The following is a 288,358-nucleotide window of genomic DNA, read 5'->3' as shown; positions in this document are numbered from 1 at the left end:
ATCGCAGGCATTTAATTTATCTCATTCAACATGGTCCTGCCGAAACCATCTCTCTCCAGGCTGTTGACATTGAACTTTAACCTTTTCCCACAGCTCACTTCCCCTTACAATTGGAAATTCGAAATTTAAAAAGAAAATATTATTTCAGGAAATCGAGTAGTTCCTCCTGCTGTGTTGAGTAACAGAAGTTTACGTGTGCAAACAGTGTTTCTGCCGAACTTGTGCTAAAGTTACTGTGGTGCAGCGAGAGATGCCCCCTCGTTGTGCACCACTTTTAGGGCACTAGGCCGGCTGAGCAACTGAAAATCCCGAGCTAAAGAGCCAGACCTAAGAGAGGCCTCGGGGGGGGGGGGGGAAAAAGCACCAAAAACATTTCCAATAAATAACTCGCGCCACCACAACATAAATCGCAAAAAAAAAACAATCACGCTTACCTCAGGTCGCTGTTACTTACCTCACTGCGGCCATTACAGCTCGGAACGCCAGCTTCCACAGGCGTTCCCACTAGGTGGCGCTGCAGGTCGGGCGCGATCGGAATATCGAGCCGGTGTCGCAACCAGGGGCTCTGCACACCGACTCGCCACTTGCGGGCGATAATGCTCCGCGCTTCCTCGAAACCGGCACCGAATGTCCCAGCGGGTCGCCGGAAGCTGGCCGCCCACCCGGAAGTGCTTACCGCCGCCACTGCCGTCCCTCCGGGGCGCTAACAGGGGCGGCAGAAGACCGGAAATCCAACCCAAGACTGTCTTTCTACAATTTCCGTACATTAACACAGGGCTAACAATTTCATTTATTTTTTTTAAAGAGAGCATTTTTTGAAAACTGCAGGGACTCCAATCTGACAGCGAATCAGTTTTTGTGACCTGCATTGTTTCACCGAATGTCATGTTGGTAGACAGCAGCCAATGAATAAACATGCATTTGTATTGAAGTGCTGAGGAAATTTATTCCTTGAAAGGTTAATACATTAGCGGGCATCCCATAAATCAATTACACGAGTTCAGTAATGTTACATCCCTTACAAAGCATGTCCTGACCATCATCGCTGCTCAGGTCTGAGGCTGCGGCCCTGCTGAAGATTAATTATAGTGCAGCCTTCCTGTTGCCAAGCAACCCTATAGGATGCCCAATACATTCCATATAATCCTATTAGTTTCAGCGATCCCATAAGATTTTGCACGATATTGTTCAGTGAACCAATTAACATCCAAAGTGCACGTTAAAGAAAATACGGTGTACTGTAAATTGAAAGGAAATACGTGTGTGTGTGTGTGTGTGTGTGTGTGAATAGAAAATTAACAATGCTTCTTTTTAGACCTAATTGAAAAGAACAAATGGGAATAGGGATCATTATGTAAAGGCAGGAATGGTGAATCTATTTTTAGATCAATATTTAAGGAGCCAAATATTTTGTGTCTATGGGATTTTTATTGCGGGGAATTGCTAGTTAGACCTAATTAAAGTAACTTCACATTGACAATAACATTGTTTCAATTAAATCATGTTAATACCTGCCTTGTTTCTGTTTTGTCTGTTCTTGCAATAATCAGAATAATCCACCCAGGCTTCAGTTCATTATTTTGCGAGATGAGGATATAATTTTTGTGTGAAGATCCCTAGAAATCCTTGGGGAGGAAGCAGGACAGATTCCTGGGAGTGGCGGTGCATGGCTCACGAGCCATACTTCCCCACACAGTATGTCTCTGACCATGGCCAGGTGCCAGTGTTATTGAAGAATGGTTCGACTGTATTTTTCACCCACCGCACCCCACCCCCCACCCCTTCCCACTTTGTTCGAGAAAACAAAAGCAGTAATCCGAACCCTGAAGGTGGTGCTTTTGTAAGATAACTCCGTATTCAGCCGAGGAAAATGAACAGCAGACAGCTTTTCCATGCCAGCGCATTCCCATCGGCTTTTACCATAACTAGAATAAAAGAGCCATTCCAAGCCAGGACAGTTTGGGATTCCCGAATGATGTGCTGCTGCTCGTACTGATTCCGAACGCTAAAACCTCTCGCGCTCAATCAGAACACTCAGGCCGGTGAAATTGCACAGCGCCCGGTTTGGAGGCGGTCACGTCCGCGAGGCGCGAGTTCCTGTGCCAGGTGTGAAAGTCCCACCCTGCTGGCGAAATTGGGGTCACCCCCCGCCAGAGAGGAAGTGAAGTGCAAAGAAAAAAATGGGGGCGGAAGCAGAGGCGCAGCTCTACGCGCTGGGCCGCGTGGCCCTACCGTGTAGAAGGGGCCCTCCCCTTCAGACTCTGCGGGGGCCCTACCTGGACCACCTGGGAGTGGGGTGCCGTGTCATTGGCCCGGCACTCAAGCGGAACGCCGGGCTGTGAGATCACGGCCCGGATCCCGCGTTCAAGGAGGCAACGGGCCGTGGCACGCAAGTCGGACGATTTTTTATTTACATGTACGTCACCTCCCTTTAACTCGCGCCCTGCTAGTGGCCGGCCGCCACATATGCGCCCCCTGATGCTGGCATCACCCCGCACAGCTTCAGGGGACGATACCTGAGCCACTTATACTGAATCCTAACACTGAACCTCTCGTACTGAATCCTAACACTGAACCTCTCGTACTGAATCCTAACACTGAACCTCTCGTTGTGAATCCTAACACTGAACCTCTCGTACTGAATCCTAACACTGAACCTCTCGTACTGACCTCTCGTACTGAATCCTAACACTGAACCTCTCGTACTGAATCCTAACACTGAACTTCTCGTACCGAATCCTAACACTGAACCTTTCATTGTGAATCCTAACACTGAACCTCTCGTACTGAATCCTAACACTGAACCTCTCGTTGTGAATCCTAACACTGAACCTCTCGTACTGAATCCTAACATTGAACCTCTCGTACCGAAACCTAACACTGAACCTCTTGTACTGAATCCTAACACTGAACCTCTCGTACTGAATCCTAACACTGAACCTCTCGTTGTGAATCCTAACACTGAACCTCCTTGTGAATCCTAACACTGAACCTCTCGTACTGAACCCTAACATTGAACCTCTCATACTGAATCCTAACACTGAACCTCTCGTTGTGAATCCTAACACTGAACCTCTCGTACTGAATCCTAACACTGAACCTCTCGTACTGAATCCTAACACTGAACCTCTCGTTGTGAATCCTAACATTGAACCTCTCGTACTGAATCCTAACACTGAACCTCTCGTACTGAATCCTAACACTGAACCTCTCATACTGAATCCTAACACTGAACCTCTCGTACTGAATCCTAACACTGAACCTCTCGTTGTGAATCCTAACACTGAACCTCTCGTACTGAATCCTAACATTGAACCTCTCATACTGAATCCAAAACTGAACCTCTCGTACTGAATCCTAACATTGAACCTCTCATACTGAATCCTAACACTGAACCTCTCGTTGTGAATCCTAACACTGAACCTCTCGTACTGAATCCTAACACTGAACCTCTCGTTGTGAATCCTAACATTGAACCTCTCGTACTGAATCCTAACACTGAACCTCTCGTACTGAATCCTAACACTGAACCTCTCATACTGAATCCTAACACTGAACCTCTCGTACTGAATCCTAACACTGAACCTCTCGTACTGAATCCTAACACTGAACCTCTCGTACTGAATCCTAACACTGAACCTCTCGTACTGAATCCTAACACTGAACCTCTCATACTGAATCCTAACACTTGACATCTCGCAATGATTTCAGTTACATCTTGGTGCACTTATCAACTTTATAACAAAACTCAAGTCATCAACTCAAAACATCCCTCACAGCAGTAATTCCTGAGATACTCAACAGTTACAACTGGATCAGATCACTGGTTTATCATACAGCCATCCTCTGTACTCAGCAACAAGTCATTGCTGATGGCAATGAAAGTCTTTGTAATGTATGCACCTACGAGTATGGTCACAGGTTTGTGGAGCTGTTGAGTTGGGAGTGACTTAGCCAGTCACGTGATGTTCACAAGACTCAATAAAACCCCAGCCAGTTGGGTTCGGGGGATCCACGATGAGGCAGGTGGTTGTGAGCCTTGTGAATGAACTGGTAATGTGTAGTGTGATTGTTAAACCTTTGCTAATAAACCAACTAGTTCTTAATAACAAGGCGTTGCTATGAATTCTTAAGCAAAGAACCCAAGAAGCAGATATATTATAGTCCCCATTCCTGGGGAGCCAGAGGCCTGGATCAGGCCAGAGAAGCAGGTTAATATTTGTACTGCTCCACCTATAGGAAACAAACAGACCATTCAGTAATGGAATTCGATCCCAGCAAGCATGGTTAAGGCTCGAGTTGTAGGATAATGGGGAGATACAAGAAGGTAGGAAGGTCCACAACTTTTAAGTTCCAGGAAAGAATGACTTGCAGTGTGAAGTGGTACACTGCTAATCCTCAACTAATAACGAAAAGCATTGCATGAATAGGGTGCTGATGCTCTAACGTGGGTGGGAGTGAATCTCCTCCGATCTTCTCCCACTCTGCCGCCATAACATAGGAATAGGAGGAGACCATTGAGCCCCTCGAGCCTGTTCTGCCATTCAGTGAGATCATGGCTGATCTGTGACTTAACTCCACATACCTGCCTTTGGCCCATGTCCCAGAATACCTTTGATTAACAAAAAGCTATTAATCACAGATTTAAAATTAATAATTGATCTTGCATCAATTGGCATTTGTGGAAGAGAGTTCCAAACCGCTATCACATTTTGTGTGTAGAAGTGTTTCCTAATTTCACTCCTGAAAGGTCTGTCTCTAATTTTAAACTATACCCCCTTGTCCTAGAATCCCCATCCAACGGAAATAGTTTCTGTCTCTCTATCTACCCTATCTGTCCCCTTAATATTTTGCAAACATCGATCAGATCACCCCATAACCTTCTAAAGTCTAGGGAACACAGCCCTAATTTGTATAATCTCTCCTCGTAACTTAACCTCTGGAGCCCGGATATCACAGTCTGGTTCGTGGAAGTTCGGCATCAACACGGTTTCTACAGAAGTTACAATGCTGGAGCAGGTAATGCCCCAAGGAAATTCATCCCCAGGATCTCTCTTCACCAAGTGTTTTTGCTGGCCTCCTAAAACAGGTGTGCTTTATTTCTCTCAATGGACCGAACTGCAGAAAACAGCTGCGATCTTGCAGATGGAACTTTTACAATCTCAACTTACATTTCATCAATGGCAGCCTACAAGATATCCACGGTGAGACACAGGAAGCTTTGGTCTGTGTAATGTATGCACCTGTGGGTGTGCTGACATGTTTGTAGAGCTGTTGGTCCATCGGTACACTCATGGCTTTCCGCAAGAGGTGGGCACCGGAGGGACTGGAGTGCATCATCACCCCCGGCAACCAAATTTTAATTTGATTCAAGTTTACTGTCTAAAGTTTAATTTGGTTAGGTTTGTCGGTTTTAGTGCCCCCCCCCCCCCTTTAATCAGGGGGCACTTGTATTAATGTTTCAACTTAAAATAGTTGTAGAGCTGTTGCTTAGCCAGTCACATGATGTTCACAAGACTCAATAAAACCCCAGCCAGTTGGGTCAAGGTCATCCACGATGAGGTATGCAGTTGTGAGCCTAGTGGATGAACTAGCAATGTGTAGCGTGATTGTTAAACCTTTGTCAATAAACCAACTAGTTCTTAATAGCGATGTCTTGCAATGAAATCGAAAGCAAAGAACCCGTGAAGCAAATAAATTACAGCCTGGCTATCTGACTTAGATATTGACATTTGATTTGCTTTGTTATTACCATACAAAAGAAGACCAATGGCTAATCTGTGACATTGTATTCTTATAAGACAGTTGTTCAAATAAGTTGCCGCTAAGGCAGATTGGGAATAATAAAACAGTGACTTAATTCAGAAGAGTTATGGTTCACATTCCAGATAGGGCGCACCCACCATCAAGAGTTAAATTAAGGGTTAATTTGTCTTTGGAGATTTATTCTCCCTATTCAAATCGCAGGAGTCTTTTTTGTGGATAAACCTTTCAGTGTGTTTTCATTTGCTGTGCCCAAGGTATGTGGTTCCTCAGAGGGCTTTGGAGTTTCTTCAGGCGTAGTACAGACATTGCATGCCATGTTAAACACGACATTACACACTTAACTCAGAGCTCCACATTGTTCATTCGTATATAATCCTTGAAGATTAATTACATTTTAACAAATACTATAATGCTTCTAAGTTCTCCAGAGGCGAGCAATAATCTTTAGTAAGGTTAGAGTAGATTAACTTCTTCAGTGTGAGTCTAGAGTGTTTTCACAGCAGGAAGTTGTAAAGAGTGTGCTGAGCGAAACACACAGACGGGACAATATCCACAACAGATCAGCACCAAACCAAATCTATCAGGCAAAATATGAGAGCAGGTTATACATGTGTGTGTGAGATTTATAATCTGCATTTCATGTCATCATTATTACACAGGATATACGGCACAGAAACAGGACATTTGGCCCAACCAGTGCATGCCGGCGTTTATGCTCCACTCGAGCCTCCTCCTGTCTTTCCTCATCTAAATCTATCAGCATAACTCTCTATTCCCTTCTCCCTCATATGCTTGTCTAGCCTCCCCTTAACTGCATCGATACTATTCGCTTCAACTGCTCCCTATGCTAGTGAGTTCCACATTCTCACCATTCTCTGGTAAAGAAGTTTCTTCTGAATTCCCTATTGGATTTCCTAGTGGCTATCTTATATTGATGGCCTACAATTATGCACTTCCCCACAAGTGGAACCATTCTCTCTGTATCCACTCTATCAAATCCTTTCATAATTTTAAAGACCTCTATTAGGTCACCTCTCAGCCTTATTTTTTCAAGAGAACAGAGACCCAGCCTGTTCTTTCTTTCCTGATATATATACATTCGCATTTCTGGTATCATTCTTGTAAATCTTCTCTGCACCCTCTCCAGTGCCTCTGTATCCTTTTTATAATATGGCAGCCAGAACTGTACGCAGCACTCCAAGGGGCCAAAATTGGTGAAAACTGATGGTCTGCCCATTTCTCGGCGGTATGCCGGTGGTATGTCGTTTCATACCGCCGGGTACCGCTGGGGCGGAGTGTGCGCGATTTTCGTCGCTTTTTTCTCGGCGGTATGCCAGGCGGAGTGCAGCCGGCGGTGTGCGAGCGGTGAGTCCTTTCCACTTGGGAATCTTCGGCTCCCGAGTTGTGCGCGCGCGTATGCTGCTCCAAAGCTCCGCCCCCCGAGAGAGATCGACCAGAATCCACAGAGACTGCCGGCCTGAGAGCGCTTGCAGGTATGTGAGAGTGGGGGGGGGGGTGGAAATCGCTGCTGGGGGCGGGGGGGGGGGGGGAGGAGGGAGATCGCTGTGGGGGGGGGAGGGAGAAAGAGACTGGGAGGTGGGAGAGACTGGGGGTACCGGGGGGGGGGGGGGGGGTGAGAAATAAAAAAATGTGTACAGGTAAAGATGCATACCGCTGATTGAAGATTGACTTCAAACCACCTTTTCCAGGGGGTCTGCAGGGTCGGCGGTGTGCATAGGCGGATGGTAGGCATACCACCTGGCGGTATGTCGTTGATGAATTTTCCGCCGGCAGGTATGTAGGTATTTTTCGCTGAATTTCGCAATTTTGGGCGGTATGTTGGCAGTCCGCGGGCGGGATATGTCCACCAATTTCGGGCCCCAAGTGTATTATCCTCTTAAGTGTAGTAGATAATCCAGCGAGAAGTACAAGGTTATGCAGTCATTTAAAGTACAAATCACTTCCGAGGGAATTCAATATTTAGCTTTTACATTGGGCTACTGTGGTTTCTACAAAACGCTCCTTTTTTCAAATGCCCTCTTCACTGGGGAATGAGCACAAATCCAGGCCTGATTTTCAGGATTATCCGGACTCAGACAGTCAAGCACTATTGAACTGAAACGGTGTTCCACCAGCTTGAGGATCTCCTGTTTGTATTCAGCGAGAACACAGAAACCTGACCTTGAACCAAGGACTTGGATTTGAGGGGAGGCTCTTCATAGCTCTCTACTTTACCTCAATCAAATTCTGCATCTTTTATTACAAAATTAGTTTTTTTAAAATCCTTACGCTGGATGGGCACAAGTCGTGGGTGGACCAGTAGGATATACCAAGGCGAAGGGCAGAATGGATAAAGGGCATCTCCCCACGTTGGTGAAGAAGCTGGCAGCCCCTCGAGTCCTCCCTAGTGACTCACGTAATTGCTCAAAAGTGTCATCAACAGTGGCCAAACAGCTAGTTGATGGGTTCCCTCCCAACTAGGGAATAGTGCTGGATAGGGAAAAAAATCCAAACAAGTTGATTTTTAGCAATGGAAAACCAAGGTAATTTTCTCCTCATTTTCAATCCTTTCTGGTCTGAGGCCCAACATTCAATGGCCAAGAGCCTTCTACTCACGTTGTTCTTTGCCAGGTCAGCTGCTGGTAGACACAAGTGTGTAGATTGGGATCGGGGATATTAGGTCCTTCATGTGAATTCATACCTTTTTGGCATGGAAGCAAGTCATCCTCGTTTTGAGGGACTGCCTTTGATGATGACGATGAGACTCCGGAGAAAGATTTAAGTTCCCACTACACATAAGAACATAAGAACATAAGAATTAGGAACAGGAGTAGGCCATCTAGCCCCTCGAGCCTGTTCCACCATTCAATAAGATCATGGCTGATCTGGCCGTGAACTCAGCTCCACTTACCTGCCCGCTCCCCATAACCCTTAATTCCCTTATTGGTTAAAAATCTATCTATCTGTGACTTGAATACATTCAATGAGCTAGCCTCAACTGCTTCCTTGGGCAGAGAATTCCACAGATTCACAACCCTCTGGGAGAAGAAATTCCTTCTCAACTCGGTTTTAAATTGGCTCCCCCGTATTTTGAGGCTGTGCCCCCTAGTTCTAGTCGCCCCGACCAGTGGAAACAACCTCTCTGCCTCTATCTTGTCTCTCCCTTTCATTATTTTAAATGTTTCTATAAGATTACCCCTCATCCTTCTGAACTCCAACGAGTAAAGACCCAGTCTACTCAATCTATCATCATAAGGTAACCCTCTCATTTCCGGAATCAGCCTAGTGAATCGTCTCTGTACCCCCTCCAAAGCTAGTATATCCTTCCTTAAGTAAGGTGACCAAAACTGCATGCAGTACTCCAGGTGCAGCCTCACCAATATCCTGTACAGTTGCAGCAGGACCTCCCTGCTTTGGACTCCATCCCTCTCGCAATGAAGGCCAACATTCCATTCGCCTTCCTGATTACCTGCTGCACCTGCAAACTAACTTTTTGGGATTCATGCACAAGGACCCCCAGGTCCCTCTGCACCGCAGCATGTTGTAATTTCTCCCCATTCAAATAATATTCCCTTTTACTGTTTTTTTTTCCCCAAGGTGGATGACCTCACACTTTCCGACATTGTATTCCATCTGCCAAACCTTAGCCCATTCGCTTAACCTATCTAAATCTCTTTGCAGCCTCTCAACAGCTCTACAAACCTGTGAGCATACTCACGGGTACATACATTACAGGATGTATACAATACTCACTCTCTGCCACCAGAGTGAACACAATTTTGAAAGCATCCATCATGACCAGGCCCCCAGTGGTTCAAAATAAGACCACCACCATCTTGTGCAACTTGGGATTGGTATTAAATATGGCTGTACAAGCATCTCCCACATAGATTTTTACACCACAGAAAAAGCCCATTCAATCCTCCGGGACTGTGCCGGGTCTCTGAAAGAGCTACGTATGTAGTTTCAATCCCCTAGCTCATACCCTTTAAAATGTTTGTTTTTTTCCAAGTATTTGTCCACTTTCCTTTTAAGTGCTGTTATGGATTCTGCTTCCACCACTTTCTGGCAGAGCCTTCCACGTCTAAACCATCACTTCTTTTGATGACTGTTAAATTTACTCCCTCCTCAAAACTAAAGCCTCTTATCCCTGGTATCATCTAGAAACATAGAAAATAGGTGCAGGAGTAGGCCTTTTGAGCCTTCAGCACCATTAAGATCATGGCTGATCATTCCCTCAGCACCCCTTTCCCGCCCTCTCTCCATACCCCCCGATCCCCCCAGCCACAAGGACCATATCCAACTCCCTCCTGAATACATCCAATGACCTGGCATCAACAACTCTCTGCGGCAGGGAATTCCACAGGTCAACAACTCCAAGTGAATCTCTTCTGCACTCTGCACTCTCCCCATTGCCGTGACAACTATTCTAAAGTAAGGCATCCAAAACCGGACACAATGGAGTCTGAATTCAATATTGTGCCCATTTTAAAGGCCTAAAAAGAGCACACTGATAATCAATTTAGCAGGGCAGGGGACTTGCGCCCAATTTGCACGGGAGTTCGGGTCCCTGCTAAATTGGTAGCAGCCTTTTTTTGGTGGCCGTGATAGCCACCTGAAATGAGTACAGAGGACGCATAAGCTCTGACTGGTATTTCTGGATTTTGAGCAGTCTAAACAGGCCTGCTGGTCGCTGCTCATAAAAAGCCCCCATAACTTCAAATGTGGCAGTTCTGGAGTCAGAAGGAGCCAGAGTACTACTCCTGTTGCCACAAAACAATTGCAGATCACTGGCCAGATCGCCCTCTCCTCCCACCCGCCCCAAACTCACCTGTGGGTCTTGGTTCATGTATTGTGACTTCTAGAAGCTTACTCACTCACTACTGATACAAGGCTTACCCTCTATAGTTACTTTATCCCTTTATGAACAGAAGCGTTGCACTGGCAATTCTCCAATCCTTTGTCACCACATCCAAATCTAAGAATGCGCTCTCTCATCCGCTCAATGGCTAACCACCTCAGTTCTGGCCAGTGACTCCCCACAACTGAGATCAGGAGCTCAGAAGAATGGGGTCCCATCATTCCATTTCTTTATTGAATTGAAGCTTCATTGGGTCAAGAGTAAACAGCTGCAAATTCCCATTCTCGAAAAGAAAGGCAGAACCACTGAAGATAATGATGATAATTGAACAGGGGTCAAAGCTATTTAACAGGTGTAATTGTGGAGCCAATGGTATATGAAGAGAGAAATTCTCCAAATCCCCGAGGCTTCCAAAGCACATCCAGCCGTCAAACACACTCCAAAAAAGTGGTATTTATTTGACACTGAAATGACACTGCCTACATGAAGAATGAGTCCATTTATTCGAGATTAGTGCACCTCACTGTGTTCGAAGACTGAGAGGTTCGGGCCTGAACGCAGCAAAGCCCTTCAGGGATCTGCCTGGAGTCCCCAAACACTTTGCAGTGCATTAATAGGGACATGTTTCACCCTGTATTTAATTGATGTACTTTGTGTAAAACAACACAAACTCTTCTTTGTGTGAGATGATTTGACACGAGACTGGTAGCTGGTTGCACAGCTTGCCTCTAGCAAAACGTTGGGACGGTGGGTCTGTTGGGAAAACTCATTATGGCGAGGGTCAAAATGGATTTTGATCGCCCTCTCATGTTCCCATTTTTTGTTGATGCAATCTAATGACATGGTTGGCATGCTAACAGAATTAATTTTCTTTTTAATCTTGAACTCATTTTAATGGTGAGTATCGGAGGAATTTGTGAAGGAAAAGCAACAAAGGTTGTCAAAGGCGGGCTTATGACTTTGCACAACTATCCTTTGAGATCCTGGAGGCTGTTCAGAGAAGGTTCACTAGGTTGATTCCGGAGATGAGGGGGTTGACTTATGAGGAAAGGTTGAGTAGGTTGGGCCTATACACATTGGAGTTCAGAAGAATGAGAGGTGATCTTATAGAAACGTATAAGATAATGAGGGGACTCGACAAGGTGGATGCAGAGAGGATATTTCCACTCCCAGGGGAAACTAAAACTCGGGGACATAGTCTCAGAATAAGGGGCCGCCCATTTAAAACTGAGCTGAGGAGGAATTTTTTCTCTCGGTTGTAAATCTGTGGAATTCTCTAACCCAGAGAGCAATGGAGGCTGGGTCATTGAATATATTTAAGGTGTAGATAGACAGATTTTTGAGCGGTAAGGGAATAAAGGGTTATGGGGAGTGGGCGGGGAAGTGGTGCTGAGTCCATGATCAGATCAGCCATGATCTTATTGAATGGCGGAGCAGGCTCGAGGGGCTGTATGGCCTACTCCTGTTCCTATATCTTATGTTCTTCTTATGTTCTTATTTCACAAGAAGGATGCGCCAATGAGGCAGGACGTTGAAAGTCCTCTCTCTCCCTTATTCTAGTTACTAGCTCTCCCATAATTAGAACATAAGAACATAAGAAATAAGAGCAGGAGTAGGCCATATGGCCCCTAGAGCCTGCTCTGCCATTTAATACGATCATGGCTGATCCGATCATGGACTCGGGTCCACTTACCTGCCCACTCCCCATAACCCCTTAATCCCTTATTGGTTAAGAATTAGTGTTGACCCTGCAATGCATTTGCTTAATGGTTCTTTGCTTAAGAATTCATAGCAACACAATGATATTAAGAACTAGTTGGTTGATTAACAAAGGTTTAACAATCACACTACACGAGGCTCACAACTGCATACCTCATCGTGGATGACCTAGACGCAACTGGCTGGGGTTTTATTGAGTCTTGTGAACACCACGTGACTGGCTAAGCCACTCACAGTGCAACAGCTCTAAAGACCTGTGAGCATGCTCACAGGTGCATACATTCCAGAACCGTACATAAATTCCCCACTGGCAGGGCAGGCCAGCCCATGACACGTGCTCAGGCATTCTGTAGCCAACCACAAGGGGATTCAGGCAAACAGCGAGAGTTGGCTCTCGGCCAACAACTAACACCCTGCCTCAGTTCGTCACCCATAGGGCACTTGAGTCACCTCAAGGATTCCTTGTACGTCATCTGGCAACTTGCTCAATAGCAACTTGCTCATCCCTCTCAGTCAGGCATAAAGTGCCTCCAAAATATAGAAAGAAAATTAAAGCACAGTTTTTAAAAAAAAAACAAAACAGGGTTTATAAAAAAAAACTTACAAATTGGTTAAAGACCCATTCAAGATTTCTTCATTAGGTGCCCTCGAGCATCCCCGATTTCTATCATCGGTGGCCAGGCCGTCAGCTGCTTAGGCTCTAAGCTCTGGAATTCCCTTCCTAAAACTCTCCGCCTCTCTCACCCCCTTTAAGAAGCTCCTTAAAACCTATTTCTCTGATCAAGCTTTTAGTCACCCGCCCGAATATCTCCTTATGTGGCTCGGTGTGAAATTTTGTTCGATAGTGTCTCCTGTGAAACGCCTCGGCATATTTTACTACGTTAAAGGTGCTATATAAATACACGTTGCTGTTGTTGTAAAGTGATATGGGCCATTATAAAAATGAACGAGAACCACAATCCAACCCAATCTGCAAACCCGAGCCCTTGCCAAGCAATGGGAAAGCAGCAGCTGGAGGGAGACCAAAGTGAAGATTGTTCAGAAGGGGCAAACAAAGTAAAAGTTGGTCGATCGGTTATAGAGACCTCTTTCGAGTTTCAAGGATATCCACTCTGCCAAAAAAAAAACTCAGAGGAAAGCAGTATTCACACGTGTAAAGTCTGCATAGTACCAAGTGTGGCTCAGTGGGCAGCACACTTGCCTCTGAGTCAGAAGGTTGTGGGTTCATGTCCCACTCCAGGGACTTGAGCACATAAATCTAGGCCAACACTCCCAGTGCTGAGGGAGTGCTGGGCTGTCGGAGGTGCCGTCTGCTCTCTCGGGTTGGCATAAGCGATCCCGTGGCACTATTTCAAAGAAGAGCAGGGGAGTTATCCCCGGTGACCTGGCCAATATTTATCCCCCAATCAACATAACAAAAAGAGATTATCTGGTCATTATCACATTGTTGTTTCGGGAGCTTGCTGTGCGCAAATTGGCTGCCGCGTTTCCCACATTACAACAGTGACTACACTCCACAAAGTACTTCATTGGCTGTAAAGCGTATCGGGTCGTCCGGTGGTCGTGAAAAGCGCTGTAGAAATTTCAAGTCTTTCTGTGAGTAATACAAAATAGAAAAAAAACCTCACTGCCTGAAACAAGTTCAACAGGAGCTGAATGTGTTCCTCATTCTATACAATGGCATGACAACTCAACTCCTGGCATTTGCAAGTCTCTGAAGCTTTGCGAGTTGCGGCAGAGATCCTTCTGCCACTGTCTCTCAGGTGGAAAATATTGATTTTGCAGCTGTCTTTGCTGCAGTGAGTTCCCACTCACAGGCCCTCCGAGACCCTCTGTCACAGGCTTCCCAATCTTTTGAAACGCATTGATCCTGACAGGGGACATTAAAGCTCTCCACGCACTTCGGCTAATTTCTGCCCCCACGTGAACCGCGGTCAATACAGGTGCATTTCATTTTCCTCAGCGCTGAAGGGATCGGCTGTTTAATGATTACACGACATACGTTAATGATTCCTTCTGTGCAGTGCATGTTCAAGTCAGTTATTTGGATGCAATATTCCACAGATCCTTGTCTCTGTTCCAATTTGACTTTCAATATATAATATTGGATTTGAAGGAGGCAGGTGTGAATTTTTCTGCTCAAATTGCTGGGGGTGGTGGGTGGGACACTTTTCCAAATTTGGGGGTCCAGTGTCAGCATCAGTCACTCCTGTGTCAGGTTCAGCAAAAGGCAGGTGCAGATTAAAGCACCTTTCACTCTCCAAGAATGTACCTTAACCCCAAACACAGGAGCATCAGAGTGATTTATTTTCCCTTTAATATCCCAAACCAGCTGTGCTTTTATCCCCCGCTGTACAAAATGACACATTTGATGGCAATTAATTCCAAATTATAGGCAGGTTTTTTTTGTGCTCTGGCCCCGTGCCCACTATGAACTGGGTTGGCGATGCCCATATTCATTTCACTTACGTCTCTCACAATGCGCAGGGAGAGGAGGCTTTGGGGGAGAAATTCGGTTGGATAGCGCCCCTCATGAGCGCCGGCGTTAGAGCAGCTTGGCAAATTCAGTGTGCCGGTACCGGCGGTGCTGAGGAGTATCGGCCGGGAGCGTTTGCCGGTGTGCAACGCCCGCGGTATCGACACAGATACATTTGGTTTGCGCTGCACCCATAGCGCCCCCTAGTGACCGGTGCAGAGCTGTACTGGGGCTCTAAGGGAAGGAATGACTGCGTGAGGTAAGTGTGAGTGATATTTCTTTATTTTTTGCGATTTAACTTTATTTGGGGTGAGTAATGTCTAGGGAATGTTTTTTGTCCTGATTGTTTTTTTTGCAGGGAGGCCTCTCTTAGGGCTCTACGAAGCCGGCTCTTTAGCTCGGGATATTCAGTTGCTCACAAGGCCTAGCGCCCAAAGAGAAGTGTGGAACGCCTCCCTTAGCGCTCCGCTCCGGTGTCAGGGCGTAACAAATTACCTTTGTGCTTGCCGTCGCTAACCAGTTTCCGACGCTAAATTTAGCGACTGCCCGACATTAGCTCCTTAAAAACCCTCCAACCGAATTTCCAGCCCTTTCAGTCCAGCAGCCTGGGCTGAATTAAACACACTCGACAGAAGTAAAAAGGGTGATGCGCTAAATCCACAGCTTCACCCATCTGACCCAAATGAATGTTTTCATAGTTGGCCACCTAACCAGATTACTGGATAGCTTTGATCTGCCTTGGTGGCCAACTGTAAAATGAAGTCATTTTTTTGGCCATTATTCACCTTGCTGGTCATCATAAATGATCCTACTTCACCAAACCCACATTGTCTTTTCAGTCCACTGCCCCCATCAATGCTTTTCCTCCCTTGCTTTTGTACTCTATGCCCCTATCTCATAAAGCTAACGCTAGGGAAGAGAAAACTCAGCTCGGTTTCCTGCTCCCGATCCACATCCAGGGGAAAGTACCCGCGTGTGGATGTTGGTTGAGGGCAGGGTTGGTTTAGCCTCAATCTCACCTCGGTTGTATTGCCAAATCTGGTTTTCTAGGTTCACACATGAAGATTGGCAACTTGGAAAGAAAGCGAAGATTCACCTTTCAGGACCTCAGAACATCAAAGCGCGTTACAGCCAATGAAGTACTTTTGGAGTGTAGTCACTGTTGTAATGTAGGAAATGCCAATTTGCGCATAGCAAGCTCCCACAAACAGCAATGCGATAATGACCAGATAATCTGTTTTTTATTGTGTTGATTGAGGGATAAATATTGGCCAGGACACCGGGGATAACTCCCCTGCTCTTCTTCGAAATAGTGCCACGGGATCTTTTACGTCCACCTGAGAGGGCAGACAGGGCCTCGGTTTAACATCTCATCCGAAAGAAGGCACCTCCGACAGTGCAGCACTCCCTCACTGCCAACCTAGATTTATGTGCTCAACTCCCTGGAGTGGGACTCGAACCCACAACCTTCTGACTCAGAGGCGAGAGTGCGACCCACTGAGCCACAGCTGACACTTGGTCGAGATACCTGAAGCGTGCCAGGGCCCATGAGACAAATGCCGGTGTGAGCCATTGGCTTTAGGGGGGCAGCAAACTAGAGAAGGGAAATAAAGAGACCGACAGTCACAAGGGGAGCCAGGCTGAGTTGCAATAATGGGATGCGTGACTGATCTGGGCTTGTCAGGTCTATACACTCAGTGACAAGCCTCTTTATTGAGATTCTTTGTATATCGAAGAAAGCGTCAAACCCACACATGTTAACGGCTGCTAAACGCTGTTGTGGGCACTAATGATAGCAGATGTCACCTGCCATCTCCCGTGTTGGAGTCAACAGGAACAAGATGTAAACCTTTGGGACTTACGGAGTTGTTTGGGAAGGGAAGGAGAACGATGAGAAAAATGGCCATTTCGGGCTTCATCGAGATAAAAATGTAAAATAAATGGTCGCAAAAGGAAAATGTTTATTTTCCACATGGGTCCTGCAGGTCTCGAGAGGCATTCACTGGCCCAGCTAGGAATGGATGAAAGGCACAGAATGCCTCCACGGTGGAAGGGGGAGTGGGATGAAATGGAAAACAGAAATCTGAAACAAAAGAAAGCGTTCGGAAGAGACCCTAAAGTAGAAATAAAGATTGTCTAAGAGCTGTGTGGCCCTATTGTGTGTTAAGCAGGTGTTGTGAAACCCGAGAACACCCACAGTCACATTCCAATCAAACTGTTCAGAAACCGCATTGAATTACCTCACCTGTGCAGTCCTAGAGTCACAGAATGGGACATGAATTAGCCCATTAAGTCTGCGCCAGTGTTTCACTCCACACAAGCCACATACAACAACAACAACTTGTATTTATATAGCGCCTTTAACGTAGTGAAACGTCCCAAGGCGATTCACAAGAGTATTAGGAGACAAAATATTTGACACCGAGCCGCATAAGGAGAAATTAGGGCAGGTGACCAAAGGTCGGCTTTAAGGAGCTTGGTGTCAAATTTTTTATCTTATAATACTCCTGTGAAGCGCCTTGGAATGTTTCACTAAGTTAAAAACGCTATATAATTACAAATTGTTGTTATATATCCTGTTATTTTCACAACAGCGGTGGGGTGGGGGGGGGGGGGGGGGAAAGGGATTTCTCTGGATCCCTGATGTCCAGTATTGTTGCAGAGGGCCTCCGATGCCCATCTCCAGCCACTCCCCAGCCCCGAGCGCCCGCCCAGCAACATCCTTTAAGTGAGCATGGTTAACGGCACCCCCTTGCAGCTGGGAGATCCACCCCGCCCCACCACACGTCCTCCGGGACTATGGCCAAGTGGAATAGCCAAGTCGCGAGTTGTATGCAAAGAAATATTCATTTTGCTCTCGGGTTTCAAGGATTTCTCCAGCAAGGTCAAATTGTGGCTTTGTATGATAGATTAAAGCAAAATAAATAAATGAGCATTTCACTCCCCCCACCCCCCTTCTTCCTCCACATAAGTATTCCTAATGATCTGCGAGACAGCCAGCCAGATGTCTTCTTACAGATATTGAATTTTTTAATACCCAGAGCAACACAAAACGATTTTTAATGACTGCCGTGAATGAGACCTATTTACACAGAAACCACACTAATCCAATACAGAATCAGGGCTTCAGTACAACACAGAGGCAAAGCATCTACAATAAACGTCTATGCATTTATATTAGGCTTTCAAATAAACAGATTTATTCATCGGTATTGGTCTCAGCATTTATTGTCAGTTGAGCCTCCAGCTCTACATACTTTTAGCATAGACATAGAAACATAGAAAATAGGTGCAGGAGTAGGCCATTCGGTCCTTCGAGCCTGCACCGCCATTCAATGAGTTCATGGCTGAACATGCAACTTCAGTACCCCATTCCTGCTTTCTCGCCATACCCCTTGATCCCCCTAGTAGTAAGGACTACATCTAACTCCTTTTTGAATATATTTAGTGAATTGGCCTCAACAACTTTCTGTGGTAGAGAATTCCACAGGTTCACCACTCTCTGGGTGAATCGGAACCAATGTCCTCGGGGGAGTGTTTGCTAGTGCTGTTGGGGAGGAGTTAAACTAATATGGCAGGGGGATGGGAACCAATGCAGGGAGATAGAGGGAAACAAAAATGAGGCAAAAGCAAAAGACAGAAAGGAGATGAGGAAAAGTGGAGGGCAGAGAAACCCAAGGCAAAGAACAAAAAGGGCCATTGTACAGCAAAATTCTAAAAGGACAGAGGGTGTTAAAAAAACAAGCCTAAAGGCTTTGTGTCTTAATGCAAGGAGTATCCGCAATAAGGTGGATGAATTAGCTGTGCAAATAGATGTTAACAAATATGATGTGATTGGGATTACGGAGACGTGGCTCCAGGATGATCAGGGCTGGGAACTCAACATCCAGGGGTATTCAACATTCAGGAAGGATAGAATAAAAGGAAAAGGAAGTGGGGTAGCATTGCTGGTTAAGGAGGAGATTAAGGCAATAGTTAGGATGGACATTAGCTTGGATGATGTGGAATCTATATGGGTAGAGCTGCAGAACACCAAAGGGCAAAAAATGTTAGTGGGAGTTGTGTACAGACCTCCAAACAGTAGTAGTGATGTTGGGGAGGGCATCAAACATGAAATTAGGGGTGCGTGCAATAAAGGTGCAGCAGTTATAATGGGTGACTTTAATATGCACATAGATTGGGCTAACCAAACTGGAAGCAATACGGTGGAGGAGGATTTCCTGGAGTGCATAAGGGATGGTTTTTTAGACCAATATGTCGAGGAACCAACTAGGGGGAGGCCATCTTAGACTGGGTGTTATGTAATGAGAGAGGATTAATTAGCAATCTCGTTGTGCGAGGCCCCTTGGGGAAGAGTGACCATAATATGGTGGAATTCTGCATTGGGATGGAGAATGAAACAGTTAATTCAGAGACCATGGTCCAGAACTTAAAGAAGGCTAACCTTGAATGTATGAGGTGTGAATTGGCTGGGATGGATTGGCGAATGATACTTAAGGGGTTGACTGTGGATGGGCAATGGCAGACATTTAGAGACCGCATGGATGAACGACAACAATTGTACATTCCTGTCTGGCATAAAAATAAAAAAGGGAAGGTGGCTCAACCATGGCTATCAAGGGAAATCAGGGATAGTATTAAAGCCAAGGAAGTGGCATACAAATTGGCCAGAAATAGCAGCGAACCTGGGGACTGGGAGAAATTTAGAATTCAGCAGAGGAGGACAAAGGGTTTGATTAGGGCAGGGAAAATGGAGTATGAGAAGAAGCTTGCAGGGAACATTAAGACAGATTGCAAAAGTTTCTATAGATATGTAAAGAGAAAAAGGTTAGTAAAGACAAACGTAGGTCCCCTGCAGTCAGAATCAGGGGAAGTCATAACGGGGAACAAAGAAATGGCGGACCAATTGAACAAGTACTTTGGTTCGGTATTCACGAAGGAGGACACAAACAACCTTCTGGTTATAAAAGGGGTCGGGGGGTCTAGCAAGGAGGAGGAACTGAAGGAAATCCTTATTAGCCGGGAAATTGTGTTGGGGAAATTGATGGGATTGAAGGCCGATAAATCCCCAGGGCCTGATGGACTGCATCCCAGAGTACTTAAGGAGGTGGCCTTGGAAATAGTGGATGCGTTGACAGTCATTTTCCAACATTCCATTGACTCTGGATCAGTTCCTATAGAGTGGAGGGTAGCCAATGTAACCCCACTTTTTAAAAAAGGAGGGAGAGAGAAAACAGGGAATTATAGACCGGTCAGCCTGACATCGGTAGTAGGTAAAATGATGGAATCAATTATTAAGGATGTCATAGCAGTGCATTTGGAAAGAGGTGACATGATAGGTCCAAGTCAGCATGGATTTGTGAAAGGGAAATCATGCTTGACAAATCTTCTGGAATTTTTTGAGGATGTTTCCAGTAAAGTGGATAAGGGAGAACCAGTGATGTGGTATATTTGGACTTTCAGAAGGCGTTCGACAAGGTCCCACACAAGAGATTGATGTGCAAAGTTAGAGCACATGGGATTGGGGGTAGTGTACTGACATGGATTGAGAACTGGTTGTCAGACAGGAAGCAAAGAGTAGGAGTAAATGGGTACTTTTCAGAATGGCAGGCAGTGACTAGTGGGGTGCCGCAAGGTTCTGTGCTGGGGCCCCAGCTGTTTACACTGTACATTAATGATTTAGATGAGGGGATTAAATGTAGTATCTCCAAATTTGTGGATGACACTAAGTTGGGTGGCAGTGTGAGCTGCAAGGAGGATGCTGTGAGGCTGCAGAGCGACTTGGATAGGTTAGGTGAGTGGGCAAATGCATGGCAGATGAAGTATAATGTGGATAAATGTGAGGTTATCCACTTTGGTGGTAAAAACAGAGAGACAGACTATTATCTGAATGGTGACAGATTAGGAAAAGGGGAGGTGCAAAGAGACCTGGGTGTCATGGTACATCAGTCATTGAAGGTTGGCATGCAGGTGCAGCAGGCGGTTAAGAAAGCAAATGGCATGTTGGCCTTCATAGCAAGGGGATTTGAGTACAGGGGCAGGGAGGTGTTGCTACAGTTGTACAGGGCATTGGTGAGGCCACACCTGGAGTATTGTGTACAGTTTTGGTCTCCTAACCTGAGGAAGGACATTCTTGCTATTGAGGGAGTGCAGCGAAGGTTCACCAGACTGATTCCCGGGATGGCGGGACTGACCTATCAAGAAAGACTGGATCAACTGGGCTTGTATTCACTGGAGTTCAGAAGAATGAGAGGGGACCTCATAGAAACATTTAAAATTCTGACGGGGTTAGACAGGTTAGATGCAGGAAGAATGTTCCCAATGTTGGGGAAGTCCAGAACCAGAGGTCACAGTCTAAGGATAAGGGGTAAGCCATTTAGGACCGAGATGCGGAGGAACTTCTTCACCCAGAGAGTGGTGAACCTGTGGAATTCTCTACCACAGAAAGTTGTTGAGGCCAATTCACTAAATATATTCAAAAAGGAGTTAGATGAGGTCCTTACTACTAGGGGGATCAAGGGGTATGGCGAGAAAGCAGGAATGGGGTACTGAAGTTGAATGTTCAGCCATGAACTCATTGAATGGCGGTGCAGGCTAGAAGGGCCGAATGGCCAACTCCTGCACCTATTTTCTATGTTTCTATGTTTCTATGTTTCTAAGAAGTTTCTCCTCATCTCGGTCCTAAATGGCTGACCCCTTATCCTTAGACTGTGACCCCTGGTTCTGGACTTCCCCAACATTGGGAACATTCTTCCTGCATCTAACCTGTCTAAACCCGTCAGAATTTTAAACGTTTCTATGAGATCCCCTCTCATTCTTCTGAACTCCAGTGAATACAAGCCCCGTTGATCCAGTTTTTCTTGATATGTCAGTCCCGCCATGCTGGGAATCAGTCTGGTGAACCTTCGCTGCACTCCCTCAATAGCAAGAATGTCCTTCCTCAAGTTAGGAGACCAAAACTGTACACAATACTCCAGGTGTGGCCTCACCAAGGCCCTGTACAACTGTAGCAACACCTCCCTGCCCCTGTACTCAAATCCCCTCGCTATGAAGGCCAACATGCCATTTGCTTTCTTAACCGCCTGCTGTACCTGCATGCCAACCTTCAATGACTGACGTACCATGACACCCAGGTCTCATTGCACCTTTCCTAATCTATTTTAACACTACATTATTAAAGGAGACTTTTTTTCAGATGAGATTTACACCCAGGCCCTGTCTGCCTGCTCAGGTGGATGCAAACAATCCTGCAACACTATTCAGAGAGTCCCCCCAATGTCCTGGCCAACATTCCCCCCTCAACCAAGCATCACCAAAAACAGATGGCAGCGGCCCAACCACTGGGCATCTCCAATCCGGCGACATCGGGCGTCGAGAAAACCGGTAAAAACCGCGACACCAGGGGGTGAGGCGAGAATCGGCAGGCGGCAAGAATACAAAACCGCCATCCTTCAGGCCTGTGTTTGGAGGAGGTGGAGGAGCAGCAATACAATTTATAAAAAAAAAAAAATACAATCGCTTCTCGGCCTTTTGGCTAAGATCTGCATAACTAACCTGACCAGCCACCATGACTTCCGGGTGGTTTCTCCCTGGTCAGGAAGGTATATGCTTGCTTTTTTGGAAACAGGAGGTGGGTGGGGTGGCTTGACCCATCCACCTCCACGGAGGTGTGTGGGGTGGCTTGACCCATCCACCTCCATGGCACGAACCTGGTATTGCAGTACTTCCAGGAACGGTGCAGTGGCTCTAGGCCTTTTGGCTAAGAGCATTGGCGCAGAGTGATCCTTGGCATGTGCAAGGTGACCTCTGGCGTTTGTGATTTGACAAAGAATTGGAACGATTGGCTACGAATTAAAAAAAAAAATAAAATAAAAATACAACAGCCCTCTCGGCCTTTTGGCTAAGATCATGCGTAACTGACCTGACAGGGGAGTAGCCACCATGACCTCCGGGTGGTTCTCCCTGGATCAGGAAGGTATATGCTTGCTTTTTTGGAAACAGGAGGTGGGTGGGGTGGCTTGACCCATCCACCTCCACGGAGGTGTGTGGGGGACCTGACCCATCCACCTCCATGGCACGAACCTGGTATTGCAGTACTTCCAGGAACGGTGCAGTGGCTCTAGGCCTTTTGGCTAAGAGCATTGGCGCAGAGTGATCCTTGGCGTGTGCAAGGTGACCTCTGGCGTTTGTGATTTGACAAAGAATTGGAACGATTGGCTACGAATTTCAAAAAAAAAAAAAACAACAGCCCTCATCACATGTAGTGGGGATCAAGGGGAGGCAACAGCAGTAGAAGAGATACCTCAACACCTTGCAGGTCGTGCGTCAACATCGAGGTTGAGACACGAGGCCAGCAGCAAGGTCGGGACACGGGGCCAGAATACACGCGGCCGTTAGCAAGGACCCAGCGGCCAAAGCGAGAGCAGCTGGAGAGAGAAGGGAAAAGGTGCAGCAGAGCCTGTGCCTGAAAACCAGGGAGAGAGGACTTGAGGGAGGGGGTCAGTAGGGGTGTGTGTGTGGTGTGTGTGTTAGACCCTTGCAGCAGAGCCTAGTCTCCAATCATCTTGGCTCCCCTTGCCATGGGACCGAGACCTTGCTCTTGTCAAGTCCGTGTGGTTGCTGGTGTGCAACGGCCACCCCACGTTAAAAGAATTCATGCACTGGCATCTTCCACCCACTAAAAAAAAAAGTCATCCTTGACTCCGAGGGACTGCCTAAGAAGAAGAAGAAGAAGAAAACAGATCAACTGAGCACTTATCTCAGTTGCCTTGGTGCCACTTTGGGAGGGTCGAACAACATGGGCCAGGGATCTTCATCATGTGCCTGGACTCAACTATTGAGCCACTGGAGGAGCTACACAAAGTCTTAAGTCTTCCCACCCTCCTCTTCTTAAAGAGTGGGTCTTACAGTCAGGATTCCTTCTTTGTCAAGAGTCTGTTCCAAAAAATCTGAAACAGTTCAGGAGTTTCATTATACCTCCCATTCAAGCTGTGCTTCCTAATTCAGCTCTGCCATTCCCCAAAACTGTTGGGCACAATATCTCTCTCACAATTGTTCCTCGGTTGGTGTCGAGGGACCATAAATATGAGATAGTCACCAGTCAACCCAGCAGGGAATTCAGGAGAAACCTCTTTACCCAGACAGTGCTGCAAATGTGGAACTCGCTGCCACAGGGAGTGGTTGAGGCAAATAGCAGAGATGCATTTAGGGGAAAGCAGGATAAATACATGAGGGAGAAAGGAATAGAAGGATAGGCTGATAGGGTTCGAGGAAGAAGGGTGGGAGGAGGCTCGTGTGGAGCATAAACACAGACATGGACCAGATGGGCTGAATGGCCTGTTTCTGTATTTCTGTGATGTAAATCCTATGTAACTCTGTGTAATCAACACTCGTCGTTTAAAAAAAGAAATTGACTGAAAAAATTCAATCAAGAGAAGTGTAGTCCGAATTCTAAACACAGATCCTAAACCCTTCTCCCTTGAAGCTCCACTTATTGCAAACGCATTATTATAGAGCATTGGAATACATCTATAAAGCACTTCCCTCAGAAGAAAAATATGCCTTCAGAGTTCCTGAGGTGACTGCCTTAGCCATACGATGACTAACAGCTTGTTTCATTTGCTGATCTCTGTCTTTGATTGCAGTGATTACCTGGCCCAGACGGCATTATACCCATCAATCCCCGGCCTCAGCCACTGTGACCCCAACCCACAATGCACTCATAGCAGTTCGATCACACTGATCTCTGGTCTTGCCCATTAACAACCCGCCCCCACCCCCCCCCCCAAGACGATGTCATTGACAAATTATTCATTCATCCGACCCGTCTCCAGAGACTGGATACACTGTCCTTTCAATCTTCTCGGGTTCACCAAGGTTACCGACTTCCATTTTCATTTGGGGAGTTCAATTGATCAGTAGTTTATGAGAAACACAAATATAAGTTACTCAATTAGCCTTGAGAAAAAGAGGTCCATAATCATGCATAATGTTCCCAGACTGAGATTAAATGGACAGTCACATTTAATCCACGAATAGTTGAATGCTTGCGTGGAGCTGATTAATTCTGTTACCAATGGCTTTTCCGGGAGTCTTTCCCACTAGCGATGTCTACTGGTGTGTTTATTTATTCTCTGATAACCATTCGGATTATCTTTCGCCTCTGCCCTCTTACAGAAGGGAGGTACTGCAGGGAATTCAAGGCCAAAGTGATCTCCTGGACTAGTTTCGATCGCCTAGATGGGTCGGAGTGGAATTTCCCAGATTTTATTTTTCTCCAAAATTGGCCTAGGTTTTTTTTTAAATCTGTTTTTTTCACATTGCTGTTTGTGGGAGCTTGCTGTGCTCAATTTGGCTAGCGTGTTTCCTACATTTCAACAGTGAATACACTCCAAAAGTACTTCATTGGTTGTAAAGCGCTTTGGGACGTCCGGTGGCCGTGAAGGGCGCTATATAAATGCAAGTCTTTTTTCTTTTCGCTGAGTGAGATTGTTGTATCAGTACCGATTTAGGGGCAGTTTTGTGTTATGAACATAGCCACTGGGAACTGGACTGAGACCGTGTAAGCTCATTTCACATGGGATTCTTACAACCGATAGGCAGAAATGACACCCACCCCATCAGATTTAAAGTCACTGCGGTGAAAGGTCACCATGCCAACCCCAACACCATCCAATCCTCTGTCCCAACTTCAGTTCCTCTTGTGCCACTTATGAATCTCCAGCCATGAGGTTCTGTCGGTACTTTTTAGCAGAAGGGGTGAGGAAGAAAGAGAAGTGTAAAGTGATTCTATCTACTTTGCCTTCTTCTGTGAGGCACCACTTCACAGGCATGAATCTCTCACCTACCACACAGTAGTTTTTTTAAAAATTCAGTTCATGGGATGTGGGCGTCGCTGGCAAAGCCAGCATTTATTACCCATCCCTAAATGCCCTCGAGAAATTGGTGGTGAGCCACCTTCTTGAACCGCTGCAGTCCGTGTGGTGAAGGTGCTCCCATAGTGCTGTTAGGGAGGGAGTTCGAGAATACTAGGTTATCATACAGATAATCCTCAAGCTTACTCCTGATAACCAATGTCATTATTTTACACTGGACTGATGCAAGACTAAATGGCTGTGTAGTTGTTTGTGTCCCAGCTTTGAAACTGGGCACCATGTTCGCCCACTTCCAATATTTAGGTACCTCCCCAGCAATGTTCTCTCTCGATTTTTTTTTGGGTGTGCAGCCCATTCAAATTTCCGCGCACGCGGCGTTTTTCCATTTGCAAGTCGACGACCAGCCTGGGTGGGACCTCCAAACCATGCAGCTTAACGGGAACATTGCTCCCCAGTGTTCCATAATCACCTCAACGACTCCCTCATAATGACTGGCAATGTCTCACCAATCTCCTGCCTTGTATGTCTTGGTACTCAACAACAACTTGCATTTATATAGCGCCTTTAACATAGAGAAACGTCCCAAGGTGCTTCACAGGAGTATTAGGAGATAAAAAAATTTATACCAAGCCGCATAAGTAGAAATTAGCGCACAAGTAGAAATTAGCGCAGGTGAGGTCAGAGAGTTAGGTTTTAAGGAGCGTCTTGAAGGAAGAAACAGAGCTAGAGAGGCGGAGAGCTTTAGACAGGGAGTTCCAGAGCTTAGGGCCGAGGCAACAGAAGGCACGGCCACCAATGGTTGAGCGATTATAATCAGGGATCCTCAAGAGGGCAGAATTAGAGGAGCGGAGGCATCTCGGGGTGGGGGGTTGTGGGGCTGGAGGAGATTACAGAGATAGGGAGGGGCGAGGCCATAGAGGGATTTGAAAACGAGGATAAAAATTTTCAAATCGAGGCATTGCTTAACCGGGAGCCAATGTAGGTCAGCAAGCACAGGGGTTATGGATGGGTGAGCGGGGCTTGGTGCAAGTTAGGACATGGGCTGCCGAGTTTTGGATCACCTCTAGTTTACATAGAGTAGAATGTGGGAGGCCAGCCAGGAGTGCATTGGAATAGTCAAATCTAGATCCTTGAATACTCAAGGGATAAATACCATTCATCCCTGGGGATTTATTTGTTTTAGCATGCCCAGAACTTCCATTTTGCTTATATTTAAGCCACGGCTTCTACTTGAGTTATTCCCACTTCAGGAGGGCATGTTGCTCATATATTCCCCAGTAAATACTTGGAGGGAAGAGTAATCAGTCAACATATTAATTACCTTGCACTCACTCACAGTTTAAACCCTGGTTGCATCTTCAGTTCTCAAAATCCTATCTCTTCCAGCATGCTTAGGCTCTCCACACCCTTCCCACCTTGTTCTTTTCTAATATGTTCGGACATTGTGTTCTGTCTGCAAGTTGCTTTCACAGCGGACACAGGCACGATGGTCTCCTTCTACAACTGTGCAGGGTATTGGTGAGACCACACCTGGAGTACTGTGTACAGTTTTGGTCTCCTTATTTAAGGAGGGATATACTTGCATTGGAGGCAGTTCAGAGAAGGTTGATTCCTAAGATGAAGGGGTTGTCTTATGAAGAAAGGTTGAGCAGGTTGGACCTATACTCATTGGCGTTTAGAAGACAGAGAGGTGATCTTATTGAAACATAGAAGATTCTGAGGGGGCCTTGACAGGATAAATGCAGAGAGGATGTTTCCCCTCGTGGCGGAATCTAGAACGAGGGGGCATAGTTTCAGAATAAGGGATCGTCCATTTAAAACGGAGATGAGGAGGAATTTCTTAACTCAGAGGGTGGTGAATCTTTGGAATTCTCTGCCTCAGAGAGCTGTGGAGGCTGGGTCATTGAATATATTTAAGATGGAGATAGACAGATTTTTGAACGATAAGAGAGTCCAGGGGAATGGGCAGGGAAGTGGAATTGAGGCCAAGACCAGATCAGCCATGATCTTATTGACGGAGCAGGCTTGAAGGGCCAAATGGCCTACTACTGCTTCTATTTTTTATGTTCTTCTGTGCTGTCTGGTTCTATGGCAACACTGCATTTGTTTTTTTTTGCTGGTAGCCTGACTAGAGTAGGCCTTTTGTCCCTTTAACTAAGATCACAGTCACATGTACTTCACAGGCCTTGCTGGTTCTATATTGCTGAAGTAACTGCACACATCATCATCAAAGGCAGTCCCTCGGAATCGAGGAAGACTTGCTTCCACTCCTGTACTGAGTTCTTTGGTGGCTGAACAGTCCAATACGAGAGCTACAGACTCTGTCACAGGTGGGACAGATAGACATTGAGGGAAGGGGTGGGTGGGACTGGTTTGCCACACGCTCTTTCCGCTGTCTGCGCTTGATTTTTGCAATCATCTCGGCATTGGGACTCAAGGTGCTCAGCACCCTCCCGGATGCACTTCCTCCACTTAGGGCGGTCTTGGGCCAGGGACTCCCAGATGTCAGTGGGGATGTTGCACTTTATCAGGGAGGCTTTGAGGGTGTCCTTGTAGCATTTTCGCTGCCCACCTTTGGCTCGTTTGCCATGAAGGAGTTCCGAGTAGAGCACTTGCTTTGGGAATCTTGTGTCTGGCATGCCGACTATGTGGCCTGCCCAGCGGAACTGATCGAGTGTGGTCAGTGCTTCAATATTGGGGATGTTAGCCTAAGGACGCTGATGTTGGTGCGCCTGTCCTCCCAGGGGATTTGTAGGATCTTGCGGAGACATCGGTGGTGATATTTCTCCAGCAACTTGAGGTGTCTACTGTACATGGTCCATGTCTCTGAGCCATACAGGAGGGCGGGTATTACTACAGCCCTGTAGACCATGAGCTTGGTGGCAGTTTTGAGGGCCTGGTCTTCAAACACTCTTTTCCTCAGGCGACCGAAGGCTGCTCTGGCACACTGGAGGCGGTGTTGGATCTCGTCGTCATTGCCTGCTCTTGTTGATAGGAGGCTCCCGAGATATGTGAAGTGGTCCACGTTGTCCAGGGCCGCGCCGTGGCTCTTGATGACTGGGGGCAGTGCTGTGTGGTGAGGACAGGCTGGTGGAGGACCTTTGTCTTACGGATGTTTGGCGTTAGGCCCATGCTTTCATACGCCTCAGTAAATACCTCGACTATGTCCTGTGTCCTGGAGTGCAGCCTCTGTATGTGCACAGATGCAGGCATCGTCCACGTACTGTAGCTTGACGACAGAGGTTGGGGTGGTCTTGGATCTGGCCTGGAGACAGCGCAGGTTGAACAGGTTCCCACTGGTTCTGTAGTTTAGTTCAGAACATACTGTAATTCACATCATAATCAGAGCAGCAGGTCCTGGAAACCCTGCGTGAAGCTTCTGGCTGAGTAAAGCAATTCATTTCACAAAGTTATTTTAAAAAGTGCCACCCCTGAACATTTTTACCGATATTGCTACTTTAAAAAAGGAACAAAAGAATTGCTGCAAACCCATCATTACAATCACACTGAGTAGTGCACTGCATTACAAAAGCACTTTGCCTGGGAACATTTGATGCAAAGGCCTTATTACAGGTCTCTTTATCATTCACTGTGCTTTTCGATGCTGACTCCAGGATAAAGGCTTTGAATCAGTAAAACACTGTTGGCGGTTCCCTGAAAATCACAGCCCCATTTTACACAGATTTTGGTCCATAATCAAGCTCTGACTAAGCCTGTAAATTGCTCTGTAATTGACAAGCCAGAGAGGATTCGAAGTAAATTCAATTAAAATAACGGCACCATCATCGTGGGCCTCACTTTGAATCCTGGGTTTGTTTTTGGAGTCGCTGGGTTTTAAAGGGACAGCATCATGCTCTCGTACGTACTCAGGCTCAGAAGTAGCCTGCTATGAAAATTGAGTTTCCGCAAGTGCAGTATTGAGCTGTCAGGAAATTCTGTGGCAGTCAATGTGACATGTGTCACACCTCGAGCTATTAGAGTATTATTGCTTTTTGGCAGCACTGCCTTTTCCAACTTTCACCGGTTTTGCTCGTCAAGGTGAGGCATGTTACATCGGATATACGGCCCAGAAACAGGCCATTCGGCCCAACCAGTCCATGCCGGCGTTTATGCTCCACTCGAGCCTCCTCCTGTCTTTCCTCATCTAACTCTATCAGCATAACCCTCTATTCCCTTCTCCCTCATATGCTTGTCTAGTCTCCCCTTAAATGCATCTATACTATTTGCCTCAACCATTCCCTGTGGTAGTGAGTTCCACATTCTCACCACTCTCTGGGTAAAGAATTTTCTTCTGAATTCCCTGGTGACTATCTTATATTGATGGCCTCTGGTTTTGCTCCTCCACAAGTGGAAACATTCTCTCTGTGCCCACTCTATCAAAGCCTTACATAATTTTAAAGACCTCTAGTAGGTCACCCCTCGGCCTTCTTTTTTCAAGAGTAAAGAGACTCAGCTTGTTCATCCTTTCCTGATAGGTATATCCTCGTATTTCTGGTATCATCCTTGTAAATCTTCTCTGCACCCTCTCCAGTGCTTCCACATCCATTCTACAATATGGCGACCAGAATGGTACACAGTAATCCAAGTGTGGTCTAACCAAGGTTCGATATAGGTTTAGCATAACATGGTAGTGTTGGAAATGAGGACCATTCCATCCTGGGGCACTCATTGTCGGCATCAGAACACATCAGTCTACTTTGCTTCAACAGTGTGCCTCAACAAGACCTGGGTAACATTTTATCCAATTCTCACACCAGTTATCTTTTTGACCTTCCTCTGCGAGATCCCCAATTCCATGCTAAATCAGGGAGAGTTCTGTGCGGTAGCCCGGAGCAAGCCATTCAGCCCCTCAAACCTGTTCCGCCATTCAGTCAGATCACGGCTGATCTGCGTCATACCCACTAGGAATTGGACCGAGACCAAAGTTCCTCTTTGGCTGCGTGGCTGTCTGAAGCTCACACGCAGGTCGCTTGCCGGTTTCTCAATGGAAAAACCACACATGGGCGCAAGTTTGAATGGGACACGCAGCCCCTTAAAGGGGCCACATACCCTCCCCCCCCCCCAAAGTTTAAGGGAACATTGACTGAGACGACCCAAACTCATTTCATGTAGGACTGTTACAGCCCACAGTCAGAGGATGATAAGCATTTGTTTTACAAACACACAGCAGTGACATCCCAATCCCTTCACTAAGGCAACATGGACGTTTTAGAAGGATTTTGAAACAAATAAACCGATCTGTCGGCCTCTTTAAAAAGGCTACCGATTTCACCACTTCCTACTTAAATCAGATGTTGCAAAGAATGCCTTGCATTCAGGTGCAACCTGCATTTATCGTTCATCTAATGATATGATTTCAGGATATACAGACTCGGTGCGGTAATGGTAGAGTTGTGACTGAATGGGGGAGGGAAGAAAAAGAGAGAAATATTACACACAGACTGCTGCACCTCGCAGCAAGGATGCATCCAGTTAGAAATTCTGATGTCTAAATCATTAAGGAGCCTCGCATCCAGCCATCCGAAAGAGGCCAGGAGGAGCAGGGAAAATAAATGGAGCAATGGCAGATAAAAGACATACATTCCTGGATCACCTCTCTCATTAATTAACAACGCATGGACTGTGTTAGTAAGATGCATACTGATTCATTCTTTAATGAAAGATTACACTGCAGCAGAAACGTGCTGATCCGCACAGATCAGTAACACATGCAGCCATCGAATCTATCAGAAAAACAGAGATTAAGCTCAATGGTTAATATCCAACCCCAGCACTGTTGTGGAAAATTTTATCGCCTTCGAACAATTTACAATTCCATACAGTAAGTACAGACTGAGTAGAGGAAAAGATAGTGTTGGTATTGATTAGGACAAGATGCAATGCTCACAAACCCTCGTTATTATGGTAAATACTTGAGGCTTCAATTGAACAGCCCGTTCAACCAAGAGAAAGAAAAAAGAAATACCTGCATTTATATAGCACCTTTCATGACCATCAGACATCCCAAAGTGCTTTATAGCCAAGGAAGTACTTTTGACATGTAACGTAGGAAACATGGCAACCAATTTGTGCACAGCCAGCTCCTGCAAACAGCAATGTGATAATGACCAGATAACCTTTTTTTCATGTCTTTTGAGGGATAAATATTGGCCAGGACACCGGGGATGACTCTAAATAGTGCCCTGGGATCTTTTACGTTCACCTGAGAGGGCAGATGGAGCCTAGGTTTAATGTCTCATCCAAAAGACAGCACCTCCGACAGTGCAGCACTCTCTCAGCACTGCACTGGAGTGTCAGCCTAGATTTATGTGCTCAAGTCTCTGGAGTGGGACTTGAACCCACAACCTTCTGACTCAGAGGCGAGTGTGCTACCCACTGAGCCACAGCTGACACAAGAATAAAGCCTTTTCTTAAAACACGAGTCAGTTGCTTGAGGCATTGCCCATAGTCCACTGATGTATGAAAGTTTTTCTTTTATCTACAAGATGGCAACAGAGTTAGGAGAGAAACGCACTCCATGGTGCCACCTTGCAGTTACAGCCTGCAACTACATCCAAACAGTTGGCACAGCGAAATTGAATAGGAAATGTTAACGCAGCAATTTAGTGTGGTTGTAAAACAATGCTGAAAGGCCAAATATTGTGACAACCGGAAGTAAGCTGTGTGAGCGGGAATGATTTCCCTACGCAACAACATACCAGTCAATCTCCCGCGGCGTTGCACGTAGATGGTCAAAGCCAAATCTAGTCTTCAGGTGAAGTGGCATTAGAGGGTGAAGAATGAATGGACCATGGGCACACAATCATCATTTAGTCCCCACTTAAAAGTCATAGCGGGAGAAATTCAACTCATTTGCGCCTCCCGTTAGCGGCGCTGTGCTCCACCAGGGGGTGCTAACGACACCTGCTAAATTTGCCGGGGGATTAGCGATGGCGCTACAGTGTTGCGCCCCAATCTCCTGCACCCGGAGATAATTACATCATCGCCATGCGCAACGCCCCGGACCCTAGATTGGGTATGGCCCCCCTGCAGCTGCGCCAGGCGATGACAGCGACAGATTCAGGGGATGCGTACCCAGCAGCCGGCCGCGAGCGGGGCGAAAGTTAAAGGAGAGCTGGCCACCGTTCATTAAAAAAAAATGGCCGCTTTTCTTGTGTCGTTTTGGATGCGGGGCCTGTGCCACAATTGGACACCCCGGTGCTCTGCTCGAGAGCCAGGCTGATCGCGCAGCAGCCCCCTGCTTCCTGATGGTCCCGTTCATTAACGCAGAGTATGCAAGTTGGGCCTGTGCATCAAACTTGCCGTCATTTTCCCAGCAAATTCTGGGTCAACATTTTACAGTGATGTTGCTCATAAATTCATTGAAAGCAAGTAATCCCCTTTGCAAACGGATCAATTCCATCCACCCTCTCTGATTCTCCACAAGTTGACTTGTCAAACACAATCCGCGTTCCGAGTCGAATTTTTTCTCAGGCATTTTCGAAGTGCCAACAGAGCGGAGAATACTGCAAACAGTGTCACTATCTCAGTCAAATAGGATATATGGAGGTGGGGAGCCGTAATCTGGAGGTGCATATTAATCTTTTTGGGGGAAATCAAGGGATATGGAGATCGGGCGGGAAAGTGGAGTTGAGGTACAAGATCAGCCATGAACTCATTGAACGGAGGAGCAGACTCGAGGGACCATATGGCCTTCTCCAATTCTTATGTATAAAAACAGCAGGAACAGCATACGCAAGTTTTTTTTTAAAGCCGATTAAAAACAGCAATTGAACTCCTGAAGTGAAACAGTGAAGTCAACTTCAGGAAGACAGTCAGTACAAAATATTTTTTTTGCACGTTATCTCTGTGCCGCTGTTTTTTTTATTCCTTCCCCTAACTTGACCCGGTGGAGAAGGTTTGAGGGCTTCACGGCGCTGCAACGTACGAAGCCTGAAAGAGGCTGTTGCTCGTGGTGCGGGGGGCTGACAGGAAGGTAAACGGCCCTCGCTGAAATGTCTGTGGGCTCCCGCGACGAAAGGCATGGCGGCATTTTCCCACAGGCTCCTCAGCTGCCGTCTGCAGCCTTGCAGGAAGTCCGTGTCAAGGTCCCGACAGTGCCTGTGTCACTCGCTGCTTCTGCTCAATCCTCTCTGACGTTCCCGTGCGATTAGCGACCTCCTCTCTTGCATACCAATGGCGTGGTTACGGGTGGCCACTCTCCAGGATTGTTCCCGGAGTATCCAGCAATTAAAGAGTAATTTCGAGGACAGTGCTTTCAGCAACCCTGAAGACAAATTATTGGGGTAATTGAAAAAAAAACTCATTTATTAGCTATAAAAATTTGGGGGAAAATAGGGGGTTTCGATTAATTCTTGACTATAAATCGCTCAACCATCGGTGGCCGTGCCTTCTGCTGCCTAGGCCCCAAGCTCTGGAATTCCCTCCCTGAACCTCTCTGCCTCTCTTTCCTTCTTCAAGCTTTTGGTCACCTGCCCTTAGTTCTCTTTTTGCGGCTCGGTGTCAATTTTTAAATCTCACAATACTCCTGTGCAGCACCTTGGGATGAGTTGTTGCTGCCAGACAGTGGGTTCATGAACAGTCTGTTCACTTGCCAGTTGGTGTGAGAAGGCGATGTGCCGTGAGGGTGGTTGGCAGTGGGGGGATCATGTGTCGATAGCTCCTGAGTTAGAAACCCTTTTAGATGGGCGTTTATCAAAGTCAGCAATTTGGCTGCACACCAGAAGTTACTGCCGCTGCGTACTGCCTCTGCGCTGTGGCCAATCACATTCCATTAGCTGTTTTATAAAACAACACACATTTAAAAAGATTTCACGGTCTCAAGCTGGGAACACCCCTACATGAAGAGCCGTTGCCCATGAGGTGTCACCGTGAGCGGGGCGGATCGTGAATACAATCTCACAATCCCCCCACTAGGCCAAGTACCAGGTCTCCGTGGTGTTGCTACAGGGAGCCTCGCACGTCCCAGAACATGGAACTCGCTGCCACTTGGAGTGGTTGAGGCGAATTGGCATCGATGCCTTTAAGGGAAAGCTCGATAAGTACACGAGGAGGAAAGCAACAGAGGTGAAGTAAGGTGGGAGGAGGCTCGTGTGGAGCATAGACCTGTAGGAGCGAACTGTGCTGTTGAGTTCTGTGTAATTCCTGGTGGAAAGGAGGGGGGCAATCCAAGGGAGATTTGTCCCACTGTTACACACCTCCCAGCAGCTGGCTTCTCAGAGTGGGATTGGCAGAGGCCTGGGACCACTTGCCCTGTTCCCCACTCATCATGTAGGGCACAGGTAGCCCAGGGGAAAGGGGAGTCGATAATTGAAACAAGTGCATGTAACCATTCCCACCCCACCCCCGCCAACTAAAGATTTCCCTGGCCACTGCGGAGGCAGCTGCTCTTGCACCTCACTTATCTCCTATTCTCATTTATTTTTAATTTGTTTCCTGTTTGTTTCCCCCACCCCCTGCCATTTCTGAAACGATCACTGATAAAGATACATCCCATAGTCTCTCTCCTCTAAATATCTATTAGAGATAGATACCGCATATTGAGTTACCTTCCCTTTTCTATAAATTGTCATCAATATTTGAGTTCATGTCTGTGACGTAGGCGTCTGTGAGTGCGTTCACAGGTTGTGTAGAGCTGTGGCATGTCGGAAGGCTTTCTCGTAGGACTGCTCCTGGGCCTGGCCAAGGGGGCCATTAACCGGTCTCAGCAGCGGGCGGTCGAGGGGGTCGTTCAGCCCGACTGCCTGCCTTTCTTCCGTGGCTACGTTTGAGCCAGGGTGTCCCTGGAGATGGAGCACGCGGTGTCCACCGGTACGCTCGCGGCCTTCCGCAAGAGGTGGGCGCCGGAGGGACTGGAGTGCATCATCACCCCCGGCAACCAAATTTGAATTTGACCGTTCAAGGGTCGCAAAGTTTTATTTGTTAATTTGTCGGTTCTGGTGCCCCTTTAATAAGGGGGCACTCGGCTTTATAGTTTTATTTAAAAAATAGAGCTGTTGCATTGCGAGTGGCTTAGCCAGTCACGTGATGTTCACAAGACCCAATAAAACCCCAGCCAGTTGGGTCTAGGTCATCCACAATGAGGTATGCAGTTGTGAGCCTAGTGGCTAAATCGGTAATGTTTAATGTGATTGTTAAACCTTTGTAAATAAACCAAATAGTTCTTAATAGCAATATGTTGCCATGAATTCGTAAGCAAGAATCCATGAAGCAAATACATTGCAATGTCCACCGTCCAATTTCTGGCAACATTACCTTTCTGTGCAAAGTGTAATGACTGTAGTGCAAATAAAACGGATACAATTAAATAGGAACTGCAACCAAATTATAAGGCCATGATAATTATAAAGTGATTAGCAGTAATGGAAAAGATGAAGGTTACATTTAAATTGAAACAACAGTCAGAACTTAAGTGCGGATTCTCAATTATCTGCCATAATGGACGTTAGTGAATAATGAGGACTCCAAGCTCGACTTGATCCAACAGCGGTGGGTTTTAAAGCTTCTGACCAGATTTCAATCAAATTATCAGGTACAAATAAGGCCAGGCTTTTCCAATTTTTGGAAAAAAATAAACCGTTCCAATCTCGACTGGTCTCCTGACTCAAGCTGAATATCAGCGTTTGTACAGGTAGTGTAATGTATGCACCTGTGAGTACACTCACAGTTTGTAGAGCTGTTGGTACCAAAATAGTTGTAGAGCTGTTGAGTTGTGAGTGGCTTAGCCAGTCACGTGTTGTTCACAAGACTCAATAAAACCCCAGCCAGTTGGGTTCAGGGAATCCACGATGAGACAGGTGGTTGTGAGCCTGGTGGATGAACTGGTAACGCATATTGTGATTGTTAAACCTATGCTAATCAACCAACTAGTTCTTAATAGCAATGTGTTGCTATGAATTCTTAAGCAAAGAACTCATAAAGCAAATATATTACAGGCAGCAAAATCTACCTGGACATCCAGGGAACTTGTTACTTGTCTGGTTGACCCAGAACCCAGAGCCTGACACTCATTTGCACATTAACTGTCCGATGCAACAGCAACTCCCGGTACCCATGACAATTCTTGGGGAGAGTTGAGCACTATACTGCCACAGCTACAGCTTTTCTCGAAAGAGAAACCGGATAGAAAGGAGGTTAATTATTGCATCTACTACTGAATTAAGCCAATTAACCCGGGGTGGTTGTGAACTTTCCAGCAAATTTTTGTAAGCAAAAAACTAAATGGGGATAGTGGCAGCAGCAAAGTATCACAGAGAGCTGGAGCAGGGAGACTGTAAATTCTCCACGCGGCAAGTGCCTGATCTCGGCCTAGTGAGGAAGTATGGCGTGCAGGTCAAGCGCAGTCCAGGGGAGCGTGAGGAATTCAATTGGCATTGGCTAAGATTTGAGAAAGAGGTCACCTGATTATCCCCCCACAGTCGGGGGTTGGTGTGCAGTGTAGAGCCACCCAACAAGTGTCAGCTGTGGCTCAGTGGGTAGCACCCTTGCCTGAGTCCGAAGGTTGTGGGTTCGAGTCCCACTCCCGGAGACTTGAGCACATAAATCTAGGCTGACACTCCCTGCTGAGGGAGTGCTGCACTGTCAGAGGCACCGTCTTTCAGATGGGACGTTAAGCCGAGGCCCCGTCTGCTCTCTCAGATGGACGTAAAAGAACCCATGGCACTATTTCGAAGAGGAGCAGGGGGAGTTATCCCCAGTGTCCTGGGCCAATATTTATCCCTCAATCAAAACAAAAAGCAGATTATCTGGTCATTATCACATTGCTGTTTGTTGGAGCTTGCTGTGCGCAAATTGGCTGCTGCGTTTCCCACATTACAACAGTGACTACACTCCAAAACAACTTCATTAGCTGTAAAGTGCTTTGAGATGTCCTGTGGCCATGGAAGGCGCTATATAAATGCAAGTTATTGTGTTCCTAACACAGATGAGACTGCACACCGGGAGGTTAAAGTAACAGTGACCTCAGTCTTTATTAAGACACTCCAGAGTGAGGAACAGGCCTTAGGGGCCGGCTTATATACAGTGCTCCCAAGGGATGCTGGGATCCCTTGGGACTTCAGGGGATGCGCTCCCTGGTGGCGAAACATGGGAGTGCATGCTTTACAGATACACAACACAAGTCTTTCTTTTTTTTCCAGCTGAAGGCACACACTTCCCCACCGCTGTCAGTGCAATGTGATATAAAGGCTGCACACTCCGCATCTCTCAGGTTGTAGGTGGTCTGTGCTTCCTCGGGACTCAAGCACCGGTATATAAAAACACACGAGAGGCGGAGGGAAGAACAACCGACTTTTTACAAAAAATCCATTCAGAAAGGTGCAATCAGATTAATGTTGTTTGGTTAGTTTGCACACACCCCATTTTGCAAAACTATTCAAATGTTACCTGATTGGCAGTTGTAAGCGATTCTATCTGTTCCTGTTGAACAAAGGCCCAACAGGTCAAATTGACTGAAGCGATATCTGGATAAGATGCAGTGCAAGTGATGTATTTAAACAGTGATTTGTCCAAGCTATTTAAATAGTGATCCCTGCATTAAATAGTGTGAGGAATTTAAACAATGATCCTGTATTAAATACAGTGTGAGGAATTTCTACAGTGATCCTGCATTAACTGCGAGTAAGATATTTTAACAATAACCTCAGTATTGTATCGCAAGTTAGGTACTTATACTTATCGAGCTGGACTTTCCATTGACACCTATTGGGCGATATTTCCGGCATTAGTGGTTTTATTATTTTTCGGGATCGCCGGAATAGCACCCATTTTAAAAACCGCTAGTTTGGCTTTTTTAATTCGGGCCTCAGCCGTAGCGATGTGAAATGGGCGATAGTGATTTATTCTGTCACGCAAGCACGATGTTCATAGCAACGACCGTTCTGCGCATGCATGTTTTTTTTTTAGGTGATTAACTTTTCCCGCGATTCCTGAGGTCAGGGGTCATCTGCACAACAATTGAAAGAGTGAGAGAAAGAGAGAGAGAGAGAGAGAGAGAGTTGCAAGAGAAAAGCTAGTGAAAGAAGTATTGTTTTTTGAAAGCAGAATTATAAAAATAGTAATGGAGTACGTGGAGTCAGGATTAAGTGATGTTGGTGAGGTGGCGGGGGTGGGTGAAAGGAGTGATATGGCAGAGATGGATGGGAGAAGGCGTGCTAAAAAATTTTCTGAAGAGGCAAATGCTGCCTTAGTCCACGAGGTGGAAACTCGTTGGGTCCAATTAACCCAGGGTGGTCGTGGGAAACCCCCACCATGAGTATATCAGAGGATATGGGCGGAGATCACGGAAATAGTGTCATTGGCGGCCCACAATGTCTGTGAGCCAAACCCGTGCCACAAGCGCTGGAATGACCTTGTTGGTTCCGGAAGAGTTAAGTATTAAATTTATAATTATAATTGTAATGATGCAATGACTCATTAATTAAAATGTAGATCTGCTGGATTGTAATTAAGCTGGTAATCTTGGTGTCATGCTTTATTTCCTAATCACGATCTTATTAAATTTATTCTCAGACCGTAGATATAACCATCCATTCAATTGCATATAACGTTAACGATGAATAGCAAGGTCTCACTGAGTAAGGTAAATCAAGAAATATTTCCCTAATTTCACCCCTCCTATGCAGGAGGTTCAGACTGAGACTGAGCTACAAATAGATGGCTCCAACAGCACGCTGGGACCTCACCAAGTGGCCATTCTGACTGTTAACCCAGCCAGACTCCAAGGGCGCCATTTCCCCTACCTCGGCGTGTCCATGGCTGATGACATCGGTGGCGTTTCCCAGTGTCGCTGTTGGCTCCAGCCTGCTGTGCAAAATGATTTCCCCCTGATTGGGCTTGTTAAGCCCGCCCAATGCGTTTGTTGGCCAATTGAAGGAAGTGGGTCCGATGACGTAATTTGAAGGTTCTGTTCCCTTCCAATGGATGGAGGAGACCTCCCCAGGAGACCACACAGTTCACAAGAGGACACAAGTGGGATGTCGTCAGCCTGCAATGATGCAAACCTTTCAATGATCTCAGTGGATCACGAAACATTATTGCAAAGCCACATTCAACCTCATCCAGCTGTGCCAATCATCACATCCCCAGCACTCTGTTTTCCCCACCCTACTCCTGTACATCCTTACTCACACCAACTTACCTTGCACCTGGACTAACAATCTGGAGACATGAATTCCAATCCCATCCTACCGCTTAATGTATATACCCTTTCCTTATTAGCCCTCCCAAAGTGCATCACCTCGCACTTCTTTGAATTATATTCCATTTGCAAATGCTCTCCCACCTGACCAGTAGATTGATATCCTCCTGCAGCCCATGACTTTTCTCTTTATTATCAACCATAGACATGCTGACTTACCTCGCACCGAGTCTGAAAGTGTCCAATGTCCTATTATACCATTCACACCCCGATCCTGCTGAAATGACAAGTGAACTCATCCATGTCCAGTGGCCTTGAAGCCCATTCCTGCTGAATGTCGCAGCATTACCTGAAGAGCCTGATGATTGTAGCCCAAATGCCTGGAGGAGAAAGTGTCCCAAGACCAACATCTCTCGTTCAGATGCTGAGACAAAGGAGAACTGTGGAAACATTACTGGCCGAGTGATAGACATCAAGGACGCTCAACTGGAGACATATCTTCATCAGTTGGGCCTTCTGGATGACTATCTCTCACTCTCAGTGCGGATGGTGACCAGTATGCCCACTGCTTGATAGTTCCGCTGATGGTCAAACATTGAATTCCAATCCCACCACGGCAGCTGGGGCAATTTAATTTCAGCTAATTGCATAAAACTGGAACTAAAAAGCGAGCATCAGTAATGATGATTGTTGGAAAAACCCAACTGGTTCACTAGTGTCCTTTTGGGAAGGAAATCTTCCATCCTAACCTGGTCTGGCCTATATGTGACTCCAGACCCACAGCAACTTAACCACCCTCTGAAATGGACCAGCGAGCCACTCAGTTATAGCAAAGCTCGACAACAAAGTCAGCAACCTTCACCACACGGACTGCAGCGGTTCAAGGCGGCGGCTCACCCACCACCTTCTCGGGGGGCAATTAGGGATGGGCAATCGATGCTGGCCTTGCCGGTGAAGCCTACATCCTGTGAACGAATTTTTAAAAAGCCCCTCTAATGTAGTAAAACATCCCAAGAGAGCAGCACCAGAAAAGGATTGACTGAATCGTGAGCACTTTACTGAATTATTCCTGTGTGATCGGACTAAGACTGACAAACGCTCCCCCCTCGCTAAAGGGAAAGCCAAACGAGAGTCGGGTCTGAACGGCTGTGTGAGGGAATTTGCTAACTGCCTTTCACTGATGTCTTGTTATAGCAATCCCATTAAAAAAAAAACTTCCATTTCATTTTTATTGTGGAAACCATTTATCTTCCTCACAAATGGGACTACAAATTTATCTTCCTCGCAAAAGCACTGTGAAAAATTAATGACGAAAGGATGAATGTATTTGAATTAACTTCCTTTGTCTGCTATTTTAACAAAGACTTTTAACCCTTTCATTTTAGCGCCTTCATTAAAGCAACTCTGCAGTAAAAGCATTAATATCACATGGTGCGATTTAAACTCAGAAGCCCTCTTCCCACCAACACATGAGTGGAAACAGCAGCAGGCTTTACTGGGTTAAACTTTAAAGACTTTTCTTTGTGCACTTGTCTTTCTAAAGTCATGGGGGGTGGGGGAGAAATTCGGTTTGCAACAGGGGCGCTAAAGGGTTTGCAGCCGCAAGCATCGACATTCGCGCCGCTTGGCAAATTCAGTGTGCCGGTACTGGCGGCACTGAGGAGTATCGGCCAGTAACATCGCGCCGGTGTGCAATGCCCCCGGTATCGACACGGCTGCACCCGTAGCGCCCCCTAGTGACCCCGCCAGAGAAAGCTGGCGTGCAGAGCTGGCAGGGCGGTAAGGGAAGGAATGACTGCATGAGGTAAGTGTGAGTAAGATATATTTTTTTGCGATTTAGCTTTATTTGGGGTGAGTAATGTCGAGGGAAAGTTTTTTGTTCCGATTTGTTTTTGCAAGGAGGCCTCTCTTAGGGCGCTACGAAGCCGGCTCTTTAGCTCGGGATATTCAGTTGCTCACAAGGCCTAGCGCCCGAAGAGAAGTGTGGAACACCTCCCTTTGCGCTCCGCTCCACTCTCAGGGCGCAACAACTGAATTTTGCTGTTCCTTTCGCTAAAAATATTTTGCCGCTAAATTTAGCGACCGCCCAACATTAATCCCTTAGGAACTCTCTAACCGAATTTCCAGCCCATGAAGTTGGGGATTAACGACAACAATAGAAAGACATTGTCAGACATACGACAGATATGCTGGGGTATCGCCTCGGAGTTGCAGCGCGTCGCTTTTGCAAACATGGGTGATTAACCGAGGCACCTTCAATCCTGCATTTGGATCCTTCAAAAAAAGGAAAGAGAAATCTCCACAAGCCAATGCTACTGGGACTGAGAGAGCCTGCAACCCATCAGTTAATATAAAAATGATGGCAAAAGAGTGTTCAACAGGATGAATCTTATCACAAATCCAATTAACTGTCATCTTCCCGGCCTATTGGAGGAATGAACAGAATTGCATTTCGAATTCATTTGCATGATTTATACAAGTACGACTGTCCATGTGTGGCAGCCACTATGTTTTATTTATGAAGACACTGGCAGAGACAAGGGCCTCAGAAGTAGAAGCTCGCGGAGATATTAAGCTGCTACGTTGGCCTTCAAGTGATTTTTGAAGAATGAATAGATCACGTCGCACAAGTCTGAGCTTTTAAAGGAATTAAGCAGCACGATAAGATCAAGGTAGTCTTGATGTGTTGAGTTTCATGCAAATGTCTTATTTCTACCACTTATGTCGCTGGCTATCTCCTGTTAGTTAATCTTTCCTTCCTTTTGCTGTCGAGCTTCTGTCAGCCGGGAGGAAGAGATCTGTAGCTCAAGTACCACTGGAACCGTCAGCATTGCTGTTACACCACAGGCTAACGTGAGGTGCATTGTGCGGGAAAAGGTGTAGTCTTCCTTCTTTCCTCCCATTCTTTGTTCCTTCGACCCTTCTTTCCTTTCCCCCCTCCTCCCCCTGCCCTAGGAGCGAGTGTTTAATGGAACAGAACACTTCTCAACAGTCATCATCGCCACCATCAAACGGGTCAGAGATGCTAAACTACCTCGTTAGCCCTCTCTCCAAGCCCCCACAACAGTCTGCCTGCCTGTTGTCAGTCTTCCAATTAAATCCCCTACATCCCGGCTTTGGGCCTTCAATCAGCCTGGACCTGTGCCATCACCTGCCAGGAAAGAAAGAACTTGCATTTATATAGCACCTTTCATGACCTTAGGATGTCCAAAAATCATTTTGCAGCCAATGAAGTACGTTTTAACTCTTGTAGACAATGTTCCCTGTCAGCTGTGTGGACACGCAGCGCTCTGGACCTTCCGTGCAGCCAGGTCACCGGATTTTCAGCGGTATCTAGAATGGGCCATGCAGCACCTTACAGGGGCCGCGCACCCAAAAAAAATTAACGGGAACATTGGTAGTCAGCTGTGGCTCAGTGGGCAGCACTCTGGTCTGTGAGTCAGAAGGTTGTGGGTTTCAAGTCCCGCTCCAGGGACTGGAGTACAAAAATATCTAGGCTGACACTCCAGTGCAGTGCTGAGGGGGTGCTGCACTGTCGGAGGTGCTGTCTTTCGAGCGAGACGTTAAACAGTGGCCCCTCTGCTCTCTCAGGTGGGCGTAAAAGATCCCATGGCACTATTTCGAAGAAGAGCAGGGGAGTTATCCCCAATGTCCTGGCCAATATTTATCCCTCAATCAACATAACAAAAAACAGATTATCTGGTCATTAACACATTGCTGTTTGTGGGAGCTTGCTTGTGTGCAAATTGGCGTTTCCCACATTACAACAGTGACTACACTCCAAAAGTACTTCATTGGCTGTAAAGCGCTTTGAGACATCTGGTGGTCATGAAATGCAAGTCTTTCTTTTTAATGTAGAGAAACACAGCAGCCAATTTGCACACAGCAAACTTCCATAAGCAGCAATGAGGTAAATGACCAGATTGTCTCCATTCGTGGTGTCGGTTGATAAATAATTGTTGGCCAGAGCACTGGGAGAACTCCCCTGCTCTTTTCAGATAGCGCGATGGGATCTTTTGCATCCACCCGAGAAGGCAGACATGAATTGGGTTTAACGTCTCACCCGACAAATGCATTGCTCTCTCAGAACTGCACTGGGATGTCAGCCTGGATTATGTCTCTCTGGAGTGGGTCTTGAACCTATGACCTTGTGACTCAGAGACGAGTGTGCTACCCACTGAACCAAGGCCGACACCAATCTTCAATCATATGGACATCGGCCCTGCCCTTTTTAATCATCTTGCTGCAGCATGTGCTACATCAGCATAGATTACGTATTCACATTGAAAACAGTGCTTACCGTATAAAAATGTATGGAACAAAACTACCTTGAGGCAGCGTATGTCGAATCATGATTGATTTAGGTTTCGTTGCTTGGTATATTTTAAGAGCCCTCTGTCGTAATTGTTTCCCCAACTTTTATCCTCCGCACCACCCTGCTTCAGCTGGGAGGTCTGAGCGGGGATCTACCCTATACCGTCTATCGACATCAACCCACTACTCCCATCGACCAGGTACCACACGGTCAAGTCGGGTTAACTCACCCCAATTTAAAATAATTTCCCTGCTTCTCCCCAAGTGTATTCTCTCCACCTCTCCTAAAGTTGCCAATTCTTCCTGGGTTACAGTCCCACTGCCAAGGGTCGGTTCTCCACGTGCGATCTCCGATGGGGAGCGTCAGTAGGTTATTTAACCACGGAGAGGCATTGCAGGTGGGGCTGGAGGAGATTACAGAGACGGGGAGCGGGGGGGGGGTGGGGGGGAGGCGAGGTCATGGAAGGATGTAAAAACAAGAAAAACAACGATGATTTGATTCTAGGCTGAGTTGGAGTACTAATGTCCCACGCACAACGGGACAAATATCCGTATCTCCCCATCTACGCTTAATTAAGTCTACCAAGGGCTCAATTTCTTCCGCAAGAAATCTCTTCGCCTTTACGGTTTCCTCTTCTCCGTCCCTGGCCTTTTCGCCTTCTCTGCGCCCTTCCATTTCTTCCATCTTGCGATCGAAGCTGTATTTCCTACCTGAGAATCCACCATGCCGCCAGTGGATTCTCAACGGTGATCCACACAGTTCCCACACGTGCTGTTTTTTTCTTAATACTTTCTACTGCGCATGCGCAAATGGGTATTGTTTTTTTTTTCTCTTGTGCGCATGCTCAGTGGGCTTAAAAAAAGAATGTTTTTTTGAGCGCGATGCGCATGCGCAATTTGGTGCCCGTTTTCTTTTTTCAGCGCACGTGCTGTGCGGTTTCAGCACACATTGGAGGCTCCGCCCTGCAGATTCGGATCGGGTAGCACCCGGCTACATGTGGTGAGAAAGCTCTGCATTTTTGTTTTCAGCGCCGAGGGTGCCGAAAAAAAACGGCCGTCCAGGTAAGTGAACGCGTTTTTTTTTTTCCTGTAGGCAAACTTGGTCTCCTCGTCTTTTGCTTTATCCTATCTCCTGGACACCGACTCCATCCCTCCCCCCAACTCCTGTCTGAGGCTGAACCAGCTTTCGACCACACATCCATCCGCAGCATAACTAAGACTGCCTATTTCCTTGTCTTTGCCTCATATCCACGCCCATTTTTGAGCGGGGGAGGTCACTGCCTGGTAATCAGGAGCAGTACGCCCCCAGACTCTTGCCCCCTTCATAACCCAGCGACAGTGAAGCCACCTCAGTTGTAAAAAGCCTGCTGACGTCCGCAAGGCTCACCTGTTGGCCATTTGGGTGAGAGACTGGAAGGTGACTGCCATTTACGCACCCCCACCCCGGCAACAGTCAGAGAGAGGGGGGAAAAAATTAGTCAGCAAGGAAAAAAAAGCACGGAAAACAGCAACAAAACAGACTCCTATTGTAAAGAGGATGAGCTATGAGCACAGGTTACAGAAACTTCATCTTTACAGCCTAAAAAAAAGCATTTGAGGGACCCTCATTGACGGATGCAAAAAATGTCACCGAACGATAAATGCAGATTATTACTTTAATGTACACCAAGTGTGTGGGTACGGCAATGGGTTATATTACAGCACTAGTAATCCAGAGAATGCAAGTCCAAACCCCATTGAGAATTTGAATTCAGTTTCAAAAATCTGGAACCAAAGATTTGACCTTGTCGGAAAAACCCAACTGGTTCACAAACGTCCTGCGATGCTTACCTGGTCTGCCTTATTGGGTGGTTGATTCTAAGCCCCCCTGTGAAGTGGCCTAGCAAGCCCCTCTGCTGTATCAGGGCCACTGGTAGTGGGCAATAAATTCCGGCCCCACCAGCGACGCTTGCATCCCGAGAATGTTTTTTTTTTAAGTACATAGGACCAGGGGAATTTAAAAAGTCAGTTTCAGGAAAAGTCTGTGTGCTCAATGAATAATAGACGTTTGGAATAATCCAAGTAATACAGAGGCAAACACACTGAGGCTGTTCAAATGACAATTCGATGCCATGATGGGAGAGTTAAGATATTGGAGTGGTGAGTCTCAGTAGGATGAATGGCCTTTTTTCCTCATGTTAATTGTAGTGCCTCGGGCTGCTGCTTTGGCTGCGGTCAGCTGGCTCAGCAGAAATCAGAAATCTCTGGTGCAGACCGAGGATGGCGAGAAGCTTAAAGGGTGGGAGGAAGACCCCCGCGAATGTACAAGGTATTATGTGGCGTTGATAAGATGATCCCACAATTTCCACTTAAAAAGGCAAGTCAGGCCAGTCGGACGGAAGGACATGAATTAAATTCTCAACAGATCAGCTCAAAAGTTGAATAACCCAACAGGGAAACTGATGGATTCAAATAGATGAGGGAGACCAAACTGTACAACAACAACAACAACAACTTGTATTTATATAGCGCCTTCAATGTAGTAAAACGAGACAGGAGCGGTTATAAAACAAAATTTGACACCGAGCCATGCAAGAAGAAATTAGGCCAGAAGCTTGGTCAAAGAGGTAGGTTTTAAGGAGCGCCTTGAAGGAGGAAAGAGAGGTAGAGAGGTGGTGAGGTTTAGGGAGGGAGTTCCAGAGCTTGGGGCCCAGGCAACAGAAGGCACGGCCACCAATGGTTGAGCGATTATAATCCGGGTTGCTCAAGAGGGCAGAATTAGAGGAGCGCAGACATCTCGGGGGGGGTTGTGGGGCTGGAGGAGATTACAGAGATAGGGAGGGGTGAGGCCCTGGAAGGATTTGAAAACCAGGAAGACAACCATAGTTTGATTCTAGGCTGGGTGAAATGGAGTACTAGTACCACAGGCATGACGGGACAAATAGCCTCATCTCATTTTTTGCTTTATCTTATCTCCTAGACACTTACACCATCCCTCTCCAGATTGTTCGCAACCTTGGTATAATATTTCTCCCTGAAATGAGCTTTTGACCACATATCCGCAGCATAACTAAGACCGCCTATTTCCACCTCCGTAACATCGCCCGTCTCTGCCCTTGCCTCTGCTCATCCGCTGCTGAAGCCCTCAGCCATTCCTTTGTTACCTCTTGACTTGACAATTCCAACGCACTCCTGGCTGGCCTCCCACATTCTACCCTACGTAAACTAGAGGTGATGCAAAACTCAGCAGCCCGTGTCCTAACTCGTACAAGTCTCGCTCACTCCTGTGCTCATTGACCTACATTGGCTTCCAGTTAAGCAATGCCTCAATTTCAAAATTCTCATCCTTATTTTCAGATCCCTCCATGGCCTCACACCTCCCTATCTCTGTAATCTCCTCCAGCCCCCCCACCCCCCCGAGATGTCTGCGCTCCTCTAATTCTGCCCTCTTGAGCATCCCTGATTATAATCACTCCACCATTGGTGGCCGTGCCTTCTGTTGCCTCGGCCCAAAGCTCTGGAATTCCCTGCCTAAACCTCTCCGCCTCTCTTTCCTCCTTCAAGGTGCTCCTTAAAACCTACCTCTTTTGGTCACCTGCCAAATTTCTACGTGTGCGGCTCGGTATCAAATTTTTAGCGCATAATACTCCTGTGAAGCACCTTGGGACGTTTCACTACGTTAAAGGCGCTATATAAATACAAGTTGTTGTTGTTGTTTATGAGCCATCAAGGGGGAGATGAGCAGGATTCCCCCATCCTTCCCAAGAGTGGCGGTTTCCATACAGTGTGCCACCTAGTGAAACAGAAGAAGAACTGCATGCAAACTCCCCCACATAAAAGCCAACCGAGAGCAGCCAGAATTCAACTGTAATTGTTCTAACTCCAAGCCAGTCTTCCAAGCATTCATCACTGAAGTTACAAGGGCATCCCAAATGGATTCTGGATTTCAATTCATAACTGATTTATAACAGAAGATCTTTTGAACTTAACAACATCAAATGCAAGTTCCACTGCCCAACAGCTTCAATCCATATATTTCCCCGAGGTGAGGGTGAGGCACACGGAATGAAGAATTACATGCACTGCACAACTGGAAATTGAAGTCCCACCAATGTACAATGATGTGTGGCTAGAAACGTTTTCCTGATTACAGTGTGGAGACTGTAATGCACAAAATGCCAGACGTAGCATAAAAAAAATTGATCAAACTGTAAGCAGGGGCAGAAAGGCCATTATCCATACCCTGCTCTATGTAAAAAGGGCGTGGCCCAGTGATGCCGCAAAGAGGCTGCCAAATGTTTCCTGTTCAAGAGCCACAAAAAAACCCATTTCTTTACAAATGTTTCCTCTGGCTGGGGAGTCTAGAACCAGGGGTCACAGTCGCAGAATAAGGGATCGGCCATTTAGGACTGAGGTGAGGAGAAATTTCTTCACTCAGAGGGTGGTGAATCTATGGATTTCAAAATTCTCATCCTTGTTTACAAACCCCTCCATGGCCTCGCTCCTCCTTATCTCTGATCTCTTTCAGCCTCACAACCCACGAGATGTCCGCCCTCCTCAAATTCTGCCCTCTTGAGCATCCCTGATTATAATCGCTCAACCATCGGTGGCCGTGCCTTCTGTTGCCTAGGCCCCAAGCTCTGGAACTCCCTCCCTAAACCTCTCCGCCTCTCTACCTCTCTCTCCTCCTTCAAGACGCTCCATAAAGCCTACCTTTTTGACCAAGTTTTTGGTCATCTGCCATAATTTCTTATGTGGCTCGGTGTCAAATTTATTTGTTTTGTCTTATAACACTGCTGTGAAGCACCTTGGGAAGTTTTACAATGGTAAAGGCACTATATAAATACCAGTTGTTGTTGCTGATGGGGAGGCTCAGTCGTCGAGTATATTCAAGACAGAGATCGATAGATTTTTGAATATTAAGGGAATCAAGGGGTATGGAGATAGAGCAGGAAAGTGGAGTTAAGGTAGAAGATCAGCCATGATCTTATTGAATGGCGGAGCAGGCTCGAGGGGCCGAATGGTCCACTCCTGCTCCTATTTCTTATGTTCTTATGTTCTAAATCCGCCAGTGGATGAAGAACAAAAGGGGTTTGAAATGCAAAGCGTTTCTCTAATCGGAGAATAACAGACTGGGATTAAAAGAGAGCTTCACAGAGCGATGGAATGGAGGAGGTGACGAGGCCAAAGGCTGTGGCCAGTGATGGATTCTTACGCTGCCATTTGGTCTGTCTTTGTGATGATTGAAAGTTCTTTTCTCCCTCTACCCGCCCAACCGACCCGGTTAAACGCTCCGATGAAGGGGTCGCGCAAATCAAACACACCAGCCTGACATAGGTGAATGTTGCAATCTTTTCTTTGGATGGGATTGCGAGTTGTGCAACAGCTGATCATGGATCAGCATTTCAGAACCATTCAGGGAGCAAAGTCCCCCTTCACCCAGATGTTTTCTCATCTTTTGATAATGAATAAATTAATTGCCAGCAAACGCCTTTTAAAAATAGTCTGGAGACGGGAAAATTTGAAGTCATTGCCTGGGCACCAGCTTCAAACGCACACTTGTGATACCTTTGAACGTTTGCTTGGTAAATACTTCCACATTCCTACTCCACCTCCCCAGCTTTCTCTGACAAAGACACTCATTCATGCTGGAGTCTTTTTAGGCAGTCCCTCCGAGTCGAGGATGGCTTGCTTCCACATTAATATGAGTTCTCTGGTGTCTGATGAGTCCAATTCGGGACCGACTGTCTTTGTCACAGGTGGGGATCAGGGTGGTTGGAGGGACGGGTGGGAGGATGGGGTGCTTGTGATGTCCTGTGTTCCTTTCGCTGTTTGCGCTGGGCTTCCACATGCTCCCGGCGAAAAGACTCAAGGTGTTCGGCACCTTCCCAACATATACAGTATTTTTGTGCGATAAGGGAGCAAAGGGTTATGGGGAGCGGGCAGGGAAGTGGAGCTGAGTCCATGATCAGAGCAGCCATGATCTTATTAAATGGCGGAGCGGACTCGAGGGGCCAACTGGCCGACTCCTGCTCCTATTTCTTATGTTCTCCTCCACTTTGAGCGGTCTTGAGCCAGGGACTCCCAGGTGGCGGTGGGGATGTTGCACTTTTTCCAAGGAGGCTTTGAGGGTGTCCTTGAAGCGTTTCCTCGCCTCACCTGGGACTCGCTTGCCGTGTCGGAGCTGTGGAGTACAGATCCGTGGACACCAGTGGCCTTTCCTCACAAACGATCAGTCAGTGAATCTGAGCCATCTGTCCAAGCCTGATCCTACCCTCACCGGATGGCTACTCATGGGCACTTTCCAGCAAAGCAATCGCGAGAGGCTGATTTCCCCCCCCTTCCCCAGACCAGGAGTGCTGAGTCATCCGACAACTGTCCCAGCTCAGCACAGACTACGCATCAGACCTGGAACCATTTTTGGTCGCGATGGATCAATTCCAAACTGGGCAGTGTATTTGCCCCGTGGCGTGAGGGGAACTAGATGGCTTGGGGAGTTTTGACGTTCGGGCTCCAATCTTCTGTACTGGAGTCAACGTAACAAAGAGATGGTTTTAGATTCTTCTACCCCTTTTTAAGAGCAATATAATTTGTGTGTATCTTGTAACAATGAAAAGACATGTATCCTGTACTTAACATGATTATAGTTTGGAGATACAGGTATCTCTACAATTACTAATTGCTATGGCCCAAGAGGAAAAGTGAGATTGCCTTTCTGTGAGGTGCTTTTCCTGCCCCCCCCCAGAGGGATTTGATTCATGGAGAGTACCCTGTGACTGATAGCATGTGGTTATCATCCATCCATTTGCTAGTCTCCACGAGCACTTAAAGACCACTTATTTGAACCCACTCATTAATATCTAGGGCTCTCAGGAAAAACAGAGCTTGGTTTGAGCAATGTTACTGTTACCTTCTTCAGTAATGTTTAAACTCTGAGGTAAATAGCCACTTTATTTGGCTGTTATAACTGCTGATGTCAATGGTTACAGCAAAAGTCGCTGCGTTTATTGTCCTGATCTCGGGGTTTATTCAGCAGGAGAAGGGTTAATTCCAGCCTCTCTGTGGTTGGGACTCAATCCTGTGAATTGCACATAATAAGAACATTAATCTTAACTTCATCCTGTGGTAACACTGATGCACACAGAGTCTACTTTGCATCAAACCACTAAACAATCATTAGGAGCAAATAAGTTCTGACCTATCAGAGTCCGTCACGCTCAGAGGCAAATTGATCATGGTCAAAGCTGGACCACATAATGTGAAAAATCTGGAGTCTGATTGTGCCTGTAACACAAGGCGAAAACTGAAGAATCAACACCTTTGACACAGGAAGGTCAGAATGATTGACACTTTGAGCCCCTCTTTAAGATTCCCTCCATGTATCTCGCACACTATAAGTGTCGAGCACATTGCTTCTTTGTTTACTCATTCTCACACAAACCCTCCTCGGCCCAACATGCCAGAGAGATTTGGAAATCCTGTTGTCTGGGTCTCAGGCCCACCATAAATGCGATTAGTTACACAGTGCTCACGTCGCTAGGGGCATTACGGCAGGAGGCAGGAAGAGCGAATTCAGCCTCACACAATATGCCTATGTTCGCAGTTTTTAAAGCAATTCAATTAGTATTTTTTCCCATTTGAGTCTTTTGAATTTGTCTATTCAAACCCAATTAAAATCATTCATCACCTTTCCCCCTCTGTCAAATGTCACTGCTGGCCATTCATACTCCTGGCTTCTATCGGTGCTGAGGTTAGGAGGTTGGGGGTTGTGGGGTGGGGGGGAGGGTTTGTTGAATGCATCGTTTCAGGAGTAAAGTGAGTGGCAATGCTCATTATTAAATCTCCATAGGGCGTCGTCTCCCACACAGGAACAATGCAGCCGGTTTCCATAGTAGCAACAGACAAGTGGATGTCAAGGCTTATTTTTTTTTATCACTATTTAAAATCCTAAGCTTTGCAAGCAGGGATCTAATGCATTTGTTTGCATTGAACTTGATATTAAATGACAGCTCTGTCTTCTCTGTTCCCTTCCCCCAATCCAGGCCACTCACAGTTTGAATAATTCTATGTGCTTTTATACTTGCCCGTAGCGCATCATCAAGGCTCGGGAGAGTGATGACTTCCTGCTGCTCTCTGACCGGGGAGCCAGACTCCATTGCTGCATAGGGCACTGGCTCCCTGCTGGGACATTACTGAAACCAGTTCTCTTATCCTGATGGCCTTTTCACGGGTCTTGGATGTTGCTGGGATAAGCGGCCTGGATCTCTTTAACAAGGGAGAATATCCCTTCATCACTCCATTGATATCGTATAAAAGCACCCAACACTAAGCATTCGCCCCACATCTGTTAACAAAGCAAGTGCTAGAAATTGCGTGGTGCGAGTCTGGGGTGATAACTTTTCAGGGAACGCAAAAGTATCGCCGGGCGAAAAGGATTTGTGGCTCCCGGGAACTTCCGCTTTAGCGCTCCAAGAGAGAAGTGGAGCGTTAAGTCAACACTCACTTCCCTTAGAGCGCTACAGGGAGCAAGGGGGCGGCAGCGGCAGAGCACTGAACAATGTTCCGTGCAGCGCTGGTGTCTTTGGAGCTCCGTCCCTCGCTTAAAGGGAAGGGCCAATGTTGGTTTGATTCAATCTCCATCCTGTCTCTGTGGGGCCACTGGACCTTCGCTAGCTGCATAACAGCCCCAAGCGGTTTGAGACAGTGCAGGGCTGAAAATAATCACAGGGTGTAAAAAAAATCAAAAGACTCCAGACTGGGGAGATAAATAAATGTTGCCCTACCTGACCACCACTGCCTTTAAATATTGCTCCCCAAGCGGACAGCCGAGGTGACAACACCTCCTGCAGCTGCCGTCGTTGATGCCCGGTGGTGCTGCAGGGGGCAGGAACGAATATCACATCCGGGGCGGTAACGGGATGCTGCGCAGCGGATGACCTCACCATCTACGGGGTGCAAGAGAGCGAGGCGGTAAGTGTTAGCGCCAGCGCAAAACTGCTGGGGAAGTTCGCAGGCATCAATGATTTTGCCGCGCCCGGTAACCCCTTAGAGCCCTGTTACCGCCCCCCGCAGGAGCTAACCGGAGGCGCATAGCAGGCCAATTTCTCCCCCCAAAGCTTTTACATATAAAAATAATCTGGAAATAGACTTCAGCCCAATCACGTGTCCCTACAGTTGACGATTTGACTAGCGAGCTTTGTACCAGGTTCCTTCCTGAGCCCGGTGAAGCTGTTGTATTTAGACTGTGGTCTTTGATCAATCATTATTTCTGTGTGAACCGTATCTTGCTCAAGATCAATTTTTGCCACATACAAAGCCACTTCTGTTCGTTATAGCACTGTTTATCTTTTATAAAATCGATTGTCAAATCAAATCATGACTTTTCTCAATCAGGGTTTCATTCCGCAATTATTAAAGATCCATTTTGTTTCCCTCTATTCCGTTCCAGCCCAACTTTGTTTTATTACCCTGCCTTCCTGCCCCTTCCAACCCAATTCACTGATAACACGGATGGAGATTTTCGGATCAAACTAAACACTGGAACACCAATCTGGAAAATTAATTCACAATTCACAGGCTGATTGGACAACGTGACATTTTATTATTGCTCACCTTTCTATTTTTTTTTCATTTCTAACACCACCCACCCACTTAAACAGTAGCAAAGCGAGTTAAATAAAAACTGTGCTTTTGCTAAAGTTTATGTGACAGGAAATATCTAAATCCTTATTGCAAGTGGCACAGCATATTGGTGTGTTAATGTTGTACACCAAGAGCCAGATGGATGTAGCAGATCCCATGGCACTATTTTGAAGAAGAGCAGGGCAGTTATCCCCGATGTCCTGGCCAATATTTATCCCTCAATCAACATAACAAAAATGGTTTCTGGTCATTATCACATTGCTGTTTGTGGGAGCTTGCTGTGCGCAAATGGGCGACTGCATTTCCCACATTACAGCAGTACACTATACTCCAAAAGTACTTCATTGGCTGTAAAACGCTTTGAGACATCTGGTGGTGCTATATAAATTTAAGTCTTTCTTTCTTTTTTATATCTATGATATACTTCCAATGTGTGTTGATGTTTAAGAGACAGACACATTCACAAACAGGTAAAGGAGCATAAAATCATTAAATCATGGCGCACACATGCCAATTAAGGAAGTGACTCATCCTGTTGCACTTTCAAACGGAAAATAGCCAGGGGTAGTGCAGAGCATGGCAATTAACAACTTGTATTTATATAGCGCCTTTAACATAGTGAAACGTCCTAAGGCGCTTCACAGGAGTATTACGAGATAAAAAAATGACATTGATCCGCACAAGTGGAAATTAGTGCAGGGTTGGTCAAAGAGATAGGTTCTAAGGAGCGTCTTGAAGGAAGAAAGAGAGGTCGAGAAGCAGAGAGGTTTAAGCAGGGAGTTCCAGAGCTTGGGGCCTAGGTAACAGAAGGCCAATGGTTGAGCGATTACAATCAGCGAGAGAGAGGGAGCCCAATGATGACTACTTTATAGATGGCTTATATATTTTTTTATTCTCATTTCTTCTCCCGCCTCTTAAAAGTTCCCTGCACAGTTTTCTCACTGGGACCTTTGTTAGAAGGATGAGTGATGGTGGTTATGGAGGTCAACAATGTTATTCCAGGATCAGTAGGCAGCTGCTGTCGCTGAGATTAGGCACAACTTGTACTTTTTCCTCCATGAGGATGGAACGGTTTTATGCCAATCACTTCTTGACTGTGGAGCATGACTTTGAAATTGCCAAAGCCACCCAGTGACAGTAGGCGAGTTAGAATGTTAAATCGAGGACGAGATTGAAACTCTGACCCTCTGGATTAAGAGTTTGTATTCCATTGTTTGAGCTCCAGGACCTGTACCGGTTTCTGTCAGAGCATAGCGTAATGCGAGCATAGCTCTGATTCTCCAGCTAGCTTCAACACTACACCAAGAAATATGGCCAAAGGTCAGAGCTTCAGAATCCAAATCCTTTAATAATGTAGTGTGAAAACTGTTATAAAGAATAAAAGACAGATCTAACATTCTTGTAACTTAACATTATCAAATACAAGCAGTAATCAAGAGAAGTTACTGATCTCTTTCTGTACATCACATACAAATACAACAATTCCAGAACAATTGGATGAGAAGAAGTTCCTTACATCACTGTACTTCTGGGAAGGTATAATATAGCAGGAGGTCCGTTTTTAATCACTAAAACTACAGACAGTGTAAACTAAAATGGATGCCTGTGGTTTCTCTGCTGCAACTGGTTTTCTCTTTGGTTTTGCTTTCTCTTTGTTCTTTTCCACCCAATCGTAAAATCGCCACCCTGTGGCTGGAGTACTTCATGACAGCTACTGTGTCCAGAATTAAACTGGCTCCAACCAATACAGGACTAGTGTTTTCTGTTCGATCTGTGGTGTATAGAAAGCACCCATTATTTGGATGGTGCTTCTATCAGGACAGTTAGAATGCAGTTTAAAAAAAAAATAGTTCTGTATATTGTTTAAAAATAGCGAAAGAACAGTGCAGGGAAGATTCAGAGGAGTTGAAACGTCTGACATTTAGAGAATAAAGTAACAGTGTCACATGGTGCTTTGTAGGTTCAGGTGGTTATGCCTTTACACTTGTGAAATATTAATCAGCTGTCTGGTTCACAAGTGACAAGGATTGGGGAATATTGCAGATCAGCAGAAGGCTAAAACAGCACGTTGGTTACAGCGAGTGTACCCCGAACATCTCACGTTATCAAGCCTGAACAAAGAGCTGGAAGTAACACAACGCGTCATTAAATAGGCACAGGTGAAGAGGAGAAAGCAACACTAAACTTTAACATTAACCAGAGGGAGAGAGAGAGAGAGAGAGAGAGAGTGAAGTAGCAGGATCGCACTCACTCAAATGCAGTACTTCCTGTGATATATTCCCAACCACATCACGAAAGCACAGACTTACAAGATGGCGCTACGTGAACTTGTCAGGTGACCTAATCACATGATGCTTTTATTGTATTTATGTGAGTAGCTGCATTACCGCAGTAGTCCACTAGGTGGAGCTATATTACACTTGCTGCTCCTTTTCTGTTGAAAGCCACGTTGCTTTGACATTGGATGCAATTATACTGCCATTTTCACATCCAGGCAATTTGAGTGTACTCTAGTGTAATAGTGCCAGTGCAAGTCAGGAGACTACTGATTTACTAAAGCTGTTGAGTGCAAGGCCCTCCCCCTCCCCTTCCGCCCCACCTCGAGGGATAAACTTGGAGGTCTTTCTGGTTCCACAGAGCCAATGCAAAAATTACAGTCCTAACAATCACTCAAAAAAACTGCTTTATAAATCAAAAACGCCCCCTCTTAAAACACACAGCATTCAGTTTAAATATCCAGCAAATACACAGGCTGTCAGGTACTCATTCAGCAGGACAGACAATGGCCCGAACTGATCCATTGTTACATTAGCTGCTGTATCATTTCAGTGAAGTAGTCTATAAAATAAATGTCCTAAATGGCAGAGACTTGTCGCTAGAGGGTATACAATCAAGGAGGAAGAAAGCCCAGACAATAGAACAAATACAGTGACAGTTACTTCATTGACCTTTCGAGCAAGGAGATTTCACAGTGATAATCTCATTACATGTAATATATTCAGTGAGCAGCCATGGTTCAGAGACAAAACGCATCAACTTACCGTTCAGATACTGACCATGGGCCGTTATTGTACCAAGCAGAATAACAGTATACATATGAAGCACTTTAGAACAAGGCAAAACGACACAAACAGATCTTGCTACTTTCTTTTCCTTAAACTAAAGCTTGCTATTGATGTCTAAATTCTATGAACTGATGTGTAGTCGTCAGGCTGCACAATTTGTCTTTTATCCTCTTGCATTCACCCCAATCCCAATCTGTACTATTGCCTGTGATTTGTATCCATTACGGCCTCCAGCCTATTTTGTCCACCCCCCAATATTCCCCTTTTCCATAAAGCCCACATGATTACCATTGACCTTTGAAACAACTCTCGATTCTATGCATTAACATTTATTTTGATTTTTGGGTGAATCACACTGATGGGTCGTCAGATCGTTTCCTCATACCTGTGACCCAATGTGCCATAGCCTCAGAAGGGTGGCTCGTACCTCACAGGTATAACACTCTTCCCCACCATTCCCCTCATGATAGCTATGCCGAGAGAGCAGGGCCTGCGTTACTGGGGGTCATTACCAGTACACGATCTAATGACACCCATTATTCACTGCTCATTCCTTCAGGTTTTATTTAATAGAATCATGTAATGCTAGGTGTCTCTTTAGTTCTAAATAAAGCTTCACAATCTAAGAGGCCGTGGGCTGCATTTTCAGTTGGAGGTTTCTCAGGGCGCTAATGGCGGTGGGTCGGTAAATTTTGCGCTGGAATATGGTTTGCTACAGCAGCCAAAAAACATGGTTGCTGTGCCGCGAGAGTGGAGTGGAGCGCGAAGGGAGGCATTAAGGTGCTCTTGTGCCGACTGTCAAACTGAGTCCTAGTATCGCAGGAGCACATCTGGTCAGTCTGCTGCACCACCCGCATGCTAAACACGCCTTCACTTCTCAAAAGAAACTTTCTAGCAGTTCTCCTGCTACAGGCAACAACAATGAATAAAATGTCAGATTCGACAGAGTACTCTTCTTAGAAATTCAGGATTGCTTCCAGTCCATGAGTTGTGGGTTCAAGTCCCGCTCCAGAGACTTGAGCACAAGAAATCTCTTAAGGTGCTAGGCCGAGTGAGCAACTGAGCTAAGGAGCCAGCTTCGGAGTGCCCTGCAACAAAAAAAAAAAAAAATCGTGACAAATAACAGTCTCGATAAAGTCTCATCCGAAAGACGGCACTTCCGACAGCGCAGCATTCCCTCAGCACTGCACTGGGAGCGTCAGCCTAGATTTCTTGTGTTCAAGTCTCTGGAGTGGGACTTGAACCCCCAACCCACGGACAAGTAACCAGTCCACCCAATGAAAAACAAGTCCTTCACTCAGAGTGCTTTGAAACTACCTTGAACAAGGTAGGTATAGTCATCTCTGTATGCCGCACCATTACATAAACAGGGCATTAAACCATTTCCATTCCCTTTGAAGAGCTGACCATGGTTCTGAAAGCCTGATGTACTTTGAGCTGGTATTATTCTGGGTCTAGTTGCAATGTCACACAGAGAACAGTAATGATTTACAGGAAGCATCTTACCCTGTCAGGGACACGATACAACCCCATGTGTGCTCATCAAAGCCGGGATCCAATTACTAATCCTTAGCGTAAAGGATGTGGCAGAGAGTTGATCCGGTCTATTACCCAGGAACATATCAAATGAGCACTTCTGCATTCCTTCACCTCCCAGAGTTGTCATTAATTATAATAATTGGCTGTGATTAATTGAGGCGAGTGAGGGTTCCAAAGTGGGAGTTTCATCAAACACTCCAACAAAGAAACCAAATGAAAGAGGGATTCGGAGAGGCAACAGGCAGGGAAATACAGTACACGGGCACCTCCCGAGCTGGAAAAATTAGTTTGTGCACTTGGGGGCAAATAATCACTTGTTTCAAAAGGAGAAAAAAAAACTATCATTGCTGGAAATCAGAAATGAAAACAGAAAATGCTGGAAATACAAAGCGGACCAGCCAGACTCCAAAAGAACATAAGAAATAGGAGCAGGAGTAGACCATTTAGCCCCTCGAGTCTGCTCCACCATTTAATATCATGGCTGATTTGATCCTGGACTCAGCTCCACTTCCCCGCCCGCTCCCCATAACCCTTCACTCCCTTATCGTTCAAAAATCTGTCTATCTCCACCGTAAATATATTCAATGACCCAGCCTCTTTGGGGCAGAGAATTCCATAGATTTACAACCCTCTGAGAGAAGGAGGAAGCTGGCTTAATCTTCTGGCTGTGGACTCTTCCTCAAAGCCTTACTCTGACAAGTGGTCTATACGCGGAATCGCACCCATCCATTCTCCATCCAGATGGTGACGGGCAGCTGTGCATTTCCAGCATTTTCTGTTTTTATTTCCATCTCCACCAATTGCAATTTTTAAAAATAAAATCGCTGATCAGAGAAGGTACAGGTTAATATTGCAGGGTTTTAAAAATTCGTTTGCAGGATGTGGGCGTCGCTGGCAAGGCCAGCATTTATTGCCCATCCTAATTGCCCTCGATAAGGTGGTGGTGAGCCGCCTTCTTGAATACAACTGCGTGGCTTGCTGGGCCATTTCAGAGGGCAGTTAAGAGGCAACCACATTGCTGGATGTCTGGAGTCACATATAAGCCAGACTGGGTAAGGACGGCAGGTTTCCTTCCCTACAGGACATTAGTGAGCTAGATGGGTTTTTACAACAATCTGGTAGTTTCATGGTCACCATTACTGATAGTATTTTTTTAAATTCCCCAGCTGCCGTGGTGGGATTTGAACTCATGTCCTTGGATCATTAGTCCAGACCTCTGGATTACTGGTCCAGTAACATTACCCCTATGCCACCGTTCCCTTAGGTGGGCTTCAGTTAACTGGTCTTTTTGGATGCTGATGAATCTGCTGTGTATTTCCAGCAATGTTCTAAAAGCACCATGAAACAGTGATGGGAAACTGCATTGGGTTCTTGCTCCACCGTCAATACACTGCAAAAAGCATTAAATGACCAATTTCGACAAATAATTAGGCACCATTATTAAATGGGGGATTTATGCCGCTTACGTGTGGACACTTGATATTGCCCTTCATGCTCAGCACAAGCTTTTATTCGGTGATTATTTCTGCACAATAGTCAATACGCTTCACTGTGGCTAACCCACCGCTCAGTCTGCAGTAAGTGTTTTGTACAGTTGCGAGAGAGAACAGAGCTTTATAATTTTCTAACTTCAACATCAAGTTCTCAAGAATGCCCCTTCACCGCGAGTGCGATTAAGTTTAATAAATGGGCGGTGGCACACTTGTTGAATTTTGATCGCATTAGTGCCCGCTACAATTTATATTGCAATCTGAGTCCGGTCATGGTAGAAAGGCTTCCAGTTTCCTCGGTGCTTTCTCCCCCTCCACACACCCCGCCCCTCTCCCTCCCCCGAGTCATCAATAACTTAATCAATGCATCGTAGAATCATGCCTCTTGGTGCTGAATCCGTTTTAGCAAACCAGCACCTTCTCACACTGCTTTGTATTGTCCTGACATGTCGACCTGATTAATGTTACAGGGAACAGATTCCATCTCTTCATTACTTGTGATGGAAACGTAACGGTGTTCTTCATACAAACATTTACAATTTTGCTCCTAGTCGGGAAACGGGCAAAATCCCCCATGGTCCCAACAACATCCAAATCACTGACTCCCAAACAATCCCAACTCACATTTTCATTTACAAAGCATTTTTTTTTTTAAAGTTATGAATTACACCATTGACCCAAATGTTGTTCCTCTCCTGTTATCAAGGGTCCATCTAGCAGCATAGCCAGCAACAGAGGAGACTCGTGTGGCTGATGGTTTCAAGTGTCAGAAAGGTCTGGGATTACAGTTAATAAGAGGCAGCGCTTTATTTATTTGCAAGACATTTTTTTAATCTAACTTGTCCAACAGCATCATCTCCGAGAGCAGAGGACACAATGCCTGACATTTATCAAAGGCAGGAAGTGGAATAATGTGTGTGTAAGTGTAATAGAGAGAAAGTACCAAAACAGCTGCCGAAACAGCACACAATACTCTGTGAAAACCGTTTCCATATGTGAAGTACAAATGCCTTTTTTCCTTATGACTTATTGATTTGGTGCCATATTTTGGATCATTTAAATTGGCTGATCCCTGAGCAAGAGAAGGAGCAGACCATCATATTAAAGAAGCTCAGAGGACCACTTTGCAATGAAAACATCAGTGCTGTTGGAGAAGTGCCATGTGTTCGAGCCATTAGGGCCAGCAGTGAACTCTCCATCTGTACAGGCAGAGATTGCGCTGGGCAAGCCAGAAAATGAAGAGGAGTCAAAGGATGCTCTGCTCGCCATATTATAAAAAGGATACAGAGGCATTGGAGAGGGCGCAGAGAAAATTTACACCTGAAATGCCAGGGCGTACCTATCAGGAAAGGATGAACAGGGTCTTAAAAAGAAGGCTGAGGGGTGACCAAATAGAGGTTTTTATAATAAGGAAAGGTTTTGATAGAATGGATAGAGAGAGATTGTTTCCACTTGCAGGGAAGAGCATAACTAGAGGCCATCAATATAAGCTCGTCACCAAGAAATCCAATAGGGAACTCAGAAGAAACTTCTTTACCCAGAGAGTGCTAAGAATGTGGAACTCGCGACCACAGGAAGTGATTGAAGCGAATAGTATAGATGCACTTAAGGGGAGGCTAGACAGGCATATGAGGGAGAAGGGAATAGAGGGTTATGTTGATAGATTTAGATGGGGAAAGGCGGGTGGAAGCTCGAGTGGAGCATAAACGCCGGCATGGACTGGTTGGGCCGAATGGCCTGTTTCTGTGCCGTATATCCGATGTAATCCTATGTAATGCTTGACAAGGTGTAAAAGGTACACAGAAGGTAACATTTGAGAGCCCAAGGGCAGGATTCCATTGCAACCAATTCAAACTGCATAGTCGGGAGAGCTGGCCTGGATAACATCAATGTACTTGTAATAAAAGGACTAGAGGGATGAACCTCTGAATCGGACTCAGAAATTGAATGTCTCAACGACACGATCCAATGTACACTTTAATGTTATCATCATCATCATAGGCAGTTCCTCGGGGTCGAGGATGACTTGCTTCCACAATAAAAACGAGTACTCAGGTGACTGATGAACTCATTTTAAACGGTGGAAGATGCCTGTGCATGAATTCTTTTGACATGGGGTGGCCGTTGCACACCAGTCACCACGCGGGCTTGACGGAGCAAGGTTTTGGTCCAGTGGCAAGGGGTTCCAAGATGACACGAGACCAGGCTCCATCGCATGTGCCAATACACACACACAAACTCAAACATACTCCTACTGACCTCCTTCCCACAGGACCTCTCTTTAATGTTAAGGATCCCAGTGACAGACCAGGGCTCAGGCATAATAAAATAAATCAAAAAAACTAGGCTAAATGTTGAGGAAAGTCATTTAGTACATGTTATACCTGCCAGATGGCTGGCCACACAGATGAATATATACATGACTACTGATACTGTAGCAGGGTATTTATATTCAATAATAGATTAAATAAAAAGAGGGCATCATAAATAATAGACTTTGAGTAATGTATCAAGTTTGAAAAGTTGTGTTTAAATGTGTAAATGAAGGCTGCTTTGCTAAATAAAGTGTCAGTCATAATATGAAGCAAGGCATGTTTGACAGCCAGAGAGAGCACCTATCAATCTTCTCATAAGTAACTAAATAGTTGATGTGGCTACTTATACATTGCATTGTAGAGTCCAGAGATGTATTGGCTGTTCGAGTCCCTGTAGTGACGTTGTACCGATGAAAATGTGAAAATAGTTATTAATAACAGTGTTACATCTTGTTCTTGTTATTGCAGTAATTGGCACCATTTCTAAAGAGGGAGCGAGATGTGATGAGTGAAATTTTGCACTCGAAATGTTCCCCTGGTTTAGTTTGTGATGCAAGGGTAATCTCAACTAGTTTTACTCTCGCAACACACCCCCCATCCCCGCCAGATTAATAGGAGAGACGCCAATCCAACTTCTCTCCCCCAATTCATATACTACGGAGTGCACACGGGCCCGTGGGGTCCCCGCAAGTTCCGGATTTAGGTCTGCACCGCACATGCACCTAAACCCGGCACTTGCGATCTGTCAAAATCCTCTTGACAGATCACATGCATGCGAAGGAAAAGGGCCTCCATTTGCCCAACTCTCCGCCCAACGAATGTCCTTCAAGTTTTTACGCTGGCAAAAGCAGGCGTAAGGCATGCGTAAGAGTTTTAGAAAAGTAAAATGTTATCACTCATTTATATATTTAAAACCTTGTCCATTAAGTTTATGTTAAAACATATTTTTAAAAATTCAAAAAATAATTTTTTGTATACAATATTTAATTAATTTTAAATATGTAGTGTGTTTTAAAAAAAAATATTTTCAGTGTTTGTGTTTTTGGGGGTATTCCCATTCATACATATGGCAGCTCCGTACATACAGAATTACTAAAGGTATGAATGGGGATCCCCCAACTCTGATAGGTTGGACCGGCCCACCAGATTCCAGAGATCCGTACGAAACCCGTATGATCCTGGGATACATGGGCCCCTATGCTGGCCTTCGCTTGGAGCCCCAGGACACCAGATACTTCCGTAGAAATTATTGCGGTCGGATGCATCCGCCTGTGGGAAGCCTCCGACCGCAATTTCTGGGCCATTATTTTATGCCATCTCGCTCCTGTATGATAATTCCGAAAACAGGCCTGCTCAACTGCTAAAGCCCAGTAGACTATGTTTCTCTTTTCAATATTGGCCTTTAGTAAACATTTGCAGGGCTATGCGGAAAGAGCGGGGCAGTGGGACTAATTGGACAGCCCTTTTAAATAGCCAGGTACAGGCACGATGGGCCGAATGGCATTCTTCTGTGCAGTATGCTTGTGAGTGGAATGTGACAGGAATGGTCACAGGAATGTGGGAAGGGAGGACCTTGAGACAATCACTATCACTAGGGGGGGTAGTGCTGGATAGGCTAATGGGACTCAAGGTAGACAAGTCCCCTGGTCCTGATGAAATGCATCCCAGGGTATTAAAAGAGATGCGGAAATTATAGCAGATGCATTCGTTATAATCTACCAAAATTCTCTGGATTCTGGGGAGGTACCAGCGGATTGGAAAGCAGCTAATGTAACGCCGCTGTTTAAAAAAGGGGGCAGACAAAAGGCAGGTAACTATAGGCCGGTTAGTTTAACATCTGTAGTGGGGAAAATGCTTGAAACTATCATTAAGGAAGAAATAGCGGGACATCTAGATAGGAATAGTGCAATCAAGCAGACGGAACATGGATTCATGAAGGGGAAATCATGTTTAACTAATTTACTGGAATTCTTTGAGGATATAACGAGCATGGTGGATAGAGGTATACCGATGGATGTGGTATATTTAGATTTCCAAAAGGCATTCGATAAGGTGCCACACAAAAGGTTACTGCAGAAGATAAAGGTACGCGGAGTCAGAGGAAATGTATTAGCATGGATAGAGAATTGGCTGGCTAACAGAAAGCAGAGTCGGGATAAATGGGTCCTTTTCGGGTTGGAAATCGGTGGTTAATGATGTGCCACAGGGATCGGTGCTGGGACCACAACTGTTTACAATAAACATAGATGACCTGGAAGAGGGGACAGAGTGTAGTGTAACAAAATTTGCAGATGACACAAAGATTAGTGGGAAAGCGGGTTGTGTAGAGGACGCAGAGAGGCTGCAAAGAGATTTAAATAGGTTAAGCGAATGGGCTAAGGTTTGGCAGATGGAATACAATGTCGGAAAGTGTGAGGTCATCCACCTTGGGAAAAAAAACAGTAAAAGGGAATATTATTTGAATGGGGAAAAATTACAACATGCTGAGGTGCAGAGGGACCTGGGGGTCCTTGTGCAAGAATCCCAAAAAGTTAGTTTGCAGGTGCAGTAGGTAATCAGGAAAGCGAATGAAATGTTGGCCTTCATTGCGAGAGGGATGGAGTACAAAAGCAGGGAGGTCCTGCTGCAACTGTACAGGGTATTGGTGAGGCCTCACCTGGAGTACTGCATACAGTTTTGGTCACCTTACTTAAGGAAGGATATACTAGCTTTGGAGGGGGTACAGAGACGATTCACTAGGCTGATTCCGGAGATGAGGGGGTTACCTTATGATGATAGATTGAGTAGACTGGGTCTTTACTCGTTGGAGTTCAGAAGGATGAGGGGTGATCTTATAGAAGCATTTAAAATAATGAAAGGGATAGACAAGATACAGGCAGAGAGATTGTTTCCACGGGTCGGGGAGACTAGAACTCGGGGGCACAGCCTCAAAATACGAGGGAGCCAATTTAAAACCGAGTTGAGAAGGAATTTCTTCTCCCAGAGGGTTGTGAATCTGTGGAATTCTCTGCCCAAGGAAGCAGTTGAGGCTAGCTCATTGAATGTATTCAAGTCACAGATAGATAGATTTTTAACCAATAAGGGAATTAAGGGTTACGGGGAGCGGGCGGATAAGTGGAGCTGAGTCCACGGCCAGATCAGCCATGATCTTGTTGAATGGCGGAGGGGCTAGATGACCTACTCCTGTTCCTAATTCTTATGTTCTTATGTTCTTATGTTCTTATGAGTGGTTGGGACAGCTGCATTTTTAATTTCTGTGTAACTATGATATGGAGAGAGTGAGAGTGAGAGGAGAGAGAGAGAAAAAGAGAGGGGAGAGAGAGGAGAAACAGAGCGAGAGTACTGAGGGAGTGCTGCAATGTTGGAGGTACGATCTTTCACATGAAATGTTAAACTGAGGCCTTGGCTGCCCTCTCAGGTATACGTATAAGCACTATTTTGAAGAGCAGTGGAGTTTTCCTTCAATCAACAACTCTAGAACAGATTACCATGACATTTATCTCACTGCTGTTTCTGGAATCTTGCTAATGCGCAAACTGACTGCTGTGTTTCAAGAGTGACTACAGTTTAAAAGGTATTTCGATGGCTGTAAAGGGACATCCCAAGGACATGAAAGGTGCTATATAAATGCACTTTTTTTTCTTTCCCCAAAACTGAATTAGCTCCTCAACGTTAAATGATGCACTTGTTGCAAAAGAGCGAGCTTTATTGACACACAGGAACTAAAATAATTTGAGAATGATCAACAAATACAAAACATAAATAAATCAGCAACCTGCTGATTTAGGGGGCTCCTGGGGTTCATAGATCAGTTTGAAAACCTGTGGCCCAGAGAGAGCAAAAAGAGCAGCCTACATGGCTTAATATTGTCTTCATTATGACACTTTCCATGACTGTAGTAAGCTTTAAAAGGCATTCAATCTTTAAAAAAATATCTAGGCTGACTCCAGTGCAGTGCTGAGGGAGTGCTGCACTAATCCAGGTCCCTGATTGGAGCGTGGGCAGGTACAGCAGGAGGGACGAGGTCGGGGCGAAAGAGCGGCGAGAGACTGTAGAGCGACATGATCGGAGCCCAGGAGAGGCGAGAGTTCGGGGCCCAGAAGAGACGAGGGTTCGGGGCCCAGAAGAGACGAGGGCCCAGGAGCAGCACGGCTCAGCCCACACTGCGATATGTGTGCACACTCGGTCCGTGCAGCAGAGCTGGTCTTCAGTCGTCTTGGTTAACCCTTGCCACTGGACCAAGACCTAGCTCTGTCAAGCCCGTGTGGTGGCTGGTGTGCAACGGCCACCACACGTTAAAAAAATCCAAGCACAGCCATCTCCCACCTTTCAAGATGTAGTTTGGGACCTTCATTGATACACCTGTGAACTCATCCCTTTTTGGTGGAAGCAAGTCATCCTCGATACGATGGACCGCCTAAGAAAAGAAGACTGTCAGAGGTGGCGTCTTTTGGATGAGACGTTAAACCAAGGTCCCGTCTGCTCCCTCAAGTGGACGTAAAAGATCCCATGGTACTATTTCGAAGAGGAGGAGGAGAGTTATCCCCGGTGTCCTGGTCAATATATATTCCTCAATCAACATAACAAAAAAATTATCTGGTCATTATCACAATGCTGTTTGTGGGAGCTTGCTGTGCACATATTGGTTGCCGCGTTTCCCACATTACAACAGTGACTACATTCCAAAAGTACTTCATTGGCTGTAAAGCGCTTTGCGACGTCCGGTGGTTGTGAAAGAGCCATATATGTCATGTATGTAAGCATTGTAATTGTGTAAGACTTGCCACCAGATGACGCAACTGTTGGAGGCCCAAGCGTCACCTGCACACCTCGTGCAAGGGGGAATATAAAGTGTCTGCCGTGCTGCTCGGGCACTCTGGAGTTGTATTAAAGAGACTAAGGTCACATCAGTTTTAGCTCACAGTACTCAGTCTTGTGGAGTTCTTCCATACTTAATATAAATCCAAGTCTTTCTTTTTTTTATTAAAAGTAATGTTGTTCAATTAGATTATTCCTGGACTTGTCACAGAAATAGAATGTACATTGGGGCACAGTGGACTACTCAGTCGGTTATCTCCACTTAGTACTCTTCAAATGAAAACTTTGTTTTTGCTCTGAAAGGTTTACTGGAAGGGATGAACTGAGTTCATGCATTACCAGCAGTACAGTGTTGCTTCAGGCAGAACTTGGCAGCGTGCCTATGACTGAGGGATCGATGCAGAAGATCACAGATAGATAGTGATCAACCAACACGTCATCTGGGAAAACTGACAGAATTAATTTGTTTTTATTGAGCTATATCTACCCAAATACAGCAATGACCTAATGAAGTCTGAATAATGCTGTCGCTCAAAAAAAAAGAGCATGTTGTTGTGTACTGAGACCCAGACACTAAAATCACTAATGTGGCAATTTGGAAGCAAATTGCTGGCATCATTTAGCAGTGCAGGGAATGGGTGAAAGGAAGAAGAGGGCAGCTGGTATGACATTATGTCTGATACTCTTCCAAGAGCATACACACCCTGATAGTCTGCATCCCAGAGTACTTAAGGAAGTGGCCTTATAAATAGTGGATGCATTGGTGGTCATTTTCCAACATTCTTATAGACTCTGGATCAGGTCCTATGGATTGGAGAGTAGCTAATGTAACCCCACTTTTTAAAAAAGGAGGGGAGAGATAAAACAGGGAATTATAGACCAGTTAGCCTGACATCGGTAGTGGGGAAAATGTTGGAATCAATTATTAAAGATGGAATAGCAGCGCATTTGGAAAGCAGTGACAGGATCGGTCCAAGTCAGCATGGATTTATGAAAGGGAAATCATGCTTGACAAATCTTCTAGAATTTTTTGAGGATGTAACTAGTAGAGTGGACAAGGGAGAACCAGTGGATGTGGTGTATTTGGACTTTCAAAAGGCTTTTGACAAGGTCCCACGCAAGAGATTAGTGTGCAAAATTAAAGCACATAGTATTGGGGTAATGTATTGACGTGGATAGAGAACTGGTTGGCAGACAGGAAGCAAAGAGTCGGAATAAACGGGTCCTTTTCAGAGTGGCAGGCAGTGACTAGTGGGGTATCGCAAGGTTCAGTGCTGGGACCCCAGCTATTTACAATATACATTAATGATTTAGACAAAAGAATTGAATGTAATATCTCCAAGTTTACAGATGACACTAAGCTGGGTGGCAGTGTGAGCTGTGAGGAGGATGCTAAGAGACTGCAGGGTGATTTGGACAGGTTAGGTGAGTGGGCAAATGCATGGCAGATGCAGTATAATGTAGATAAATGTGAGGTTATCCACTTTGGTGGCAAAAACAGGAAGGCAGAATATTATCTGAATGGTGAAAAGGGGAGGTGCAATGAGACCTGGGTGTCATGGTACATCAGTCATTGAAAGTTGGCATGCAGGTACAGCAGGCGATGAAGGTGGCAAATGGCATGTTGGCCTTCATAGCAAGAGGATGAGTATAGGAGCAGGGAGGTCTTACTGCAGTTGTACAGGACCTTGGTAAAGCCACACCTTGAATATTTTGTACAGTTTTGGTCTCCTAATCTGAGGAAGGACATTCTTGCTATTGAGGGAGTGCAGCGAAGGTTCACCAGACTGGTTCCCGGGATGGCAGGATTGACATATGAAGAAAGACTGGATCGACTAGACTTATATTCACTGGAATTTAGAAGAATGAGAGGGGATCTCATAGAAACATATTAAATTCTGACGGGACTCGACAGGTTAGATACAGGAAGAATGTTCCCGATGTTGGGGAAGTCCAGAACCAGGGGTCACAGTCAAAGGATAAGGGATAAGCCATCTAGGACCGAGATGAGGAGAAACTTCTTCACTCAGAGAATTGTGAACCTGTGGAATTCTCTACCACAGAAAGTTGTTGAGGCCAGTTCATTAGATATATTCAAAAAGGAGTTAGATGTGGCCCTTACAGCTAAAGGGATCAAGAGGTATAGAGAGAAAGCAGGAATGGGGTACTGAAGTTGCATGATCAGCCATGATCATATTGAATGGTGGTGCAGGCTCGAAGGGCCAAATGGCCTATTCCTGCACCGATTTTCTATGTTTCTATGAATCACATTTTGGCCAATGCAGGACTTCTGGCTTGTATCGGGGGTGGATTACGACTGTCAAAATAAAAACTACCAGAAATAAGTCACTACCAGTACAGCGGTACAGTGCAGCTTATTGTGACATGTATACGACACCGAAAGGAGACGTTCTTCTAGTCCTGATGTTGGGAGTGCAACACAAATCAATGTACAGCCATCAAACGTTACATAAAGTGGTTGGGCAAGAAGGGTCAAAATGTCCCATGGCATGCATGCACTGCTTCCGCCCGCCATTTACATTTTATTCCCTGCCGCTTGTCATCAAGCCTGGAGACCCATCCTAAAATGGACACAATCTGTCGCCACACGTTTTAAAATTTAATCTGGAAACCAAATGGCACCATCACGGGACCCACAAAAACATGGGTCTCTGACATCATCTGCTCTCTGGGATCTTTTATATTCAAAAGCGTTGTCGACGGAAGTAAAACAAAATAAACGTCTGCAATCGCCAGCACCCTATTAGCATAATGCCAATTTTAGTGCCATTTAATACATCTTAACACCAATTGCTCCCGTGTTTACAGTAGGTCACACCCAATCATCATATTCGGTTACCCTTAGATGCAGCACTATCTCGCCATTTCTCCCTTCCCCCACCCGCTTAGCAGCTCCTGCAGCTGTCCGCCCCTGGTCACGCTTCATTATAATTTAAATGGAGAAAATTTACAAAGTGCTGCAGTACAGAGGGACCTGGGGGTCCTTGTGCATGAAACACAAAAAGTTAGTATGCAGGTACAGCAAGTAATCAGGAAGGCAAATGGAATGTTGGCCTTTACTGCAAGGGGGGTGCGGGGGCGGGGGGATAGAATATCAAAGCAGAGAAGTCCTGCTACAACTGTACAGGTATTGGTGAGGCCACACCGAGAGTACTGCGTGCTGTTTTGGTCTCCGTATTTAAGGAAGGATATACTTGCATAGGAGGCAATTCAGAGAATGTTCACTAGATTGATTCCGGAGATGAGGGGGTTGACTTTTGAAGAGGGATTGAGTAGGTTGGGCCTATACTCATTGGAGTTCAGAAGAATGAGAGGTGATCTTATCGAAACATGTAAGATAATGAGAGGGCTTGATGCAGAGAAGATATTTCCACTCATAGGGGAAAGTAAAATTGGGGACATAGTCTCAGAACAAGGGGCCACCCATTTAAAACTGAGATGAGGAGGGTTGTAAATCTATGGAATTCTCTGCCCCAGAGAGCTGTGGAGGCTGGGTCATTGAATATATTTAAGGCGGAGATAGGTAGTTTTTTGAGCGATAAGGGAATAAAGGATTATGGGGAGCGGGCAGGGAAGTGGAGCTGAGTCCATGAACAGATCAGCCATGATCTTATTGAATGGCGGAGTAGGCTCGAGGGGCCAGGTGGCCTACTCCTGCTCCTATTTCTTATATTCTTATTCCTTTTTTGCTGAACCCAGCCTCACCACCTCAGCTTTGGCACACTTCTTCACCTTCTGGGAGTATAGATCATCACACATGGTCTGCCACGTGTGTCTATAATCAATGAATACATCAGCTATGTCAATGTAAAATGAATACCTGTTGCTTTGTCATTGCTTATCTGCAATGCCGTGACTCGGATTCGAACCGAGGTTACTGCGGCCACAATGCAGAGTACTCATCATCAGCATAGGCAGTCCCTCGTATTGAGGATGACTTGCTTCCATGCCAAAAAGGGATGAGTTCACAGGTGTTTCAATGAAGGACCCAATATTCCAGGTCCTGAACTAGATCCTGAAGGGTGGAAGATGCCTGTGCATGGATTTTTTTAACGTCTGGCGGCCGTTGCACACCAGCCACCACACGGGCTTGACAGAGCTAGGTCTTGGTCCAGTGGCAAGGATTAACCAAGACGATTGGAGACCAGCTCTGCTGCACGGACCTAGTGCGCTCACATATCGCAGTGTGGGCTGGGCCCGTGCTGCCCCTGAGCCCTCGCCTCTCCTGGGCCCCGAACACGTCGCTCTACAGTCTCTCGCCGCTCCTTCGCCCCGACCTCGCCGCTCCTGCTGTACCTGCCCACGCTCCAATCACCGACCTGGACCTTGATGATGTCACTCTTCGCTGCTGTTGCCCTCCTGCACCAGCTCGCGCTGTACCCTGCCGTGGTACGCCGCCACGCTGCCCATGGCCGCTCTACGATCACGGCATGCTACATGGGCCCCCTGTTTCTCTCTCCACACATGCTGCCTGACCTGCTGAGTATTTCCAGCATTTTCAGCTTATATTTTAAAAATCAACAAAAGTCACTTCATACAGATATACAGGAAAATAAATCATTTGCATTTTTATAGCACCTGTCATGTTGGCAGAATTACTTTTGCTGTGCAGCCACTATTAGATGGGCAAATGTGACAGACAATTTGCATGCAGCGAGATAAGGCAGTGATTCCAATAAAACCCAGCACAAATGCACCGTATCAGGTGCTAATTTAGTTTATTTGAGGCTATTTTTAGCCAAAGAATGAGGGATCCACCTGGCTTTCAATTAGGACATATCAAAATCATACTAAGTGTTGCCTGGTGGTTTTCAGTGTAACGGGAGTTGTCCACAGAGCAAATGGTGAAGAGCACAATATGACCAGTTGGTGAAATGCTTTCAGAATAAGAGAAGCAGGGGATGGGGGTAAACAAATCAGACCGCTGGGATCTCACCAAGACACTAATTAATTTTTTTGACCTAAACACATTGAAGCATCTGGTGTTCAAATTCATTTTAGAAGGTATTGCAATGCTGTATTATAATTGAGAATACTGGTTGGCATCCATGTGCTAATTGTCAGCAAATGAAAGAGAGGCTAACTGTTCCCCATCACCTCTTACTATAACAACGGAGTATTATACTGCATTAATAAACTGTTATGCTGGGAACTCAGTTATTCACAACATTTAGAAAATAAGAATTTTTTGGAAGAGGAAGAAAGGTTCAACAAACTAACCCCACCTACTTGGGATAGAATATCCCTGTATTCTCTCAAACCATTTCCAATGACCTCTGGAGCGCTCTTTTATAGTCGACCTCAATGATAACTTGCCCGTCTGTTTTCCTTTGCATGTCTTCATTCCTTACTCTTGGCATAATCATGGGCTAGAAATTGGTTCCCACCGGCACGAACTGGGCACATTGAAGATCGCCACGCGCGGAGCAGGTAGGCCTGAGGCACACCCAATATTGGGCCTCGGGCCTCATTTAAATGAGACCGGTGAGCGGTGGATGCATGCTGAGCGTCTGCAGACAGCTCGGCGATGAATCGCCGTTAGATTTCGACCAGCTGCATCATCGGCAGCGACTGTCAGGTACGTTTGGACAGGTGGTCAGGGGAAGACAATTGGGAAGGGGCAGAGGGGGAGTCGACAACTGTCTACGGCAGTGGAGACATATGTACATATGAACAATGATGGACAGGTAAAGCTCCTCTGCTCCATCCAGCTTGTCCCACACAATTATGATAGCTTGTGTATCACAATACATACTCTCCACCCTACCCCACCCGAAACCATGTGATCGCCTGGGAGAGGCAAAAAAATAAAAACCCAGGCCAATTTGGGGGGGGGAAAAATCTGGGAAATTCCTCTCTGACCCATCTAGGCGATCGACACGAGTCCAGGAGTCACTCTGGCCTTATTTTCTGTAAGAGGTGATCTCCACTTCAGCCAGAAACAGGTGCAGCACTCCTGCTCCTCCTGGCCTTCACATTCAGGTAACTATATTTTAAGCAGATTTCATCATCACACGTAGTCCCTCGAAATCGAGGAAGACTTGCTTCCACTCTATGAAAGTGAGCTCTTAGGTGACTGAACAGTCCAATAAGGGAATTAGTCTCTGTCACAGGTGGGACAGACAGTCGTTGAAGGAAAGGGTGTGTGGGGAGTCCGGTTTGCCGCACGTTCCTCCCGCTGCCTGCGCTTGATTTCTGCGCGCTCTCGGCGACAAGACGCGAGGTGCTCAGTGCCCTCCCAGATGCTCTTCCTCCACTTAGGGCGGTCTTTGGCCAGGGACTCCCAGGTGTCAGTGGGGATGTTGCACTTTATCAAGGAGGCTTTGAGGGTGTCCTTGAAATGTTTCCTCTGCCCACTTGGGGCTCGTTTGCCGTGTAGGAGTTCCAAATTTACCGTTTTGGTGGCGGCCTCCAGTGGTCCCTTTAAGGACTGCTGGTTAGGCCGCATATAAACCATGCGCCGGCTCTGTTCAGACCGACCAATTTTGCCTCAAACAGGCTCGTTGCATATACCAATAAGGGGCCCAACACCTGTTTCAGGTGCAGGACATGGACCCTTTTTCTGCCCTCACTAATATGTACACTTCCAGCGTGGAATGTACACACACACGCCACCTGCCATATTGGATGTTGTGGCACCCGTTTTACGCCTGTCAACCAACGTCAACCAGTTTCTGGGCCCATGTCTTTGTTTGATTCCCTTGCCGTATGAACTTTTGAGTGCACCAGTGGCTAGTAAGAAGAGGAGTAGGAGTATGAAAAAGGATTATATGGATATTCCGATGGAGTGTGAAAGGATCGTTGGGAACAGGTTAGGAATTGGTTGACAAATTTCATGAGTTTTTTTTTTAAAAGAATTAATCAATTGTGTAAAGGGACTGCAGTGGATGTAATATATTTTGGATTTTCTCAAAACGGTGTCACATGAGGGGTTTGTTAGAAAAATTAAAGCATGTGGTAAAAGAGGAAGTGTAACAACATGGATTGAAAGTTGGTTGATGGATTGGAAACAAAAATTGTCAAAGATAAATAGGTGTTTGCACTGGAGAAGGGTTGAAGAGGTGTGTCCCAGGGGTCAGTGCTGGATTGATTTGAACTTGGCTGTAGTAATACCCACCCTCCTGTATGGCTCAGAGACATGAACCATGCACAGTGGACACCTAAAGTCGCTGGAGAAATACCACCAACGATGTCTCCGCAAGATCCTACAAATCCCCTGGGAGGACAGACGCACCAACGTTAGCGTCCTCGACCAGGCCACCATCCCCAGAATTGAAGCACTGACCACACTTGATCAGCTCCGCTGGGCAGGCCACATTGTCCGTATAGAAACATAGAAACATATGCCAGACACGAGACTCCTAAAGCAAGCGCTCTACTTGGAACTCCTTCACGACAAACAAGCCAAAGGTGGACATGGAAACGTTACAAAGACACCCTCAAAACCTCCCGGATAAAGTGCAACATCCCACCGACACCTGGGAGTCTCTGGCCAAAGACTGCCTGAAGTGGAGGAAGTGCATCCGGGAGGGCGCTGAGCACCTAGAGTCTCATCGCCGAGAGCGTGCTTAAATCAAGCTCTGGCAGCAGAAAGAGCGTGCAGCAAATCTGTCCCACCCTCCCTTACCCTCAATGATTATCTGTCTCACCTGTAACAGGGACTGTGGCTCTCATATTAGACTGTTCAGCCACCTAAGGACTCATTTTAAGAGTGGAAGCAAGTCTTCCTCGATTCTGAGGGACTGCCTATGAATGATGATTTGAACTTGGGTAGAGGGAGCACAATCTCAAAATGTGCTGATGACATGGAAATAGAAGGTTTGTTAAACAATGAGGAGAACTGTAAATAAAACGCAGGAAGATTTAGACTTAGACTTAGACTAGTGGTAGATACAATTTAATGTAGCCAAATATAAGGTAATACATTTTGGAGAGAAAAGCAAGGAATAGGAGTACACACTCAATGGAAATACACTGAAGGATGTGGATGCACAGAGTCTTTGTGGTTCAAATGCATAATCCCCTAAAAGAAAGGGGGCCCCAGCTGTTTACATTGTACATTAATGATTTAGACGAGGGGATTAAATGCAGTATCTCCAAATTTGCGGATGATACTAAGTTGGGTGGCAGTGTGAGCTGCGAGGAGGATGCTATTAGGCTGCAGAGTGACTTGGATAGGTTAGGTGAGTGGGCAAATGCATGGCAGATGAAGTATAATGTGGATAAATGTGAGGTTATCCACTTTGGTGGTAAAAACAGAGAGACAGACTATTATCTGAATGGTGACAGATTAGGAAAAGGGAAGGTGCAACGAGACCTGGGTGTCATGGTACATCAGTCATTGAAGATTAGCATGCAGGTACAGCAGGCGGTTAAGAAAGCAAATGGCATGTTGGCCTTCATAGCGAGGGGATTTGAATACAGGGGCAGGGAGGTGTTGCTACAGTTGTACAGGGTCTTGGTGAGGCCACACCTGGAGTATTGTGTACAGTTTTGGTCTCCTAACTTGAGGAAGGACATTCTTGCTATTGAGGGAGTGCAGCGAAGGTTCACCAGACTGATTCCCGGGATGGCGGGACTGACCTATCAAGAAAGATTGGATCAACTGGGCTTGTATTCACTGGAGTTCAGAAGAATGAGAGGGGACCTCATAGAAACGTTTAAAATTCTGACGGGTTTAGACAGGTTAGATGCAGAAAGAATGTTCCCAATGTTGGGGAAGTCCAGAACCAGGGGTCACAGTCTGAGGATAAGGGGTAAGCCATTTAGGACCGAGATGAGGAGAAACTTCTTCACCCAGAGAGTGGTGAACCTGTGGAATTCTCTACCACAGAAAGTAGTTGAGGCCAATTCACTAAATATATTCAAAAGGGAGTTAGATGAAGTCCTTACTACTCGGGGGATCAAGGGTTATGGCGAGAAAGCAGGAAGGGGGTACTGAAGTTTCATGTTCAGTCATGAACTCATTGAATGGCGGTGCAGGCTAGAAGGGCTGAATGGCCTGCTCCTGCACCTATTTTCTATGTTTCTATGTTTCTAATTAGCGAAGGCCATAAAAAGTTCAACAAAGATGTCAGGTTTTTTTGTAAATAGAGGAATAGAGTACAAAACATTTGCTAGGGCACAATTAGAGTACTGTCTGCAGTTTTGGTTGCCCCATTGTAGAAAGTGTATTGAAGCTATGGAGAGCTTAGATTCACTAGGATGATACCGGGGATGGGAACTACAGTTACGAGGAGAGATTTGAGATACTGCAACTATTTCCACTGGGGCAGAGATGGCTAAGAGGAGAGTTAATAAAAGATTTTAAAATTATGAAAATCTTTGACAGAGCAAATATGGAAAGACTATTTTAGCAGGTTGGGGGAGTCAGTATCAAGAGGTCATCAATTTATCATCATCATAAGCAGAGCCTCAAAATCGAGGAAGACTTGTTTCCACTCTAAAAATGAGTTCTCAGGTGGCCGAACAGTCCAATACGAGAGCCACAGTCCCTGTCACAGGTGGGACAGACAGTCGTTGGAGGAAAGGATGGGTGGGGAGTCTGCTTTGCCGCATGCTCCTTCTGCTGCCTGCACTTATTTTCTGCATGCTCTCAGCAACGAGACTTAAGGTGCTCAGCGCCCTCCCGGATGCTCTTTCTCCACTTAGGACGGTCTTTGGCCAGGGACTCCCAGGTGTTGATGGGGATGTTGCACTTTATCAAGGAGGCTTTGAGGGTGTCAACATCTTCACCGAGGCATAGGAAAGCATGGGCCTTACACTAAACATCTGTAAGATAAAGGTCGTTCAATAACCTGACCCCGCCACACAGCACTGCCCCCCAGTCATCAAGATCCACGGCTCTGGACAACGTGGACCATTTCCCATACCAAGAGCAGACATCGATGAGATTTAACATCGCCTCCAGTGCGCCAGCGGCCGCCTGAGGAAGAGAGTGTTCGAAGATCAGGCCCTCAAATCTGGCACCAAGCTTATGGTCCACAGGGCTGTAGTGATACCCGCCCTCCTGACGTGAACCATATACAGTAGACACCTCAAATCGCTGAAGAAATACCACCAACGATGTCTCAGCAAGATCCTGCAAATCCCCTGGGAGGACAGATGCACCAACGTCAGTGTCCTCGATCAGGCCAGCATTTGAAGCATTGACCACACTCGACCAGCTCCGTTGGGTGGGCCACATTGTCCGCATGCCTGACACAAGATTCCCAAAGCAAGCGCTCTACTTGGAACTCCTACACGGCAAGCGAGCCCCAGGTGGGCAGAGGAAACGTTTCAAGTTTAACATAGTTATTAAGAGAATGAGGAGAGAGGTCAGGGGAAATTTCTTTACAGAGGGTTGTTGGAGTATGAAATATTTTACCACAGGAAATGGTTGAGGCAGAAACTATTCATTAAGAGATATAATTGAAGCAAAGGAAGATATTGGACTATGGGGAGAGAGCACAACAGTGGGATTCATTTTTTATTGCTCTAGCAATAAAAGAAAAAAAAAGACTTGCATTTATATAGCACCTTTCACGACCACTGGACATGTCAAAGCACTTCACAGTCAGTCAATGTGTAGTCACTGTTGTAATATGGGAAACTCGGCAGCCGTATTGCGCACAGCAAGTTCCCACAAACAGCAATGTGATAATGATCAGATAATCTGTTTTTTGTTATGTTGATTGAGGGATAAATATTGGCCAAGACACCAGGGATAGCTCCCCTGCTCTTCTTTGAAATAGCGCCGTGGGATCTTTTACATCCACCTGAGAGAGCAGACGGGGCCTTGGTTTAATGTCTCATCCGAAAGACGGCACCTCTGACAGTGCAGCACTCCCTCAGCACTGCACTGCACTGGAGTGTCAGCCTAGATTTATGTGCTGAAGTCCCTGGGCTTGAACCCACAACCTTCTGATTCAGAGTCGATAGTGCTACCCACTGAGTCATGGCTGGCACTATATGATGGGCCAAATTACTTCCTTCTGTGCTGTAAACATCAACAGTTCTATGATTGCATAGTGACACTGGCATCAACAGCAGAGACATTAGAGACCAATCCTACTCTCCTACACAATGAAGAAGGGGACACTTTCTCCTCTTTCTCTCCCCCTCCCCCTCTCCATAACCCACAGATACTGAACCCCTTACACTATCCTGACTAAACAGCACAGATCGGGGATCAAACGTGGAACATTGTTGGACTCTGTAGCACAATACCACATGATGTATTTACCCAATGGGCCACCGAGGGAACAGCCCAGTGCTGTTCAATGCTTCGAGCAGCTGCACAGGCCAAATGTGAGATGTTTTCATTCCAAACAATTGTAAACAGGTTTAATGATTTGAAATAATTCATTCATTTTAGAACCTGGTTCAGCAAGGTGCCTACTTCATCAATGCTGCACTACATTAAGCCCCTAAATAGAAAATGTAAATAAAAGCATCTCACTTTTAGTACACTTTATTAAATGAAACCATTAAGAATACAAATGTGCATTACAGCCGAGAGTAGGTACTGTAGCCTTGATCCTTTTTTAACAACATAATTAATTTTTTTTTTTAAAAAGGAGAATATTTCCACTCTAAAGGCAGTGCTGTGACAATGAAGGCATTCTGCCAGAAAATGTCATTATTTCAATTTCAGGGACACATTTAGTGAAATGATCACCAACACCACTAACTGGAGACGTGCAGGAATGTGCATACCAAGCAAATAAAGACAGTGGCATATTGAAAATTGATTTTGTGTATCACAGCTATAAGTAAATAAACTACTTTATTCTACCTCAGAAATCTGACCATTGGTAAACATCAAACTCCCTGTACTGTGAGTAAAGGTTACTGCACAAGATAAAAGTTCACAGGGTTGGGGGTAATATATTAGCATGGATAGAGGATTGGCTAACTAACAAAGAGTCAGGATAAATGGTTCATTCTCTGTTTGGCAACCAGTAACTAGTGGGGTGCCGCAGGGATCAGTGCTGGGACCCCAACTATTTACAATCTATATTAACGACTTGGAAAAAGGGACCGAATGTAATGTAACCAAGTTTGCTGACGATACAAAGATGAGAGGAAAAACAATGTGTGAGGAGGAAACAAAAAATCTGCAAAAGGACATAGACAGGCTAAGTGAGTGGGCAAAATTTTGTCAGATGGAGTATAATGTCAGAAAGTGTGAGGTCATGCACTTTGACAGAAAAATTCAAAGAGCAAGTTATTATTTAAAAGGAGAAAAATTGCAAAGTGCCGCAGTACAGCGGGACCTGGGGGTGCTTGTGCATGAAACACAAAAGGATAGTATGCAGCTGCAGCAAGTGAATAGGAAGGCCAATGGTATCTTGGTCTTTATTGCAAAGGGGATGGAGTATAAAAGTAGGGAATTCTTACTACAGCTATACAAGGTATTGGTGAGGCCACACCTGGAATACTGCGTGCAGTTTTGGTTTCCATATTTACGAAAGGAAATACTTGCTTTGGAGGCAGTTCAGAGAAGGTTCACTAGGTTGATTCCAGGATGAGGGGGTTGACTTATGAGGAAAGGTTGAGTAGGTTGGGCCTTAACTCATTGGAATTCAGAAGAATGAGAGGTGATCTTATCGAAACGTATAAGATTATGAGGGGGCTTGACAAGGTGGATGTAGAGAGAATGTTTCCATTGATGGGGGAGACTAATACTAGAGGGCATGATCTTAGAATAAGGGGCCGCCCATTTCAAACAGAGATGAGGAGAAATTTCTTCTCTCAGAGGGTTGTAAATCTGTGGAATTCGCTGCCTCAGAGAGCTGTGGAAGCTGGGACATTGAATAAATTTTAGATATAGACAGTTTCTTAAACGATAAGGGGATAAGGGGTTATGGGGAGCGGGTGGGGAAGTGGAGCCAAGTCCATGATCAGATCAGCCACGATCTTATTGAAGGGTGGAGCAGGCTCAAGGGGCCATATGGCCCAATCTTGTTCCTATTTCTTATGTTCTTATGTTCAAATGTTGGCTCTGGTTCCAATGCAAATCCCCCACTACTATTTCCCCCCTCTCTTTAAAAAAAAAAAAAAAAAAAATTCCATTGACCCGAAGGTTACATTGCTCATGGTGTCATTTAGCATACTGCCAAAACGCTAATGATTATGACATGACCGCATACTGGATTTGTTTTGCAGAGAATTGAAAATTGGAACAAAAAGAATTGCAGGTCAGAGTTCTGCCTATTCTCAACGCAATACATACTTCCACAACAACACAAATCTACAGATTAGCCAACTTAAAAAATCTCAAAAGACCCGATAGAATTGACAGGAAATGGGCTATTTCGTCTGCGATTCGATAATGTAACTTTTTAAGAAAAAAAAGCATACTGACTGTTTCACAGTGACTAAATAACGTACACGGCAGGTTCAGCCATGCTGTGTCAAGGTCCAAGTCCTTTAGGCACGACAATTACTCACTAAAATGACAGTCAGTGTGCAGATATATGGGCTGCAACCACAGGTCCTGTGAAATGAGCCTTCATAATCAAGTGACAGTGCAGCCACTCTCCTGAACGGTGGCATTCTCACCCTGTATGTTTAATGAATAAGACCTCTGACTTTGACCCTGTCGAGAAATGTCATCATCGACTGGGATGCAAGCCTTCTGCCTCCTTTTCTCTCCCCCCACCTCCTCAACACCTCCAAGTTCTTGTACTGCTGCGTTGAAATGGAGATGAGGAGGAATTTCTTCTCTGAGGGTTGTGAATCTGTGGAATTCTCTACCCTGGAGAGCTGTGGAGACTGGGTTATTGAATATATTTAAGGTGGAGATAGACAGATTTTTGAATGATAAGGGAGTCAAGGGTTATGGGGAGTGGGCAGGGAAGTGGAGTTGAGGCCAAGATCAGATCAGCCATGATCTTATTGAATGGCGGAGCAGGCTCGAGGGCCAAATGGCCTACTCCTGCTCCTATTTCTTATGTTCTTATGAAAACCAAAGATGCATACACATAGATGCACACGTCTGCCAAGACATACAAACAAACATGGTCCATCTCCTATAGTAAATGCTGGAGATACTCAGCAGGTCAGGCAGCATCTGTGGAGAGAGAAACAGAGTTAACGTTTCAGGTCGATGACCTTTCATCAGAACTGGAAAAGTTAGAGATGTAAATAGATTTTAAGCAGATACAGAGGCAGGGAAAGGGGGAGGAGAGGAAAGAACAAAATGGAAGGTCTGTGATAGGAGAGATTAAATGACAAAAGGGGCGATAGTACAAAGCAAAAGGAGATGGTCACCAACCTGAAACGTTAACTCTGTTTCTCTCTCCACACACGCTGCCTGACCTGCTGAGTCCGTTCCAGCATTTTCTGTTTTTATATCAGCTTCCAGCATCCGCAGTATTTTGCTTTTGTAAAAGGAGATGGTAACGGGACAAGCAAACAAACAAAAGATGGGTCCAGCAGAGGTGGAAAATGGGAATGGTAGAAACATCGACAGCTGTCATGTGAGAAAATAAGGGCAGAGGTTGTAGTCTGAAATGGTTGAACTCGATGTTGAGTCCTGAAGGCTGTAAAGTGCCTAATTGAAAAAGGTGGTGCTGTTCCTCGAGCTTATGTTGAGCTTCGTTGGAACAGTGTCGGCGGCCGAGGTCAGAGTGGGCGCGAAGAATTAAATCGACAGGCGACCGGAAGCTCGGGGTCACGCTTACGGACTGAGCGGAGGTGTTCCGCAAAGCAATCACACAATCTGGGTTTCGTTTCCCCAATATCGAGGAGATCGCATCATGAGCAGTATGGTCAATCTCCCGCTGTACTGCACTCTCTGGTGATTGGGGTTAAACATGCCAGTTGGGTTATTGTGCTTAAAAAAAAAAAGAAGGATAGCTGTTGACTTAAAGAAAAACCCCAAATCAGTAGATTTCATTTTAAGGTTTGATCATCTGTTACCTGCTCTATTCCAGATTTCTCCCTCCCTCCCCTTTCCATCCACAGTTAATTCAAAAATAAATGAATATAGCACTTCATCAAAATCAACAAAAAGATTTCAAAGTGCTTCCCAGGATGAATCTTGGGAGTGCAGTAACTGTTTTGTAGTAAAGATGACAACCATTCTGCCCTTACAAAGTTCCACAAACAGCAATCAGGTGAACAGCCAGTTAATCAGCTATTTCCCCAATCCCCACCCCCCGGTGACATTATTAAAGAACGAATGTTGGACAGACCACCAGGAGAACTCCCTGCTCTTCTTCAGATGGTGCTGTGGGATTTTCAAAATGTCCATCTGAACCAGCAGTTGGATTGAACAACTCATCTGCAGAACAACGCTTTGACAATTTCGCACTCCCTTAGCACTGATCTGGAATGTCAGCGTCGTTCTGGGGTATCCAACCCGCAACATCGTACCCAGAGGCGAGAGTACTAAATATCGAGTTTTGTAAAAAAGGTCACTGATTCTGTCACACCTTTGCAAGGACCTGTCAGAGTCAGATGCATCACATGCTTGACAGCATCCACCCAATAGCCAGTGAGCATTCTATCTTGCAATGAAATGCCCTCCAACACACACACACACACACACACAGTGATACTTTGTAGTCCATGACAATCTATACTTCCATTACCAAACGCTAACCAATATTTACTTCTGAAAAATTATATGCAGCAATATCAGAGGAATTGAAATCCAATCAAAGAAGGATTAGATTCCATTGCTCTCATACTCTTGTATCTTCCGGCTCGACTTTCGCCTTCATTCTCGGCGGTACAGCTGTTTTTTGATGAAAAAACCGCCCGGCGAAAGTTTCCTCTTTATTTTATTTTTTTTTTAAAAAAGAGTTCCGCCCACATTTTGAAAAGACCGCCGGGGGGCAAACCGCCCACGTGCACCGCCGAGAAAACCGGCAGGATCTAAGTTTTGCCTCAGCAGAGGACCCGTACACGCTGCCGAGGAAACCGCCCACGGAAAGCTGCTGGAAAAGGGCAGTAGGTGAGTACCCTGCAAAGAAAGGTAAGTTAAAGGTTTTTTTATAATTATTTTAAAAATTCTAAAACGGCGATTACGTTAAATGTCTTCAGAATGTTTTTATAACTTTTTATTTTTTGTTTAACTGAAAATCTATTTTGCATTTTCCCCTCCCGAGGCCCAATCGCAGCCTTGGACTAAATTTTAAATACTTACCGTCCATTCCAGTAAGAACCGCCCATTTCACCTAGTTTCGCCTTTAAATGGCGAGAAACCGCCGAGAATATTGGTGCAAGATCCATTTTCTCGCCGGGCGATATTTTTTACCTTTATTATGGACATTTTCGCCAGCGTTAGTTGCAGAACGTTAGCGGCAATCGGGCGGTGAGGGGCTTTCAGGAAAGTCTAACCTTTAATGTCTTGGGTTCTGATCCCACTATATGCAATGAGAGTAACTGGGGGGTATGGGCAGATTCCTCTACAGCTGGGGTTGCCATGACAATAAGTTGTTCATTGAATTCTACTGCAATGTCTGCCTCCCATATTGAAATCCAATACATGATTCAGAATGGAGAATGAAAAACACATATAGCAAAGACCACTGTAATTTTCATAGATCCCAAAACACTGGTTATGATCCCTAGAGTCCCATGTAATAAAAATGGGAGACATTCAATCATCAGAAAATCATTCGTCCTGTATATTTTGTGCGGACGCATGTGTAGGTATGTGGTGTTGGTGTGACCTTGTATTGCTATTATAGCTGTCATGTAATATAGCTTCAGTTTTTTGATGTTCCAAAAACTATTCCATTGAATCTCTGATCCATAACTTTCTTGCTAAAATCCACTAAAGCAATACTCGATATGATTATTAGTATGTTCAAATATAAAAACAACTTACTCTGCTGGAAATTAAATTAATCATACATTCTATTCCCAACCGACCTCCTTCATTGAGAATCTCGATTCAAAGTTAATCTATAAAATATATGTATTTAGAAAGGAAGGCTTGCATTTAAAAAGTATCTTATGCCAAAAAGTCTCAAAGCACTTCACAGACAGTGAATTACTGAAATAGTAAAAACAGAGAATGATGCAAACACTTTTTGTCGAAAGGTCATCGACCAGAAGTGTTAACCCCACCTTCCTCTCTCCACAGATGCTGTCCGACCTGCTGAGTGTTTCCAGAATTTTCTGGGTTTATTTCAGATTTTCAGCCACAAGGAATTGCTTATTTTGAATCGCTGTGACTGATTGGCTTCCTGCCAATCCAATCTTGGAAGAGCTTTGTGAAAATCTTCCAGGGCCATTTCAATTACTCGCTTCAACTCTTCCTCAGCATTGCAGTGGGTTGTGTCACTGTTTGAACATCTCCCATGCTTTGGGTTAGTGTTGCTGAGTAAGGAGCTGCTCATTCCTCTCTAGCATACCTTTGGCATTTAATTTCATTGTGTGTACGAAGCCAGGGCCGGATTAAGGGCCTGATGGGCCTGGGGCAAACTGATCCAAATGGGCCGATAGTTATGTTTATTCATGTTCATTACATTACGTATTCTGAGCATGAAAACATAGGCCAGTATATTCAACAATGAAAGCATATAATTCTGTATCAAATAGGTATATATTCTAATTCTGGTAACATTGCAATACTAGATTCCTATACATATATGCAAATTTCTCTCAATAACATGTGAAATAAAACAGGCTACTACATATTCTGTTCTGTATATAGGTACATTGGTGTATATGGGTACTTCTGTATGTAGGTACATTAGTGTATATAGGTTCTTCTGTATATAAGTACATTAGTGTATATAGGTACATTAGTGTATATAGCTATAAACAAGTGAATCTATTTTCCTCGGTTTTCCTCTCTTCTTGTCTATTCTATTCAGCCTATTTGGGAGGCCTTACATTTTTTTTCCTACATTTATTTGGTGGGCCTATGTTCTTTGGTGGGCCTGGGACTGCAGCCCCATCCGCCCCTGCACGAAGCAGACCCCCAATCCTGGATTGGGCAACGGGAGTTGATTTTTGTTTTATGCAACTTCTCTTGGGATTGATGCCTGAAATTCTGCAATAGTTGCTGAATTAAATGTTGATGGCTCTTCTGGTTCCATGCACTCGAACACAGCATTGCAGGCAGGAATAAGACAGAAACTCAATGAACCATGTACAGATATTGCACAAGCTCATGGAGAACCGTTTCTGATGCACATACACCATTGTCCACCACTGTCTCACTTCATCTTATGCAGCATGTGCAAACAGAGATTATTTTTGGCAGGGAGCAAAGTACTTCTGCAGCATTTAGGTCACAAATTTGCCTCTTCAACCATGCAAATAAAGCAATGCTGCCCTCTTCCTCTCAGCTGAATTGACCACATTGTGATGGATTACAACTGCTTGTTTGGCCTGTGCATTCCAGTTAATGTGTACATGATCTGCTTCACGGTATTCTTTATTAGAATCCAATAAGTTGTTTAGCATCAAATCCCTTGTGAACAAGTGAACAAAATATCTTACACAGGTTTCTGACCAGCCAGCAGTTGTGTCTCGGACACCAGGGAGATCTTGTGTGATAACCTGATATTACAAAACACCACAAATTAAAAATCAGAGAAGCATTGAACATATGGGATAATAGAAAGCTTCTTGATTTAACTCATCTTTTCTCCTACTATTTCTAACCTTGGTGATGTCTTACACGGCATGAGCCTTGGCACTTCATCTAGGCTTGTTATTTTAAAAGTTGCAATGACATCAGAAGCAGCAAAAGTAACACTTTAGTGGTTAATAAGCACTAATAGAATCCCCAAGGTTGAGCAGTTGCTATAAACTCCCTGCAATCCCACCCATGCGAAGCTCCACTGGCGTCCCATCGCCAAGCTAATCAACTTCATGATTTTCGTTGCCTTTTCAAATCCGCTCAGAGCCTTGCTGGACAACCTGATCTTTGGATCAGCCATGATCTTATTGAATGGCGGAGCAGGCTCAATGGGCCGAATGGCCTACTCCTGTCTTATTTCTTATGTTCTTATGTTCTAACCTTCTCCAGTTGAGCATTTCTGCACATACCTTCCCACTTCACTGACATAAAAGCAGAATGTCCGAAAGCAAGAAAAGGCCATTTGGCCCATCAATCCTGCGCCATTCGAGTCCATGTATGATTATTCTATTATTGGTTCCACTCCTCCCACCCCCACAACCTGTGGATTCCCTACTTTTTAGAACACCAAGTCCTTTCCTGTTCCCTCCAATCAATCAAACAGTTTTGTTCATAACTAATCCTCAGTTCCTCTTCTCAACAGATATTGATCCAGCTCCATTTAAAAAAAGTGTCAGTTAATCTTGAACAGTTACCAATTATGGGTGTCTGTTCTGCTTGACTCAAATTGCTCCTCACTCCCACTCGGTCATCAAAAGCCATTATTTCAGTCTCTATGCCCCTTTCCTCTGGAACACTCTCCCAAAACCACAGGAACTTGCTACCCCTTCCTTCACTTCAAAAGCCCCCTAAAAACCCTCCTCTTTGACTGTGATTGAAGTCTCTTCCCCATCAAGTTTCCCTACCGCCCCTCCATTTGGTGTCCACTTCTTAAGTGCTCCAGTTACAGCGGCTCCTTGGCCCAACTCCAACAGGCAGGGATGAAGAAAATAAGTTGGGAAGCTTTCCACTGGCTCCCTCCCACCTGCTACTGCTCTGGCAGTGGTGTGAATGTTCAATACATTCGCTGGGGTATTGCACTGATGTGTCAAGAAGAGGAGTCCATCATACAATGGGCGGGAAAGTGGAGTTGAGGTAGAAGATCAGCCATGATCTTATTGAATGGCGGAGCAGGCTCGAGGGGCCGTATGGCCTACTCCTGCTCATATTTCTTATGTATTTCCCATCATTTGTATCCTTGGCACTAGGAATGCCATGTGTTAATTACATATTCTTGCTGTGGTGTGTGGAGGATCTGAAGACACTGTAATTGGGCTAGGGTGGGAGGCAGAAATGTATTTACCTGCCATAGTGTCAGCTGGCAAGACTATACTGTTGTCCCAAGGCCTGCCGCAGTGACTTTCCTCCCTCCCTCCCTCCACCACCCCAAGTTGGCCTTTCCAATACAAATGGGATTCCCAGTGTGAGCCTGCTAACAATGAGCTTGATCCTGGCCAGGGTCAACAATGCAGAAATGGGGCAGGCAGAAGTCCCACTCCACCAATGTTACACTGATGTAGGCCCCAGAGGAACAATCTGCTCCATTTTCCTTTACAGGAACAAACAGGAGTGGGCCATTCAGCCCCTCAAGTCTGTTCCGTCATTGAATTAGATCGTGGCTGATTTGGATATTAACTGCCTTTGATCCAGCTCCCTTAATACCCTTACCTAACAAAAAAAAGTCCACCAATCTCAGTTTGGGCATTTTTAATTGACCTAGCCTTAACACCTTTTTGAGGATGAGAGATCCATTGCAGAAGGAGCATTATATAAATACAGACTCTTTCTCCACATTTGGTATTGGCCCACAGCTCAAGCTACAGTTGAATCTTTTGTACCGAGATGTGGTATGTGCCCAGATCTTTGCTAGAGGCAGCTTGACATAAATAAATTAGCAATAAAGATCACAATATAATAATATTAATCAATTGATTACCAGGAAATATGTTGAGCATTATATGTTACAGCTTTCAATTAAGAACCATTTTCTCTAAAAAAAACAGGATAAGTACAAAAATAATGGTGCAAACAATTTGGCTTTCATTCAGCCATTCACAAATCTTTGCCTTTTTTAAACTGCAGATGGTATAGTTTTGCACAAGATTGGTGCTAGAATTGTGCAATGGTGTAAAGAAACATCTGCTCAATAGTTTATTTGCTTGGATTATTTTAGGAGTCATGCAACAATTAATGTAATGGGAAATTCCAACACCGTTCCAGTTGAGAGTAAGTTCTTCTCTTGTTTTAGCTGGAAATCTTTGCATGACCCCAAGAGACATCTTCAATAAATCATAACCGGACAGGCTTTTGAGGACCAATTTCTGAAGAGAATACCATCTGACAGATCAGACCATCAGAGTACCTACATGACAGGACCTGATGAAGATATACACGCCAACAAAGTGATGATACAAGGAATGTGAGGGTATACATAATCAGAAAGGGATGAATAGGCTGGATCTCTTTTCTCTTGAAAAAAGGCTAAGGGGTGACCTAATAGCAGTCTTTAAAATTATGAAAGGTTTTGATAGCGTGGATACAGAGAGAATGTTTCCACTTGTGGGGAAGAGCATAACTAGAGGCCGTCAATACACGATAGTCACCAAGAAATCCAATTGGGAATTCAGAAGAACTTCTTTACCCAGAGAGTGGTGAAAATGAGGAGCTCGCTATCACAGGGAGTGGTTGAAGCAAATAGGATCGATGCATTTATGGGGAGGTTAGACAAGCATATGAGGAAGAAGGGAACAGAGGGTTATGCTGATAGATTTAGATGAGGAAAGATGGGAGGAGGCTTGAGTGGAGCATAAACGCCGGCATGGTCTGGTTGGGTCGAATGACCTGTTTCTGTGCTGTATATCCTAGGTAATCTAAGTAGTGGGGTTTTAAGCTTACCTAGAGGTTCAGGACTGTCAGGAATAACACGTTCAGTGCATGTTTTTGAGCACAGGCACATGAAACAGTGTATGGAGATATCACAATAACAGCAGTGTCACTGTTGTTCTTTCACAATGGAGAATCCCCAGCCTCAAAAAATATGGTCATTTACAGCACACGGTCAAGGCCAGTTTTGGGCTATTGATTATAGCCTGTCCACAAGCTTATTCTAAAACTCCTGAGTACTTGTCTCCATGCTTCAAATGTGGGGTATTCTTTTATGGCTTAACGAGAATTGGTGCAGATGATTGAACCCCATCGGTAAAATATATTAGAATGAGAAAGAGAATTAATCACAAATTAGGAATGAGCCAATTAGCATCTGGCTCAAACCAGTAGGCCTGAAAAGTTTAACTGCAGTTTTGGGATTGTGCGTTGTAGTGGAATGCAGGAAATGAACCACTTTATTGTACTCTTGGACACCAAGTACCTGGTTTCTTGCACTGGTATTTTACCAGCACCATATGGGGGAGTAAGCCATCAAAGTACTGCAACGTATTGAGGTCCCCTGTTTTAAATCCCAGTACTGGCTCATTTATGCATGGGCTTCCCCCAGATAGTGAATTGCAATTTCCGTTGAGTTATCAGTTGTAAGCGATGCCCAGTTCAGAGGATTAGTACACTTGTGTTATAGCACTCCCTCCCAAGAACTACCTTGCTGCTCTTTGAATAGTGCCATGGACAATCTGAGCTTCGGTTTAACATCTGATCCAAAAGACAGCACCTCTGACAGCGCAGCATACCTGCAGTACCACGTTGGATTATGTGCCGAAGTCTCTGAAGTGGGGCTTGAAGCCACCATCTTCCATCTGAGAGGCGAGAGTGCTGCCACTAAGCCAAGGCAGACACCAGAGCCCACGAAGGTATCCATGGATAGCTGCTGCTCATTTCAACTGGAGTCTACCCACACACAATGGAAAGAAAGAAAATGTGCAGTGTGTGATTTCCCCCTTTAAAATAGATATTTTCCATGGGCATCCTTTGATTTCGAACTGTACTGTGCTGATTCCAGTAGATTTATCTTTGGCAAATAAAATACACAAATTGAGTACCTGTACTTGAATCCTACAGGCACCCGTAGGATATATCATTGCCATTCAGATAGTCATCCCACATCAGAGTTGCAAGAAGCTGTTCTCAACTTATTCACTCAAAAAACATGAAACATTCGATCAACTTTGAAAATGCAATGTTCCAATCTGCTATTCATCTACTCTGCAAGTACCTTGATTACATCTACACTACTGCAAATAATAAGTTTTTTTTTAATTAAAAAATTATAATGCTTACCTGTGCCAATGCAACGTACTTGGACGTATTTGTGCATCTTTTGTTAACCGCACAGACATCGCTCACATCAGCTGCACATAAAGCATCTCGGGTAATAAATGTCACACACCATATGAGATGTTCCCTGTTGTCACTTTACTCATTCAGGTGGAGGAGAAACGTTAAATTAGACAAAGCTTTTTTGTGCAAGAGGTACAACAGATGATATTAGGATGTATGGTTCTTCTGGGAACAACTAGAACCCTTCCTTTTAAATAGCTGTTCTGATATTACTGTTATTCTGAGCACATTTTCAGGAAGAAAATATCACTTAGGGAACAATTGCCTAAGCCCAATTTCCCAGACAGGATTTATATAGACAGTCATCGAGGGTTGTGCTGAAGTCTCCAGGAATTAAAGATTAACGTCCCAAGGCGCTTCACAGGAGCATTATCAAACAAAATTTGACACCCAGCTACATCACATAAAGGAGATTTTAGAACAGCTTGGTCAAAGAGGTGGGTTTTAAGGAGCTTCTTAAAAGGAGAGAGATGTTGCGAGGCAGGGAGGTTTAGGGAGGGAATTCCAGAACATAGCTCAAATCACTGGTCAGATAATTGGACGCCCCGCAAATTTTGCATGCGAGTTTGGGTGTCCAGTTATCCAATCCAATCCAGAGTCTGAGGCAGTGCCCTGATTTGGAGCCTCAACGTTTATCCATGATAAATTATTAAAGGAAAGTCTAGTGCAAGTACTTTCTGTTCAAAATATTTCCTCCTTTTATAAAAGAGAATATACGAACCAGATATGTATTTCATGTCTTGGTAAAAATACCAAATTTATTACACGCATGGAGTCCCTCGAGTCAGGTTTCACTCCTCGATAGGCTGCTCCAGAGACATGACTGATGGAGAGTGTCACCGTGCATCTTGGGAGTGCTTCCCTGGGAAAGAATGGAGGCAGCAACTTGGGACGAACAGGAGAGCCAGTGAGCCAAAAGAAAGATCTCAGTGCAATGCAATAGGCTGGGTGTGGTCACTCCACCAACATCTGTCCCCCTGCTTCCCTACCTTCCAAAAACAAAAGACTTCACTACCGTAAAGATGCTGTTGCCTGACCAAGACATTACCCAGCTCTGATAGGACGGTTCAGGCATCAGAAAGCACTCGGACTGAAATCCAATTAAGAATCTGCCCTCTATTCCTTGCCAAAGTTTCTAATTGTTTCCTATTGCTGTCCTTGTCTGCCAACTATACACTTTGGCAAACACTGTTTTCCCGAGATTAATAGGATATTGCTTACTTGTAGATTCTGCTGACTGGTTAGATGGCACTGAACTATTATTTAATAAAAGGTTATGATCTGCTTTTAGCTAACTGAGCAATTGCAGATTGAAACACTCCTGGATTGTTCAGCTCCGTTATTATAAGTGGTACTGAAGTGCTTTTATTGTTCATCTTTCCATGTGGCCTCTGTGACATCAAGGCATCGCAAACAAAAGCACAAGGTTAAGTGCTTCTGTGGCTATGTGCATGGGAAGAGGAAGGTTAACTATTTCAGTTTCAGGCAGTTCCTAGTAGTTTATAATTGAAAATACAGATCAGCGTATCTAACTATTTCAGAGCAGCCTGGTGGCTCAGGGATTTGAGCATTCAGCTCCCATCTAATGGCCCCCATATTTGCGGGAGGTTTAGACCTGGAAATGGCAGGAATGTGGCGATCCTACCAAATTTAACGGTAGGACCTCATTATCATTTATTTTACTGCGTTTCCTGCCTGGCAGCCGATCAGACTGACAGGCTGGCCGGGAAAGCCAGTGCTAGAAGGCGGTTGCAGCCGAGCACCATTGGGGTGGAAATCGGGAGGGAGGTGGGACCGGGAGAAAGTGTGGGTTGGTGGGGGTGTCAGACTTGCAATCGCGGGTTGAATCGGCCGATCGCGGCAGAAGGTTTTGCTCGTGGGGCTGAGCGGGTGTGCATGGTTGGGGGCTGGGGCAATGGGAGCACTGCTGTTCCTCCTGGCCCACAAGCAGTGCTATAAAAAGCAGTCACCTGCTGGATCCGGCTGCTCCCGCCTCGGTTTAGCTGCTGGGTTTACCCCACCCCCCACCGAGCCCTGGGAAACCCATGCAGGAGGTGTTAAATTCAAATTGCTGCCAAAATATCTGAAACGAAGCCTCATTCATTTATAATTGGGGGCCCGCCTCTCATAACATAACATAATGGGAACAGGAGTAGGCCATACGGCCCCTCGAGCCTTCTCCACCATTCAATAAGATCATGGCTGATCTGATCATGGACTCAGCTCCACTTCCCCGCCCGCTCCCCATAACCCCTTATTGTTTAAGAAACTATCTAGTTCTATCTTAAATTTATTCAATGTCCCAGCTTCCACAGCTCTCAAAACACAGATTTACAACCCTCCAGCGCAGGTTACTAAGATGCTCCGAAACCCGCTGCAGTTAAAGTGGAAGCAGGCATTGTCGCAGCGGGTTGGGGGTCTGGCTTCACAAATTTGCCAATTTACCGCCCCCCACCTCTCCCAGAATCTCTCCGACCTGTTCAGTGGCATTAAAATTACCCCCATTGGGTCTGGAGCTCAAACATACACCAGACTGACGTACACACTCATTACCCCCTCAGCTTCAGTCAGGCATCAAGTCACGAGTGTATGTTGGGGAAATAGCCGTCAGCTCAGCTCTGCCCCATTAGAAGCAGCCTTCCTGTCAACTCATCGCCAGCAACGAGTATGAACACCAGATATGGAGAAGTAGGTGCCACAGACCGTCCTGCCTTTCTGCATGGGGAATTGGAGTGGTGAGTGGCAAGATTGTGGAGCTCAAATCTGGTGGGAAGTGGATTAACAATATTAAACAGTCGACCTATAGGTATCCTCCGAGTGGTCATATCATCAAAGATGAGCCCAATTCATAAGCAATTTTAAAAAGTCCTGTGTGCGTGGAAACGTGAAGAATTCCCAAATTCAAAAAAGTTCAGTGTAAACACAATGAACATGCTGAATCTAGGCTTACCCCCCCCACCCTCTAGAATGTGTGTAAAGGTGCTCAGTTCCAAAGCTATTTGTCTCCGCTTTACTCAGGGCAGCTGATAAACAGGAAACAACCTCCTTCATATCTGCTGGCACTACTCCGTGCATTAGCAGCATCAGCTATTCTTTCATGTGGAAAGGTGAGAGATGTTGGTACGGTTGGGAACAACGACACCAAATAGCATGGCTGAGAATGGATAAGAGGTGTCAAATGGAGTTTTTAAAACTCTCACACATACAAACCACAAAAATGTACAAACACATTATCAACCATTAATGGGCTCATTTTTCCCCAAAGCTTTTTTTTGGCTTACTTGAAGAGTTACACCCATTTTTTGGGGGGCCCCCAAGTATGCTTCCCCATTTGATTTCTTCATTTTGACGCAGCCTAACCTGTCCTTTAGTTTTGGGGGTGGAGCCTTGACCTGCGCCAAAAAGATCACGTTGCCACAGTAACCAGGGACACAATGCGAGTTGAGGCTGCAAAGTGAAACATACAGCCAGCTCGCAACACATTAAAACACTGCATCAACTTAAAATCACATTAAAATATATTGCAGCAACTTACCTCCAATTATTAAAGTCCCAACCCCCTTCCCGGTGCCGGTGCCGATCTCCGCCCCTATCCCAGGCCGAAGGCCCTCCTAGTCTGCTCCCCTGCTCCTAGCCCTGGCCCAGTGAACTGTCGACCCGCTCCCCCAACCAAGTGACCTGCCAGCCCAGCCCTAGCCCTGGCCAAAAGGCTTGCCGATCCGCCCCTTCCACCCAACCCTAGCCCGAGTGCCTTGCTGGTTCACTCCCCCGCCCCGATTCCAGGCCAAACGGCCTCCTCCCTCCTGATCCCCACACCTAACTATACCCAAAATGCTTCCTTCCCCCCCCCCCCCCCGCGCCCCGCCCTCTCTTACCTTTCCTGCTACTGCTGTCCGGGCATCTGCTGTACTTACCTGCGCCGATTTCCTTAACTCTCCGGAAAGTTTTTCTGCAGAGGCCACATACGCTGGCCTAAGCACAACTGGAGTAACTCTCAGCTGGCCAAACTTCTCTAAATGACCAGAATTGGTGCAGGTGGCAGGTTATGCCCCCTTTGGCTGAAAAAAAAAGTACCTAAAAAAATCGTAACTAACTGAGTTACACTGGTGCAAATTGATCGGTGAAACTGTGGTTTTTCAAACTTAGGCCAAAAAAAGCAGCCTGCTCCAAAAAAACGTCGCAAATCACTGGGGAAAATTGAGCCCAATAAAACGACAACTTGCCTTTTAAAAAAATAAATATGCACTCTTACAGATTTGCTAAGCGTCCCTTATGAGAAGTACAATAACTCAATTTGGTACAAATATAACATACTACTTTAAACATAAACAGAGATCGTTATTTCTAATGGGGTTTGCAACCTACATCATGCGGATTTAAAATGTAATTCCTAGCATTCCCTAATGCTGAGAACTCTTGTGCTACTACTTTAGTGCATCATACCTTAATGCACCATATCATTTGTGACTGATATAAGTCTAGAAATGTAGGGAAAAATACTTATTTCCAGATGCGAAGAATGTGACATAAAAAAAAGCGGAGCAGACTCCAGGGGCCAAATGGCCTACCCCTGCTCTTATTCTTATGTAACTGAGAATATTTAAGCTCTTAAATTAATACATTCTTGTTTTTCTTTGCAGTATTTATCATGGCTTCTGGACTTCTGGTCTACCCATTTGGACTGAACTCACCCCTTGTGCAGAAATATTGCGGAAATTCCAGCATCTATCATGCAGCAGATTGCCAGATTGGATGGGGTTACATGCTAGCCATCGTTGGAGTCATGCTTGCAGTCTTTCTGCCTTTCTTCTCCAAATATGCACCGAAAGAATCCAGTTCACCGACTCCAATACCCACAATCTTATAGTACTTGTTACTAAAAAAAGGGACAAAAGTACCACTGTTAAAGAAATCCCGCTTTTACACTTTCAGAAATGAACAGAAGCTATGAAAGCACTTCCTTAAGCTATGAAAGAGCTAAAATAAAGGTCAAACTGATTTAAGTGGCCCAAAGTGCATTACACGAAAAAAAAAGTCTTCCTGATTTCCTCAAACTACACAGCAAGCTGCCAATATTAGCAATTGATGTAAAATGCTATCAGGAAATCAGTTTCAAGGAAGTAATGTGTCCAGTGAGCAGTATTGCTGCTACACTAATTATAAACTTAACCTGAAGCAAATATCTATTAACTTCAGACAATTTGTAGCAGCGCCCGGATTGGCTGTAGTTCCCAGGAAACTGCTAGGTTGGGCAACAGTCAGATAGAAGAGGGTTCGATCGGTTGACAAATTTTAGTTATTGTGAACAAAGTAACAGGAATGGGCTCAGTGAATATATCACAGTAACAGAATGGCAACATGGTGTGTACTAGTTCATAAGAAGGAAACTGAGGCTCATGCTGTACAGCACAACCCTGAGACAAAGGACTGTGAACAGAGGAGAAGATGAACAGCAATTCTATGGTTATAGGGTTCCTCTTTCCAAGATCATCTTCTGTCAATGCCTGCGAACATCAGAACAAACTTCCAGCTAGTGTACAGGACTGTCAGGAAACAGATTTAGAAATGTCTGCTTTTTTTGTGATCAAACTTACAAACGGACATTTATTCAGCAGACAGCCAGAATATGCTGGAGATTGCAGATAACTCCAGTTTTAAAAGTAAAGCAAAGCTTATCAAATAATTGGAGATCTTGTCTTTCTTTATAGCATAAGATCAGAATTTCAGTGCTGGACCTCACAAAGAGACTTGTATCAAACATAAGCAGATGAAGATAACTGGACCAAGGATTGCATATGTACAAGTGCTTCTAACAAAGGTTGGAGGATCAAAACAGTGCTGTGCAAGTTCCCAAAGGGCATGCACACTACTAAAATCTTTGAATGCATTTCACCCTCATGCAGTCCTTTCCACCAATGACTTTAATGAACAATCCAGTATGTTTAACTTTTAAATAGAGAACTTCAAAATCAGCTGTCTGACCTTCAGATCCGTATAAAACCCCAGAACATGCAGTGCAGCCATAATGAAACAAATTCAGAGTGAACATCTGGATAAATACAATCTGCCCCGTGTGGTTTTAACCTCCATCAGTCATTACTTAATACAGTGGAGCCCTTTTAACATGCAATGAAATGTTTCCTTATTAACTCATTCACTACACACAGCCATTGCACTGCCAATTGCTGTGACCCATCATCCATTCTGCACAGCTCCAACAGCGATTGCATCCATCTTGCTGGGGGTCAAGGAACTGCAGTGGAAATGCTGCCAAATGGAATTAGCCAACGAACTAAAATTTCCTCGCCCTCTACGAAGGCCTCAATCTATTGTTAGTGTGTGAGATTTTCAGTTAATGCTGTATGAACAACTTAAGAAACAATGTTGATTTTACTCATGACATTTCCACCAAGAAAGCAATTACAAATCTTAGTGATAATTTTAGATTTATCAGCTTTCTTGGCATTTCATTGACTTACAATTACTTGGAGTGAAGCTATTTGCTTTATTATTTTTCATCTAAAATGATTATGTCTTACCTACGGAGATGGGATCTTTGATTGCGGAAGATTTGTTGTACTATATTTAACAGTGTTGTAACTCTATTCACTATTAGATGTCTGTGCTCTATTCTTCAACCAAACAGTCTGCACATTAACACCACATGGTGCTGGTCTAATCTTGAACCAAATAAGCACTAAACTACCCATTACATCTGTATTGATCAAACATTAATTAAATTGTCATCTTAAATTTGTAATAGGCATCCTCCATCACAAGGCTTCTTTGTATCTTTAATTGATCTATGAAAGTCTACAGCCTTTAATAATACCAACAGCTCCATAATAACAGGACACAAATTTACCAATAAAGCAGTAACATAAAAATGTCTTATTCTCATCGCCACCAGCAATTCATATCTATCCCCCCCCTACTTCAAAATGGTAACTGATTGCATTGGATTTTTCACACCAGAAAATGATTTGGCCAGTTTGATCAACAAATGATGTTAACAGCCTATTGAATGAGATTCAACTAGCTGGAATCTTTCGATCTTTGGTTCACCAGGGTGGTTCCACTAATTTGCAATTAAAATATCAGAAGACATACAGTTCTCTCTGACACTATAATAAGGCGAATGTAGTCCTTTAAATTTTATGTTTTGTGTTAGGATTTGTATTAGGACAGATTAAAAGAATAATTAGAAGCTTTTAGACTGCTAATAAAATATATTCAAATAAGGTCATTAGGAAGGACTGCAAGTGCAGGCAACATCTTTAAAAGCTGTGGATATCACATTTGATTTCAGAGCTAAAGCCACCACCCAGAACATGTATTTAAGAAAATGTTCTTAGCACAAGATCAATAGATACCAGGCGTAAATACTTATTGGTGAATCCTGAAAGAATGTACGACTCTGATTCCACCCTCCATCTATTTAGGTATTATGTCTGCAAGGGTGATCTACAGCAGCTCATGTCTCCCTTAGATTAATAACATTCAATGCAGCTTTAGATCAATAGAAAGAAGAATTGGATCTGAGCAGATCACTCTGATTTTGAAAGCAGTGACAATAAATGAACGGTGCCATATGATTACTTTGGTTTTTAATTTTACTCTATTGTGTTTTCAGTCCAACAGGCAAAAACAAATTCTGAGATGGAGCTAACATGACTTAATTTCTTGGACAAAATAAATGACAAATTATACCATTGTCCACTCAGCAACATAGAATTATCAACGTAGACATAGTGGGGAAGGTTTCTACTTTGGGCAGTAAAATTGCCAGCACATTTTTTATAAATGTGTTTGTATAACACACATCAAAAAAAATGTTCTCCCCTTATTTCTAGAATGTATATGGCATTAGGTTGCAGATCAGCCATGATCTCAATGAATGGCAAAACAGACTCAAGGGGCTAAATGGTCTACTCCTGTTCCTACATTCCTATAGCCTCATTGGCTAGGCCTGCATTCAGATTTCACTGTAGTCTGGCACCAGACTAGCTTGTTTATGTAGTAATATACATATTCCCCCCCGCTTCTTAATACTTTATCCTGTCCACTTATGCCTGCTTCTTTAACCAAAGCAGCGGGGGCAGAAATCCCTAGTAGCCGATCCCACAGTTATCAGCTTCATGTTCAACTGATTGAAGGCAATCGTATAACCCTAGTTATTTATTCTCTATCTTCTCTACCCCAGGTCCTCACCAAACTAAGGTGAAATGTTCACCTCTTGCCAGGCGCCTCAAGAAGAGGCCTAGCCAGACGCTGACAAAAATCACATGTGTGATTAACAGATCAGTCTAAGACTGCCCTGGGACTCAAGGTCACAACAGGGAGGTGAATTAACTTGCTATGTTGTTTAGTGCAATTCTTTTTAGATTCAATGGAAGTGTCCAACATTTTCTTTCACAGCTAAAATGTATTATATATTTTATGTGAATGGAATGCAAAATGTAACAAGTTTCTTACTGCCAGTCTCTGCCATTTAAAGTGCAGAATGTTATCCCAAATCTTAAGGAACAACTGTATTAATACATTTTCAACTGTATGTACTTAATGTGGAAGATATAACTACAAACTAATTCTATTCCTCTGTCTTACACCATGTTCTGACCGAACCAATTCGTGCCTTTTATTATCTAACAGCAAGAAACGTCAACAAACAAGATAACCAGGTTTTCGACTTAACAGTTCGTACAGAAGAAAGTTTTGTACATTGTGTACAAAATATATGTGTTCTATGTTTGGGATTCTGTTTTAATATTTTTTTCCTTTTTTGTGTGTGAACTGATTTCTAAATGTTTGGTGTAAAAAGTGGCTGTTCGTTTTTCACAAAGTTTTGCAGGTGAACAATAGAGTGGTGGTCAAATACCAGTGTTTGTACTTCAAAAAGGTTTGGGGTAGGGGTGCGGAGTACATGGTGAACATTACAAAGTATTGCAAACAGCTACTCTGACAACTGCCTTGAAACCCAAAGTGAGAGCAGTCACATTTGGGAGTTAATCAAATTGACTGCTGAAGGCAAGTGACAAGTAACCAAATGCCTTGTTCTAAAACCAACTACTTTAGAAATTTGAACAATAATGAAAGCTAATGGTGGCTGTTTTAATCTATTACTGGTCTGTTATTTAGTGGCTGTGAGCCAAAATCAGGTGTCGATCTCATTTCACCTTAAAAAAAAACCTTGAAATTATGCTGTGCAAATATTAACATGCATATGAAATGCCTTTTTCATTATTTCACTAGTGGTGTAAACCCATTTAAAAATAAACAATTTAACACCACCATTAAAATGGATGACAAAACAATTTCATATGAATGTGTGAGATGTTGCGCGCTGATATTCACACATCGTTATCTCAAGGCCCAACAAACTAGTTGATTCTCAGAACAACTGTCTGTTGAAGAAAGCCGAACTGTCTGTTGAAGAAAGCCAACGGTTCAATGAAGCCAAAAAGAACAGTTTTCACCGTGTGCAAAATGGCTTCATATACCGGTCACACAATGCTCCAAATAATTAGCCTTGGCTATCAGAAATAGTGATAATTTGTGGATTATTTTATTTTAATAACTTAAATAAGGACAGCTAGTTTAATATAACTGGCTAAACATCAACTAGCTAGTTTAAACCATATAAAATATTGAGAAAATGTATTCATTTTGCTTCAAAGCAGTAGGTTTAGTATATTGGGCACAATACTTTTTGGCATTTAATTCTTTATTTCACTGAGGGTAAAGTAAAGCTGTTTTGTTCTATTCCTCTTTCATGAGTTTCTTCCAAACCACATACCTTTCTCAGCTAAGCGGGTTGCTAATTATGGTTACACAATGGGCGTACATACACTGGGGATGGTGCAGAGAGGTACAACAAGAATGACCCTCTTTTGGTGTGGAAGCAGGTCATCCTCGACACAAGGGACTGCCTAATACTAAGTGTAAAAAAGGATGAGTTATGAAGAAAGACAAGAGAAGCTTGAGCTCTATAGCCTAGAGAAAAGATTCTCAGATAAAGTAAACCCACAATATTTCTTCAAATTAGGATGAGTTGGTAAAACAATAAGACATAAGCTTAAAGTTGTGAAACGTCAATTAGAAAGATATCAGGAACATTTTTTTTTTACACAAGGGATGATTAATGTCTAGGATAATCGCCAGGCAGGATAGATGAAAAATTGGGGATTGCCAAAATGTAGTTGGATGCTAGTATGTTAGTTTATTCAGGGTCAAGCTTCTGTGCCAGAGCTTTTTTCATAGCTCATCCTTCTTTACACTTGGTATTAGGCTGTCCCTCGTGTCGAGGATGACTCGCATCCACGCCAAAAGAGGATCATCCTTGTTGTACCTCTTTTTTCTGATGCCAGACTGTTCTCATGCTCTCAATGGCACTCTGCTGTCTAGTGTGACATGCTATCAGGTTGCTGGACATGATCCATCACTTTTAACATAATCTCCCAATACTTTTAATGTAAAAGGTATTAAAGGTTGCCATTACAGGTTAGATACCCCAATGACTCATTGGGTAAATACACTGCCTGATGTAACATGTTGAAGATATTTCATTATATATTCCTGCATTTATTTTTAAATGTAATAAAAAGTTAAAGTACGGCCTGACCTGTCACTTTAAATCCAAGCTATCTGCCAGCACTCACACTCAGTTAGAATACTAATGAGGTTTTTCTTTAATCGGGTGTTCATCAGCTCAATGTTTTGAAGTGTGATTTATGCATCGCATTGTAATAGGATTTGAGATATGTAAGCATTTGGGGGCTGCTGCATCAGCAAACATGTGCCCCTGCTTGATTCCAGGCAATACATATATTTGCATAAAATAGTGGCAGTAATTTTGTATTTGACTAATTTGGGTATAATATTTGGAAAGCAATGTGCATCTTTGCAACTTTTCTGCAGCGTGTTGGCAGATTCTGGTATCAAGAAATTTAGCTTAAAATAGATTGACTGCAGCTAAGAAGGTCATGTAGGATGTGCAATATTGAGTCACACAGAATGGGAAGGTCCAAGCTATGATCCTTCGTTTGTGCTGGGGCGTGGGGGGATCAGATCAGGTGTTCATTGGGGCTGCTACAATTGGATTATTGTGTTAGAAAGGGGAATAATCAATCAAGGCTCCTGCTTCTGTTTACTATCTACTGACCCAGCTTATCTAGTGACCCAGCTGGAAAGTATGTCTGTGTCAACATTTGATAAGGACAGAATTTGAGCTCAGTTGTAAATGCCACCCCTCCCATGGTCAAGTAGACATGAACACTCACTATCAAGGCTAACAGAAGAAGAGTAGCTAATAGAGGGAGGCTGATGACTGTATTAGTGTAGGCTAGTTGGAATCCCAGAGGAGAGAAGAAAGTTGATACTGGAGGGGCAAAATTTATGAGATTGGTTTTCAGCTAAAAATACTGAGCCAGTGTTACATATTATTCATGCTTAAAATATATGGTAGATCATGTGGCAAAATTAGAAATACTGCAAAACTATGTTCAATGTGTCAGCCACAACAGGTATTCATTTTGGAACAATCACGTTCTTGCTTTGACTGTTATTTAATCATGTGCTTCAGTTTGTTGAAATAAAACAGAACGCTAGATATGGTTTCCAAACAACTATATAAAAGGTTCATCTTCCACCTTCACTGATAATTGCGACTCAGAATACTTCCTTTATATCCTGCCCTGATATAGCTCTGGTCAATCAAGCCGTACAAGACTTATCTCAATCCTAATATGAAGACAGCATAAATAATCCATTTATAACACATTCCAGCAAGCACTCCAACTGATAAACAAGCAAGTAGATAAGAAAAATGTATCCTATCCCAATCGAAATGAGATTTACATGCGAATCCTTCTCATGGAAATGCAGAAAAGATTAACTAAATAAGCCTCTGCTGTAATACAAGATAAAATAAATTCTGCCTACAAGATAAAATAAAAAGAACATTTATACACACAAATCAATTACCTGTACAAAATATCCAGTTAAGATGTGTACAAGACATAGCTTATTAAAAATAAGTTTTAGTACCTCAACTCACGAGCTTCCCTTAGTCCCTAAAAAAACTGATTCACTTATCCGCCCAGTTGTAAGACTGCATTAAATTCATGGATTAAGTGAGTTAACTGGTCTAATCTAAAACTTTATATAGGAGACTTATGCTGTTCAGTTACTTTATAATGCTCAAGACATTGAATCATCCCTAGCGTGGTATGGTGCCAGTAGAATGCTGCGATACATTATCCCTTATTCTATCCCTGCAAAGGACTAACAAGTAAAATTACTGTACTTTCAAACTTCAGAACTCCGCACATAGACACTGGTAAACCACTCTATTATGGACCGCTTTCTGGTGTTTGTTGTGAACTCGATTTTGTACAGTGATTTTGTTGTAAATAAATAAGCAAACTGATTGTTAGGGTTTATTCAACATTCTAAATGTATAATTTTTATGTTGGCGAGTACACAATGGATTTTAAAGTACTTTACCAGATCTGTTTATGTGTTTTAAGTTGACTTGTCTGCACCTTCCACAATGTTAATAAATTTATGTACCTTACTCGTTATTGAATAAAACTGTGTTTAACAAGCCCAAAAAGTTTTCATTCGTTTTATTACATATCGCAAAGCTACATAAAAGCTAAATGCAGATAATTAATTTAAATCAGTGCTGTTCAATATGCCAGCCACATGTGGATAAATGGGAATCCAGATGTGGCTAATACATTCGATAGAAAATGAGTAATAGATACCATCATTGTGCATGTGATCTCAATACTCATATTCACAAGCCGTGTGCATATATATTCTAACCTTTATGTATATTTATTGGTAAAATTGCAAGATGAAAAGCAGAGTGCATGAGTGTTTTTTGATGATTGTACTTCCTTAATTACTGAACGGTGGTATATGTTTATTAAGTAAATATATACAAATGAAGTCCATTTACCTGTATTGTGTGTGTGTGTGTATGTAAGATGTTTTCTACTAAAATTATTGCCCCATTCTATGTGGTTGGCTCTGAATTTCCTCTGTAATGGTCTAGCAAGCCAGTTGTAAAATCAGCCCTTATGAAGCACCATACAGCTGTAGCAGATCCACCAGCTTCTAAAGATACTAGCTGTAATGATAGACCGTAAGTTGGCCATATCATGAGATGAAATTAAAAAATGTTCAGGAATCACAAAGGAGAACTTGTAGCTTACCACACTTTATATCGTGCAAGATCTTGCAGACATAGTTGATGGTATTTCTCCAGCGATTTCAGGTGTCTACTGTATATGGTCCACATCTCTGAGCCATACAGGACGGCGGGTATCACTACAGCCCTGTAGACCATGAGCTTGGTGGCAGATTTGAGGGCCTGATCTTCGAACACTCTTTTCCTCAGGTGGCCGAAGGCTCCGCTGGCACACTGGAGGCAGTGTTGAATCTCGTCATCAATGTCTGCCCTTGTTGATAATAGGCTCCCGAGATATGGAAAGTGGTCCATGTTGTTCAGAGTCGCGCCGTGGATCTTGATGACTGGGGGGTAGTGCTGTGTGGCGGGGTCAGGTTGGTAGAGGACCTTTGTCTTATGGATGTTTAGTGTAAGGCCTATGCTTTCGTACACCTCAGTGAAGATGTTGACTATGACTTGGAGTTCAGTCTCTGAATGTGCGCAGATGCATGCGTCGTCCGCGTACTGTAGTTCGACGACAGAGGTCCACCAACGATGTCTCCACAAGATCCTGCAAATCCCCTGGGAGGACAGATGGACCAACGTTAGCATCCTCAACCAGGCCAACATCCCCAGCATCGAAACAATGATCACACTCGACCAGCTCCGCTGGGCGGGCCACATTGTTTGCATGCCTGACACAGGACTCCCAAAGCAAATGCTCTACTCAGAACTCCTACACGGCAAGCGAGCCCCAGGTGGGCAGAGGAAAAGTTTCAAGGACACCCTCAAAGCCTCCTTAATAAAATGCAAGATCCCCACCGACACCTGGGAGTCCCTGGCCAAAGACCGTACTAAGTGGAGGAAGTGCATCCGGGAGGGCGCTGAGCACCTCGAGTCTCATCGCTGAGAGCATGCAGAAACCAAGCACAGGCAGCGGAAGGAGCGTGCGGCAAACCAGTCCCACCAACCCTTTCCTTCAACGACTGTCTGTCCCACGTGTGACAGAGACTGTAATTCCCGTATTGGACTGTTCAGTCATCTAAGAACTCAGTTTTAAAGTGGAAGCAAGTCTTCCTCGATCTCGAGGGACTGTCTATGATGATGATATCATGCAAAAAATAAAAACCTTAACATAATTGAAAAGAAAGTTTAAAGAAAAAATATTTCAAATTCCATATTTCAAATAAATCTAGAACACTGCTTCAAATTAAACTGTGACAGTAGAAAAGAGATACAGGTTTATTAATGGCAAATTTAGGACTGATCCTGGCTCATCCATCCTGAAAGACCTTATATTCCACTAGCCTACCTTATACAGAAGTCCATCCCTTGTATTGATCACTCTTTGTTGAAGAACTTCTTGACACCAATCCTAAATTTTCTTTTACTAGTTTGAACTTGTGTCCCATGTCCAACGGTCACTTTTTTTTAACTTCAAAAAGTACTTGCGTTTCCCACATTACAACAGTGACTACACTCCAAAAGTACTTCATTGGCTGTAAAGTGCTTTGAGACGTCCGATGGTCGTGAAAGGCGCTATATAAATCCAAGTCTTTCTTTTCTTTTTTGTGGAACTTTGGCAAAAGGCTTTTAGAAGTCAAGGTACATCACATCAGAGAGCTTTCTAGCGGCCATTTGAGTTGCCACTTCCTCAAAGAAGTCAAGAGGATTGCAGGATCATTCCTTTCTGAATCCATATTTACTGCTGTTTACCAGGTTATTATTATACTTCATTTTCCCCTGATAATTGATTCCATTGTGTTACGTGGAACAGAAGATAGAGGAGTGGAGTTGTAGTTTTAGTGAAGGATTCTATAGCAGCACTAGAACGCAAGGGTGGCCCAGAAGGTTACGTTAAGATAGAATCCATAACAATAGTTAAAAAATAGGAAGCTAAATGGTACAATTAAAAAATAAGGGTGTGAGATTGGAATAAGGCAAAGTTTGGTGAGATAAGAAGGGGTCTAGCACAAATTAACTGGGCAGAAAAGTTAGAAAACTGGTCAGCGGATCAGCAGTGAGAAATTTTCAAATATGAGCTGATAAAGTAAAAAATAAATAACAAGTAACAAGTGGAGGTGCATCAAAAATTTGTTCTATGGATAAATAGAGATGGAAAAGAAACCTGAAATGTTTTCTTGGTATATATAGATTATCTGGACTTGGGTATAAGGAGCACAATGTCAGAATTTGCTGTTAGCGCAAATATAGAGAGCTTGGCAAACAGCAAAAAGAAAGAACATTGAAGCCATAGATATCATAGTGTAGATTTGCCCGGGATCAGAAACTATAGTTATAAGAGACTTGAAATGCTTTAACTATTTCTATTAAAACAGAAAAGGCTAAGATGTGATTTAATAGAGGTTTTTTAAATTATCAAGGAAATTGATAATCAATAAAGGTAATTTTATCTAGTGGGGAGTCTGTGATGAGGGGTCATCAATTTAAAACTGTGTCTAAGAGAATAAGGAGACAATTTAGGAAATATTTCTTTATATGGAGGGTTGTAGGAGCACGGAATGCTTTGTCACAGGAAGTGGTTAAGGCAGAGACCATTGCACCTTTAAAGGAAAAATTTGATAAATATTTGATGCCGATGAAGATACGGGCCAATTGGGCTAGAGCAGGGCATTGGGGTTAGTTTTGGATCGCTCTGAAAGAGGTAAAAATTCAATGGTCCAAATTTCCCCCTTCTGTGCTGTGAACCTTTATGTTTCGATAGGTTCTGTTGTGATTGAAACATGATGTTACCGAAATATCTTTCTCACTCTCCATATCTGCAGTTAATTAATAACCTACCGTAACAAAATCCCCAGTACAAAAGTGGATACAAGGTGGGAGCTAGTGATTGTGGAAAAATAAATCAAGTGCAACCAATCTCAGAACTGAAGATGCCACAAGCAAAAGTTAATTATGTCAATCAAAATACAAGTCATTTATTTTTAGTAAACCACCAGTCCCTGATGTCTATTTTATTTTTACAACTAGGTTTGAGGTTTAAAAAATGCTGTCAATTTAAATTAATTTACTTACTTAGTTTGCAATCGTTTCAGGCAGATTCATCAGTGCAGATGTAGAGGGGCATTGTAGTGACACATACAATCACATCAGATGAAATGGCCCAAAAATGACTAAATCTGAGAGATAATGATGTACACTTGCTTAAAAAGTGAGGCTTTTAAACAAAACATCTTAAAATAAATTTTAAAATCTTAAAATTAAACACACAGTAAGCATAGTTGGTTTACTATAAAATAATCCAGTCAATGATTTGAAAGAAAATGCTGATGGCACCTCTCTGGAGAAATGAACCACTGAACATGAAGCACTAGTCTACAGATCCCACATGTTGTATAATTATAACGTGAATGAATTAGAAAAATGAAAGAACCCGTTACTTAAAATGCTGTAACCGAGGCTGTATTATTAGAAACATGTATAATCACATCTCATAACCAGAAACTTGTGTCTCATGAAACTAAGTTGTAATCTGGATTTAACATTCAAACATGCTGCCTCTCATTTGCTAGACCTGTCCCATTTATATTGCAGGACGATTCCATAATCCAAGAAGCATCAGAAGATGCCTACCCATGGTTTTACCACTCCAGCTCTCCCACATAGTAATTTTTCCTAAAAGAAAAACACTTGCTGTTCCTAATACCACCAAGCTAAATTTTACATTAAAAATAAAACGTTTTGTAAAAGTGAAACTTGGAAATAGTAATAATGTTGGTTTGGTGAGAAGCTCACTTCATACTAGCAGGTACCATATGTCCAAATCAGTTCTTGGTCAAGATTACCTCTTGTGGGATTTAGTTGCCCCAGATGTTTGTATATAAGCAGCTTGGGGCATTTATTATGGCAAAGGAAAATCAGGACTTCTTATGTCGCTACAAACAAAATATTTAACTGAAAACCTGGTCTTAACAGGAGGCCATCTCAACAAATTTCCTGCCCCTTTCTAACTCGTTCACTTTGTTTAAAAGTTCATTCCTTTCCCAGTTTGGCTCCATGGCTACTACCAACTGCAACTGCCATGGTTTCCAGTGTCCGGTTTCTCTCTCCAACTGCGCCCCCCCCCCCAGCGTGAAAAGCGAATGGTCTCTAGCATATTCCTCCCCCAATTATCCAGTCAAGACTGGATGCTCACCACATAAGAAATAGTAACCACAATCTTGTGTCGTACCGCTTGTGATAAAGCGCATCAAGATTTGCAAACCACCAGGCTAACCTCCTTTCCCAATTATAACAATGCCTCATCTAGGATTGTATAAAATACAAGTTTCATATTATTTTTCTTCCCTCCATCCAAAAATGTTGAAGCTTGACATGTCGCCATTCTTTATCCCCGCTGCCCTCAAGGTTCATTATTCCTTGACCGAGGACCATCAAGAGACATGTTACCACACCACTACTAATGGCACTTTTACAACACCCAGTAGCTTTACAAAGCTGGTGCAATTTAGCTGCCCTCCTGGCTTCCCCTTCCTCCTTGGTGTTCTCCTCAGATATCCCAACTGCCATATTGGGGAGCCATATATGGCAGTAGTTGCTTCTTATCCCACCATAAAACAGCTTAGTTTAAAATGTGAACCAATCTTGACACAAGGTTAAAAAACACCTTTCCAATATTATAAATCCTGGATTTGCTATTGTAAACTATTATTAGTTTATAGCTCTGACGGTAATTTTGTCACAACAGAGTAATAGCTCAACAAATGCAGCGGCAAAGTAGGCTTTAATGAAAACAATTTAAAATGTATTAGATTGTGGCACAATATGCAGAATTTGTTATTGATTTTTATGGAATAATATATACAGAACATAGAATTTCCTTGTAATCAACTGCTGATTACTTCTCGATAACCCTGCAATAATGATGTCACAATCATTAATCCTCTTATGTGAACATCATGGCACATCAGATATGGAGCTCACTAACAGCCAGCGTCTACAATAACACAAGAAATGAGTAAATTGAAACAGTACGCATTACATAGGCAGTAATACAATCTCAGAGTTTAGATGACAGCGCTTGCATTTTATAGCCTCATCTGAACTTCTTCATTGTGATGCCACTTTCAATCACTGGGATAAAAATTTCCCCTAAATTATATTTCAAGTATAGCATCTCAGTAAATGCTGCAAGGGAGGAATTTAAAGGGCTGGTGGTAAGCAAAAAAATAATTCTGATAAGTAACAGGCTTGTGTATAAGTTAAAGATGAATCGATGTGCACAAGAGACACCACAGTTTAGCATTCTCAATCCTACAATTTTCAAAGGAACCCTATAATGGCATCCCTGTACCCCAACAAGCACTTAAAATTTGTTGAAAGCATATTATTTCTGCATACATCAATTCAATTTTAAACAAAAGATTTAAAGGTTCTGTCAAAGTTTGCTGATGCACAAAGGACATTTATCCAATCTATAGTGGTCATTTTAAATTGAGATTTTCAAACAGTATGAAATTCAGATTGCAAACTATATTTTTAAGTGCTCTTTCTCTGAGCCTCCTACATAACAAAAATAAATGACAAATGTTGATATTGGTTATGAAGAAGTATTCAGACTTCATTCAGCATCTTAACAAACTGTGTCATCTCAGCATCTGTTACGCTGACAAATTCAGTGAAGGTCTTCTGTTCTACAATCGAGGTAGGCCTGACAGAGACGCATTTAAAAAGGTTTCTTCTCTTGTCATAGGTCCCCATGCATCTGTGTACCTGTCCTCTGATCAGCCGTGGAAGGTCACGGTCCTGTTGGAAATAGCAAATACAAGACTTGACATATCAACCAGCACATTAGCATTCAGTGGGAAAAATTTCAAAATGCTTGATATGCTACAAATCTTGCCAGCGCTAGATGGTAATGTAGTAGTTACAGTGGCGAAATACAAAATAGAAACTACTGCCAAGTACTGTAATTTATTCATTAGAACCCAAGCAAAGGTTAAATAAAATTTTGAAAGCCTCAGTTGCCAGAACAGTTATAAAATGAAACAACAAAATCTGTGACATAAAATCTTATTCTGAGTTGAGCAGCAGTTAGTTTGGTCAATGCAGTCTGAAGTTGTTCTTAAATAAATAGACGAGTGAAGAGGCAAGGCAAGAATGTGCCAATACACTATGTCAGGGTGGTGAAACATGTATTCATGTCTATAATACCATACATAATTAGTTTGTCACCTCAGTTTGCACTCTTAAAAGAAGGCATAAAGTGCAGGCTTGATGTTGCTCCATACTAAGAAGGAGAAAAATCAGTGGCCAAATCATCCTGCATTTGGCTTGAGTGATACATTGGCAGCAGCCTGATACCAAGTGTTATGTTGACTTCTTGTTTGGGAAAATGGTGCATAGTATATAAGCATCCACTTTATAAAAATAATGCACGTTACTCCCACAAAAGAGTACTCAGAAATATAATTTACTCAAAACAGTTGGGATTCATACTAAAATGTCAATAATCCACAACACCCACTGTAGTTCCACTGAACTTAAGCAATCGTAGTTCATCAAGGACGGCTATCATCTTTTTCAGATTAGCATGGCAAATAGGTTACATAATTATGAAAAGCATTCTCCAGAAATTATTTTCATTGCTTATAATGAAAATGAAACCAAGCTAAAGGTTATTGAAATATAGGAATGTATCATGTTAGAGGACATTGTGATTTTGCCTGTTCCTTCTGTTCTTGACCATGTTTGGGTGAGTGGCAAAAGAATAAATGACTCTGTTTCTGATTTTCCGATTCCTTTTATTTCAATTTGTAGACTTCCTATTATGCTGTCCACAGTCAGCTGATAATATAAGGTTATTTACATATAAGGTCACAACAGAGTTGGGAGATTTCAGAAACTCACTGCACAGAACCGCCAAGTGGTCTGATAGAACCACCTAGTGGTCTGATCGCACAACTACACTATGATAGGTGACAGCAAAATTGAAAAGGAAATGTTGACATCATAATTTACAATGGTAAATGCAGACAGAAAGCTCAACCAAAAATAGTGATAAATGAAAGTAAGATTTGTGGACAGGAAAATTGTATCATATGCAAGATTTTTAATAATATATGGATGAGGCTATAAGTTATTGTCAGTGATATTACCTGACAAACCCTTTACATGTTTATGTGATATGTTTGTGTATGGTATTTTAATGAAGATACTAGGCTTATGCCTCCATTAAAATACCACACAGAAGAATGGCATTGAGCACATTAAGTGTTCATCAACTAATATCACCAACAGTCAATTAATCTTTAGTCTGTTCTTTAACGTTCTTTTCTCTTTCTTTTCCTTAAATTCAAACAATACGTCAAATGAAAAGTAAGCTTTGACAAGTTTTACTTAACAACCTTAAACTAGGTATTTCTTGGAGAACAACACAACTGCACAGCATGCTGTTGTCAGCACAGGAAGTTTGAACCCTATGGGAAAATAATAAAGCTGTTTCAAAACCGTACTGTATTTTAAACCTTACTGGCCAGAGCCATATGGTACTGAATTGAAAACAACAGGTAGCTTTTTGATGAGAAAATATCTGTTCACAGCAAAAGTGAAAGCAAAAGTGAAATTAGAGTGAAGGCTTTTTTCTTTTTTACAAATTATAGTGAAAAATGTATTATAGACCTCAAGTCCACAGAACCAAGCCACATTAATTTGACAACAATTAGGAAAAAAGAATGATTGATGTGTAAAGGTAAATATAATGCAATTTTTTGAATTTACATTTAAAGAACATTGATAGGTTTGTTCACCAACTTATTGTGGGGGATGATTTTAGTCTCACTTAGCATGCAGAATTAGCTGACACTTTTTATCATTTGTAAATTAGTTTTCAATGTAGCAGTATCAGTTTTACTCAACGAAGCCTGTTATATTGACACTTATAAGAACATAAGAACATAAGAATTAGGAACAGGAATAGGCCATCTAGCCCCTCGAGCCTGCTCCGCCATTCAGTAAGATCATAGCTGATCTGGCCGTGGACTCAGCTCCACTTACCCGCCCTCTCCCCGTAACCCTTAATTACCTTATTGGTTAAAAATCTATCTATCTGTGACTTGAATACATTCAATGAGCTAGCCTCAACTGCTTCCTTGGGCAGAGAATTTCACAGATTCACAACCCTCTGGGAGAATAAATTCCTTCTCAACTCGGTTTTAAATTGGCTCCCCCGTATTTTGAGGCTGTGCCCCCTAGTTCTAGTCTCCCCTACCAGTGGAAACAATCTCTCTGCCTCTATCTTGTCTATCCCTTTCATGATTTTAAATGTTTCTATAAGATCACCTCTCATCCTTCTGAACTCCAACGAGTAAAGACCCAGTCTACTCAATCTATCATCATAAGGTAACCCCCTCATCTCCGGAATCAGCCTAGTGAATCGTCTCTGTACCCCCTCCAAAGCCAGTATATCCTTCCTTAAGTAAGGTGACTAAAACTGCACACAGTACTCCAGGTGCGGCCTTACCAATACCCTATACAGTTGCAGCAGGACCTCCCTGCTTTTGTACTCCATCCCTTTCGCAATGAACTTGTCCAAGGCACACATGCAGCTTCTAGTTAAGTGAATTTACTCTTCCATTTTTATTTTTATAGGCTGATAATTAGTTTATAAGTTTTAATTTTAGTGATTTTTTTCCCAATTTGTCCCTTGATAAGTCTTGCCTTCAGCTCTTCTTATAGGAATTTTGCTGGGTAAAGGGTAAAGATAAACTTGAACATAGATGGATGCAAAAGCAACTGCGCACCACCCCTTAACATAGCCAAGTGTTCGATTTCTTCGGTGTCTATAGAGAGACAAAAAGTAATAGTAGTTGGTGCCAGTGAAGGGCCCCAAAACCTATTACGGCTGTGCAAACAGCAGTTGTAATTTTGTACTGTTGCATCAAGATAGAAATGTTGCCCACTGAAACCTGATCATGAAAGCCTTAAACTAAATCTGGCACATATCATGCATTATATGGGAATATTTGGTGTTGGGATTGACTAAAGAAGATAAATGATTTGTAGCCCATCATCAATAGTTCCTGCCTTGATGAACACAAGGTTCACCACTAAAAAGAGCTACTAGAGTTAATCGAATGGAACTGCAGACTCATTCCACAGTCCTAACATTAATTTATATAGAACAGACTATAGGAGATGAGTTTATATTAAAGGAGCCAGAATCCTTATGTATGACAAGCTTGATGACGGCAAGTTTTTTTCCTATGGTATGATGCTCCACCATGTGGTCCAGCTGAAAATTACAACACTTATACATACTGCATGCAACCACTCCCTAGCAATGCATCTGAAGGTCACAAGCTAACTCTGGATGAATGCAGCCATTTGATTTATCCAATTCAGAGCGATTCTAAAAACCCACACCTCATTGTAGCATCCAATTGTTTCATAAATAATTCCAGGTTTTTTCCCTCCACTATACTACCTGGAAGTTTATTTCACATGTTGATCATTGGGTGTGTGAGGAATAATTTCTTGTTATCTGTCCTAAAAATACCCTTCTCTAGTTTGGTTCTGCATTCTCAAGTTCTACTCCAGCAGTTTAATTTAAAGTAATACAGGAAACTCTCGTTTATCCAGATACGGATTTAACGGAAAACCCGCGTAACGTAATTTAAAATATTACGTCGCCACTTCTCACCGGCTGGTGGCCCTGCATGTAACACTTCGACGTATATCATATCCAGATCCTTCTGTTGCACAACGTGACACTCACCATGAGCAACGACTCAGAAAATCTACCGTAAAAATCTAAAAACTGAATACACAAGTTCACCCTGCTCTGCCCTTGCTTTGCTGGTGTGTGTGTGCACGCGCTGCTGCAGCCGTTGTCTCTCGCGGCCGCCGCTGACGTTGGGAACAGGGGCAGTGTCGGGCACCGGGTTCCAGGCACAGAACGCAGCCCGGAGATCACACTCCAGAACCCCGGAGCTAGACAATCTCCTCTTCGAGACCACCTGCAGCCACTCCCAGTGCAGCATTCGTCCCTCCGCGATTACAGTCCGAGGTAGTACATGCACGCTGGCAACTCAATCCCTTTTCTTCTGCAGAAACGATTGTCACGCATGAACCGTTTGCCTCGCACGTTCTCACATTAAAACCACTCAGAACTCTTTTTGTAATTAGTTATTTCAAATGCAGCGACTATTAAGTAGGCGGTCACTAACATTCTCATAGGAATTTTGATTTCCAATGAGTTGTCAAATATACATAAAAATATTAACTTTAAAATGTAAACTCGCCTTATCGGAAAATTCATTTACCCGGAATTGCCGAATCCCCAAGCGATCCGGATAAATGAGAGTTTCCTGTATTTTGGGTTAACTTTTTCTATATTCTTAACAACCTTATATACTCTATAAGATCACCTCTCGGATGCCTCATTTCCAGGTTGACAAGCCCAAGTTTCTCCAGTCCTTTTTCCTAACTCATTCCCCTCCCACTGGGGATTAGCCTCCTGGCTCTTCTCTGTACTGCCTCCAGTGCTTGAATGTCTCGCCTGTTTCTCGGCAGCCATAACTAGAGACAGTATTCAAAGTACCGTCTGACTAGAGCACTGTAAATTGTTAAGATTATTATCTCCTCTGACTTATAATCTACTGTTTTAGATATGTAGTTCAACATCCTATTGGCCTTGTTGATTGATGTTCTACATTGGTTGGACACATTTAGTCTGCTAAGCTACCAAGATCTCCTTCAGATTCATTTTTAGTTATTTCAACATCATTCGTGCATGTATTTTTTTCTTCCCATGTATAGCACTTTACATTTCTCTGCATTAAATTTCATCTGCCATTGTTCTGCCCACTCGCATATCTTGTCCAATTCCTTCCACAGTTTTTGAACTGCCTCTTCTGATTCCACTGCCCCTCCTAGTTTTGTATCATCTGCAAATTTGACCACTTTGCATTGAGTTTCTGAATCTAGGTCATTTAGGTAAATTAGAGACAGGACTGAGCCCTGAGACACCATTCAGTACTTCCCCTATTCTGACATAATGATTGCTGTGTTTGCTACTATTCCATCAATTTCTTATCCATTCCCAGGGTTTACCATGAATCTCCACAGCATTGAGTTTAATTACTAGTCTTTTACGGGCCACTTTGTCAAAGGTCTTTTGGAAGTCAAGATACAGCACATCATAGGGCTTATCACAGTCCACTTATGTACCGGTAGTTACTTCCTTATAGAAGTCAAGGAGGTTGATCAGGAAGGATCTTCCCCTTCTGAATCCATGTTGACTGCTGCTGCCTAGATTGTTAGTATACAGATGGTCTTCAAGTTTACTCCTGATAATCAATTCCAGTATTTTACATGAAATGGAATACTAATGTGATGTAGTTGCCTGAGTCTGGTTTTTTTCACCTTTTGTGTGGGCACCATATCGGCCTGTTTCCAATCTTCTGATACCTCCCCAGTGCCCAATTATTCCCTCGTAATGATTCTCAGTGCTCCACAAATCTCTTCCCTAGTCTCTTTCAGAACTCTACCATCTATCCCATGGGATTTATTTGTTTAGAGCCCGATTAGCTTATCAAGCACTTCCATCTTATTTGTAACAAATTCATTGATTTTATCTTTGTTTGGAGAGGGCTTGTTGCTCATAACTCCCCTTGTGAATACTTGGAGGAAAATTTGTTCAGAATATTTACTATTTTGTGCTCAACTTCAGTTTAGCTTCAGTGGCTATGATTTTTTTCCAGGTCTCTTTTTACCTCTCTGATTCCATTTGTAACGTGCTCTGCAATTTCTTCGGCCCCCTCTCCTTTCTCCCTGCAGGATTAGCCAGTTTTCCTCTTTATCTCACTTTTAATTTATTTGCTGATCTATTTAGGTCACGTTTGTTTAGTCTGAGCTTGTTAGTTTGGAAAATGTAGTTTTTATGGCGTCTCCATTGGGTATACCTAAATCTCTCCACCTTTCTACCTCCTTCTCCCTCCCCAAAGACATTCCTTAAAACTTACATATTTGACCAACCTGTCTTAATATCTCCTTGGCTCAGTGTCACATTTTTTCTGATAAAGCTCCTGTGAAGCGCCTTGGGATGTTTTACTGCCTTAAAGGTGTTATATAAATGCATGTGGTTATTATTGTTTCTCATTTGTGAACAGCCTACAGCAAACACACCTCTTAATGTTCCTTTCACCGCTGTTTTCCTTTCTTGTTAGATTTCTCCTGTTTTCATTTGGTTTAATTTTTTTAATCCCAGGTGCTCTCATTTGATTTTATGTGATGCTTTCCTTTACTTTTATCCTCCTCATGTGCTTTGTTTTACCTTTTATTTCCCTTGGGTATAATTTAATTTGGCTTTATTCCGGTGCCCCTCTTTGTCAACTACTTCACAGATGTTCCCTTTCATCTTAGTTCCTCTCCACTGCACTTTTCATTTCTCAGGTTTCTCCTTCTGAATCTACTCTGCCTGGGTTTCCTTTAAGAAAATACCTAGAATTATTGATCCATCTGTCTTTCCTGCTCCCCTGTTACTTTAACTGATTCATTGAAACTTAACGTGTTCTTCATGCTTTACTTCAGTTGGTTTTTGAGTTCTTTGGCATCTCTGTGCCTCGAGGTTTATCGATTTAAAAAAAACTTTGCGGGAGCTCTTTGGAGCAGCTGCCACACCAGTGGACCAAAAGTGATTTATGATCATGAAGAAATTCCATGTTGGCAGTGTTTCAATGTGATTTAACATTATGGATTACTATACTTACTGTTTCATAGAACACGCAGGAAACTGAATCCTTTCTATCTCTCAGAAGAAAATTTTTAGCACTTTGTTCTCCAGCTATGACTGCAGAATCGAGGGTAGCTGTAAAAAAATAGATTGTACAGATGTAAATAGGGGAAGGTTGATCCTGTACTAAAGAGTACATAGTTTGTATTCATTAATAATCGATTTTGTTTCTTACAAGGAAGCTGTATATAGCATATTCACATATTAATGTTTACAATCTTTATTTGGAACAAATGTGTAAGTCAAAATGGCTTGCATTTACAACCTGAGAAACAAGACAAGACAGACACATATTGGCTCAATTTATAGGAGCTGAAATGAACAAACTACATAAAAATAAAAACAGGTGCTTAAAACATATAACAGATTAGCCAGCATTGGACATAGAAAGATAGATTCATGTTTTGGGTATAGGATTCAGCACATTTTGGATCGGATTTTGCGATAAGAATAATGGTGAGATGTACCATGTTCACCGTTATAACAGAAGAAATCTGACAGCAACTCCTGGAGTACACACATGCGCAATTAAACGTGTAAATCCAGAAGTTGCTGTCAGAGATACCCGGTTCCTTCACAGGGTGTGTTGCAATCCTCGCCAAATGCAATGGTGTGATCTTGGGGTACTTGCCCATTAGCCCACCAGGATCATCCTGGAATGCAAAGATAACCCATGGCTTATTTTCTCGACTGCAAGCCATCTTCTTAAACCCCTCTCCCCTGCCTCCTCCACCTTCACCTCCAACAATAAGTGCGAGGAGCTCATGGACTTCTTTGTCACTAAGATTGAGACCATCTGTTCAGCTGTCGCTTCCCTCCCTTCCCCTAGCCCCTGCCCTAGTCCTGAGCACGCATCTTTTTCTAGTTTCTCTCCTATCTCCCTTCATGCCCTCTCCGAGCTCATCTTGTCCATGAGACCCATCTCCTGCTCCCTCGATCCTATTCCCACTAAACTGCTGACCACCCAATGTCCCTCCTGGCCCCCATATTAGCTGATATTGTTAAAGGTTCTCTCTCCTCAGGCACTGTCCCCCTCTCCCTCAGATCTGTCGTCATCATCCCTCTCCTCAAAAAAAAATGGACCCTTCTATCCTTGCAAACTGCTGCCCCATCTCCAACCTCTCTTTCCTCTTGAAAGTCCTTGAACGTGTTGTCGTCTCCCATATCTGTGCCCACCTTTCCCGCAACTCCATATTTTAATCCCTCCATTCAGGTTTACACCACTGCCACAGGACCACAAATGATATCCTATGTGACTGTGACCGTGGTAAACTATCCTTCCTCATTCTTCTTTACCTGTCTGCAGCCTTTGACACAGCAGACCACACCATCCTCCTCCAACACCTCTCCTCCGTCGTCAGCTGGGTGGGACTGCACTTGCCTGGTTCCATTGTTATCTATCCAGTTGTAGCCAGAGAATCACCTGCAATGGCTTCTCTTCCCATTCCCATACCATTACCTCTGGAGTCCCTTGAAGATCTGTCCTTGGCCCCACTTCCTATTCCTCATCTACGTGCTGCCCCTCAGCGACATCATCCGAAAACACATCAGATTCCACATGTACGCTAACAACACGCAGCTCTACCTCACCACCACCTCTCTCAATCCCTCCACTGTCTTTAAATTGTCAGACTGCTTGTCCGACATCCAGTACTGGATGAGCAGAAATTTCTTCCAATTAAATATTGGGAAGACCAAAGCCACTGTCTTTGGTCCCCGCCACAAACTCTGTTCCCTAGCCACCAACTCCATCCCTCGCCCGGCAACTGTCTGGGACTGAACCAGACTGTTCGCAAACTTGGTGTTGTATTTGACCCCGAGATGAGCTTCCAACCGCCTATTTCCAGTTTTGTAACATCGTCCAACTCCGCCTTTGCCTCAGCTCATCTGCTGCTAAAATCCTCATTCATGCCTTTGTTACCTCTAAACTTGACTATTCCAACATACACCTTCCATAAATTTAAGCTCATCCAAAACTCTGCAGTCCCTGTCCTGACTCGCACCAAGTCCTGTTCACCCATCACCCCTGTGCTTGCTGACATACATTGGCTCCCGGTTAAGCAACGCCTTGATATTAAAATTCTCATCCTTGTTTTCAAATCCCTCCATGGCCTCTCCACTCCCTATCTCTGTAACTTCCTCCAGCCCCGCAGCCCTCCGAGATCTCTGCGCACCTCCAATTCTGGCCTCTTGCGCATCCCCGATGTTAATTGCTCCTCCATTGGTGCCATGCCTTCAATTGCCGTGGAAGTTGAAGCTCTGGAATTTCCTCCCTAAACCTCTCTGCCTCTCTACCTGTCTTTGCTCCTTTAAGATGCTCCTTAAAACCTACCTCTTTGACCATCTACCCATATATCTCCTTATGTGGCTCGGTATCACATTTTATTTGATAATGCTCCTGTGAAGCACCTTGGGACATTTTACTATGTAATAGATGCTATATAAATGCAAGTTATTATTGTTGTAGTTCTGTGCTAAAAACGGCTGACAAAGTTAGGGCTGGTGCATTCAGGAGTAAGTGAGTTTTTAATGACATGATAAGCGATAATTATTGCTGAACAACCGCTCTGGTCCTGAAAATTTAATTTTACAAATGTGGCATTTCATTCCTCAGAAGAAAGTTAGTGTTGGAGATTTTTTTTTAAATATTTAGATAATTTTTAAAAACTTTTTCTGTCTGTCACTTTTATCTCTCTCCTCAATCCCATTTGTATTTCCCAATCTTTATTTCACTTTCTGTACATCATTTAAATGTAATTTACATAGGATATACAGCACAGAAACATGCCATTCGGCCCAACCAGTACGTACCATCGTTTATGCACCATTCGAGCCTCCTCCTGTATTTCCTCATCGATCAGCATAACCCTCTATTCCCTTCTCCCTCATATGCTTATCCAGCCTCACCTTAAATGCATCTATACTATTCGCTTCAACCACTCCCTGTGGTAGCGAGGTCCACATTCTAAAGCCCACGAAAACTTTGTAGGCAGCTGTCAGCAAGGTGAACAGCCGTTCTTTTGCCATTGGCCACAAAATCCAGGCCTATATCTTTACTATTTACTGCCAATTTTCTTCTAGATACATCATCCCAGAAGAAGTTCTGTTCTCTTTGTTATGACTTTTGTTTGTCACTTTCTTCCAGTTAATTGTCAGTGCTGCCCCTCCTTTTTTCATCGTTGAACCCTTAACCTCTACAATTTCTTCTCTGTTTCTCTCCACTCTTTACCCTGGTCTGTCTCACAATTGAGCTGTTCCAGCCTGATGATGCCAATTCTGATGAGGAATTAAACCCAAAATATTAATGTACCTTTCCCTTTCAGATGCCTGCCTGACATGCTGTGAATTTCCAGCATTTTCTGTTATTATTTCAATTTATGGAGTACAACAATCAATTGCTCACTCAATCACATATTATACTTGTTGAAAACAGACTAATCCTTCAATCTGATGAATCCTTCACATGTTGCAATTGTATTATTTCACCTCTCTCTATTGTGTTCATCTATTATTGTTAATGAGATATGCAGCCACATTTCTGGCCACTGAAGAATATAGTAATGACAGTTGTCACCACCATACCGTACTGCACCAGCATTACTGACAAAAGTCTGGAGGCACAAACATAAGAAAAATATTTCATTTTAACTTTACAATCATCATTTGCTGTGCAATTCAACAACCTTCAGTGTATTTGCCTTCTCAATATCACACCATATTTTTAGAACAATCCAAATTGGAAATGAAAATAGACACCAGGGATAACTCTACAGACCAATACTTTTGACAATGATAAATAATTGGTTGAGGTTCTGTAACAAGACCAGAGGAAGAGTTTTAAGAGGCTCCTTACAAGTAAAGGGCTCAATTTACCCATTATCCGCGCCGTTTTTTTGGCGTGCGCCATTTTTTTGGTGTAAATTAAAATATCCAAGTTTCCCCAAAGTTTCTGCGCCAGCATAACTCAGTTAGTTATGATTTTGTTCGGTTAGTATTTTTTTGCGTCATAGGGGCGTAACCTGATGTCTGTGCCAGCTTTTCAGATTTATGCAAGTTTGGCCAATTGACATTTTTCCTAGAACGGCGTATGTGACCACTCCCAAAAAACCTTCTGGGCACTTAAGAAAAACCAGCGCACATTAAAAAATTGGCGCAGAGAGATGCCATTGATTTTATGCGAAGTTTTGGAGGGAGTCAAGAAGACATTAAATATGCATCATAAAGCTTAATTTTTTCAAACTCAAAATGGAGAAAATGGAAGTCTGAAGCAATTCTTTAATTTTGGATTTTTTTCAAAGTGCCATGCCACCATTGAACGTCTCCTCACTGGGCTTGAGGAACCTCAGAGCACATAGGATGATGGGCAGGAGGCCTTACCCACGATGGGTATATCGAGACAGGTGATCATATCTGCACCTGAGTGATGCAGATTGTGTGAGAAGGCTGCGTTTTCGCAAAGAAGTTGCAACTGAGATCTGTGAGTTAGTAAAAGCAGACCTGCAACCTAGAAACGTCAGGAGGACTGCTTTGTCAGTTGAAGTGAAGGTTACAACTGCACTTTCATTCTATGTGTGGGAGTGCAAGCCTGCATTTCTGAAACTCTTTGCTTCGGCGCGGTCTGGAGATCGAAAGGGTTGAGAGTTGGAAGATTGAAGTTTGAAAAAACAGGAAGATTGGATTAAAAGAGGCTGCCAGATGATCGGAGCCACCTAGCCAATCAAATGTGACTTTCTGATCACCTGGATGTTTACAGTACTTCATGGTGGGAGTCAATTTATGGCAGTGAGACTTGACTTTGGGATAATGAGTAGCTGGACATTGTCTATATGTTAAGTATTCGAGCACTTTGTTACTATGTGAATCATCATTGTTATGTCTTGGATAAGGAGTTAGACTAGATACTGCAAGCTCAAAGTAAGTGTGACCGTAGTCCTTTATTACAGATTTCAGAGTGCCTCTCCAGCCAGTGAGGCCTCCTTATAGACAGGTGCTCCCAAGGGATTGTGGGATCCCTTGAGACTCCAGGGGATAAGCCCTCTGGTGGTTATCCATAGTAATTACAGGTTTACATACATAACAACACTCCCTCCCAAAGTCAATAGTGTAACTATTTACAATGTGAGTCGATCTGGGGCCTTCCTTTCCCTGGTTGATCGTCTTGGTGCAAATGCTGGTGTTGGTGAGTCATTTGTTGGGCCTTCGCTGGGCTGCTGCGCAGCTGGCCTTGCTGGACTGCTGGTGGTGGTGAGTCTTGCTGGGCTGCTGCGGGTGATGGGTTCTGCTTCGTGGTCAGCCGCTGGGTCGGTTGCCACTTGTGTGTGTGTTGGAGGATCGAAAAAGGTTGAGTCTATTGTGGGTTGTTCTGGATAGTCCATAAATCTGAGTTTGGTTTGGTCCAAGTGTTTTCTGCGGGTGAGTCCATTTGCGAGTTTGACCACAAACATCCTACTCCTCTCTTTGGCCAAAACAGTGCCAGCAATCCACTTGGGACCTTGTCCATAGTTCAACATAAATACAGGATCATTTACTTCAATTTTGCGTGACACATTTGCGCGATCATGATATGTATTCTGTTGAAGCCGCCTGCTCTCTACGTGTTCGTGTAGATCAGGGTGGACTAATGAGAGCCTTGTCTTAAGTGCCTTTTCATGAGCAGTTCAGCGGGAGGGACCCCGATGAGCGAGTGGGGTTTTGTGCAGTAACTAAGCAGGACTCGGGATAAGCGAGTCTGCAGTGAGCCTACAGTTACTCTTTTCAAGCTCTGCTTGATTCTTTGAACTGCTCGTTCTGCCTGACCGTTGGACGCTGGCTTAAACAGGGCAGACGTAACATATTTGACCCCATTGGGGGTCATGAATTCCTTGAAGTTGGCACTGGTAAAGCACGGCCCATTGTCACTTACAAAGACATCAGGCAGGCCGTGCGTGGCAAACGTGGCCCGTAGGCTTTCAATGGTGGCAGCGGACATGCTTGCTGACATTATCATACATTCAATCCACTTGGAGTATGCATCTACAACCACTAAAAGCATTTTTTCCAAGAATGGGCCTGCATAGTCGACATGAACCCTAGACCACGGCTTGGAGGGCCAAGTACATAAACTTAGTGGCGCCTCCCTGGGTGCATTGCTTAACTGGGAACAAGTATTACATTTATGTACACAGGACTCTAAGTCTGCATCGATACCGGGCCACCACACGTGGGATCTGGCTATCGCTTTCATCATTACAATGCCTGGGTGGGTACTTTGGAGATCACTAATGAAAGTGTCCCTGCCCTTTTTTGGCACAACTACTCGATTACCCCATAGAAGACAGTCTGCCTGTATAAACATTTCATCTTTGCGCCGCTGGTACGGCTTTATTTTTTCCTGCATCTCTAACGGGACACTAGACCAACTCTCGTGGAGCATACAGTTTTTTACTAAGGACAGTAAGGGGTCCTGGCTCATCCAGGTTCTAACCTGTCGGGCGGTAACAGGTGATTGCTCACTCTCGAATGCTTCCATTACCATAACTAAATCTGCAGGCTGTGCCATCTCTAACCCAGTGGTGGGCAATGGTAGCCTACTGAGAGCATCGGCACAGTTTTCTGTGCCTGGCCTGTGGCGGATGGCATAGTTGTATGCGGACAACGTGAGCAACAGGAGGTGGGTGGGGTGGCTTGACCCATCCACCTCCACGGAGGTGTGTGGGGTGGCTTGACCCATCCACCTCCATGGCACGAACCTGGTATTGCAGTACTTCCAGGAACGGTGCAGTGGCTCTAGGCCTTTTGGCTAAGAGCATTGGCGCAGAGTGATCCTTGGCATGTGCAAGGTGACCTCTGGCGTTTGTGATTTGACAAAGAATTGGAACGATTGGCTACGGATTTAAAAAAAAAAAACGTGAGCACCCATCTCTGGATGCGGGCCGATGCATTCGTATTTATCCCCTTATTTTCAGAAAAGAGGGATATAAGCGGCTTATGGTTGGTTTCCAATTCAAATTTGAGCCCGAACAGATATTGATGCATTTTCTTTACCCCGTAAACACACACTAACGCTTCTTTTTTGATCATATTCTAGGCCCTCTCGGCCTCAGACAGACTTCTGGCTGCATAATATCAGCGATATTCCAGAGGAACATGGAAAGCTTGCTGAAGTTGGCGCCTCCAGCTCGTCGGCCACGAAGTATTGGTCAAGTCGCTCCACGAAGGTTTCCCAATCATCTCCCTCCGAAAATTTCTCCAGGATGCCCAGTTCTCTGCATTGTTGCGTTGGGGTTCGTCATCTGTATCTCATCGCCAGTTGTTATGTCTTGGAGAAGGAGTCAGACTAGATACTGCAAGCTCGAAGTAACTGTGACCGTAGTCCTTTATTACAGATCTCAGAGTGCCTCTCCAGCCTCTGAGGCCTCCTTATATATAGTTGTTCCCAAGGGATTGTGGGATCCCTTGGGACTCCAGGGGATAAGCCCTCTGGTGGTTAGACATGGTAATTACAGGTTTACATACATAACAATCATCATCATAGGCAGTCCCTCGGAATCGAGGAAAACTTGCTTCCATTCCTAAAGTGAGTTCTTTGCTGGCTGAACAGTCCAACACGAGAGCTGCAGACCATGTCACAGGTGGGACAGATATTCGTCGGGGGAAGCGAGGGGTGACACTGATTTACCACACGCTCCTTCCGCTGTATGTGAATAATAGTAATTCATGACATGTCTGTATTTGAGTGTACCTTGTTACTATTTGATGGCATCATCTGTATGTCAAACGGTGTAAAGTATTTGAGTGTAACTTGTTACTATTTGATGACATCTGTATGTTAAATAATCTGTTTTGTTTAAAGTAATTCAGAAAGCAGTTAGCCGTGATTATCAAAATGCAAAGAAATAAGAGTTCAAAGGCTTTTTAGGTATAAAGGGAATTAACTGGCTTTTGTCACACATACACACACGGACACTAGTGACACTGGAATCTCGAAAGGTGTGTCACTTCTTGGAGAGCTGCCTTTGCAAGCAGAGAGTTTGTTTAGCATGAATGTCTCAATAAAAGACAGCTGTTACAACACTATGCATCTGGATCATTCCAGGCCACAACTGGGAATGTGTGCGCCATTTCTCAACATGCAACACATATCTGCATTAGGTAGGTGACAGCTGCACTATATGCCCGGAGGAATTACTACATAAAGTTCCCCATGACTGCCCAGGCAATGCGTGACAGGGCTGTGGGCTTCTCCAGGATTGCTGGCTTCCCAAAAGTACAGGGCTCCATTGATGGTACCCACATCGCCTTGCAAGCACCTTTGGAGGATTCCAAGATGTACAGGAACAGAACAGGCTTCCACTCTGTGAATGTGCAGCTCGTGTGTGATGACATGCATCGCACCATGTCAGTTGATGCGAGATACCTGGGAGCACCCATGATATGTTCATCCTATGCGAGAGCGTTATATCTGCCATGTTTCAGCAGCAACCAGAAGGGCAGAGCTGGCTGCTGGGAGACAAAGGGTATGGCCTCGCCATCTGGCTCATGACGCCCCTACGCGTAACCCGGACGGAAGCTGACCGGGAATACAACATGTCACACATTGCGATGCACAGCATAATAGAGAGGACCATTGGCATCTTGCAACAACATTTCCGATGCCTGGACCATTCCGGAGACTACTTGCAATACTCCCGAGATTGTCGGTCAGTTCACTGTTGTGTGCTGCATGCTGCACAACTTAGTCATCATGAGGCAGCAGCAGCTGGTAGTAGAAGACCCACCTGAGGTGATAGTGGTTGATGATGAGGAGGAAGATGACGAGGAGGATGAGGACGAGGAAACCTTGCAACTACCTAAACCCGGAGCACGATGGCGGAGGAGGGTGGGCCGTCGTGCCCCTTTAACGATTGCTCAAGCCTTGCGCTAGCAGCTCATCCGTGAACACCTTGCTGCCTAAAGGCTCAGCGGCACGATTCCAAATGGACCATGTTTGCTGTTTGGACCTGTTCCGTAATGTTGTGTTGTGTTAATGGAACAAATAATGGAAATGATTCTTCTTTAGTTCAAAAAGTTGTGTTAATAATGATACAAATAATGGAAATGATTCAGTTATAATTTAAAATATATTTTATTTAAAAGTTTAACACTTGTTTGTACTTAACTTAACTTTAATAAAAATATTCTTGTATCAAACTTTAAAGTTTTTAGTTAAGATTACTTACAAATTTTAATATCGCTTACAAACTTTTAAACTTGTAAATTCACATAACTTACAAAAAACTTTTAATTTGAGAACAGTTACAACAGTAACAACTACAACAACAGCAGCACAGAAAGGCTGGACCCATCTCTCCTCCACCTTATTCTAAGACCTCCTGCTGCACTTGGTCTTCTTGACTCCACCCCTGTCCGCAGGTGGTGGCGCAGCGTTTCTCAGGTTGGTACCAAGCTTATTCTTTCAAACATCTTGGGTATGCGCACTTCTTGATGGGGTGGGCGTGGGCCGGCGGTAATGTAGAAGGCCCGGCTTGGGGATTGGAGTGGGAGTGGCAGTTGATTCTGTCACTGGCCGTGGGGTCTGGGCGTGTTCTCTTATTGCAGCAGCTAACACCGACATTCTCCTTCCCCTCCTTACCCTGGGTGTGGCTCGCTGCATCCCACTGGGACCCACAGCCTCGGACGGTGGGGCCCGGATGTGCCTCGCTGCATCCCACTGGGATCCGCAGCCTCGGACGGTGGGGCCCTGGGTGTGCCTCGCTGTACCCTAGGAACCCCCAGCCTCGGACTGTGATAAACCATGGAATGTCCCAACATTCATACCACTCAGGAAAGGGCCTGGGACCTCAATGTGTGGCACCTGCACCTTCTCCAAAGTGAGTACAAGAGTAGGGCTTCATCCATCCGCTCCCCCCTCCCCCTCACCCCCATGCTCTTGGTCTGGAAGCTCGGATTGGAAGATGTTCTCCTCTTCAGGCTCGTCCATGTCTGTATCTTCTTCTGCAGCGGCTTCAGCCTCGTCAGGGTTGGCTCAAGTACTGCAAAATATAACAAAACAGACAAATGGTTAGCAGCAGACGAGGGGGCAGGGTGGCATGAGTAGGCTCACACAGCGCAGGCAGCAGGCTCATTTGAAAGGCCACGATGAATGACAGCACATTGCATCAACCAAAGTATAGCAGACAAAGGCATCCCCATGAACCGAAGTATGGCTAGCCCATGCAGTACTTGACATTTAGTAAAGCCAGACTGTGGAATTTGCAGGACTTACCCTTTCCCTTGAGTGTGGGTCCAGCTTGTGCAGTGGTAGTTGCTTTTCTCCAGGTAGGGTTCATCAAAGCAGCGACCCTGTCTTCCAAGGGTGTCAGTGGGTGGAGATTTATCGGGCCTCCTCCTGTTCGAGTTCTTTCCCTTTTGTTGTGTGCCACCTTCCTCTGCAAAGATACCTTCCTCTGCAAAGATGAAAATATAACCTTTTGGAGAGGGTGTCTTTCTGCTGAGTGGGACATATACAGATGGTCTAATTTACAATTGCAATTCCAGTGAATAAATGACAATATTACTTACACTAACTACTTGACCAAGGTCCTGCCACTTTTTGCACTGGCCTCCAGACCTAGGGGTGGTCACCATTGCACAGTAATCTTCTGCAAATTGGTTCCAGCGTTTCTTCATTTCTTGTGTTGAAATTTTTATGTGACCTTTGCTGGTGTCCAGCTCGTGCCATCTGGCCTCAATTACAGTAACTAGTGCCTCCACTTCATCTTGTGGGAAATTCTTGGTCCTTGACCTGCGTTGCATATTGTATTGCAGCTCCGACTTTTCCACTGAGAATTAAAGTTCTGACACACAACTGGCTCTTTAAAAATGGCCGAATGCAGACTGGGCGCTGTACTGGGCATGCGTGCCCATAGCAGTCACGCAAAATACGTCCTTTTTTTTCACGCATGCGCTGAAGTGGGGGGGCATCGTTTTTTCTGTGCAGACATTAGGCTCCATCCCCTGAAGCTAAAGGACAGACTGCATGGCGCCAATTTCAAAAAATAGAACGGGGAAACTTGCAAGTTATTTTTTTGGAGTAGTCGGGGCCAAAAAAAACAGGCGTAAATCTTGCAATACACCAAAAAACGGCATTGGGGAAAATTAAGCCCAAAGTCTCGACCAGATCAATTATATACTTTTCACGGAGTGTAACATAATATGGAGTTTCACAATGCGGTACATTAGTGCAGATACAGAGGCTGGAATTTTGCCTACCTTGGTGGGTCCGGTGCGGGCGGTGTCCGTGGCTAGTGAGATGGGGATGTGATAATCTAGATAGAGAGGGATGGGTGGAGGTGCAAGATATGTTGGTGTAAGGAGGTGCAGGAATAGGGTAGGCTAAGTGACCAATATATGTTGCACCTCCACCCATCCCTCTCTCTCTATTGACATTATCACATCCCCATCTCGCTAGCCACCCCTTACACTCATCCTCATCCTAGTGCAATCATACCAACTAACAATGCACAAGGGTAGCCATTTGGGAGTTTTCTACAATGTTTATGTAAAGTTTTTGTTTATGTGGTGTCAAACATAAAAATCTTTATTTTCAACACTTTCTGGTCTTGGACAGATTTGTGTGCACCTTTGGAAGTGGCTTAATAAGTTGCAGTGAATGGTGAGACATAACAGTACCCCGCCCCCCACAATGGTGATGAATTGAAAGGAATGGCTCAGTCATCGTGTTGGTATGGGGTGGTGCCAACCTGACACATCATGTGGCAACCATATGGGTGTACAGCATAAATTTAACTAAATCTGGCAAAGATGAGGCCATCCCTGACCTCCTGGACAGCAATGTGGTCAGGTGCTGATATCCTGTGCATCAGGTGATTACGGTTGTTGTTGGTGCTGCTGGTGTGCCTGGTACTGCTGGTGTTGGGGCTCATCATGGTTCGATTCTGAGGACCGAGATGAGACAGTATAAATGGCATCCATGTTGATGGAAAAGATGGCAGGTGAAGTACAGATGACAGAGGCATTCTGTCAATAGTGTGAGAGTTCTTCCAATCAGGTGAGATTGGATGGAGACTTTGCTAGAATCACTTGCTGGAAATGGACTGAGCAACAGCTTCTGCCTCAGGAAAGTGATCATCTGTCAGGTGGGAGCTCTTACGTACATTTGATGCTATCAAGTAATCAGCTGGAGCAATAGCCATGGAACTCCCGCCTCAGGTTGACAGACGTGCTTCCGAGCTGCGTGGTTCCTGTGGCCATGCAGTTAAATTTTAAAAGTATGCAGCTGCCATTCGGATCGGCTCTGTGATGTCAAGACACGCCTGGGGGAGAGGCACGTGGGGGATGGAATGACAGCGGATTCCTGATCCGCTGTCAAAAGTAACAATTTTCCCATCCAATCCGCCACCGATCGCGCCCGCAACCACCCCGGAGGATTCCAGCCAGAATGTCACTTTTCGGAGCTAATCTAGAAGCATGACTTGGATGGGATGGATGGAACAAATTTGTATTCATTTAGCTCCTTTCACATCCTCAATTGTCACAAACTTCTCACAGCCAGTGAATTACCTTTGAAGCGTAGTCACTATTGTCAGATAGGCATATGCAGCAGCCAATTCGTGCACGGCAAGGTCCCTCAATAAATGACGAGTTAATCTATTTTTGGTTATGCCAGTTGAGGGAGAGATGATGGCCAGGTTACTCGGAGAACCCCTCCGTCTCTTCTTTGAATAGTGCCATTAGATCTTTTACTTCCAGCTGAGAGAGCAAGCGGGTAAACTGTGTAACGTCTAATCCGAAAGACAGCTTCGACAACGTGAGACTCCTTCAGGACTGCAGTGAAGTGCCAGCCTGGAATATGTGCTCAAATTCTGGAGCTTGAACCCGTGACCTTCTGATTTATAGCATGTGGTTTCTCTATTAGAGGAGGAGCCACAAGAGAGGTCATGGTTTTATTGAAATATTTAGTCAGGGTTTAGTGTACTTGAAAACTAATTCATTCTGTTCGTTACAATAAGAAATATATCCCTCACCAATCCCAATGGTACATAAAAGCAGTACACACGGTTGGAGTAATTATAGGTACTCTCGGAAAAAAAAGATCAAGAAGCTGGAAGGCTTTCAGCAACCTTAAAATCACAAACTACAAAAAAAAAACAAAGCTCAGAAGTGACCCAACACAATGCCTTATACACATCCAATTTTGAATTACTCATGATTGTAAATTGCCATCATTACACTACTTATGGCCTCAAATAACTTAGTTTGGTGAAGAGTTGCAGATCAAATTTTTACTTTTCTGTTTCACTGATTGGTTTTCTCTCATTAAAAATATAATCATCTGTAAATTTGTCAAATAACATCAGCCCCAAGTATCCACTTAGCAGACATCCACTAATTACATTTTTATTCAGCAGTTCTCTGGTGAGTATAATTCCTCCCTTCCAAACAATTTTAAAGCAATATAGCTAATAGTTCAATTACCATTTTATTTAATTCCTTTCATTTATCTTCATTATGTAAAACTGAAGTTACTGATGAGAACGAACCTAATTAAATACCAATGAAGTATGGGTAACTTAGGAAGTATGAGTAAATTATAATTTAAATGGAGAAAAATTGCAAAGTGCTTCAGTATGGGGGTCCTTATGCATGAAGCACAAAAAGTTAGTATGCAGGTACAGCAAGTAATCAGGAAGGCAAATGGAATGTTGGCCTTTATTGCAAGGGGGATAGAGTATAAAATCAGAGAAGTCCTGTTACAACTGTATCGGGTATTGGTGAGGCCACACCTGGAGTACTAAGTGCAGTTTTGGTCTCCGTATTTAAGGAAGGATACACTTGCATTGGAGGCTGTTCAGAGAAGATTCACTAGGTTGATTCCGGAGATGAGGGGTTTGACTTATGAAGATAGGTTTAGTAGGTTGGGCCTATACTCATTGGAGTTCAGAAGAATGAGAGATGATCTTATCAAAATATATAAGAAAATGAGAGGGCTCGACAAGTTGAATGCAGAGAGTATATTTCCACTCATAGGAGAAACTAAAACTAGGGGGCATAGTCTCAGAATAAGGGGCCACTCATTTAAAATTGAGACGAGGAGGAATTTCTTCTCTCAGTGAGTTGTAAATCTGTGGAATTCTCTGCCCCAGGGCTGGGTCATTGAATATATTTAAGGCGGAGAAAGACAGATTTTTGAGCGATATGGGAATAAAGGGTTCAGGGAGCAGGCAGGGAAGTGGAACTGAGTCCATGATCAGATTAGCCATGGTCTTATTAAATGGATGAGCAGGCTCGAGGGGTCAAATAGCCTAATCCTGCTCCTATTTCTTGTGTTCTTATGTTAGTCATTGGGTGCAAAAAATTTAATAGCACGTGTACAAATTTGTTTTACGAGTTCATTTTATTCCTCGTTTTTACCCTGATATTGGCCTTTCTCCAAGATGCATCCTCTCACAATGTAAAGTAGCACGCTTGAGAAATAGAGTATTTTCTGAGCTGGTTTGTACTGTGATTCATACCCATCTTCACTGCTGTCTCACTTCCTGGTGTTTAAAAGTTACTTATTATTCTGGCTCATACTTGATCCGGAGCTGAATTTCCGACCCATATCCTCTCCATCACCAAGATTGTCTACTTCTGTTATGTATGCAATAAAGGTTCAAACTGAGTAGTTTAACTCTGCTTTATTTAGGCCCAAAGTGTCTGACTCACAAAATGGCTGGCCTTTTATACCAGAGCAACACCATGTGCGTGCTGCTCAGTGGCCTCCAAGAATGACACCATCTGGTGGTTACAAACAGCATGTACATACATGACAATACCCTCCTCTGAGATCTGATCACAGTCTTTCACCGGTTGAGACGGTCCGGTGCTTTACGCTCCCGGGTTGACCGTCTCAGTTCGATTTCGGCCTTGGGTGAATGTGCGGAGTCTGTTCTGGCTGGTGGCTGGATGGCTGACTTGTTGGGGGTGGCAGTGGCCATGTCAGGAATTGCAAGTCCATTTTTCTTGAACAAGTCTGTGATGGAAATTCCGGGTTCACTGATGACCCTTGAGTCCACTGAAGGTTGCTGGTAGATTGGTTGGTCATCGACAGTTTCTTTGTCTGACTACTCTGGCTCATCTGTGTGCCTCAGCTTTGTTTGATCCATGTGTTTCTTGCAAGTTTTCCTATTCTTGAGCTTAATAACAAATACTCTGTTGCCCTCCTTGGCCATGACCATATCAGCGATCTATTTGGGACCCTGACCATAATTCAACACATATACAGGATCATGAACAGAAATCTCACATGACACGATTGTGTGATCGTGGTACCCTTGTTTACTCTGTCGTCTGTATTCAACATGATTACTTAAATCTGGGTGTACAAGCAGTAACTTGGTCTTAAGATCTCTTTTCATCAGGCAGGCAAGACCCCTGTGAGTGTGTGGGGTCTTGTCCTGTAACTCAGCAGTATGCAAGACAAGCAGGTCTGCAGTGACCCTTGGGTTACTCTTCATGCTTTGCTTGATAATTTGTACTGCACGTTCTGCTTGCCTTTACATGTTCTTTGCCTTTAAGTTTTACAAACTCCTGAAACTCCTGACTGATGAAGCACGACCCATTGTCGCTCACCACTATGTCAGGCAGACCATGTGTTGCGAACATGACATTGAGATTCTCTTTGGTTGACGTGGACATACTGGATGACATGATTATGCATTCTATCCACTTCGAATAAGCATCCACCACCATTAAAAACATCTTGCCCAGGAAGGGACCTGCAAAATCTACATGGATCCTGGACCAAGGTTTGGTTGGCCATGACCACAGACTCAGCGACGATTCCGCTGGCGCTTTGCTGAGCTGCATGAAGGTGTTGCACTGATGCACGCATGCTTCCAGCTCAAAATCAATTCCTGGCCACCATACGTGGGACCTGACGATGGCCTTCATCATCACTATACCAGGATGTGTGCTGTGTAACTCATGCACAAACTTCTCTCTCCCTTTCTTAGGCATTACAACTCGATTGCCCCACAATATGCAATCTGCTTGAATAGAGAGTTCGTCCTTGTGACGAATGTACGGTTTGGCCTCCTTGCACATTTGCTTAGGTATGACAGACCAATCCCCTTTGAGGATGCAACCCTTTACCACCGATAATATTAGGTCCTGGCTGGTTCAGGTCTTAACTTGTTGAGCCGTGAGAGGGATACCTTCACTCTCAAAAGCATCCATGATTAACATTAAATCTGCCGGTTGTGACGTTTCTACCTCCGATGTGGGCAACGGCAACCAACTCAAAGCATCGGCACAATTCTCTGTGCCAGATCTGTGGCGAATGACATAATCATAGGCAGATAATGTCAGCACCCACCTTTGGATGTGGGATGAAGATTTGGTATTGATACCATTGCTCTCGGACAACAATGAGATGAGCAGCTTGTGATCAGACTCTAATTTGAACCTCAGACCGAACAGGTATTGATGCATCTTTTTAACGCCGTACACACACGCTAAAGCTTCTTTTTCTACCATATTGTAGGCTTTTCTGCTTTGGACAAACTTTTGGATGCATACGCAACCAACAGGTTGAAATTTCTACCGACTCATTGGCTTGTTGTAACATGCAACCAATTCCATATGACCATGCGTCACAGGCCAAAACTAAACATTTACATAGGTCATAATGTACCAGCAGCTTGTTCGAGCAAAGCAGATTGGTGGCTTTCTCGAAAGCTCTGTCTTGCAATGCGCCCCACACCCAGTTGTTGCCATTTCTCAATAGCATGTGCAGTGGTTCAAGTAAGATGCTCAATTTAGGTAGGAAGTTACCAAAGTAGTTGAGTAGACCCAAAACGAACGCAGCTCCATCACGTTCTGTGGCTTGGGTGCATTCTTGATGGCTTTGGTTTTCACGTCAGTAGATCTGATGCCATCAGTGGCTATTTTCCTCCCGAGGAATTCGACCTCCGGTGCCATGAAGACGCACTTTGAGCGTTTAAGTCTGAGTCCCACTCTGTCCAAATGCAGTAGAACCTCTTTCAGGTTGTTCAGATGTTCCTTGGAGGCACGACCGATGATCAGGATGTCATCTTGGAACACGACGGTTCTGGGAAACGACTTCAGTAGACTTTCCATATTCCTCTGGAATATTGCTCCAGCCGAGCGAATTCCAAATGGGCACCTGTGGTAAATAAACAGTCCTTTGTGCGTGTTAATGCACGTAAGTCTCTGCGACATCTCGACCAACTCCTGCGTCATATAGGCCGATGTCAAGTTCAGTTTTGTGAACGACTTCCCTTCGGCTAGCGTCGCAAACAAGTCATCAGCCTTCGGTAACGGGTACTGATCTTGTTTCAAAACCCTATTGATCGTAGCCTTGTAGTCTCCACAGATTCTGACTGTGCCATCACTTTTCAGCATAAGAACAATGGGGCTGGCCCATTCATTACATTCGACCGGTGATATGATCCCTTCACGCTGGAGTCTGTCCAGTTCAATTTCGATCTTCTCCCTCATCATATACGGCACTGCCCGAGCTTTATGATGGACGGGTCTTGCCTCTGAGTCCACATGGATCTGCACCTTGGCTCCCGTGAAGTTGCCGATACCCGGTTCGAACAGCGAGGAGAACTTGCTCAATACTTGGGCACATGTATCTTCCTCCGACGACAATGCCTTTGTCATTCCAGTCGCATCTGATTTTCTCCAACCAGCAACTGCCGAGCAGCGTTAGGCCATTGCCTGGAACAATCCACAGTGGTAACTCGTGAACCGCACCATTATACGACACATTAATTTGTGCACTGCCAATCACCTTTATCAGTTCTTTGGTGTATGTGCGCAGCTTGGTATTAAAAGGGCTCAGCCTGGGCCTCACAGTCTTAGTATCCCACAGCTTATTAAATGCCCTCTCGTTCATGATCGATTGACTTGCCCCTGTGTCCAGTTCCATCGATACCGTTATCCAGTTAAACTTCACATTAATCAAAATTGGTTTACTCTTGGTTATGAAAGAGTACAGTCCATACACTTCCTCCTCTGGCATCTCGGATTGCGTATCCGGATCCGCGCTAGTCTGATTCTCATCCTCCACTTGGTGTGTCGCAGCTTGCTTGCTCATCTGTGGACACTTGCGCTGGAAATGCCCCACTCTCAGACAGCCTTCACAACTATATTGCACTGCTGGTGCCGATGATTTCCCCCACAACGCCAACACAGAAAAGTCGGATACATTCCCTCTGGCGGACTTTGGGCAGCTACAGGTTTCGCGAGCACAGCTGGATAGGCCCTGCCATGTGCCACTCTGCCAAACGCCGAATCAATCGCATTTACAGTACTTGCCGAGGTTCGGTTCTTCACCGATATTTGCTTTAAACTCCTGTCCGTAGTCATACATGATTGAGCGATCTGGATGGCCCTTTTTAAATCCAACTCCTCCACAGCCAGAAGTTTGCGCAAGATCACCTCGTGGTTGATACCGATGACAAAGAAGTCCCGCAGCATGTCTGCCAACACCGTCCTGAACTTGTATGGTCTCGCTAGATGTCTCAGGTCGGCAATGAATTACACTGCGCTCTGGCCCTCCAATCGAACGTGTGTATAAAACCTGTATCTCGAGATGATGATGCCGTCGTCTGGCTTGAGGTGCTCCCGTACCAATGTACACAACTCCTCGTACGTTTTCTCTGTTGGATCACTAGGCATGAGTAGATTCTTTATCAGACCGTAGATCTTTGAACTGCACATAGTGAGGAACACGGCCCAGCGCCGATCTGCATCATCGACCCCCTTCATTTTGTTGGCCACGAAGTACTGGTTCAAATGGCTCACAAAGTCTGCCCAATCTTCTCCCTCCACGAATCGCTCTAAAAATCCAATTGTGCTCATTTTGCAAACAAAGGTTCTTGTATTCTCATCACCAAATGTTATGTATGCAATAAAGGTACAAACTGAGTACTGGTTAACTAAGCAAAGTACAACCTTGGCTCTGCTTTATTTAGGCCCAAAGTGTCTGACTCACAAAATGGCTGGCCTCTTATACCAGAGTAGCACCATGCGCGTGCTGCTCAGTGGCCTCCAACAATGACACCATCTGGTGGCTACAAACAGCATGTACATACATGACAACTTCCACCTCAGTAACATTGCCTGTCTCCGCCACTGCCTCAGCTCACCTGCTGCTGAAACCCTCATCCATGCCTTTGTTGCCTATAGACTTGACTATTCCAATGCTCTCCTGGCTTTGATTTAAACATTCTCATCTTTGTTTTAAAATCCTTCCATGACCTTGTTGCTCCCGATCTCTAATCTGCTCCAGCCCTACTACCCTCAAAATATGTGACATGATGCCCACCTTCACTGGCGAGGGCATAATCAACCAGGGATCCTACTCCTGCTGAAAGTGTGCTTGTGGGGATGTTTGATGAAACAGAGTGACTGCTGCCAACGAACTGGAAGCTATCGAAAGCTGCGCAGAAGCTGAGAGCTGGGAACCAAACAGCCTGCGATTGGGACCTGAGATAAAGGGCCGAGAGAGCTGAAAGCCAGGAACCAAACAGCTAGCTGCAGCAGCACTGTCCGACTGGCAGGATCAGAAGTAAAAAGAATCAATGTGTGACATCACAGGAAAGCAGGGAAGTGATTGGTTGGTGAGTATTTCTCTCTTTTTCTTGGGTATTGGTTTAATTTAAGAGTTGGGATTAAAAACTAAACGTTCAAAACTTAATTAATGAATTAATTACATCAGAGATGGCAGGGCAGGTGATGTGTCACTGCTGTTGCATGTGGGGGCTGGTGGACACCATTGAGGTCCATGTCTGCAATAAGTGTTGGCAGCTCGAGGAACTTCAGCTCCGTGTTGATGAGCTGCAATCCGAGCTGCGGACACTGCGACACATCAGGAAGGGGGAGAGTTACCTAGACTCTGTGTTTCAGGAGGCTGTCTTTAGATTAATTTATTCAAATTTGGTCCATGATCAGGGACAGGAGGGTGTGTCTACGACTGAGACAGATATAGGGACCCAGGAGGTAATGATGGAGGAGCCTCAGCCCTTGCTCTTGTCCAACAGGTACGAGATTCTTGCTCCCTGTGTGGATGAGAGCAGGAACTGCAGGGAGGATGAGCAAACTGACCACAGTACCGTGGTACAGGGGGCCATTCAAGTGGGGGGGAGTAAAAAGAAATGTTGTAGTGGTAGGGGATAGTATCATTAGGGGGATAGATACTGTTCTCCGCAGCCGAGAGTGTAAGTCCTGAAGGCTGTGTTGCCTGCCCAGTGCCAGGGTTATGGACATCTCCTCTGGGCTAGAGAGGAACTTGGAGTGGGAGGGGAAAGATCCAGTTGTCGTGGTCCACTATGGTACCAATGACATAGGTAGAACAAAGAGGTTCTGCTGAGGGATTATGAGCGGCTAGGGGCTAAATTAAAAGGCAGAACCACAAAGGTAATAATCTCTGCATTATTACCTGAGCCACGAGCAAATTTGCATAGGTAAATAAGATCAGAGAGATAAAAGCGTGGCTCAAAGACTGGTGTGAGAAAAATGGGTTTAAATTCCTGGGGCACTGGCACCAGTACTGGGAGCTGTTCCGTTGGGATGGGCTTCACTTGAACCATGCTGGGACTGATGTCCTGGTGAATCAAATAACTAGGGCTATAGAGAGGGCTATAAACTAGGGAGGGGGGGGGGGGGCCGGAGAGTTCAGGTGAACAGAAATTTAAAAAGTCAAAGAGCAAGGAAAAGGCAATAGAGCAGGATAGCACTGAGGGAAATGACAAACAGAGTGTAACAGGAAGGGACAGAATGTATAAACATAAGAGTGTATCAGAAAGTGGGGTCAAAGCAGGGAAAAATGCTTAAAAAAAAATTAAAAGCTCTTTATCTGAATGTACACAGCATTCGTAACAAAATAGATGATTTCACGGCACAAATAGATATAAATGGGTATGTTCTGATAGCCATTACAGAGACGTGGTTGCAAGGTGACCAAGGCTGGGAACTGAATATTCCGAGGTACTTGACAATTTGAAAGGATAGAAAATGGGTACAGCATAGGCTAACTAAGGAAATAAAGGATGGTATCAAATTGAAAAAAGGGCATACAATGTGGCCAACACTAGTGGGAGGCAAGAGGATTGGGAAACTTTTAAAAGTCAGCAAAGAATGACTAAAAAATAATAGAGGGGAAAATAGATTATGAAAGTAAACTAGCAAAAAATATATAAACAGATAGTAAGAGTTTTTACATGTATATAAAAAGAGAGTGGCTAAAGTAAATGTTGGTCCCTTAGAGGATGAGCCTGGGGAATTAATAATGGAAAACAGGGAAATGGCAGAGACTTTGAATAAATATTTTGTCGGTCTTCACGGTAGAGGGAGGAACTTAAAACAATCACTATCACCAAAGAAAAATACTCGGTCAAATAATGAGACTAAAGGTGGACAAGTCTCCTGGACCTGACGACTTATATCCTAGGGTCTTTAAAGAAGTGGCTGCAGAGATAGTGGATGCATTGGTTGTAATCTACCAAAATTCTCTGGATTCTGGGGAGCTCCCAGCGGATTGGAAAACCACAAATGGAACGCCCCTATTTAAAAAAGGAGGCAGACAGAAAGCAGGAAACTATAGACCAGTTAGCCTAACATCTGTCATTGGGAAAATGCTGTAGTCCATTATTAAGGAAGCAGGAGCAGTAGCGGGACATTTGAAAAAGCATAATTCAATCAAGCAGAGTCAGCATGGTTTTATGAAAGGGAAATCATGTTTGGCAAATTTGCTGGAGTTCGTTGAGGATGTAAAGGGCAGGGTGGATAAGGGGGAACCAGTGGATGTGGTGTATTTGGATTTCCAGAAGGCATTCGATAAGGTGCCACAGAAAGTTGGGATAAATGGGTCATTTTCCGGTTGGCAAATGGTAACGAGTGGGGTGCCACAGGAATCGGTGCTGGGGCCTCAACTATTTACAATTTATATTAATGACTTGGATGAAGGGACCGAGTGTAATGTAGCCAAGTTTGCTGATGATACAAAGATTGGTGGGAAAGCAAGTTGTGAGGAGGACACAAAAAATCTGCAAAGGGATATAGACAGGCGAAGTGAGTGGGCAAACATTTGGCAGATGGAGTATAATGTGGGAAAGTGGGGAGGCAAATGTAATGTTGGCCTTTATTGCAAGGGGGATGGAGTACAAAAGCAGAGAAGTCCTACTATAATTGTACAGGGTATTGGTGAGGCCACACCTAGAGTACTGTGTACAGTTTTGGGCTCTTTATTTAAGGAAGGATATACTTGCATTGGAGGCAGTTCAGTGAAGGTTCACTAGGTTGATTCCTGAGATGAAGGGGTTGACCTATGAGCAAAGGTTAGAAACAGAGAAACATAGAGTAGGTGGAGTAAGTTGGGCATATACTCATTGGAATTTAGAAGAATGAGAGGTGATCTTATTGAAATATATTAGATACTGAGGGGTCTTGACAAGGTAGATGCAGAGAGGATGTTTCTCCTCGTGGGAGAGTCTAGAACTAGGGGGCATAGTTTCAGAATAAGGGGTCGCCCATTTAAAACTAAGATGAGGAGGAATTTCTTCTCTCAGAGGGTTGTAAATCTGTGGAATTCTCTGCCCCAGAGAGCTGTGGAGGCTAGGTCATTGAACATATTAAAGGTGGAGATAGACAAATTTTTGAGCGATAGTGAAGGGTTATGGGGAGCAGGCAGGGAAGTGGAGCTGAGCCCAAGATCAGATCAGCCATGATCTTATTGAATGGCGGAGCAGGCTCAAGGGGCCAAATGACCTACTCCTGCTCCAATTTCTTATGTTCTTATGCTCTTAACTGTCAGGTCCCAAATTTGAAAAAGTAACATTCACCACAACAGATGTAGGAGCTGAGAAGTGCTGAAGCACATCACGAATAAAGTTTCATTAATGTTACTGTGGTTGGATTAATTTAACTTTGTTTCATTAATGTTACTATACTTTGATTAATGTTGCTAGGTTGGGTTAATGTTACGAGGTTGGGTTAATGTTACTAGGATGCGATAATGTTACTGGCGATTTTGCCAATTTAAAAACCGCTGCCTTGAAGGACAAACAACAATATTTAAAAATAAACTTACAGTTTGAATTTTATTTAAAATTAACGGTTCTAACAGAATTCTCTAAATCCGCTTCTTTATTCCTCATTTTGGCAAGTCCAGCCACAACAAACAAAAAAACCCACTGGAACTGCGCATGCGGTTCGTTGGCAGCAGTCGTGTCCTTGATGAAAAGAGTGTTGTGCCGCTCTAGGTTGAGTAGGTTGAGACACTCAGAGGTCGAAATTCAGGACTGCCAGAAACCTGGCGCACTTACCGTTTTTTAAGTGTTTTCACTGCCAGGTAGGATGAGGTCAACGCTTGATCGATATTCAGCTCTTTGTCTTTTTTTCTTAAGCGGCCAGGAAGTCGGTCATAATGGGGGCGGTAGTGCGGCGGTAAGTGCAGGTGAGGGGCTGGAGTGGAGGCGGGACGGATTCTCCGCCACTGTTATTCAGCAACGGAGCGGAGGTGATGTCATTGTGTGTCTGCATCACCACGTATCTCCCGTCCTTTAAAGGGGAGAGAATCGGCGATTATTTAGGATCGGCCACTGGGCCACCAGGGAGGGTTTTGGCTGGGCCGCAGCCTGGCACCCAAGAGGTGGTGCCAGGCTGCCTGTTGGCGGCCCAGCCGAACCAAGGGGCACAATAGTCCAGCCAACATGGAAGTCGGCCGGCAAACAAAATTAAATGGCGGCCGCGGCATTGGGCCCTTGCCTTTAATGACCGCCGCGCTGCCAGGGCTGACAGAGGGAATGAAAGATGCACCAACAGAAAAGCTGTCGGGGGCACCATTCGGCGGGCATTAAGATTTATCGGGCTGAATTTTGAGGGAGGTGGGGGTCTTGGCGGTGCGCGCACTGATGACGCACACACGGCCGCTCGGCAGCGGTGGGGTGGAAGTGGGGACCGCCAGAAAAACACCCCTGCTGAATTTAGCTTGTGGTAGCCAATCGGCCAGAAATTGGTGGCCGATCGACTCTGCTGCATGGCTGCCACAATTCGGTGGTAACGGGCCTGATTCGGGAGCTGAATTTCAGCCCCTCAGTGTCCAGATTCGCCTGTGAAGAACTGGGACTTAGGTGAGGTACGTAGTTAATAGATATGGAACTAAACTCCAGGAGACATTGGCAGTGGATATAGACAGGCTAAGTGAGTGGGCAAACATTTGGCAAATGGAGTATAATGTAGGAAAATGTGAGGTTATCCACTTTGGCAGAAATAATTGAAAAACAAATTATAATTTAAATGGAGAAAAATTGCAAAGTGCTTCAGTGCAAAGTGACCTGGGTGTCCTTGTGCATGAAACACAAAAAGTTAGTATGCAGGTACAGCAAGTAATCAGTAAGGCGAATGGAATGTTGGCCTTTATTGCAAGGGGGATAGAGTATAAAAGCAGAGAAGTCCTGCTACAATTGTACCGGGTATTGGTGAGGCCACATCTGGAGCACTGCATGCAGTTTTGGTCTCCGTATTTAAGGAAGGATATACTTGCATTGGAGACTGTTCAGAGAAGATTCACTAGGTTGATTCCAGAGATGAGGGGGTTGACTTATGAAGATAGGTTGAGTAGGTTGTGACTATACTCATTGGAGTTCAGCAGAATGAGAAGAGATCTTATCGAAACATGTAAGATAATGAGAGGGCCCGATAAGTTGGATGCAGAGAAGATATTTCCACTCATAGGGGAAACTAAAACTAGGGGGCATATTCTCAGAATAAGGGGCCGCCAATTTAAAACTGAGATGAGGAGGAATTTCTTCTCTCAGAGGGTTGTAAATCTGTGGAATTTTCTGCCCCAGAGAGCTGTGGAGGCTGGGTCATTGAATATATTTAATGCGGAGATAGACAGATTTTTGAGTGATAAGGGAATAAAGGGTTATGGGGAGCGGACAGGGAAGTGGAAATGAGTCCATTATCAGATCAGCCATGATCTTATTAAATGGCGGAGCAGGCTCGAGGGGTCAAATGACCTACTCCTGCTCCTATTTCTTATGTTTCTTATGAGTGGAAAAAAAATGGAAAAATGGTTCACAGTAATTCCTAAATAACCCAATATTGTTTTCTTCCACCTATTTTCTCCTTTTTTGTATTCATTTCATGAGGTTTACAGTTTATTTTGTTGCACTCATACACAGAAGGATAGGAAAGGTAACAGCATAGTGTTAATGTTGCTCACGTTTTTTTTGGAGTAAGTAGCTTTTTTTGGAGTAACTTAAAAATCGCAAATTTCCCCATTAACTTGCTCCAGTGTAACTCAGTTGGGTTTTTTTCTAGTTTCGTTTTTTCTCTCCAAAAGGGGGCGTGACCAGCCATTTACGCCTCTTTTGGCCATAGAAACCAATTTGGCCAGCTAAAAGTTACTCCAAACTAACTTAGGCCAGTGTATGTGGCCACTTTTGTAGGCACAGAAAAACTTTACCTACATTTAAGAAATCAGCGCAGGTAGCCAGAGATAGGGGGGTGGGGGCGGGGGGGAAGGTGAGTTAGAGGATTCTAAAACACTCAACACCTTCACAACATCAGCACGACATCACAACATCTTCAGCACAACAGCAGCACAACATCATCAAAAATGAATGCAAGATAAATCAGCTACTGAAAATAGAGCAGTCCTATCTTGCCGACTGCAGAACGCACCAGTTAGCCCTCCTGCCAGGGCTAGGGGCGGCATGACTGTAGGGGTGAGGGATTTTACTTTTTACTGTTGTTCCTAAACGTTGTGTGGTCCTAATGGAACATGATTCAGTTCTAATGCAAAATATCTTTTATTGGATATTTTACAATGCACTTCAACAACAACAACAACAGCAGCAACAACAGCAAAGAAAGGCTGCATCCATCCCTCACCCACATCTCGGGGAAAGTGCACTTCCTCATAGGGTCGGTGATGGTGGTAGGAGTGGGGGGGATTTGGGGGCCTGGCTTGGGTCTCACCGGTGGCTGGTGCGTGGATTGAAGTGCAAGTGGCATTTGAGTATCCAGCCTTTGTGCCCTTTTTGCAGAAGCCAGCTCCCTCATGGCCTCTGCCATCGTCTGCACACCCTCTGAAATGCCCGCCCTCAGTTCGCATCTCAGTGCTGATATTTCTCCCGATAGTGTCACTACCTCATCACGCACCTCACTGGCGGTCGCCAAGAGTGCTCTTGTAAGGGTATTGGTCTCCTCACCCAATGACATAACCTGATTAACATCTGATGAAGGCTGGCTCTCAGGAGCGACTGGTCGGCTTCTCCTTCCCCTCGCCGTGGGTCTGTCGAGTGATACCCCTCCAGTGCGAGGCATAGGCTGGGACGGTGGGGCACTGGGTGTTCCAACATGCATTTCACAACTGCCACCGGGACCCTCAACCTCGGAAGGTGTGAAACCATGGAATGTCGCCACGGAGCTCATGGAGCTTTCTGGCAGTGTGATGGCCTGTACTATGGACTGATCCATATCACGATCAGCATTCTCCCGTGAACACATTTGCATCGGTCCCTCCTCCCCTCACCCGCCTTGGTCTGGAGTGCACGCATCTAGATCTTCTGGTGGATCTTCAGGATGTTCAGGATTGTCTTCTTCTTCTGCAAAATACAACAGAACATTCAAATGGTTAGCAGCACAGGAGGGGCCAGGATGTGTGGCATGAGTAGTCTCACACGTAGCAGGCCAGTCAGCAGGTTGATTTGAAGGGCAACGATGCATTTTAATGACTCACTCTCACCCTCGCGTGTGGGTCCAGCTTGTGCAGAGCTGATTCTTTTTCTGCAGGTGCGACTCAGCAAGGGGTGATAGTTGGTGCAGATTTGGCGGCCCTCCTCCTGTTCTAAGTCTTCCCCTTTTGTTGTGGGCCAATTTCTTCTGCAAAGATGAAAATATAACATGGTGCGCTTCTGATGGGTGGGACATATACAGATGGTCACATTTACAATTGCAATTCCACTTAAAGATGAAGATATTACTTACACTCACTACTTGACCAACGTCCTGCCATTTCTTTTTGCACTGGCTTCCAGATCTTGCGGTTTTCACCCCTGCAGAGTATTCTTCTGCAACTAGGTTCCATTGTCTTCTCATTTCTTTGGGTGGAACTTTTGTGGGACCACTCTTACTGATATCCAGCTCCAGCCATTGTCCTCAATGACAGTGACTAGTTTCTCCACTTCCTCATGGAGGAAATTCTTTGTTCTTGTTGCATGCTCTTGCGTCACTGGTGTATTGGACTTACACTCAGGTAATCTTCAAAAATCACAGTTTTCATCTTTCTTCCACCTAAGCAGCACTCCTTTCCACTCCCTCGGCCACCCAAAATTCACTATTCACACCGTACCTTTATATATGGTCCATTGCCAATGCTGCTGAAGCACTGAGGATGCTCGCCCTTTAATTGGCCAATTGCCAAGCTTCCTGCTCTAGTGCGATGCGCGCACGCTGAAATGTGCATTGCACATGCGCGCACGCTGAAACGGACATGCGTCCCCCTGCCGGCACTCGAGGAGATGCTGGGCCTAAGCCCCACCCCACTGCTGGCTGCGCTGAGCAAGCGTGGCCGAAGCTCCGCCCCCTGCAGGCTCTGCAGTGCCACGCCATGGGACCAGAACGATGAAAGAGCAGCCAAATTAAGAGGTAAATTTTCGGCGCGCTTTTTGCCCCACAAAGTCGGTGTGCCACGGCTAACTACGTCGCTCTAGGCGGCTGGGGAAATTTGGGCCCTATCATCATCATCATAGGCAGTCCCTCGGGATCGAGGAAGACTTGCTTCCACTCTAAAAATGAGTTCTTAGGTAACTGAACAGTCCAATATGAGAACCACAGTCCCTGTCACAGGTGGGACAACCAGTCATTGAGGGAAAGCGTGGGTGGGACTGGTTTGCCACTCACTCTTTCCGTTGCCTGCGCTTGGTTTCTGCATGCTCTCGGCGATGAGACTCAAGGTGCTCAGCGCCCTCCCGGATGCACTTCCTCCACTTAGGGCGGTCTTTGGCCCAGATGTCGGTGGGGATGTTGCACTTTATTCAGGAGGCCTTGAGGGTGTCCTTGAAACGATTCCTCTGTCCACCTTTGGCTCGTTTGCCGTGAAGGAGTTCCGAGTAGAGCGCTCGCTTTGGGAGTCTCGTGTCAGACATGCGAACAATGTGGCCTGACCAGCGGAGCTGATCGAGTGTGGTCAGTGCTTCAATACTGGGAATGTTAGCCTGGTCGAGGATGCTAATGTTGGTGCGTCTGTCCTCCCAGGGGATTTGCAGGATCTTGCGGAGACATCATTGGTGGTATTTCTCCAGCGACTTGAGGTGTCTACTGTACATGACCCATGTCTCTAAGCCATATAGGAGGGCGGGTATTGCTGCAGCCCTGGAGACCATGAGCTTGGTGGCAGATTTGAGGGCCTGGTCTTCGAACACTCTTTTCCTCAGGCGGCTGAAGGCTGCACTGGCGCACTGGAGGCGGTGTTGAATCTTGTCATCAATGTCTGTCCTTGTTGATAAGAGGCTCCCGAGGTATGGGAAATGGTCCATGTTGTCCAGGGCCGCGCCATGGAGCTTGATGACTGGAGGGCTGTGCGGCGGGGATAGGTTGGTGGAGGACCTTTGTTTTACGGATGTTTAGTGTAAGGCCCATGATTTCGTATGCCTCAGTAAATATGTTGACTATGATTTGGAGTTCAGCCTCTGTATGTGCGCAGGCACAGGTGTCGTCCATGTACTGTAGCTCGACGACTGAGCTTGGGATGGTCTTGGATCTGGCCTGGAGACGACAAAGGTTGAACAGGTTCCCACTGGTTCTGTAGTTTAGCTCCACTCCAGCAGGGAGCTTGCTGAGTGTGAGGTGGAGCATGGCAGCGAGGAAGATTGAGAAGAGGGTTGGCGCGATGACACAGCCCGATTTGACCTCGGTCCGGACGTGGCTTGGGTCTGTAATGGATCCATTGGTAAGGATCACGGCTTGCATGTCATCATGGAGCAATAGCTGACATGATCATATACACAAAGTGCTTTCAATATATATCTTCTTCTGTTTCACTGCTAAACAGTTTAGGCTATAAGAATTCAAGAGCTTTATGAGTCTTGGGCAAGTCCAACTTCATGTTTATCATTTGCTTAGTTTCCCCAAAGGTGCTCTTATGCTATAAAAGTGCAACTGATGCCATACGTGCTGTTCTTCCATGTCAGCTACACAAGGAAATAGTCACGGTGAGACGCTCGCAAAATCAAAACTACAAGTAAAGGGGTCTCAAAATGATACCGACTTCACCAAATAAGCATACAAATCCAATATCCTTTTCCCCACCTAATATAATATTATTGATTTTAGAAAGCGGGTAGTCACCATCTGAGAGTGGATTAGTATTCAGTGGGTGTATTTTACAGTTAACACAAGCAATGCCACATATTTTCAAAATGTAAATTACATCATCCAACAAAGCAGGAAATAAATTAGCAGAAGCTTTTCATTTTATTTTATATCAGTAGCAATGCCTCTTTAGACCTTTTTTTTGGTTTGTCATGATTCTGGCCACCAAGTACTGTAATCACATTAATCCCATTTCATCAATCCACTACACTACATCTGATCATTCAGTGGCAGTACTGGTGCCTGCAATCTTCAATCAGTAAATTCAAGAGTGCATAGTTTCTCTGACTGCTAATTAACTTTAAAAAAAAGCAGGGACAGTGTTTACATCCAGTTATAATTAACAGCCTACAAAGAACCTCTTGCAGGGAGGTGGAGCAGTTCACTGTTTGAAATCTGGATTGAAAAACCTCTATGAACATATGTTAACAAAGTTGTTTGCTTTTGGGTACCTAATAAAGACAGCTGTTGGTAAAGGCTGCAGTCTTTCCATTCAGATAATTTTACAGGGAATACCATTATTCAGTGTCCATGACATATTGTTCAGTCATTCCCAAACCAACACACCACAACAATACGAGGATGCTGGTATACAGCATTAAATTTACTAATTTGCCAGGAACTCTCAAAATACAGGTTGGACCTCCCTTATCCAGGACTCCCTTACTCGGCACCACCCCTCGCCCAGCATGGTTCTGGTGGCCGGGGGCGCATGCGCAGAACGCGACCAACCTCCACCCCAACTTTGGGGCCGTGCCGACACTCGGCCCACTGGGGCCACACCGACACCCGCTGGGGCTGCGCCAACACTCGGTCCGCTGGTGCCACACTGACACTCGGTCCGCTGGGGCCACGCCAACACCCGCTGGGGCTAAGCTGACACTCGGCCCACTGGGGCCACACCGACACCCGCTGGGGCCACACCGACACCCGCTGGGGCCACGCCAACACTCGGTCCGCTGGGGCCGCACCGACACTCGATCCGCTGGGATCGTGCCGACACTCGGCCCACTGGGGCCACACTGACACCCGCTGGGGCCACACCAACACTCGGTCCGCTGGGGCCGCACCGACACTCGATCCGCTGGGATCGTGCCGACACTCGGCCCACTGGGGCCACACTGACACCCGCTGGGGCCACGCCAACACTCGGTCCGCTGGGGCCGCACCGACACTCGATCCGCTGGGATCGTGCCGACACTCGGCCCACTGGGGCCACACCGACACCCGCTGGGGCCACACCAACACTCGGTCCGCTGGGGCCGCACTGACACTCGGCCCGCTGGGGCTGCGCCGACACTCAGCCCACTGGGGGCCGCACTGACACTCGGCCCGCTGGGGTTGCACCGACAGTCAGCCCACTGGGGCCGCACCGACACTCGGTCTGCTGGGGTTGCACCGACACTCAGCCCGCTGGGGCCGCACCGACACTCGGCCCGCTGGGGTTGCACCGACAGTCAGCCCACTGGGGCCGCACCGACACTCGGTCTGCTGGGGTTGCACCGACACTCAGCCCGCTGGGGCCGCACCGACACTCAGCCCGCTGGGGCCGCACCGACACTCGGCCCGCTGGGGTTGCACCGACACTGAGCCCACTGGGGCTGCACCGACACTCGGCCCGCTGGGGCCGCGCCGACTCTCAGCCCGCTGGGGGCCGCACCGACACTCGGCCCGCTGGGGGCCCGCCGACACTTGCTCGGGCTGCACCGACACTCGGCCCGTTGGGGCCGCACCGACACTCGGCCCGCTGGGGTTGCACCGACACTCGGCCCGTTGGGGCCGCACCGACACTCGGCCCGCTGGGGTTGCACCGACACTCAGCCCGCTTGGGCCGCGCCGGCACTCGGCCCGCTGGGGCCGCACCGACACTTAGCAACCCGCCGGCACTTCGGACTCGCCCAGGGCACCGACCTCCTCCCCCACTCCCCGACTTCGGGCCGTGTTTCCCCCCACCACCCCCTCGGGCTGATCTTCCTTAATCCGGCAAAATCCCTTATTCAGCACAGGCCAGGTCCTGAGGGTGCCGGTTAAGGGTGGTTCACAGATGATTATGATAATTGAAGTATTGGGCCCTATAGTACCTTGGCCACTTGTCCATTCCATATTTGGTCGACCACACTCGACCAGTTCCGTTGGGCGGGCCACACTGTCCGCATGCCCGTCACAAGACTCCGAAAGCAAGCACTCTACTCAGAACTCCTACACGGCAAGCGAGGCCCAGGTGGGAAGAGGAAACGTTTCAAGGATACCCTCAATTCTTCTTGATAAAGTGCAACATCTCCAGCGGCACCTGGGAATCCCTGGCCCGAGACCGCCTTGTAGAGGAAGAGCATCCGGGAGGGCGATGAACGCCTCAAGTCCCATCGCCAAGAGCATGCAGAAATCAAGCACAGACAGCAGAAGGAGCATGCAGTAGACTCCCCATCCACCCTTTCCTTCAACCACTGTCTGTCCCACCTGTGACAGAGACTGTAATTACTGTATTGGACTGTACAGTCACCTGAGAACTCACTTTCAGAGTGGAAGTCTTCCTCGATTTCGAGGGACTGCGAGGGAATGATGATGATGATTCCATATTTAATTTTGCTCGTACTAAGGGGGTGAAATTGCCCCCCCCCCCCCGATTGGGGGCAGTAACCCCCTGGGGCCGGGTCTTTTATTGTCCTGCCCGGAGGTTCCACCCCCGATACGGAATTGGGCCTCCCGCCCCTCAAAAGAAGCGGAACGCTGTCTACGGCGCTTCGCTTCCTTTGAGGGGCGCTCCGGGGGCGGCACTGAGTCCAGCGCTATGCGGATGCTCTGCGTAGCGCTAACGCGCTATAATGCCCTTCCCCTTCAATTAAAGAGGGCTGCTGCGCACTCTGCATGGCCCTTTGGTGGCTGCCACTGGGCCACCAGGTACGCGTGAGACCAGGCCAGCAGTCCGGCCCCCACGATGGAGTTCCGGCCCGCACGATGGCGGCCCAGTCCACGCTAGGGCTGCCATGGTCACGCCGCCCCAAGAGTTGCTCGACCAACAAAGATGGTGACCCGGAGCACTGCAGTCCTTCCCTTTAAGGGGCGCCCCGGCAGCTGATGTCCACCAGCTTCGAGACCTCGCGACCCTGCCGTTGACATCTGCCCGCACCAGCCCCACAGGCCGGGGGGCAATTTCCCCCGTGGGGCGGTGAGGGGTTGGCATACACAGCAAAGACGTCATCGCCAGTTGTGCGCCGGCTGGGACACTAGCCGTGGGGCACGGAGCTACTAGGACAACGCCCCCAAAACCTCCGGGGCAATTTCCCGGGAGGCGACAGCACCCCCCTCACCCGGGCGCCCCTCTGAGGTGCTAACGGGGCTATAAAAAGGGAAAATTTCGCCCCCTATATCTTTTATTGTTAAGGACTCTCTACTGCTGCTCTGTATTCATGCACTATAGCCTGGCTTATTACGCCATCTACTGATGGATCATAATTCTGTGGTTTTGTGTGCCGTTTTTGAATCTGATTGGGGTTTTGGCTCCTTGACATTAAAGAAGCTAGCAGTCCTTAGCCTTGTTTATTTTATTAAAATTTTACATTGACTTAATTCCATCTCTAGAAGGGCTGATTCTACAATCGGACAGAAAATCAAAGGCTATGGCCCACAATGTCCTGAGGAGCACCAGTTCTTGCCAAAAGCACACAATTGGGGAATGGCCTTGTAATAATTCTTAAGTGCAATCCCATCCAACAGAACTCTAAGTCATTGCCAGTAGCAATAACGTTTACATTGTTTTTTACTGGTTATGTAGTTGTTTGAAAATATGTATTCACTCCTCAATATTCTTCCATCCTCTCCTCTGGGTGGTAACTTGCACTATGGTACAATTCCATGGTCAGTGGAAGCCTTGAATTCTTCAGGTATGAGTCCACATTGAACGTCAACAGACTAAACAATTATGGGCATTAGGCCAAGCCCACTCCTGTCCTCTGCTAACATCCACATACTTGTATGTTCCAGCAGGGGTCACTGGCTAATTAGGAGTGATAGTACTACCTGATTTTCTTTCTTTATTTATCCATCATTCCTCCGTAACCTGACATTGATACCAAATGTTGTGCTACCACTTCTATGATGGCTGAGATCATCGATATCTGCCCTTGCTGATAGTAGGCTCCTGTGGTATGGAAAATGGTCCACGTTGTCCAGGGCCGACCCGTGGATTTTGATGACCGGGGGGCAGTACTGTGTGGCGGGGTCAGGTTGGTGGCGGACTTTTGTCTTCCGGATGTTTAGCGTAAGGCCCATGCTTTCGTACGCCTCGGTGAAGGTGTTGACGATGGCTTGGAGTTCGGCCTCTGAGTGTGCGCAGACGCAAGCATTGTCCGCATACTGTAGTTTAATGACAGAGGATGGGACAACCTTGGATCTAGCCTGGAGGCGACGTAGGTTGAACAGGTTCCCATTGGTTCTATAGTTTAGTTCCACTACAGCAGGGAGTTTGTTAATAGTGAGTTGGAGCATTGCAGCAAGGAAGATCGAGAAGAGCATCGGTGGATGACGCAGCCCTGCTTGACACCAGTCCGGATGTGGATTAGGTCTGTGGTGGATCCGTTGGTCAGGATCGCGGCTTGCATGTCGTCGTGGAGCAGGCGGGGGCTGGTGACAAACTTTTGGGGGCAGCCGAAACGGAGGAGGACGCTCCATAGTCCCTCACATTTGACAGTGTCAAAAGCCTTTGTGAGGTCAAAGAAGGCCATGTAGAAGGGTTTTGGAGATCCAACACCGCCTCCAGTGTGCCAGCGCAGCCTTCGGTCGCCTGAGGAACAGAGTGTTTGAAGACCAGGACCTCAAATCTGGCACCGAGCTTATGGTCTACAGGGCAATAGTGATACCCGCCCTCCTATGTGGCTCAGAGACGTGGACTACATACAGCACACACCGCAAAGCGCTGGAGAAATACCACCAGCACTGCCTCCGCAAGATCCTGCAAATCCAGTGGGAGGATAGACACACCAGTACTGCACTGGACTGTCGGCCTAGATTTTAATGCTGAAGTCTCTGGAGTGGGACCTGAATCCACAACCCTCTAAGTCAAGAGTGCTACCAACTGAGCCTCGGCTGACACTTTAAATTGACATGTTCCCATTAATTGATATTCATGCGCAATTTCAGGCCCAAAAGCATAATTTAGCTCAACATAAGACTGGAATGTCTTGAATGGTTTCAGGAGGAAAAGATGCATTTCAGCATTCTACAGACATGCAGGTACAGAGGGGATAAAGCAGGTCGAGCCAAGTTTCCAAGGATCCCATCAAAGGGCCAGAAAGGAAGATCCAGTTGTCCGACCGGGAATTTACTGCAACATGCTGAAAGGTTGGGATGTGCTGATGCTAACTCCTATATGCATAATTACCTGCATAATTTCTCAACTACCCATCTTGATTTTATATTTATTCTATAGGGATAAGGGTTCATTAGCAAATTATTTAACCTTGTGCAGAAAATGTTTAAGAATAAGTCCTAATTTACCTTCTGCAGTGTTTTTCTATCCTCAGATGATTGGGCTGCTACAAACATCCAAGGAAATACATCAACCCAAATGAGACTAGGAGAGTACATATGGCAGAACTGGCTCAAAACTATTGGTTTGTTTGCTTTCACAAGTTTGACATTTCCGTGCATTTAATTTAATTTATATAGCCTTATTAAGAATTAGCAAATACTCCTTAAAATCCATTACCATCAATAGACAAAGCATTATGCATTTAATTCACTCTATTTGCAATAAATTCCTAGTCTAAGCATGGAAATACTCCAGGCACAAAATGTTCCTCAGCTCAAAAACTCAGTGCACTAAATAGTTAATGCATTGTATTTTAGAAGTCTGATCACATTATTTAATATACATTTTTGTTGCCCTTTCTGATGAGTTCATATTAAATTTCTGAATGATTGATTAACTGGTTTGTGGTACAAAGAATTGCAAATTGGCTATTTTCACCTGGTGGTTATATAAATTTTGATCTAAGCAGAAAATTTATACAGAAACTAGTCAAGCATTTACCGAGAATGAAATGTAAATCAGTGTACGTACCAAAGACCTCAAATAGCAATGCAAATCTGTGGCTGTACTGAGTCCAGTGTTTCATGCCTTCTATAGTTGTAGTCGCAACACGTAATGAATTATCCAGTTGTGTAACTTTTACCTGAACTGGTTTTGACTTCTGTTTATAGAAAAAGAGCAAAATGCAACAAGCTAATTGAAATTAGATTTTCTATTTTATTACTTATAATGCTGAATGCATAATAGCCAAATCCTGTTGGTGTAAAGAACAACAATTTGCATTTATATAGCGCCTTTAAAGTAATAGATCATCCCAAGGCGCTTCACAAGAGTGTTAGCAAAAGAAATTAGATACTGAGCCACATAAGGAGATATTAGGACAGGTGACCAAAAGTTTGCTCAATGAGATAGGTTTTACGGAGCACCTTAAAAGCAGAGAGAGAGCTAGAGAGGCGGCAAGGTTTGGGAAGGGAATTCCAGGGCTTCAGGTTGAGGCAGCTGAAGACATGGCCGGCCACTGGTAGAGCAATGAAAATTGGGGATGCACAAGAGTCCAGAATTGGAGGAGCGCAGAGTCCTCAGCCAGTTGTAGAATTGGAGGAGATTACAGAGAAAAGGGGATTTGAAAACAAGGATGAGAATTTTTAAATTGTAGCATTGTCCGACCGGAAGTACTTGTGGGAACAGGTAACGGTAGTTCTTATCGAGGTTCGGTTTATCAAGGTTTTTTGGTGAAGCACTCTTCTCACACAAAGCTCCTTACTGAAATCTTCATTACATCTGCATGGCCTGTAAATTCTTTTGGGGGATGAGATCTTATGGGTGCATCCTTCTCAAATGTTACCATAGACTCCTTTCCACCATCCTTTAGTATCCCTCACCGTCCTCCTCCATTAATATATCAAACAAGGGAAATCTCATTGGGAATCCCATAACTGTAACTCAGAACTGCTTGCTTTAGGTGAAGGGTGGGATTTCCCAGTGTTCTCACAAGCCCTCAGGCTGTCAGGAGGCAAGACCAGCTCTGCAAAGCAAAAATTTCACTCCGAAAGCTCTCTTGTAACTCCAAAATTAATTTTTTAAAGCTAAATCACATCTGCCATCATCAACAGATGCTTGCAACAGGTACACACGCCTCTTTTATTTTATCATGAATTACCAAAGGTTTAATGGAGGCACTAATGAGGTTTTTTTGGGTATTCCAATGTTGTTCTTCTTCATTGTAATATATGATAATGAGCTCCCAGCAGAATCAGCATCCACATTGTTAGAAGGCCTCAGACCCAACTGGAAATAGCAGTACGGGCATTACAGGGTGAAAACCTGTCAGAAATGGGATCAAACCCAACTTGCAGGCCTTAGTGAGTACAAACGCTATTCCAGTGTCAAAAAAGTACTGTAAAGTGCAAGGAAATTTGAAGCCACTGTATCTTTCATCATCATAGGCAGTCCCTCGGAGTCGAGGAAGACTTGCTTCCACTCTTAAAATGAGTCCATAGGTGGCTGAACAGTCCAATACGAGAGCCACAGTCCCTTTCACAGGTGGGACAGATAGTCGTTGAGTGTAAGGGAAGGTGGGACAGATTTGCCGCACGCTCTTTCCGTTGCCCGCGCTTGATTTCTGCATGCTCTCGGCGATGAGACTCGAGGTGCTCGGCGCCCTCCCGGATGCACTTCCTCCACTTAGGGCGGTCTTTGGCTAGGGACTCCCAGGTGTCGGTGGGAATGTTGCACTTTATCAGGGAGGCTTTGAAGGTGTCCGTGTAACGTTTCCTCTGCCCACCTCACCAGCATTGAAGCACTGACCACACTTGATCAGCTCCGCAGGGCAGGCCACATTTTCCGCATGCCAGACACGAGACTCCCAAAGCAAGCGCTCTACTCGTAACTCCTTCACTGTATCTTTACACGTCACCATTGCTCTATCAACTTCATAGTGTACTGAATACAATTGCTAAGTTAACTCTGAGTTGAATAAGCATTGTAATGAACTTCATTTTGTGTTTAAATTTAAACTCTACGTGATTTCAACATGAACAGCTGGGAGATGAAGGACGTAATGGCACAGCGGAGATTAACAAAAGGAAAGCAAGAGGATCAAGTGAACAAAAAACAGGAAGAGATTTGAAATGAGGGCAAAGCAAGAGAAAAGTTTTATAAAGAAGCACGTTTATACAAATGAAAAGAAAGAGAGACAACAATGTTTCAAAAAGTATAAAGACAGCATTGAAATGGTGGAATAAAAAAGCAAACCGAAGTAAACAGCAAGTGCTGGGGGGTGCAAAAGCATGAATATTGTGAGCCTTTGTGGAAGGTTGTGAAAGCTGAAACAAGGAAGACATAAAGGAAAGCATGAGTTATGCAAGTAAATAAATGTCAACAGTAGCAAAACATCCCAAAAATAAACAGGAAAAGTCAGCATTAAAAACGGTGAACTAATTAAAAAAGGGATACTTATAAACAAAATTAAAACTGTAAAGTGATGACTGATCAAACTTACCAATAAAAAAGATCATTTTGGGAACCCAAACTTGTGTTTCTGTATATTCATCTTTTAATAATCCAATATGCATCTAAAGCACTGCAAATCTCCCAGACAAAATCCCTGCCTATCAGTACAGATGGCAGATCTAATCCCAGGCCTCTGCTAATACTACTCTATAATCAGCCATTAGGAGGTGCACAAGAGCCAACCTGGGAACACATGCATTGTCTAATCAACGTCACAGAATTCCTGTAGCAAAATAAATTCTAGGTTATTGCTCAACTTTAAATTTCTCCAGTTAGGTCAAATGGTCCTGTATCATGTAACTTTAAATTTGAATTTGTATCCTTGTCAAGCAAAATAAAGCAAAACAGCCAAAGTCCAAATTCAACAAATGCACTCGGTGTTTGAAACAAAATTTATGAAAACATTTACCTGATCCACACCAACAACTGGATTACATTCAAACTGGTTTTCAAAAAACTGACTTGGATGACCACTACGTCTGCTGCTTGCTGTATTCTGAGACGAACTCTTAGGCCACTGATGTGTTTGCTGAGAAGATTTTGTCTGTGCTTTGTAAGATTCAGGTGGCACACCTGACCTGAAAGTGCTTGTGATTTTCATTTGAGTATGATTATTGCTGCTAGTAGAAGTAAATTCCTTCCTTTCATTCATGATAGGCCTAGTATTTTCTTTCCAAGTATTTCCAGACTGTTGTCTAACACCTGTGCTAAAATTTGAACAACTCAGAATGTAATATAAACATTACAAATATATTTGCAGTAAAATGTGGTCAAATTTAAATTTGTCAGAGGGAAAAACATTATCTTGAGATGATTTCAGTGGCATCTAAATGCAATCTTTGTGTGTTCTTTCAGACAAAAATCAATGGGACTTTGCTTCACACAGAATACTAAACAAACAAACAGAGGAACCATTGACTAACTAGAAGATTACACAATGTAACTAAACAGCCAAGAAAAAAGCTGAAGCAAAATAGGCAAGGTTCAAGCATGAAGTCCAAAGCATGCTTAACTGATAAATGTAATAACGGCACTTTTATGAGGGACGATAGAAATAATCAAGCAACTGCCTGAATTACTCCTACTAGCTGTCTCCCAGTGCCAGAGTGATATAAATAGCAATTTTCTAAAGAATATTTCCAGTTTACATATCCCTCCCCCTTACTTGTTTCCCCATGCCACAAAAAGATATTAGATATATTGCTCCAATTGTGTTCTATAGCCAGCCACGAAAAATTGCATAAGAGCAGCCATTTTGAGTCAGTTGTCTTAACATAATATCATAAGAAATAGGAGCAGGAGTAGGCCATACGGCTCTCGAGCCTGCTCCGCCATTCAATAAGATCATGGCAGATCTGATCATGGACTCAGCTCCACTTCCCCGCCCGCTCTCCATAACCCCTTATCCCCTTATCATTTAAGAAACTGTCTATTTCTGTCTTAAATTTATTTAATGTCCCAGCTTCCCCAGCTCTCTGAGGCAGCGAATTCCACAGATTCACAACCCTCTGAGAGAAGAAATTTCTCCTCATCTCAATTCTAAATGGGCGGCCCTTTATCCTAAGATCATGCCCTCTAGTTCTAGTCTCCCCCACCAGTGGAAACATCCTCTCTGCATCCACCTTGTCAAGTCCCCTCATAATCTTGTACCTTTCTATAAGATCACCTCTCATTCTTCTGAATTCCAATGAGTAGAGGCCCAACCTACTCAATCTTTCCTCTTAAGTCAACCCATTCATCCCTGGGATGACCCTAGTGAACCTTCTCTGAACTGCCTCCACAGCAAATATATCCTTTCATAAATATGGAAACCAAAACTGCATGCAGTATTCCAGGTGTGGCTTCACCAATACCCTGTACAGCTATAACAAGACTTCCCTGCTTTTATACTCCATCCCCTTTGCAATAAAGGCCAAGATTCCATTGGCCTTCCTGATCACTTGCTGTACCTGCATACTATCCTTGTGTGTTTCATGCACATGTGTTTCATGCATATGTCGAGGAACCAACTAGAGAGCAGCCCATCCTAGACTGGGTCACTGGGTCTTGTGTAACGAGAGAGGATTAATTAGCAATCTGGTCATGCGGGGCCCCTTGGGGAAGAGTGACCATAATATGGTAGAATTCTTCATTAAGATGGAGAGTGACACAGTTAATTCAGAGGCTAGGGCCCTGAACTTAAAGAAAGGAAACTTCGACGGTATGAGATGTGAATTAGTTAGGATAGACTGGAGAATGATTCTTAAAGGGTTGACGGTGAATAGGCAATGGCAGACATTTAAATATCACATGGATGAACTACAACAATTGTACATCCCTGTGTAGCATAAGAATAAAAAAGGGAAGGTGGCTCAACCGTGGCTAACAAGGGAAATTAGGGAACGTGTTAAATCCAAGAAGAGGCATATAAATTGGCCAGAAAAAGCAGCAAACCTGAGGACTGGGAGAAATTTAGAATTCAGCAAAGGAGGACTGACGTATGAAGAAAGACTGGATCGACTAGGCTTATATTCACTGGAATTTAGAAGAATGAGAGGGGATCTCATAGAAACATATAAAATTCTGACGGGATTGGACAGGTTAGATGCAGGAAGAATGTTCCCGATGATGGGGAAGTCCAGGACCAGGGGTCACAGTCTAAGAAACATAGAAACATAGAAAATAGGTGCAGGAGTAGGCCATTCGGCCCTTCGAGCCTCTACCACCATTCAATAAGATCATGGCTGATCATTCACCTCAGTACCCCTTTCCAGCTTTCTCTCCATACCCCTTGATCCCTTTAGCCGTAAGGGCCATATTTAACTCCCTCTTGAATATATCCAATAAACTGGCATCAACAACTCTCTGCGGTAGGGAATTCCACACATTAACAACTCTCTGAGTGAAGAAGTTTCTCCTCATCTCAGTCCTAAATGGCTATACCCTTATCCTTAGATTATGTCCCCTGGTTCTGGTCTTCCCCAACATCGGGAACATTCTTCCTGCATCTAACCTGTCCAGTCCCGTCAGAATTTTATATGTTTCTATGAGATCCCCTCTCATCCTTCTAAACTCCAGTGAATACAGGCCCAGTCGATCCAGTCTCTCCTCCTATGTCAGTCCTGCCATCCCGGGAATCAGTCTGGTGAACCTTCGCTGCACTCCATTAATAGTAAGAACGTCCTTCCTCAGATTAGGAGACCAAAACTGAACACAATATTCCAGGTGAGGCCTCACTAAGGCTCTGTACAACTGCAGTAAGACCTCCCTGCTCCTATACTCAAATCCTCTAGCTATGAAAGCCAACATACCATTTGCCTTCTTCACCGCCTGCCGTACCTGCATGCCAAATTTCAATGACTGATGTACCATGACACTCAGGTCTCGTTGCACCTCCCCTTTTCCTAATCTGCCGCCATTCAGATAATATTCTGCCTTCGTGTTTTTGCCACCAAAGTGGATAACCTCACATTTATCCACATTATACTGCATCTGCCATGCATTTGTCCATTCACCTAACCTGTCCAAGTCACCCTGCAGCCTTTTAGCGTCCTCCTCACAGCTCACACTGCCACCCAGCTTAGTGTCATCTGAAAACTTGGAGATATTACACTCAATTCCTTCATCCAAATCATTAATATATATTGTAAATAGCTGGGGTCCCAGCACTGAGCCCTGCAGCAGCCCACTAGTCACTGCCTGCCATTCTGAAAAGGATCCGTTTATCCCAACTCTCTGCTTTTTGTCTGCCAACCAGTTCTCTATCCACGTCAGTACACGATCCCCAATACCATGTGCTTTAATTTTGCACACCAATCTCTTGTGTGGGACCTTGTCAAAAGCCTTTTGAAAGTCCAAATACACCACATCCACTAGGGTCCTGAACTTAAGGAAAGGTAACTTCGATGGTATGAGACGTGAACTGGCTAGGATAGACTGGAAAATGATACTTAAAGGATTGACAGTGGATAGGCAATGGCAGGCATTTATAGATTACATGGATGAACTTCAACAATTATACATCCCTGCCTGGAGTAAAAATAAAACAGGGAAGGTAACTCAACTGTGGCTAACAAGGGAAATTAGAGATAGTGTTAAATCCAAGGAAGAGGCATATAAATTGGCCAGAAAAAGCAGCAAACCTGAGGACTGGGAGAAATTTAGAGTTCAGCAGAGGAGGACAAAGGGTTTAATTAGGAGGGGGAAAATAGAGTATGAGAGGAAGCTTGCAGGGAACATAAAAACTGACTGCAAAAGCTTCTATAGATATGTGAAGAGAAAAAGATTAGTGAAGACCAACATAGATCCTTTGCAGCCAGAATCAGGTGAATTTATAATGGGGAACAAAGAAATGGCAGACCAATTGAACAAATACTTTGGATCTGTGTTCACTAAGGAAGACACATATAACCTTCCAGAAATACTAGGGGTTCGAGGGTCTAGCGAAAAGGAGGAACTGAAGGAAATCCTTATTAGTCAGGAAATTGTGTTGGGGAAATTGATGGGATTGAAGGCCGGTAAATCCCCAGGGCCTGATAGGCTGCATCCCAGAGTACTTAAGGAAGTGCCCTAGAAATAGTGGATGCATTGGTGATCATTTTCCAGCATTCGATTGACTCTGGATCAATTCCTATGGACTGGAGGGTAGCTAATGTAACACCACTTTTTAAAAAAGGAGGGAGAGAGAAAACAGGGAATTTTCGACCGGTTAGCCTGACATCAGTGGTGGGGAAAATGTTGGAATCAATTATTAAACATGAAATAGCAGCGCATTTGGAAAGCAGTGATAGGATTGGTCCTAATTAGCATGGATTTATGAAAGGGAAATCATGCTTGACAAACCTCCTAGAATGTTTTGAGGATGTAACTAGTAGAGTGGACAAGGGAGAACCAGTGGATGTGGTGTATTTGGACTTTCAAAAGGCTTTTAACAAGGTCCCACACAAGCGATTAGTGTGCAAAATAAAAGCACATGGTATTGGGGGTAATGTACTGACGTGGATAGAGAACTGGTTGGCAGACAGAAAGCAGAGAGTCAGGATAAACGGGTCCTTTTCAGAATGGCAGGCAGTGACCAATGGGGTGCCACAGGATTCAGAGATGGGACCCCAGCTATTTACAATATCCAGCAATGATTTAGATGAAGGAATTGAATGTAATATCTCCCAAGTTTGCAGATGACACTAAGCTGGGTGGCGATGTGAGCTGTGAGGAGGATGCTAAGAGGCTGCAGGGTGACTTGGACAAGTTAGGTGAATGGGCAAATGCATGGCAGATGCAGTATAATGTGGATAAATGTGAGGTTATCCACTTTGGTGGCAAAAACAGGAAGACAGAATATTATCTGAATGGTGACAGTTTAGGAAAGGGGAGATGCAATGAGACCTGGGTGTCATGGTATATCAGTCATTGAAGTTTGGCATGCAGGTACAGCAAGCGGTGAAGAAGGCAAATGGCATGTTGGCCTTCATAGCTAGAGGATTTGAGTATAGGAGCAGGGAGGTCTTACTGCAGTTGTACAGAGCCTTGGTGAGGCCACACCTGGAATATTGTGTTCAGTTTTGGTCTCCTAATCTGAGGAAGGACGTTCTTGCTAGTGAAGGAGTACAGCGAAGGTTCACCAGATTGATTCCCGGGATGGCAGGACTGACATATGAGAAGAAACTGGATCAACTGGGCTTGTATCCACTGGAGTTTAGAAGAATGAGAGGGGATCTCATAGAAACATATAAAATTCTGACAGGATTGGACAGGTTAGAGGCAGGAAGAATGTTCCCGTTGCTGGGGAGTTCCAGAACCAGAGGTCATAGTCTAAGAATAAGAGGTAAGCCATTTAGGACCGAGATGGGGAGAAACGTCTTCACTCAGAGAGTCGTTAACCTGTGGAATTCTCTACTGCAGAAAGTTGTTGAGGCCAGTTCGTTAGATATATTCAAAAGGGAGTTAGATATGGTCCTTACAGTCGAAGGGATCAAGGGGTATGGAGAGAAAGCAGGAAAGGGGTACTGAGGTTGAATGATTAGCCATAATCTTATTGAATGGTGGTACAGGCTCGAAGGGCCGAATGGCCTGCTCCTGTGTCTAATTTCTATGTTTCTATGTTTCTCCCTTGTCCACTCTACCAGTTACATCCTCAAAAAAATTCTAGAAGATTTGTCAAGCAGGATTTCCCTTTCATAAATCCATGCTGACTTGGACCGATCCGGTCACTGCTTTCCAAATGTGCTGCTATTTCATCTTTAATAATTGATTCCAACATTTTCCCCACTACTGATGTCAGGCTAACCGGTCTATAATTACCTGTTTTCTCTCTCACTCCTTTCTTAAAAAGTGGTGTTACATTAGCTACCCTCCATTCCATAGGAACTGATCCAGAGTCGATAGACTGTTGGAAAATGATCACCAATGCATCCACTATTTCTAGGGCTACTTCCTTAAGTACTGTGGGATGCAGACTATCAGGCCCCGGAGATTTATCGGCCTTCAATCCCATCAATTTCCCTAACACAATTTCCCGCCTAATAAGGATTTCCTTCAGTTCCTTCTTCTCACTAGACCCCCTAGTATTTCTGGAAGGTTATTTGTGTCTTCCTTCGTGAAGACAGAACCAAAGTATTTGTTTAACTGGTCCGCCATTTCTTTGTTCCCCATTCTAAATTCACCTGAATCTGACTGCAAGGGATCTACGTTTGTCTTCACTAATCTTTTTCTCTTCACATATCTATAGAAGCTTTTGCAGTCAGTTTTTATGTTCCCAGCAAGCTTCCTCTCATACTCTATTTTCACCCTCCTAATTAAACCCTTTGTCCTCCTCTGCTGTATTATAAAATGCTCCCAGTCCTCAGATTTGCTGCTTTTTCTGGCCAATTTATATGCCTCTTCCTTGGATTTAACACTATCCTTAATTTCCCTTGTTAGCCACGGTTGAGCCACCTTCCCCATTTTATTTTTACTCCAGGCAGGGATGTACAATTGTTGAAGTTCATCCATGTGATCTTTAAATGTTTGCCATTGCCTATCCACCGTCAACTCTTTAAGTATCACTCGCCAGTCTATTCTAGCCAATTCACGTCTCATACCATCGAAGTTACCTTTCCTTAAGTTCAGGACCCTAGTCTCTGAATTAACTGTGTCGCTCTCCACCTTAATAAAAAATTCTACCATATTATGGTCACTCTTCCCCAAGGGGCCTCACACGACAAGATTCCTACCTCAAAAGTAGTACTCTCAGGATTGCTACCAGCGCCACGTGCTCGTCAGAGTAGAAATCGCAGGATAGCTCAGAGAAGACGTGGCTTGAGGAGTGGTGCAGAAGGGTGGGATTCAAATTCCTGGGACATTGGAACCGGGGTAAGGGGTAAGCCATTTAGGACCAAGTTGAGGAGAAACTTCTTCACTCAGAGAATTGTGAACCTGTGGAATTCTCTACCACAGAAAGTTGTTGAGGCCAGTTCATTAGACATATTCAAAAGGAAGTTAGATGTGGCCTTTACAGCTAAAGGGATCAAGGGGTATGGCGAGAAATCAGGAATGGGGTACTGAAGTTGCATGATCAGCCATGATCATATTGAATGGTGGTGTAGGCTCGAAGGGCCGAATGGCCTATTCCTGCACCTATTTTCCATGCAAGTACCCCCACGTCCCACTGTACTGCAGCATTTTGCAATATTTCTCCATTTAAAAAATAACTTACTCTTTGATTTTTTCTGCCAAAGTGCATGACCTCAGATTTTCCAACATTATATTCCATCTGCCAAATTCTTGCTCACTCACTTAGCATGTCTATGTCCTCCTGCAGCCTCTTTATGTCCTCCTCACACATTACCCTTCCTCCCATCTTTGTATCGTCAGCAAACTTGGCTACGTTACACTCAGTCCCTTCTTCCAAATGGTTAATATAGATTGTAAATAGTTGGGGTCTCAGCACTGATCCCTGTGGCACCCCACTCGTTACTGTTTGCCAACCAGAGAATGAACCATTTATCCCGACTCTCTATTTTCTGTTTGTCAGCCAATCTTCTATCCATGCTAATATAATAGGCACCTTGTCAAATGCCTTCTGGAAGTCCAAATACACCACATCCACTGGTTCCCCTTTATCCACCCTGTTCGTTACATCCTCAAAGAATTACAGCAAATTTGTCAAACATGACTTCCCCTTCATAAATCCATGCTGACTTTGCCTTACCAAATTTAGCTTTTCTAAATGTCCTGTTACTGCTTCTTTAATAATGGACTCCCAACATTTTCCCTTCCTGTAGTTAACTGCCTCACGTCCCCTTAAAGGATAAGAGGGGGTCACATACATCAACTCTACCTGCGATTCTGTGGCACGTTAGTGCATTATCACACTGAACAACTGGATCAGTAGTCTAGGCAGAGTGCTTTATGCTAAACGTACTCAGCTTTGTTATAAAAGCTATTAGCCTCAGGGGAATCTTGACACAACTTTTTTTTTAAGAGCCTATTTCTGATCAGCATGGATTGCCTCAAATGGAGTCCTCCCTACCTGAAAACATGGTACAGTCACAATTCCAAAGTTGGGATGGCACACCAACCTGAGAGCCACTATGCAGCTACCTAACCATGGAAAGCAGACTGGGAATTAAGTATTCAAGTTTTCCCAGGGAAACCCTACCCTACACATCATTCCAAAGTCACAGCTCCCGCCATTTGTCATGGGGTCACTTCAGGACAGGTAGGAATGCTCCCATCTAGAGTGGCCTGGCAGGGAGAAAGACCATCTACAGAGTTTCTTCATACTCTGGACAAAATGTACCCTCTTCCTATAATTTCCTTTCCATTTTACCGCATTATTTAAAAAAAAGTAATTGCTAAAGACATTTGGATTGCTGTTTTGCCTTTGGACAAATTGCAGGAAAAAAAGTAACATCATGTAAAAAGGGGTGCAGGAATCTGGGGGTTCACATACACAATGCTTTGAAGGTAACAGTACAAGTTGATAAGGCTGTTAAAAAAAGCATACGGGATTCTTGGCTTCATAAATAGCGGCAAAGAGTACAAAAGCAAGGAAGTTATACTAAAATAAAAAACAGAAAATGCTGGAAATACTCAGACAGCATCTGTGGAGAGAGAAACAAAATTAATGTTTCAGGTTGGTGTAAACCTTTATAAATCACTGGTTACATCGCAGCTGGTATATTGTGTCCAATTCTGGCCACCATACTTTAGGAAGGATGTTAAGGCCTTGGAGCGGATGCAGAGATTTACTAGAATGGTACCATGGATGAGGGATTTCAATTATGTGGAGACGAGAGAAGCTGGGATTGTTTTCCTTAGAGCAGAGAAGGTTAAGGGGAGATTTAATCAAGGTGTTCAAAATTATGAGGGATTTTGATAGAGTAAATGAGAAAATTTTTCCACTGGTAGGAGGGTCAGTAACCAGAGGACACTGCTTTAAAATAATTGACAAAAGAATCAGAGGGGAAATGAGGAGAATTTATTTTACAAGTTATTATGATCTGGAATGCACTGCCTGAAAGTGTGGTGAAAGCAGTTTCAGTAGTAACTTTCAAAAGAGAATTGGATTTTTACTTGAAAAGGAAAACATTTCAGGGCTATGGGGAAAGAGCGAAGGAGCAGATAGATCTTTTAAAGAGCCGGCACAGGCACAATGGGTCAAATGGCCTCCTTTTATGCTGTATGGTTCGAAGATTTCTTTACAAACTTGGGAATAAAGGCCAGATGAAACAATCATGTAGGCTGGTACTACAAATTAATTTTACTTCGCACTTCAATTTCTTTTCGGTTTAAAATATGATTAAATATTTGAATTATTACGGTGATGTGTCATATTCACTGCTGTTCCAGTCCTCCCTGGATGAGTTATTGGGGAGGGGAGTAAAGTAAAGTAACTTTGTAATTAAACAGAGGATTTTTAGGTAACTGATTATGAAAAAAAATATTTTGATGAGTGAGCCAATCATATAATCTATAAGCTATTAAGGGCAAGCCAGGAGATACATCTTTCTGTAGTCAATGACTTGCCGTTCTACATTATATTAATCCCCCAAAGTATTATTGAACAGTAACACTTCTAACTGGTATTTTTTAGTTCAATTGACTTCCCTTTATTATGGCAGTAGCCATTTGTGATGAAGTAGGAAAGTGAGCAGTACTAACAAAAGCGATGTAGCTGGAATTAAGCCATTATTTGGAATGTTGCTGAACCTCGTAGGAATGCAGGAAGAGGAGTAGGCCTTTCAGCCCCTCGAGCCTGTTCTGTCATTCAATTGGATCATGGCTGATCTGTAACTTAACTCAATTTACCCGTTTTGGTTCCATATTCCTTAATACCTTTGGTTGACAAAAATCTAGCAATCTCAGTTTTGATATTTTCAACTGACCTAGCCTCAACATGACATACTGAATGCAGTAGGATATGTAACGTCATATGCTACTGCATCACATGCTTACTTTAGAACACTTTTTAAATTTTCCCTCTATCTCTTGAAGTCCCTGATTCATTCTGGGATACAGTCCTTCAGGTGCTTGGCAACCCTCCAGTACTTCGACCAAGTGCCCATTCTTCATTGGTATCAGCAGGCTCTCCCTGTGGAGGCATTGCAGCCAAACCTTATCCTTTCATCACCTGATGTATACATAGTGCACTTTCTAATGAAGGTCAAAGGACACCAATCAGGATGGGGAATCCAGACTGATTTTTTTTCTCATCGTTAGTCCAGGGATGTAGAGGTCAACATAGTGCCACTGCTGCTAGTTGAAACTAGTTAACAGACCAGAAAGAAAGAAACAGCTTGCATTTATATCACGACCTCCCAAAGTACTTCATGCACAATTACATTCTTTTGAAATGTCGTCATTGTAATGTAGGGAAATAACCATGGGTCGAACCTGAACCATTCCAGAAATCTCTGGTTTAGTACCACATGGGCACAAAGTCATTGAAAGTGGCCTTGGAATCTCTTTACATGACATAAAAATGTAATCACATGGAGAGATAGACCTGTGATGTAGCAGTTTAATTGCTTATTTGGCATGAGCAAACTCCCAGCAGTGGATGGCACTGAAATTCACTAACCACATGTTGAGTTTTATCATTTCTCAGATGGAATGCATAGTAGGATCTTAAAAATGACAGAAAAAACAGACACTTTTGGCTATCATTAAGGACACCTCTAGTTAGTGGACTCTCAGATCATCACTTACATAAGAACATAAGAAATAGGAGCAGGAGTAGGCCATACGGCCCCTCGAGCCTGCTCTGCCATTCAATAAGATCATGGCTGATCTGATCGTGGACTCAGCTCCGCCTCCCTGCCCACTCCCCATAACCCTTTATCCCTTTATCGTTTAAGAAACTGTCTATTTATTTCTTAAATGTATTCAATGTCCCAGCTTCCACAGCTCTCTGAGGCAGAGAATTCCACAGATTTACAACCCTGTAAGAGAATAAATTTCTCCTCATCTCAGTTTTAAATGGGTGCCCCTTATTCTAAGATCATGCCCTCTAGTTCTAGTCTCCCCCACCAGTGGAAACATCCTCTCTGCATCCACCTTGTCAAGCCCCCTCATAATCTTATATGTTTCGATAAGATCACCTCTTATTCTTCTGAATTCCATTGAGTAGAGGCCCAACCTACTCAACCTTTCCTCATAAGTCAACCCCCTCATCTCCAGAATCAACCTAGTGAACCTTCTCTGAACTGCCTCTAAAGCAAGTATATCCTTTCATAAATATGGAAACCAAAACTGCACGCAGTATTCCAGGTGTGACCTCACCAATATCCTGTATAGCTGTAGCACGACTTTCCTGCTTTTATACTCCATCCTCTTTGCAATAAAGGCCAAGATTCCATTGGCCTTCCTGATCACTTGCTGTACCTGCATACTATCCTTTTGTGTTTCGTTCACAAGTACCCCCAGGTCCCGCTGTACTGCAGCACTTTGCAATCTTTCTTCATTTAAATAATAACTTGCTCTTTGATTTTTTCTGTCAGTTTAGAGAAGTATGTAGCCTGTAAACCCTCAGTGCATCTGAAAGACGGGTAAATGTGAGTGGAATCAGGTAAAAGAAAATAGCAAAATCCAGTATATAATACAATCCACTTACTTCCAACTGGTTTTGTTGCTCTGTCCTGTGGTGTTGGATCCACCAGAAAACTGCCTATGTTCCTGACTTTGTTGCTGTGGCAGTACTTGTTGCTGAAGCTGGCTAAAAATGAGCATTTTGTATAATTACCACTGAAGTTATGATACTCGTTTATGTCAGCTGAAATAATTCTCCTGTCACTTTTTATTAATCACATGATTAGCAGTCTGCTGTCTGTCATTGTTTGCAATGACACCCTCGCCAGCAAAGAACAGAAAACCTGAAGAAGTACTCATGTTTGTATATATTATCAAGAATATCACACTCTCGCGTTTTCCAAGGCACCAATACATCTCAAGCTTTAGACATTATTGATAAGCTTCTATTGTGCTGTATGGTACCATTCTAATCCATCAGTGTGTAACTATCTTGTAACACATCACTGGCAATGTACTTTCTTATATATAAATATTGCAATGTAATCTAAATCCTACTTAGAGCAGACAGTAGAGCAGAGAGTATAATTTTTCAGGAAAACTCTATCTTGCTGCCACATAATGCTGACAGAAAGCATGTCCACCATCTGTTGTAAAAGCAATTGTAATAACCTTTTATTGTCACATGATGCTTACATCATGCAGACTGCTCAATTGGCATTCATGTCAAGCAGTATCATTGTAACAGTTTCCAACCCCATGGTGATACAAGTAATTTTAATTACAGTTTTCAAACACAAAACTAATTCAAAATGGCAACTGGCTAGGATTATGTTATAGAGCTGCCTGAGGTTCACTTTTACCAGAGCCCGTGAGTTTGTTCCATTTTGTAACACACTCCAAAAGGAATACGAAGAGCATGATTTGACTATATCACCAAATCAATTGGAAGAATCTCATCCAAGTAGTTGTTATCTTTGAGTGACATTCCATCTACCAGTCAAAAGATATCTGGGCTCAGACCAAGCATGTCTGCAGAGCGCCATATCCCATCCAAGCAACCAAATATTAGTATTGGCGAACTGCAATATTTAAAAAAAAAAGGCAAACTGCAACATTTGCCAAAAAGCAGAAACGCCTCAATAGATGTGTAAGATCAGGCAACTGAAAGGACTTGAAAGTCCATCTCTATAAAAGTCCCCCAACAGGAAAAGATATTGGGGCCAAAATTCACCCCAGCCTGAAATGGTCGCAACTACCGATCCTGAAGTGTTTTTTCCATCGCGTCGGATGAGGTCGCCTCTTTCGCGAAATTCAGCTCTTTGCCATTTTTTTTTAAGCAGCTCGGAAGTCGGTTATAATGGGGGCGGGAGTAAGCATTCTAGAGGGGTGGAAGTGGAGGCGGGACAGAGTCACCGCCGCTGTCAATCATTAACGGATGATATCATGATGCGTGAGCGTCACATCTCTCCCCTTCACTTAAAGGGGAGTGACGCTGCAATTTTTTAGGTTAGGTCCACTGGGCCACCAGTGAGGGTTTTGGCCGGGCCGAAGAGGGGGTGTCAGGCTGCCTGTTGGCCGGCCGATCTGGAAGTCGGCTGTCAAAAAAAATAAAATGGCGACCATGGCACTGCCAAGTCCCACACACAGAAAACAAGTTGCACCGACAGAAAAAGCTGTCGAGGGCACTGCCCGGCAGATGGAAGATTTTTAATGCTGAATTTGGCTGGAGGTGCAGTGCAGGATTGGCAGTGCGTGCTTTGATTACGCACTTAGGTCCAGTCGGCAGCAGCGGGGCAGAAGTGAGGACCACCAGAAAAATTCCCAAGCTGAATTTTGCTGGCAGCAGCCATTAGACCAGAAGTTGGCAGCCACTCGACTCCGCCACTTGGCTGCCGCTTTCTTGCGGTAAGCGGCCTTTTTGGGGAGCTGAATTTCGGCCCCATTGTTATCAGCTCCCAGGAGATGAAAATCCAAGATCAACACCAAAGCACATGCTTCAAAAAACAAGTAACAAAGATTAACAGAAGGCAGCCATGTCAATTTCCAGCATTTGGGCCCACCCTCTGAACACCTTCTTCAAAATGACAGAATCGTGTGTTGTACCTTTGTAAATAAGATCTACATGTTCAACACTGGATCTGAAAATGAAAATTCTTATCAGCGTTTAATATCAACTTTTACCAAGAATGTTTAACTCACTTACTTCCAGCTGGTTTTACTGTTTTGCCCTATGATGTTAGATCCATGGGGAAACTTCCTGTATTCTTGAATTTGTTGATGCTGAGGTACTTGTTGCTGAAGTTTGCTAAAAAGCAGCATTTTGAGTAATTAACACTCAAGTGATGTTAGAATTTAAAAATGAAGAGAGAAAAGACTCACATAGTCATTCATTTTATTTCCTGGTATCAGTCAAATAATAACATATCAAAATCTGTGGCCTACGGTAAATGATACTATTACACTAATTTGTAAAAATAATTGCCAGCTCCAATATTGTCCATATCCAAGTTTCTTCCTCAAATTATGCATTAATATATATATCGAATTCAAGATAACATCCAATATAACTATTATGTGCATATAATTTTACGTGTTCTGATCAGAATAATCTGCAATTTCTGCCTTAATTCTAAACAACAACAACTTCAATAACAACTTGTATTTATATAGCGCCTTCAACGTAGTGAGGCTTAGGCAGGGAATTCCAGAGCAAGGGGCCTAAGCAACAGAAGGCACGGCCACCAATGATTGAGCGATTATAATTAGGGATGCTCAAGAGGACACAGTAAGAGAAGCGCAGATGTCTCGGAAGGAGATTAGAGATAGGAAGGGGTGAGACCATGGAAGGATTTGAAAACAAGGATGAGAATTTTGAAATTGAGGCATTGCTTAACCGGAAGCCAATGTAGGAGAGCAAGCACAGGGGTGATGGATGAGCGGGATTTGGTGTGAGTTAGCACACGGGCAACCAAGTTTTGGATCACCTCTAGATTACGTAGGGTAGAAAGTGGGAGGCTAGCCAGGAGCGCATTGGAATAGTCAAGTCTGGAGGCAACAAAGGCATGGATGAGGGCTTCAGCAGCGGATGAGCTGGGGCAATGGCAGAGACAGGCGTTGGAAATAGGCAGTCTTAGTTATGCTGCGGATATATGGTCGAAAGCTCATTTCAGGGTCAAATATAGAGAAAGACTTGCATTTATATAGCACCTTTTACGACCACCAGACATCTTAAAGCACTTCTAAATAGTGCCATGGGATCTTTTATGTCCACCTGAGAGAGCAGACGGGGTCTCGGTTTAACCTCTCATCCAAAAGATGCAGCACTCCTTCAGCTCTGCACTGGCGTGTCAGCCTAGATTTATATGCCCAAGTGCCTGAAGTAACCAGTTTGTTGGCCTGCCTTTTCAAGTTATTTAAATCTACGGTTGCCAGTAAATAATGTTGAAAGCACTAAACAATTATGTACAACTTTGCAGGCTGCTATGCACTATTCAAAATATGGCGATTTTTGTCAGGCACCATGTAGTGAACTGCAAATATTGTGCTGATTACACACAGTTATTGGAATGATGTCAGCAAATCACAGTTTGATCTACATTTGCTTCACATCACAATCAGACATGTACTACTGAGACATTTTCTTCTGTGTGCACTAGGAAGAAAAACTGCACACATTTAGTGCACTTCATCAGCCAAAGTCAAATTGGAACAGAGTTATCATGCCTATTATAAAAATTGGACACAAAGCATGGCAAAGAGAAAACAAAAAAAAATGGTTAAATAGGCAAAGATACTGTTAGAAAATACAGGAGAGAAGCAGTAAAGACTGCCACAGAAATAAATAGTTAAAAATGTATACAGGGTATGGTTATTTTCTTAAATTAAAAAGTATGGTGGAAGTAACAGGTGATTTAGTACCTAGGCAGATCTCCCTCAGGTGATGTGCCTTCAGCATTTAGGTTTCATTAAGGCCTTCATAACCCTTCATCAGTTGTGATGAATGATGCTAACTGACATTCTGTCCAGAACTTTCTATTTCTATTTCAAATTTCCAGTGCATAGTCTTTCTTTTTATTTCTACAATGTAATTAGAAAGTAAGCTTACTGGTTTCACAATACATCCTTGGGCAACTTTAGGACAAAGTATTTTTGTGTTTTATTCCACAGTATATTTACTTAACCCTGGCTGTTATTTTGTCTTATCTGAGGGTGCAGCCAGGCCAATGGACTCACAGGCAGGTAATATTTTGTACATTTTGGAATACCTCAATGACTGGTGGAAAGTTTATTTAGCTGGATTTATCCAACACAATGAATATTCGATACCTCGCAAAAAAGCACAAAAAAGGAGAGCTATAGAGAAACATCGTGAAAGAATCTGAGAACGATGCGAGGCAAATTAACAAAGCTAGGGATACTTAAGAACTGATTTAGTGAAGGTGCGCTGTGCATTCCAGGAGCACGTCTCACTCAATTGGGTTCTGAGGCCTGAGTGTCCAATTTACAAGGCATCAAATTCAGTTCTGAAGAAAGATCATTGACCTGAAACATTAACTCTGTTGCTCTCTCTCCACAGATGCTGCCTGATCTGTTGAGTATTTCCAGCATTTTCTGTTCTTATATTAAATTCAGTAATTTTGCCAATTTTTTGAGGCTTCAAACAGAGCGTACTTGAGTGTCATTATAACATAATTGTAGTTCCACACCAAAATTCTCCTTTTCTGTGCTTTTTGCTTTTCCAAATCTGCATTATCTTTGGTGCATAAGTTCCCGCTACATTTTTACAATATAAGGCTCTTTTTGCAGGCATTTTTTCCCACAACATTGTTGCTGCTGATAGCTATATCCTCAGCAACAACCACACTGTTCAGCATGAGGAGAAAACAGTTCTGACAGCTGTAAAAGAGACAGGTATCTAGCACCTCTGGTATCTGTATCACACTTAGCCTCATCCAAGTTGCTGAGTCTTCAAACCTAGGCAGATATCCCTCAGGTGATGTGCCTTCAGCATTTAGGTTTCATTAAGGCAACAGTCAGGGTTGTGCTGCCTCGTCAAGCACAACCTCCAGACCAACTACAAGGACAGCTCTGACTGTGACTGTGAACTACACTATTAAATGTTTATGCAACATGATCCTTCCAAGGCTATTTGTCACTTCAGTCTTCAGTCTCGTGATGAATGAAATAGTGACAAGAGCCTTGTTTACCAAAAAAAACACTTTCATTATTTCCTCCAATGAAAGAAGGCAGTAGCTTGAGAGGGCTCAGCGCTTTTACATGTGGTTGGGCATTTCTAAAGTGACAGATTTCATTGATGTTTTACATCACCATCAAGATCCCTTCCGGCAACCCCATGGTGTTTATGAACAGGAAGGGCTTTCATTTCATTAATGTACCGATAGTGTTGGACCACCAGAATTGAATAATTCTGGCTGTTGTGCAACCCCCTGGCAGCAGCTACAAGGCCCTCATTTTGTGGCAATCCATCATCCCACTGCATCGAAGGAGCAAGCAAACTGGACAGCTGACGATATCATCGATATCCACTGTAGCCCTAGCTATTGACCGTATTAAGAATTCTTCAATCAAAGGTGGATCAGAGATATAATGAGATTCAAAGATTCAGAGGAGTGCTACATAAATGATTCCTAGCTTAAATAACCTTAAGTTACTCAGATAAGCTCAAAGTGCAGGGTCTATTTTCTTTTAGAGTAGGCCTGATAGCGATACATAAAGTTGGATTGTGTACCCATTAATAGATTATTTCAGTTTGACAGATTGGGGGAAGACCAGAGGACATGCATTTAAAACTATTCAACGGTTGGAATAGGCTCAATGTCAGGCAATTTTACTTTTCCCAGAGTAGTGAGCCTCTGGAATGCATTTCCAGCTTGTGCGATGTGTGCTGACTCTCTGCATACCTTCAACAGAGATAGACTGTGGTGTTTTTGGCTAGGGCAGAGATCACATCATATAAAATGTAAGCGGTTTAGCAGTTAATGTACGCATGTTAATGTGATCTGGATTGGTTTCAGTCGCCCGAGGAGGTCGGAGGGGAATTTTACAGATTTTCTTTTCCCTTATTGGACCTGGATTTTTTCTGGGGGGTTTTTGCCTCTCCCAGGAGATTACATGGCTGCTGGGGATAAGAATTGTCTAGTCATGATGCTCCAGGCACTATGAGTGTGGGGCAGGCTTGATGGATTAGCTGGTCCTTTCCTCCAGTCATTTTTGTATGGTCGACCAGAATTCTAGTGGAACTTACAACTACCAGACTCAAACAGAGATTTCAATGTCTGAACAGAAAAGGGTAGTGGAGGGGTGGAGGTTCTACCCTATAGCTATGACAAAGTGTCTAAAATGATCTATGCCTACTGTATCTTACACAATTTCACTATATAAGGAAAAACCATGCAGCAAGAGAACCAAGAGGGGCAGCTTGAAGCCTTGGTAGAGGAGGAAGAAATGGTTGAGGGTGATGTGCAGCCAGAAAGACTAGTACGTTAATCCTTAATTGATAGGACTTTTACTTAATATTATAAATGTGCCCCTGCATGAGCAGTCCTCGGGTCTTGATTACACTTGGTCCCCTTCAACAACATGCACAGCCTAATCAATACTTCCTCTACTATCATGTATACCTGTCCACCCACTGTCAGCTATATTATTATGTCCCTTTTGAAACTCATCATCATCATAGGCAGTCCCTTGAAATCAAGGAAGACGTGCTAACAGTGAGTTCTCAGGTGACTGTACAGTCCAATACGGGAATTACAGTCTCTGTCACATGTGGGACAGACAGTGGTTGAAGGAAAGGGTGGGTGGGGAGTCTGGTTTGCTGCACACTCCTTCCGCTGCCTGCGCTTGATTTCTGTATGCTCTCAGTGACGAGACTCGAGGTGCTCAGCGCCCTCCCGGATGCTCTTCCTCCACTTAGGGCAGTCTTTGGCCAGGGACTCCCAGGTGTCGGTGGGGATGTTGCACTTTATCAAGGAGGCTTTGAGGGTGTTCTTGAAACGTTTCCTCTGCCCACCTGGGGCTCACTTGCCGTGTAGGAGTTCCGAGTAGAGCACTTGCTTTGGGAGTCTTGTGTCGGGCATGCGGACAATGTGGCCCGCCCAACGGAGCTGGTCGAGTGTGGTCAGTGCTTCGATGCTGGAGATGTTGGCCTGATCAAGAACACTGATGATGGTGCATCTATCCTCCCAGGGGATTTGCAGGATCTTGCGGCGACATCGTCGGTGGTATTTCTCCAGCGATTTGAGGTGTCTGCTGTATATGATCCACGTCTCTGAGCCATACAGGAGGGCAGGTATCACTGTAGCCTTGTAGACCATTAGTGCCAGATTTGAGGGCCTGATCCTTGAACACTCTCTTCCTCAGGTGACCGAAGGCTGCGCTGGTGCACTGGAGGCCGTGTTGGACCTCATCGGCGACGTATGCCCTTGCTGATTATAGGCTCCCAAGAAATAGAAAGTGGGCCACGTTGTCCAAGGGCCGCGCTGTGGATTTTGGATGACCGGGGGGCAGTGCTGTGTGGCGGGGTCAGGTTGGTGGAGGACCTTTGACTTACAGATGTTTAGTGTAAGGCCCATGCTTTCATACACCTCAGTGAAGATGTTGACGATGGCTTGGAGTTCAACCTCTGAATGTGTGCAGACGCAAACGTCGTCCGCATACTGTAGTTCGATGACAGAGGATGGGACGGTCTTGGATCTAGCATGGAGGCGACGAAGGTTGAACAGGTTCCCACTGGTTCTATAGTTTAGTTCCACTCCAGCGGAGAGCTTGTTGAGCGTGAGATGGAGCATTGCAGCGAGGAAGATCGAGAAGAGGGTTGGCGCAATGACGCAGCCCTGCTTGACCCCAGTGACAAACTTTTGAGGGCAGCCGAAACAGAGGACACTCCATAGTCCCTCGCGGTTAACAGTGTCAAAGGCCTTTGTGAGGTCAAAGAAGGCCACGTACAAGGGTTGGTGCTGTTCCCTGCATTTCTCTTGTAGTTGACACGCCATGAAGATCATGTCCGTTGTACCCCGTAGCGGACAGAATCCGCACTGTGACTCCGGGAGGAGCTCCTCAGCCACAGGGAGAGGTTTGAGGAGGCTTCTAGCGATGACATTCCTAGTGGCCGACAACAGGGAGATTCCTCTGTAGTTACCGCAGTCGGACTTGTCCCCTTTTTTAAATATGGTCACGATTACGGCATCTCTGAGATCTCCAGGTATGCACTCCTCCTTCCAGATGAGTTCATGCATTCGAGCCAATAGTGCCTCTCCGCTATACTTTAGTGCCTCAGTGAGGATTCTATCTGATCCTGATACCTTGTTGTTCTTGAGCTGACAAATGGCCTTTTCTACCTCGTGCAGGGCTGGGGTTTTGCTGAGATGGTGACGGGTAGCATGCTGCGATTTGGAGTCGAGGACACTTGTGTCAAAGGCAGAGTCTCAATTAAGGAGATCTTCAAAGTGCTCCTTCCAGCAGGCCCTGACTGCCTCGGTGTCCTTGATGAGTGTCTCCCCGTTCTTGGCCAGCAGTGGAGTGGGGCATTGGATGCTTGGGCCATAGATGGACTTGACTGCGGTGAAGAATACTCGCATGTCATGGCTGTTGGCCAGCTGCTGAATCTCCTGTGCTTTCTCCATCCACCTTCTATTCTTTAAGTCGCAGGTTTTTTGTTGGACCTCGGCTTTCAGCTGCCTGTAGAGCTGCCTTGCTGCTCCAGAGTTGGGTTGTTGCTTTAAGTTCAGAAATGCCCTTTATTAGGCTTGCGGTTTATTGGCTCCTGGATCTCCTGGTCATTCTTATCAAACCAGTCCTGGTGTTTCCTGGTTGAGTGACCGAGCGTCTCTTCGCAGGAACTGGTTAAGGTGGCCTGGAGGGCAGACCAAGCGCTGTGGGCACTCTGCGTCTCGGGGTCATCGAGGGTTGCCAGGTTAGCAGTGAGGCGCTGGCTGTATAGAGCTCTCTTAGCTGAGTCTTTGAGTACCCCGGCATTGATTTTTCTGTGGCATTGCTTCTGTTGCCATCGTCGCATTGACGCTATATTAATGTTGATGACGGAATGGATTAGGCGATGGTCCATCCAACAGTCGTCGACTCCTGTCATGGCGCGGGTGACGCGCACGTCCTTGCGATCCCTCGCTCGAACGATGACGTAGTCGAGCAGTTCTCAGTGTTTGGAGCGAGGGTGTTGCCACAATGCCTTGTACTTGTTCTTCTAGCGGAACAAGGTGTTGGTGATGACAAGGTCATGTTCTTGGCATTTTGTCAGGAGCAGGGTACCACTGGAGTTGGTTTTCCCTACCCCCTCTTTGCCGATCACGCCTCCCCAGAGGTGCATGTCCTTACCGACTCTGGCTTTGAAGTCGCCGAGGAGGATCAGTTTGTCGTCCGTAGGGACACGGGACAGGGATTGTTCGAGGCTGGAGTAGAATGCCTCTTTGGCCTCATCTGTTGCGTCGAGTGTTGGGGCACTGATAACTGTGGTGCACTGGTTCCGGGATAGGGTGAGCCGAAGAGTCATGAGACGTTCGCTAATCCCGCAGTGGGAGTCTCTGAGGCAATCGACCAGCTCATTCTTGATGGCGAAACCAACTCCATTGTGGCATCATTCTTCCTCTGGTTTGCCTTTCCAGAAGTAGGTGTAACCTCCAACTTGTTCTTTGAGCTGGACTTCTCCTGCCCGCCGGGTCTCGCTTAGGGCGGCGATGTTGACACTGAAGCATCTAAATTCCCGGGCAACGATGGCGGTGTGGCATTCCGGTCTGTCGCTGTTGGGGTTGTCCATGAGAGTCCTGATGTTCCAGGTCCTGAACTTCATTTTGAAGGGTAGAAGATGCTTGTGCATGAGTTCTTTTAACATGGGGTGGCCGTTGCACATCGGCTACCACACAGGTTTGGCAGAGCAAGGTCTTGGTCCAGTGGCAAGTGGGTCCGAGACAACTGGAGACCAGGATCTACTGTACGGGCCTAATTACCTACGGTGGGTTGTGAGCCATAAGCTCGGCACTGAGCAGCGCCTTCAGGAGAGGTGGTGGGAGATCTGAGGTGTGATGAGGGGAGGGGATGAGAGACGCTGGGGCCCTGCTCCATTTTAGCTTCTCGAAGGGTCGTGGGAGAAGTCAGAGCGGCCGCCACCATTACCCGCGCCACATGCCCGACAGTGGCTCCGCCGCTGCTCCTCCAGCTGCTTTCGCCTCCGCAGTTTGGGCCACCGGCCGAAAGGACTACGAGGTAGCCGCCACCAAGGCCGGCTCTAAGCTGGCCGAAGAGACTCCGAAGGACCCCACCAGATCGGGAGAGGGAAGACCTGTTCCAAATATAAATAAGCATCTCCCTGACAACAGAGGCAGCGTGAGCCTGGAGCAGCTGAGGGAGATTTATAAATAAGCTAATAAGAGGATAAATATATAAGAGGATTTGGAACAGATCTGAACTCTGTCCTCCCTCTCCCTTTTGAAACTAATCTCCACAATACAGCCCAAAGAAAATGCAACCAGTTTATTTCCATCATACAGTCTTGCATATGTGCTGTTACTGTTTGGTTCACCAGTGCTTGCCCTTGATGACAGGGAGGGTATATTAAGGAATCAAGACCAAGTGAGGAACCAATTTTGTAAGTGAGGAATCCATTTTGTATTAAGTACTAAGGCTATAAGCCTGCAGAACTTTGCTGATCATGGCCATCTTCCCAGACATCACAAACAGCCTGATCACAGGGTGAAACAACACAGTAATTCCATTTAATTCTGAACTTTCATACAATTCATGCATGCTTAGAAACTAACTTATCTGTAGTATATCCATAAAATGGTACATTCTATGCTTTGCTTAATCTAAACACCAGCAGCTCCTGCTGGGCCCTGGAACTTCTTGATAAAGACTGGTACTAGTTGGGGCAAAGTGTATAAAGGAATGTATATGACGTAATACAGTTAGAAAGATATAAAAAGGACGAGATTGTTAACACGAAATTAGAAGCTGAAACTGAAGGAAGAGATCAAGAAAGTTGAGCTCAACAACTGTAATGTGTGATCTTCTACAGCAAAGGATCGCTATGTGTTCCAGGGTGTTGTCTGTGAGTATATTTAGGTAATATTTAATAAACTTGACTCCTGCATCTAGAACTTTAATTTCTGATACATAGACAAGGACTGCAGCCTCTGTCTATTCTTACAGTTAGAAAATTATTCCTTATACAGAGAGTGGTTTGAATTCATTTGCCACAACATGTTTTTGAAGCAGAGTCCATAAACTCTTCAAAGCAAATTAGATAGCTAATTGAAAAAATGTAATATTTAAGGATATTAAAAACAAACTTACCTTCAAATGTAATAAAAAGGTGCCCCAAACAGTTTTCTTTCAAAAATATTAACAACACTTTCAGAGATAGAGAAAAATGTCTAATAAAAACAGCCCAGTTGTAAAAATGTAATTTAAACATTGTAATAAAAACATAAAACATATTACCCTTTCAGAATTCCATCACCCATTTCAAATGACCACTAAAAGAACAAAAATGGGGAAAATCGCAGAATTGTGCTAGGCCCTCATTTGAATATGTTTACATCAAATCTGGGACCTTAATGAGATTTGGGCACAAAATGGGTATACGCACTCACAATGGCGCAGACAGCAGAATTGCAGCCCAGAAAAATTTCTTGCACTCCCAATTCTCCAATCCCTGATGCCTATGAAGCAATCACAGAATCAGCCCCACAAGGAAAAATGACAAAATAAAGAAAACAGCAAAATAAAAAGATTTTTTTTTTAATTAAAAAGGTTTATTAAAGCACAGGATCATTTTGATCAAAATTCCCACAACAACGACAATAGGGCAGATCAGTCATGATCTTATTGAATGGCGGAGCAGGCTCGAGGAGCCAACTGGCCGACTCCTGCTCCTAGTTCTTATGTTCTTATTATAACTTGCATTTATATAGCACCTATAATACAAAAAAAAATCCCAAGATTCTTCACAGGAGCACAAGGAAGGCAAATGCTGAGGTCAAAGCAGATGTGGGCATGTTACAGAGGTTAAAGTACGCAGTCTTTGTGATGGAGAGCATACGGGGTTGAAAACTCAACTCGTGTTATAACAGAATGCCGAAAATGTGAACAGTCTGTTTCAGCCTGTGACAGTGCTGGGAAGGTGAATCAAGTCAGTGTCAAGGGATCAGAGATTGTGGCTGGGGTTGAAGACAATAGCTTCAGTCTTTCAAATGTTTTGCTGGAAGAAGTTATGATTCATCCAACCCTAGATGTCTGAAAAGCATTCTGACAGTACAGAAGCAGTGCAGGTGTCAAGATAGATGGTGGAGAGGCAGAGAGGCAGTACACAAGAAGCTGACCCCAAGATTACAACAACAACAACTTGTATTTATATAGCACCTTTAACGTAGTGAAACGTCCCAAGGTGCTTCACAGGAGTATTATAAGACAAAAAATATGACACCAACATAAGGAGAAATTAGGGCAAAGAGGTAGGTTTTAAGCAGCATCTTAAAGGAGGAGAGATAGAGAGGCGGCGAGGTTTAGGCAGGGAATTCCAGACCTTAGGGCCTAGGCAACAGCAGGCACGGCCACCAATGGTGGAGCAATTATAATCAGGGATGCTCAAGAGGGCAGAATTTGAGGAGCACAGATACTTTGGGGAGTTGTGGGGCTGAATGAGATTACAGAGATAGGGAGAGGCGAGGCCATGGAGGGATCTGAAAACAGAATTTTGAAATCAAGGCATTGCTTAACCGGGAGCCAATACAGGTCAGCGAGCACAGGATGAATGAATGGGACTTGGTGCAAGTTCGGATATGAGCAGCTGAGTTTTGGATCACCTCTAGTTTATGTAGGATAGAATATGGGAGGCCAGCCAGGAATGCGATGGAATAGTTAAGTCTAGAGGGAACAGAAGGCTTGGATGAGGGCTACAGCAGCGGATGAGCTGTGGCAAGGAGGGAGATGGGCGATGTTATGGAGGTGGAAATAGGCGGTCTTAGGCATGCTGCGGATATGTGGTCGGAAGCTCATTTCAGGGTCAAATATGACACCAAGGTTCCGAACAGCGTGGTTCAGCCTCAGACATGTGTTAGGGAGAGGGATGGAGTCAGTGGCTAGGGAACGGAGTTTGTGGCGGGGACCGAAAATAATGGCTTCAATCTTCCTAATATTTAATTGGAGAAAGTTTTTGCTCATCCAGAACTGGATGTCAGACAAGCAGTCTGACAATTTAGAGATGGTGGAGGGGTCAAGAGAAGTGGTAGTGAGGTAGAGCTGGGTGTCATCAGCTCTACCTCACTGAAGCTGTGTTTTTGGATGATGTCGCCAAGGGGCAACGTGTAGATGAGAAATAGGAGGAGGCCAAGAATAGATCCTTGGGGGACACCAGAGGTAACGATGCGGGAGTGGGAATAGAAGCCGTTGCAGGTGATTCTCTGGCTACCATTAGATAGATAAGAATGGAACCAGGCGAGTGCAGTCCCACCCAGCTGGACCACGGTGGAGAGACGTTGGAGAAGGATGGTGATCAATCGTATCAAAGGCAGCAGAGAAGTCAAGAAGGACGAGGAGGGATACCTTTGTCACAGTCACAAAGGATGTCATTTGTGACTTTGATGAGAGCCATTTTGGTACTGTGGGAAGCACGGAAACCTGATTGGAGGGATTTAAACATGGAGTTGCGGGGAAAATGGGCACGGATTTGGGAGGCGACAACACTTTCAAGGACTGAAGAGGAAAGGGAGGCTAGTGACGGGCGGTAGTTTGCAAGGATGGAGGAGTTAAGGGTTGTTTTTTTGAGAGGGGTGATGACGGCAGATTTGAGGGGGACAGTACCTGAGGAGAGAACCGTTAACAATGTCAGCTAACATGGGAGCCAGAAAAGGAAGTTGAGTGGTCAGCTGTTTGGTGTTAATAGAGTTGAGGGAGCAGGAAGTGGATCTCATGGACAAGATGTGTGTGGAGTGGTCATGAGTGGAGATCGGAGAGAAACTGGAGAAAGATGTAAGTTCAGGCTAGGGCAAGGGGGAACCTTGGAGGAAGTTTGGTCCAATGGGCTGGGGAAGGAAGGGAAGTGGCAGAGGCAGCTGAATGGATGGTCTCAATCTTAGAGACAAAAAAGTCCATGAGCTCCTCACACTTGTTGTCAGAGGTGAGGGTGAAGGAGATGGGGAGAGGAGTTTAAGAAGACAGTTAGCAGTGGAGAATAGAAACCGGGGTTTATCTTTGCATTCCAGAATGATTCTGGAATAGTGAGCAATTTTGGCAGAGGGCAGGATCCGATAGAGCTTTACGTGGTCCAGCCAGATCTTATGCTGAATGGCTAAACCAGTTGTTTGCCATATCCATTCAAGTCTGCGTCCCTTGGATTTAAGGGAGCGAAGACGAGGGCCATACCAGGGGGAACGGCCAGGGTGAGAGAGAGTAATCGTTTTAGTAGGAACTAAGGCATCAAAGGTGGTGGTGAGGGTATGGTTGAGCAGATCGGTAGCTGCAGAAATGTCATGGTGAATGGAGGGCCAAAGGCTGGACAGTTGGGATTTCATAAATGCAGTTATAAGAGAGTTGAGAGAGAGTTTTTCTCAGGGGCGGACACAGAAGGATATAGGGTTGGGGGTTGGGTGGAAGGGGGATGTGGGTGTAGAGCGATACGAGTAAGTGGTCAGAGATGGCCTTATCTGTAATTAACACGATGGGAGCAGCTAGGCCACGAGAGATGGCAAGGTCGAGGGGGTGGCCGTGAATATGGGTTGAGGAGTTTACATGGAGGGAGACATTAAGGGAGAATAGGAACTCGTGAACTCAGAGGAGAGAGACCATGATGAATTGAGATGGAAGTTGAAATCACCATGAATGAGAAGTCGTTTGGTGTAGAGGTTGAAGGAGAAAAGCAGTGAAGATATCTCAATAATGACATTTTTATGGTACTTGTGTGGTTGGTAGAGAACGAGAATTTTAAATGAGGTGAGAGGGGTGGAATAAGGTGAGATGCTCAAAGGAGGATAAAGTGCCGGAGGGGGACAGACCAAGGTGTGATTTGGTGATGAGAGCCACACCGCCACCACGGCGGTCTGAGCGGGGAAAGTGATGGAAAGTATAGCCAGGCGGGGAGGCTTCATTTAAGGGTAAGGTGTCATCACCCTTCAACCAAGTTTCTGGCAGGGCCATGATGCCGATGCAATCATCCACAATAAGCTCATGGATGGCAAAGGCTTTGTTCACAAGTGAACGGACATTCTGGAGGGAGAGGATCGGTGATGGCTGCCCCACTGCCAGCGTCCACAGGGTTAGCGCTGGAGGGGGATTAGTTGACTGGGGAGGAGAATTGGCAATATTAGCCCCAGTAGGTGCACTGAGCGGGAAGGTAGGCAAGGGAGTAGGATGGGATAATTGGTATTGCTGCTCGTAAGGAGGCAGTGAAGAGTGATTTGATGGACCCTTTGTAGGATGCCAAGAGAGGCACAGAGGGAAGCTGTAGGCTTATCTAAGAGGGAGTCAAGTCTGGGACGGCTGCAGGAGATTAGGATGGTCGAAAAGTAATGTCGGATTGGGGTAGGGATTTGGGAGGGCAGAGTATCCAAGAGAGGAGAGATGAAAGGAGGCAGGACGACAGGAGAGAGCGGTCAGGGAGAAATAGAGAGAAAAGAAAAAAAGGGTGAAAAAGTGGAAAAAGTATTGAACGGCTCGGGTCCGGAGCGGCAGCCAAAGCGCACACGCGAATGGACAAAGGGGAAAAGCTCAGGTTACATAGGCCTATTTAAATGTAATTAATGGTATACATATTTCCTAGTACCTATAGCAGGGAGTAGATTATGTGGACAAGGGGCTGCACATAGATGATGAAAAGGAGGGCCAAGGATGGATCCTTGGGAAACTCTGTACAAGACAGTGTGTGCGTGGGAGAGAAAGGCATTGCTAGAGATGATCTAGCCATGATCAGACAGGTAAAAGTGGAACTTTAGTAAAGACAAACCCATGAAGCTAAACATTGAGAGGAGGCTTTGGAGAAGGGTAGTGTGATGGTCCATGTGGAAGGCTGCAGAGAGGTCACGGAGGATAGGAGGGATAATGCATCAAGCCACAATCACACAGAATGTTATTCGTAACTTTAGTTAGGGTCGTTTTTGGTGCTTTAGCAGGAGCAGAATTAGGCTCAGATAGATTCAAACCTGAAAAGTCCCCAATTCCAGCTATGCCATGAAGAAAAAACAGCAATTGCAGGCCACAGAGGAAGAGAAAATAGGCAGGTGAATCATCCCATATGCTCACTGTGAATCACTCCATCACTTCGCACTCATCTGTCAGTATGCAATTGGAAAGAACATTACGCTTTCAGTATACAAAGAATAATAACTTCTGTCCGAGGTTGAGAAAATTACATTTTTGTATACTACAGGAATAGCTGCGATGGTCATAATACGATGCTAACAGGCTGAATCTAGTCTGCCCTGCGTTCCCAGATATCATCAACAATCAAATTATTCCAATGTTTTTTGTTTTAACTGAAAGCAGAAATAAACCAAAGGATGCTGAAGTTGATTATAATTCTTTACAATTGGATTTTCTTTTCCCTAAGGCGTCTAATGATGATACTTCTCCTTCAGGAGTTCTGATTTAAAATAGATTTTATATCCAAAGCAAGTAAAACACAATGATATCCTCAAAATTAACACATCTTACAGTATTATATAACCTACCCAGTATTCGTGGATTTTGCAGAATTCGGCAGTGGTGCCATCCCACTACCTGCTTTGTCCACATTGCTCCGTACATTGGAATATTGAAACTGGGCCCTGTAATTGTTCTGTATCATGGTCTGATTGCCTGGTGCTCTGGTTTGTATTAATCCTTTGCTGCCTGAAAGTTTAACAAATAAACATATCAAACTTTTCCTTCAAATGTAAAAATGGCAAAGAATAACTTTTCTACAGTGTTAACTATGTTTGTTTAATTAACATGGTACTGCAGTGATATATCGTATGCTGGCCAACACTGAAATGTTTGCCATCACAATAGGGATTTACTAACTCGAAACAGCTAAATCATGACTGTGTGGAAACATAGAAACATAGAAAATAGGTTCAGGAGTAGGCCATTCGGCCCTTCGAGCCTGCACCTCCATTCAATGAGTTCATGGCTGAACATGCAACTTCAGTACCCCATTCCTGCTTTCTTGCCATACCCCTTGATCCCCTAGTAGTAAGGACTACATCTAATTCCTTTTTGAATATATTTAGTGAATTGGCCTCAACAACTTTCTGTGGTAGAGAATTCCACAGGTTCACCACTCTCTGGGTGAAGAAGTTTCTCCTCATCTCGGTCCTAAATGGCTTACCCCTTATCCTTAGACTGTGACCCCTGGTTCTGGACTTCCCCAACATTGGGAACATTCTTCCTGCATCTAACCTGTCTAAACCCATCAGAATTTTAAACATTTCTATGAGATCCCCTCTCATTCTTCTGAACTCCATTGAATACAAGCCCAGTTGATCCAGTCTTTCTTGATATGTCAGTCCCGCCATTCCGGGAGTGAGTCTGGTGAACCTTCGCTGCACTCCCTCAAGTTAGGAGACCAAAACTGTACACAATACTCCAAGTGTGGCCTCACCAAGGCCTTGTACAACTGTGGTAACACCTCCCTGCCCCTGTACTCAAATCCCCTCGCTATGAAGGCCAACATGCCATTTGCTTTCTTAACCGCCTGCTGTACCTTCAATGACTGATGTACCATGACACCCAGGTCTCATTGCACCTCCCCTTTTCCTAATCTGTCACCATTCAGATAATAGTCTGTCTCTCTGTTTTTACCACCAAAGTGGATAACCTCACATTTATCCACATTATACTTCATCTGCCATGCATTTTCCCACTCACCTAACCTATCCAAGTCACTCTGCAGCCTCATAGCATCCTCCTCACAGCTCACACTGCCACCCAACTTAGTGTCATCCGCAAATTTGGAGATACTACATTTAATCCCCTCGTCTAAATCATTAATGTACAATGTAAACAGCTGGGGCCCCAGCACAGAACCTTGCGGTACCCCACTAGTCACTGCCTGCCATTCTGAAAAGTACCCATTTACTCCTACTCTTTGCTTCCTGTCTGACAACCAGTTCTCAATCCATGTCAGCACACTACCCCAATCCCATGTGTTTTTAAACTTTGCACATTAATCTCTTGTGTGGGACCTTGTCGAAAGCCTTCTGAAAGTCCAAATACCCTTGATTTTAAATAAGGTGAGTTCTCAATCTTAGCCATAAAAGGCAACAAGTGGCAGCTTGAGATTTCCCCACACGATAGGAGGGGAATAGAAGAGGCACAGAAGAGACATCCCAGGCATCTTCACATCCGTCCTAGAGACAAACTCACAGAAGTTGTGGTAGAGGCCTGTAAGCATGCATGATATTAGACAATTACTTTCCCATTTGAAGAGGTTTCCGTTGAGGCAAGAATCAAAAGATAGGGAACGATGAAAAAGATATGACGGAAAATAAAGCATAAAAAGAGGAAAAATAAAGTACCAAAATGATGAAAGAGTGGAGGGGAAACATCTTGATTACCTGCTGGTGGTGAATCAAAACTCTCTGCTGTAGGAAAAAGGTTATTTGAGCCTGACTCATGTTCCATAGGATTTGAAGTCAGTGGTAGTCGGGTTCTTTTCTTTTGATTGAACAGTAATACAGGAAGGCATCCTGAAAAATACCATTTGAATCACATAATGATATCTCCATAATTATATGTACCAGAAAAAAAATCAACCTGCTGAATTAAAGGCAAATATCGTACAGATACTTTCTAAACCTGCTCTTCAGTATACCCCTGCCCCACAACAACAAAAATATCAAACTAAAATAGTTAATTCTGTGAATATTTCAATCTTAATACATAACTTGGAACTAAGCTTTGAAAAATGTTCTTACTAAACAAAATGAATAGAACAAAGATCACTCAAAAGAAACATATTAACAATCCCAAAGACAGTTATTTCAATAGCTTACACAAAGTCACTTTGAGCAGATTTAACCTGTTAATTTACTTAACTTTCTTTGATGGTGACAATTTTTTTAGTAACCAATTTCTACATAAATCTGTTAAAAAGGTTGAAAGTTCCATATCCATGATCCAAAGTCTAAGGCTGCTTCTCTTTTTGCTCGCAGACCAGAGTTAATCTAATATTTTCAGACACTGGAAATTCTGGTATTACAAAAGGAGTCTGTGCAAGACTTTTATCTGTCAGCATTTCAAAGTACCTAAAGTGGCCAAGGGGATCTCCAGATTTCAAATAAATGGCATTTAATATATGGAACACTTCATCAATATCTACCTTCTATTACATGGTATTACATAGAATGTGCAGCATAGAAAACAGGCCATTTGGCCCAACAGGTCCATGCTGGTGTTTATGCTCCACACAAACCTCCTCCCACCTTTCTTTACCTAACCTCACCAACATATCCTTCCGTTCATTGTTCCTTCATGTGTTTATCTAGCTTCCCCTTAAATGCGTCTATGCTAGTTGCCCAACTACTTGTGGCAGCAAGTTCCACATTCTAACCATTCTTTGGGTAAAGATTTCCCTACTGGATTTATTAATGACTATCTTATATTTATGCCTCCTAGTTCTCCTCTCTCCCGCAAGTGGAAACATTTTCTCTATGTCTACCCTATCAAACCCTTTCAGAATCTTAAAGACCTCTATCAGTCACCTCTCAGTCTTCTCTTTTCTAGAGAAAAGACCCTCAGCCTGTTCAATCTTTCCTGATAGGTATAACCACTCAGTTCTGCTATCATCTCAGTAAATCCTTTTTTATAAGATGGAGACCAGAACTGTTCACAGTACTCTAAGTGTGGTCTAACCAAGGTTCTATACAGGTTTAACATGACTTCTCTACTTTTTAATTCTATCCCTCTAGAAATACACCCTTGTGCTCTGTTTGCTTTTTTCTAATGGTCTTATTAACCAACATTCTAGTACTAATTCAGCCCTGGCTCAGCGGCAGCATTCTTGGCTAAGTCAGAAGGTTGTGGGTTCAAGCCCCACTCCAGAGACTTGAGCACAGTATCTAGACTGGCACTTCAGTGCAATCAGGTATCACATGCTGAGGGAGTGCTGCACCGTAGGAGATGCCATCTTTCGGATGAGACATTAAACTGAGGCCCCATATGCCCTCTCAGGTGGATATAAAAGATCCCATGGCACCATGGTAGGAGAGTTATTCCGGTGTCCTGGCCAACAGTTATCCCTCAACCAACACCACCAAAAACAAATTATCTGGTCATTTATTTCATTGCTGTTTGTCGGAGCTTGCTGTGCGCAAATTGGCTGCCACGTTTCCTACAGGACAACAGTGACTGCACTTCTAAAATACTAAATTGGCTGCAAAGTGCTTTGGGCCCCGAGGTCATGAAAGGAGCTATATAAATGCAAGTCTTTCTTTAATTCATTTTCATCATTTTATCTACACAGCAAAAAACATACTTCTGACTGGATGTTTTCTACCGGTTGCTGTGGATAGTCAGCAACCTGGTTTTACCCTTTAGCGTGCAGCTTCTGGTTTCCAGTGTACAACTGGTGAATTTAAATACTGCATTCATCTGCCCAGACCACTCAGCTGCGATCTAGGCATCCAATCAGGACATGGCAAAGACAATTCCAGCCTCAGTCAACCCTGAAAAGGTCTCCTCACTAACTTCTGGGGACTGTTGAGAGAGCTGTCCCACAGACTAACCCCGACAACAGCCCGACAAAGTCATACTCATAGAGTCATACCTATCAATCAACATCCCAGCTGTTTTAGATACTTGACCTTGTCTTTTACAAATTAGAATAAGGCTCCTTGGAAGTGTATTAATATTTACAGGAGCCTCTGAAGTGTGCTAATATTTGCAGGGGACCCCACACAGAAAAGTTTGTAAGCCAATGGTTTAGATAACAGGATCAAAAACAATTATGTAAATTGACCACAGATTGGTTGATTGTTATGTTGTTTGCAATTTTCGTTAACGAAAATGTAAACCTGACTTTATTGTATTAAAAAGAAAAGATCAGAATGGTCTTAACCCTTGCAAGAAGAGTAACAAGTGCAAATAAACATATCATGGCTAGGTGCAAGTGTAAAAACACAGTTAATTATTACAGAATATCAACAGTGATATCTCCAATACACTGTATCAAAGAGTGGTGGGATGTAGTTTTCCTACTGGGACTGCTATCAAGGATCAAAGAGTCAATGATGAGCACTTCTCCACAGGAAGGCAGGAAAAACCAATAGGACATCACCGAGACACTGTTGTACACTTTCTCGTAGCTAGCCCAAATTACATACATCAGACAGCTTCTCTTCCAACTCTTAGGATAAGTGCTTAGTGTGGAAGACTCAAAAATGGAGGAGGGAAATTAAAATATAATATGGAGGAAATTAGTAAATAACTACAAATTTGAACAATATAAATTAATAGTATGACCACTCTCCACCCCAAATAAACTATCTCTAAGGTAAAGTACCTGTTGTAGCCCGTGTTGAATTTTCTGTAATATTCCTCTTCATGGTTAAATATCTGTATCACAACAAGCATCTATTAGTTTGAGTAATAAATTAGCAACATACATGATGTAAAACCAACATTAATGGAGAAAACAATAAAATTAAGGCTGTTTGCGTTAATATTTGAATGTAGTTATAAAAAAAATGCATATGTACTTTAATTTTAAGACACAGTTAACGTGTAAAAATGTGGTCAAAATTTAGACTCACAAATAATTTTGAAGTAATGTAAGAACATTTTACAGAAGTTGTGTGTGTTTGAAAACAAACATTTCAAATATATTGAAATTACCTTCATACATGTTACTTATATAATAGTAATAATTAATTGTAATATATTTTCTTAACCTAAAGCAAATAGTTTTAATCTGCATAGGAAAATAAAATGTTGCCTATTCAAAATAGCAGCACAGGGTTATACAGTAACTCCTGCCACCTAAGCATTTTATGACCAGTTAAAAAAGTTTCAGAACTATTTATCAACTTTCTGCCCATCAGTGCTGGGATCAACTGACATAAGACAGTGAATCACACTGTCAGCACATACCTCCTGCTCGCTGATCATGGAAACGAGTGATGGAAAATCCACAGTCCAAATTTTGGTCATCTTTGCAACCAGCTGAGATAATGAATAATCTCTCAATGTCAGAGGTGCTATAATGAACAGTGCTCATCCGATTTTTACATTTTTAATCCACATTCCATCTGTAGCGCCTGTACTTCAGACAAGCATCAATGCAAAATTTCTATCAGTTCTATCAAATGTTGCAGTAGATTTTGGAATGTCAGGTATTTCAGTTATGCGCAGGCTACATGCAGAAGGCTACATGCTCCATCACCATCATTTTGGGCAACTCACCCTCAAGTTGAACTCAAAGGTTGATGCTTCAGTATCTGCTAATATGCTCCACCACAGATTCCTGAAACACGCAATAGTGAACCTAAAGTAGCACCTGTTTGTTGTGTTCCTAACACAGATGAGACTGCACACAGGGAGGTTAAAGTAATAGTGACTTCAGTCTTTATTCGGACACTCCAGAGTGAGTAACAGGCCTTAGGGGCCGGCTTATATGCAGTGCTCCTAAGGGATGCTGGGATCCCTTGGGACTTCAGGGGATGCGCTCCCCGGTGGTGGAACATGGGAGTGCATGTTTTACAGATACACATCACTCACCCCCAAAGTCAAAGTGAAAACTATTTACAAGGTGAGGCGGTCGGGAGCCTTGCTTTCCCTGGTGGACCACCTCAGTACAGATGTCTGTTCTGGTGTGTTGGCTGTGCCCTCGCTGGGCTGGCGTGTTGTTGGCCCTGCAGGGCTGCTGGGTGAGCCTGGCCTTGCTGGGCTGTTGGGCATGATGGGTTCGATTTCCTGGTCCGACGAGTTGTCGTTGATCCTTTGGGTGTGTGTTGTGGGTTCGGAAAAGGTGGTGTGTGCTGTGGGTTGTTCAGGGCAGTCTGTGAACCGCAGCCTCGTTTGGTCCAGGTGCTTTCTGCAAATTTGTCCATTGTCTAGTTTGACTACAAACACGCTACTCCCTTCTTTAGCTATCACCGAGCCAGCGATCCACTTGGGACCATGTCCATAGTTTAGCACATACACAGGGTCATTCAGATCAATTTCCCGTGACACAGTGGCGCGACCATCATTTACATTTTGTTGCTGCTGCCTGCTCTCTACCTGATCATGCAGGTTGGGGTGAACCAGCGAGAGTCTGGTTTTAAGTGTCCCTTTCATGAGTAGCTCAGCTGGGGGCACTCCTGTGAGTGAGTGGGGTCTCGTGCAGTAGCTGAGCAGTACTCAGGACAGGCGGGTTTGGAGTGAGCCTTCTGTGACTCGTTTCAGGCTCTGTTTGATTGTTTGTACTGCCCGCTCTGCTGGCCCATTGGAGGCTGGTTTAAACAGGGCCGAGGTGACATGTTTGATCCCATTGAGGGTCATGAATTCTTTAAATTCGGCACTGGTGAAACATGGCCCGTTGTCACTGACCAGTATGTCAGGCAGGCCGTGGGTGGCAAATATGGTCTTCAGGCTTTCAATGGTAGCGGTGGCGGTGCTTCCCGACATTATTTCACATTCAATCCATTTTGAAAAAGCATCCACCACCACCAGGAACATTTTACCGAGAAACAGGCCCACATAGTCGACATGGATCCTCGACCATGGTCTGGAGGGTCAGGACCACAAACTTAGTGATGCCTCTCTGGGCGCATTGCTCAACTGAGCACACACATTGCTTTGCCGTACAGAGGACTCTAAGTCAGAGTCGATACCGGGCCACCACACGTGGGATCTGGCTATCGCTTTCATCATTACTATACCCGGGTGTGTGCTGTGGAGATCCGAGATGAATGTCTTCCTGCCCTTTTTGGGTAGCACTACGCAGTTACCCCACAACACACAGCTCGTCCTTTCACCGCTGGAACGGCTTGATTAGCTCTTGCATTTCAACGGGGATGCTGGCCCAGCTCCCATGCAGTACACAGTTTTTTACTAGAGACAGCAGAGGATCTTGGCTGGTCCAAGTCCTAATCTGGCAGGCCGTGACAGGTGATTTATCATTTTCAAACGCTTCCATGACTATCAACAAGTCTGCGGGCTGCACCACCATCAACACATTGGCAGGCTGCGCCATTTCCACCCCCGTGGTGGGCAATGGTAGCTGACTGAGAGCATCCGCACAGTTCTCGGTGCCTGGCCTGTAGCAGATGGTATAGTTATACGCTGATAGCATGAGTGCCCACCTTTGTATGTGGGCTGAGTCATTATTATTTATCCCCTTGTTTTCAGCGAACAGGGATATGAGGGGCTTATGATCGGTTTCCAGCTCAAATTTGAGGCCAAACAGGTACTGATGCATTTTCTTTACCCTGAACACACACACTAATGCCTCTTTCTCAATCATGCTGTAGGCCCTCTCGGCCTTAGACAAGCTCTTGGAAGCATAGGCGACAGGTTGCAACTTCCCCGCAACGTTAGCTTGTTGCAATACACACCTGACTCCATACGACGATGCATCACATGCTAGCACGAGTCTTTTACACGGGTTATACATTACAAGCAGCTTATTGGAGCATAAAATGTTTCTGGCTTTCTCAAAAGCAATTACTTGTTTTTTTTCCCCATACCCAGTTCTCACCTTTGCGCAATAACACATGTAGGGGCTCTAATAGGGTGCTTAACCCCGGTAGGAAGTTACCAAAATAGTTGAGGAGTCCCAGGAACGACCGCAGCTCTGTGACGTTCTGTGGCCTGGGCACGTTCCTGATAGCCTTTGTCTTGGCGTCTGTGGGCCAAATGCCATCCGCTTTCTCCCCAAAAACTCCACTTCTGTTGCCATGAAGACGCATTTCGACCTCTTCAGCCGCAGCCCTACATGATCAAGTCGCTGGAGGGCCTCCTCCAGGTTTTGTAGGTGCTCGACGGTGTCCCGACCCGTGATCAATATGTCGTCCTGAAAAACCACCATGCGTGGTACCGACTTGAGTAAGCTCTCCATGTTTCTCTGGAAGATCGCTGCAGCCGACAGAATTCCAAATGGGCATCTGTTGTAGATGAACAGTCCCTTGTGCGTGTTGATGCAGGTGAGGCACTTCGAAGACTCCTCCAGCTCCTGCGTCATGTAGGCCGAAGTCAGGTCGAGCTTGGTGAACGTCTTGCCTCCTGCCAGCGTCGCAAATAGGTCGTCTGCTTAGGTCGCGGGTATTGGTCCTGTAGCGAGAAATGATTAATAGTTACTTTATAATCGCCGCAAATCCTGACCGTTCCATCACTTTTGAGTACTGGAACAATCGGGCTGGACCACTCGCTGAATTCCACTGGGGAGATGATGCTCTCGCATTGCAGCCTGTCCAGCTTGATTTCCACTCTCTCCCTCATCATGTGAGGTACTGCTCGCGCCTTGTGGTGAATGGGTCATGCCTCTGGGGCCAAGTGGATCGCCCCTTCTCCCCGGAAAAGTTTCCAATGCCTGGCTCAAAGAGGGAAGGAAATTTGTTAAGAACCTGGGTACATGAGGCCTCATCGACATGTGATAGCGCTCGCATGTCATCCCAGTTCCAGCGGATTTTGTCCAGCCAGGTTCTTCCAAGCAGTGTGGGGCCAACGCCTGGGACAATCCAGAGTGGCAATTAGTGCACCGTGTCCTCATAGGTGACCTTGACCATGGCGCTGCCCAGGACAGTGATAAGCTCTTTGGTGTACGTTCGCAGTTTCGTGTGGATAGGGGTCAGAGCTGGTCTGACTGCCTTGTTGCACCACAGTCTCTCAAACATCTTTTTACTCATGATGGATTGGCTAGCGCCAGTGTCCAGTTCCATGGCCAAGGGTAAGCCATTCAATTTTATGTTTAGCATTATAGGTGGACATTTTGTCGAAAATGTGTGCCCCCCCCCCCATGTACTTCAGCATCTGCCTCCTCTCTCTGAGGCTAGAAATTGCTTTAATCAACCATGGACCGATCTTCCTCTGCCACGTGGTGGTTAGCAGGTTTTGCAGAGCTTGCAGCTCGTCTGCAAGCTCGTTGGAGGTGCCCCATTGTTCCACAGCTCTTGCAAACATACCCTTTGAAGCGGCATAAATAGGCTCAATGGAAGCCTCCACAACGCCAACAAGGTGTGAATTGCCTTGCATTCATCCTTTGTGTGAGTCAGCTGGGTCACCTGAGGCCTGCTGGCAGTTGCACACTCGTGGTTTCTGCCCTGTACATTTCTGCTTGCAAACACAGTTCCAGTTAATTTATGAACATTGCTAGCACTTGTGTGCTGAGAGATTTGTTTGGTGTTATCACTGGTGGACATAAACGCCTGTGCTATCGCAATGGTCTTGCTGAGGGTCGGTGTCTCTACAGTCAAAAGTTTTGTAGGATGGTCTCGTGGCCAATGCCCAGTACAAAAAAGTCTCTGAGCATTTGCTCCAGGTAGCCATCAAACTCACATTGTCCTGCAAGTCGCCTTAGCTCGGCGACGCAGCTCGCCACTTTCTGATCTTCAAATCGCTGGTACGTATAGAACCGATACCTCGCCATCAGCACGGTCTCCCTCGGGTTAAGATGCTCCCGAATCAGTGTACACAGCTCCTCATACGACTTATCTGTGGGTTTCACTGGAGGCAGAAGATTCTTCATGAGGCTGTAGGTCGGTGCCCAGCAGACCGTGAGGAGGACCGCTCTCCTTTTTGCAGCGCTTCCTTCTCCGTCCAGCTCATTGGCTACAAAGTACTGGTCTAGCCGTTCGACATAGGCTTCCCAGTCCTCACCCTCCGAGAACTTCTCCAGGATGCTCACAGTTTGCTGCATCTTTGCGTTGGATTCGTGTACTCATCGCCAGTTGTTGTGCTCCTGACACAGATGAGACTGCACACAGAGAGGTTGAAGTAACAGTGACCTCAGTCTTTATTAAGACACTCCAGAGTAACAGGCTTTAGGGGCCGTCTTATATACAGTGCCACTCCAGAGTAACAGGCCTTAGGGGCCGGCTTATATACAGTGCTCCCAAGGGATGCTGGGATCCCTTGGGACTTCAGGGGATGCGCTCCCTGGTGGCGGAACATGGGAGTGCATGCTTTACAGACACACAACACTGTTGACTTCCTAATCCCTGTTGGACTCCCGAGGAGCCAGCAGAGGCCTGGGGCAAGGTTGTCTATCATCTTAGTAAAGGATAGCAGGTAGTATGGAAAACTCAATAGAGGGGGTAAAAACATTAAACGCAAATAGGATAACATATAGGCACCTTTCTGTGTATTCCCATTAGCATAGGGTGACCATACATCTCAGTTTGCCGGGTTCAGTCCCCGGATGAGGTACTGTGTCCCCGGGCAAACAATGTCCCCGGAAGAATCTCTGGTTAACTAAACTTGTCCCTGAATAATCTTTTAATTTCTCATGTTGGAATATGACATACAGCACACATACATTGTACCAATTCATCCTAACTTGATTACACGTTTCCTTCCCGGGCGCCTGTCAATCCGATGGACGAGCCATATTGTCCACATGCCCGATACTAGATTCCCGAAACAAGCACTCTGCTCCGAGACTCGTCACAGCAAGCTTGTCCCAGGAGGGCAAAAAAAATGTTTCAAGGACACCCTCAAGCCTCCTTGAAAAAATGTAACATCCTCACCAACTCTTGGGAATCCCTGGCTCAAGACCGCTCAAAGTGGAGGAGAATCATCCAAGAAGGCGCTGAACTCTTCGAGTTTCTTCGTCGGGAGCATGTGGGGGCCAAGCACAAACAGCAGAAGGAGCGTACAACAAACCAAGTACCCCACCCACCCGTCCTTTCAACCACCACCTGCCCCACCTGTGACAGAGATTGTTGATCCTGCATTGGTCACATCTGTCACCTTAGGACTTATTAATAAGAACATAAGAAATAGGAACAGGATTAGGCCATACAGCCCCTTCATCTGATCATGGACCCAGCTCCACTTCCCCGCCCGCTCCCTATAACCCCTTATCTTCTTATCATTTAAGAAACTGTCTATTTCTGTCTTAAATTTATTCGTGTGGAAGCAAGTCATCCTCGACTCCAGGGTACTGCCTAAGATTATTTATAAACTATGTCTGAATATCCTTCAATAGTGTGACACATACGCGGTAATTATATGCACATTTGTTTTGCATTTATAGTGTATATGTACAACTGTTAAAATATAGGCTGCTAAAAAAAATTTGCCTCGCTACGCTGCGCAACCTACATTTTCCATCCAGGCTAATTTGCTGTGCTCCCACCCTGCGTGTCCCCAGATTCAGTAATACGGTCACCCTAAATTAGCAGGTGTTTAGTGCCACTTTAATGTATATTCTCTGTCCCTCTCTATCTCTGTAATCTCCTCCAGCCCCACAACCAGTCCCTCTCCCCCCCCCCCCACCCCCGAGATGTCTGCGCTCCTCTAATTCTGCCCTCTTGAGCAGCCCTGATTATAATTGCTCAACCTTTGGTGGTCGTGCCTTCTGATGCCTGGGCCCCAAGCTCTGGAACTCCCTACCTAAACCTCTCTGCCTCTCTTTCCTCCTTCAAGATGCTCCTTAAAACCTACCTCTTTGACCAAGCTTTTCGTCAGCTGCGCTAATTTCTACTCGGGTGTCAAATTATTTATCTCACAATATTTCTGTGAAGTGCCTTGGGACGTTTCACTATGTTAAAGGCGCTATATAAATACAATTTGTTGTTGTTGACAACTTAGCATTTCAAGGGGTGGTAAAAAATGGGTTTTAAAGGGGGAATTGGGTGGCGGAGTCGGTTGCCACACAGCCCTTCCACCTCTGAAAACTGAGAGCAAATCCCACCAAGAACAAACTGGCTGAAAGCAGTTATATGTGGAAGATGGTTTCTTGTACCTTTTCACCCATGGCACGAAAAACTGCAGCGAATGGGGACAATAAACGAATTTTTTTTCCCCTTGACCAATCCAGGATGGGGCTTCATAGGCAGGCCCAAGTCGGCCTCAACCTCTTACACCTAGAATGCCTAGAATCAAATGGAGCACTTAATAAACATTATATTGAGGTTTTTCCTTTCTCTAAACATTTATAAGATGCCAAGGAGTGCTAGCTTACTCTTTTATATATATATCTCTCTATATAGAGAAAGGTTGTTGAGGTGAATCAAGCGCTTCGAACTTTCCTCACACGACAGGAATGCAAAATGGCGCCCGACAGGAGACGCCGGCGGCGAGGCGGGCGCGCGGTAGCTTGATTGACGTTCCCAAACACGTCGAGACGTTTTTACGCCGGCGTGCGTCAATCTGACGTTCGTGGGCATGACGTCACTCAAGGTAGCGATTTACCTGGACCAGCTGGTGTGGGGTTGCTTAGTTGAGGTGAGGCGATTGTCACTAACCACCACCTCTCCACTTGGTCATTTTTTAAACAAAGATACGAGGTTTAGGAATTTCTGAGCTAATTGGTTTTAAAACTTGAAAATCAATGATTGAATTATCAAAAAAGATTTTTTTTAAACTCGTAATCAGAAACAGAAAACATTCTGGGAGTACTCGACAGTCTGTCAGCATCTGTAAAGAGAAGTTAACTTTTTGGATGTGGTTCTTCCTGGTGTGTATTTTTCAAATACAATATTGAATTCGGTGATGTGAGAAGTCAGTGTGTATGGCACATTCTCTTGGATTTCCCACTTTGTCAATTCCCAATCGCCAGCCTGGGACTATACTGAGGAGAGGTCAGATTCTTCCATGCAGCAAAGTAGACAGGAAAATTGATCTGTTCACTGTGACAAAACTTGGTTTTGGAGGGAAGGATGAACTGGGTGGTGGAGTCAGTTTACACAGGCCTTTCACCTCTGAAAACTGGGGCCAAATTCAGCCAAAGCCAATTGGCTGAAGGTCTGGAAGCAGTCATATGTAAAATGCCCATTTCTGGTATGTTTTCGCCCACAACACAAAACTTCCAAGAAGGTGGCACAAAGTGTGGATATTATTCAGATAATTGGTGTGGGAAATGGAAATTATGGACTGGTGGTTTTCTGAACTTGTAGCTAAGGAATGTTAATGGGGCAGAGTAGAACAAGTCTTACTTTGAGTTGGCTGCTGTATTCTTGACCTGAGATTGCTTCATACTAATGACTGTTGCCTAAAAATTTACGTTTCTAACATTCCTCAGCTCTAGCATCTCTCACCTTGATGAGCAGAAAAAATCAATATATTAAAAAAACACAATTAAGCAACAGTGTGCAGCCTCAGAGCATCCAGTCCAGTCGAAATATTTAATTCAATTACCTGTCAGCTTCAATATAAATCAAAGAAAATCAGAACAAATGTCAAGGTTTCAGATGGACAGTCTGGGGCTGAGCACCCTGTTAACCCTTTAAGTGGTGATATTCATTCTACTCGCTTTCTTATGTATCAGGGAAATTCACACAGCAATGAAAGAGACATTTTATTTCCAACCTTTTAATAGCAACATTATTTTGAAAATATGACCAAATACAGTCATATAAACTGCTCCTCTAATTCTGGCCTCTTGAGTATCCATGAGTCTAATTGTTCCACCATTAATGGCCGTTCCTTCAGCTGCCAAGGTCCTAAGCTCTGGAATTCCCTGCCTAAACCTCTCCACCTCTCTTTCCTCCTTTACGACGCTCCCTAAAACCTACCTGTTTGACCAAACTTTTGGTCGCCTGCTCTAATTTCTCCTTATGTGGCTTGGAGTCAAATCTTGTTTTATGACGCTCCTATGAAGCACTTTGGGACGTTTTACTATGTTAAAGGTGATATATAAATACAAGCTTTTGTTGTTGAGAAAAGGATTGTAATGGAGAGAGGTGTTATTAAAATGACCACAAGATGGAAGCAAAAAAAACATACCTCTGAATTTGTATAGTGTTAAGCATAGAATCATAGAAATTTACAGCACGGAAGGAGGCCATTTCGGCCCATTGTGTCCGTGCCGGCCGACAAAGAGCATCCAATTTAATATTTGAAATAACTAACATTGGGTTCCTACTATAGTCAGATTTTATCCCCATTCAATACAACAAGCCTCACAAATATCGCAGCCAAGTCAGACATCATCTTAAAATGGCTAGACCAGTGCTAAGCTAAGCTTCCGAGGTTATTAGCTAAAATCTAAAAGACTGAAACCATCTGTGCAGTGAAGTAGAAGCCAGATTAAAATAAATCAAGCTAAGACCATGATTAATACTGAAGCATATAGAATGAGCCCTAAGAAATCCCATTATCTGTGCATCTCTATCATTAAATTGGCAGTTTTGATTCCAAAGAAACTATGGTAGGATTAAGATGAATAAAATCTCAGTCTCAAAGGAGTAATGGCAAGAGACTCGATGTGTTCTGACAAAGCATGGTCAGGTTGGCTCATTAGTGCTAAATGGCAAGGATCTCGGTTCGATCATTATTTAGTATTAACACAAAGTACTCTGATTTTTATTTCAGTTCATATCACAAAGTCAGCATCCATGCAGGAAAACAACGGAGACATAAAGGTTTTTAGAATACTGGAGTTACAGTGTGTTGCGTCACATTGCAGGTTTGTATCTGCGATGTGAATTACTTCACAACAGCACCTGTGCTGATACGGGAAGGAAGATTAAAGCCGGCTTGAAGAATTAATGGTGATGGACTTGGAGTAGGTCCCCCTGCCTATCCTTCGGTGCAAGGAGGATATCCACAAACCCACAAACTAATACAGGAAAAAAAAGTGTGTGTGTGGGTGGGGAGGGGGGGGGGATGGGGGGGATCGTAGCAACATAAATTACAAAACATCTTCCCCCACAAAAATAGTTGCAACAAGAAAGAGTGAGCAATCACATCTTGTACTAAATAGGATACATTTTGCATGTATAGTTTAGTCCTATTTTGCTTGCAGATGAAGACAGTTCTTTATTAATCTTCTTCTCTTAGGCGTCCCCTTGTATCGAGGATGACTTGCTTCCACACCAAAAAGGGATGAGTTCACAGATGTTTCAGTGAAGGACCTAATATTCCAGGTCCCGAACTACATGTTGAAGGGTGGAAGATGCCTGTGCGTGGATTTTTTAAATGTGTGGTGGCCGTTGCACACCAGCCATCACACGGGCTTGACAGAGCTAGGTCTTGGTCCAGTGGCGAGGTGAAGTGGGGCTTTCAAGCTCTGTTATAATTAAAAGGTTAAGAATGGATCTCGTAACTAAAACGAGCTGACCTAGGCTTTTGTAGTGGTCAAAGGGAAATAACAAGTTGGAATGATTCATTGTTACAACCTGTGTAACCTGAGGACAATTACAAATATCATCATCATAGGCAGTCCCTCGAAATCGAGGAAGACTTGCTTTCACTTTAAAAATGAGTTCCTAGGTGACTGAACAGTCCAATACGGGAATTACAGTCTCTGTCACAGGTGGGACAGACAGTCGTTGAAGGAAAGGGTGGGTGGGACTGGTTTGCTGCACGCTCCTTCCGCTGCCTGCACTTGATTTCTGCATGCTCTCAGCGATGAGATTCGAGGTACTCAGCGCCCTCCCGGATGCACTTCCTCCACTTAGGGCGATCTTTAGCCAGGGACTCCCAGGTGTCAGTGGGGATGTTGCACTTTATCAAGGCAGCATTGAGGGTGTCTTTGAAACATGTCCTCTGCTCACCTTGGGCTTGCCTGCCGTGTAGGCGTTCCGAGTAGCGTGCTAATAGCCAAACTATTGAACCACAGGAAGCCCAGAGGGGCAGTTAAACAGGGCAAGGGGTCAAAAGTGACATGTTGGAAAAACTCCATTTGGTATGAGACTTAGGTGAATGATTCTCTACCACAGAAAGTAGTTGAGGCCAATTCACTAAATATATTCAAAAGGGAGTTAGATGAAGTCCTTACTACTAGGGGGATCAAGGGGTATGGCGAGAAAGCAGGAAGGGGATACTGAATTTGCATGTTCAGCCATGAACTCATTGAATGGCGGTGCAGGCTAGAGGGGCCGAATGGCCTGCTCCTGCACCTATTTTCTATGTTTCTATGTTTCTATGATTGTGTAACGCGAAAGGGAATTAGTCAATCAGCAATTGTGCACGCTGGCTTTGGGCCAATTAAACGGCATTGGGGGGGCCATGCACAAGGCTGATATGCATCATTAAGTGTATAAAAGGTTGCTTGGAACTTTGTATCATTTGAGAGGCCTGGCTACAGACAACCAGCAGGCAAGCTCCCCACCGGTGCAAAATAAAGACGATTTGAATCTTCAAATGCAGACCTGGTGTTGAGTGTTTATTTTAAATACTCCACTACACAAGGATTAACCAAGACGATTGGAGACCAGCTCTGTTGCACGGACCTAGTGCATACACTAGTATGGGCTGGCCCATTCTGCCCTGGGCCCTCGCCTCTTCTGGGCCCGCTCCTTTGCCCCGACCTCGCCGCTTCTGCTGTACCTTCCCACGCTCCAATCACCAACCTGGATTATGGTGACGTCCAATCTAGTCGCCCTCTTCACTGCCGTCACCCTCCTGCACCAGCTCGCGCTGCTCCCTGGAGTGTATGCTCCTTTTAAGGCCCCGACCTGCTGCAGATGTTCCCTTGCAGGTCGGGGCCATTAGGGCACTGGAACACTAGCCAGCAACATTTGTAAATAGAAAAGGACATCACTTTATCAATATACAGCTGGTGGTCAGTCAGCATCAGCTGGTGGTCAGTCAGCATCAGCAGAATTGCATCCTACCATAATCTGTAACCTCATGGACAGGCATATTGCTCTTCCACCACCATCAAGCCAGATGACCAATCATGGTTCAATAAGGAGTGTAGAAGAGCATGCCAGGAGCAGTGCTAGGTGACCTGAAAACAAGGTACCAACCTGAAGCTTCAACACGGGACTACATGCATGCTAAACAGCGGAAACAGCATGCTATAGACAGAGATTAGCGATCCCACAACCAACGGATCAGTTCAAATGAAGCAGTCCATGCCCGCATGCAGCAAGACCCCAACAACAGGCTTGGGCTGATAAGCGGCAAGTAACATTTGCACCACACAAGTGCCAGACAATGACCATCTCCAACAGGAGTTTAACCATCTTTCCTTGACATTCAGTGGCATTACCATCGTCGAATTCCCCCACCATCAACATCCTGGGGGTCGCCAGTTATCTGAAAATTAGGGATGGCCAATAAAGATTGGCGATGCCCAAATCCCAAAAATGAACTAAAAAAAAGAGTTCTATAATTTTCATTGAATGTTCTCCAACAAAAAGCAAGTTTGCTTTGGAGAAGTTTGCACTTGTGTTAAATCTGAATTTAGTCACTGCTGGGAAAAGTGTAAAAGCTGCCACATGAAAGTAGAGCTTTTAAATAGTATGAACTTATGTGATGAGAAATTTCAACTGCTAATTCAAACTCAGCTGTTGACTGCACAGTCTGCCTGCAATCTAAAGTTACATGACGACGCAACAAATCTGGAAATGGCAACATAAGAAATAGGAGCAGGAGTAGGCCATTCAGCCCCTCGAGACTGGTCCGCCATTCAATAAGATCATGGCTGATCTGATCTTGGTCTCACTCCCTGCCCGCTCCCCATAACCCTTGACTCCCTTATCATTCAAAAATCTGACTATCTCCACCTTAACTAGGGTCAATGATCCAGCTCTCTGCGGCAGAGAATTCCAAAGATTTACGACCTTCTGAGAGAAAAAATTCCTCCTCATTTCCGTTTTAAATGAGCGATCCCATATTCTGAAATTATGCCTCCTAGTTCTAGATTCCCCCATGAGGGGAAACATCCTCTCTGCATCTACCCTGTTAAGCCCCTTCACAATCTTATATGTTTCAATAAGATCGCCTCTCATTCTAAACTCCAATGAGTATAGGGCCAACCTGCTCAACCTATCTTCATAAGACAACCCCTTTATTTCAGGAATCAACCTCGTGAACCACTTCTGAACTGCCTCCAATGCAAGTACATCCCTTCTTAAATAAGGAGATCAAAACTGTACACAGTACTCCAGGTGTGGTCTCACCAACATCCTGTACAGTTGTAGCAGGACTTCTCTACTTTTATACTCCATCCCCCTTGCAATAAAGGCCAACATTCCATTTGCCTTCCTGATTACTTGCTGTACCTGCATACTAACTTTTTGTGTTTCATGTACAAGGACACCAGATCCCTATGTACCTCGGCATTTTGTAATCTCTCCCCATTTAAATAATAATTAGCTTTTTTATTTTTCCTACCAAAGTGGACAACCTCACATTTTCCCACATTATATTCCATCTTCCAGATTTTTTCCCACTCACTGAGCCTATCTATATCCCATGAAGCAACCATGAAGCTGGAACACTAGCCAGCAACGGATTACTATGGATGCTGTCTTCCAGCATGCAAACAGAATGGAACATGTGTTTTGTGATGCTTCTGAAGTGACCAACTGCTGTTGTTGTCACAAAATACTTTAGTATGTATTTAGCTATAGTGAAGATCAAAAAGCAGACAATGCACCAATTAAATAAAGCAGTTCGAAAGCAAAGAAGCCCAGTCTTTGAAAATGGCAGCGGATAAACAAAAAACTAAAAGGGCCACTGTACAGCAAAATTCTAAAGGGTCAAAGTGTAATAAAAAGGCAAGCATGAAAGCTCGGTGCCTCAATGCGAGGAGTATTTGGAACCCAGGAGAGGGCTCTGAGCTAGTTAGAGTGGGTGAGAGCTCAGATGTACAGGACCCCAAGAAAGAATGCAAAAGGCAGGAGGCAACAGAGCAGAGTAGCACTGGGGTAAGTGTAAACCACAAGGTGATAGGAAGGGACAATATGTATGAATATAAAGGGGCTGCAGGAGGGGTCAAAACTAAAAATCATGGTTTAAAAACTAGTATTAAAACACTCTACCTAAACGCACGCAGCATTCGAAATAAAGTAAATGAGTTGACGGCACAAATCATTACAAATGGGTATGATTTGGTGGCCATTACAGAAACGTGGTTGCAGGGTGGCCAAGACTGGGAATTAAACATACAGGGCTATCTGACAATTCAGAAAGATAGACAAGAAGGGAAAGGAGGTGGGGTAGCTCTGTTAATAAAGGATGATATCAGGGCAGTTGTGAGAGATGATATTGGCTCTAATGAACAAAGTGTTGAATCATTGTGGGTGGAGATTAGAGATAGTAAGGGGAAAAAGCCACTGGTGGGCTTAGTTTATAGGCCCCCAAATAATAACTTCACGGTGTGGCGGACAATAATCAATGGAATAATGGAGGCATGTGAAAAAGGAACGGCAGTAATCATGGGGGATTTTAACCTACATATCGATTGGTCAAATCAAATTGCACGGGGTAGCCTTGAGGAGGAATTCATAGAATGCATACGGGATTGTTTCTTAGAACAGTATGTTACAGAACCTACAAGGGAGCAAGCTATCTTAGATCTGGTCCTGTGTAATGAGACAGGAATAATAAACGATCTCCTCATAAAAGATCCTCTCGGAATGAGCGATCACAGTATGGTTGAATTTGTAATACAGATTGAGGGTGAGGAAGTAGTGTCTCAAACGAGCGTACTATGCTTAAACAAAGGGGACTACAGTGGGATGAGGGCAGAGTTGGCTAAAGTAGACTGGGAACACAGACTAAACGGTGGCACAATTGAGGAACAGTGGAGGACTTTTAAGGAGCCCTTTCATAGTGCTCAACAAAAATATATTCCAGTGAAAAAGAAGGGCGGTAAGAGAAGGGATAACCAGCCGTGGATAACCAAGGAAATAAAGGAGAGTATCAAATTAAAAACCAATGCGTATAATGTGGCCAAGGTTAGTGGGAAACTAGAAGATTGGGAACATTTTAAATGGCAGCAAAGAATGACTAAGAAAGCAATAAAGAAAGGAAAGATAGATTACAAAAGTAAACTTGTGCAAAACATAAAAACAGATAGTAAAAGCTTTTACCGATATATAAAACGGAAAAGAGTGACTAAAGTAAATGTTGGTCCCTTAGAAGATGAGAAGGGGAATTTAATAATGGGAAATGTGGAAATGGCTGAGACCTTAAACAATTATTTTGCTTCGGTCTTCACATTGGAAGACACAAAAACCATGCAAAAAATTGCTGTCACGGGAATGTGGGAAGGGAGGACCTTGAGATAATCACTATCACTAGGGGGGTAGTGCTGGACAAGCTAATGGGACTCAAGGTAGACAAGTCCCCTGGTCCTGATGAAATGCATCCCAGGGTATTAAAAGAGATGGCGGAAGTTATAGCAGATGCATTCGTTATAATCTACCAAAATTTTCTGGACTCTGGGGAGGTATTAGCGGATTGGAAAGCAGCTAATATAACGCCTCTGTTTAAAAAAGGGGGCAGACAAAAGGCAGGTAACTATAGGCCGGTTAGTTTAACATCTGTAGTGGGGAAAATGCTTGAAGCTATCATTAAGGAAGAAATAACGGGACATCTAGATAGGAATAGTGCAATCAAGCAGACGCAACATGGATTCAAGAAGAGGAAATCATGTTAAACTAATTTACTGGAATTCTTTGAGGATATAACGAGCATGGTGGATAGAGGTGTACCGATGGATGTGGCGTAGTTAGATTTCCAAAAGGCATTCGATAAGGTGCCACACAAAAGGTTACTGCGGAAGATTAAGGTATGCGGAGTCAGAGGAAATGTATCAGCATGGATCGAGAATTGGCTGGCTAACAGAAAGCAGAGAGTCGGGAAAAATGGGTCCTTTTTGGGTTGGAAATCGGTGGTTAGTGGTGTGCCACAGGGATCGGTGCTGGGACCACAACTGTTTACAATATACAATAGATGACCTGAAAGAGGGGACAGAGTGTAGTTGTAACAAAATTTGCAGATGACACAAAGATTAGTGGGAAAGCGGGTTGTGTAGAGGACACAGAGAGGCTGCAAAGAGATTTAGATAGGTTAAGCGAATGGGCTAAGGTTTGGCAGATGGAATACAATGTCGGAATATGTGAGGTCATCCACCTTGGAAAAAAAAACAGTAAAAGGGGATATTATTTGAATGGGGAGAAATTACAACATGCTGCGGTGCAGAGGGACCTGGGGGTCCTTGTGCATGAACCCCAAAAAGTTAGTTTGCAGGTGCAGCAGGTAATCAGGAAGGCGAATGGAATGTTGCCCTTCATTGCAAGAGGGATGGAGTACAAAAGCAGGGAGGTCCTGCTGCAACTGTACAGGGTATTGGTGAGGCCGCACCTGGAGTACTGCGTGCAATTTTGGTCACCTTACTTAAAGAAGGATATACTAGCTTTGGAGCGGGTACAGAGACGATTCACTAGGCTGATTCCGGAGATGAGGGGGTTACCTTATGATGATAGATTGAGTAGACTGGGTCTTTACTCATTGGAGTTCAGAAGGATGAGGGGTGATCTTATAGAAACATTTAAAATAATGAAAGGGATAGACAAGATAGAGGCAGAGAGGTTGTTTCCACTGGTCGGGGAGACTAGGACTAGGGGGCACAGCCTCAAAATACGGGGGAGCCAATTTAAAACTGAGTTGAGAAGGAATTTCTTCTCCCAGAGGGTTGTGAATCTGTGGAATTCTCTGCCCAAGGAAGCAGTTGAGGCTAGCTCATTGAATGTATTCAAATCACAGATAGATAGATTTTTAACCAATAAGGGAATTAAGGGTTACGGGGAGCGGGCGGGTAAGTGGAGCTGATTCCACGGCCAGATCAGCCATGATCTTGTTGAATGGCGGAGCAGGCTCGAGGGGCTAGATGGCCTACTCCTGTTCCTAATTCTTATGTATTTATGTTCTTATGTAAACAAAAAGAGAGACAAATTCTGCAACACGATTGGAATTTATAATGATGACTTTTGGATCATTGCATGAAGTGCAGAACCGACTGAAAGCTTTGTTTTCTTCTGATGGTACAAACTGAACAAACACTGATGTTCATTGCATTTAGGTTGTCAAAGTCATTGCTGAACAACTGACACTGCTCAACACTTTTGTGTCAATGTTGTCATTATCTGTGCAGAAGAGGCTGACAAAGGAGTTCCAGTCTTTTTCTATAGAGCTGTCATAGAGAACTGGAATAGAACTGAGGCTCAATCCTCATTCAGGAAAGCCATTGTGCTGTTCAATCTCCATCAGAAATCTTTTGCCTTGTGTGTGGAAATCACGAGTATTTTTGACTGTGGCGAAGACAAAGCAAAACTAGAAAGTACATTCCACTCCTACCTGGCCATGTCTGTTCCAGAGAATACCATGACACCTATTGAATTTTGGAAAATACATTACAAATATTCCAAAGTTTTGCTGCCTCTTGTATTCTCAGCGTCGTCGGCAGATACTGAGAAATACTGTGCTGTCAGCAACACAAGGGAACTCCTGCTACTGACCGCACACTGTGATAGAAAGGAGATGAACACCGTGCATCTGATGGCATCCGGAATCCAACATTTTGTAGATGCTGAGAATAGAGACCAGAGACAGTGAAAACAGCCGCTTCCGTCGTTACGTCCTCCAGCAGGAACCAGCCAAACATGCATGCCACAGACCACTCACAAACAAAAGCAAAATACTGTGGATGCTGGAATTTGAAATAAAAACAGAAAAATGCTGGAAATCTCAGCGGGTCAGGCAAGATCTGTGGAGAGAGAAACAGAGTTAATGTTTCGGGTGGATGACCCTTTGTCAGAACTGGCGAATGTTCGAAAAGAGCACTGAAAGGGGGAGGGGAGGAAAGAACAAAAGGGAAGGTCTGTGATAGGGTGGAAGACAGGAGAGATTAGAGAGACAAAAGGGATGATGGGCCGATTTGAATTGATAATGGCAGAAGTTAGAAAAAGATTGGTCTAGATAGGGTGTGAATGGTGGAATAATTATCAGCGGCCATTAGAGACAGAGAGAATTTTTTTTTTACACAAGATCGGGAATTGGAGGGAGGGGAAGGGAGCGAATATGGGCAGAGGTTATGGTCTGAAATTGTTGCACTCGATGTTGAGTCCAGAAGGCTGTAAAGTGCTTAAACAAAAGATGAGGTGCTATTCCTCGAGCTTGCGTTGAGCTTCATTGGAACAGTGGAGGAGACCGAGGACGGAGATGTCGGCGTGGGAGTGGATCGGAGAATAAAAGTGGCAGGTGACCGGAAGCTCAAGGTCACGCTTACAGACTGAACGGAGGTGTTACGCAAAGCAGTCACCCAATCTGCATTTGGTCTCCCCAACGTAGAGGAGACCACATTGTGAGCAGCGAATACAGTATACTAAATTGAAAGAAGTACAAGTAAATCACTGTTTCACCTGGAAGGAGCATTTGGGGCCCTGGATAGTGCGAAGGAAGGAGGTAAAAGGGCAGGTGTTGCATCCACAGAGTAGTACTTGAAAATTGTTAGACTCTGCTGTTCATAGCTAGGGGATTTGAGTATAGGAGCAGGGAGGTCTTACTGCAATTGTACAGGGCCTTGGTGAGGCTTCACCTGGAATATTGTTTTCAGTTTTAGTGTCCTAATCTGAGGAAGGACGTTCTTGCTATTGAGGGAGTGCAGCGAAGGTTCACCAGACTGATTCCAGGGATGGCTGGGACTGACATATGAGGAGAGACTGGATCAACTGGGCCTTTATACACTGGAGTTTAGAAGGATGAGAGGGGATCTCATAGAAACGTATAAGATTCTGATGGAACGGGACAGGTTAGATGCGTGAAGAATGTTCCCGATGTTGGGGAAGTCCAGAACCCGGGGACACAGTCTTAGGATAAGGGGTAGGCCATTTAGGACTGAGATGAGGAGAAACTTCTTCACTCAGAGAGTTGTTAACTTGTGGAATTCCCTGCCACAGAGAGTTGTTGATGCCAGTTCATTGGATGTATTCAAGAGGGAGTTAGATATGGCCCTTACGGCTAAAGGGATCAAGGGGTATGGAGAGAAAGCGGGAAAGGGGTACTGAGGTGAATAATCAGCCATGACCTTATTGAATGGTTGTGCAGGCTCGAAGGGCCGAATGGCCTACTCCTGCACCTATTTTCTATGTTTCTATGTTTCTGGGGCATGAGCACAAATCTGAAAGTACCACATGATTCCTATTTAAGGTATTCCTCCACTTATCCACTTTTAGACTCTCTAAACACCATCCATGTCTAAGGAAGACGTGCAGCCAACATACTCCCAGGCTGCCACCGATACTATTGTGGAACCCTCATAGGAACAGGAGGAGGCCATTCAGCCCCTCGAGCCTGTTTCGCCATTCGATGAGATCACAGCTGATCTGTGATCTAACTCCATAGCGCCTTTGGCCCATATGGAGGTGCGTGGAGAGGCCTATAAAAGGCACAGCAGGGAGTCCAAGGCCCAGCGTCGGCGGCAGTCGGGAGCAGCGTCGAGGAGGTGCGTGGAGAGGCCTATAAAAGGCACAGCAGGGAGTCCAGGGCCCAGCGTCGGCGGCAGTCGGGAGCAGCGTCAAGGAGGTGCGTGGAGAGGCCTATAAAAGGCACAGCAGGGAGTCCAAGGCCCAGCGTCGGCGGCAGTCGGGAGCAGCGTCAAGGAGGTGCGTGGAGAGGCCTATAAAAGGCGGACTTGTGCAGCTACAGGGAGAAGGCAAAAAAGAAGTAGAAAGAAATCAAAAGGAGACGGCACAGCCAACAGGGTAAGTGATTGGCTGAATTGGTGAGTAGTTTTTATTTTTTCTCTTCTATATCAGTGAGTAACTTTTAACATTGTTGTTACCAATTTAAGTGTATCTAAGGGTTAAGTCATGGCAGGAGAGCTCGGTCGGGTGTTATGCTCCTCCTGTACCATGTGGGAACTCAGGGACGACACCAGTGTCCCTGACGACTATATCTGCAGGAAGTGTATCCACCTCAAGCTCCTGACGGTCCGCGTTGCGGAGTTGGAGCTGAGGGTGGATTCACTCTGGAGCATCCACGATGCTGAGAATGACGTGAGTATCACGTGTAGCGAGTTGGTCGTACCGCAGGGAAAGGGTCCAGAGCCAGATAGGGAATGGAAAACCAATAGGAAGAGCAGTGCAAGGAAGGTAGTGCAGGAGTCCCATGTGGTCATCCCCCTGCAAAACAGATACACTGCTTTGGGTACTGTTGAGGGGGATGACTCATCAGGGGAGGGCAGCAGCAGCCAAGTTCATGGCACCATGGCTGGCTCTGCTGCACAGGAGGGCAGCAAAAAGAGTGAGAGAGCAATAGTGATTGGGGATTCAATGGTGAGGGGAATATATAGGCGTTTCTGCGGCCGCAACCGAGACTCCAGGATGGTATGTTGCCTCCCTGGTGCAAGGGTCAAGGATGTCTCGGAGCGGGTGCAGGACATTCTAAAAAGGGAGGGAGACCAGCCAGTTGTCGTGGTGCACATTGGTACCAACGACATAGGTAAAAAAAAAGGGATGAGGTCCTACGAAACGAATTTAAGGAGCTAGGAGCTAAATTAAAAAGTAGGACCTCAAAAGTAGTAATCTCGGGATTGCTACCAGTGCCACGTGATAGTCAGAGTAGGAATCGCAGGATAGCGCAGATGAATACGTGGCTTGAGCAGTGGTGCAGCAGGGAGGGATTCAAATTCCTGGGGCATTGGAACCGGTTCTGGGGGAGGTGGGACCAGTACAAACCGGACGGTCTGCACCTGGGCAGGACCGGAACCAATGTCCTAGGGGGAGTGTTTGCTAGTGCTGTTGGGGAGGATTTAAACTAATATGGCAGGGGGATGGGAACCAATGCAGGGAGACAGAGGGAAACAAAAAGGAGGCAAAAGCAAAAGACAGAAAGGAGATGAGGAAAAGTGGAGGGCAGAGAAACCCAAGGCAAAGAACAAAAAGGGCCACTGTACAGCAAAATTCTAAAAGGACAAAGGGTGTTAAAAAAACAAGCCTGAAGGCTTTGTGTCTTAATGCAAGGAGTATCCGCAATAAAGTGGATGAATTAACTGTGCAAATAGATGTTAACAAATATGATGTGATTGGGATTACGGAGACGTGGCTCCAGGATGATCAGGGCTGGGAACTCAACATCCAGGGGTATTCAACATTCAGGAAAGATAAAATAAAAGGAAAAGGAGGTGGTGTAGCATTGCTGGTTAAGGAGCAAATTAAGGCAATAGTTCGGAAAGACATTAGCTTGGATGATGTGGAATCTATATGGATAGAGCTGCAGAATACCAAAGGGCAAAAAACGTTAGTGGGAGTTGTGTACAGACCTCCAAACAGTAGTAGTGATGTTGGGGAGGGCATCAAACATGAAATTAGGGGTGCGCGCAATAAAGGTGCAGCAGTTATCATGGGTGACTTTAATATGCACATAGATTGGGTTAACCAAACTGGAAGCAATACGGTGGAGGAGGATTTCCTGGAGTGCATAAGGGATGGTTTTTTAGACCAATATGTCGAGGAACCAACTAGGGGGGAGGCCATCTTAGACTGGGTGTTGTATAATGAGAGAGGATTAATTAGCAATCTCGTTGTGCGAGGCCCCTTGGGGAAGAATGACCATAATATGGTGGAATTCTGCATTAGGATGGAGAATGAAGCAGTTAATTCAGAGACCATTGTCCAGAACTTAAAGAAGGGTAACTTTGAAGGTATGAGGCGTGAATTGGCTAGGATAGATTGGCGAATGATACTGAAGGGGTTGACTGTGGATAGGCAATGGCAGACATTTAGAGACCGCATGGATGAACTACAACAATTGTACATTCCTGTTTGGCGTAAAAATAAAAAAGGGAAGGTGGCTCAACCGTGGCTATCAAGGGAAATCAGGGATAACATTAAAGCCAAGGAAGTGGCATACAAATTGGCCAGAAATAGCAGCGAACCCGGGGACTGGGAGAAATTTAGAACTCAGTAGAGGAGGACAAAGGGTTTGATTAGGGCAGGGAAAATGGAGTACGAGAAGAAGCTTGCAGGGAACATTAAGACGGATTGCAAAAGTTTCTATAGGTATGTAAAGAGAAAAAGGTTAGTAAAGACAAACGTAGGTCCCCTGCAGTCAGAATCAGGGGAAGTCATAACGGGGAACAAAGAAATGGCAGACCAATTGAACAAGTACTTTGGTTCGGTATTCACTGAGGAGGACACAAACAACCTTCCGGATATAAAAGGGGTCGGAGGGTCTAGTAAGGAGGAGGAACTGAGGGAAATCCTTATTAATCGGGAAATTGTGTTGGGGAAATTGATGGGATTGAAGGCCGATAAATCCCCAGGGCCTGATGGACTGCATCCCAGAGTACTTAAGGAGGTGGCCTTGGAAATAGTAGATGCATTGACAGTCATTTTCCAACATTCCATTGACTCTGGATCAGTTCCTATGGAGTGGAGGGTAGCCAATGTAACCCCACTTTTTAAAAAAGGAGGGAGAGAGAAAACAGGGAATTATAGACCGGTCAGCCTGACATCGGTAGTGGGTAAAATGATGGAATCAATTATTAAGGATGTCATAGCAGTGCATTTGGAAAGAGGTAATATGATAGGTCTAAGTCAGCATGGATTTGTGAAAGGGAAATCATGCCTGACAAATCTTCTGGAATTTTTTGAGGATGTTTCCAGTAGAGTGGTCAAGGGAGAACCAGTTGATGTGGTATATTTGGACTTTCAGAAGGCTTTCGACAAGGTTCCACACAAGAGATTAATGTGCAAAGTTAAAGCACATGGGATTGGGGGTAGTGTGCTGACATGGATTGAGAACTGGTTGTCAGACAGGAAGCAAAGAGTAGGAGTAAATGGGGACTTTTCAGAATGGCAGGCAGTGACTAGTGGGGTACCGCAAGGTTCTGTGCTGGGGCCCCAGCTGTTTACACTGTACATTAATGATTTAGACGAGGGGATTAAATGTAGTATCTCCAAATTTGCGGATGACACTAAGTTAGGTGGCAGTGTGAGCTGCGAGGAGGATGCTATGAGGCTGCAGAGCGACTTGGATAGGTTAGGTGAGTGGGCAAATGCAGCATAATGTGGATAAATGTGAGGTTATCCACTTTGGTGGTAAAAACAGAGAGACAGACTATTATCTGAATGGTGACAGATTAGGAAAAGGGGAGGTGCAAAGAGACCTGGGTGTCATGGTACATCAGTCATTGAAGGTTGGCATGCAGGTACAGCAGGCGGTTAAGAAAGCAAATGGCATGTTGGCCTTCATAGCGAGGGGATTTGAGTACAGGGGCAGGGAGGTGTTGCTACAATTGTACAGGGCCTTGGTGAGGCCACACCTGGAATATTGTGTACAGTTTTGGTCTCCTAACCTGAGGAAGGACATTCTTGCTATTGAGGGAGTGCAGCGAAGGTTCACCAGACTGATTCCCGGGATGGCGGGACTGACCTATCAAGAAAGACTGGATCAACTGGGCTTGTATTCACTGGAGTTCAGAAGAATGAGAGGGGACCTCATAGAAACGTTTAAAATTATGACTGGGTTAGACAGGTTAGATGCAGGAAGAATGTTCCCAATGTTGGGGAAGTCCAGAACCAGGGGACACAGTCTAAGGATAAGGGGGAAGCCATTTAGGACCGAGATGAGGAGGAATTTCTTCACCCAGAGAGTGGTGAACCTGTGAAATTCTCTACCACAGAAAGTTGTTGAGGCCAATTCACTAAATATATTCAAAAAGGAGTTAGATGAAGTCCTTACTACTCGGGGAATCAAGGGGTATGGTGAGAAAGCAGGAATGGGGTACTGAAATTGCATGTTCAGCCATGAACTCATTGAATGGCGGTGCAGGCTAGAAGGGCTGAATGGCCTACTCCTGCACCTATTTTCTATGTTTCTATGTTTCTATATCCCTTAATACCTTCCATTAACAAAAAGCTATCAATCTATTGATTCCTGGGATGAAGGGGTTGTCGAACGAGGAAAGGTTGAGCAGGTTGGGCCTGTACTCATTGGAGTTTAGAAGAATGAGAGGTGATCTTATTGAAGCATATAAGATTCTGAGGGGCTTGACAGGGTAGATACTGAGAGGATGTTTCTCCTCGTGGGGGAATCTAGAACTAGGGGGCATAGTTTCAGAATAAGGAATCGCCCATTTAAGACGGAGATGAAGAGGAATTTCTTCTCACAGAGGGTCGTGAATCTTTGGAATTCTCTACCCCAGAGAGCTGTGTAGACTGAGTCATTGGATATATTCAAGGCTGAGATAGACAGATTCTTGACCTATAGGGGAGTCAAGGATTATGGGAAACAGGCAGGAAAGTGGAGTTGAGGCCGAAATCAGATCAGCCATGATCTATTGAATGGCGGAGCAGGCTCGAGGGGCCGTATGGCCTACTCCTGCTCCTATTTCTTATGTTCATATCTCAGATTTAAAATTAACAATTCTTGTCACATCAATTGTCGTTTGCAGAAGCGAATTCCAAACTTCTACCACTCTTTGTGTGCAGAAGTGTTTCCTAATTTCACTCCTGAAAGGTCTGGCTCTAACTTTTAGACTATGCCCTCTAGTCCTAGACTCCCCAACCAGCGGAATAGTTTCTATCTACCCTTTCTGTTCTCCTTAATATCCTAAAATCTTTGATCAGATCACACTTTAACCTTTTAAATTTTAGGGAATATAACCCTAATTTGAATATAACCCTAATTTGGTAATTCACGCTAGCCACAAGGAGATAACCAAAGGTGGGCTGGGGGTGCTTCTCATTAAGAGGAAGTACCTGGCTAGTTGGTATGTTTGTTATGTTTTTCTGTGAAGTTTGGAGCAGAAAGTGTGCTTCAGAAGCAAAGTAAATACATTCATAAGAGTGCAATACAATTAACATGAATTAGGCAGGTGATTGCATTAACAAAAATCTGCATTAGCATAACAAGTAGTCAGCCATGGGTGCAGTTTCTGCTTCCGTTGTGCTGTGAGATGGTCCTCCACCAGCCTGACCCCGCCACACAACACTGCCCCCCAATCATCAAAATCCACGGCGCGGCCTTGGACAACGTGGACCACTTTCTATACCTCGGGAGCCTATTATCAGCAAGGGCAGACATTTACGACGAAGTTCAACACCGCCTCCAGTGCGCCAGCCAGCCTTCGGTCGCCTGAGGAAGAGAGTGTTCGAAGATCAGGCCCTCAAATCTGGCACCAAGCTTATAGTCTACAGGGCTGCAGTGATACCCGCCCTCCTGTATGGCTCAGAGACGTGGACCATATACAATAGACACCACAAATCGCTGGAGAAATACCACCAATGATGTCTCCGCAAGATCCTGCAAATCCCCTGGGAGGACAGACGCACCAACATCAGTGTTCTCGATCAGGCCAACATCCCCAGCATCGAAGCACTGACCGCACTCGACCAGCTCCGTTGGGCGGGCCACATTGTCCGCATGCCCGACACAAGATACCCAAACCAAGCGCTCTACTCGGAACTCCTACACGGCAGGCGATCCCCAGGTGAGCACAGGAAATGCTTCAAGGACACCATCAAAGCCTCCTTGATAAAATGCAACATCCCCACCGACACCTGGCAGTCCCTGGCCAAAGACCACCCTGAGGAGGAAGAGCATCCGGGAGGGCGCTGAGCACCTCGAGTCTCGTTGTCGAGAGCATGCAGAAATCAAGCGCAGGCAGCGGAAGGAGCATGTGGCAAACCAGACTCCCCACCCACCCTTTCCTTCAATGACTGTCTGTCCCACCTGTGACAGAGACTGTAATTGCTGTATTGCTGTACAGTCACCTCACATTTAGAGTGGAACATAAGAACATAAGAACATAAGAATTAGGAACAGGAGTAAGCCCCTCGAGCCTGCTCCGCCATTCAAAAAGATCATGGCTGATCTGGCCGTGGACTCAGCACCACTTACCCGCCCGCTCCCCATAACCCTTAATTCCCTTATTGATTAAAAATCTATCTATCTGTGATTTGAATACATTCAATGAGCTAGCCTCAACTGCTTCCTTGGGCAGAGAATTCCACAGATTCACAACCCTCTGGGAGAAGAAATTCCTTCTCAACTCGATTTTAAATTGGCTCCCCCGTATTTTGAGGCTGTGCCCCCTAGTTCTAGTCTCCCCGACCAGTGGAAACAACCTCTCTGCCTCTATCTTGTCTATCCCTTTCATTATTTTAAATGTTTCTATAAGATCACCCCTCATCCTTCTGAACTCCAACGAGTAAAGACCTAGTCTACTCAATCTATCATCATAAGGTAACCCCCTCATCTCTGGAATCAGCCAAGTGAATCGTCTCTGTACCCGCTCCAAAGCTAGTATATAAGGTGACCAAAACTGCACGCAGTACTCCAGTTGCGGCCTCACCAATACCCTGTACAGTTGCAGCAGGACCTCCCTGCTTTTGCACTCCATCCCTCTCGCAATGAAGGCCAACATTCCATTCGCCTTCCTGATTACCTGCTGCACCTGCAAACTAACTTTTTGGGCCTCCAAGAGTTTCATGCAGAAGGACCCCCAGGTCCCTCTGCACCGCAGTATGTTGTAATTTCTCCCCATTCAAATAATATCCCCTTTTACTGTTTTTTTTTCCAAGATAGATGACCCCACATTTTCCGACATTGTATTCCATCTGCCAAACCTTAGCCCATTCGCTTAACCTATCTAAATCTCTTTGCAGCCTCTCTGTGTCCTCTACACAACCCGCTTTCCCACTAATCTTTGTGTCATCTGCAAATTTTGTTACACTACACTCTGTCCCCTCTTCCAGGTCATCTATGTATATTGTAAACAGTTGTGGTCCCAGCACCGATCCCTGTGGCACACCACTAACCACCGATTTCCAACCCGAAAAGGACCCATTTATCCCGACTCTCTGCTTTCTGTTAGCCAGCCAATTCTCTATCCATGCTAATACATTTTCTCTGACTCCGCGTACCTTTATCTTCTGCAGTAACCTTTTGTATGGCACCTTATCAAATGCCTTTTGGAAATCTAAATACACCACATCCATCGGTACACCTCTATCTACCATGCTCGTTATATCCTCAAAGAATTCCAGTAAATTAGTTAAACATAATTTCTCCTTCATCGATCCATGTTGCATCTGCTTGATTGCACTATTCCTATCTAGATGTCCCGCTATTTCTTCCTTAATGATAGCTTCAAGCATTTTCCCCACTACAGATGGTAAACTAACCGGCCTATAGTTACCTGCCTTTTGTCTGCCCCCTTTTTTAAACAGAGGCTTTACATTAGCTGCTTTCCAATCCGCTGGTACCTCCCCAGAATCCAGAGAATTTTGGTAGATTATAACGAATGCATCTGCTATAACTTCCGCCATCTCTTTTAATACCCTGGGATGCATTTCATCAGGACCAGGGGACTTGTCTACCTTGAGTCCCATTAGCCTGTCCAGCACTACCCCCCGAGAGATAGTGATTGTCTCAAGGTCCTCCCTTCCCACATTCCTGTGACCAGCAATTTTTTGCATGGTTTTTGTGTCTTCCACTGTGAAGACACAATAATTGTTTAAGGTCTCAGCCATTTCCACATTTCCCATTATTAAATCCCCCTTCTCATCTTCTAAGGGACCAACATTTACTTTAGTCACTCTCTTCCGTTTTATATATCGGTAAAAGCTTTTACTATCTGTCTTCCTCGATTTTGAGGGTCTGCCTATGAATGAATGATGAATGAGATGGTCAGTACCAGCAGAGATGTAGGAGTCTCCCACACTGAGGCCACGATTTTTCATACTGGTCGGATGTGTAATGTATGCACCTGTGAGTATGCTCACCGGTTTGTAGAACTGTTGAAGCCTGGGGGGCGTCAGGACCGCCATGCATGGGCTGCCTGTCTTTTACCAGGAGCTCATCGGGGTCTGGAACAGAGTTGCCACCAAGCGCAGTTCTCTCCCGTCTGGAGTGGCGGCTGTCCTTCGGGAGCCACAGCTCAGGAATCCGTACCTCCACAACCGTGGTTTTAGGTGGCAGGCAGACGAGAGGGCTGTGGCTGACGAGGTGACCAGGGTCAGGAACCTGCTCGATGGCGGAGGAGTGGGCTGGATGGCGCTAGACGTGCTGGCACGACGCCTAAACTGCGGCGACGTCCGGCGCGTGGCCAATGCCATCGAGTCGCTAAAAACAGCACTGGGCCCTGACTCTGTTAGGTGTGTCGAGGAGGCTCAAGCACGTGGGGAGATCCCGTCCGAACTGACCCCCGTCCGGACGGAATTCCTCATCGGCGCCAAACCCCGAAACCTCCCTCACACACTCACACACATATATACACACACTCAAACGCACTCACACACACACACACACATACTTACACACACATACACACACTCACTCACACACATGTACGCATGCCCACACACTCACACTTGAGCTGCCTCGGGGAAATCCCCTCCGTGCCTTTCAGTTCTGCGCGGAGGGGTTTCCTGTACGGGCTGCTCCTGCACACTCTCAACCTTGCCATCCTCGTCTGCCGTCCGGACACGCCATGGCGTACCATCTTGCCGTCCGGAGGAGGCGGGGATCCCCGATGGAGTGCACTCTACGCAGGAGTCCTCCCACTGTTTATCGGGGACTTGGCCTGGAGGGTGGTGCACGGAGCAGTCCCGTGCAACAAATTTTTAAGTCGGTTCACGGGCTCCCAGGCCGCCTGCAATTTCTGCGGTCTGGAGGAGTCCGTATTCCATGTTTTTATTGAATGTACGAGGTTGCAGCCCCAGTTCCACTATTTAAAGGGGCTGCTCCTGAAATTCTGGCTGCACTTCAGTCCCACACTCCTGATCTTTGGGCACCCTGTGCGGAGGGGAGCGGGTAGGTCCGAGGGCCTCCTCGTAGGACTGCTTCTGGGCACGGTCAAGGGTGCCATCAGCCAGTGTCGTTCAGCCTGACTGCCTGCCTCTCTTCCATGCGTACATCCGAGCCAGGGTGTCCCTGGAGACGGAGCACGCGGTGTCCACCGGTACGCTCGCGGCCTTCCGCGAGAGGTGGGCGCCGCAGGGACTGGAGTGCATCGTTACCCCCGGCAACCAAATTTTAATTTGATTTTATATGTTTTAAAGTTTAATTTGTTTTAATTGCCAGTTTTAGTGTCCCCTCCGTTTTTATATGGGGTACTTGTAAAATGTATGATTTTAATGCCCAAAAAAACCACAAAAAAAACCACAAAAAAAAGGGCAGTTGACAAGTGTCTGGAGTGTCCCCCAGATCGGGGGGCACTTCATTTCATGTTTATTTTTGTCCCCAAAAGAGTTGTAGAACTGTTGAAGCCTGAGTGGCATCAGGACCGCCATGTGGGGACTGCCTGTCTTTTACCAGGAGCTCATCAGGGTCTGGAACAGAGTTGCCACCAAGCGCAGCTCTCCCCCGTCTGGAGTGGCGGCTGTCCTTCGGGAGCCACAGCTCAGGAATCCGTACCTCCACGTCGGCGGTTTTAGGTGGCAGGCGGACGAGAGGGCTATGGCTGGCAAGATGACCAGGGTCAGGGACCTGCTCGATGACGGAGGAGTGGGCTGGATGGCGCCAGACGTGCTGGCACGATGCCTAAACTGGGATGACGTCCGGCGCGTGGCCAATGCCATCGAGCCGCTAAAAACAGCACTGGGATCTGACTCCGTTAGGTGTGTCAAGGAGGCTCAAGCACGTGGGGAGATCCCGTCCGAACTGACCCCCGTCCGGACGGAATTCCTCATCGCCGCCAAATCACGAAACCTCCCTCGGGAGCCGCGCCTCACAACTTGAGCCGCCTCGGGGAAATCCCCTCCGTGCCTTTCAGTTCTGCGCGGAGGGATTTCCTGTACGGGCTGCTCTTGCACACTCTCAACTTTTCAGTCAGGACACGCCATGACGCACCATCTTGCCATCTGGAGGAGGCGGGGTCCCCAATGGAGTGCACTCTACGCGGGAGTCCCACCACTATTTATTGTGGACTTAGCCGGGAGGGTGGTGCATGGAGCAGTCCCGTGCAACAAATTTTTAAGTCGGTTCACGGGCTCCCAGGCCGCCTGCAATTTCTGCGGTCTGGAAGAGTCCGTGTTCCACGTTTTTACTGAGTGTGTGAGGTTGCAGCTCCTCTTTCATTATTTGAAAGGGCTGCTCCTCAAATTCTGGTTGCACTTTGGTCCCACATTCCTGATCTTTGGGTACCCTGTGCAGAGCGGAGCAGGCAGGTCGGAAGGCCTCCTCGTCGGACTGCTCCTGGGCACGGCCAAGGGGACCGAGAGCCGGTCCAGGCAGCAGACAGTCGAGCGGGTCGTTCAGCCCGACTCCCTGCCTCTGTAAGGGGTGGTTTGCAGGGGGTCAGCTTTCCCTTCTGACTTTATATGAGCGGTTCCGAATCGCTCCCACACCCTTGGTTCTCGTCACTGGAATTATGAAGGGACTGTGACAGACTTGGACAGACAATCGGTTTCAAGGTAGGAAGCAGGTATGGCTTTATTGTGTTTAAAAAGAAGTAAAAGGCACTCCTTTAATAACACACACAGACCGATACACACTGAGGGGTACAACACATTGAATAAAATGTCAAATTACAGCCTGTGGGGAAAAGAATACAGCTTAAACTCTAAATGGGGTAAAGAGGAGAATGCAGATACATTTACACAAGTTATCCCAGCCTCCCCCCTTCCAATTCCCCTAACTAACTAAGTTATAGCTCTGAGGGTTCAGGGGCTATGCTCACCAATCCCTTTAGACAGTTGCCGGTGAATCACGGTTTCGGGGTTCGCTGCACTTGGCCTTCTAGGCGAGCCGCACCTCGGACGGAGGAGAGGACTTCGGACTGCGTAGTCTTCGGTTGGGGTGCGTCCGTTGATGCGGTAAGTTGCGTTTCGGCTGTATGGGATAAGTACCCACTTTCTTTGGTTTAATTAGTCTTTTTAGGTAATTTCTCACCCGTTGGCCGTTCAGAAGTAGAAGTGGAAATAAATGTCGGTTCTTCGGTTTTTGCTGAGTTGGTTTTGGTTGGTCGTTTCGCTGGTTGTGGTAGCCCGGGTTTGTCAATTTGGTTGCTGACAACCTTCCATTTCGTGGGCCCCGTGCTCAGTCGGTCCTTGACGATTTCTTGTAGGTTCCTTCACTATTCCATTTCTTCACTCCGGCTGCTTGTGTCTGTCTCTGTGTTCCCATCTGTGTCCTTGTTCGAGTCTGTGTTCTGCTCGTCTGTGTTCTGCTACGTTCTGTGTTCTGCTAGCTGTGCTCTGCTAGAGTCTGTGCGAGTTGCAGTCTGTGTTTTGCTAGTTTTTCTTGTAAAACTAGGGGATAGATATATCCCCAAAAAAAGGCTCCGTTATCTCCCATCAAATCTCTTGGGCTCTGTTTAAACTGTTCTGTCCGTTGATTTTCAAATGTCTCCTTTGTCAGTAGTAACTCAATTAGGGTGTGAGTATGTGCTATCACTGGTTTTGCATTGTTTTAGGATTGTCCAGTTTCTTGACCATGATTTCCATTGTGCTTGATTGGGTAATTCGATTATCTCTTAGAGGGTGAATAGCCTGGGGTCCTTAATGCATGAATTTGGCCCCACCTCCTGTATTTGGTAACTCTTTTTCGCAGCCAAAATGTTGTAGAATCTTAAAATTGATATGCTCCTTCCCATAGACGTTTAGGGGATCTCAAGCTTCTGTAATTTAGGTCCATTTTGAATTACCTTTCCTATGAGTCCAAACACTGGGGGGGGGGGGGTCTCCATTAATGCATCCCCTTTTATCCCCCGCAGGCTTCGTCTGCCCCTTTAAACTCATTTTAAAAGCCCAGAAAGGGATTCTTCTCCTCTGTAGGGGAAAGGTACCTGGAATCTTTGCGAGATATTGGTAAATGCTACACCTCTCTTCCGTGGTTACATCCGAGCCAAGGTGTCCCTGGAGATGCAGCATGCGGTGTCCACCGGTACGCTCGCGGCCTTCCGCGAGAGGTGGGCACCGGAGGCACTGGAGTGCATCATCACTCCCGGCAACCAAATTTTAATTTGATTTTATATATTTAAAGTTTAATTTGTTTATTGTGCCGGTTTATAATGCCACCCCCCCCCCACCCCCCACCCACTTTTAGCCAGGAGGCACTTGTATAATTTGTGATTCAGTGCCATCAAAAAAAAAAAAAAAAAAAAAAAAAAAAAAAAAAAAAAAACAAGGGGGCACTTGTTTGAAAATGTTTGGTGCGTCCCTCCCTTTAATCAGGGGACACTTGATTTTCTGTTTTTCAAATAAAAGAGTTGTAGAACTGTTGAAGCCTGGGTGGCGTCACGACCGCCATGCGGGGGCTGCCTGTCTTTTACCAGGAACTCATCAGGGTCTGGAACAGAGTTGCCACCAAGCGCAGTTCTCTCCCGTCTGGAGTGGCGGCTGTCCTTCGGGAGCTGCAGCTCAGGAATCCGTACCACCACGACCGCGGTTTTAGGTGGCAGGCGGACGAGAGGGCTGTGGATGGAGAGGTGACCAGGGTAGTGGACCTGCTCGATGGCGGAGGAGTGGGCTGGATGGCGCCAGACGTGCTGGCACGGCACCTAAACTGGGCCAACGTCCGGCACACGGCCGATGCCATCGAGTCGCTAAAAACAGCACTGGGCCCTGACTCCGTTATGTGTGTCGAGGAGGCTCAAGCACGTGGGGAGATCCCGTCCAAACTGACCCCCGTCCGGACGGAATTCCTCATCGGCGCCAAGCCCCGAAATCTCCCTCGGGAGCCAGCACCTCACAACTTGAGCCTCCTCGGGGAAATTCCTTCTGTGCCTTTCAGTTCTGCGCGGAGGGGTTTCCTGTACGGGCTGTTCTTGCACAATCTCCACCTTGCCATCCTCATCTGCCGTCCGGACACGACATGGCGCACCATCTTGCTGTCCGGAGGAGGCGGGGATCCCCGATGGAGTGCACACTATGCGGGAGTCCTCCCTGTATTTATTGGGGACTTGGCCTGGAGGCTGGTGCACGGAGAAGTCCCATGCAGTAAGTTTTTAAGTCGGTTCACGGGCTCCCAGGTCACCTGCAATTTATAGTTCTGGAAGAGTCCGTGTTCCATGTTTTTATGGAATAGAAACATAGAAACATAGAAAATAGGTGCAGGAGTAGGCCATTCGGCCCTTCTAGCCTGCACCGCCATTCAATGAGTTCATGGCTCAACATGCAACTTCAGTACCCCATTCCTGCTTTCTCGCCATACCCCTTGATCCTCCTAGTAGTAAGGACTACATCTAATTCCTTTTTGAATATATTTAGTGAATTGGCCTCAACAACTTTCTGTGGTAGAGAATTCCACAGGTTCACCACTCTCTGGGTGAAGAAGTTTCTCCTCATCTCGGTCCTAAATGGCTTACCCCTTATCCTTAGACTGTGACCCCTGGTTCTGGACTTCCCCAACATTGGGAACATTCTTCCTGCATCTAACCTGTCTAAACCCGTCAGAATTTTAAACGTTTCTATGAGGTCCCCTCTCATTCTTCTGAACTCCAGTGAATACAAGCCCAGTTGATCCAGTCTTTCTTGATAGGTCAGTCCCACCATCCCGGGAATCAGTCTGGTGAACCTTCGCTGCACTCTCTCAATAGCAAGAATGTCCTTCCTCAAGTTAGGAGACCAAAACTGTACACAATACTCCAGGTGTGGCCTCACCAAGGCCCTGTACAACTGTAGCAACACCTCCCTGCCCCTGTACTCAAATCCCCTCGCTATGAAGGCCAACATGCCATTTATTTTCTTAACCGCCTGCTGTACCTGCATGCCAACCTTCAATGACTGATGTACCATGACACCCAGGTCTCGTTGCACCTCCCCTTTTCCTAATCTGTCACCATTCAGATAATAGTCTGTCTCTCTGTTTTTACCACCAAAGTGGATAACCTCACATTTATCCACATTATACTTCATCTGTCATGCATTTGCCCACTCACCGAACCTATCCAATCACTCTGCAGCCTCATAGCATCCTCCTCGCAGCTCACACTGCCACCCAACTTAGTGTCATCCGCAAATTTGGAGATACTTCATTTAATTCCCTTGTCTAAATCATTAATGTACAATGTATACAGCTGAGGCCCCAGCACAGAACCTTGTGGTACCTCACTAGTCACTGCCTGCCATTCTGAAAAGTCCCCATTTACTCCTACTCTTTGCTTTCTGTCTGAGGTTGCAGCCCCTATTCCATTATTTGAAGGGGCTGCTCCTCAAATTCTGGTTGCACTTCAGTCCCACACTCCTGACCTTTGGGCACCCTGTGCGGAGAGGAGTGGGCAGGTTGGAAGGCCTCCTCATAGGACTGCTCCCGGGCACGGCCAAGGTGACCATCAGCCGATCCAGGCAGCGGGCGGTCGAGGGGGTCATTCAGCCTGACTGCCTGCCTCTCTTCTGCGGTTACATCCGAGCCAGGGTGTCCCTGGAGATGGAGCACGCGGTGTCCACCAGTACGCTCGCGGCCTTCCGCGAGAGGTGCGCGCCAGAGGGACTGGAGTGCATCATCACCCCCGGCAACCAAATTTTAATTTGATTTTATATGTTTAAAGTTTAATTTGTTTATTGTGCCGGTTTTTAGTGCCCCCCCCTCCTTTTAGCCAGGGGGCACTTGATTATTAGTTTACAACAAAATAGTTGTAGAACTGTTGAAGCCTGGGGGGACATCAGGACCGCCATGCGGGGGCTGCCTGTCTTTCACCAGGAACTCATCAGGGTCTGGAACAGAGTCGCCACCAAGCGCAGTTCTCTCCCGTCTGGAGTGGCGGCTGTCCTTCGGGAGTCGCAGCTCAGGGATCCGTACCTCCACGACCGCGGTTTTAGGTGGCAGGCGGACGAGAGGGCTGTGGCTGGAGAGGTGACCAGGATAGTGGACCTGCTCGATGGTGGAGGAGTGGGCTGGATGGCACCAGAGGAGCTGGCACGGCGCCAATCCTGGGCCGACGACCAGCGTGCGGCCAATGCCATCGAGTCGCTAAAAACAGCACTGGGCCCTGACTCTGTTAGGTGTGCCGAGGAGGCTCAAGCACGTGGGGCGATCCCGTCCGAACTGACCCCCGTCTGGATGGAATTCCTCATCGGCACCAAGCCCCGAAACCTCCCTCGGGAGCCGGCGCCTCACAACTTGAGCCTCCTCCGGGAAATCCTCCCCGTGCCTTTCAGTTCTGCGTGGAGGGAATTCCTGTACGGGCTGCTCTTGCACATTCTCCACGTTGCTATCCCCGTCTGCCGTCTGGATATGCCATGGTGCACTATCTTGCTGTCCAGAGGAGGCGGGGGTCCCCGATGGAGTGCACTCTACGCGGGAGTCCTCCCTGTATTTATTGTGGACTTGGCATGGAGGGTGTTGCACGGAGCAGTCCCGTGCAATAAATTTTTAAGTCGGTTCACGCGCTCCCAGGCCGCCTGCAATTTCTGCGGTCTGGAAGAGTCCATGTTCCATGTTTTTATTGAGTGTGCGAGGTTGCAGCCCCTCTTCCAATATTTGAAGGGGGCTGCAGCTCAAATTCTGGTTGCACTTCAGTCCCACACTCCTGATCTTTGGGCACCCTGTGCGGAGGGGAGCAAGCAGGTCGGAAGGCCTCCTCGTAGGACTGCTCCTGGGCATGGCCAAGGGGGCCATCAACCGGTCCAGGCAGCGGGCGGTCGAGGGGGTCGTTCAAACTGACTGCCTGCCTCTCTTCCGCGGTTACATCCGAGCCAGGGTGTCCCAGTAGATGGAGCACGTGGTGTCCATCGGTATGCTCACGGCCTTCCACGAGAGGTGGGCGCCGGAGGGACTGGAGTGCATCATCACCCCTGGCAACCAAATTTTAATTTGAACCAGTTGGCTGTCCAAAATTTAATTTGTTTAATTGTTTCGGTTTTAGTGCTCCCCCCCCCCCCTTTAACCAGGGGGCACTTGATTTACAGGTGCAACTTAAAATAGTTGTAAAGCTGTTGAGTTGTGAGTGGCTTAGTCAGTCATGTGATGTTCACAAGACTCAATAAAACCCCAGCCAGTTGGGTTCAGGGGATCCACGATGAGGCAGGTGGTTGTGAGCCTGGTGGATGAACTGGTAATGTGTAGTGTGGTCATTAAACCTTTGCTAATAAACCAACTGGTTCTAAATAGCAATGTGTTGCTATGAATTCTGAAGCAAAGACCCCACGAAGCAAATACATTACAGGAAGCGAGGCGGGTGACTTCGAGTGCACGCTGGACCCTCGCTCCTTTCTTCATCTGCGTCTGTTCAAGTGATTTTACGTGTCCGGGACTAGTTAAACCCGCCCTACGATATTCCAGGCCAATTAAAAGGAAGCAGGTCTGATGACGTCATCTGATGACGCGTCATCAGCCAGTTTCCTTAAAGAGACCATGCCCACATTTATTTTGACAGTTATGCTGTCAGTGTTCTTCAGCATTGACGTGCTGCAAACACTGACAAGCACTGCACAGAGATGCGCAGCTGCAGCCAGACTCTCCCATCACTCCCTACAGATGCTTATGGAGGGAATCACAACACGCAGGGAGATTCTCTTCCCTTCCAATAGGTGGAAGAGACCTCCCCAGCACACCAACGCAGCCTGATTGCACGTTGTACAGGAGGACCTGGCTGCAGTGGCACAAACATTTCAATGATGTCAGTGGATCACGAAACGTTACTGCAAAGCCACACTCAACCTCATCCTGCTGTGCCACTCATCTCATAGCCATCACTCTGTCTTCCCTACCCTACTCCTGCACATCCTTACTCACGACAACTTAACTTGCACCTCAACCTATCCCTCTCTCTCTATCTACATTGTTACATCCCCATCTCGCTAGCCACCCCTCACACTCACCCTCATCCTTGTGCAATCATCATCATCATCATCATCATAGGCAGCCCCTCGGAATCGAGGAAGACTTGCTTCCATTCTTAGAATGTGTCCTTAGGTGGCTGAACAGCCCACTACGAGAGCCACAGTCCCTGCCACAAGTGGGACAGACAGTCGTTGGGGGTAAGGGAGGGTGGGACAGGTTTGCCACATGTTCTTTCCGCTGCCTGCGCTTGTCTTCTGCATGCAATCGGCGATGAGACTCCCAGACGCTCAGCATCTTCCCGGATGCACCTCCTCCACTTAGGGCGGTCTTTGGCCAGGGACTCCCAGGTGTCAGTGGGGATGTTGCACTTTATCAGGGAGGCTTTGAGGGTGTCCTTGAAACGTTTCCTCTGTCCACCTTTGACTCGTTTACCATGAAAGAGTTCCGCGTAGAGCACTTGCTTTGGGAGTCTTATGTCTGGCATGCGGACAATGTGGCCTGCCCAGCGGAGCTGATCAAGTGTGGTCAGTGCTTCAATGCTGGGGATGTTGGCTTGGACGAAGATACTGATGTTGGTGCGTCTGTCCTCCCAGGGGATTTGTAGGATTTTGTGCAATCATACCAACTAACAACACACAAGGGTAGGCACTTGGATGTTATTGTCAATGCTGATGTAAAGTTCCTGCAAATGTGTTGTCAAACATTGAAATCTTTATTTTCAACACTTTGCCTTCTTGGACACCTTTGGAAGTGGCTTAGTGAGTTGCAGAGAATGGTGAGAAATAATGGCACCCCACAATGGTGATGAACGTGAAAGGAATGGCTTGGGCATTGTAGGGATGCTTTAAGGTGCTGGTGTGGGGTGGTGCCAACCAGGCACATCATGTGGCAGCTAGCGTGTACAGCATCAAGTGAAGTAAATCTGGCCATGGTCAGGCAATCCCGAGCGTCACGGGCAGCAATGTGGTTGGATGCTGATGCCCTGTGTCCTGTGCAGCATCAGTTGATTGCGGAGACGGTTGGTGTTGTTGTTGGTGATGCTGGTGTGCTTAGTGATGTTGATGTTGGGGCTGATCGTGGTGGGATTCTGAGGACCAAGGTGTGATTTTTTTTCAAGGGCATCGATGCTGATGGAATAGATGGCAGATGAAGTTGAGATGACAGAAGCGATCTGTCAGTGGTGAGAGAGGTTGCGCCAAGGAGGTGACAGTGGATAGAGAGTTCACTGCAAACACTTCAAACCTCCATAAAGCTGAAATGTGTATTCCTAATCCTGAAGGCTTCAGCTTCTAAGATTGGAAATTGAACAGCTGTGAAATGGTAGCTTTTATACCACTTCTGCAGCTGTCAACTAGTCAAACCAATCCAGAGACGTTGAGAACCCAACACACTGACCTGACCTGATCCCCGAGAGACAGGAACCTCATAAAAACACTTGATAAAATGGTTAGGACCTGGTAAAATGCTACATAAATAGCTTTAAGCAGTTTCCTAACTATTTCAATTGCCTGACACACCACTTAGTGCCGGGTCTGCAAAACAAAGGCAGAGCCAGCACTTGGGAAATTCACAAGGAGGCAGGTTCAGAGTGGACTTACGCCCCCCACCCCCTCCCCCCACCCACCCCACTGTCAATCAAAGCCATTTTGACAGCGAGCCCACCTCCAAACTCGCACTCGCAGTGCTGGGAAGGTTCCGGCCCGAGGAACAAAATAAATCAATTTTGAGCCACTCTAAGTGGTTCCCACTCATGTCCTTCAAGTAAGTTTAGGCCCAGCTGCGACAGAGGCCTAGGAACAGGTTTCCTATCCGCCATCCAAATGGAGGACCTCGGAGCACAGGTGTGCAGGTCTTTAAAACCAAGTTTGGAGGTTGGAAAAAAACATAAATAAGACCAAGAAATTTCTGAATTAATATAGGGCTACTGAATACAAAAGCAGGGATCAGTTTGAACAAGACATTGATTAGGCCTCATGAACTGTGGTGCAATTTCTGGAACTTTGTTATAAAAGGGATATTGGAGCCATTGCAAAGGTGCAACGTAGTTACATTACATCGGATATACGGCCCAGAAACAGGCCATTCGGCCCAACCAGTCCATGCCACCGTTTATGCTCCACTCGAGCCTCCTCCCGCCTTTCCTCATCTAAATCTATCAGCATAACCCTCTATTCCCTTCTTCCTCATATGCTTGTCTAGCCTCCCCTTAAATGCATCTATACTATTTGCTTCAACCACTCCCTGTGGTAGCGAGTTCCACATTCTCACCACTCTCTGGGTAAAGAAGTTTCTGCTGAATTCCTTATTGGATTTCTTGGTGACTATCTTATATTGATGGCCTCTAGTTATGGTCTTCCCCATAAATGGAAACATTCTCTCTGTATCCACTCTATCAAAAAACGATTCAGTAAGATTGAGAGGATACAGTTATTGTAGAATATTTAGCCGGGCACGAACAGAGGAATTGGGGTTGGTGGGGTTGGGAGGGGGTGGGGAGAGGTTCTGTTTATTAAAACAAATATGAGAGCTATGAAAGGAAACTAAATAAACTAGCAATGTATTCATAGGAGCAGAGAAGGTTCAAATTTTGAAAGGGTTTGCGAGTTAAATAGTGAAAGGTTATTTCCACTGGTTGGCGAATTGGTCGCAAGGGCGTATAAATGTCAGATTAGTACTGGAAGCACAAAGGGCTAGGTTAAACAACAAGGCGTTATTAGTTTATGGAATTCACATTCTGAGTTCAAACGCAACATTTAAAACAAAATCAGATATCTTGAGAAGAATTTCTTTTAAAACGGATAGGGAAACCACAGAGATTAAAGCAGATCGTTCCAATGTGAAACTAACATTGGCACAGGCACAATGGGCTGAATGGCTTCCTTCCAAACTGAGAATTTTATGAGCTCAGTGAAACAATGGTGCATGGAGCAGGAGAATCTGATAGAAAGGAGGTAATATACATGTAATCATAAAACAGGACACTGGATAAGGCAGCGAGTTGGACTTTAACCTTTTATCTCTGGGACCTGGATTCAAATCCAGTGAACTGATGATATGAAAGTCTCTCTATGCTATCTGTAAGAGTCCGATATAAAATGGGTAGATAGAGAGAACATCATAGGCCACCCCGACCTGCGAGAGGACACACCGGGAGGATAAAAGAGCATACCACTGCAGCTTCCAGTGCGAACTGCTATAAGTGTGCAACGGCTTCGAGGTGGGCGACTGGGTGACATCATCAAAACCCAGGTCGCCGTTTGGAGCGTGGGCAGGAACATCGGCGGGGCCCTGGTACAGCGGAGGAGCAGGAAGGTCAGGGCGGATGAGCGATGAGAGAGCGTGGCAGAGGTGCGGCGAATGTTTTTGTGGCGGAGGAGCGGCGAGAGATCGTGGCGGAGGAACGGTGAGAGATTATGGCAGAGGGACGGTGAGAGATCATGGCGGAGGTGCGGCGAGAGATCGTGGCGGAGGTGCGGCGAATGTTTGTGGCGGAGGAGCGGCGAGAGATCGTGGCGGAGGAGCGGCGAGAGATCGTGGCGGAGGAGCGGCGAGAGATCGTGGCGGAGGTGCGCCGAATGTTTGTGGCGGAGGAACGGCGAGAGATCGTGGCGGAGGAGCGGCGAGAGATCGTGGCGGTGGAGCGGCGAGAGATCGTGGTGGAGGTGCGGTGAATTTTTGTGGCGGTGGAGCGGCGAGAGATCGTGGCGGAGGTGCGGCAAATGAGGGTACGGGGCCCAGAAGAGCCGAGGGCCCAGGGGCAGCACGGGCCAGCCCACACTACGATATGTGTGCACACTAGGTCCGTGCAACAGAGCAGGTCTCTAGTCGTCCTGGTTAACACTTGCCACTGGATAAAGGCCTAGCCCTGTCAAGCCCGTGTGGTGGCTGATGTGCAACGGTCACCACACGTTAAAAATATCCACGCACAGGCATCTTCCACCCCCTCAATTGGAGTTCAGGTCTGGAATATCGGGTCCTTCATTGAAACATCTGTGAATCCATGTGGAAGCAAGTCATCCTCGTTCGAGGGACCGCCTATGATGATGAGATAAAATGAGTCTGAACAGGCTCGACTCAGTCTCAATTCCTACTACATGTGGGCTGACAGTACAAAACTGCTGAATACATGAGTTGGCTTAAAATTGATAATCTCATTCAAAAATAAGTGGGAAAAGGAAGTAGGTGAGTGTTTTTTTTCAGATTGGGATTGAGGTATTTTTATATGGGCAGTTCCAGGGGCGCTTGAGTCTACATCGAAGAGGTGTTAGCCTGACTTCCAGTGGGGAACTATGACCACCAGTAACGCATATCAGAAATATAATCTGGCGAAGAGGGAATGTGTGGGGCGTCAGTCAGTCGGAGTCATCAATTTAAAATTGTAACCTAAAGGATGACGGTTAGGGAAAGTTTCTTTACAATAGTGATACACTCCAAAAGTATTTAATTGGCTGTAAAGTGCTTTGAGACATCCGGTAGTTGTGAAAGGCGCTATATAAATGCAAGTCTTTCCTTTTTTTACTTTTGAGAGTTGTTGGAGCATGGACTGCTTTGTCACAGGGAATAGTGGAGCCAGCGACTGTTGTATGCTGTACGGTAAAATTGGATAAATATTTGAAAAGGTTGAGGATACAAAGCTATGAGAAGAGAGTAGGGCAGTGGTATTCATTTTGAATTGCTCTAGCAAAGGGATGACAGAAACATGATGGGCCAAATGGCCACTTTCTTTCTTGCTGGAAACTTCTATGGTTCTGTTGTACTGCAACTATGTCATTGGTGCAATCCAGGTGCTTATTTTTTTACTTGAAGTTAACCCACATTACTCAGCAAATATAGCAGTTTGTACTCATGTCTTGCACATCATGTACCATTGTGTATCCAGCCATCTAATTTATTGTGTATCATTTGCACACTGATACAAAAATTGAATTTCCTGTGATGTTGTTGCAAAGTTAGTATACTTAACAGGACCAGATACACTCTGACAAATATTTCTGTTAATCTGTTTAATGTGATGGCTGTGTGTGAGCTAGCCGAAAAACCAACAATTATCCTCTGTCGGAGGTGTCGTCTTTTGGGTGAGACATTAAATCGAGACCCCGTCTGCCCACTCAGGTGGATTTAAAAGATCCCATGGCACTATTTCGTAGAAGAGCAGGGGAGTTATCCCCGGTGTCCTGGCCAATATTTATCCCTTAATCAACATAACAAAAATAGATTATCTTCTCATTATCACATTGCTTTTTGTAAGAGCTTGCTGTGCGCATTTTTGGTTCCTGCATTTCCTACATTACAACAGTGACTACACTTCAAAAAGTAAAGCTCTTTGGGACTGCCTTGGGTCATGAAAGGCACTATATAAATGCAAGTCTTTCTTATTTCCTTCTAATTGTTCTTTTCGTCCCTTCAACAGATCTGATCACCCCTCAAAACACTCCAATGTAGGGTCTCTCGGTCTCAAGCACTGACATCAACGTATAGACATCACCGTATGTGCCATTTCCATTCCTCTGGATCAGCGTAAAGAAAGAAAATGGTGTGACCATATGGGAATGTGCAAGACACTAACTGAGCTTCCTGCCACGACTGCAAAGCTGCTGAAATGGATAAGCTCAGTGATTGCTTGGCATCAGTGGTTGCTTAGCAACTTGGGTGGGGCTATGGTCCAGGTCTTTGGACCCTGCAAACGGAATTTTGATGTAATTCCATGCATTGCATGTGTCTTTCTATGTACACTCACGCTGACTTTTTTCACTAGAATTAAATAAGGCAGGACGGAAGAGAATAAAAAGGAGGAATATTATCCTGGCCATTATCCTCTTTGCCCCTCCACCCTCATATAAGAACATAAGAAATAGGAGCAGGAGTAGGCCATTTGGCCCCTCGCACCTGCTCCGGCATTCAATAAGATCATGGCTGATCTGATCATGGACTCAGTTCCACTTCACTGCCCGCTCCCCATAACCCTTGACTCCTTTATCATTCCAAAATCTGTCTATTTCCACCTTAAATATATTCAATGACCCAGCCTCCACAGATCTCTGGAGAAGAGAATTCCAAAGATTCACGACCTTCAGAGAAGAAATTCCTCCTCATTTCCATTTTAAATGGACGAATCCTTATTCTGAAACTATGCCCCCTAGTTCGAGATTCCCCCACGAGGGGAAATATCTTTTCTGTATCTACCCAGTCAAGCCCCCTTAGGATCTTATACGATTCAATAAGAGCATCTCTCATTCTTTATTTGACCACTTCTATAAAACCACCTCTATGATCATGCTCAATTAACAACAGTCACTCCAGTTCATTGCACGTGAAGAGCCTAAGAGCAATTCTGAAAGATATGATAAGGCGCTTTATAAATGCAAGTCCTTCTTTCTTATAGATTCAGCAACAGGGATCGGTATTTTCATTCCCTGTGTATAACAGGTTCCTGAATACGTCCAAATTCACAGCATTATGGAATTTTCCCTGGCATTGGTCTGATTTACACCAATTCCAATTAAGAACTCATGATTCACATGATTTATAATAGCACACATATTTTTATGTACCAATTAAATAATGAAATTTGAAAGATTATTTTTACATTTTTAAGCCTGTATCTAGATTGAGTGTAGCATATAGCAGTATTGATTAAAGAAACTATTACAGCTGTGAGGAAGAATGATATGTTCGAGGGATCATCAAATGAGGCCATATGCGTCGAACTGAAAAATAAAAAAGGGGCGATCACACTGCTGGGTGTGCATTACAGACCACCAAACAGTGGGAGGGAGATAGAAGAGCAAATACGTAGGCAAATTTCTGTGAAGTCCAAAAACCATAGTGCAGTAATAGTAGGGGATTTCAACTATCCTAATATTGAATGAGACAAATATAGTGTAAAGGGTATAGAGGGTACGGTATTCCTAAAATGCATTTGAGAGAACTTTTTTAGTCAGTATGTAACAAGCCCAACTCCAGAGGGGGCGGTTCTGGATTTAGTTTCAGGGAATGAAGCTGGGCAGGTGGAAGGGGTATCAGTGGGAGAGCACTTGGGTGCCAGTGACCATAATTCAGTCAGATTCAAGGTAGTTATGGATAAGGACAAGGATAGACTAGAAATAAAAGTCCCAAATTAGGGAAAAGCTAACTTTGCTAAGTTGAGAAGTGATTTGGCCACAGTGGACTGGAAACAGTTACTTGAAGGTACATCAGTGTCAGAACAGTGGGAGGTATTCAAGGAAGAGATCCGGAGGGCTCTGGCCAAGCATGTGCCTTTAAAGAAAAAGGATAGGAATAACAATTCTAGAGCCCCCTGGATGTCCAGGGACTTATAGGGGAGGATAAAGAAAAAAAAGGGAAGCTTATGTCATATACTGACAGCTAAATACTGTAGAATCTCTGGAGGAATATAGAAAGTTCAGAGGTAAAATGAAAAAGGATATTAGGAATGCGGAGAGCATGAAAAATTCTTGGCAAGTAAAATCAAGGAAAACCCAAAGATGTTCTATAAATATATTAAGAGCAAGAGGAAACTAAAGAAAGAGTAGGGCCTATTAGAGACCATGAGGGTAATGTGTGTGTGGAGGTGGAAGATGTTAAATTGGTTCTTAATGAATACTTTGCGACTGTTCTACAAAGGAAAGGGGCAATGCAGATACTGCTATCGAGGAGGAGTGTGAAATTCCGGATGAAATAAACATAGTGAGAGAGGATGTATTGAAGGGTTTAGCAGCTTTGAAAGTGGATAAGTCTCCAGGCCCAGATGAAATGCATCCCAGGCTTTTGAGCAAAGCAAAAAAGGAAATAGCAGAGGCCTTGACCATCATTTTCCAGTCCTCTTTGGATTCAGGCATGGTGCCAGAGGACTGGTGAACTGCCCATGTGGTGTTCTCGTTTAAGAAGGGAGAAAGGGATAGGCTGAGTAATTACAGGCTTGTCAGCCTAACCTCAGTGGTGGGAAAATTATTGGAAAAAGTCCTGAAGGACAGGATAAATCTACATTTAGAAAGGCAAGGATTAATCAGGGACAGGAAGCACGGATTTGTTAAGGAAAGATCGTGTTTGACTAACCTGATTGAATTTTTCGAGGAGGTAGCCAGGAGGGTCGATGAGGGTAGTGCATACGATGTAGTATATATGGACTTTAGCAAAGGTTTTGATAAGGTCCCACATGGCAGACTGGTCACGAAGGTAAAAGCACATGGGATCCATGGCAAAGTGGCAAGTTGGATCCAAAATTGGCTTAGAGGTAGGAAGCAAAGGGTAATTAATGGTTGATGGATGTTTTTATGACTGGAATGAAGATTCCAGTGGGGTTCCGCAGGGCTCAGTACTGGGTCCCTAACTTTTTGTGGTATACATTAATGATCACGATTAAGAAGTTTGCAGATGATACTAATTGGCTGTGTGGTTGATACTGAAGAGGAAAGTCATGGGCTGCAGGAGGATATCAATCTACTGGTCGGGTGGGCAGAACAGTGGCAAATGGAATTTAATTGGAGAAGTGTGAGGTAATGCACTTGGGGAGGGTTAATAAGGAAAGGGTATACACATTAAACGGTGGGCCACTTAGAAGTGCAGATGAACAAAGAGACCTTGGAGTGCTTGTCCACAGATCCCTGAAAGTAGCAGGCCAAGTGGATAAGGTGGTTAAGAAGACATATGGAATGCTTGCCTTTATTGGCCGAGGCTTAGAATACAAGAGCAGGGAGGTTATGCTTAAATTGTATAATACACTGGTTAGGCCACAGCTAGAATACTGCGTGCAGTTCTGGTCATCGTATTATAGGAAGGACGTGATTGCACTGGAGAGGGTGCAGAGGAGATTTACGAGAGAGCTGCCTGGAATGGAGAAACTTAGCTATGAGGACAGATTGGATGGGCTAGGTTTGTTCTCCTTGGAACAGAGGAGGCTGAGAGGAGACCTTATTAAGATGTATAAAATTTTGAGGGGCCTGGATATAGTGGATAGCAAGGGCCTATTTCCCTTGGTGGAGGGGTCAGTTACAAGGGGACATAGGTTTAAGGTGGTTGGTGGAAGGTTTAGAGGGGATTGGAGGGGAAGCTTCTTCATGCAGAGGGTTGTGGATGTCTGTAACTCACTGCCTGGAAAAGTGGTAGATGCAGAAACCCTCACTACATTGAAAAGCTGCTTGGATGGGCACTTGAGGTGCCGTAACCTGCAGGGTTACGGACCAAGAGCTGATAATTGGGATTAGACTGGATAACCTCTTGTTGGCTGGCACAGATGCGATGGTAAGTACTTCAGGGAATCTAATACGGCCAGAGTGATCTCCTGGACTAGTTTCGATTGCCTGGATGGGTCGAAGAGGAATTTTCCCAGATTTCTTTACCCAGTTGGCCTGGGTTTTTATTTTTTTTTGCCTCTCCCAGGAGACCGTATGACTCCGGGTGGGGTGGAGTGTAAAATGTTATGATACATGGAATATCGCAGTTGTGTGAGGCGGATTGGTTGGGCCGGATGCTCTTTTCCTGTCCGCTATTGTTCATAGGTTTATATGTAACCTTCAGGGCTGCTGACCGAAGGCCGTGTTGCTCCTTGTCGGCCGGCGCGGACACGATGGACCGAAATGGCCTCCTTCTGCGCTGTAAATTTCTGTAGGGCTGAAATTCATGAAGCCCAAGGCCCGCCCAAGTGCCGCCCGAAGAACCTTCGATGGCCGCCGAGAGACCGGGTGGTACTTTGCCAAGAAGATTCCTCTAAAAAAGGTGGCAATATTGCCCGGCGGCCAAACAATGGCTTACACCGTCAATCTGGGCGGCAGCGGGCAGGAGCTCTCAATCTCGGCGGCAAAGGCTCTTGCTGCCCAAGTGCCGCCGAGGTTGGAGTCGGGCCCAGGGAAGGTGAAAGACCTGCAAATCAAAATCATCGGAAACAAAAAATAAAACACTGGAGCACCTTCAGGGGACGCCATGCAGTTAAGTCTCTGTTAAAAAAAAACATTTTAAATATTTTCACTAACCTTTTTCTCCCTTCTTCGTACTTACCGTCGGGGTTAGAACAGCCTCCACGCAGTGGTCCTTCCCCCTGCTGGCGTCGACTCCCGCCCGCACCAATCTGGCATCTCAGCAGGTGAGAGGCCACTTGCACTACTTGGCTGACAGAGGACGTCAGCGGGCGGTTCCCGGCAGTACTCCCCTCTTGCCCACTCCAACCCAAGTGAAAACTTGGAGAGAGGGAAAACCGGAGGCAAAACTCAGCGGCAGTGGGTGGTAAGGCCACCAATATCGGGCCCTGTGCTTCTGTGTTCTATGTTTCTATATTTTCAAAGTGCTATGGTAGAATCACAGAATCATAGAAATTTACAGCACGGAAGGAGGCCATTTCGTCCCATTGAGTCCGTGCTAGCCGACAAAGAGCTATCCAGCCTAATCTCACTTTCCAGCTCTTGGTCCGTCGCCTTGTAAGTTACTTCAAGTACATATCTACCAGTGCCACGTGCTAATCAGAGTAGAGGGAGCAGGATAGTTAGAGCAGTGGTGCAAGAGGGAGGGATTCAAATTCCTGGGACATTGGAACCAGTTCTGGGGGAAGTGGGACCTGTACAAAAGGGACGGTCTGCACTTGGGCAGGACTGGAACTGATGTCCTGGGGGTAACATTTGCTAATGCAGTTCGGGAGTGTTTAAACTAATATGGCAGGGGGATGGGAACCTATACAGTGAGACAGGGCAAAGTAATATGGAGCCAGGAACAGATGGTAGAAAGGTAAAAAGCAATAGTGGAAGGCCAAGTAAACAAAGGCAAGAAATAAAAAGGGCCACACTCCATCATAATTCTAAAAGGACAAAGGGTGTTAAAAAAACAAGCCTGAAGGCTTTGTGTCTTAATGCAAGGAGCATCCGTAATAATGAATTAACTGTGCAAATAGATGTTAACCGATATGATGTGATTGGGATTGGGATTACAGAGACATGGCTCCAGGATGATCAGGGCTGGGAACTCAACATCCAAGGGTATTCAACATTCAGGAAGAATAGAATAAAAGGAAAAGGAGGTGGGGTAGCATTGCTGGTTAAAGAGGAGATTAATGCAATAGTTAGGAAGGACATTAGCTTGGATGATGTAGAATCTATATGGGTAGAGCTGTAGAACACCAAAGGGCAAAAAACGTTAGTGGGAGTTGTGTACAGACCTCCAAACAGTAGTAGTGATGTTGGGGAGGGCATCAAACAGGAAATTAGGGGTGCATGCAATAAGGGTGCAGCAGTTATCATGGGTGACTTTAATATGCATATAGATTGGGCTAACCAAACTGGAAGCAATACAGTGGAGGAGAATTTCCTGGAGTGCATAAGGGATGGTTTTCTAGACCAATATGTCGAGGAACCAACTAGGGGGGGGAGGCCATCTTAGACTGGGTGTTGTGTAATGAGAGAGGATTAATTAGCAATCTCGTTGTGCGAGGCCCCTTGGGGAAGAGTGACCATAATATGGTGGAATTCTACATTAGGATGGAGAATGAAACAGTTAATTCAGAGACCATGGTCCAGAACTTAAAGAAGGGTCATTTTGAAGATATAAGGCGTGAATTGGCTAGGATAGATTGGCGAATGATACTTAAGGGGTTGATTGTGGATGGGCAATGGCAGACATTTAGAGACCGCATGGATGAACTACAACAATTGTTTCATCCCTGTCTGGCGTAAAAATAAAAAAGGGAAGATGGCTCAACCGTGGCTATCAAGGGAAATCAGGGATAGTATTAAAGCCAAGGAAGTGGCATACAAATTGGCCAGAAATAGCAGCGAACCCGGGGACTGGGAGAAATTTAGAACTCAGCAGAGGAGGACAAAGGGTTTGATTAGGGCAGGGAAAATAGAGTACGAGAGGAAGCTTGCAGGGAACATTAAGACGGACTGAAAAACCTTCTATAGATATGTAAAGAGAAAAAGGTTAGTAAAGACAAATGTAGGTCCCCTGCAGTCAGAATCATGGGAAGTCATAACGGGGAACAAAGAAATGGCAGACCAATTGAACAAGTACTTTGGTTCGGTATTCACTAAGGAGGACACAAACAATCTTCCGGATATAAAAGTGGTCAGAGGGTCTAGTAAGAAGGAGGAACTGAGGGAAAGCCTTATTAGTCGGGAAATTGTGTTGGTGAAATTGATGGGATTGAAGGCTGATAAATCCCCAGGGCTTGATGGTCTGCATCCCAGAGTACTTAAGGAGGTGGCCTTGGAAATAGCGGATGCATTGACAGTCATTTTCCAACATTCCATAGACTCTGGATCAGTTCCCATGGAGTGGAGGGTAGCCAATGTAACCCCACTTTTTTAAAAAGGAGGGAGAGAGAAAACAGGGAATTATAGACCGGTCAGCCTGACATCGGCAGTGGGTAAAATGATGGAATCAATTATTAAGGATGTCATAGCAGCGCATTTGGAAAGAGGTGACATGATAGGTCCAAGTCAGCATGGATTTGTGAAAGGGAAATCATGCTTGACAAATCTTCTGGAATTTTTTGAGGACGTTTCCAGTAGAGTGGACAAGGGAGAACCAGTTGATGTGGTGTATTTGGACTTTCAGAAGGCTTTCGACAAGGTCTCACACAAGAGATTAATGTGCAAAGTTAAAGCACATGGTATTAGGGGTAGTGTGCTGACGTGGATTGAGAACTGGTTGTCAGACAGGAAGCAAAGAGTAGGAGTAAATGGGTACTTTTCAGAATGACAGCAGTGACTAGTGGGGTACCGCAAGGTTCTGTGCTGGGGCCCCAGCTGCTTACATTGTACATTAATGATTTAGACGAGGGGATTAAATGTAGTATCTCCAAATTTGCGGATGACACTAAGTTGGGTGGCAGTGTGAGCTGCGAGGAGGATGCTATGAGGCTGCAGAGTGACTTGGATAGGTTAGGTGAGTGGGCAAATGCATGGCAGATGAAGTATAATGTGGATAAATGTGAGGTTATCCACTTTGGTGGTAAAAACAGAGAGACAGACTATTATCTGAATGGTGACAGATTAGGAAAAGGGGAGGTGCAATGAGACCTGGGTGTCATGGTACATCAGTCATTGAAGGTTGGCATGCAGGTACAGCAGGCGGTTAAGAAAGCAAATGGCATGTTGGCCTTCATAGCGAGGGGATTTGAGTACAGAGGCAGGGAGGTGTTACTACAGTTGTACAGGGCCTTGGTGAGGCCACACCTGGAGTATTGTGTACAGTTTTGGTCTCCTTACTTGAGGAAGGACATTCTTGCTATTGAGGGAGTGCAGCGAAGGTTCACCAGACTGATTCCTGGGATGGAGGGACTGACATATCAAGAAAGACTGGATCAACTGGGCTTGTATTCACTGGAGTTCAGAAGAATGAGAGGGGATCTCATAGAAACGTTTAAAATTCTGACGGGTTTAAACAGGTTAGATGTAGGAAGAATGTTCCCAATGTTGGGGAAGTCCAGAACCAGGGGTCACAGTCTAAGGATAAGGGGTAAGCCATTTAGGACTGAGATGAGGAGAAACTTCTTCACCCAGAGAGTGGTGAACCTGTGGAATTCTCTACCACAGAAAGTTGTTGAGGCCAATTCACTAAATATATTCAAAAAGGAGTTAGATGTAGTCCTTACTACTAGGGGGATCAAGGGGTATGGCGAGAAAGCAGGAAGTGGGTACTGAAGTTGCATGTTCAGCCATGAATTCATTGAATGGCGGTGCAGGCTCGAAGGGCCGAATGGCCTGCTCCTGCACCTATTTTCTATGTTTCTATATCCAGGTACTTTTTAAATGTGGTGAGGGATTCTGTCTCTACCACCCTTTCAGGCAGTGAGTTCTAGACCCCTACCACCCTTTGAGCGTGAAGAGGTCAGGCGCAGGCAGCGTAAGGAGTGTGTGACAAATCAGTGCCACTCCCCCATTCCCCCGACAAATACCTGTCCCACCTGTGACAGGGTCTGTGGCTCTCGTGTTGGACTGTTCAGCCACCAAAGAACTCACTTCAGGAGTGGAAGCAAGTCTTCCTCAATTCCTAGGGACTGCCTATGATGACCCTCTGGGTGAAAACATTTCCCCTCTAAACCTCCTACCAATTACTTTAAATCTATGCCCCCTGGTTGTTGACCTCTCCACAAGGGAAATAGGTCTTTTCTATCCATTCTATCACGGCCCCTCATAGTTTTATATACCTCAATAAGGTCTCCCCTCAGCCTCCTCTGTTCCAAAGAAAACAACCCCAGCCTATCCAATCTTTCCTCATAGCCAAAATTCTCCAGTCCAGGCAACATTCTCGTAAATCTCCTCTGCACCCTCTCTAATGCTATCACGTCTTTGCTGTAACGTGGATGTCGTTCTACTTAATATTAAGCATTACTCCAAGTCACTTCGCACAATTACAGTGTGAAATAATTAATAGAATGGTGGAGTTGTTTTGACAACAAACAAATGGGAAGTGGGCCAGTGTAGCTGCAGAGGCTTGCCCAGCATTTAGATGCTTGTTGGCCAGAAAGGTAATTAATTTAGCTCATTAAAAGAAAACAAGTAACAAAAAAGACCATTGTAATTCTCGGATTGTAACATGTTTCTGTTATGTAAGTCTTTGCATTCATTACATAACATTTTATTGAACTATTTACGACTGTGTTGCCGATTTCCAACTTTGTGTGACTGATGGACAGGTGTATGCAAATGTGACAAAAGGTCATCGACCTGAAATGTTAACTCTGTTTCTCTCTCCACAGATGCTGCCTGACCCGCTGAGTATTTCCAGCTTTTCCTGTTTTTGATTTCAGATTTCCAGCATCCACAGCCTTGTGCTTGTGTCTGCAAATGTTTATGCTTTTCACCCCCTGGGCCAGCACGTCAGCTGTTGCTGTGCAAATTCGCATTGCAGGAGCTGATTTCTTGCTCCCAGGGATCGGGCTGAGAGATCGTGGCCACCTGTGAAGGGGACAGGAGGGAAGCGGTTCGATGAAAGAGGAAGAGATTGTAACAAGATAATGTATAGTGCCCTCTAGCTAGGAGTTATAGGGAACCATATTGAGAGAGCGGGTCAGTGAAGGAACGCCATTTTAAAGCTCCACATGGCTGTCTGAGATCTCCCAAATAAATAGAGTTAAGTTGAACTAAGAGTGTTCAAGAGACTATAAAATACAGAGATCAAGTAGGTTTTGGGGGAGTGAGTGTCAGCTGGTTTGTTGAACATGGATAAACCCAAATGTCACACTTTTAGATTAAAAATCTATCAATTGTTAAGTAAAAGAAAAGATAAGGTTAAGCCCATTTATTTTTATGTGAAGTTCAAGATTGTTAGGCTGCAACTCCTGTAACTCCACCCGCCCCTCACTCCCTTTCCCTCCCTTCCTTCACCTTCACTCCTTGTCCTTCCTTTCTTCCCTCCCCTCCCCCTCCATTCCTTCCCCTCCTCTTCCCCATCCCCTCTCCCTAACCTTCCCCCTCCTCTTTCCCCTCCCCTCACTCTCCCCTTCCCTTTCCCCTCCCCTCCCCCTCCCCGCTCCCTTTCCCCCTCCCCTTCTCTCCCCTACCCCGTTCCCTTCCTCTCCTCCCCTCCCCCTCACTCCAGCCATAAATGGCCAACCCCTTAGAATCATAGAATGGTTACAGGATGGAAGGCGGCCATTCAGCCCATCGAGCCTGTGCCGACTCTCAGCTAGTTCCACTCCTCTGTCCTTTCCCCGTAGCCCAGCATTTTTTATTCTTCATCATCATCATCATAGGCAGTCCCTCGGAATTGAGGAAGACTTGCTTCCACTCTTAAAGTGAGTTCTTTGATGGCTGAACAGTCCAATATGAGAGCCACAGACCCTGTTACAGGTGGGACAGATATTTGTCGAGGGGAGGGGTGGGACTGGTTTGCCGTGCACTCCTTCCACTGCCTGCGCTTGACCTCTTCATGCTCTCAGCGTTGAGACTCGAAAGGCTCTCCCGGGTGCACTTTCTCCACCAAGGGTGGTCTTCGGCCAGGGACTCCCAGGTGTCATTGGTGATGTCGCACTTCACCAGGGAGGCTTTGAGGGTGTCCTTGTAACGTTTCCGCTGCCCACTTTTGGCTCGTTTGCCATAAAGGAGCTCCGCATAGAGCATTTGCTTAAGGAGTCTGGTGTCTGACGTGCGAACTATGTGGTCTGCCCAGTGAAGCTGATCGAATGTGATCAATGCTTCAATGCTGGGGATGTTGGTCTGGACGAGAACACTGATGTTCGTGCACCTGTCCTCCCAGGGGATTTGCAGAATTTTGCTGAGACATCGTTGGTGATATATCTCCAGCGACTTGAGGTTCATGTCTCTGATCCATACAGGAGGGCGGGTATTACTACAGCCCTGTAGACCATGAGCTTGGTGATAGATTTGAGGGCCTGATCTTCGAAAACTCTTTTCCTCAGACGGCCAAAGGCTGCACTGGCACATTGGTGGCGATGTTGAATCTCCACATCAATATCTGCCTTTGTTGATTGGAGGCTCCTGAGATATGGGAAATGGTCCACGTTGGTCCTTCAGATGCTTATCCAACTCCCTTTTGAAAGATAAGATTGATTTTGCCTCCACCACCCTTTCAGGCCGCGCATTCCAGAACATAATCACACTGCGTTAAAAAAAAATTCTTATATCGCCTTTGGTTCTTTTGCCAATCACCTTAAATCTGTGTCCTCTGATTCCCGACCCTTCTGCCAATGGGAAATACTTCTCTCTATCTACTCTGTCCAGACACTTAATGATTTTGAAAAATCTTATCCCAAGACTATGCCCTCTAGTTCTAGACTCTCCAGCCAGGGGAAACCACCTCTCAGCATTTACCCTGTTAATCCCCCTCAGAATCTTATATGTTTCAATGAGATGACCTCTCATTTTATAAACTCCAGCGAGTATAGGCTCAATCTCTCAGAGGATTCACTCTCACTCAACAGAGTCATAAATACCCCCCACACACACTATAACAGGACTTCTCTCCTTCTTTTCCCCCTCCCCCTGAACAAGGTCTTCCTCCGTGGCATTTAGGACACGAGGAAATCTTCCTGTTATGTTGATAATTTCACTCGCACAAGAGGAAGTACAGCACAATAGTGAAAAATGATGGTACATATCAGTTTCTTTTTAAAGTAAGATGTGCTGTCCAGACTATTAAATGTTTGAAAGCAATTTGAACAGATATCCTCAAATAGATCCAGTACAGATAGATAGGTGCACAGGGAACTCAGTTTGCCAGATTGTCAGCCTGGATAACCAGGAAGCGAGCGAGCTGTCCATATTCATTATCAGGGCGTGTCTGGAAACGCCCACAGGTTTAGTCAGGTCGCGATCTCAGTACAGAATGCTTTCCAATCCCCTGACTGTTACTTGGCATGAACGAACTCTTGACTGATCGGTTATTTCAGCAGCAATGATATGCAATCGATTTGGGGGAAGTTAAGACCAATGGGCGAGCCTCGCTAGGACGATCCAAGTTTCACTTTCGCCCAAAGTTTTTTTTAAAAAAGTGTTGGTATTGCAAGAGTTTTCTCTCTCTCTCTCTTTCCACAGCCAGCCATGGCTTCTGCTGGGGCTGCCTGCCTGCCTGCAGTCCGCAGGATCGCTATATTCGGTGGCACTCACGGCAATGAACTGTCGGGGGTATTTTTAGTCAGGCACTGGCTGAAGGACAGGACGGAGATCCAGCGCTCGACCTTTGAGGTGCAGCCCTTCCTCAGCAATCCGGCCGCCGTGCTCAGATGCTCTCGCTACGTGGACTGCGATTTGAACCGAGCCTTCACTGCGGAAAATCTCAGGTGAGGAGTACTCTCAGTGGGGTAGCACACTCTGGCCTCTGAGTCACGAAGGTTGTGGGTTCGAGTCCCACTCCCCGAGACCTGAGCACAAAAATCGAGGCTGACACTCCAGTGCAGTGCTGAGGGAGTGCTGCACTGTCGGAGGTGTCCTCTTTTGGATGAGACATTAAAGCGAGGACCCCCCCTCTGCTCTCTCAGGTGGACGTAAAAGATCCCATGGTGCTATTTCGAAGAAGAGCAGGGAAGTTATTCCCGGTGTCCTGGGCACAATATTTATCCTTCAAGCAACAGCACTGAAACACTATCTGGTCATTCATCATCATAGGCAGTCCTTCGAAATCGAGGAAGACTTGCTTCCACTCTAAAAGTGAGTTTTCAGGTGACTGAACAGATTATCTGGTCATTATCACATTGCTGTTTGTGGGAGCTTGCTGTGCGCAATTTGGCTGCCGCGTTTCCTACATTACAACAGTGACTACACTTCAAAAAGTACTTCATTGGCTGTAAAAGCGCTTTGAGACGTCCGGGGGCCGTGAAAGGCGCTATATAAATGCAAATGTTTTTAATTTGATGGCTCTATTAAGAGCCCTGGAATGATGGAAAGCAATGCACAGATTTGGAAAGGCCGGTTCTACAGGTGGCTCTCTGGGATTGCAGAGTTATGGACATACACCCAGGAAGTGATTGCCAGACCGTAATTTTATCAAGGGCTCCATACAGCATTGTAAGTCACCAAGCCAGGCCCAGTTGTTTATAAGCCTTATATGACAGAATCTGACTGTCTGGAAATCACACATGTTACCTTGCAAGGTATACCCCACATCATTCCTCACAGTAAGTGGGCGATTCCAGTGTTAGGATAGAAATGTTATGTGGTGTAATGCATAGCCTAGAAATCCCAGTCGGCTGCTTCCTGCGGGCAATCGGGTAAAAAAGTTTAAAAAGATGCACACCTACCTGAACCTGCTGCGCCCACGCGAGTTCCCAGTCCTGAGGCCTCCACTGACTGTGTGTCGCGTTACAGCACATGCACGTCGGGACATGCACAGGGCTGGAGCTGCAGTCACATGGCTCTGGGCAGCCAATCCAGGTAAAGTATGTTCTCATTCATAATAATGGGAACTCCGTAAGTTGGAGTTCCCATTATTATGATTGAGAAACACCCCAAACACAAATAAAAAAATAGAAAAAATACATCACATATTTTTATTAATTTAAATTAAATATATTTATGTATTATAAAAAAAAATATTTTTCTGTTTTTTTTAAACGTTTTTTAAATTATGGTTTAAAATAAACTTGCCATAGTGGGGAGGGCTTTTAACAATAACATGTGTTTTTTACATTTTATTTTATTATGTTTTTGTGTATTTTAAAACTCTTACGCTTTTATCAGGCACAAGAGTTTTCAGGACATCCGCTGGGCAAGATATGGGTAAATACCACAATCTTGTCCGTGCAAATGTCCTGGATGTAGAGATGGGTTGGATCTATCAAGCTCCAACTTGACGGATTGGAAAAGCCGGTTTTCAACACATGCACATTGTGCGCTGAAAACCAGCTTTTGTGATACCTTCCCGGGTCCATACACACTCCGTACGGACCCGGGAGGCTGGAATTTCTGGGCCAATGTATTACATACAGTGCTGCAAAAGCGGTGTGTTTGAACCAGCCTGTCCCTTTTAAGGCCAACTGAATCTAATTGCTGTAAACAAACACAACCTGCCAGAGATTGGTTCTGTTAGTGAGGGGAATTTGCTTGTGAATTCCTGGCTCCGGGTTAGAAGAAATAAGCAGGACATAACTGGCTTACCTTCATAAGAACGTAACACAAGAACATAAGAATTAGGAACAGGAGTAGGCCATCTAGCCCCTCGAGCCTGCTCCGCCATTCAAAAAGATCATGGCTGATCTGGCCGTGGACTCAGCTCCACTTACCCGCCTGCTCCCCATAACCCTTAATTCCCTTATTGGTTAAAAATCTATCTATCTGTGATTTGAATACATTCAATGACTAGCCTCAACTGCTTCCTTGGGCAGAGAATTCCACAGATTCACAACCCTCTGGGAGAAGAAATTACTTCTCAACTCAGTTTAAAATTGGCTCCCCTGTATTTTGAGGCTGTGCCCCCTAGTTCTAGTCTCCCCGACCAGTGTAAACAACCTCTCTGCCTCTATCTTGTCTATCCTTTCATTATTTTAAATGTTTCTATAAGATCACCCCTCAACCTTCTGAACTCCAATGAATAAAGACCCAGTCTACTCAATCTATCATCATAAGGTAACCCCCTCATCTCCGGAATCAACCTAGTGAATTGTCTCTGTACCCCCTCTCCAAGGCTAGTATATCCTTCCTTAAGTAAGGTGACCAAAACTGCACGCAGTACTCCAGGTGCAGCCTCACCAATACCCTGTACAGTTGCAGCAGGACCTCCCTGCTTTTGTACTCCATCCCTCTCGCAATGAAGGCCAACATTCCATTCGCCTTCCTGATTACCTGCTGCACCTGCAAACTAACTTTTTGGGATCCATGCACAAGGACCCCCAGGTCCCTCTGCACCGCAGCATGTTGTAATTTCTCCCCATTCAAATAATATCCCCTTTTACTGTTTTTTTTCCCCAAGGTGGATGACCTTACATTTTCCGACATTGTATTCCATCTGCCAAACCTTAGCTCATTCGCTTAACCTATCTAAATCTCTTTGCAGCCTCTCTGTGTCCTCTACACAACCCGCTTTCCCACTAATCTTTGTGTCATCTGCAAATTTTGTTACACTGCACTCTGTCCCCTCTTCCAGGTCATCTATGTATATTGTAAACAGTTGTGGTCCCAGCACCGATCCCTGTGGCACACCACTAACCACCGATTTCCAACCCGAAAAGGACCCATTTATCCCGACTCTCTGCTTTCTGTTAGCCAGCCAATTCTCAATCCATGCTAATACATTTCCTCTGACTCCGCATACCTTAATCTTCCGCAGTAACCTTTTTTGTGGCACCTTATCGAATGCCTTTTGGAAATCTAACTACGCCACATCCATCGGTTCACCTCTATCCACCATGCTCGTTATATCCTCAAAGAATTCCAGTAAATTAGTTAAATATGATTTCCCCTTCATAAATCCATGTTGCGTCTGCTTGATTGCACTATTCCTATCTAGATGTCCCGCTATTTCTTCCTTAATGATAGCTTCAAGCATTTTCCCCACTACAGATGTTAAACTAACCGGCCTATAGTTACCTGCCTTTTGTCTGCCCCCTTTTTTAAACAGAGGCGTTACATTAGCTGCTTTCCAATCCGCTGGTACCTCCCCAGAGTCCAGAGAATTTTGGTAGATTATAACGAATGCATTTGCTATAACTTCCGCCATCTCTTTTAATACCCTAGGAAGCATTTCATCAGGACCAGGGGACTTGTCTACCTTGAGTCCCATTAGCCTGTCCAGCACTACCTCCCTAGTGATAGTGATTGTCTCAAGGTCCTCCCTTCCCACATTCCTGTGACCAGCAATTTTTTGCATGGTTTTTGTGTCTTCCACTGTGAAGACTGAAGCAAAATAATTGTTCAAGGTCTCAGCCATTTCCACATTTCATAGAAACATAGAAAATAGGTGCAGGAGCAGGCCATTCAGCCCTTCTAGCCTGCACCGCCATTCAATGAGTTCATGGCTGAACATGAAACTTCAGTACCCCCTTCCTGCTTTCTCGCCATAACCCTTGATCCCCCGAGTAGTAAGGACTTCATCTAACTCCCTTTTGAATATATTTAGTGAATTGGCCTCAACTACTTTCTGTGGTAGAGAATTCCACAGGTTCACCACTCTCTGGGTGAAGAAGTTTCTCCTCATCTCGGTCCTAAATGGCTTACCCCTTATCCTCAGACTGTGACCCCTGGTTCTGGACCTCCCCAACATTGGGAACATTCTTTCTGCATCTAACCTGTCTAAACCCGTCAGAATTTTAAACGTTTCTATGAGGTCCCCTCTCATTCTTCTGAACTCCAGTGAATACAAGCCCAATTGATCCAATCTTTCTTGATAGGTCAGTCCCGCCATCCCGGGAATCAGTCTGGTGAACCTTCGCTGCACTCCCTCAATAGCAAGAATGTCCTTCCTCAAGTTAGGAGACCAAAACTGTACACAATACTCCAGGTGTGGCCTCACCAAGGCCCTGTACAACTGTAGCAACACCTCCCTGCCCCTGTATTCAAATCCCCTCGCTATGAAGGCCAACATGCCATTTGCTTTCTTAACCGCCTGCTGTACCTGCATGCCAACCTTCAATGACTGATGTACCATGACACCCAGGTCTCGTTGCACCTTCCCTTTTCCTAATCTGTCACCATTCAGATAATAGTCTGTCTCTCTGTTTTTACCACCAAAGTGGATAACCTCACATTTATCCACATTATACTTCATCTGCCATGCATTTGCCCACTCACCTAACCTATCCAAGTCACTCTGCAGCCTAATAGCATCCTCCTCGCAGCTCACACTGCCACCCAACTTAGTATCATCCGCAAATTTGGAGATACTGCATTTAATCCCCTCGTCTAAATCATTAATGTACAATGTAAACAGCTGGGGCCCCAGCACAGAACCTTGCGGCACTCCACTAGTCACTGCCTGCCATTCTGAAAAGTACCCGTTTACTCCTACTCTTTGCTTCCTGTCTGACAACCAGTTCTCAATCCACGTCAGCACACTACCCCCAATCCCATGTGCTTTAACTTTGCACATTAATCTCTTGTGTGGGACCTTGTCGAAAGCCTTCTGAAAGTCCAAATATACCACATCAACTGGTTCTCCTTTGTCCACTTTACTGGAAACATCCTCAAAAAATTCCAGAAGATTTGTCAAGCATGATTTCCCTTTCACAAATCCATGCTGACTTGGACCTATCATGTCACCATTTTCCAGATGCACTGCTATGACATCCTTAATAATTGATTCCATCATTTTACCCACTACTGAGGTCAGGCTGACCGGTCTATAATTCCCTGTTTTCTCTCTCCCTCCTTTTTTAAAAAGTGGGGTTACATTGGCTACCCTCCACTCCATAGGAACTGATCCAGAGTCAATGGAATGTTGGAAAATGACTGTCAATGCATCCGCTATTTCCAAGGCCACCTCCTTAAGTACTCTAGGATGCAGGCCATCAGGCCCTGGGGATTTATCTGCCTTCAATCCCATCAATTTCCCCAACACAATTTCCCGACTAATAAAGATTTCCCTCAGTTCCTCTTCCTTACTAGACCCTCTGACCCCTTTTATATCCGGAAGGTTGTTTGTATCCTCCTTAGTGAATACCGAACCAAAGTACTTGTTCAATTGATCCGCCATTTCTTTGTTCCCCGTTATGACTTCCCCTGATTCTGACTGCAGGGGACCTACGTTTGTCTTCACCAACCTTTTTCTCTTGACATACCTATAGAAACTTTTGCAATCCGCCTTAATGTTCCCTGCAAGCTTCTTCTCGTACTCCATTTTCCCTGTCCTAATCAAACCCTTTGTCCTCCTCTGCTGAGTTCTAAATTTCTCCCAGTCCCCAGGTTCGCTGCTATTTCTGGCCAATTTGTATGCCACTTCCTTGGCTTTAATACTATCCCTGATTTCCCTAGATAGCCACGGTTGAGCCACCTTCCCCTTTTTATTTTTACGCCAGACAGGAATGTACAATTGTTGTACTTCATCCATGCGGTCTCTAAATGTCTGCCATTGCCCATCCACAGTCAACCCCCTAAGTATCATTCGCCAATCTATCCTAGCCAATTCTCGCCTCATACCTTCAAAGTTACCCTTCTTTAAGTTCTGGACCATGGTCTCTGAATTTACTGTTTCATTCTCCATCCTAATGCAGAATTCCACCATATTATGGTCACTCTTCCCCAAGGGGCCTCGCACAATGAGATTGCTAATTAATCCTCTCTCATTACACAACACCCAGTCTAAGATGGCCTCCCCCCTAGTTGGTTCCTCAACATATTGGTCTAGAAAACCATCCCTTATGCACTCCAGGAAATCCTCCTCCACCGTATTGCTTCCAGTTTGGCTAGCCCAATCTATGTGCATATTAAAGTCACCCATTATAACTGCTACACCTTTATTGCATGCACCCCTAATTTCCTGTTTGATGCCCTCCCCAACATCCCTATTACTGTTTGGAGGTCTGTACACAACTCCTACTAACGTTTTTTGCCCTTTGGTGTTCTGCAGCTCTACCCATATAGATTCCACATAGATTTCCCATTATTAAATCCCCCTTCTCATCTTCTAAGGGACCAACATTTACTTTAGTCACTCTTTTCCGTTTTATATATCGGTAAAAGCTTTTACTATCTGTTTTTATGTTTTGCGCAAGTTTACTTTCGTAATCTATCTTTCCTTTCTTTATTGCTTTCTTAGTCATTCTTTGCTGTCGTTTAAAATTTTCCCAATCTTCTAGTTTCCCACTAACCTTGGCCACCTTATACACATTGGTTTTTAATTTGATACTCTCCTTTATTTCCTTGGTTATCCACGGCTGGTTATCCCTTCTCTTACTGCCCTTCTTTTTCACTGGAATATATTTTTGTTGAGCACTATGAAAGAGCTCCTTAAAAGTCCTCCACTGTTCCTCAATTGTGCCACCGTTTAGTCTGTGTTTCCAGTCTACTTTAGCCAACTCTGCCCTCATCCCACTGTAGTCCCCTTTGTTTAAGCATAGTACGCTCGTTTGAGACACTACTTCCTCACCCTCAATCTGTATTACAAATTCAACCATACTGTAATCACTCATTCCGAGAGGATCTTTTACTAGGAGATCGTTTATTATTCTTGTCTCATTACACAGGACCAGATCTAAGATAGCTTGCTCCCTTGTAGGTTCTGTAACATATGTTCTAAGAAACAATCCCGTATGCATTCTATGAATTCCTCCTCAAGGCTACCCTGTGCAATTTGATTTGACCAACCGATATTTAGGTTAAAATCCCCCATGATTACTGCCGTTCCTTTTTCACATGCCTCCATTAATCCTTTGATTATTGCCCGCCCCACCGTGAAGTTATTATTTGGGGGCCTATAAACTACACCCACCAGTGACTTTTTCCCCTTACTATCTCTAATCTCCACCCACAATGATTCAACATTTTGTTCATTAGAGTCAATATCGTCTCTCACAACTGCCCTGATATCTTCCTTTATTAACAGAGCTACCCCACCTCCTTTCCCTTGTCTATCTTTCCGAATTGTCAGATACCCCTGTATGTTTAATTCCCAGTCTTGGCCACCCTGCAACCACGTTTCTATAATGGCCACCAAATCATACCCATTTGTAATGATTTGTGCCGTCAACTCATTTACTTTATTTCGAATGCTGCGTGCATTTAGGTAGAGTGTTTTAATACTAGTTTTTAAACCATGATTTTTAGTTTTGATCCCTCCTGCAGCCCCTTTATATTCATACATATTGTCCCTTCCTATCACCTTGTGGTTTACACTTACCCCAGTGCTACTCTGCTCTGTTGCCTCCTGCCTTTTGCATTCTTTCTTGGGATCCTGTTCATCTGAGCTCTCACCCATTCTAACTAGCTCACAGCCCTCTCCTGTGTTCCGAATACTCCTTGCATTGAGGCACCGAGCTTTCATGCTTGCCTTTTTATTACACTTTGACCCTTTAGAATTTTGCTGTACAGTGGCCCTTTTTGTTTTTTGCCTTGGGTTTCTCTGCCCTCCACTTTTACTCATCTCCTTTCTGTCTTTTGCTTTTGTCTCCTTTTTGTTTCCCTCTGTCTCCCTGCATTGGTTCCCATCCCCCTGCCATATTAGTTTAACTCCTCCCCAACAGCATTAGCAAACACTCCCCCTGGGACATTAGTTCCGGTCCTGCCTAGGTGCAGACCGTCCGGTTTGTACTGGTCCCACCTCCCCCAGAACTGGTTCCAATGCCCCAGGAATTTGAATCCCTCCCTGTTGCACCACTGCTCAAGCCACGTATTCATCTGAGCTATCCTGTGATTCCTACTCTGACTAGCACGTGGCACTGGTAACAATCCCGAGATTACTACTTTTGAGGTCCTACGTTTTAATTTAGCTCCTAGCTCCTTAAATTCGTCTCGTAGGACCTCATCCATTTTTTTTACCTATATCATTGGTCCCAATGTGCACCACGACAACTGGCTGTTCGCTTCTTTACATTTACTTTTGACACTTTGAAATATGACGTGCAAAGTGTAACTAAATCATGCTAGACTTGTATATCTACATCTGTCTAATGAACATAGACTTGCAGTTTTCAAGATAGGATAGATCGGGAGAAACTATTCCCAATGTTTGGGGATTCTAGGACTCGGGGGCATAGTCTAAAAATTAGAGCCATAACCTTTCAGGAGTGACATCAGGAAACACTTCTACAAAAGGTGGTAGATGTTTGCAACTCTCTTCTGCAAACGGCAATCAATGTTAGATTAATTGTTAATTTTTAAGCTGATTTTTGTTAATCAAAGGTATTAAGGGATATGGGCCAAAGGTGGGCACATGGAGGGCGCAGATCAGCCCTAATCTCATTGAATGGCAGAACAGGCTTGAGGGGCTGAATGGCCTCCTCCTGCTCCTATGTTCCTACTGCTTTCAGTGGTTGGCGAGAATGTAACAAGAGGACACAACAAATTCTTTACACAGTAGGTATTTTAGAATATGGATTCTCTGCCACAAACCATCATTGAAGCAGTACCCATAAATCCTTTTAAAGGGGATTTAAATAGTTGCTTGAAAAATATGAATATTGAAAGTTATGGGGAAGGGATAGGAGGTGGGATTCGACTAGGGTAGCTCACGTGATGTAAAACACTGACAGACTGATGGGCCAAAAGGCCTGTTTCTCTGTTGTAGCATTCTTTAAATCTATGCGGGTAATTTTCAACTTCACTGCCTGTGTGATAATCCGGCAGAGAATATCGCCCACTCGTTATAAAACCTGCCTGAGTTTCATTCCATGGAATATAAGAAATAGGAGCAGGAGTCAGTCATACAGCCCCTCGAGCCTACTCCGCCATTCAGTAAGATCATGGCTGATTGTTGACCTCAACTCCACTTTCATGCCCAATCTCCATTTCCCTTGATTCCCCTAGAGTCCAAAAATCTAGCTATCTCAGCCTTGAATATACTCAAGGACTCAGCCTCCACAGCCTTCTGGGGCAGAGAATTACAAAGATTCACAAGCCGCTGAAATCAATGGGTTGCATATGGGGTAGGTTCCACAATAGACGGATGATCAGTTCTGCCAGGTTACTTGCCAGGCAGAGAATTATTCCCTATAATTCTATATTTATATAAAATATGTGTGTGTTATATATTATATATGTGTGTGTGTGTGTGTGTGTGTGCGTGTATGTGTGTGTGTGTGGGGCGAAGATTTATTTTTTATCGTGTAATGTAGGCGAGGCGTGAGTTCGGGGCCCAGGAGAGGCGAAATGCCCAGAGGCAGCACAGGCCAGCCCACACTGCGAAACATAGAAAATAGGTGCAGGAGTAGGCCATTCGGCCCTTCGAGCCTGCACCGCCATTCAGTGAGTTTATGGCTGATATGTGTGCGCACTAGGTCCGTGCAGCAGAGCTGGTCTCCAATCGTCTTGGGTAATCCTTGCCACTGGATCAAGACCTAGCTCTGTCAAGCCCGTGTGGTGGCTGGGGTGCAACAGCCACCACACGTTAAAAAAAATCCACGCACAGGCATCATCTACCCTTCAAGATGTAGTTCGGGACCTGGAATATTAGGTCCTTCATTGAAACACCAGTGAACCTTTTTGGCATGGAAGCAAGTCATCCTCGCTTCGAGGGACTGCCTCTGGTGATGATGATGATGGTGTGTCGGTATATATGTGAGTGTGTGTATATACGGCTGTATAAATTGAAATTGGGCAATTGGTAAGGATTATTTTATTATCCGTGGCTCAGCAATTGTGCTTGTGTCTTCCTGCAAGCCATCAACAATTACGACATAATCACTGCAGGTTTATTGTGTGATAATCTACCGCTCTCAGGGAGCGGTCAGGATTCTGAAAGTTAAGTATGTCACTGAATGTGAAGATAAAACTGTTAAACATTAAACTTGCTGATCAAGTTTTGCCATATGCTCAAAGTCCAGAAGGTATTGAAATCTGTGTAAATGAAAGAGATTAAATCTCCTTGGAATTTGAAGGAAACTAGGGATGAAATCTGTAGAATACTGGATATTATCATGAAACATAGAAACATAGAAAGTAGGTGCAGGAGTAGGCCATTCGGCCCTTCGAGCCTGCACCATCATTCAATATGATCATGGTTGATCATTTTTGCAACTTCAGTACCCTATTCCTGCTTTTGCTCCATACCCCTTGATTCCGTTAGCCGTAAGGGCCACATCTAACTCCCTTTTGAATATATTTAACGAATTGGCCTCAACAACTTTCTGTGGTAGAGAATTCCACAGGTTCACAATTCTCTGCGTGAAGAAGTTTCTCCTCATTTCGGTCCTAAATGACTTATCCCTTATCCTTAGACTGTGACCCCTGGTTCTGGACTTCCCCAACATCGGGAACATTCTTCCTGCATCTAACCTGTCCAATCCCGTCAGAATTTTATATGTTTCTATGAGATCCCCTCTCATTCTTCTAAATTCCAGTAAATATAAGCCTAGTCGATCCAGTCTTCATATGTCAGTCCTGCCATCCCAGGAATCAGACTGGTGAACCTTCACTGCACTCCTTCAATAGCAAGAATGTCCTTCCTCAGATTAGGAGACCAAAACTGTACACAATATTCAAGGTGTGGCTTCACCAAGGCCCTGTACTACTGCAGTAAGACCTCCCTGCTCCTATACTCAAATCCTCTCGCTATGAAGGCCAACATGCCATTTGCCTTCTTCACCGCCTGCTGTACCTGCATGCCAACTTTCAATGACTGATGTACCATGGCGAATGATACTTAAGGGGTTGACTGTGGATGGGCAATGGCAGACATTTAGAGACCGCATGGATGAATTACAACAATTGTACATTCCTGTCTGGCGTAAAAATAAAAAAGGGAAGGTGGCTCAACCGTGGCTATCTAGGGAAATCAGGGATAGTATTAAAGCCAAGGAAGTGGCATACAAATTGGCCAGAAATAGCAGCGAACCTGGGGACTGGGAGAAATTTAGAACTCAGCAGAGGAGGACAAAGGGTTTGATTAGGGCAGGGAAAATGGAGTACGAGAAGAAGCTTGCAGGGAACATTAAGGCGGATTGCAAAAGTTTCTATAGGTATGTAAAGAGAAAAAGGTTAGTAAAGACAAACGTAGGTCCCCTGCAGTCAGAATCAGGGGAAGTCATAACGGGGAACAAAGAAACGGCAGACCAATTGAACAAGTACTTTGGTTCAGTATTCACTAAGGAGGACACAAACAACCTTCCGGATATAAAAGGGGTCAGAGGGTCTAGTAGGGAGGAGGAACTGAGGGAAATCTTTATTAGTCTGGAAATTGTGTTGGGGAAATTGATGGGATTGAAGGCCGATAAATCCCCAGGGCCTGATGGACTGCATCCCAGAGTACTTAAGGAGGTGGCCTTGGAAATAGCGGATGCATTGACAGTCATTTTCCAACATTCCATTGAACTGGATCAGTTCCTATCGAGTGGAGGGTAGCCAATGTAACCCCACTTTTTAAAAAAGGAGGGAGAGAGAAAACAGGGAATTATAGACCGGTCAGCCTGACCTCAGTAGTGGGTAAAATGATGGAATCAATTATTAAGGATGTCATAGCAGCGCATTTGGAAAATGGTGACATGATAGGTCCAAGTCAGCATGGATTTGTGAAGGGGAAATCATGTTTGACAAATCTTCTGGAATTTTTTGAGGATGTTTCCAGTAAAGTGGACAAAGGAGAACCAGTTGATGTGGTATATTTGGACTTTCAGAAGGCTTTCGACAAGGTCCCTCTCAAGAGATTAATGTGCAAAGTTAAAGCACATGGGATTGGGGGTAGTGTGCTGACATGGATTGAGAACTGGTTGTCAGACAGGAAGCAAAGAGTAGGAGTAAATGGGTACTTTTCAGAATGGCAGGCAGTGACTAGTGGGGTACCGCAAGGTTCTGTGCTGGGGCCCCAGCTGTTTACATTGTACATTAATGATTTAGACGAGGGGATTAAATGTAGTATCTCCAAATTTGCGGATGACACTAAGTTGGGTGGCAGTGTGAGCTGCGAGGAGGATGCTATGAGGCTGCAGAGTGACTTGGATAGGTTAGGTGAGTGGGCAAATGCATGGCAGATGAAGTATAATATGGATAAATGTGAGGTTATCCACTTTGGTGGTAAAAACAGAGAGGCAGACTATTATCTGAATGGTGACAGATTAGGAAAAGTGAAGGTGCAACAAGACCTGGGTGTCATGATACATCAGTCATTGAAGGTTGGCATGCAGGTACAGCAGGCGGTTAAGAAAGCAAATGGCATGTTGGCCTTCATAGCGAGGGGATTTGAGTACAGGGGCAGGGAGGTGTTGCTACAGTTGTACAGGGCCTTGGTGAGGCCACACATGGAGTATTGTGTACAATTTTGTTCTCCTAACTTGAGGAAGGACATTCTTGCTATTGAGGGAGTGCAGCGAAGATTCACCAGATTGATTCCCGGGATGGTGGGACTGACCTATCAAGAAAGACTGGATTAACTGGGCTTGTATTCACTGGAGTTCAGAAGAATGAGAGGGGACCTCATAGAAACGTTTAAAATCCTGACGGGTTTAGACAGGTTAGATGCAGGAAGAATGTTCCCAATGTTGGGGAAGTCCAGAACCAGGGGTCACAGTCTAAGGATAAGGGGTAAGCCATTTAGCACCGAGATGAGGAGAGACTTCTTCACCCAGAGTGTGGTGAACCTGTGGAATTCTGTGTCACAGAAAGTGGTTGGGGCCAATTCACTAAATATATTCAAAAGGGAGTTAGATGAAGTCCTTACTACTCGGGGGATCAAGGGGTATGGCGAGAAAGCAGGAATGGGGTACTGAAGTTTCATGTTCAGCCATGAACTCATTGAATGGCGGTGCAGGCTAGAAGGGCTGAATGGCCTGCTCCTGCACCTATTTTCTATGTTTCTATGACACCCAGGTCTCATTGCACCTCCCCTTTTCCTAATCTGTCACCATTCAGGTAATATTCTACCTTCCTGTTTTTGCCACCAAAGTGTGGATAACCACAAATTTATCTACATTATATTGCATCTGCCACTCACCTAACCTGTCCAAGTCACCCTGCAGCCACTTAGCATCCTCCTCACAGCTCACACTGCCACCAAGCTTAGTGTCATCTGCAAACTTGGGAGATATTACACTCAATTCCTTCGTCTAAATCATTAATGTATATTGTAAATAGCTGGGGGCCCAGCACTGAACCTTGCGGTACCCCACTGGTCACTGCCTGACATTCTGAAAAGGACCCGTTTATTCCGACTCTTTGCTTCCTGTCTGCCAACCAGTTCTCTATCCACATCAATACATTACCCCTAATTCCATGTGCTTTAATTTTGCACACTAATCGCTTGTGTGGGATCTTGTCGAAAGCCTTTTGAAAGTCCAAATACATCACATCCACTGGTTCTCCCTTGTCCACTCTACTAGTTACATCCTCAGGAATCACTGGACAGGCAGGTGAGGTTCCGCAGGACTGGAAGCAAGCAATCATGGTACCAATTTTTAAAAAGGGCAACAAATCCGATCCAGGTAACTATTGGCCCATTGGCAGAACACGAATACCTGGTCAAATAAAGGAAACTATTCTGGGCAGCAGTAATTTAATTCAAAACACACAGTGTGGACGTAGAAGGAGAAGATTCTATCTTTCCTACGTTACAACTGTGCTCCAAAATGTACTTCATTGGCTGTAAAGCGCTTTGAGACATCCGGTGGTTGTGAAAGGCATTATATAAATCCAAATCTTTCTTTCTTTTTGCTCACTTTGTAGTTGCTGCAGATGAAGTAGATAGTCCAAACAAAGTATATCAAAAATTTGCACTATCAGACAACTTTGACAACAAGAACGATTTCTAATTGTATTAAAAGCCACAAAAAAAACCAGTGTGGAATGTGGGACGAGATAAGAAGATAGTTTTAAAAAAGAATGAGATAGTGCCCATGTAAGAAGTGTTAAGTAGAGTCCTTTGGGAATTGATGTTTGAACACTCTAGCTTTTAATTTGCGTTAGTGGCCTGGATATCAAAACCAACTAAGCCAGCGACGTTTGCTGGTGACACGACAATAGGAAGAGCAGTAGAGGCAGAGTATGCAACTAAAGATTCCCTGCAGGATTTAGATCTATTATGCAATTGAGCAGTCAAATAGCAAATTAAATTTCCCGATTTATAAAAACAAAATATAGCACAGTGGTCAAACACTGCATCAAAGGGAACGGAAAGGAATTGAATTGACGGAGAGAGACATCGTCGAATCATACAGTACAGAAAGAGGCTATTCGACCCATCTGTGCCGGCTCTTTGAAAGAGCTATTAAATTAGTCCCATTCCCCTGCTCTTTCCCCATAGCCCTGCAAATTTTTCCTTTTCAATTATATAACCAATCAGTGTAACTATTTGTACTAATGGAAGCGACAGTTAGGACAAATATCTCCAGCTCCGCCCCCCTCTCCGCGCAATTCCCAGTAACCCTGTGCATGCGTCCTCCTCTCTCATCCTCTCCCATCCTTCCCCACCCACCCCGCCAGTCCCCCGATCCAACACCACGTTGCCTCCGATCCATCCAGTAGCAGCCTTGAGATCCGAGCAGCCAAGCACATCCTCCACGCATCCGCCAAGCCACCCGCAGCGCCGAGCCCCGAGCTTCCGACCCGGCCCCGAGCCACAAGCCCCGGGCAGGGAGAGAGAGAGAAGCGGGGTGGCCAGGAGCAGTTTGTTTCTCAGGAGAGATTTGATGCATGCCATCGGAAGCCCAATTACATAGTCTGAGCTCTCCGTAGTTACCAGTTATCTCAGCAGCTGTTTACTATACGTGCAGAGTCAAGCGGCACCGTAAAGTGCTCCACGAGGAGAGAGAGAAAGAGAGAGAGCGAGCCTAGGGGGGGGGGGGCGGGGAAAGAGAGCACCCGGGGCAGTCGAGAGAGCCTAGGGTGAGGAGAGAGCACGGTGTGGGGTGGGAAAGAGAGAGAGAGAGAGAGAGAGCATGGCGGGGGTGTGAGCGAGCACGGGGGCGGGGAGGCGGGGGAAGAGAGACACAGGTGGGGAGGGATCGGAATGGAGAGAGGGAACTCGGGGAAGACGGATCATGTTCTTCCAACCCTCTGGTGCGCACAAGCTCAGTGCATGTGTTACAAAGGGCATCGTTGGAGTGGATGATATCCAGAAGTCACGACACTCACTATTCACTTCATACCCAATAAACCTGTTAACAATCCGAACACAATGCCCCCACTTGCGCTGTGGTAAGGGTCTTCAGCTGGAACTTGGTGGCTTTTGGGGAGATCTATCCTCTGTGGCTTCTGGTCAAAATGGATCGAATTAGAAATCGGAAAGTCAATCAGAACTTGGGTTGGGCAGTTCCAGTTACACATTCCAGAGAAAACTTATCCTCCAAGGGGACCAATTAGCAATAGATCATATGATAATGGAGAGCCAATTAAAGAAACGGCTGTCTTTCAGTTAGTACAAATAAACGCATCCATAACCAATCCCCTTTGAACGTTACTATTGTATGTACTTCCACTGCCCTTTCAGGCAGTGCATTCCTGAACATAACAACTGGCCGCTTAAAAATTTGAAGTAAACGGTAAAAGAAATTGGGAGAGATGTAAAACCGGCTGCCGATTAGCTATCGCCCATTTTAAACCATCGCTCAAAGTAAAATGTATCCCCAGTATGTTAAATCACCCTCCTCTTTCCCATGGCAGCTGGTGATGATTCCACTATTCACTCTCCGTTTAGACCCTTCTTTTGTTTCCCAACTTGTGCCATTATCATCTCGTTATTTCCCATCGTCCCTTTTGCCTCTTAATCTCTCCTGCCTTCCATCCTATCACAGACCTTCCCTTTTGTTCTTTCCTCCCCTCCCCCTTTCACTGGCCCTGCACTTCCTTAAGAACCTGTTACAACTCAAACTTTCCCAGTTCTGGCGAAGGGTCACAGACCCGAAACGCTAACGCGGTTTCTCTCTCCACAGATGCTGCCTGACCTGCTGAGATTTACAGCGTTTTCTGTTTTTATTATGTTAGAATAGTATTGTGTCATCTCTGCGATCTGCTTTCAACTGTCTTTGCTGGCTGCAGAGAATTTGTACATCGCATAAAACTGCCCCAAGTTTGACATGATTGGCAATCCCAGTCAGGCAGATACGGATGCCCAAAGAGGGAAATGCAAATGTCACACCGGAATTGTCACAATAGGAATGCTCTCCTGACATTGGGTTTAAGGTACATATTGCAGCAGAGGAAACGTTATCTTGTGCTTTCAATTTTAGGGAAAGGTTACAGCAACACAGGGACTTGCAAAATTAACCGTAATATTTCAACACTTTACCCTCCATTAGAATCTAGCACTTCCACCACAAGGCAACATGGTGACTCTAGGTGAAGTTCTTTTTAGAGCAAGCGCAATGGATGACCACAACAAAGGCCTTTTAAATCCTAACCACCTTTATTTGTTTGCATGTGGGTTCAATAAAGAAAGAAAGACTTGCATTTATATAGTGTCTTTCACGACCACCGGACTTCTCAAAACACTTTACAGCCAATGAAGTACTTTCGGAGTGAAGCCAATTTGTGCACAAGCAAGCTCCCACAAACAGCAATGTGATAATGACCAGATAATCTGTTTTTTTATAAAGTTGATTGAGGGATAAGTATTGGCCAGGACACTGGCGATAACTCCCCTGCTCTTCTTCGAAATAGTGCCATGGGATCTTTTATGCCCACTTGAAAGAGCAGACGGGTCCTCGGTTTAATGTCTCGTCCAAAAGACGGCACCTCTGACAGTGCAGTGCTCCCTCAGCACTGTACTGGGAGTGTCAGCCTCGAATTTATTTCCGCTCCAGTCCGTGAAGTGGGACTTGAACCCACAACCTTCTGACTCAGAGGCGAGAGTGCTACCTGCTGAGCCACAGCTGGCACTCATCAATGGAAATCATCAACTGAATTTCCCCCCCCCCCACCCCACCCCCAATTTTGACCACGTTTCTCCCCTTCTGTCCTGTTCTGGGCACTGGCCTCAGCAGCCTCCAGTACTTCGATCAAGTAGCCAGTGTTCCCGTGCGAGCTAAGACCGCGTGCATAGGCGGGACGTATCACCACAGGGTACAACAGTCAAACACAATTCTATTTACACTCTGTTCACATCTGATCACCGGATAACAATTAGGAAAGGGAATGTACCCCTCGCTAGCCCACAGGTTCTGAGGGCCTACTGTTGCCTGGCTGAGATCAGCTAACACACTCATTAGAAATTGAACATGGGGCCTTCCTGCTCTGTATGCCAATGTTCCCCACCAGGCAGTGGAATCACCGACTGAGGAATACACTGTGTTTTTATAACACTGAAATTACATAGCTGATGAGAAGATGCACCATGCAAATCCAGTGGGAGGATAGACGCACCAATGTCAGTGTCCTCGATCAGGCCAACATCCCCAGCATCGAAGCACTGACCACACTCGACCAGCTCCGTTGGGTGGGCCACATCGTTCGCCTGCCTGACATGAGACTCCCAAAACAAGCGCTCTACTCTGAACTCCTACATGGCAAGCGAGCCCCAGGTGGGCAGAGGAAACATTTCAAGGACACCCTCAAAGCCGCCTTGATAAAGTGCAACATCCCCACCGACACCTGGCCAAAGACCACCCTAAATGGAGGAAGAGCATCCGGGAGGGCGCTGAGCACCTCGAGTCTCGTCGCCGAGAGCATGCAGAAATCAAGTGCAGAGGGCGGAAGGAGCGTGCGGCAAACCAGACTCCCCACCCACTCTTTCCTTCAACCACTGTCTGTCCCACCTATGTCAGGGACTGTAATTCCCATATTAGACTGTTCAGTCACCTGAGAACTCACTTTTAGAGTGGAAGCAAATCTTACTCGATTTTGAGGGACTGCCTATGATGATGATGATGGGTACACCATGGGATGAGGCAGAAATGAAAGAGAGAATTGTAGAATCTGTATGCAAGTCTTAACTATGACCAGTCATTTCCACTTTTGTCATTTTTAATAGTTTCTGCCCCTGTATGAAGCAAGGAGGCTGTAGAAAATGCTTGGTGTGCTTAACCAAATGAGCTCTCTGTGAGACTGACTGTGGCACATGGAAATAAGTTCGCAACCTAAATCCGGCCCTTCAGGTCACACCAGAATCACCAACGCAGAGCACATAACTGGATCTTAAAGACAGCTGTTTCATATTAGCTTACCATGGGTCACAAGCATGGGATCCCAGTCATTCCGCACAAACGGGTGTAATTGATCAGGGTGTCCCGGGAGAGCGAGGAGGAACAGCAACTGACTCCAAAGTCAAGCAACTGAAAAACACACGCGACTACATTTAATCAGAATAGAAATGAAGTTTGGTGTTTCACCATCGTTCCAGTAAATAATTTGATTGAACAGTCTGTTCAGCAGTGCCAACTTTGTTAGAGCATCAATATTGACACGATTTATGAATATTTAATTTCTAGATCTTGTATGTAATGATGTGTGTGTGTGTGTGTGTGTGTGTGTGTGTGTGTGAGAGAGAGACATAACAGTGAATAATGAATGACAGTTAGGGTTTTTACACAGGCTCGTTGTTCATACTGAGTCCAGGAAGCGCATTGAGTATTCCCGGATTAGCTGTGATGCAGTACTACTTCAAACTCTTTCGATAATCTGCCTCTGTATTCGCCGTATCTTGTGTATTTCTCTTGCCAGTTATCATTATGGCATTTCTGAGTAAGCAAACCAAATTGATTTATACCATACAGCTCTCCCGATCTATCCATATCAGCTGACCTGTGCCAGTCAGTACACAACCCTTGGTACTGCCAGCAAAGCTCCCGACTGCTCTGCTCCATTGGCTCACTCCAGAGCAGTGCAGTAAGGATGTTTGCCAGCAATGGTAAGGAGTTGACAGACGGGTATAGACCCTAGAATCTTTAAAGAGGTTTGTACTGTAAAGTAATAGCAAATGATGATGCAGGGGAACGGTAGCATAGTGGTTATGTTACTGGGCCCGGAGACGTGAGTTCAAATCCCACCACGGCAGCTGGGGAATTTGAATTCAATTAAATAAATCTGGAATAAAAAGCTAGTGTCAATAATGGTGACCATGAAACTACCGATTGTCATAAAAACACATCTGATTCACTAACGGCCTTTAGGGAAGGAATTCTGCCATCCTTACCTGACCTATGCGTGACTCCAGACCCACAGCAATGTGGTTGATTCTTAACTCGCCTCAAGTGGCCCAGCAAGCCTTGGTTGTATTGAGGAAGATGACCTACCACCACCTTCTTGAGGGCAATTAGGGGCGGGTGATGAATGCTGGCCTTGCTGGTAATGTGCACGTCCCATGGATTACTTTATTTTTTAAATGGGTCACATTTGAAGGCAGTTTTTGGTACAGGTGTCCTCTTGTCAACCAGCAATTAAAAAAAAAACAAGGTCACTAACAGTATGTTGGAGGTCCAGTGAACTGCACCATAGAGTGAAGAAAGGCAGTTTACATCTGACAGTCCTCTCCTCGTGTATTCCCAATCTCAACTGTGTCATTCTACAGACACAGTAAGCAAGAACTTGGCTTTTCCCCACAGGAAGGGAGGACACATCAGTGCCAATCGCCACATTGCTGTGTCTGTCCCCTCCTGCACTGCACATGGCAATAGAGATGGCAAGTGGCAAATTGTTGAGGCAGGATAGATTACTTCATTTACTTTGTAGCAAACTGTATTTGCAGTGGAGATTGGGATACACACCTATTGGCCCTGACATCAAAAGGAACAAGATCTAGCTGATTATTAATATTTTATTAAACTGCTTTTTTTTAAAAAAAAACATTGCACACAGCATGCCACAGAGTGACTCCATGCCTTATGAAGTTAAATTAGTCCAAGAGATAAACCGTGTGTTTGGACCAAAAGACAGCGAGAATGCCTATGATCTTGCTTTAGATCTTCACAACACTACCTCCAACATGGGAAACTGTCTGATTGTGAAGACTTCCAAGGATGACTTTACCATCCAGATGATTCATTATATTAAGGTAGGTGCTTTCAGTGGGGCAACCCTGATCACACTGCATGCTTTCTTTTTGTCAATTAAAATTGTCTATTTTTCCACTTCATTTTCGAACAAGAGCCACCTGCCTTAAGCCAACTTCCCTCAGCCAATTGGCAAAGATCAGTTTGGCCAAATACCTGTTTCTGTGCTGTAGATTCTATGTAATATATCCCCTTAGTTATATCGTTAGAGCTCTGCACTTAATTACCACAATCAGATCACCAATAACAACTTAGGAAGGGAGTTTGGGGAAAACTTGGATGAAAAGATGGGATTTAAGAACGTTTTTAAGGGTGCATAGACAGGGCCAGAGTGGCTTAGGGTAGGAATTCCAAAGGACAGGGCTGTAGGCAGTGAAAGCTCTGCCGCCAGTGGTGGGACAAAAAGCACTTGGGGAAGCACAAAAGCCAGAGTCAGAACGTTGGAACATCCAGGAGAGGTTTCAGGCTTGGAGGAGACTATAGCAATCGGGTGGGGTTAAGCCAATGGAGGGGTCTGAAGATGGAGGACAAGGATTTTATATTGAATCTGTTAATGGACAGGGAGCCAATGTGGGCCAGCAAGGAAAAGATGAAGGATGATCAAGGTAAGATACAGGCAGCAGAGTATTGGACCAGTTCGAGCTTGTGAATGGCCAGTTAAGAGTTGTGTATTCTCGTCTGGGAGCATTCTCGTCTGGGGCTGACCGGCACACGTACACAGTTTGAATAACGGAGGAGCTGAGTTAGGAACGGAGATTGGAGATGTTGCAGAGGACCAGCATTTACATTGTCTCTGGGAGGGTCTTTGCAAAACCATGTTCCTTGAGCAGCCAAATAGAAATTTGTGAGCATTTCCGTGGGATGTTGCAAAGTGACAACCCTTCACGGAACCATTGCCTCTCTGTGTTACCTTTATCTCTTGGGGAAAGAGCTTGAACAAAGAAAGAATGACTGTTTTAATGCAATATATTTCCACCACAAGTGTGCTTTCAGTTATACTTTCAGGAAAAATGGTCAAACTCGCATCCCCCACCCTCTATAAACTTCAGCACCTCCAGAACTCTGCTGCCTGTATCCTGACTTGCACTCTGCCTAATCACCCTGTGCTCGCTGACCAACGTTGGCTTGCAGTACCCCAATGCCTCTAATCTAAAATTCTCATTCCTCGCATTCAAATCCCTTCATGGCCCTGCCTCACCCTAGCTCTGTAACCTGCTCCTGTCCTAAAACCATCCGCCAACTCTCCGTTCCACCAGCTCTGGCTCCTTGTGTATTCCCCACTTCCTTCACCCCACCATTGGCAACATTGGATTCAGCAACCTAGGCCCGAAGCGCTGGAATTCTCTCCCTAAACCTCTCCACCTCTCTAAATCTTCTAAGATGCTGCTTAAAACCTACCTCTTTGAGCAAGCTTTAAGTCACCTGTCCCAATATCTCCTTTGGCTAGGTGTCATTTTTTGTCTCGTGTCTTCTTTTTACTTTAAATGCACTATATAACTGCAAGTTATTGTTCTTACACAGCTACATTGGCAAGGTCTAGCAGTAGTTTCTCCACCCCCACTGAGTACATAACATAAGGAGCCTTCACACAGAGGAAAAAATACTTTTAAAATCGGAACGAAAAACTTCATCAAACAAATTAATAAAACGGTTTTCCTTCTCTATATTATGATATATCTTCTCCATTAGAGAACTAGAGTGACTTTAAAATATAAACTGATTTAAACGATGTGTCTGTGATCTTTCCTATCCAGAATACTTTGACACCTGGTAATTGTAATGTGCTGCTGCTTGACAACCCAGCGGTCCAATACGGTGCAATACGAACTGTTGCGAAGCACTCTCTAGGTAAGCATCGAGTTCAGGAGTCTAAGACTACCTCAGTAAGACAGATAGTGGCTGCAGTTTGAGAAAGCTGTCCTTTACTGAAGAGCAGGAACACCATCATTTTCTGCACATCAGATCTGGCAGTCTAAGCATGAAGCCCACAGTAGGAAAAGATAAGGGGGGGGTTAAACATTGTAGGTTTAGTGCCCGCAACACAGAGGAGTAGAAATTTGGTTGGATAGCGCCGCTCATGAGGGGCGTTAAGGGTGCTTAGCCGCGAGCATCGGCATTAGTGCCGTTCGGCAAATTCAGTGTACCGGTACCGGTGGCGCTGAGGAGTATCGCCCGGGAGCGTAGCGTCGGTGTGCAACGCCCGCGGTATCGACACGGATACAAAATGTGGTTTGTGCTGCATCCGTAGCGCCCTCTAGTGACCCCACCAGAGAAAACTGGCGTGCAGAGCTGTCCCGGGGCGCGAAGGGAAGGAATGACTGCATGAGGTAAGTGTGAGTGATATTTGTTTTTTTTCGCGATTTAACTTTATTTGGGGTGAATAATATATAAGGAACCTATTTTTGTTCCAATTCTTTTTTATTTGCAAGGAGGCCTCTCTTAGGGCACTATGAGGCCGGCTCTTTAGCTCGGGATATTCAGTTCCTCACCCGGCCTAGCGCTCGAAGAGAAGCGTGGAATGCCTCCCTTAGCGCTCCGCTCCACTCTCGGGGCGCAACCACTGAATTTTTGTGGCTCCTGTCGCAAACCATTTCCCGGCGCTAAATTCGCAACTACCCAACATTAGCGCCTTAAAAACCCTCCAACCGAATTTCCAGCCCTCAGAGCCTCTTGCTCAGAGAGTGTATATTGGGAATTCCGGTGTGTGCCCATTTCCTGATGTCCCAGCCATTCATTTTAATGGACCTGGTAAAAATGCAATAGGGAACTATAATAAACATATTCTAATTCATATATTTATGTAGTTCCTTATCACATTTTCAGAGCCTTTCTAAGTGCTTCATGCAATGAATTCCATTTGAGCTCCAGTGATGTCATGTAAAAGAAAATAACTTGCATTTATAGAGTGCATTTCACAAACGTAGTCACTGTTGTAATGTAGGAAAGGATGGCAGCCAATTAGCGCACAGCAAGCTCCCATACAGCAGTTTTTTTAAAAGGTAATGTTCATTGAGGCCAGGACACTGGGAAAACTCTCCTTTTTTCTTCAAATAATGCTGTGGGATCTTTAACATCTACTTGAGAGGGCAGACAGGGCCTCGATTTATGAACGGCAGCATTCCCTCAGTACTTCACTGAAGTGTCGGCATGGTCAGTGAGACTTGAACTCACAACTTTCTGAGAGTGAGGGTACTGCCACTGGGCCATGGCTGACATCTGGAGGGAAGCAGGGTAGCCATTTTGTAACCGCAACATTTTTTATTTTATTTATTCGTTCATGGGATGTGAGGTCCATTAAAATGAATGGATGGGTCGTCATGAAATGGGCACATGACCGAATTCCCAAGGCCAGCATTTATTGCCCATCCCTAATTGCCCTCGAAGGTGGTGGTGAGCCGCCTTCTTGAACTGCTGTTCTTTGTAGCAGTTTGGTATAACTGAGTGGCTCGCTGGGCCATTTCAGAGGGCAGTTAAAAGTCAACTACATTGCTGTGGGTCTGGAGTCACATACAGGCCAGACCAGGTAAGGGCAGCAGATTTCCTTCCCTAAAGGACATTAGTGAACCAGTTTTTATGACAATGATATTCCATAAACAGCAATGAGGTCAGTCAGTTGGTTTTTGGTGGTGTTGGAAGAAATGTTAGCAGGACACTGGTAGAATTCCCTTTCAATACTGCTGCAGGATCTTTAACATCCACGCGAACAGGCAGATGGAACTGCAACTTAAGATCTAATCTGAAAGTGGACACCTCCAGCAATGCAGCACTTCCTCTGTACTGCAGTGGAGTGTCAGCCCAAATTACAAGCTCAAATCCTGGATTGGGACTCGTTGTATTGGAAGCTTTTAAAATCTGTGCTTTATTTCAAGAACAGTTAGAGCCCATCCGTCTTTCAGTGCCACATTGTTCGCATGCCCGACACAAGACTCCCAAAGCAAGCGCTCGACTCGGAACTCCTACACGGCAAGCGAGCCTCGGGTGGGCAGAGGAAATGTTTCAAGGACACCCTCAAAGCCTCCTTGATAAAATGCAACATCCCACCGACACCTGGGAGTCCCTGGCCAAAGACCGCCCTAAGTGGAGGAAGAGCATCCGGGAGGGCGCTGAGCACCCCGAGTCTCGTCGCCGAGAGCATGCAGAAATCACGCAGGCAGCGGAAGGAGCGTGCGGCAAAACAGACTCCCCACCCGCCCTTTCCTTCAACCACTGTCTGTCCCACCTGTGACAGAGACTGTAATTCCCGTATTGGACTGTTCAGTCAGCTGAGAACTCACTTTTAGAGTGGAAGCAAGTCTTCCTCTATTTCGAGGGATTGCCTATGATGATAATGATGATGATGATTAGCAGTGAGCTGGTACAGCATGTCGGACCACTAAATATGCCATGAAGTGAGTGAATGTGGGTTCATGCTCACAAGGCCGGGTTGCTCTGAGGGAATTGCTAAACAGAAGCAGGGAAAATCCCCAGAGGAAGAGTAGGGAAAAAAAACAAAGCGAGCCAACCACAGGCCACACTTTCACCCCTCCTCACTGCTGATTTGAGTGACACTGGCGGAGGGCAGGGAGCAAGTTGTCCTGGCCATGGATGGTGCACAGCTCGCGGAGCGGGGGAAGTGGTTATGTGAGGAGAGAAGACATAGAAAGAGAAAATGTTGATGTCCCTGCCACCCCCCCAAAAAAAAAACTTTTCTACAGTCAGGTGGCTTTCTGGCCGCATACGACAGAGAGTGCCAACCGTTTCCCTGTTTTCCTCTTGTGGGGTTGACCAAAGCTAGGTGTCAGCCATATAAGAGAGTCACCAATAAATCCAATAAGCACTTCAGGAAAAGCTGCATTTACCTGCGAAGCTAGATAAGTACATGGGAGAGAAAGGAATAGAAGGATATGCAGATAGGGTGGGAGGAGGCTCGTGTGGAGCATAAACACCGGCATAGACCTGTTGGGCCAAATGGCCTGTATCAGCTTTGTAAATACCATGTCATTCTAAGTACTGTGGGCTGGATTTTCCGGTCCTTTGCACTGCGGGTTTCGCCCCGGAGCGGCGTGAAAGATGGCGGCGAGGTCTCCAGCGCCCGGTGCGATCCTCCGCTCGGGTTTTGTGGCGGCGCGGAGCAGCACCGCCGGGAAGCGCTGCGTCGACTGTGCAAAGCCCCTGGTTGCGACACCGGCCCGAGTTTGAGTTCCTGCCCCGACCCGTGCGCCCGGAAGTGCGCCCGCAGTGACCGCCTGGGAAATCAGAGCGGTCCAGCCCTGCCTGGCGGCGGAGAAGAAGGTAAAGTATTGCAAACGAAAGTGCGAGTGTTTATTATTTAAATTTTTTGTGCGACTTGTGTTGTGGTGGCGTGGGAAGTGTTTTGGGAATGTTTTTGTGGGGTTTTTTTTAGGTTTTCCTCCCACCCCCCGCGCCTCCCCCAGGCCCCTCTCAGAGCGCACACGGCGTTCACGAGTTTCCCAACCTTGCGCCACAAAATTGTACAACGCCTCCCTTAGCACTGTGCCCACTGACGCACGGCCCGGGTGGCGAAACTTCCTTACCAAAGCGCAATCTATTCCCGGCTGGTAACTTTCCCGCCCCGCCGCCATTATCACCCCGAAAACAGAAATGCTGAAAATCCAGCCATCGGAGTTTCTGGCTGTTGAGGCTACCCACCGCCGTTATCTACTCAGAAAATTGGGCTTCGGAAGCGCTGCTGAGTGGAAATGTGCTCATTGCTTTTCTTTTTCAAGTACAGGTATAACGTCCGAAATCCGACAACCTCGGGAAATGAGACCGTGCCGGTTTCCAGATTTTTCTGGGTTTCGGACCTCGCTGTTGGCGCTTCTCGCCGAGTGCCGCCCACGGCCCCCGGGCACGGCGGGGTTTTACCGGTTTCCTCGTCCCGCGCTGCCCACTATCGCCTTCTTGGCCGCCGCAAAAAATGTGCGGTTTTCGGACAGTTTCGGCTTTCGGACAGCCGGATTCGGGACGTTGTACCTGCAGAGAAACTGTAAAGTAAGCACCTCTGACTGGCAGTGATTATAGATCACTGAAAGTTGCCCTGCACTGGTTACGACTGGACAAAACCTCTTCATATCAGCCAGTCTCCTCCGAACCGGCCTGTCGCTACCTGTGTTTATCTCTCTCCCTGGAACCAAGCCCCAATAACATAGTGTGCTGCAAGGTAAATGGCTGAGCACACACACACACACTGCAATTTGTTCTCTTACATATTCAAAGGCGCCATTCCAAATCTAGTTTGCAGAAGCCAGTGAAGAGTGATCGTATCCGTGCGGAAGTTGGACAGTGTGCTGCCGTGTAGGCGTGCTGTGGCTGCGTCTGTTTAAAATCAATCCTCTGTCATAAACCAGTCGCCTCACCAGGGTTTGAACATGAGACAAATGGGGCAGGGAATCCAGTGTAAGAAATGGGATCTCTGCAACTAGTCAAATACCTACTCCTATACTGTGATAGGAAGGCTTGGGGCACTGACTTATACCCAGCTGATTATAACAGGGTAAGGGATTTGCAAGCACCAGGCATCTGCTTAAACAGGAAGTGTGCTGCAGACTCGGAGACTGCCCCGACAATTAAAATAGACGGGATTACTCGTTACTGGAGGAAATACAGATGATGTCGGGATTGGGTCAGATGAGTTTGGCTGCACTGAAAAGGTCTTGTGCAATAACTGGTGCACGACATCTCTCAATAATAAACAATTATGATACAAGGATATATAATATACAAGAATCATACCAGAAATGTGAGGCTATACATATCAGGAAAGGATGAACATCTCTTGGAAAGAAGGCGGCTGAGGGATGTCCTAATAGAGATCTATAAAATTATAAAAGGTTCTGATAGAGTGGATAAAGAGAGAATGATTTCACTTGTGGGGAAGAGGCCATCAATATAAAACAGTCACCAAGAAATCCAATAGGGAATTCAGAAGAAAGCTCTTCACCCAGAGGTGGTGAGAATGTGGAACTCACTACCAAAGGGAATGGTTGAGGCAAATAGTATAGATGCGTTTAAGGGGAGGCGAGACAAGCATATGCGGGAGAAGTGAATAGAGGGTTATACTGATAGATTTAGATGAGGAAAGACAGGAGGAGGCTCGAGTGGAGCATAAACACTGGCATGGACTGGTTGGTCCGAATTGCCTGTTTCTATGCTGTATATCCGATGCAATTACTGCCAATTAGAGCTCTCGTCCAGGCTTCTCTGCGTCTACATGGTGAAAATAACTGCAGTGGACCTGAATATCGGGCGCTGCGTGAGACGGGTGGCTGATCCGATACCGCCCGTTTTGCCCCACCGCCCAACGTGAATTTCTAGGCCTCTATCTCTCCAGAAACCACATTTTGCAAACTTAAGGCTGGATTCTCCTATCTGGCGGGAATCACTGATCGGGCCAGCGTTGCACCCTCCAGTTCTCCTGCGCCCCTGTCCCGAGTGAATCGTCTGCGGTCTAATGTGGCAGGCTCCAGGTGGGTTTGTACTGGTGTCGGGTTGACCATGGGGTTGGAGTGTAGCTTGGCAAGGGTTGCAGGCTGGGGTGGCACCAGACAATGTGGCCGGACGGCAGAATTGATGCAGCGTTAATGATGGGAGATGATGCTTTAAACCTATCATTTTAAATATGCCGACCATATATGGGGTGGGAATATTTAATGTCCACTGTCATTTCCACCAGAAAATCCTGGAAGTGGCAGCGGGGGTTGGAGAGCTGCTGGAATGGAGCCCGCCACATTTCCCACTCCCAGCATCCCAGAAACTGCCTTAAAGCCATCGGAAAACCCAGTCTTTTGAAATGCTACGGATCTGAAAATTCCAAAATGTGCCTTGCATCCGATTCCCATCACTTATCTGTTTGTTTGTTTTTGTCTCCCTCCCACAGGTCTTGAAATAGGACCTCAGCCTCAAGGAGTGGTCAGGGCAAATATTTTAGAAAACATGCGGAAGCTGGTTAACACTGCCTTGGATTTCACACATTGCTACAATGAAGGTGGGACTTGCTGAGCGTGTGCATGTAGCTCGGGAACCGTGACGCTTTCATTGTTCATCCGGATAATGACCTCTTTTAAAACGCCGGTTACTCATGGGTGCGCAAATCCTTCACTCTTTGCTCCAGTGCTCATATATTTTCATCGTTACTCAATCCTGGAACAGTGGACGCGCTCTGACACAAGTTGACACTTTGCCTTTCCCAGTACCAGCACTGCTTTTGTCCTGCACAAGAGGAGCAGACTGATGATTATTGTGCCGCATTTTGTTTGAGAAGAACACAAGGCCACCCATGGTCAGCCGGCCCCTCGACAGGGGGCCAGATTATCCCCGTCCTACAGCTGGCAAACAGAGTTCACCCCACCCAGCGTGACATATGAGGGTAGATATTCTGATGGTGATCTCGGCTGGATTTTCGTCTTTTCTATTATCGGGGCGATAATGGCGGCGGGGCGGGAAAGTTAGCGCCCGGGAATAGTTTGCGCTTTAGTGTTTAAGTTTGAGCATCTGGGCCCTGCGTCAAGGGAAACTCCCGAGCTACAGAGCCGGGTCATGAGCGCTCCAAGCGAGACCTGGCTGGGGGGGGGGGGAGGGAATCCTAAACAAAAACATTCCCAAAACATTGCCCACACCAACGCAACACAAATCGCACACAAAATTAAAATAAAAAAACACTCGCGCTTACTTTTGCAGCACTTTACTGTCCCCCTCTTCCGTCAGGCATGGCTGGACTGCGCTGATTTCCCAGGCAGTCATTGTGGGCGCACTTCTGGGCGGACAGAAGCTCAAACTCGTGCCGGTGTTGCAACCAGGGGCGTTGCACACCCGGCACAGCTCCACCCGGCGGTGCAGCTCCGCGCCACCGCTAAACCCGACCGGAGGATCGCGGCGAGGTGCTGGAGACCTCACCGCCGCCTATCGCGCCGCTCCGGGGTGAAACCCGCAACGCAAAGGACCGGAAAATCCAGCCCTCAGAGTCCTTGCCCGTGGACTGGCACTTAGCCTGCTACAGGCACAGATCACAAAACTACAGGCAGTGAGCCCCGATTTTCTGATCTGCACACGTGGCAGGCCAGATACCCTCACCACAGGAATGGAGCTCGACAGACTTGGATTTCTGTAGCCCCTTTCATAACCTCAGGACATCCCAAAGCGCTTTACAGCCAATGAAGCACTTTGATGTGTAGTCATTGTAATGTAGGAAATTAATCCTGTACTAAACACTCCCTCTGTAATGTATTCACTTCATGGGGTCTTTGCTTCAGAATTCATAGTAACACATTGCTATTAAGAACTAGTTGGTTTATTAACAAAGGTTTAACAATCACACTACACTTTATCAATTCATCCACCAGGCTCACAATCATTTGCCTCATCGTGGATCCCCCGAACCCAACTGGCTGGGGTTTTATTGAGTCTTGTGAACATCATATGACTGGCTAAGCCACTCACAATGTAACAGCTCTACAACTATTTTAAAGTAATATTAATTTAATGCCGCCTTTTATCACGGCACAAAAAACCACAAATTAACTAATAAATATTAAAGGGAACCTTGACGATCAAATTAAATAAAAATGTTGTTCCCTGTTGAAATGACGCACTCCATTCCCTCCGGCGCCACCTCTCGCGGAAGGCCGCGAGCGTACCGGTGGACACCGCATGCTCCATCTCCGGGGACACCCTGGTTCGGATGTAACCGCGGAAGAGAGGCAGGCAATCGGGCTGAACGACCCCCTCGACTGCCCACTGCCTCGACCTATTAATGGCCCCCTTGGCCATGCCCAGGAGCAGTCAACAGCTCTACAACTATTTTGGTAGGACAATAATCAAGTGCCCCTTGACTAAAGGGGCACTAAAACCGACAAATTAATCAAATTAACTTTTTGCCAGAAACTAAAATCAAATTAAAATTTGGTTGCCGGGGGTGATGATGCACTCCAGTCCCTCGGGTGCCCACCTCTCGTCAACAGCTCTACAACTATTTTGTTGTAATCAATAATCAAGTGCCCCCTGATTAAAGGGGGATGCACACTCAAAATACTTTTCAGGTGCCCCTTTTTTTTATTTTGTTTTTTTTTTGAGGGCACCAAAACACAAGTTATCAACAGCTCTACAAACCTGTGGGCATACATTACACCCTCCATGTCTCAGTCAAGCTTCAAAAGCCCAGATATGAGGCACCCTCCTCTCCTCCTCTCCCCTTCCCTCCACCCCCCCCCCCCCCCAAGAACTGTACCTTCTCCTGCAACAAAATCTGCAAATGCATTCCCCTTACCACCTTTGAACCATGTTGGCCTCCAGATCAATAAAAACCCACATAAAGCCGAGATACACCCCTACATTCAGCCGTTTTGGACAGTGATGTGGTAGGCCACAGCTAACATGAGAAGCTTCATAATTCCAAAGACATAGACTGTTCCTATTTGGCCTTCCCACTTGAGAGACGACCTCCTTGCCCTCCCCCCACAACCCCTACAACAACACGTAGGCTAGTGCAACTATTACTGCTTGCTGCAACAATATCTATTCCCCCACTCTGGTGAAATGCAACCATCCCCACAACAAACCTGGTCGAAATATCTGTGGGACGTGTGCCAGTCAGAATGCAGCGACTCCGCCTGGAGATCTGAAGGTAGCAGGGTGGAGTCCTCTACAGGAAGCCGATACACTGCCGACACCCCCCACATAAACAAATTACCTGCCAGAGGCAAGATGGTGCTAACTTTAATGCAACCACAAGTTAAGCAGGATTTTCTGCCGTGTGATTGGGTTACTAAAGCCCTGCACGGGCCCAGCCCACACTGCGATATGTGTGCGCACTAGGTCCGTGCAGCAGAGCTGGTCTCCAGTCATCTTGGTTAATCTTTGCTACTGGACCAAGACCTAGCTCAGATGAGCCCGTGTGGTGGCTGGTGTGCAACAGCCACCACACGTTAAAAAAATCCACGCACAGGGCATCTTCCACCCTTCAAGATGTAGTTCGGGACCTGGAATATTAGGTCCTTCATTGAAACACCTGTGAACTTCTTGACGTGGAAGCAAGTCATCCTCGATTCGAAGGACTGCCTATGATGATGATGACAGGGTTGAGCTCTAACCTTGCGATAACCCTCTCCATCTCAGCGGACCTTTAGTATCCACCTGACTCAGGATGTGGTCAAATTATCCTGAGCCCCCAAAAGCACATTACTTCCATTGGATGCTAAAGTGCGCCCATGATCTCAATGTGCCAATGTACTCTTTATGAATATAGTTTACCCAAACTGTAGAGCAATTCAACAAAATATATGTGTGTATATTCTTTTTGCTGAAATAATTTATTTCGAAAGTGAGCACAGGGCTACTAGCCATCATCATAGGCAGTCCCTCGGGGTCGAGGATGACTTGCTTGCACACTTAAAATGAGTACTCAGGCGACTGATGATCTCATGTTAAAACGGTGGAAGATGCCTGTGCGTGAATTCTTTTAACGTGGGGTGGCTGTTGCAGACCAGCCACCACACGGGCTTGACGGAGCAGGGTCTTGGTCCAGTGACAAGGAGATCGAAGGTGACTGGAGACCAATACATGCACACAAACTCAAACTTACTCCTACTGGCCTCCTTCCCACAGGACCTCTCTCTATGTGGAATTCATAATACACAATGTGAGCCTCACGACCTCCCATCCTAGTTATTGGCCCTTGCTACACCTTCCCTTGGTTTTGACACGCTGCTCTACCTCTGGGCTCCGACCTCTCCGCTCCTCCATGCCTCGTCTGTCCTCTCCTCTCCGCTTCCGACCTCCGGACCTCGCCCGTCCCGACCTCCGCTCCTCTCCGCTTCCGACCTCTGGACCTCGCCCATCCCGACCTCCAGACCTTGCTCATCCCGACCTCCGCTCCTCGCCGCTCCCGACCTCTGCTCCATGCCACTTCCGATCTCTGGACATTGTCTTCCGGTTAATCAACGCCTCGATTTCAAAATTTTCATCCTTATTTTCCAATCCCTCCATGGCCTTGCCCCTCCCTATCTCTGTAATCTCCTCCAGCCCCACAACCCTCCCCCCTTCCCCTCCCTATCTCTGTAATCTCCTCCATGCCCCAAAACCGCCACCCCCCCCACCCCCCCCCCCCGAGATGTCTGCGCTCTAATTCTGCCCTCTTGAGCATCTCTTATCTTATAACACTGCTGTGAAGCACCTTGGAACGTTTCACTACATTAAAGGCGCTATATAAATACAAGTTGTTGTTAACGGCTTGTGAGATTCAAGAGCCCACTCACACAATATTTATTTACATCTAGGCAAGGAATTCCCTCCATGCACCCTTGATGTTTACAGAGCTTTTGAGAAAGTCAATTTCCCCAGGGATTCAGAAGGACAGATTACTGCCATCATTCATCCTGAGCTGCAGGTAAGTGCGATTTATTTATTTTTTGTTGTTGTTGGATACGGCGAGTATTGATTTTCTTCGCCAATGTTCTCCTCGCTTCCCGCCTTCCGCACATGAAGGCTGGGTTTGGTTCTATGGCTTCCAGTCACCTACTGGGGAAAGGGCGGGGGAAGTAGGACTCGCAGAGAGCCGGCACGGGCTCAACGGGCCAAATGGCCACCTCCTGTGCTGTAACCATTCTATGATTCTCCTGATACTTGGCTCAAATGGCCATTATTCATTTGTGGGGCTCAGAGTGAATGTCCGCCAGCTTATCTTATCGCGGAGACCCACCACAGCCAAACTCAATCCTGTCCTTGCTCAACATTCCACACAACACGTACGTCCAGCGGAGGTTGCTCATCAAGCAATCAGGAGCAGGAACCCGAGTCAACGTTGCTGCTCTCTAACCCAGTCGTAGCCCCGTTGACATTGTGGCTGAGATCCACTGACTCATTGCAGACCAGAGATGGAACAAAGGAGCTTCCCAACCCTTGTGGTTCAACTCGTCACTGGGAGTGAACCTTTGAATTCTGGGTTGACATCCAGCGGGATCCTCGTGTGGGTGCGCCCGCCCCCTCCGCCAACTCCACCCCCTCGTATGGGTTGTGGCAGCCCATAATAACCTCCCGCCATATCGGACTAACCACCCTATTGGCTGGTATAAAGGTGGTTACGGCCATGGAAGGAGTGTTAACGCAGGGAGAGACTGTTAATCAGCCTGCGAATCCTTCCACTACTTCATACATGAGGCTAATATACAAAATGGCTCCTGGGGTTGAAGCTGCTCTCTGACCTGCTACATTTAAACAGGCCTATGTAACCTGTGCTTTTCCCCTGTTCCTTTGCCTGCGCATTTTGGCTGCCGCTCCAGACCCGAGCCATTCAATACTTTATCCACTTTTCCTCTTCTTATCCCGCCCTGACCGTTCTACCTCTTTGACCAAGCTTTTGGTCACCTGTGCTAATTTCTACTTATGCGGCTTGGTGTCAAATTTTTATCGCATAACACTCCTGTGGAGCGCCTTGGGACGTTTCATTACGTTAAAGGCGCTATATAAATACAAGCTGTTGTTGTTGTTGTAGATAGTGAATATTGGCAGGCTATTCAAACATGGAGGGCATCACAGCCAACCCTGTTCCTGTTCCCATCAGATAACAACAGCAAATTGCATTTATATAGTGCCTTTAACATAGGAAAATACCCCATGGCATCCACAAGCACACAACACAGAAGTTATTTTTTTATTTGTTCCAGGATGTGGGCGTCGCTGGCAAGGCCAGCATTTATTACCCATCCCTAATCCCTAAATGTCACTTGAGAACGATCAAAAGAAGAAATCCTGCCTCCCCCAAAGGGAATAGTGAGAAGACATAAAAAGAACTATTCACTGCATAAATTTGTTCAGCCATAAGGCAGGGGTGGGGGGCGGGCGGGAGGCTAGACTTTGGTGGGGTGCGAGAGATATCTAGTAGCTGTCTGGGTGATCGAATCAGAAGATCAAATATTTGAGTTCTGGGGCTGCCTGTTACAAAACTGTCCCTTGCTTAGTGAGGTGTAGTGTTTGGGCCAGACCAGTCAATATGATGCCACACTGGAACTATTAGTGTATAAATACCAAAGCCGCAGAGTATTAAGACTCTGATATATGTCTAATGGCACAAGAGGTCCCATGATTTATTGCTGGTCTATGCAGCATCCGCTGATCTTTTGCAGTTCGCTTTGTACCCTCGGGCTGTGGAGAGGAGAAAGCAGGGAGGCTTATTTCTTTATCTCGTAACTTCTGTGTTGAGGTGTTGTGTGCTTGTGGATGCCATGGGGCATTTTCCTATATTAGAGGCACTATATAAATGCAATTTCAGATGGAAACAGGAACAGGGTTGGCTGTGATGCCCTCCGTGTTTGAATAGCCTGCCAATATTCATTATCTGAACTCACATATGAAGTATGGCCCCTTGGGCGAGGTATCTGAGGGTGACCCTTGCTTGTGGGATGTATTCTAGCATAAATCAGCACCTTCGAGAGAGGAAGGGAGAGGAGATAAGAAAGTCAGACAACAACTCCTTTATATGGTGACTTCCAAATCTCATCTGAACTGGCTTAAGAGATTGGTTCGAGAACTGTCAGCAGAGACCTTTCAACCCAGGGTTAAAAGTCTGTACCTAACTTATTACACCTTCACCCAACCCCACCCCCACCCCAGAACCCTCTCCACCCACCCCCGACCCCCCTATCCCAGAACCCCCTCCACCCACCCTCCCCCTACCCCAGAACCACCTCCGCGCACCCCCACCCCCTACCCCAGAACCATCTCCACCCACACCTGACGACCTTTCCATTTGTTTGAAAAGAAAATTGACCTCCTCTTAACGAGTCTAGTTTATCAGATCACTGGGTCGGAATCTACACGTACAGGTGTGGGCAAACCAATGCAGTCGGTTAGATACTGACCTTTCACCCGTGTCCTGACTATACAGTATAAATGCACACGAGGCCCATACTTGAGGGAAGGTCACTCTGTGACCAGTTACCTTCATTACCAAGTGATGAAGGTGGGTGGAGCTTCCCCTTTTATACCTGAAAGTTCAGGTTAGGAGTGCCTCCCACAAGTTCGCCCCCTGTGGTCAGTGTTCTCAAGGTGTACAACTTACGTCAGCTTATACATGGGTTACAATGATAGTTGAATGCATGACATCATCTCCCCCCACCCCCCCCCCCCAAAATCTTTTGGGGATTACAGGTTAAGTCTCTGGTGGTTTACGCTCCCTTGGAGAGCGCCTGAGTTGGGGCTCCGGTTGTTGGGCGCTGGCCTGAGTGTCTGTTGTTTGCGGTGCCTCAGGCCTGTCCGGACTGCCCACAGTGACTGGGCTCTCCTCCACTTGGTTCCGGTGTTCGGTCACCTGTGGTGAAGTAAACTCTATGTCGTGTTCTCCCTCTGCTTCTTCTATGGGGTTGCTGAACCTCCTTTTAGTTTGATCCACGTGTTTGCGGCAGATTTGTCCATTGGTAAGTTTAACTACCAAAACCCTATTCCCCTCTTTGGCAATCACAGTGCCTGCAAGCCATTTGGGCCCTGCAGCGTAACTGAGGACAAAAACAGGGTCATTGACATCAATACATTGCGCCTTCGCATTCCTGTCATGGTAGTCACATTGTGACTGACGCCTGCGCTCAACAATTTCTTTCATAGTAGGGTATATAAGGGATAACCTGGTTTTGAGCATCCTTTTCATTAGCAGCTCTGCGGGTGGAACCCCTGTGAGCGAGTGTGGTCGGGATCTATTGGCCAACAGGAGGTGTGATAAGCTGCTTTGTAGGGAACCCTCTTGGGTTCTGAGCATCCCCTGTTTGATTATCTGCACTGCTCGTTCCGCCTGGCTGTTTGAGGCCGGCTTGAACGATGCCGTTCTGACATGGTTGATTCCATTGCCTGCCATGAAGTCCTGGAATTCAGTACTTGTGAAGTACGGGCCATTGTCGCTGACCAAGGCATCCGGTAGACCATGGGCGGCGAACATTGCCCGTAGACTTTCTACCGTGGCAGAGGATGTGCTTGAATTTAAAATGGCACACTCAATCCATTTGGAGTAAGCATCTACTACAACCAAAAACATTTTTCCCATGAAAGGACCTGCGTAGTCCACATGGATGCGTGACCATGGCTTGGCGGGCCAGGACCAGGAGCTAAGGGGGGCTTCCCTGGGTGTGTTGCCCAGCTGAGCACACGTGTTGCACCTGCGAACACAAAGTTCCAGGTCTGCATCTATCCCTGGCCACCAAACATGTGACCTGGCAATTGCCTTCATCATGACAATGCCCGGGTGCTCATTGTGAAGTTCTCTGATAAACACCTCTCTGCCCATCTGGGGCATGACTACTCGGTTTCCCCACAGTAGGCAATCGGCCTGAATCGAGAGTTCATCCTTGCACCTATGAAACGGTTTAAATTCCTCAGGGCATGCCCCGTGCATTTATGGCCTTGTTGTCGGCCAAAAGGGACGTTAGGGGTTTGTGATCTGTCTCCAACTCAAATTTCCTGCCAAATAGGTACTGGTGCATTTTTATTTACTGCATATACACATGCTAGCGCTTTCTTTTCTACCATCCCGTAGCCCCTTTCTGCCTTTAATCTGACGGGCTGTCACAGGTGAGCCTTCGCTTTCGAAAGCTTCAACAGCCATGACCATCTCAGCATCATGCTCAGTTGCCCCCTCAGTGGTGGCTAGAGGGAGCCTGCTGAGTGCATCGGCGCAGTTTTCAGTGCCCGGTCTGTGCCGAATTGTGTAGTCATAGGCAGCTAACGTGAGTGCCCACCTCTGTATGCGGGCCGATACATTCGCATTTATGGCCTTGTTGTCGGCCAAAAGGGACGTTAGGGGTTTGTGATCTGTCTCCAACTCAAATTTCCTGCCAAACAGGTACTGGTGCATTTATTTACTGCATATACACATGCTAGCACTTTCTTTTCTACCATCCCGTAGCCCCTTTCTGCCTGGGACAGACTTCTGGAAGCATAAACTACAGGCTGTAACTGACCATTGGCATTCACATCCAACACACACCCGACCCCATAGGACGACGCATCGCACGTTAAAACAAGTTTCTTACACAGGTCATATAATGTTAACAGTTTGTTGGAGCATAACAAATTGCGTGCTCTATCAAAAGCCCTTTCCTGGCTGTCCCCCAGACCCAATCGCGACCTTTGCATAGGAGCACGTGTAGCGGCTCTAACAGCGTGCTCAATTTGGGAAGAAAGTTACCAAAATAGTTCAGGAGCCCCAGGAACGAACGCAGCTCTGTCGTGTTACGGGGTCTGGGTGTTCTCTGGATTGCTTCCGTTTTGGACTCAGTAGGTCTGATCCCGTCTGCTGCTACCCTCCTCCCCAGGAATTCTACCTCTGGAGCTAAGAATGCACACTTCGCCTTTTTCAGTCGCAGCCCTACTCTGTCCAGTCTGCATAGCACCTCCTCCAGGTTCTGGAGGTGTTCTTCAGTATCGCGACCCGTGATGAGGATGTCGTCTTGAAAAACCACCGTCCCTGGAATCGAATTGAGGAGGCTTTCCATATTTCGCTGAAAGATCGCGGCGGCCGAACGAATCCCGAACGGGCATCTGTTATACTCAACAACCCCTTGTGTGTCATGATGGTGGTCAGCTTCTTCAACTCACTCGCCAGCTCCTGGGTCATGTAAGCTGAGGTCAGGTCCAATTTTGAAAAAAATTTGCCACCGGATAGCGTCGCAAAGAGGTCCTCCGCTCTCGGTAGTGGGTACTGGTCTTGGAGTGACACCCGATTGATGGTGGCCTTGTAATCGGCACATATCCTGACCGACCCATCCGCCTTGAGCACTGGCACGATCGGGCTCGCCCAGTCACTGAATTCGACTGGCAAGATGATGCCTTCCCTCAGCAGGCAGTCCAATTCGCATTCTATCTTTTCCCGCATCACGTACGGCACCGCTCTGGCCTTGTGGTGTCCTGGCCTGGCGTCCAGGTTTATGTGAATCACTACCTTGGTTCCCATGAAAGGCCGATGCCGGGTTGAAATAATGAGTCAAATTTGTCCAGGACCTGTGAGCATGATACTCGCTCCACAGAAGAAATTGCATTGACATCGCCCCATTTCCAGTTCATGACAGCAAGCCAATTCCTCCCCAGTAGTGCGGGACCGTCCCCCGGGACAATCCAGAGTGGCAACCTTTTCTCCGAATCTTTGTGGGTCACGACTACCGTGGCGCTGCCTAGCACCGGAATGATCTCCCTTGTATATGTCCGTAGTTGTGCGTCAATCGGCAATAATTTTGGCCTCCTGGCCTTGGACACCCACAACCTTTCGAACTGTTTGATACTCATCAGGGACTGGCTGGCCCCCGTGTCTAGCTCCGTTAATACTGGAATGCCATTGAGGAGCACTTTCATCATTATCGGTGGCGTCCTGGTATATGAATTGTATATGTGCTCCACATGAACTCGCTAAACTTCAGCTTCCAGCGATTTCCCCCAGTATTCATTTGGCCTCGCAGGGCTTACATCGGGCCCGTTCTCCTCGTACATCAACCTGGCTCCCGGCTTCCTGCACATATGCGCCAAGTGACCGCTGACATTGCAGTTTCTGCAGGTATATTGCTGATACCTGCAAGCACTGGCTGGGTGTTTGCCTCCACACCTCCAGCATGAGCTGGAGGCCCCGTTGTTGGAAACAAAAAGTCCATTTCCAGTCGATCGTCTCTGACTGTCTCTGTAACTGTCTTTAAGCGGACCATTAACAGATGTTGATAGCCCTATTACTGGCCGCATTGTCCATTGCGATGGCATGAATCGCCGTTCAGCTAGCCATTGTCTCTGTTGAATTCCCCATTTGGGTTCGACTACATGCTGGGGCATGTCCGATTGCCCTTGTCTGCCTAGAGAACTGTGTGCCGCGTTAACAATATTGACTCCCTGGTCGTTTGCCGCATTTGAGCCAAGATTTTTGTCATACATCATTCTAGTCACTTTCTCCCCTGAGATAAATGTCTGGGCTATCAGAGCCGCCGCTTCCAAGATCAAGTCTTTGGTCTCAATCAGTTTCCTGAAAATCCCAGCGTGCCCGAGTCCCTCAATAAAATAGTCTCGCAGCGCCTCCGCTCTGCGTGCATCTGGGAACTTACATAGGCTCGCCAGTCGCCGGAGGTCTGCCACGAAGTCTGGAACGCTTTTCCCTTCTAGCCGCCGGTGCGTGTAAAACCGGTGTCTCACCATGTGCATGCTGCTTGCCGGTTTAAAGTGTTCCCCGATTAACTTACTGAGCTCTTCGAACGTCTTGTCCGCCGGCTTCTCTGGCGCTAGAAGGTCCTTCATCAGGGAGTACATTCTGGATCCACAAACCGTCAGGAGATGAGCCTTGCATTTGTCGGCCGAATCCTGTCCCAACCATTCCTTAGTGACAAAACTTTGCTGTAGTCTCTCAATAAAGTCGTCCCAATCATCACCAACACAGTACCTCTCTTCTAAGCTGCTAGTGGCCATGCTCGCGTGGTTTAAATCCCAGTTTCTCGTCGCCAATGATATGTCCTTACTATACAGTATAAATGCACACGAGGCCCATACTTGAGAGAAGGTCACTCTGTGACCAGTTACCTTTATTACCCAAGACCTCAAGTGATGAAGGTGGGTGGAGCTTCCCCTTTTATACCTGAAAGTCCAGGTTAGGAGTGTCTCCCACAAGTTCGCCCCTTGTGGTCAATGTTCTCAAGGTGTACAACTTACGTCAGCTTATACATGGGTTACAATGATAGTTGAATACATGACACATAGGACCTTGATTTAACCTCAGTGCTGAGGGGATGTGGACCTTAGTCTCATAGCTATAAGAGTCCTATACAAACAGCCGAAATCCAATTCTTAATAGGCAGAAAAAACTGCAATAATGTTTTAGCAATAAGGTGTGAAGTGCGAGGATTGGGATTGCTGTTCTGTGAATTGAGACTGAATTGCTGGGCAGAGTAGAGAGAGCTTCACTCTGCATCTAATTATGCTATGTCTAAGTGTCAGCTGTGGCTCAGTGGGTAGCACACTCACCTCTGAGTCAGAAGGTTGTGGGTGCAAGTCCCACTCCAAGGACATGAGCACAAAAATCTAGGCTGACACTCCAGTGCAGTGCTGAGGGAGTGCTGCACTGTCGGAAGTGCTGTCATTCAGATGAGACGTTAAACCGAGGCCCCGTCTGTCCTCTCGGGTGGATGTAAAAGATCCCGTGGCACTATTTCGAAGAAGAGCAGGGGAGTTATCCCCGGTGTCCTGGCCAATATTTATCCCTCAATCAACATAACAAAAAACAGATTATCTAATCATTATCACATTGCTGTTTGTGGGAGCTTGCTGTGCGCAAATTGGCTGCTGTGTTTCCGACATTGCAACAGTGACTACACTCAAAGTACTTCACTGGCTATAAAGCGTCCGGCGGTCGTGAAAGGCGCTATATAAATCCAAGTCTTTCTTCTTTATGCCTGACTTGGGAGTGCTTGCTGCTGACTTGAAACATACAAATTTCACTATTGTCGGGCATGGTGTGATCAAAAGTCTCTGTGTAACACGCATACTGCAAAGAAAATGTACCGCTTGAAGTATTTCATTGTCCTCTTGTCTTGCAGGACGGTGACTGGAAACAGCTGAAGCCAGGCGACCCCTCGTTCCTAACCCTGGATGGAAAGACCATCTCATACAACGGAAGCAGCCCTGTGTACCCAGTGTTTGTGAATGAAGCTGCTTATTACGAGAAGGAGTCGGCCTTTCTGTTAACCCAGAAAGTAACTCTGAAGGCACAAAGTGTGAAGGTTTCCAAAGCTTGACGTAAAGGATTCTCCAGGAGCTCCTAACTGATGTCCATCAGCCCAAAGACTAAATCCACCAACACTATGCATTATAAGAAAACAAGGGCTAGAAATTTGGTTGGAGGGTTCTTTGGCCGATCACTAAATTTTGCGTCGGAAAATGTTTAGCGACAATATTCAGTTGTTACGCCCCGAGAATGGAGCGGAGCACTAAGAGAGGCGTTCCACACTTCTCTTCGGGCGCTAGGCCTTGTGAGCAACTGACTATCCCGAGCTAAAGAGCCGGTTTCGTGGTGCCCTGAGAGAGGCCTCCCTGCAACAAAAAAAAGAATCGGAACAAAAAACATTCCCTATAGATTACTTACCCCAAATAAAGTTAAATCGCAAAAGATAAAGAAATATCACTCACACTTACCTCATGCCGTCATTCCTTCCCTTAGCGCCCCGGGACAGCTCTGTACGGCAGCTTTTTCTGCTGGGATCACTAGGGGGCGCTACAGGTGCAGCGCAAACCAAATTTTGCATCTGTGTCGATACCGGGGGCGTTGCACACCGGCGTGACGCTCCCGGACGATACTCCTCAGCACCTCCGGTACCGGCACACTGACGTTGCCGAGCGGAGCGAATGTCGGCACCGGCGGCTACAAACCCCTTCGCGCCCCTGTAGCGCCCCAGCGCTATCCAACCAAATTTCTCCCTCCCCCAAGTGTTGCTGCTCTTAATTATTTTTCTCTTTCTTAAAAAAAAAAAGTTTACTAGTGCAACCAGTCTATTTCGAGCAGCCAGTATCTCATTCGAATTGCTCTCAGCTGACGAGAGGCCCGGATTGCCGGGTGAGATAAGTCTTCCTTTCCCCCCAAACCCTGTGACAAAGGGAGCAGTTGGCTGCAGCAAAGATGTTGGATCTGTGCACTCAGCTGCGAATGTGAAAATTTTGCTCTTTGACCAGTTGCTCCTGCTTGTCCCGGGTACGAACAAAACCAAGGTCGTCCGCCTGAGAATGCAGTGCTGACTGCAGTGTTGCAGCAGCCAAGTATTTTCTTTAATCAATTGAATTGAAATTAATTTTCCCTTGACCCACCGAGCATTACGAAATGGCAAATGCAGATTAATTTTAGATTAATACCATAGAGTGACTTTATAAGCTTTAAGTTTACAACAGTACAAGGGTTCATTCATTTTGTTCTGATTTCCTACGCGGCACTGTGATGAAAAGAGCCGATACATATATGCAAGGTACATTTTTTAATTAAAAAAACACACCACTTAAATGAGTGGTTAAAAACCTTTGAAATAACGATTGGGTCATTTTGCTAGGATCCATCGAGAAGTATATATAAATTATAAATATAAATTATGCATAAAGAATACACAGCTTTATAATGCTGTTCAGACAGTGTCCAGTATGGTCTTAAGTGGTAAAACTAATGGGAATCCTCAGGGATATGTTCTGGCTCCATTCCTTTTCATCGACATGATGTGCACACCAGAAGCAACAGTCACCATCTGAAATGGTAGCATCTTCAATTCTTAGACACACAGCCGAGAAACAAGAGGATGAACATTTTATCATCGATACTATCTACCAACTTTCCAACAGAAGAGGTGCAAATGAATATCAAACTTTCACAACCCGACAGACACCTCAGGTAAAGCAACAAGACAACTAAGGAACTCTTTCGTGACATTAAAGTACAGCAGGACCTCTGTGACCATCTCCAGATGATAGTAGAATCTGGGCATTTTATGTGAGGTTTAACTCAAATCAGCACATCATTGAACACAGAAAGCGATTGGAGTGGACGTTCAAGAGTAAGCTGGAAATTCAAAAGCTATTGCTAGAAGAATATATCGATGGGGTTAGATGAAGAAGGGTGGAAAGAGGCTCATGTGGAGCATAAACACTGGCCTGGACCTGCTGGACTGAATGGCCTGTTTCTGTGCTGTAAATACTTTGTAATACTGGTTGAACCTCCCTTTTCCGGAACCATCCCTCGTTCGGAACCGTTCCCACGTGGCACATGCGCTGGTCAAAATCCTCGAAAAATATCAATGAAAAAAAACTTGCCGGTTTACACTTACAGACCCAGAATAAATTTACCCCAAATCCTCGAAAAATATCCATGTAAAATAAATGTACCGAACTTTGGAGCCGACACCACGGGGCCCGCCAGCCCGCCAACACTTCACTGACTGACTGACAGTCGTTCCAGCCAATCGATGTACGCACACACACACACATACTGAAAACACGTGACCTCCCCTTATCCGGAAATATCCCTCATTCGGAACAGGCCAGGTCCCGAGGGTTCTGGATAAGGGAGATTCAACCTGTACTTTGTTTATGTGGAGACCCGGAGGTGGGAACAGCACCAAGTAGGCAGAATGCTAATGGATAAATAGGAAATACTTGGAAACATCTGAGAGGCCAAAGATCGTTGTGTAAAAAAAAAAGGGTTACTTGCCCTAACGAGAACAAAAGGGGGCATAGTCTCAGAATAAGGGGTCGCCCATTTAAGACAGAGATGAGGAGGATATTCTTCTCTGAGGGTCGTGAATCTTTGGAATTCTCTACCCCAGAGAGCTGCGGAGGCTGAGTCATTGAATATATTCAGGTCTGAGATAGACAGATTCTTGAACTACAGGGGAGTCAATGGTTATGAGGAAGAGGCAGGAAAGTGGAGTTGAGGCCAAGATCAGATCAGCCATGATCTTATTAAATGGCAGAGCAGGCTCGAGGGGCCGTATGGCCTACTGCTCCTAGTTCTTATAAAATGAGGTTGGTGGCAATGCTTCTGACTTGTGTCAGGATAGGGCTATACATCACACATGCCATATTCTACTTTATGTACCGACATGAAAATTCTCCGGAGACACTTTCATGCCTTGCTCCACAAGACACACCTGAATTCACCACATGTGAATCATCGTAACATTTTCCCCTTGTAGGAGCATGAATTGGTGACAATCATACCACCCTATGCGCTTTGAGGTGAGAACAGAGTTTAAATCCGATGAATCTCTTTAAACTCAATATGAGGAATTTCAGATAACTCTGTCGTAACCAGCACACAGCAACTGGATTACCTACATTCCAGTCATTGAGCGCAGTGAAATTGATGGTTTAGTATTGTACGTGAAACAATTCTTTCATCCCATTGGATCGCCACCGCTACACGTTCTGTTTTCATTCAGAGGTTGAAATAGGCTGGACTGTTGTCACTCCGAATATAAGTTGTGTTTCAGCAGGGTTGGTCAGGCTTTGCATCCTGTGGGATAGCAGGCTGTGTTCCTATAATGAGCTCCATTTCGCCGAGCTGCGAGCTATCAGGACTGGAGCACTGGGTTGGAAAAGAGTTTGAAGGTCAAGCAACACTGAAGTTCAAGGTTTTTTCCTCTGTCTAGTGAAGGGATATCCAATTATTGGGACCGTCTACAATTTATTTCTGAGTTTCGATATTCAAAATGCAATTCTGAACTTTGGCCTAACAATGTTTTCCTGTTATGACTGAAGTATAAATGTTTTTAAAGATCTCTTTTGAAGGTATGAAGTGTTTTTTCCAACTTATATCTATACTAGCAGATATCTTTTTCTTCCATTTTAAATCTAATTCATGGGCAAGTCCTTCAAAAGTAATAATGTCAGATATTCCCAGAGTACCGGATATTTCCTTTTTGAATAAATGAAGTTTATATTTCAATTAATCTCAGAGCAAATATTAACACTAAACACCTTATTACGTGACAGAAATACTCAAATTATTTTGGGTCAACTGGACTTTTAAACCAGTTTTCCCTTGTAATCCCAGATAGAAATTTTTCCTAAATATAGTGCTAATGTTACACTTTCAGGCTTATTATAACTACCACAAATGTCTATAAATTTAATATATTTATGTTTTGAATGTACCCATGCCTTAAGGGAGCCTTCTGAGGTAAAAATGATGGCCATGTTTTTTTTTTAAATGGTATGCAAGTCTCCTGCGTGAAATCGAGCTACTCTAGGATTGTGTCAGCTGAAACCTTGTCTTTTGTTTAATAGTTTCTTCATTAAAGATATTTTTTTTTGAACCATCATCGTGTTTCGGAGTCAATTTTGACAATATTAAAATATATTTAGATAAAACTTTTAAAAATGAACAAAAAATTTGATTGACTTTAATGTGCTTTATTTTGCTTTGTTTTCTGTTTTATTTTCACCCGGGAACTATTTTAGTTTAAATGTACTGAGTGCTGATGGGATTATCAGGCCTGTTTAAAGTAGTTACTGAACCAAGCAGTGCAAGGGAACTGATTTAACACCCATCATTAATTCAGGATTCTCCAGAAATTCCACTGTATGTGAATCCAACTGTTCCACGTGTTGGTTTTCCCAGTGATGTCATTGTGTAAAATTTTTATTGAACTGTTCCCATTGGTGGAAGGGTCGTGAACCAGAGGACACAGATTTAAGGTGATTGGCAAAAGAACCAAAGGTGACGTAAGGAAAAAACATTTTTACTCAGCGAGTGGTTGGAATCTGGAATACACTGCCTGAAAGAATGGTGGAGGCACACGCGCTCTTATCTTTCAAAAGGGCGTATCTGAAGAGAAAAAATTTGAAGGGCTATGGGGAAAGGGCAGAGGAATGGGACTAGCTGAGAGTCAACACAAGCTTGATGGGCCGAATGGCCTTCTTCTGTGCTGTAACCATTCAATGATTCTATAAAAGAAATGGGTGAGAGAAAAAAAAGATATTCTAGTTAACAGAAAGCATTGACAGGTGGGATGCTGTTACCCGCTAGAATTCCCACCTCTGGTGCCCTGATGTACCGTACCCCTACATGAAGCAGATGTACAGGACTCCAATGGGGCAGAAAGTGGAACCCACTAAATGCTGATAGGCCAGGCTAGTTTCCTTAAAACAAATGGCTGCAGTACATTTACAGGCCTACTGGAAAGTGGTCCAATTTTTTGCGAATTGCTCATCATCATCAGGCAAAATCGAGGAAGGCTTGCTTCCACTCTAAAAGTGAGTTCTCAGGTGACTGTACAGTCCAATACGGGAATTACAGTCTCTGTCACAGGTGGGGCAGACAGTGGTTGAAGGAAAGGGTGGGTGGGGAGTCTGGTTTGCCGCACGCTCTTTCCGCTGCCCGCGCTTGATTTCTGCATGCTCTTGGCGGCGAGACTCGAGGCGCTCAGCGCCCTCCCGGATGCTCTTCCTCCCACTTAGGGCGGTTTTTGGCCAGGGATTCCCAGGTGCCGGTGGGGATGTTGCACTTTATCAAGGAGGCTTTGAGGGTGTCCTTGAAACGTTTCCTCTGCCCACCTTGGGCTCGCTTGCCATGGAGGAGTTCCGAGTTGAGCGCTTGCTTTGGGAGTCTCGTGTCGGGCATGCGGACAA

General features: G+C 45.3%; 3 protein-coding genes and 2 pseudogenes across 6 annotated transcripts in view; 4 read left to right on the top strand and 1 right to left on the bottom strand.

Annotated features, from left to right (window-relative positions):
• The window catches only part of LOC139226966 (LHFPL tetraspan subfamily member 7 protein), a 305,798-nt gene extending 210,199 nt beyond the window's left edge, over positions 1-95,599 (top strand). Inside the window, exon 3 of the mRNA XM_070858060.1 lies at positions 94,575-95,599. Coding sequence (XP_070714161.1) covers positions 94,575-94,801 — 227 coding nt within the window. The 3' untranslated portion in view covers positions 94,802-95,599. The remainder of the gene's footprint in view (positions 1-94,574) is intronic.
• Positions 22,337-22,568, top strand: LOC139227307 (U2 spliceosomal RNA; annotated as a pseudogene).
• Positions 22,702-22,941, top strand: LOC139227305 (U2 spliceosomal RNA; annotated as a pseudogene).
• Positions 95,600-107,839: 12,240 nt separating the features above from the next.
• LOC139226346 (spermatogenesis-associated protein 22) lies at positions 107,840-243,024 on the bottom strand. 3 transcript variants are annotated; one of them, XM_070857034.1, is made up of 11 exons: positions 194,873-194,987; positions 194,654-194,783; positions 187,271-187,323; positions 184,326-184,457; positions 182,460-182,619; positions 167,969-168,070; positions 165,848-165,949; positions 154,184-154,481; positions 151,294-151,423; positions 115,840-115,937; positions 107,840-108,874 (listed from the first exon to the last, which is right to left on the bottom strand). In XM_070857034.1, the coding sequence occupies exons 3-11, from the start codon at positions 187,311-187,313 to the stop codon at positions 108,683-108,685; spliced, it is 1,257 nt and encodes a 418-aa protein (XP_070713135.1). In that variant the 5' UTR covers positions 187,314-187,323; positions 194,654-194,783; positions 194,873-194,987; the 3' UTR covers positions 107,840-108,682. The 3 variants fall into 3 exon arrangements, with proteins under 3 accessions (XP_070713135.1, XP_070713136.1, XP_070713134.1); XM_070857035.1 differs by lacking the exons at positions 194,654-194,783; positions 194,873-194,987 and adding an exon at positions 243,005-243,024; XM_070857033.1 differs by lacking the exon at positions 194,654-194,783.
• On the top strand, positions 239,324-287,049 carry aspa (aspartoacylase). Of its 2 annotated transcripts, XM_070857037.1 has the most exons (7): positions 239,324-239,427; positions 241,803-242,047; positions 262,065-262,260; positions 264,013-264,106; positions 270,135-270,242; positions 274,528-274,637; positions 282,793-287,049. In XM_070857037.1, exons 2-7 carry the CDS (start codon positions 241,809-241,811, stop codon positions 282,988-282,990), a joined length of 945 nt encoding a protein of 314 aa, XP_070713138.1. In that variant the 5' UTR covers positions 239,324-239,427; positions 241,803-241,808; the 3' UTR covers positions 282,991-287,049. The 2 variants fall into 2 exon arrangements, with proteins under 2 accessions (XP_070713138.1, XP_070713137.1); XM_070857036.1 differs by lacking the exon at positions 239,324-239,427 and having other exon boundaries at positions 241,543-242,047.
• Positions 287,050-288,358: the final 1,309 nt, after the last annotated feature.

This window comes from Pristiophorus japonicus, chromosome 16 (genome assembly GCF_044704955.1).
Source record: "Pristiophorus japonicus isolate sPriJap1 chromosome 16, sPriJap1.hap1, whole genome shotgun sequence".
NCBI lineage: Eukaryota > Metazoa > Chordata > Chondrichthyes > Pristiophoridae > Pristiophorus > Pristiophorus japonicus.
Note: the sequence above shows the minus strand (reverse complement) of the source record. Positions and strands in the feature narration are given on the sequence as shown.

What these genes read in the sequence shown, in the direction of transcription:
- LOC139226346 (XM_070857035.1), bottom strand. Translation starts at nt 187,313, where the DNA reads ATGAAGAGGAATATTACAGAAAATTCAACACGGGCTACAACAG. An exon ending in AACAGTAAAACCAGCTGGAA is followed by an intron (nt 165,950 to 167,968) that starts GTAAGTGAGTTA and finishes GCTCATTTTTAG; the next exon opens with CCAGCTTCAGCAACAAGTAC. An exon ending in AGCAACAAAACCAGTTGGAA is followed by an intron (nt 154,482 to 165,847) that starts GTAAGTGGATTG and finishes TTCAAATTTTAG; the next exon opens with CACAGGTGTTAGACAACAGT.
- aspa (XM_070857037.1), top strand. Translation starts at nt 241,809, where the DNA reads ATGGCTTCTGCTGGGGCTGCCTGCCTGCCTGCAGTCCGCAGGATCGCT. An exon ending in TGTTGCGAAGCACTCTCTAG is followed by an intron (nt 264,107 to 270,134) that starts GTAAGCATCGAG and finishes TCCCTCCCACAG; the next exon opens with GTCTTGAAATAGGACCTCAG. An exon ending in CACACATTGCTACAATGAAG is followed by an intron (nt 270,243 to 274,527) that starts GTGGGACTTGCT and finishes ATTTACATCTAG; the next exon opens with GCAAGGAATTCCCTCCATGC.